Source organism: Pinus tabuliformis, chromosome J (assembly GCF_031772625.1).
Source record: "Pinus tabuliformis cultivar Carrire ecotype Pingquan chromosome J, CPIR1, whole genome shotgun sequence".
Lineage (NCBI taxonomy): Eukaryota > Viridiplantae > Streptophyta > Pinopsida > Pinales > Pinaceae > Pinus > Pinus tabuliformis.
This window is the reverse complement of record NC_142295.1, coordinates 3,599,808-3,888,165: the sequence shown is the minus strand read 5'-3', so window position 1 is coordinate 3,888,165 and position 288,358 is coordinate 3,599,808. Positions and strand designations below refer to the sequence as shown.

Here is a 288,358-nt window from a genome sequence, read left to right as displayed (position 1 = left end):
ATGAATTTCTTTTATGTTGTGTAGATTTAATTGTCAAAGAACTTCAGGAGCATCGCGAACAACAAACAAATGAAAGGAAGAAGTTGTACAAGCATCGAAAGAAGTGTTATGATAATCCAAATAAATATTTGGGTTTGATAATTGATGGTATGGACCAAAAGAAAACACTTTTACCACATTTTGTTTGCACACCCAAAAATCTACAAGAGGAAAATTTTATTCAGTTTCACTTGGTCGGTTGTATGGTCTTCAATGGGAAAATGTTGCCAAGGGTGTACTTCACAGCTCCAAATATTCATAATGATGCAAATCTGACCATAACCATAATTCATGATGTGATTTCTCATTGGTCTGGTAATCTTCCTGAAGTTTTGTATCTACAATTGGACAACACTTGCCGTGAAAACAAAAATCAGGTTGTTTTTGGGTATCTGAACATGCTTGTTGAATTGAGAATTTTTCAAAAGGTAAAGGTTGGTTTCCTTCTTGTTGGGCACACTCATGACCATATTGATCAGATGTTCAGCCGTTTTTCAGTCACATTGAGGAGGAAGGAAGTTGGGAGCTTGCCATCACTAATTGAATGTATTAAGAAATCATACATGCCAGAGCCTGCTTTTGAAGTGTTGGAAGAAACTGTTGACATGCGAAGGTTTATTCTAGGATCATATGGTGAGGGGAAATGCATTGAACAACTTAATCATATTAGCTTCCAACATCAATTTCGTATAAAAAAAATTGATGGGAAAACACTAATATGGGGCAAGAAGTTTTCAACTACTACAGAATGGGCACCGTCATCAGGTTTGCAACTTTTGAAGTTCATTCCAGATCGTCCAATATTTGCATCAAAAATATTGTTATTACAATCAGTTGGTGAAGTTTAGAATGCACGCAGACAGAATAGACATATAAATTATTCTGATTGCCTAGAAGAAATTAAAAAATGTATTAGATATACATATGAGTACTTTGACATTGTTGATTCAATTTGGTGGGAGTCATTTTTCAATAATCAAAGTGATATCATTTCAACAACAACCAATGAAGATATACCTTTGAAAAATCCATTTATTTGGCCACAAAATGTGTCGAATGAACAAGAGGAAGTAAACATTGTTGAACAGCAACAAACTCAAGGTATTATTAATTCTTCACAGGCAATGGAAAGAGAGATGTATATTGGTTCCAGAAGATCTCGTGCACAACGTGAAACCATGGAAGACCTTTATAGGGGTTTAGTACATGATATTAAGGAGGGTTGCATGATTGCAGTGCTAGCAGATGGAGATCCCAAAGGCTATCCATTTTGGGTTGCTAAAGTTATAAAGGTCTTTACAGAAAATGAGGATGTTACAAGTGTTGAAATACATTGGTATGCCACAAATACACACCCATTCAATGGTGTGTATAAGCCAGAGATGGTAGTTGACAAAAAAAATGGTGGAAAATGAAAAGAAAGGATACAAATATAAATCGCCGCCGCACAGACATATTACAATTGGAGATGTTGACATACTTGTTTATGACTTCAATTTAACAAAGAGAGGAACTCTTCGCTTCAAGGCGATAGAGATTCTGAAAAGGTTGTTACCAGAAGGAATAGTGTTGACATGGGAATCTGTTGAAACCAGTCGTAGATCTAGAAGACTTTTGAAACCTGGAATGTTGGGCATGCATGTGGAATCAGATGGGGCACTAGTTGATGAAAGAGAAGAATATGGAACATCTTCGTCAGCATCCAGTCACTCATCTGAAGATGTGAATTGTGATGGTGTGCAAGAAAATATGAGTGATTTTGAATAATTGTTTAAGACAGATTATATAACTGACGTATGCATCATATCTTCAAATAAAATTAATGTTTTCCATATGTTGTTAAATGATAAGTTATGAAGCATTTTTATGTTGTTGGATTGTGTCTTAAGTATGATAAATTTTATTGTTTAAATATCTACAATGCAATATCAAATTAGAGATATAATGTATGTTTTATTCAGTATACAAATAAAGACTTTTGATTTCATTCAGTGATATAATTTGTTCATAATGTCATGGTTTTTTAATTTTATAGTTGAAAATTTTTCAATTTCTTTTGTATCTAGCATGGTGTGGTTGAAAACATGTTAAATTTATACTTAGGAAAGAAAAATGATATTCTACCAGAAACATTAATGTGTTTTTTCCTTAAAAATTAACTTTGTTTGAGACATAAAAAATTGGTTTTATTAGCATTTTTTAAAAAGTTTGAAAATTGAACCTAAAAAAAAAACGTTATTCCAGTAGCATCACTTTCATTTTGAAGCTATATTTTGCACGAAAATTTCATAGTAAATTTCGTAGTCACCGCCATTTTTAAAACACGTTCAAAATTGACACCTCAAAAAAAAACATCGTTCCAGTATACACACTTTTCGTTTTTAGCACTGTTTTTTATGTTTTTTGGGGTTTTTTGGCCAGAGTTCCCGTTTTGAGTTTATAGTTCCCGTTTCAAAGTTTACATTGTTATTTCTTGAAAGTATCAAATACATCAAATTTATTTTGAATACAATAAATCTAGGATTTCGTAGTTGCATCATCAGTAAAGGTAACATAATAGAGAGAACCACTAAGAGATGATACCTAAGCAGGTCCATATACATTTGTATGCACAAGCTCTAATTTTTTGCTCTTCTTTTCCTTCCCAGCGCTGATAAATCTGACTCTCTTATGTTTTCCATAAACACAATTTTCACAGAAATCCAAATCAACATTCTTCAAACCTAGCAACAAATTTCTTGAGTGAAGAATCTGTATCCGCTTCTCACTCATGTATCCAAGCCTATGATGCTAGAGTGTCGTATTTTCTCCTATGGATTTTACATCATCAACATAATTAAAAATAACATTGCATAAATACAATGTACCAACATTTTCTTCTTTTGCTATTACCGGAGCCCCTTTAGTGACCTTCTAGGTTTTTTTCTATAAAAGTAGTTACACTTCCTTCACCTCTAAACTGCCCTATTGAAATTAGATTTTTCTTCAAATCTGGATCACACCTTACCTCCTTCAACAGTAATTTGTTTCTATTATGTTTCTTTATAAAAACCTTACCCATTCCAATGATTTTACAAGGTTTATCATCACCCAGACGAACCTGTCCAAAATCTCCTTGAACATAGTCATGAAAATGTTTCCTATCAGGTGTGGCGTGGAGTGAGGCCCCTGAATCTACCACCCAAGCATCAATAATATTCTCTAATGAAATAATTAAAGCATATTGCAACACACCACCTATCACATTCGCTTCATGATTGTTCTCTTGTTTTCCATCTCCTTCTTTTCCCTTCCAAGATTTATAGTCTTTATTTAGGTGTCCTTTCTTCCCACTTTTCCAACACACTATCCCTAATCTAGATTTGGATATGCCTTTTCTTAACTCACTGTGATTTCCTGGTCTCCTTCGTCTTTCCATTTTTCTTCCCCTAGTCTCTACAGTGAAAGCATTACCTAATGTCTCACCAGAGCTTTTATGTCGCATTTCCTCACTAAGGATAGAACCAAAAACATCATCAAACTTTAAAGTAATAGATCCAAAGAAAGAGTTACCGATAGCCATGATGAAACCATTCCAATTTTCTGGCAATGAGTACATAAATAACTGATCCCTAACTTCATCATCAAAATTTACCCCTACAGAACTTAATTCACTGGTAACCATGTTAAATTCATTTAAATCATCAGCAACAGATCCACCTTCCGACATCTTCATATTAAATAGACGCTTCATAAGAAATAACTTATTTGAGGCCGAGGGTTTTTCATATAGTTTGGCTAATGTTGTCGTTAAACCTTATGTTATCATTTCCTTTGAAATGTTGAATGCCACAAATGCTTCCAGACACAACCGTATTGTTCCTAGTGCCTTTCTGTCGAGAATCTCCCATTCTGCTCCGTCATACTCATCGGCATCTTTCATTTTCCACTCAAAGGTAGGTATATATATTTCTGATACAGATAATCCTCCATCTGCATCTTCAACGGTTGGTATTTTTGGTTGTTAAATTTCTCGGCCCTGAACCTACCATATTCCGCCATTTCTCCCACTCGAACCAGAAACCCTTCTTTCCTGTGCGTTTATCAACCAAATAGACCTTCAGCTCTTATACCAATTGTTAGAAATTAATTAATGAAGCAATGAAATACATAAAATATTGTAGAAACACAAATACATAAACACATAAAATAAGAGAGACAGAGATATACATGGTCCACCCAATTTGGGCTATGTCCACAAAGAACAATCAGTCCTTCCTTTTATATTATCTAGCAAAATGAAGAGATATAACCTACAACAGATCTGTTGTAATTTTATAATCACTCTAACACAACCTCCTCTCTCTCTCTCTCTCTCTCTCTCTCTCTCTCTCTCTCACTTAGAATAATAATCCATAGTCGCAATACAATTCCCTCATATAAACTGAGGGTTTCCTTCTAGGGAAAAAAACCTTAAACTAACATAATTTCTACCGTCATATCATTCACCTAATGAATGGCATAGATTAACTACTAAATTACAAGGCAAGGCTTATGGACCCCATTGATGACAATTAAACGAGTGATGTTTCCGCCCCATTAGGAAAAAGGATCCAATGCGACTGGAAAACAAAACAAAACAAAAAAAAAACTTTGAACAATAGGGAAGATAATCAGCCTCCACACCCAACATGATGCGCTAATTCGGCCCTTATTTAATTCTTTTTTCTAGTAGGTCTGATATCTCTTAAAATCATCTAGTTACTGATCAAAATCACTTGGAGTTCTTTGTTATTGGATGTAATTTATTAAATTTTATTCAGTAGCAATAGGTCCCAATCTATCCCTGAGGCCCATCTTCATTGGTCTCTGTCTTTCTCCAGAGGAAGTTTTCAATCACCCTAAGGCTTGTGTGAAGGTATGAGGAAATCTAAGTCCTCGAACTAGCCCGAGCTTCTAAGGAAAATCATAGGCTTGTTTTGAGGCAGATCATTTTTTTGTGGAAAATTTTCTAAGACAGAGTAAATATATTTGTGGATCTTATTTTGAGGCCTATCCACGAGGCAGATCCATCTAAGAGAGAATTTCAATTCTGGGGTAGTCCAAATCTGAGTCTAAGAGATATCCAAATCAAAGGCTTTTTAATAATTCAAAGTTTTCTTTGAAATTGATCTGAGGTTCTCATTAAAGGAAATCTGAGGCACTTTCATGACCCGACCAAAGGAATTGTTAAAGGCTCATTTGAGATGGGATTGGAGGTTTTTATGCACTAGCTCTGAGGCCATGTCAAAGGGGTTATTTAAGGTTTGATTGAAGAGACGTTTGTCTTGTAAAATAGCCATATATGAAGGTGTTGATAGTGTTGGACCCTTCAACATGTCAAGGGGATCTTCCCAGTAAGAAGTCCCAATTAGACCTCAGACCGTTTGGTGTAGGAGTCCCAGCAATGGGTCGTAAGGTAATGCCTTGACCGCGATGTCACACAGAGGCAAGTAAGATAACTCTATCAGTAGAAAGGGTGTGACTAATGCAATGAGTCAAGGAATGAGTATGAGAGGTTCCAACACTTCAAAGGGAGAGGAAGGTGATTCAAAAACATATTTCATTAAAATTGGAAAAATACTTGTACAAGAACATCACTAGAATTAAGTTTTTTGGTTATTTGGAAATTCTAGATTCACTATTTAATTCCAAATTTAATGAAATATGTGTTTGAAGGTGAGTTCTAGGTTGAAAGGGATCAGTCCCAACTCGACTAGGAACACACAACACAAAGAACATGCATAGCTTCCGGTAGAGCAATCGAACCGGATGTGGCAGTCACAACATACAAGGTAAGATAACACGAATAGCACTCACGGACCAGTCTAAGACGAGTGTGACAGTTGATATAACAAGTTTCAGAGAAAGTTTTGTCTGATGTCCGATAGAGCAGTCGACACAGACGGTGACAGCATTAACAACATATGCAACACATTAACAACAAGATTCATATAATTTCATACAAATTAGTTCATATACAAGTACGTAAGTTAAACAACATATATCATTAAGGCAACTGGAGTAGTCCAACTAAAATAACAACATACAAATGAAAATGTGTTGGCTTTTATTATATAAAGAAGTGTAAGTCACAATCATACAATACACCATGTAAACCTACTAGCCCCATCAGTGGAACGTTACAGCCACATATGCCTGCTCTTCCAAAGAGATATACTAGCTCCGTGCAGTGGAGAAGCCAAGGCACATTGCAATATTGTCCAAGCCTTCTTCAAGATAGTCTTAGTAGAATCTTGGCTAACCAAAAGCCTATACAATGAGTTATGAGGGACTATTTATAGCAAAGGGTGGGGTGACCCTTGACATTCCCCTTTGTGACCGTTCAACTACCCTCATGACTCTTCACCTACTCTATGACTGTTACATTCACTCTTGAGACTTGACTTACACTTGACATGACTCAACATTACAATGCACATGTACCCATGTGAACAATGGCTTGAACAAGCCAAACTAGACACCACTCTGACTTAGACAACTATAGAAGTCCAACTGCTTGACATCCTCATGCTAATCAACAGTAACATATTGGTGCCAAGATTGGTAGTCTTTGCTAGTGTCTGTGTGTTCCACTGTGACATCCATCTAGAACCTGAACCTTGCCTCCATGGTATGCAAGTACACTGTTTGGGCTCCTTTGTCCAACTCATCTGAAAGCATGTGCATCATTGTCCTCAATGTGGTCAGACTAGCAACATACTTGCACATAATGTCTGCACTAATAGTCAAGTCTGGACTGGTGGCAACGCACATCAACTCATCGAAGTACGATTCAAGCTCCTATTGGACCTGCTTCTTGGTCTTCGCCCTGGTGAGAGTCCCAAGTGATGGAATCACATATGCGTGCACAACCACCTCCATGCTCTTGAATACTCGTGCATGGGAAGCCTGTATGCCAGTGATGAGTTGTGGTAGGTCCCCATAGTTCCAGCTCTAACTACAGATACATGCTTGCAACTCGGCCACATTGGCCTTCATCTTCTTTTGGCAAATGAATCAGGGCACCTTTATACTTCATCATCCATGTTTGCATGCCATCAACGGCAGCATGTATGTTGTCCAATATGCGAGCTCTTCTCACACATGAATGTTGCCATCCATGAAGATGAACGACTGCTTGATGCATGGTACAGAACTTGGAGTACAATGCTCACATAACCATGTCCAAGGACAACACTTCCTTCAATATTGCCTTCTTCAGTTTAGCTCAGCAAACATTGTCACCAAGTCTCCTCCCTGCTTGGCCACCTGTAGTTCCTTCACCATTCACTCATTCTCAGCTATGAGGAAGTGAACACTAGAGCTAGTGGCTTCGACATACACTCTAGTTGCATTGGAAAAAGCAGTTGGGTCCTTGTGCACATCGGTCATGATCACTTGTTCTTCAACTTGTGCAGGGGATGTTCAGTCCTCTGAAGTTGGTACTCTGTCAAGGTTCACAACTCTATATTGAGATTCATCAAAGGAGTTATCGTGCATCTCTTCTTCTGTCTAACCACCAAGGATCTCAGTGCATCCTTGGTCATTTGAGACTTTCTCATCATCTAGATGCATGGAAGCGGGCGAGCCAACCTCTCTATGGTGAGGCATGAGGTTGGTATCCTATTCCAACACCTGTTGCTCCATTTCTGCATCCAACTGTTCAAAATCTTGTTCTATCTCATGAGAAAATTCTTGCCCCTGTGAGGGTTTGCCCTGTTTGCTTGATGCCAGCTATTCAGAAGAATCAACCACTTGTATGGGTGTTGCTTCATATGTCTGCATGTGATGCCCCCCCTGCTGAATTTGTTGTTTCTACACTTCCTTCTCATGTTAGCGCATCTCTTGTTCTTTCTAGACTTTCTCCCTTGGCTCATGCAACTCCTTCTTTATTTATTCCATTCTCTTCTGATCCCTCTTCCTTTGCACTATTCGCTTGTTGCGATGTTGCCTCTTCTATTGAATAGCCATAGCTACTTGTTCTACAAGTGGATCTGCTCGAAACTTGCAGCTTTGTTCCTCCTCCATGCGATTGATAATCTTTCTCTTCCCTTTGTCGCACCCAAGTATGCTTGGCTCTGCTACCTCTGTTTTTGCTACTACTTCTCCTACTACTGGTATTCTCCATGGTGCTGCTTCATGTTGTCGTGCTAACCATTCTACGATGAAACCAACATGTCCATTGGGTCTGGAATGATGGTATAAATATGTCCATGAGTCTTCCTCGGCCCAATGAAATGCCCCATGGATCCAATTTAACTAAACTCTCATGCAGTGATCCTTCACAATGCAATGTGGGTCATACAGGTTGAAGCTTCAGAGGTCGAATAGGTACTTCCTCATTTTTTCAGCTTTGACATCCACTTGCTTGATGCTCTAGATCTCGTACAACCCAATCCGCAATGGAAGAGTGGACTAAGGTGCCTTCTTCTTCCATTGTAGCCTAGTTGTTAATCCTATTGAGATATGATACGCTACTTCTTGCATAACAAGCATGTCCAAAGCCAACTTTGGCAGAACATGCGGAGACTTCTCCGCACTAAACACTCAGATGAACATGCCATCCGTGAGGCATACCAATCTGCAATGCCTTCATCACTTCTTCTGACATGCAGGGTGGATCCTGTTCGAATATCAACCTGTACATTGGGGCGACAAGATGGTCGAACAGTTGTTTGATCACTCCTCTAAAGATGCACTCAAAGAATAGCTTGAAATATGTGCTCACAACAGTCTCCGCCAGTGACCATGCCCACTCTAAGCCCGAGAACTCATGTAGGGCACAGACTACATCTAGAATGAAGGAGGACATATAAATCTCTACATGCATGCCTTCAAGCCACTGTCGAGCCTTCATGACTTGCTCCTTCAGATGATGAACCACTATGCTGGACTAGTTGCACGGTCTTCCTTCTCTAGCCAATTGGTTCAGCGCGACCACCCAACTCTGAGGGAAGGTCTCAGTGCTTGCTTGGACACTCAGTCGACATGCGAATATTACCAAGTATTAGTATTCCTTCCTCAAAATCTTTGTCTTATAGATCTGGTTAGGGGTCATCTTGAAACGAGCTAGATCCTTTACCCAATCCTTCAAAATATCTCTAGAGTAGCCTTGTTGTTGGGCAAGCTGAACAGAGCGGTCATGACAGTCATGGGCTCATCCATCTGATACATCTCATCATAATCTCATGCCCAGAAGGTTGCAAGCTTCGCCCCACTGACACTGCTCAATGTCATCATCTCGAGGTCAGTGTGAGAGACGATCTAGTGAACCATATCCGCACATGGGAATGTGGGGTACCTGCATGCAATCTAGTATAGGCCAGACTTATGAATGTTCATGTACACCTGACGGTCTTCAAGGTCTTCCCCAAAAGTACCTAAAAATGTTTCATTCACCTCTTTCCACTTCAGTTTGATGTCCTTGTCTAGATACAGCTTCATATCTTCGTAAATCGGCATGCTAGAAGACGCATGTTCAACTATTGTTCCAACTGCAACACCATCAGTGTCCTGGGATCCTGCTCTATTGGAAGCCATCGAGACAGATGAACACCTAAAAGATATGGAAACAAGCAGCATGCACGGCAAGAAATATGTCAGAGAAAACAAAGAAAATCTGGGGAAGGTCACGGCACATACCTAGGGAACTGATGAGAAAGATTGCGCAAATATCTCTGGGAGGCTGAGTGACTGGCTGCCAGAACTGTGCATAAGGTAGTCTGGGCTTACTAGGAAGCTGGACTGGTTGTTGGATCTACAAAATGCGCAATCTAGTTGGGCAGTTGGTTGTTTGGATTGCACAATGCATGATTCCAGGTGGGAAAGACTGTTGGCCCAAGGGCAGATTTATGGAATGTTTTGGGCCAAGTAGTCACTGACCTCTAGAAATGCCACAATTCAATCCAGGAGGTCATTTTTGGGTTAGAATGCACAAATCTAGAGAGGAAGGTGAGCTTTCCTTCTCCGGATTACGCAATGCAGCCTTGGTGAAGGCAGAGACTGGGCCAAGGTTGGCCCGACTCGCCTACGGGCAACTAAAAGCAAGTAAGTCGATGAAATGCATGGCGATACTAAGTGATAGGAGAAGTGATAAACAGTGCATGCAAAACATGAATGGATGATTGTTATGAAACCAGCTCAAGTAAAGATAGAAAATATAGATCAACGCCTTAGAATTCAGCCTCTTCGAGGGGGCAACCTCCTTTACATTACATAAATGAACAATTATTGGATGATTCAAATGACAAAACCTCCTTTCTATATATAGGAGTATAAGGAGTCACAATATAATCCAGCCGACCTAACAATAATAATATAAAGCCACAAAAATAACAATAGAGGGATTCTATGGGGCACAGAAATAACAATATGGGGGTAATAGGGGCACAACAATATAAATAAGGGGTATAACTACAATAGTAATGGGGTAATCACTAGTATTATAGGGACCCAACATGCCCCTCTCCTTCAAAAAAGTGTTTTCCTCAACACTTGAGTAGTTCTGGATACTTCTGCATAAAATTCTCATCCTCCCATGTGGAATCTTCAGCGGATAAGTTCTTCAACTTGATAAGATACTCTGAAATTGATCGATTTCGTAGCTGTCAAGTTCTTGTTTCTATGACTGCTTCCGGTTCCAACATAATTTTTCCTTCCTCGTCAATTTCTGGAAATATTGTTTGAATTGGGAGCTTGTCGCCTATAACCTTCTTTAAACATGAAACATGGAAAACTAGGTGCAATCGAGAAGCTGCAGGAAGCTCCAATTTGTATGCCATAGTACCAATCTTTTGCAACACCTTGTACGGACCATAATACTTTGGTGATAATTTATTATCCTTCTTAGCTTGCTTTAGGGACATTTGCTTATATGGTTGTAGCCATAGGAATACCCAATCACCTACATCAAAACTTCTTTGACTGCGATGTTGATCTGCCTGTTGTTTCATTCTATTTTGTGCCAACACGAGGTTATCCTTTAAGAGTTGGAGGACTTGTTGTTGATGTTCCACTGCCTGAACCTTAGAATTTTCTCTTAAATATGATGTGATGGATGGTGGTTGATACCCATAAAGTGCCATAAATGGGGTCATTTTTGTTGTTGTATGGAAGGAAGTGTTATACCACCATTCAGCCAGAGGCAACCATTTGACCCATTGTGTCTGTTTATCATATACAAAGCAACGAAGATATCCTTCCAAACATTTGTTTACTATCTCAGTTTGCCCATCAGATTGAGGATGATAAGATGAGCTATGAGCTAACTGAGTACCAAGACAAGAAAATAATTTTGTCCAAAAATTTCCAGTGAAAATGGGATCTCTGTCACTTACAATAATCTTTGGGTTTCCATGTAGCTTTTGAATTGTTTCCATAAATGCAGTAGAAACTGTACTGGCTTTAAATGGATGTGATAATGCACAAAAGTGTGCATACTTGGTAAGTCTGTCAACTACCACCATGATGACACTCTTTCCCTCAGACTTGGGTAAACCTGTGATAAAATCCATTGAAACCTCCTCCCAACATTGGCTTGGAATGGATAAAGGTTGTAATAGACCCGGTGTCTTAATTTTTTCAACTTTATTTTGTTGGCAAACCAAACATTCCGCCACAAAATTTTGAATATCTGATTTAAGGCCATCCCAAAAAAATTCCTTCTTAACCCTGTGGTAAGTTTTTAAAAATCCTGAGTGCCCTCCTAAGGGAGAAGTGTGCAATTCCATAAGAATCTTTTGTTTTAGCTGGGAATTCTTACAGAGGTATAAGCGATCTTTGTACCATAACGAATCATTTTGCCAGCTAAATGTATTAGAAGTACTGGAATCTTGTTGTGGCTTTCGAATAAGTGCCCACACTTCTTCGTCATTCTTCCATTCCTCCCTTCATTCATTTATCCAATCTGGTTGGATAATAGAAATGGCACACAACAATGCTTCCACATCCTCATCCTTTCTTGAGAGTGCATCTGCCACCACATTTTGCTTCCCTTTTTTGTAGATGATTTCAAAGTCATAACCCAACATCTTTGTGACCCAATTTTGTTGCTCTTCAGAGGATAATCTTTGTTCTAAAAAGTATTTAAGGCTATCATGATCCGTTTTTACCTTGAAGTGTCTTCCCATTAGGTAGGGTCGCCATTTCTTAAGTGCATGGAGTATTGCCAACATTTCCTTCTCATAAATAGCTTTGCTTAAAAACTTTCCCTTGATTGGATGACTTTCAAAAGCAATGGGTCTTTCATCTTGCATTAGAAAAGCACCAATTCCATTTCCTGAAGCATCACATTCCACAATAAAGTTTTTTGTGAAGTCCGGTGTAGCTAAGACCGGTGCTTGGCACATTGCCTCTTAAAGATGTTCAAAGGCCTTTGTTGTTTCCGGAGTCCATGAAAATGAATCTTTCTTCAATAATGTTGTTAGAGGTGCTGCTATTCTCCCATAATTCTTAACAAACTTGCGATAATACCCTGTCAACCCAAGAAATCCTCGCAGATGCTTTATGGATGTGGGGATTTTCCATTCCTTAATGGCTTTAATTTTGCTAGGGTCTACCTTAACTCCTTCATGACATACAATATGACCCAAATATTCCACCTCCTGGACTCCAAAGAAACATTTGGATCTTTTTGCATATAATTGTTTCTCCTCCAATAGTTGTAGCACCCTGTCAACATGTTCAACATGATCCTTCCAAGACTTGTTGTAGATTAGTATATCATCAAAAAATACTAACACAAATTTTCTAAGGAATGGTTTGAAAATTGAATTCATCAAACCTTGAAATGTTGAAGGTGCATTGGTAAGGCCAAAAGGCATGACCAAAAATTCATAATGACCCTCATGAGTTCTAAATGCCGTTTTCGGAATGTCTTCAATCTTCATTCTGATTTGATGATATCCCGAACGAAGATCCAACTTGGTGAAGTAAATTGATCCATGCAATTCATCCAGTAATTCATCAATGACAGGAATGGGGAACTTATCTTTAATAGTGAGCTTGTTGAGCTCCCTATAATCCGGACACATGCGCCATGATCCATCCTTCTTGTGCACCAATACTACTGGAGCAGAGAAAGAACTTTGACTCGGTTGAATTATACCAGCCTCTAGCATTTCTGCAACCATACGTTCAATTTCACTTTTTTGAACATAGGGATATCTGTACAGCCTGATGTTTGGAGGAACACTTCCTAGAATCAGATGAATAGCATGATCATGATCACGCATAGGTGGGAGACATTTGGGAGTCTCAAATACCTTGGAATGATTGTCCAGGACTTTTTGGAGATCTGGAGAAATAGATGATTCCAATGTGGAAACATCTAGCGAACATAATTGTGCAATTACACTTCTTTGCTCCTTTTTTAGAAGATTTGTCATGCAATTAGAGTTGATTATATTTCCTGGTTTCCCTGCAATACCCCTTAATTCAACTTCCTTTCCTTCCGTAGAAAATTTGATGAAAAGTTCTTGAAAATTAAAAGCTATTGTACCCAAGGATTGTAGCCATTGGACTCCTGGTACAACATCAGCACCTCCCATTGGAATGGAAAGCATTGGGCTAGTCAATACATATTCTCCCATGGATAGCTTGATATTATGGCACTTTCCAGAGCAATTTATTGTTCCTCCATTTGCAATCATCACTTGACACTCTGGTGCTAGATATAGGAAACAATTCAATTCTTTTGGTACCCTACAATGAATAAAATTGTGGGTGCTTCCTGAATCAATCAACACTATTACCTTTTTCTTCTTGATTTGTCCTTCTATCTTGATGGTTTGAGGAGTGGTAATTCCCGCCAATGCTTTACAAGATATGGTCGGATTTATTTTTTCTTCATCTAGGCTTTGTTCCTGGAGTATATCCTCTTCTTTTGACCTTTCTTGCTCCTTTTCTTCTTCCTCTTCACAATCTATGTAGAATAATTTCTTCTCAGCACACTTATGACCTTTTGTGTATTTGCTATCACAACTGTAACAAATCCCTTTTGCTCTTTTTTCTTCCAATTTTTGTGGTTTCAACCTTGTAGGTTGTGGAAGACTAGGGGCAACAACACTTCCGTCTTTATAGTTGTGAGTGGTATGCTTCCTAGTTGCCAAAATTTTGCTTTCCATTTTTCTTGCTAACCTGAATGCCTTCTCTAATGAATCAGGTTCCCAAAGGCGAACATCATGTTGGATATTATCCTTTAAAAACCCTATGAACACATCAATCCTATGCTCCTCTGGAATATCTTTTACCCTTATATTCAATTTTTGGAACTCCTCAATGTGCTCCATTATTGAACCCTTTTGTTTGAGACTTATCAATTGGCTAAAAAAAGTGTTGTTTTTTGTATCCTCATAATGTGCTATCAATTCTTCCATAAAAATTGCCCAAGTGATAAATTGTTTACGAGAACAAAGCCATTGATACCATACAAACTGATTTGGTTCCAAATATACAGTTTCCATACATACCTTTTGTGCGTTTTGCACATTATTGAGATCGAAGAATTTCTCCATCTGTAATATCCATGTGGCGGGATCCTTGCCATCAAACTTCCTCATATCGATTTTTGGAATATAGTGATTCTTTGATCCAACATTAGCATCTATGGAATCATGATTAACATTTATTTTGTTCTCATCATGAGTTTCCTTTACTACCTTTTCACCATTAGTAAGTATTTCTTGTAGAAAATTTGTCAAATTTGTCTTCAAATATGCCATGCCTGTCTTCAAATTTGTGTTCAAATCTATCTTCAAATTATCCATCTTAGCTTCCATGCCATTCATCTTAGCTTCCACGCCATTTATCTTAGCTTCTGTTAACTTTTGTGAGCGTGACATTCGTTGCACTTGTTCTTGTAATTTTGATATATCATGTAGCATTTCTTCCTCTTCTTCATGAGTCATGCTAGATCTTTCAGGTTCCCTACTAGGTGTTTGAATTTTCTTTCCTCGGGGCATCAATTACTGATAATAATGCTCTACTATGCCCTTTGAATTCCTTGAAAATAAAATTTCAAACCAAACTTAAGCAAAAATTTAAAAAAATCTACACACCTTTTTTCACTTTGTAGGAGCTCGATATTGCCTCTGATGTATCTTTGTACTTTCCAATCATCTAGTTCTGAATTTGTGACCTGCAGTAGCTCTCTATGTCCTCTTTCCAATGCCACCAGTCTAATCCAAATTGGATTCTCCAAGAAAGAGTTATGCACAATCTCCCAAGATGACCTGATTATAGACCTTTCCAGAAGAGTGAACTTGTATGAAGTGCCACGTGTACAATTTTTGATCTTTGGTTCTTAAAAAGATATACAAGAAACTACAATCCGTCCTCTTCTTGTACCTTCTTACGAAATTTCAATCCGATTCCCAGAGAGAAATCTATGACGATTTTCCCCAGGTCACCTGTTTTGAATGTAATTCAGGAGTCTGCAAAAAGACCAACTTCCTCAAATCATATCTCCGCAAATATCGCACAAAAAGCTCTGAAATTCGGACCCAAGGTTCAGCACGATTTCTTCTCAAATGGGTGTTTTTTGCAACTTCTGAAACGTCACAGAAAAAAGTTATAGCGAAAATGCCACGATGACCTGTTTGGAGCAGCGAAACCCTAGAATCCAAAGCTCTGATACCAAATGTTATGAAACCAGCTCAAGAAAAGATAGATCAATGCCTTAGAATTCAGCCTCTTTGAGGGGGAAACCTCTTTTACATTACATAAATGAACAATTATTGGATGATTCAAATGACAAAACCTCATTTCTATATATAGGAGTCTAAGGAGTCACAATATAATCCAGCCGACCTAACAATAATAATATAAAGCCACAAAAATAACAATAGAGGGATTCTATGGGGCACAGAAATAAAAATATGGGGGTAATAGGGGCACAACAATATAAATAAGGGGTATAACTACAATAGTAATGGGGTAATCACTAGTATTATAGGGACCCAACAATGATTGAGCAAACAGATCAACATGCATGTGGGTGAGGTTGTTCGCCGGTTGGGCAAACGTCCATGCAAAACAGTTTCATGCATGTGACAGTAGTGAGATAGCAATGAAAATTGAAACAGAGCTAGGACAAGCTATAATATATTTAAACAACAACAACCGTTCAAAGAAATCAAGCAAACAACACTCACACAAACGAATACACAAAAAGCGATAGAAATGATAAAAAAGACAAGTTGAAGCCACTTACTCATGAATAGATGAGCCGGATGTGTCGAAGAGTCCTGGATGTGCTGTGGGATATTAGAGCTCCAATATCGATGTGAATGAATGAGCTCTGATGTGTTGAATAAATAAGTTTGGTCTCAAAATGCGCATGCCACAAATCTAGGAAAAAGCGATAGTTGGAGGGAAATTTCTAAAACAACTTTGCATGTAACCCCCGGCTTCTAAAAATAGCTCCCTGAAACATGGGATACCTTTTGCATGTTACCTCTTGCTATTTGTTGAGTCTTGAAAATGTCATTCATTTGCATTACACTTTCGCTATTATGTCCATTATATCACCTCCATTTCACCTCCATTTCACTACTATGTCACCACATTCATCCCACTTTCATTATCATTGGGCTACCTTTATGTTTTTCCAATATTTATTATTTCTAAGCCTTTTAAGTGAATTTGTGGTTAAACATTAGAAAATAATGTGCATATGCTTATACCTAACAAATGGGTTGAGTTTGTTGACATGTGTAGGTTGAAAGGAGGCTTCTAGAAGACCCTTATGTGGCACTCTAAGGCCAAATTCGAATTTGGTTGAAAAGAATCATGGGATCATGAGGATATGTGTCACATCTCCTAATTGTATTGTAACTCTAAAAGACATGTGTCTTATCAGTTCCTATTTTGATTAGGACTCTAGAGGTAGAGGGAGATATTCATGGATTATCATTAATGAGATGGCTCTCATCTTTTTGTATAAATAGGAGATCTCTCTCCTTCATTAGTTAGTCTCTTTTTAGTCTCTCTTTAGTCTTTCCTTTAGTCTTTTCTTAGTCCTTTTAGCTTGTTAGTCTCATGGCTTTTGAAAGCTTTTGTACTTTGCACTTTTGAAGAAATTGAATAAAGCTTTGATGTTCTCAACATGGAAGGAGATGTGAAGTAGATGTCATGGAGCATATTAGGATGTAAGTAGATTAGATTTCATTTTGTAAATATTGCTTTGTAGAATGTAAGGTAGATTAGATTTTCATTCATGCAATTTTAAGTTTGCTTTGATTTCATAGGTAGAAGGGGGCCCCTGCCTTGTACAGTTTGAATTATTGCATTTTATTTTCTCCCGGGATTGTGTGTGTTGTATTTGCTTTAATATCTAATGGTAGTTGCAGTTGTCTTATTCATAGTGCTGCCCTTTTTACTTTGTTTTTATAGCTGATTTTTAATCTTATTTCTCAAAGAGCTGCTAACACATGAATGATCTTCTATCATAAATTGCTATCTTTTAAGATCAGAATACCACTAACTTGCAGCTGGCTTTGAGTGCTTTTTAGACTATTCTTTCACTACTTTCTAATCATACTTTGCATAGTACATATGGCTGAAGTAGAGAGTTAGAAAGAGCAAAACGTTATCACTAGTCTTTAAAGTAGATTTTCTCATTTTTAATCACTTTTCTAATTCAACTTAAGCTACTTTCTTTCCGTGCTTTACACAGTACATGTGTTTGAAGTAGCGAGTTAGAGAGAGATAATCTTTATCTTTGGTTTTAAAAGTGATTTTCTTATTTTCTTTTATTTGTAGCAATATGAATAGAGACTAATGCCATTAGAATGTGGTCATTTACTTTCAAGTCATTTCAAGTTCTTTGCTTTCAGTTTCATTTCAAGTTATTTCTTTCAAGCTCTTTCTTTGCAAGTTTAAAGTTTGATTACTTTCTAGACTTATTTCTAACTACTTCCTAATCGTGCTTTACACAGCACATGTGTTTGAAGCAGAGTTTTAGGAAGAGTTGAACATTATAACTGGTCTTTAAAGTGGTTTTTCTTACTTGTAACCTTAGAGCTTGACTACTTTTTGGACTTATTTCTGACTACTTCTTAATCGTGCTTTACACAGCACATGTGTTTGAAGCAGAGTTTTAGGAAGAGTTGAACATAAACTATAAAACAACGAAGTAAGAGAAAGGTTAACTAAGCACATATAGTGCACCACACTTCATCAGTTTACGATACCCGGATTGATAATTTATGTAGAGCAATTTAAGACATTAAATTGACTAAACACTATTCTGGGAAGATCAAGTCATGCATGCATGCAAGTCAATTTTCCTTGGTCCCGGGTGGAACTGGTCAACCGAACTGTCCATGCATGCCAGTTCTCAACTGCTTAGGAAAAATGCACATCTCTAACTATAAGCTGGGATAACTTCCCAAGGGGATTGCGCAATTTCTGGGACCAGCATCTGACTGCTACCCAGATTTGCGCAAATCCTGGGTTGAACTACCTATTGAAGGGAAAAATTGTGCAATTCCTACTGGGAGGGTTGGCTGGCAGGATTGCGCAATCTAGGAGACCAGTAGGTTGTCAGAGAGGATTGCGCAATTCCTGGAGGGAAAGGCTGGTTGCCCTCCAGGAATGTGAAATTTTCATGGGTAAGATGCTCAGCCTGCAGCTGGACCAAGTCCGAGTAAGCAACCCGTGAGGGGAATGGATCAATTATGATCGACAAGCTGCCTTTGTGCAAGGAAAGCACTGAAGCTTGAGTACTTGATGAAGCAAGACAAAGTGTTGTGTAAGGTTGGTAGGGAGGCTCCAAAACTGGCTAAGGAAAAATTTTGGAGGGTGGTTGTAGCCGCTACAACACTTGGCGACACACTGGTAGAAATCCAGCTCTCTGCATAGACCTTGTTCGTGAAAAGCAAGTCTAACACCTACGGAAGTATTGTTTAGTTCTTAGCTCATCTTGGTTCACACTAACTTGATTGTAAGATGTATCATTTGCTAGACTCTTGGTTGATTGACACACATTCCAAGCCAAGGCAACACAATTGTTTCGATTGGGGTTGAGGGGTATATAGGTGCACAAGCATTATAGTCGTCAGAGTCTTAGTTTCATCTCTGGTGTTGCTCCATTGCCAGCAGGCCTGGACAGTACCCCAATGGAGTCACATAGGAACACAAGCATGGCTCCACTGCCAAAGAGCCTAGTCTATACCCCAGTGGAGTTACTTGCATCACCTCCCTACGCAAGAAACCTTTCTCTTCTTTTGCCTTATTCATTTTTCATTTTGAATTTTTGACTTTTCATTTTTTTCATTTTTCATTTTCATTGTGCATAGCACTTATTCATTTCAGAGGCGGAAGAGGGATCCTGACTTATTGAGAGCAGAGGAGGTTTTTCCAGTAGAGAATTAGTTTATTATATCTCTAACGTGCCTGTTAAGGTTTTCCCCCTCACCTTACTCTACTTGACTGAGTTGACAAGGGTTAACCAAAAAACAATCGACTAGAGAAGGTGACACTAGTTAGCGTGCAAGCATTATGTTTACACCAAGGTTCACTTCGAAGAGTACGTATTTTGATTTGACATATCATGGAATAAGTGTAACAAGTTCCTCATATAGAAGCAAGATGACAGATAACCAAGTAGTGATAGATGTACAAACCCTCTTGTACTTTACCCAACTCGTTTCATGAGTCACACATGGTTTCACGTGAACTAACCTATGAACAAACTAACAACAAAGCCAAACAAAAGCAAAAGAAAAAAAGAGATTAAAGCAAGCAAACAAAGCATGAAAGTAAACAAGCATGCAAGAAAAAAACTGAAAGCAAACTCTACTCCTACTCCTACACTAATGGTACATGGACCTGATCACATGAAGTGATACTTCCAATGCAGCCACCGTCGCATTTGTAAACCCGTGTGGGTGAAGCTTGGTCCGCAAGTAACCCAATTGTGTGAACCAGCATACAAGAAAGATATGACAATGAATACAGCCACATTTCATGTTTCAAAGTGCCCACGAGACATAAGTGAGTGCATGTACTGCATGGCGGACTTATCATGGTGCTATGTGACACTACGTGCAACTTTGAAGCAAAAGCACACTCTTGGCCGAGACATCCAAGCAAACGAAAGAAGCAAAGATAACTTGCATCGCGAACGAGTGCTTTCAATGTAAGACTCCTCCAATACATGAGGAATGGGATTGTGTAGTTTGAGTGGAGGAAGTGTGATATGTGTTTGATATGGATCTTCAATGCATACAGACGAGTGATGAGGAGCCTTGGGTGATTGAACAGTTTCATTATCAGAAGTGAGACTGACCCCAGGAGAGCAAGGGCCTGACATAACCATCAACTCAGGCTGAAGTGCCTTGACATTCTTGGGTGTCTCAACTTCATCATCAGGTATATAATCATAAACCAATGGCTTCGAAAGATCAACTACGATAGATTCATGATTGTGATAAAAAATGGAAGCAAATGAATCGCAACCGCCACGTTCAGAGAAATCAATGAATTCTTCGGCATCCTCATGATCAAATGAATCAAACAAAGGGGTAGATGAAAAGTGAATGAAATCATCCTCTGTGTTTCCAGAAAAGACAGATGAGGGATCAAGTGGATCTTCAATGAATAACTTATCCTCTTTGTTGTCGAATGATGGACTAGCATCTAGTGAGTCTTGTGAGTGATCAACAATGGGTGCATCCATAGATGAAGACACACATACAAAATCATGGATGGAAAGTTCACCAAAGAAGCTAGGAAGGAACGAAGGGGGCTCGGACGGAATGGAGTCATCCTTCGCCGAGTGTTGATGTTCAAGCTCCCACTCATACTTTTCATGAATGACAGCGCATGTTGGTTGTGCAAAACCAACTCCGTTAGTGGGTTATTCCTCGTTCACAACAAGTGAAGAATCCAAAATGGAAGAACACAAGACAACATCATCTGGAGGAACACCTGAGTGCGAAGACAAAATTTGAAGAAAAGAATGCATATGGGAACTCGAAGGACTCACAACCAACTCTCCATAAAAATTAATTAGAGTGATGTTGGGAGGGTCTGAAGAATGAACAGATGTGCGAACATGATCCTCAGCATCACTGGGCGATGGTGGAACTGTTGAATGAAAGGGAGGAAAAAATTCCGTTGAGACAGTGCCTACTCTCGAATGGGATTGCGCAGTTCCATCAACGAAGAAGGTTGAGCGAGGCTTGACATCAAGCTTTCTCTTGGGACAGGAAAATTTCTTAAGATAATACTCAAACCAATCCCAAAGATAAGTGAACTTCATCTGGCTCTTCGGAGCTTGAAACTGTAAGTCACAAAAGCACTTCCAAAAATCAATAACAGATTCATGCAAAGCCCTCCATTGCTGTAACAGTTTCTGGTCAAGATGGTCTGGATCAAAATGATGGAACATGTCTTCAATAAGATCACAGAAGTGCTCACATGAGTGCATAGTGTCAGCTGGTAGGCTGAGCACCCAACGAAATGGGGATTTGCAAAGTGTGAATGCAAGCAGCAAACCGACATGTTCATCAGTAAACTCATCTTCCTCATAAATCATGGAAAGGAAGTTATGTAAGTTCTCAGTCCAGGCCACTTCGCCTTCACCATCATACATGTGAGTGGAAAAGAGATTGAAAAGATTCCCCGAGATGGAGACATCTTCACGATTCGAAAAACACCTCGAGGGAAGAAGAATGCAAGATTCCGTGAAAGATATGAAAAGGTTCAAAACTGGATGAGAGGACACTGCTTATCATCAAGCCCTCCTTCTAGCGCCAGAAATGTTGACGGTGTTGGCCCCACCAACATGTCAAGGGGATATCCCCGGTAAGAAGTCCAAATTAGACCTCAGACTGTTTGGTATAGGAGTCCCAGCAGTGGATCGTAAGGTAATGCCTTGACTTCAATGTTACGCAGAGGCAAGTAAGATAACTCTGTCAGTAGAAATGGTGTGGCCGATGCAGTGAGTCAAGGAATGAGTATGAGAGGTTCCAACGCTTCAAAGGGAGAGGAAGGTGAAGGTGAGTTCTAAGTTGAAAGGGATCAGTCCCAACTCGGCTAAGAACACACAACACAAAGGACATGCACAGCTTCCAACAGAGCAGTTGACACAGATGCGATAGTCACAACATACAAGGTAAGATAACACGAACAACACTTACGGATCAATCCAGGACGAGTGTGACGGTTGATATAACAAGTTTTAGAGAAATATCTGTCTAATGTCTGGCATAGCAGTTGACATGGACGGTGACAACATTAACAACATATGCAACACATTAAGAACAAGATTCATATAATTGCATAAAAATCAGTTCATATACAAGTATGTAAGTTAAACAATATATATCATTAAGGCAACTGGAGCAGTCCAACTACAATAACAACATATGCATGAAAATGTGTTGGTTTTTATTATATAAAGAAGTGTAAGTCAAAATCATACAATACACCATGTAAACCTACTAGCCCCATTAGTGGAACATTACAACCACATCTGCCTACTCCTCCAAAGAGATATACTAGCTCCGTGCAGTGGAGAAGCCAAGGTGCATTACAATACTATCGAAGCCTTTTTCAAGATAGTCTTGGTAGAAGCGTGGCTGACCAAAATCCTATACAATGAGTTATGAGGGACTATTTATAGCAAAGGGTGGGGTGACCATTGACATTCCCCTTTGTGACTGTTCAACTGCCCTCATGACTCTATGACTGTTATATTCACTCTTGAGACTTGAATTACACTTGACATGACTCAACATTACAATGCACATGTACTCATGTAAACAATGGCTTGAACAAGCCAAACTAGACAACACTCTAACTTAGACAACTATAGAAGTCCAACTTCTCAACATCCTCATGCTGATCAACAGTAACATATTGGTGCCAAGATTGGTAGTCTCTGATAGTGTCCATGTGTTCCGTTGTGACATCCGTTTAGAACCTAAACCTTGCCTCCATGGCATCCGGGTACACTTCTTGGGCTCCTATGTCCAACCTATCTAAAAGCATGCGCATCATTGTCCTTAATGTGGTCAGACCAACAACATATTTGCGCATGATGTCTATAATGATAGGTGTTGGGTCGTTAATATGCCATTATTATTGTCACTTGTGAACGTTTATTCCACCCATTTCTACCATTCTTCATCATGTCATTTATTATAATTTATTATATAAATCCATTTTATGATGATTTATGCTCTTACATTATTTATTCTCCTTTATTTCTAATAAATTGATGATTATGCATTATTTTACCAATGATAGTTCTAATAAGTTGTTTATAACATTATTCACCATTTTTAGCCTCCAAGGTAACTTCCAGATTGAAGATTTGATTTTTAAATCTGCCAACTCAGAAATTCGCTGGTTTAAGGCATGACAGTTTTGCGGTTGAGATTCTGAGCAAATGAAGACGAATTTGAGAAATCCGGAACATGGGTTTTGTCCAGAACGGGCCCAATTAACTTTAAAAAAGAACGGTTTGCCCAAATTCGGCTTGTACAGGGAGAAACGCAGGGTTCTTTGAGCACGATTTTCTCAGATTTGCAGTTGCGGCCGTCCTCCAAATCTCAGCTGCCAACCCAAATTCGTCTTGCTTTTGTTGAAGAGATGAAGGGAAATATATTTTCTTGTTGATCATCTGGTTAGAATCAACCCAAATTTGTAAAAGAAATCATGTTGTAATTATCTATGCTCTGATCTTTCTCTATTTAATGAAACCAAAGATCAGAGGAGAGGGGATTGTTTTTGTAATTTTACAGTTTCAGAATAAACTTTGATCGTTGAGTCTCATTGAGACCTGATTTTGTTATACTTTTGTGGATGCGATTAATATAGAAGACTTGGTGTTCATTCCGTCGTTGCATCTGGAGTAACGTAAGGCAGTGTTCCATTGGCAGCTGTAGCCATTTCTAAAGAGTAGTGTGAATCTGATGAGTGCCTGCTAGGGAAGAGTTGGATCTTAAAAACGTAAGGTAAGAACCTGCGTACGGAGCATGTAAAAGCCCTGCTCCCCCATCCGCTTTCCCGCAGGACTGTTAAAGAACCTAGAGTAGAAATAGATGTTTGAATTTTTGTGTGAATAATTAGGAAAAAGATAGAAATTTTTAAAAAAATGAATTACATAATCTTACGCAAGTGGTGATGTAAGCACCACCCATTTCACTAACCGATTGACAGGAACATTTGAAGAAGGAGCCTTGAAGAAACACATGAAGAACATCCTATATTATGGTGGGAATTGCATCCAATCATGGGAGGACATGAAGAACATATTCTTGAAGAAGTACCAAGACTATTGCAAAGCCAATGAAGATATTTTCCATATGATACAAGGGGAAGATGAAAATTTGGAGGATTATGTAGATCGATTTCAATACAACCTTCAAAAATCAAAATATAAGCATTTGGAGAAAGAGACCTTAAAAACACTCCTTCTTAAAGGGATCAAAGATGAATTTTTAGAACTCTTAAATCTGATAGGAAAAGGTGATGTTTTTCAGTTGTCATATGATGACGTTTGTGAGTTGTGCATAAGGTATTCAAGAGGAATCTCCAAGGCTGGTAAGAATTCTAGAGATGTTTGTTCTTTCTTTTCCAAATCTGCTACAAGAATAGGAGACATAAGAGCTGAAATCAATGTGTTATTTGAAAATTTTAAAGTTGATTTTATTAGCTTTCTAAATCAAAAATTGGATGTTTTGCAGGTTCATAAAAATGAAGAATTTGATGAAGAGTTTTGTTCTCATGACCGAAAGGAGCATCTCATAGATACTCACTCTTCCTTATCTACGATGGAAGTAGCATATCAAAGAGATGGGAAAGCTGCAACAAGGCCTATGGGTATGGTTCAAAACACTTTTTCTCCATTGTCATACTTGCATAATCCATTATGGAATGTTAATGTGTTAGGGCAGCCATGTCAATTTCAATATAACCACCTATCTTGTTTACAAGTTGGGCATGGTTCATCTTATGATGGCATGACTACTCTCTCTCATCTTGTAGCACAAGCACATTCTCCATATTCTCCACCAGCTCTTTCACAACGCCTTGCTTGCCCATCATTCACACAACCCAATCAGCCACATCATCAAAATGCTCCATTCCATACACATTTTCCTGCTCAACTAATTCCACACCCTCACCATAATAAACCAATACAACATGCTTACAATGTTGAGCTGGCAAATTTACCCACCCTTCCCACCCATTCTATCTCACATGTGTTATTAGAGAAAACCTACAATGAGATTCAGAATGTTTCAAATGCAAAAATTGTAGAAGCTATGGAAGAAAATGAGGTTTCTTTTACTATGCATCAACAAGCTATTTTAAAAGCTCAAGAACTTCATGATATGATGGCTATGCGAAATCAAAAAAGTAAAGGATATATTGAAGATTGGTTTCACTCCATCATTTGTTTGCAACATCACTCCATGCTTCAACAATTTTTGATACCATTTTTTGAAGGGAAGTTGGCTTCTCATACCCTAATTTTTATCAGCATGCATTTTTCGAATTTGGGTATGTGCATACATGAGGCCTTATTTCTAACATGGTTCCACTGGAAATACTCTTATACATAAACATAATCAATTCTCAAAGAAGAGTAGGATAGTGGACAAAATAAAATAAATAAAGAAATAAAACAAACACATTTTTTTTATTTTTTGTAAAACTAGTTGTTTCTTTTGTTGCAACACGCTATCGAAATCAACATCGGTGATAAATATTTCAATCTATTTGTGTATGTAGATGAATCATAATAGAAATAATAAGTTCTACAAACACTCATTTTCATTTTTATCACCAATTTGAAAAAATGCTTGAATTTCATTTTTTTTGGCTTGCGGGCTTGATGAACTTTCTGGAAAAACAGTCGGGACAGTCACGTTTTGAGGGACCAAAAGTGAATATTTTTAAAACCTGTTTCTACCCTAAGTAGCCCTTGATGTCTACTTTCTAACCCAATTTGAATCACTCAATTTGGATTTGAAACGAAAAAGTTAGAGCCAAAACATTGACCGGATGTCTAGCGGGCAGCTCAGGAATGAATGAATTTTGTATAACCTATTTCTATGGTAGATTCCCCTATGAATCTAGTTTACAATGCAATTGGAATCACTCATTTTCGATATCATATGGGGAAGTTATGATCAAAATACTGACTGTCTATCGTAAATCAGCACCCTTAAAACTATGTTTTTCCGGTTGTTCCTTACAATATTTGACCTATCAATTCTTCTTGTCTTCAAAACCTGTTTCTATTGGAGATCAATAAATGAATCTATTTTCATTTCCAATTTGAATCATTCGAATCCGACATCAAACGAAAAAGTTATGCTTGAAATATCAACTGTTGGTCTAAGCCGGGTAATCGAAAATGACTCTATTATGCAGGTTGTTCTAAACAAATTTGACATATCATATCATTGAGTTTTTAAAACCTGTTTCTATTGGAGATACACCTTTGAATTAGCTCTCATTTGGCTTTGGAATCACTCAATTTGGACGAAAAACAAAGAAGTTGTGATTAAAACACTGCTGGTTAGTATGGTCGACCACTGCTCTCCCGCAGGTAACAAATAAACTTTACTTTGTTATTTTCTCCAATGATTTGTTCTACAGAGTAACTACTTGTTTATTTTTTACATAATTCTTGGATTAGGGGAGCCCGCGCACCTCTCTTTCTCCATGATTTAATGTTTTATTGCAGGTAGATACTCGTTTTTTGCAGGTCTTGGGAAAATAAGGAAGGTCAATTTATGGACGAGTGATTTTTCAAAGAAGTTTTTATAAAACAAAGGAATTTTATCCAAATCATTACCCAACGGATTCATAATAGAACAAATGAAGAATTGATTTCAATTTCAAGATTCATGTCTTGTTACTGCTGCCAAAACATTTTTCAAAAAGATCATTTTTTTTACATAATATCATAGCTGTTGTAACTTAATTTACATATTGTTTTTTAAATAAAATGTTGTTTCTTTTCTAATTTCTTTTATATTTTGTGTTTCAGGTGTTGCTTCATTCAAAAGCATCAATGCAGTGAACAGCTAATTCATTCTTTGCGTGTTTGCATTTTATGGTTGTGTATTTTGTTGTTCCTTTTCGAAATGGAACAGCTGCTGTTCCTTTTTGAAATGGAACAGCACTTTTGCACTTTCACGTTGGGTGTGTTTTTGCTGTTCCTTTTTCAAAAGGAACAGCATTTGGTGTGTTTTTGCTGTTCCTTTTTCAAAAGGAACAGCAATTTGAGTTTTTGTTGTTCCTTTTTTTTCAAAAGGAACAGCAGTGCGTGTTTTTGCTGTTCCTTTTTCAAAAGGAACAGCAGTTTGAGTTTTTGCTGTTCCTTTTTTTCAAAAGGAACAGCAGTGCGTGTTTTTGCTGTTCCTTTTTCAAAAGGAACAGCAGTTTGAGTTTTTGCTGTTCCTTTTTCAAAAGGAATAGCAGTTTGAGTTTTTGCTGTTCCTTTTTCAAAAGGAACAGCAGTTAGTGTTTTTGCTGTTCCTTTTTTAAAAGTAACAGCAGTTTGAGTTTTTGTTGTTCCTTTTTTCAAAAGGAACAGCAGTGCGTGTTTTTGCTGTTCCTTTTTCAAAAGGAACAGTAGTTTGAGTTTTTGCTGTTCCTTTTTCAAAAGGAACAGCAGTTCGTGTTTTTAAAGGAACAGCAGTTTGAGTTTTTGTTGTTCCTTTTTTCAAAAGGAACAGCAGTGCGTGTTTTCGCTGTTCCTTTTTCAAAAGGAACAGCAGTTTGAGTTTTTGCTGTTCCTTTTTCAAAAGGAACAGCAGTTCGTGTTTTTGTTGTTCCTTTTTCAAAAGGAACAGCAGTTTGATTTTTTGCTGTTCCTTTTTTCAAAAGGAACAGCAGTGCGTGTTTTTGCTGTTCCTTTTTCAAAAGGAACAGCAGTTTGAGTTTTTGTTGTTCCTTTTTTTCAAAAGGAACAGCAGTGCGTGTTTTGTTGTTCCTTTTTCAAAAGGAACAGCAGTTTGAGTTTTTGCTGTTCCTTTTTCAAAAGGAACAGCAGTTCGTGTTTTTGCTGTTCCTTTTAAAAAAGGAACAGCAGTTTGAGTTTTTGCTGTTCCTTTTTTTCAAAAGGAACAGCAATGCGTGTTTTTGCTGTTCCTTTTTCAAAAGGAACAGCAGTTTGAGTTTTTGCTGTTCCTTTTTTTCAAAAGGAACAGCAGTGCGTGCTTTTGCTGTTCCTTTTTTTTCAAAAGGAACAGCAGTGCGTGTTTTTGCTGTTCCTTTTTCAAAAAGGAACAGCAGTTTCGCGTTTTTGTGTGTATTTTTGTTTTTTTTGCTATGCATTTTCTTTGTTGTTCCCTACACAGAACACCACTTTCTTTTTGAGTGTTTTTGTTGTTCCTTCAAAACCAAGCAACACTTTGAGAGTATTTTTGAGAGCAACCCTTCCTTTCTCTTGTGGAATTATTCATAGTTCATCTCAACAACATTTTCCTGATTCTCTTTCATGGCATGAAGTACACTACTTTTATGAGGACAAGAATTATGGATTCTATTGAAGCAAGTTAATATCATTCACGTTATGATCTTTAACAGGACAGCTCCTTGATGATAGATTCTTTTCAGAAGGGACACAATTATTTATATACTACTTTACTGCACTGTTTTCTGTTGAACATGATATTGATTGATCATCTTAATACCATGCTGGTTCTATCATCCCTGGTTATAATCTTCTCTGTCTGTAATAAATGAGATTATGGGTATATTTTTTCTATTAACATCTTCAACTTCTTCCGCCATCCCTGCTCTTAAGGAGTACTGAGCCTCCCTCTTTTTATCATAAAAATGTGTAATAATAACAAAATTTTGTTCACAGATTGAGGATAGGGGGTCTCATTACGAGCCAGCCTACCATGTTCATAAGGCTGTAACAAAGTGACATTCCCATTATGGCCACCACACCAGGGTTATGATCCATTGGATAGCCAAATTATCCTTGGAACAGGAGGTCTCATCACGAGCCGGCCTGATCACTCTTGCTACATCCTAGTGAATGGCAGTGTGGTTATCTGGTTACCATGCTAGCACATTGATCTCTTCTGTAGAACAACACTGAAACTCTCTAGTTATAAATTGAGGATTCTGGCTCATATGGGTTAAAAAGCAACCCTGCCGGGGCTATGAACGCCTGCCGGCAGCAGCGGCTATGCTTATGGTATTGAAGTTATATCTTATCGTCAATTATTATTATAATACCCTTTTCTTATTTTTCTTTTTATCAGAGAAGTTATTTCCTTAACTTTTTCCCTGTTTGAACCTTTATGCATGAGAAATTGTTTTATGATCAATCACATCATTTTCAGCTAGAATACCGTCAGCAAAGCATCTTTTTATCATATTGTTGTCCTTTTTCGTTTTGCATAAACTATCATCACTCTAAAGCGTCCTATCTCTTATTCATAACTATCTTTACACACTTTTCTCTCAATATAACCATAATTTTCACCGTCCTATCATTGATAAGTGTACTCTGCTTCATTTACTATTGTATTGTTCACTCCTTTGCCTTGCCATCAACACCACCCCTTTCATATGCTTTATGGTTATGGAACCCATTTTCCAATTGGAGGGGGGGAATGTATGCATTATGGAATTGCATGCGATATGATTACTACACTTTGCCATACCTTGTTGATTTGACAACATATTAGTATTGCATGTATACATAAGTTTTTCTAATTGCAATTTTGCATGCATCTTATCTGTTGCTATTCAAAGCTAACACTATGGCTTCAAGAACATTGTATGCACAAGTATGCTTTGTTTACAGGAGAACAACAAGTATGGGCAGAATTCTATTCGCAGCATGACCACACTATTGCACTTCACAGTAGAGGCTCGCGAACGTGAACAATTCTTCAGACATGATGTGCTTCTCTGGATTCTACCTTTTTGCATCGCTTTCAGCACCAACTTTGCCTACATCGGCTTCAACAACTGTCAGTCCATATATGTCATTTTTGGAGGTAAAACTTGAGGTAAAATTGCATAGTTTTCTAATTTATTATAAATTTAGGAGAATCTAATGAAAATCCATTCTGAGCATTATTTGTCATCCTTCATTCCACATCTTTACCACTTCCCCTTTTTCAGTAGCATGTCATTTTCGAGTGTGGGGGAGTGTTCCTTTCATTCATTTCTTTCTTATACCCACGTCATTCATATTCTTTATCATCCATTGCTATTCTTATTCACTCTCAACACCTCCCTTATTTCATGTTGTTTTACACCAAGCATAGAATTCAACAGCTGGTAGCAACCACCTCTCTTTGTTTTCTAGCATCGCATGAGGACATGCTAATTTTTCAGAGAGGGGGAGGAATTGCTATGCATGATGGATGTTTTCTACTTTCTTCCTTATTTAAGGCATACAATTTCATTTTTACACAGTGCAGAAATTGATTTCCCATATTTTTAAAACTATGAACTCAATTCTTGTAATTTTTGGAAAACACATTAATACAAAACCACACAATTTCAAGAAATATTGGTTCATAAAATTTCGGAAATCATGCACTCTCACCTACAGCCATTTTGTTTATATCTCATGATCCGTGCATCAAAACAATCTGATTTTTGGATCATAGAAGGCATTCATATATTCTAAATTTACTTGCCAAATTTCGACAAAAGCTGGTTTGTAGTTTTTGGGGAAAATGGTTAATGAAGTTTGTTGCTATCTATGTCATATTTTGCTGCAACTTCATACATATAGTTGAATGTCAATGTAAAAATTGTTATGCCTTCATCGAGATTGCTAAAATTGAATATTTATTAATTAAGGAAGCATTCAGTTATTCTCAAATTTTTATTGCTTGGTTAACACATGGCTTTTGTCTTTGGGTTGCATGAGGACATGCAATATATTCAGTTTTCGTTGCATGAGGACATGAAACATATTGAGTGTGGGGGTGTGTTGGGTCGTTAATATGCCATTATTATTGTCACTTGTGAATGTTTATTCCACCCATTTCTACCATTCTTCATCATGTCATTTATTATAATTTATTATATAAATCCATTTTATGATGATTTATGCTCTTACATTATTTATTCTCCTTTATTTCTAATAAATTGATGATTATGCATTATTTTACCAATGATAGTTCTAATAAGTTGGTTGTAACATTATTCACCATTTTTAGCCTCCAAGGTAACTTCCAGATTGAAGATTTGATTTTTAAATCTGCCAACTCAGAAATTCGCTGGTTTAAGGAGTGACAGTTTTACGGTTGAGATTCTGAGCAAATGAAGACGAATTTGGAAAATCCGGAACATGGGTTTTGTCCAGAACGGGCCCAATTAACTTTAGTGAAGAACGGTTTGCCCAAATTCGGCTTGTACAGGGAGAAACGCAGGGTTCTTTGAGCACGATTTTCTCAGATTTGCAGTTGCGGCCGTCCTCCAAATCTCAGCTGCAAACCCAAATTCGTCTTGCTTTTGTTGAAGAGATGAAGGGAAATATATTTTCTTGTTGATCATCTAGTTAGAATCAACCCAAATTTGTAAAAGAAATCATGTTGTAATTATCTATGCTCTGATCTTTCTCTATTTAATGAAACCAAAGATCAGAGGAGAGAGGATGGTTTTTGTAATTTCACAGTTTCAGAATAAACTTTGATCATTGAGTCTCATTGAGACCTGATTTTGTTATACTTTTGTGGATGCGATTAATATAGAAGACTTGGTGTTCATTCTGTCTCTGCGTCTAGAGTAATCTAAGGCGGTGTGCCATCGACAGCCAAGGGCCCGGCTCCGAAGGACACTTGCCTTTGTATCATTATACGGTGATCTGCGTGTGAATTGTTTATCTTTATTACGTAGTAATCTGATACATCTTTTATGTGATATGCTATGCTTCGTTATAACTGATATCTGAATGAGTTCTTTATCTCATGTCTCTGCATTTATTCGAATTGCATCTTTCAGCTATTTCTGTAGCGGAATGTTGGTATGAATGTTATTGTTATCAGATCCATGTGAAATAGTATTTGTAAGACTTGAAAGCAATATTACTTCGTTCAGAAACATAGTCATATCATCCATTACTCTAAGATTGTTGTAGTAGTAGAGAACGTGTACATACGCTTGAGGATTGCTGTTCCATTAGTGTGTTGAATGTATATATGATTGACGTTCCTGTTTTATAATGAACTGTTGTTCCATAATTCATTTGTAAATATCTTCTTGTAAAGTAAAGATCATTGGAATTGCTTTTGCCGATTGTTATTTGATTGCGGAATGAGAGTTCAGTTATAACGCGCGAGATTTAGTTATTTTAATTGTTGTTTCATTTACTGTTGTCCATTTCGTTTCATGCTGCTTTTTGCCATTCCTTTTACTTGCATTTATTGCTTTGGTGTGAGAGAAGGTCCAAGGCTGTCGTGAGCCTCAGCAAATGCTACCACGCTCCCTGATCCATGGTCCATGCTCTAATTCCTTTTGCATCAATTTCTAGAGGACTGAGTTATTGCTACCATATCCTCGATTGATGGTTGTTTGAATGAATGATTTAGTTTCTTGCTGTTCCAATTAGATTTTGTTTCAAGCATTCATTTACTTGTGGGTTTTAAGCACTATACTGCAAAACATTACTCTTAAGTAAATAGCCGCCTCAGACAGAGTACACTCTTGAAATAAAAAGTCGTCCCTGGGTTGATAATTAATGTGAGGTAATTAGGAGTTCACAAGACACCTTTTTATCGCTCCACAATAGGAAAGTCTAGATTGGTGGCGACACGCATCAACTCCTCGAAGTATGAGTCAAGCTCTTTTTGAACCTGCTTCTTGGTCTTCGCTTGGGTGAGAGTACCAAGTGATGGAATCACATATGTGTGCACAACAACCTCCATTCTCTTGAATACCCAAGCATGGGAAGCCTGTATGCCAGTGATGAGTTGCGGTAGGTCCTCAGAGTTCTGGATCTGACTCCGGATACGTGCTTGAAACTCGACCACATTGACCTTCATCATCTTTGGCAAATGAAGCAGGGCTTCTTTATACTTCATCGTCCATGCTCACATGCTATCAATGGCAGCATGTATGTTCTTCAAGATGCAAGCTCTTCTCACACATGGATGCTACCATCCGTGAAGATGAACGACTACCTGATGCACAGTACCAAACTTGGAGTACAATTCTTGCATAATCATGTCCAAGGACAACACTTCTCCAGTATTTCCTTCTTTAGTTCAGCTCAGGAGGACATTGTCACCAAGTCTCCTCCCTGCTTGGCAACCTATAGTTCCTTCACCATTCGCTCATTCTCATCTATGAGGAAGCAAACATTGGAGCTAGTGGCTTCGGCATACACTCTAGTTGCATCGGAAAAAGAAGTTGGGTCCTTGTGCACATCGGTCACGATCACTTGTACTTCAATTTGCGTAGGGGATGTTCGGTCCTCCGGAGTTAGTACTCTGTTAGGTTGCACAACTCTATGTTGAGATTCATCAAAGGAGTTGTTGGGCATCTCTGCTTCTGGCTTACCACCAAGGATCTCAATGCATCCTTGGTCATTTGAGACTTGCTCATCATCTGGATGCATGGAAGTGGACGAGTTGACCTCTCTGTGGTGAGGCATGAAGTCGATATCCTGTTCCAACTCCTGCTGCTCCATGTCTGCATCCAACTGTTCAAAAGCATGTTCTGTCTCATTATCAAAGTATTACCCCTACGAGGGTTCACCCTGTTCACTTGATGCCAATTGTCCAGAAGAATCAACTACTTGAATGGGCATCGCTTTGTATGTCTACACGTGATGCGCCCCCTACTGAATATGTTGTTTCTATGCTTCCTTCTCATGTTTCCACAGCTCTTGTTATTTTTGGAGTTGCTCCGTCATCTCATGCAACTCCTTATCTGTTTCTTCAATTCTCTTATGATCCCTTGGCCTTCACGTGATTCGCTTGTCGCGGTGCTACCTCTTCTATTGAATATCCATAGCTGCTTGTTCTACAAGTGGATCTACTTGAAACTTGTAGCTTTGTTCCTCCTCCATGCAGTCGACAATCTTTCTCTTCCCTTTGTCGCGCGCAAGTATGTTTGGCTCTACTACCTCTGTTGTTGCTGCTACTACTACTACTATTGGTGTTCTCCGTGGTGCTACTTCATGCTGACTTGCTAACCACTCTACAGCAAAACCAAACTATTCATTGGGTTTGGAATGATGGTAACAATACCTCCAAGAGTCTTCCTCGACCCAGTGAAATGCCCCATGAATCCAATTGAACTGAACTCTCATGCAATGATCCTTCACAATGCATTGTGGGTCATACGGGTTGAAGCTTCAGAGGTCGAATGGGTACTTCCTCATTTGTTCAGCTTTGACATCCACTTTCTTGACGCTCTCGATCTCGTACAACCCAATCCGCAATGGAAGAGTGGGACAAGATTCCTTCTTCTTCTGCTATAGCCTAGTTGTTAATCATGCTGATATATGGTACACTACTTCCTGCATGACAAGCACATCCAAAGAAAACTTTGGCAGAACATGTGGAGGCTTCTCCGCACTGAACACTCAAATGAATGTGTTGTCTGGTGAGGCATACCAATCTACAAATGCCTAACAATGCCTTCATCACTTCTTCTAACATGCAAGGTGGATCATGTTTGAATATCAGCCTTTACATTGGGGCGACAAGATGGTCAGACAAACATTTACTCACTCCTCTGAAGCTGCACTCAGAGAATAGCTTGAAATATGTGCTCACAACAATCTCCGTCGGTGACCATGCCCACTCTAAGCCCGAGAACTCATGTTGGGAACAGATTACATCTAGAATGAAGGCAGACATATAAATATTTTCATGCATGCCTTCAGGCCATTGTCGAGCCTTTGTGACTTGCTCCTTCAGCTGATGAGCCAGTATGTCAAACCAGTTGCACGATCTTCCTTCTCTAGTCAGTTGGTCCAGCGCGACCACCCAACTCTGAGGGAAGGTCTCAATGCTCGCTTGGCCACTCAGTCGACATGATAATATGTCCAAGTATTGGTATGCCTTCCTCAATATCTTCGTCGTATAGATCAGGTTAGTGATCATCTTGAAATGAGTTGGCTCCTTTACCCAATCCTTCATAATATCTCTGGAGTGGCCTCTGTTGTTGGGCAAGCTGAATGGAGAGGTCATGACAGTCATAAGCTCATCCATCTGATACATCTCATTGTAATCTCATGCCTAGAAGGTTGTAAGCTTCATCCCACTGGAACTTCTCAAGGTCAATGTCTCGGGGTTAGTATGAGAGACGATCCAGTGAACCATATCCACACATGGGAACGCGGGGTATCTGCATGCAATCCAGTACAGGACGAACTTATGAATGTTCACGTACACCTAACAGTCTTCAAGGCATTCCAAAAAAGTACCTGTGAATGTTTCATTCACCTCTTGCCACTTCATTTTGATGTCCTTGTCTAGATACAGCTTTGTATCTTCATAGATCGGCATGCTAGAGGACACATGTTCAACTACTGTTCCAACTACAACACCATCAGTGTCCTGGGATCTTGTTCTCTTGGAAGCCATTAAGACATATGAACACCTGAAAGATCTGGAAACAAGCAGCATGCATGGCAAGAAATATGCCAGAGAAAATAAAGCAAATTTGGGGAAGGTCACAGCACATACCTGGGGAACTGATGAGCACAATTGCGCAAATTTCATGGGGAGGTTGAGTGACTGGCTGCCAGAACTGTGCAAAAGGCAGTCTAGGCTAACTGGAAGGTTGGACTAACTACTGGATCTACAAAATGCACAATCCAGTTGGGAAATTGTTGTTTGGATTGAGCAATGCGTGATTCCAGCTAGGAAGCACTACTCGCCCAGGGGCAGATTTGCGCAGATTTTTGGGCCAAGCAGCCACTGACCTCTAGAAATGCACAATTCAATCTAGGAGGTTAGTGTTGGGCCAGAATGCACAAATCTAGAGAGGAAGGTGACCCTTCCTTCTCCGGATTACACAATGCAGCGTTGGTGAAGGCAAAGACTGGGCCAAGGTTGGCCTGACTCGCCGACGGGCAACTGAAAGCAAGTAAGTCGATGAAATGCATGGAAACATTAAGTGATAGCAGAAGTGATAAACAGTGCATTCAAAACATGAATGTAAGATTGAGCAAACAGATCAACATGCATGTGGGTGAAGTTGTTCGCTAGTTGGGTGAACGTTCGTGAAAAACAGTTTCATGCATGCGAAAGCAGTGAGATAGCAATGAAAATTGAAACAGAGCTAGGACAAGCTAGAATATATATAAACTACCTTAGGCATTCAAAGAAATCAAGCAAACATCACTCACACAAGCGAATACACAAAAAGTGAAACAAATGTTGAAAAAGACAAGTTGAGGCCACTTACCCATGAATAGCTGAGCCAGATGTGTCGAAGAGTCCTAGATGTGATGTGGGATGTTAGAGCTCCAAGATTGATGTGAACAAATGAGCTTTGATGCATCAAATAAATAAGTTTTGTCTCAAGACACGCATGCCATAAATATAGGAAAAGGCGACACTTGGAGAGAAACTTCTAAAACAACTTTGCATGTAACCCCCGGCTATTAAAAATAGCTCCCTGAAACATGGGATACCTTTTGCATGTTACCTCTTGCTATTCTGGGAATATCAAGTCATGCATGCATGCAAGTCAAGTTTCCTCGGTCCCTGGTGGAACTAGTCAACCGACTATCCGTGCATGCCAGTGCTCAACTGCTTGGGAAAAATGAGCATTCTTGACTGTAAGCTGGGCTGACTTCCCAAGGGGATTGCGCAATTTCTGCACCCAGCAGCTAACTGCTGCCCAGATTTGCGCAAATCATGGGTTGAACTGCTTGTTGATGGGAAAAATTGTGCAATTCTTACCGAGAGGGTTGGCTAGCAGGATTGCGCAATCCAGGAGACCAGCAGGTTGTTAGAGAGGATTGTGCAATTCTTGGAGGGAAGGCTGGTTGCCCTCTAGGAATGCACAATTTTCAAGGGGGAGTTGCTCAACCTGCAGTTCGACCAAGTCTGGGTAAGCAGCCTGTGAGGGGAATGGATCAACTGTGATCAACAGGCTACCTTTGTGCGAGGAAAGCATTGAAGCTTGAGTACTTGACGAATCAAGACAAAGTGTTGTGTAAGGTTGGTAGGGAGGCTCCAAAACAAGCTAAGGAAAAATTTTGGATGGTGTTTGTAGCCACTACAATAGAAGGTATGAATTTCTTTGATACATTTCAGTACTAGAATTGTTGAGCAGTATTTAATAAAGTACTCTTGAAGAATGATCTTTGCAGTCACGATAAGACAATGATATATGAGCAAAGTTTTGTTGAGCATATATTGACATAAGTTGAAAATATTTATATTGTTGTTTTTGGACCATTGTCCTTGGTACAGGAACCCAAGAGTTTTTTTTATCTTTTACTATTAATGGTCATATGGTGGTGGTAAGTAATTACGTTATAGCTTACTTCAGGAGGTTGTTGCATCTTTCTAGTGGATGCTAGTAAACCAGGGGTTGTAGCTCCTTCTAGTAGTAACTTGGGGTTGTATCCCTTCTAATTATAGATGGTAACCCGAAATTTCTAGCTTCCATTGTAATATAAATAAATTGTTCATATAATTCTTGTGTATTCCTTGATGTGATGTTATTACGTAATGCTCTGTAATCTTTAATTGTTGAAATTTATGAAATATTGATTCACCACCCTCTGAGTATTTCCAATAATTGGTATCAAAGAGGGTTCCTTCATCATATTTTAACAGTTGGAAGGAAGATCCCAGGAACAATATGGAAAAGTCCAAAAGGCTAGCCTCCAAATGCTCCAAGGAAAAAGAAAAGGAAGTCTCCTCTATTTTTATTATTCTAGAACATTCTAAAGACACTAAAGATGAAGTTGTTCAGGTTGGCATGGTCTCCTTATCTCATAGAGATCTCTTGTTTAACGGAAGTTCATCAAGTATGATAGATCCATACGAAGAATCCTATGAAGGGGAATCCATATTATATTTAAAGGGAGAGATCATATCTTCTCTAGAATAAATTGAGCACTTACAAACCAACATAGAAGAAGAAAAGTATAATATATCTAACCTGCAATTATAATAAAAGTGCAAAATATACCAGGGAAATAACGCCAAATATAGAGAAATAATGTCGTAAAATGATTCTTTATTGATAAAACCCTTGAGTTAGGGCAACACCATGCAATCACTCCTTAAGGAAGGAGAACACTCCACAATTTAATTCATGTCAATACAAAACCAATACTTGACATATCTCAATGGAGAATCTCTAGCCTCTATATAGGCTTCATACATACAATACCATGGGCAATTACCATGGGTCTCTCAATACCATACATCTAATACAATGGGCTTATCAAAATATTCCCTAACTACTTGTGGTCCCTTGCATAATGTGGGTTACCCACTTAATTTATTAACTATGGCCCATTTATTTATCATCCTTACATTATCAGATTATTTTGTTGGGTACTTCCCTTTGTACCACATATTATCCCCCCTAGGTATACTACATTCCACTCCCCTTAAGCATGTTTCTTCTTTGAAACATTATAAGAACAAAAATAATAAGATCTACTCAAAATAGTAGTCCATTGGTACCATGCACATGCATCTAGTCATCCAAGAGAAAGGTGAAAACTCAATATAGCCAGTGCCTTGCTTGCTTGAGATGAAAGCCGGTTCTTGTAGTTCCTTTGAGTTGATGTGTTGTGGGTGGATCGTCTCACCTCTCTATGTGTCTTCCAGGGGTTGTCCTCCTTGTTGCGAATCTTATGTCACCTTGCCAGTTGTTGTCTTGTTGGGTGGTGCAGGGGGTGATATGCTGAAGTTTTAACTAATGATGTATCTTTCTTCAATCCCCCACCCGATGGAGCCTTAGTGGTATCGGGTTCCTTTTTTGGTACTCTAGTTTTTTGCTTGTCTTCCACTATTACTTCCACCACTAACTCCTCATCTGATGTGTTAGTACCTATAGATTGTTCTACTTAAGCCTCCTCGGAGTCTACTTGTTTACTGATGGAAATATCCTGCAATATAAACTTCTTCTTTTTATTCCATAGCTTCAAGAATTTCTTTTATACATTAATATTGATAGTACCAATGGATTCCATTCAAGGGTATCCTAAAACAACATCAACATCATCCATATTTGAAGCATAAAACTCAGAATGCAACACATACTTATCCATAGAAATCTTCAAATCTTTATAAATTTGAACATCCCCATTATCAACCTGTGTGTTTTCAATATGTTTTGGACTTGTAATTTTTTATCCAATTTTACATTGATAAAATTATGTTGGCAACTATGATTGATAGATAAAATTATGTTCTTTTTCTGAATACATTCTTGAACCTGTAAAATAGAAATATTGGTAGAAAATAAGCCTTTATGGCTCTTAGTTTCCTTCTTTCTAGGATGAGACCACTTGTCCAAGAGGACTTTATCGAAGACTTCAATAGAAAGAACCACCATCTGCTAAGAGTTAAGTGAGTTCCACCGTGCTAGAGCCTCATTTGTGAATTTAAGGTATGTTCCCAATATCCACACACTTGGGCAATATGAATTCACCCATTTTAGGAATTCTTCGAATCCTTATTATAACCTCTTTTCGGAAATGGAATGACCATTCTGCATCTTCCCTTATAACTGAAATCACAAGATGGACACTCTATGAACTCATATCAATATCATCATCCGGATTCTGATTCGACCGATTTTGTTTTTGAAATTGGGTGATTTTTCAAAAAGAACTCAGATCTACAATTAGTTTCTTAAAATTCTACACAAAAATCTGCAAAAATTGACTAAAGAGTCGATGTCCACAAATATCCATAAGAAAAATTTCTGCAAAATAGTTGATTTTAAATCAGCGATATCTCCTCCGTTTGGGCTCTGATTCAAACAATATTTTTTTGAAATAGGGTATTTTTTCGCAAGGAATTCAATCTAAAATTTGTTTTTTGAAAATTTTGTACCAAAATTTTTAGATATGATCTGCAAACTCTTCTCCCACTACTTGTCAGAAATGGAATGACCATTCTGCATCTTCCCTTGTGACTGGAATCATGAGATGGGCACTTTGTGAGCCCAAATGTGCGCTGCAACTATCTGGTTGTCACAAAAATTTCTAAAAAAAAATAAATCAGCAATATATCCCTTATCCAAACTCTGGTTCGACCGATTTTTTTTTCAAATTGGGTGATTTTTCAAGAAGAGATCAGATATTCAATTAGCTACTTGAAATTATGCATGAAAACTACAAAAAATGACTAGAGATATGTCTTCCATGATTTTCCGTCAAGAAAAATTCTGTAAAACAATTAATTTAAATCAATGATATCTCCCTCATCCGTACTCCAATTCAAACAATTTTTTTTTTGAATTGGGGTATCTTTTCGCAAGGAATTTAGATCGGTAATTTGTTTCTGAAAATAGATATGACTTGAAATTATAATAAACTTTAGAATATGCTAGAAGAATAACACAATAGATGATAAAAGCTTCATATCTTTATTAATATCAAAACCCTTGAGGTAGGGTAATACCATACCATTACTCCTTAAGTAAGTAGATCACTCCACAAGCCATCACTTGTCAATACAAAACAAATACTTGAAATCTCTTAATGGAGAGTCTCTAGCCTCTATATAGGCTTCATACATACAATATTATGGGTCTTTACCATGGGTCTCTCAATACCATACATCTAATACAACGGGATTATCACATTATTCCCAACTACTTATGGTCCTTTGCATAATGTGTGTTGACCACTTTATTTATTAACTATGGCCCATTTATTTGTCATAAATGTGTACCTCCCTCTGTACCCCATGTTATCCCCCCTAGGTATACTACACAAATAAAAGAGAATATTTTGACAAGATGTCCTAAAGAAAAATCCATTGACTTGAACAAGCTACAAGTAGAATTTAACCAACAAGAAATAATACTTAAAGAATAAATTATCAACTTCAAGATCCAACTTGAAGAAGCAAGAATAATTGAATAAGTGACCAAATGTCAGCTAAATAAGAAGGAAGAATATTGTGAGAAGCATGAAGAAGTTGTATTTTTAAGTGTCGAAGTCAACAAACTTAATAAAAAATTGAAAATCTTGCAAGGGATAGATAACATTTTTAGTTGCAAGAAATCAAGTCCAAGTGAACCTTCATGTAAAGAAGACACAAGCACCAAGTCCCCAAAAGGAAATTTTGAAGAAAAACTTGAAAGTATAATATTTTTCCTCAAAATGCCAAGTAAAAACCAAAATAAGTGTGAAGTTTCCAATCCAAGAAGATATGCTAATTTTCTCATGAGTACACCTTACCAGGAAGAGCAGTAGAAGACTAGACCTCCTCCAAGGAAGAACAATTTCAGAAGACCATCATGGGAAGCCAACTCATGTACAATTTTTTCGCATACGGCTAGGGAATGTAAAGCTCATAGCAAGGTTAACCACAAAGGATATCATCAAAACCCTAGAATCATGTTTAGAAGAAAATAATTTAATAGATTCTCTAGCAAAAGGTACATAAATTTTCTCCATCATTTAGGTACAATACAAACTTATTTAAATTCCATAACTTTGGACATATTGCACAAGAATACAAATATGACATGAATTGGACTCCTAAGAAGATTAGGAAAGAAAGAAAACCCACTAAGGTTTGGAGAATAAAACATGTCGAAGAAGAAATATCGTCATGGGGAGCAACCCCACTAAATAAAGACACCCTTTGCAATTTATGCCAAAGGGGGAGAGAGAGAGAAAAGGAAGTGCAACATGGAGACAAAGGAAGTGAAGCATGGAGATAGGGGGAACATGAGTTTTGAAATCAATGAAAAATGGGGAGATTGTTGGAAGAAATTATCATTGATGTCAAAGGGTGAATGGGCCAACATTTTTTTTGGGATTTGCGTGCACAAATGAGTGAATTTAGAGGCAAGGACCCTACATATTGGTAGTCCTTGTCATGCCATTTAGTTTGATAGGTGGCATGTCTTGGTTGGAGATATATATATATATATATATATATATATATATATATATATATATATATATATATATATATGAATTTTGATGTCCCAAGGATAGGTTTAGCACCAACACCATTGCCCCAAAATTTTATCACCTTAACACTTCATTGATAAGGTCTAGAATTGTACATTAAATTAGCCTAAAACTATTGTCAGTGTCATCCTTGAATCATGCATTTTGAAAGACACAAATTAATTTCTAAAAGGCTAAAAGTCTCCTCTTCAAGGTCAGCCTAATAGAAATTTTCTCAAGTTGGCTCTAGCAAAAGGTTGTGTATTTTCAGGTCGTCCCTAATATTACCTCACACCAAATGCATATAAATAACCTCAAGTCATGGGAATTGTGGAGCATTAATTTAGAACATCTGTGAATGGACATCTAAGAAACATTGCAGTCTGTGGAGCTGATTGAATATATAAAGATGGTTAAAAATCAAAGTGTTGCGAATCATTCTTTTGTGGTGAAATTTTTGATGCCACAAGACTAAATCTAAGGCAAGGAAATAGGAATTCATCTAAGGAAAATGAGGAAATTAAAGGTTATTTAAATTGAAGTTCTAAGGCAAGAGATCCAAAATTTTGAGGCCCTAATTCGTCTCTTGTTTAAGGTGTTTTTCTAGCAGGTCGTAGATCTCTTAAAATCATCTAAGCTTATCAAAATAATTTTGAATTCTTTGTTGCTGGATGGAATTTATTAAAGTATTTTCTGGAGAAGTAGGTCGTGGTTTATCCCTAAGGCCCATCTTCATTGGTATATAGATTTCTCCTGAGGAATTTTTCGATCAACCTGAGGCTTGTCTAAAGGTATAAGGCAGTCTAAGTCCCTGAACCAACCCAAGCTTCTAAGGAAAATGGTAGGCCTATTTTGAGGAAGATCAAAGAAGTTTTGTGGACCCTTTTCAAAGATAGAATAAATTTGTTTTTGGCTCCTCTTCTGAGGCCTATCAATTAATTTTTAGGGCTAGATTGTTCTATGTTGTATATAATTGCACTTTTAAACTTTTTCAACATTTTTACATTACATTCACACCATATCATCATATAATCATTAGCAATTATGTAGAGAGAACAATAAACATCAATAATGTAGTGGAACAATAAGGAACAACAGAAGAAAAGAATATACAATAGAGACACTAGGATTTAGCTAGAGATCGGGGAAAATCCCCACAAGGGGAAAGCCCCAACTAGATTCTTCTTCAATTAGATATTCATCAAAATGTTCAATTGAGATACGAAGTACAATATTATGAGACTTAAGTCTTTCATCATCAATCACACTAGGTCAACTAGGGCCAATACAACAACAGACAAGAATATTAGAGAGGCATGGGTAGACCTCCATATCACATTGTCACAAGAGAACAATATACATCACTACCACTATCATACTTCATTGTCATTGTCATAGGGGTTCTGCCATCATTTTCACATTTGTTTTAAATTCATTGTTACACATCATTATCATAGAGATATTGTCACAACTATCACATCACTATCGTAAGGCATGGTCACATGGCACTGTTACAAATGTCATAAGTCACTGTCATAACATAGTTGTTAGAGAAAATATTGTTTCCACTATCATCAAGAGCATCGTAGACATATTGTTATCACTTTCATCTATATTATTGTTTTCATTGTCATACCAAGGTCATTGTTATGTCAAGGTCATTTCCATTTCAAATATCACTGCATATAAGGTCACTCACATATCATTCATCAAGGTCACTGCTATGCAACAAACTACCATTTTAATACATCAAAATCACTGATATGCAACAAGATCATTGTCATAGTCATACATCAAGGTCACTGTCAACAATAGTATCTTATCATTGTCCTAAAGAGTGTGTTATTATTGTCATAAAATTGGCAAACAACATAACAATACGAACAAGAGGGAAGATGTTACTGACATAAATCAATATCCATATATCATAGAGATACATATGATAGTGATTCATAGGAATAGTTGTGATTTTGAGCACCAACATAAAATTATGTGAGCCACAAGAATAAGGAGTGAGCCACCAAGAATTGTGATATATAGGAATAAAGTCTAAGCAATAAAAATGAGTCAAAGATAAATAATGCATGCCACAGAAGATAGATATGAGCCACATATGATAATTGTAAGGCTCAATTGATTATGTGAGCCTCAGGCCGAAACACATAAATATATTGTGAGTTTCATAGGTAAATGTTAGTTTTTGTGCATAGATGTGAGCCGTTGTGTATGCTATATGAACCAAAGAGAAATGTGAGATATTTTTTGTAGAATAAGAACCACAAAGAAATGATACATGCCATAGTGATATTATTTCGAGCCACAAAGAATATAATCGAGCCGCAAAGAATAAGTGAGAGCCATATAAATATAAATTCGAGCCATATTGAATTTGTATGAGCCATAGCGAGCCACAGATATAATGTGTGCCGAAGAAAATGGAATTTGAAGCATAGATATAAGGAATCAGCCACAAAAATTCATATGAAATCCACTATGATAGAACATATGTGAAACATTGATGCCATAAAAATATAGTGAGCCATCACAGAAGAATACAAGCCACAAAATATATGCAAGCCCCAAAGAGCACCAAATCATTGCAGAGAATGTTGGAGGATAGGTGTGTGTTTATAGTTGTTCCTCTGAGTGAAAAGACACAACCATTGGGGCAGGCTGACATGATGAGGCCAACTATTAATTTGTAGGGAAATATTTAAACTCAAATTTTCTCATAACAATATTAAACATATTTTCCACAAGCCTTAATAATTTATTTCCCATGATGATTTGTGTCATATTAATATTAATTAAATTTTCCTTTGGTACAAGATGGGATTCATTTGGAGTTACTGGGATTTTCCTTAGGGTACACGAAATTCGTCCCATAGTTGCCCCGATTTTCAACACTCCCCCTCATCATAAGTCTCATTTCGGATGTCTCATCATCATTGCATCATGTCTCATATCATTTCATCTCATTTCCTTTTATAGAAGAAGAATAATCTACCAATGGTCGGGGAGATCGATTTACCAAAAGATCCTCCAAAACCTACAAGTCTGCAAGTCAAGCTCCGTCACCTTCATCTCATTTGAGCAATGATGTCTCGATTTAAAGAAGAATAATCATAGGGGAGATAAATATGTCACCCTATATCCAATGACAATAGGTAAGATACCACTCACCATGAGAGGTAAGGATCGCACACATCATATTCTTTATTGATCTTCCCACCTTGATTCTTAAGAATCAAGTGGTAGAACACCTACATCCTCTCACTTGGTGGAGATACCACTTACCATGAATGGTAAGGATCACACACACACCCAAGTCTCCTCACCCATTGGCCAGATGGGTGGAAATCCCTAAAATCTCATCTTGCAGGTAGGATGCATACTAGGGTATACTCTGTCAAGTCCCAAACTTGATAGTAGGTGGAGATACCCAACTTTACATAAGTGACAAGGATCACACCCACCCTATAGTGACAATAGGAGAGATAAAAACTTACTACAAGTGGTAAGGATCACACACACCTATTGTCCAGAGTTACCTCAACCCTAGGAGCTCTAAGCCACCATTCCCCCTTGGGAGCTCAAAAAAGGGGGAAGAGCATAGCTCAGTGTTATAAATCAGTCATGACCACTTCTCGAAAAGGCCACATTTTTCAGTCCAAGCTGCTCTCTAAATACCAAGAACTTCCCTTCTGACAAAGTCTTGGTGAGAATGTCAACAACTTGATCATCTGTTGAAGCCTCACTTCTTCAATTCCACAACAAATCATTATCATAGCCTTGTTACTCCCTATGCACCATCTCTCGGCTATAGTGATATCTAATCTCAATGTGCTTTGACCTATAATGGGACATGAGATTCTCTAAAAATCACAGTCGTGTCCAGTACATGCTCAAACAACTCTCCAAAGAGGTTTCTCAACCATACTGCCTCGAAGCTAACTATACTTGCAACAATTTAATCTGGCTTTGTTATACTCAAAACAACATACTTATGTTTCTAGCTCATCCAGGAAATCATGGAAGACCCCAAGCTAAAGCACTACCCAATTGTTCTTTTCATGTCAACAACATTTCCAACCCAATTAACAATATACCCATCAAGTCTCCAATGGTGTATCTCAATCTTTGAATGACTGCATGATCTAGGTATATAAATACATATGTGGGCTCTATTTGGGTTAGATTATATGATGAAAAGAAAGTATCCATATGGTTGTCAGCTCATCATAGTATCCATAAAATCTGAATCTGAAGAAGAGTGTCTCCCAATTGCTTCAGTGTAATCCATCATGCCAAGTCTCTGACAACATACTTCCCTTAACAAGGAAGTCCTCATCACCAGTCTCAAGATGTAGATCATCTAGGCTCAAAGGTTAGTTCACTTTGGCATTGAATACTAAGATGATCTGATCCTGACAGGGATAAATTGTTAGCATGTCAAATCAAATATCAAAGACACACCTTCAACCCCAAAGAGAGGTTGGAATCCGCATCAGATGATCATTAATCCAAAAATGCCTAGCCCTAGGGGACTTGCTTGAGTCCATATGGGACTTTATTCAACATGTAATCATAAGTATCATCTTATGTGCCTCAAATTCTTGAGGTAGCTCTAAGTACACGTCTTCCTTAAGTACATCATGAAGGAATCCAACTTCACATACATTTGTTAATAGTGCATTTGGTAATGGGAGCTACAATCCTCTCCCTTTGAGAGAATATTCCTTATTACTAATGAATTTAGCATCATGGAGGGATAGATTGTTCTATGTTGTAGATAAATTACACTTTTAAACTTTTTCAACATTTTCACATTACATTCACCCCATAACATTATATCATCATTAGCAATTATGTACAGAGAACAATAAACATCAACAATGCAGTGGAACAATAAAGAATAAAAGAATACACAATAAAGACACCAAGATTTAGGTCAGAGACTAGGGAACCCCACAAGGGGGAAAACCCAACCAGATTCTTCTTCTATTAGATATTCATCAAAATGTTTAGCTGAGATACAAAAGTAAAATATTATGAGACTTAAGTATTTCATTATCAATCACGCTAGGCCACCTAGGGCCAATCCAACAATAGACAAGAATATTATAGAGGCATGCACAGGCCTCCATATTACATTGTCACAAGAGCGTAGTATACATCATTGTCACTATCATACTTCATTGTCATTGTCCTAGGGGTTTTTCCATGATTGTCACATTTGTCTTAGAGGCATTGTTACACATCATTGTTATAGAGACATTGTCACATCATTGTCATAAGGCATTGTCACAAGGAATTGATACAATTATCATAGGACACTGTCATAACTTAGTTATTAGAGCAATTATTGTTACCATTGTCATCAAGAGTACTATAGACATATTTTTATCATTTTCATATAAATTATTGTTGTTACTTTTATACCAAGGTCATTGTTATGTCAAGGAAATAGAAGAAATTTCAACCTAAAAGTGGCCTCCTAAGGAAAAATAATAAAATAAGAGCTATAAATTTTGAAGGGAAAAAAAAAAAAATAATAATAATAATAAATACCTTTTTCTAAATGTAATTATTCACAACAATCTCCCTTAGATGGGATTGACATATTTTTGTGGCAGAAAAGCACAGATAGTGGCTTAGACCACTAATACATCTTATGGTATTGGCATCTCTAACATGTAAATTTCTAACTTAATGAAAATTATGATTTTTCCATGGGAAAAAAAGATATTTGAAATTGTAGTCACATTAGAGGATACTTTAGCCTAAAAGTTCTCATGAAATTTTAATGTCATAATATGTAAGCCAATCAAAATCCTTTAAATTTAAAAAGAGGTACATGTAAATATTTTGGAGGGAAAAGAAGAAAAACTACTTTTATTTATTTATTGTATTTTTGGCTTATCTCCTTACAGGTTTACTCAAATTTCAAGTGTAGACATTTGTTGGATGCAGAATTAAATTCTACATCCAATGAATATCCATTATGCATACTTTTGAAAAGACCCACATTGACAAAAAAAAAATGATGATACACTAAAAAAATGTGTTGAACACGTTTTTTAAATGTATTTTCATTTTTTTTATCAATGTGGGTCTTTTCAAAAGTATGCATAATGGGTACTCATTGGATGTGGAATTTAATTTTGCATCCAAAAAATGTCTACACTTGAAATTTGAGTAAACCTGTAAGGAGATAAGCCAAAAATACAATAAATAAATAAAAATAGTTTTGCTTCTTTTCCTTCCAAAATATTTACATGTATCTCTTTTTAAATTTAAAGGATTTTGATTGGCTTACATATTATGACATGGAAATCACATGAAAATTTCATGAGAACTTTTAGGCTGAAGTATCCTCTAATGTGACTACAATTTCAAATATTTTTTTTCCCATGGAAAAATCATAATTTTCATTAAGTTAGAAAATTACATGTTGGAGATGCCAATAGCATATGATGTATTAGTGGTCTAAGCCACTATCTGTACTTTTTTGCCTCAAAATATGTCAATCCCATCTAAGGGAGATTGTTGTGAATAAGTACATATGAAAATTTTAGTAATATATCGACATAATATATGTTATAATTCAAATAATTACTTCAAAATTGTGCCAAAAATACTTAGAAATCAGGGCCCAATGCCCTGTCAATATAGCTCATCCATGAATGGTCTGTGGTAGTAACTGTAAGTGTCCAGATCCCACTGTTCTCTGATCAACCAGACCCCCCTTGGCTGGTGCGAGGGTTTTTTGGATAGCAAATCGGAAACATTGTTGCGCTCCCTGTATAAGTGATGACAAGAAATAATGTCAAAGTGTGATCACAATCTCAGTGCATCATCCAATATATGACAGAGTGTGTGTGTGTGTGACAGATAGATTTTTGATTAAACCATTTAATAATGATCTGTGAGTCACCAAATATATGCAATCGACTACATCCTTTAACAAGAGCAAAGTATAATAAATGACGAAGGGAAATAAGTTCTGCAAAGTTATTCGTCCCTCCCCCCAAACCCATCTGAATCTTGAAGAAATGGGAGTGTGATATATGGAGGAGTATGCCTCCTCCACAACCATGTTGTTGTGCCAAGCCATCAAAATAATCCCATGGGGTATCATAGTCTATGATTTCAGTAGAGATGTTGTGTGTAGGTGGTTCACGGGCATATCATTCATCAAGGTCATTGTTATGCAACAAATTCTTTGCCACTGTCATACATCAAAGTCATTGAGATGCAACAAGATCACTACCATAGTCATAAGTCAAGGTCATTTTCAACAATAACAGGTTATGATTTTCCTCAAGATTTTTTTATTATTTTCATCAAAGTTATAAACACCATAGCCATACTCACAATAGCGTGGATTTTACTGCCATAAGTCGTTGTTTATATATCACAAAGATACATATGCTAGTGATCCGTAGGAATAGTTGTGAGCAAAGAGAATAATGTGAGCCACAACTAAAAGTTATGTGAGCCACAAGAATAAGGAGTAGGCCTCCAAGAAATGTGATGTACAAGAATAAAGTTTGAGCAATAGAAATGAGTCAAAGATAGATAATCTGTGCCACAGAGAAAGATAAGATCCACAAATGATAATTGTGAGCCTTGGATGATTATGCGAGCCTCAGAACGAACCACGGAAATATATTACAAGTCTCACAGAGAAATGACAGTTGTTGTGCATAAATGTGAGCCACTATGTATGCAATATGAACCAATGTTGGGTCCCTATAATACTAGTGATTACCCCATTACTATTGTAGTTATACCCCTTATTTATATTGTTGTGCCCCCATTGCCCCCATATTGTTATTAATGTGCCCATAGAATCCCTCTATTGTTATTTTTGTGGCTTTATATTATTATTGTTAGGTCGGCTGGATTATATTGTGACTCCTTAGACTCCTATATATAGAAAGGAGGTTTTGTCATTTGAATCATCGAAGAATTGTTCATTTATTTAATGTAAAGGAGGTTGCCCCCTATAAGAGGCTGAATTCTAAAGCGTTGATCTATCTTTTCTATCTTTTCTTGAGCAGGTTTCATAACATTTGGTATCAGAGCTTTGGATTCTAGGGTTTCGCTGCTCCAAACAGGTCATCGTGGCATTTTCGCTATAACTTTTTTTCTGTGACGTTTCAGAAGTTGCAAAAAAAACCCATTTGAGAAGAAATCACGCTGAACCTTGGGTCCAAATTTCAGAGCTTTTCGCGTGATATGTTCGGAGATATGATCTGAGGAATTTGGTCTTTTTGCAGACTCCTGAATTACACTCAAAACAGGTGACCTGGGGAAAATCGTCATAACTTTCCTTCTAAGCATCGGATTGAAATTTCGTAAGAAGGTACAGAAAAAGAACGAACTATAATTTTCTTTTATATATTTTTCAGAGTCAAAGGTTGAAACAGTGACACGTGGCACTTCATACAAGTTCGCTCTACTGAACTAGTCTATAATCAGGTCACTGCGGGAGATTGTGCATAACTCTTTCTTGGAGAATTCAATTTGGATCAGACTAGTGGCATTGGAAAGAGGGCATAGAAGGCTACTATAGATCACAATTTCAGAACTGGATGATTCGAAATTACAGAGATACATCAGATTCAATATCAGGCTTCTACAAAGTAAAAAAAGGTGTGTAGTTTTTTTTTAATTTTTGCATAAGCTTGGTTTGAAGGAATTCACAAGGCATAGTAAAGCATTATTATCGGTAACTGATGCCCCGAGGAAAAAAAATGCAAACACCTAGTAAGGAACCTGAAAGCTGTAGCATGACTCATGAAGAAGAGGAAGAAATGCTACATGACATATCAAAATTACAAGAACAAGTGCAACAAATGTCACGCTCACAAAAGCTAACAGATGCTAATATAAATGGCATGGAATCTAAGATAAAGGGCATGGAAGCTAAGATGGATGATCTGAAGGCAGATTTGAGGACAGATTTGAAGACAGACATGGCAGATTTGAAGGCAGATTTGACAAATTTTCTACAAGAAATGCTTACTAATGGTGAAAAGGTTGTAAAGGAAACTCATGATGTGAACAAAAGAAATGTTAATCATGATTCCATAGACTCTAATGTTGGATCGAAGACCCACCATATTCCAAAAATCGATATGAGGAAGTTTGATGGCAAGGATCCCGCCACATGGATATTACAGATGGAGCAGTTCTTCGATCTCAATAATGTGCAAAACACACAAAAGGTATGTATGGCAACTTTATACTTGGAACCAAATCAGTTTGTATGGTATCAATGGCTTTGCTCTCGTAAACAATTTATCACTTGGGCAATTTTTACGGAAGAATTGATAGCACATTATGAGGATACAAAAAGCAACACTTTTTTTAGCCAATTAATAAGTCTCAAACAAAAGGGTTCAATAATGGAGCACATTGAGGAGTTCCAAAAATTGAACATAAGGGTAAAAGATATTCCAGAGGAGCATAGGGTTGATGTGTTCATAGGTTCTTTAAAGGATAATATCCAACATGATGTTCGACTTTGGGAACCTGATTCATTAGAGAAGGCATTCAGGTTAGCAAGAAAAATGGAAAGCAAAATTATGGCAACCAGGAAGCATACCACTCACAACTATAAAGACGGAAGTGCAGTTGCCCCTAGTCTTCCACAACCTATAAGGTTGACACCACAACAATTGGAAGAAAAAAGAGCAAAAGGGCTTTTTTATAGTTGTGATAGCAAATACACTAAAGGTCATAAGTGTGCTGAGAAGAAATTATTTTACATAGATTGTGAAGAGGAAGAAGAAAACGAGCAAGAAAGGTCAAAAGAACATGATATGCTCCAGGAACAAAGCCTAGATGAAGAACAAATAAATCCGACCATATCTTGTAATGCATTGGCGGGAATTACCACTCCTCAAACCATCAAGATAGAAGGACAAATCAAGAAGAAAAAGGTAACAGTGTTGATTGATTCAGGAAGCACCCACAATTTTATTCATTGTAGGGTAGCAAAAGAATTGAATTGCTTCCTATATCTAGCACCAGAGTATCAAGTGATGATTGCAAATGGAGGAACAATAAATTGCTCTGGCAAGTGCCATAATATCAAGCTATCCATGGGAGAATATGTATTGACTAGCCCAATGCTTTCCATTCCAATGGGAGGTGCTGATGTTGTACTAGGAGTCCAATGGCTACAATCCTTGGGTACAATAGCTTTTAATTTTCAAGAACTTTTAAAGGCATAGGTCAATTAAATGGTCTTACTATCGCACTCGGAGTTATGGATTTTCAGTTCATGGGAGGTAGTATGGGCTCTGTAGTAGGTGAGAAAATAACCCGTCTGATCAAGCGTGCTACCGCGGAATCTCTTCCATTAATTATGGTGTGTGCTTCCGGAGGAGCACGTATGCAAGAAGGAAGTTTTAGTTTAATGCAAATGGCTAAAATAGCTTCTGCATTATATATTCATCAGAAGGAGAAAAAGTTGTTATATATATATCGATTCTGACGTCACCGACAACTGGTGGAGTGACTGCTAGTTTTGGCATGTTGGGAGATATTATTATTGCCCCTGGAGTGGCTGGACGGGATGGCTGTGATGAATAGGGTATGGTTGGTCTTGCTTGCTGGCTGGGAGAGGAACCGAGAGCTGGTCAAGAGAAAGAAACCAAGGATGATAAGTCAATTGAAATGCATAATGACATATATAATGAATGCTTGGAATCTCCCTCATTCATCCAGCGGTCATGACATATATCATTCATTTCTGACCAAGCCAAGAAGTAAGAGGCTGCTAGTCGAGATATATTATATATGTAATTACGCTTTCTTCCTTGCCCTCAGAAGCGCAAGCCCCTCCGGGACCTTTTAGTTAGAGGAAGTGATCAGCATCCCTTTTCATCAAATTTTCTACGGAAGGAAAGGAAGTTGAATTAAGGGGTATTGCAGGGAAACCAGGAAAGATAATTAGCTCTAACGATATGACAAAGCTTCTAAAAAAGGAGCAAAGGGGTGTAATTTCACAATTATGTTCGCTAGATGTTTCCACATTAGAATCATCTATTTCTCCAGATCTCCAAAAAGTCCTGGACAATCATTCCAAGGTATTTGAGACTCCCAAAGGTCTCCCACCTATGCGTGATCATGATCATGCTATTCATCTGATTCCAGGAAGTGTTCCTCCAAACATCAGGCCGTACAGATATCCCTATGTCCAAAAAAGTGAAATTGAATGTATGGTTACAGAAATGCTAGAGGCTGGTATAATTCAACCGAGTCAAAGTTCTTTCTCTGCTCCAGTAGTATTGGTGCACAAGAAGGATGGATCATGGCGCATGTGTCAGGATTATAGGGAGCTCAACAAGCTCACTATTAAAGATAAGTTCCCCATTCCTGTCATTGATGAATTACTGGATGAATTGCATGGATCAATTTACTTCACCAAGTTGGATCTTCGTTCAGGATATCATCAAATCAGAATGAAGATTGAAGACATTCCGAAAACGGCATTTAGAACTCATGAGGGTCATTATGAATTTTTGGTCATGCCTTTTGGCCTTACCAATGCACCTTCAACATTTCAAGGTTTGATGAATTCAATTTTCAAACCATTCCTTAGAAAATTTGTGTTAGTATTTTTTGATGATATACTTATCTACAGCAAGTCTTGGAAGGATCATGTTGAACATGTTGACAGGGTGCTACAACTATTGGAGGAGAAACAATTATATGCCAAAAGATCCAAATGTTTTTTTGGAGTCCAGGAGGTGGAATATTTGGGTCATATTGTATCTCATGAAGGAGTTAAGGTAGACCCTAGCAAAATTAAAGCCATTAAGGAATGGAAAATCCCACATCCATAAAGCATTTGCGTGGATTTCTTGGGTTGACAGGGTATTATCGCAAGTTTGTTAAGAATTATGGGAGAATAGCAGCACCTCTAACGACATTATTGAAGAAAGATGCATTTTCATGGACTCCGAAAGCAACAAAGGCCTTTGAACATCTTAAAGAGGCAATGTGCCAAGCACCGGTCTTAGCTACACTGGACTTCACAAAAACCTTTATTGTGAATGTGATGCTTCAGGAAATGGAATTGGTGCTGTTCTAATGCAAGATGAAAGACCCATTGCTTTTGAAAGTCGTCCAATCAAGGGAAAGTTTCTAAGAAAAGCTATTTATGAGAAGGAAATGTTGGCAATACTCCATGCACTTAAGAAATGGCGACCCTACCTAATGGGAAGACACTTCAAGGTAAAAACGGATCATGATAGCCTTAAATACTTTTTAGAACAAAGATTATCCTCTGAAGAGCAACAAAAGTGGGTCACAAAGATGTTGGGTTATGACTTTGAAATCATCTACAAAAAAGGGAAGCAAAATGTGGTGGCAAATGCACTCTCAAGAAAGGATGAGGATGTGGAAGCATTGTTGTGTGCTATTTCTATCATCCAACCAGATTGGATAAATGAAGCAAGGGAGGAATGGAAGAATGATGAAGAAGTGTGGGCACTTATTCGAAAGCTACAACAAGATTCCAGTACGTCTGATACATTTAGCTGGAAAAATGATTCGTTATGGTACAAAGATCGCTTATACCTCTGTAAGAATTCCCAGCTAAAACAAAATATTATTATGGAATTGCACACTTCTCCCTTAGGAGGGCACTCAGGATTTTTAAAAACTTACCACAGGGTTAAGAAGGAATTTTTTTGGGATGGCCTTAAATCAGATATTCAAAAGTTTGTGGCAGAATGTTTGGTTTGCCAACAAAATAAAGTTGAAACAATTAAGACACCAGGTCTATTACAACCTTTATCCATTCCAAGCCAACGTTGGGAGGAGGTATCAATGGATTTTATCACAGGTTTACACAAGTCTGAGGGAAAGAGTGTCATCATGGTGGTAGTTGATAGACTTACCAAGTATGCACACTTTTGTGCATTATCACATCCATTTAGAGCCAGTACAGTTTCTACTGCATTTATGGAAACAATTCAAAAGCTACATGGAAACCCAAAGATTATTGTAAGTGACAGAGATCCCATTTTCACTGGAAATTTTTGGACAGAATTATTTTCTCGTCTTGGTACTCAGTTAGCTCATAGCTCATATTATCATCCTCAAACTGATGGGCAAACTGAGATAGTAAACAAATGTTTGGAAGGATATCTTCGTTGCTTTGTATCTGATAAACAGACACAATGGGTCAAATGGTTGCCTCTGGCTGAATGGTGGTATAACACTTCCTTTCATACAACAACAAAAATGACCCCATTTATGGCACTTTATGGGTATCAACCACCATCCATCACATCATATTTAAGAGAAAATTCTAAGGTTCAGGCAGTGGAACATCACATCGAACATCAACAACAAGTCTTCCAACTCTTAAAGGATAACCTCATGTTGGCACAGAATAGAATGAAACAACAGGCAAATCAACATCGCAGTGAAAGAAGTTTTGATGTAGGTGATTGGGTATTCCTACGGCTACAACCATATAAGCAAATGTCCCTCAAGCAAGCTAAGAAGGATAATAAATTATCACCAAATTATTATGATCCGTACAAGGTGTTGCAAAAGATTGGTACTATGGCATACAAATTGGAGCTTCCTGCAGCTTCTCGATTGCACCCAGTTTTCCATGTTTCATGCTTAAAAAAGGTTATAGGCGACAAGCTCCCAGTTCAAACAATATTTCCAGAACTTGACGAGGAAGGAAAAATTATATTGGAACCGGAAGCAGTTATAGAAACAAGAACTCGACAGCTACGAAATCGATCAATTTCAGAGTACCTTATCAAGTGGAAGAACTTATCTGCTAAAGATTCCACATGGGAGGATGAGAATTTTATGCAGAAATATCCAGAACTACTCAAGCGTTGAGGACAACACTTTTTTGAAGTAGAGGGGCATCTTGGGTCCCTATAATACTAGTGATTACCCCATTACTATTGTAGTTATACCCCTTATTTATATTGTTGTGCCCCCATTGCCCCCATATTGTTATTAATGTGCCCATAGAATCCCTCTATTGTTATTTTTGTGGCTTTATATTATTATTGTTAGGTCGGCTGGATTATATTGTGACTCCTTAGACTCCTATATATAGAAAGGAGGTTTTGTCATTTGAATCATCGAAGAATTGTTCATTTATGTAATGTAAATGAGGTTGCCCCCTCGAAGAGGCTGAATTCTAAAGAATTGATCTATCTTTTCTATCTTTTCTTGAGCTGGTTTCATAACAACCAAAGAGAAATGTGAGCTATTGTGTATAGAATACGAACCACAGAGAACCGATAGATGCCACAATTATGTGATTGTAAGCCACAAAGGATATAATCAAGCCACAAAGAATAAGTGAGAGCCACAAATATAAATTCGAGCCATGGAGAATTAAAATGAGCCATAACAATTGGCATTTTGGCACAGGTATGGCGCTACGGTACAGGTGTTGTCCTTGATGGCAACTCTCTTTGATGACAGATCTCAGTCCAGACTACAAGAATGAAGAGAAATTTCATATACGCAGGTTCATTAAGCCCAAGATGCGTATACACGCTGGTACGCTATATACTATGTCGCGGATACGCAGGCTTGCTATATACGAAGTCGCGTATACACGCAGTTTCATGAACAGAAAAGAGCGTACATGTCGAGAAGCTTCCCTTTGGTCCGTGGTAGTTAGTCCTCGGTACTTGAGCCTATGTTTTTGGACCAAGGTATCTCGACAGTCGTGTTGATCCCGAGTTTTGAAGTTGATGGTATTGTATTACTATGGTTTTGGCCCGTGGTATTGAGGAGGGCCTAATGCTATATAAGGAGAAGAAGATCATTAGGCTAGTGTATCGAAAAGTCTTGAATATCTAATGAAGAAAGAGATCTAGTATGCAGGTTCTGGGTTGATGATACATTTCTTGATCTGAGCTAAGGAGAGATCACATCGGTTGATGGAAGGATAGATCGGGATCAAATTGTTTGAAATGAACTATCGGTATATGGTTGACTACGCATATTTTTAGATCTGCATACTGACGCAATGTTATGTTCTGAGTATGACTGATGACTGGTACAGCTGCAAGTTATGAGAAATTATTTTTAGATCTGTACGCAGGTTGGCTTCGGTAAAAGCGTGTGTATACGCGGGTTTATTTCATTGAAGTAGTGTATATCTTTTGAAGCTTAATTCTTGGGTTGCAGTTGGGTCTGTCTGTTATTGCAGGGTTCTGTAGTCTGCTCTGTGTTCTGGTGACTGGGTGTTGACAGGGTTTCAGTGGTTCAGTGATTCAAAGCTTGATGATGCTAGTATTGGTTGTTTTGTGCTTCTATGATTTGCTATGAAAAGTGAATGAATCGTGGTCTTCAGATTGAAATGTTGTGCTTCAGGAGTATCCAGTCTGAAAATTGATGAAAAGTGGTACCTGAAGGAAAGAAGATTGTAGGCCAGCACCTACGTACTAGTATCTTAGCTAGTACAAGAGCAAAGGGGGTTGGAGCTCCCTTCCAAGAGAGTTTGGAAAACGAGAGAAGGTTGTAGCCTTCTGCAGGTTGTAGCCTGCGTACTGGTATAAGGCTGCACCAGTACAAAAGATTGTAAACTGAAGTTTCTTATTAAAGAAACATAGAGGCGACTTGCAGCAGGTGGTTTTCACCCACATTGGGTTTCCACCTTATATCATGGTGTTCATGTGTGTGGCTTTTGTGTGATGATCTGTTCTGCACCTGTTTACTTTTAATATGGTTAATAATGTCATGATGCATTTACTGAAGATAAACTAACTGAATCATAAGATTTATGGTTATACGCTGGTTGCTTTAGACACAGTAGCGTGTACACGCTGGTTCACTTAACTGAAGTAGCGTATATGTTTCTGAGTATTGAAAAAGTTTTATTGATCTGATAATATTGATTCACCCCCCCTCTTAGTATTATTTCCAACAATTGGTATCAGAGCAGGTCCTTCAGAGAAGCTTGATCGCTTGAAGGTAGATCGTTCATCATGAGCAACTACGAGAGAGAAGCATCAATCAGGCCACCGGTTTTTGATGGGACAAACTTCAATTATTGGAAGGTAAGAGTTACTGCCTATCTTCAATCTCTTGGTACAGAAGTTTGGGACATCGTAGAGACAGGCTATGCTTTTCCTTCAGCTACTCCTACAGATGCAGCCGAGAAAAAGAAGTATGAAACAAATGCGAAAGCAGTCAGTACCCTATTAGGATGTATATCCCAATCGGAATTCATGAAGGTAATGCACTATAAATCCGCAAAAGCAATATGGGACAAAATTGTCACAAGCTATGAAGGAGACGAACAGGTAAAGCGTGCTAAACTTCAAACTCTCAGGATTAAGTATGAGACTCTCAGAATGTATAATGATGAAAGTGTGGCTAACTATTTCCTTAGGGTAGATGAGATTGTTAATTGCATGAAAAACTTGGGTGAAGAAATAAAAGAGGCTATTGTGGTTGAAAAGGTTCTAAGATCACTGTCCCCCAAATTTGAATCTAAAGTGTCTGCAATAGAAGAAAAAGAAAATCTACGAATTCTTACTATGTCTCAGCTTCACGGAATTCTAACTGCTTATGAAATGAGAAAAGGAGGTCCATCAGACAGAAGAGAAGCTGCTTTCAAGGCTTCGGGCAAAGAAGATTATTATGAAGCAAGTCACGTACCAAAAGATGACGAAGAAGAATCAAATTTTGTCAGAAATCTTCAAAGGGGTTCTGGAAGGTTCAGAGGTAAGTTACCTTTTAAATGCTTTGCTTGTGGAAGAGTAGGTCATTATACTGCCAAATGTCCTCACAAAGATAAGAATGACAAGGGAAAGGAACCTGTTAAATGGAACAAGAAACAGAATGAAAAGAAGAAAAGCTATTACACTCATGAAGATAGTGATGGTCTTTCAAATAGTGATGAAGATGAACAGGGTTATAGATATAAACTTTTAATGGCTTTTGAAGATGATGACTACATGGATGCTATAGATGTAGAAGGCTTTTATGAAGAAATGAATAATCTCAAAGTTTGCTTAGAAGAGAAAAGTGCTATTATTGATTCTCTACAATGTCAACTGGCAGAAAAGGAAAAACATCTTGAAAAATTGGAATGTGAGATTGTTTGTCTTAGAAAGGAGATTGAGAAAACAAAAGCAATTAATCTTAAATTTGTTAAAGGATCTGAAACATTGGATGAGATTATCAATGTGCAGCGTTCTCCTCTTATCAAGACAGGTCTGGGATATAATGGAGAAACATCTCAAGCTTCTACCTCTAAAAGTTATCTTGATGCAGCAAGGAGGAGCGAACAAAGACCAAATAAAAGTCATCAGGTGAATCAGGGACAGTTTACCTCAAGAACAAATAAAGACTATCAAGAAGTTCGGGGACAAGCGGCCTTAAGGACAAACAGAAGCTACAATCAGCCACAGGTAAAATCTTCCCAATTTGCCCCAAGAATGGATGTCAATAGAAGCTACAAACGGTTGGATGATAGATCTGATTATCGGAGAAAATTCTTTAATGGCCAATGCTTTTCTTGCCATAACTTCGGTCATAAAGCAGCTCAATGTGTTGCCTACAAGACAATCATGACTAGAGAAGCTCAAAAGCAAAGAAGTATGACTGGAACCATGAAAAGAACTTATAACAACTTTTCGGTTCTTGAAAATGAAGTTGAATGCTCTATTTGTAATAACTTTGGTCATGAAGACTCTGAATGCAGGAGCAGGTTCTGGAAGACAACTCAGAAGGAACAAACCTCAAATGTCAGAACATGGAGAATAAAGGAACCGCAACCAGAAAGATGTGGGATAGCCTTTTATGCAGAAGGTCAAGAAAGTCTATGGTACATTGACAGCGGATGTTCGAAGCATATGACAGGGGACAAAGAAAAACTTGAATCATATACCGCATTAGAAAAGGGAAAGAAAGTTTCTTTTGGAAACGATATCTCTGCAGCCATAAAAGGAAAAGGCGTTGCTCCGTTGAAAGAGAAGGTCAAAGCTGGAAATGTTCTGTATGTTGATGGATTGAAGCATAATCTTCTGAGTGTCAGTCAGATGTGCGATCAAGGAACAGAGGTAATATTTAGATCAAATGGATGTTGTGTTCGTGATCTTGATACAGGTGAAACAGTGATCAAAGGAAGAAGGACTCCAAATAATCTATACATATTTGAAGAAAGACAACAACAATGTTATTTGAGCAAGAATGATGAACACTGGCTATGGCATCGGAGGTTGGGGCATCTAAGCTTTCCACAAATAAGGAAAGCATGCAAATATCAGGCAGTTCGTGATCTTCCAGATATCAAAATTCCAGACAACACCATATGCAAATCATGTCAGTTTGGAAAGCAAACCAGAACTAATTTTCCTGAGAAGGAAGGATCAGCTAGCATGCCTCTTGAGCTAGTACATACAGATACATGTGGTCCTTTCAGAAAAAGAACACCTCGAGGAGAAGAATATTTGATATTATTCATTGACGATTTCTCCAGGTTTGTCTGGTTAGGACTTATGAAACACAAAGATGAAGCATTCGAAAAATTCAAATCCTTCAAAGCCTTGGTTGAAAATGAATCAGGACACAAGATTAAGTGCCTCAGATCTGACAGAGGTGGGGAGTTTACCTCAAATGAATTTTTTGATTTCTGTGAAGAACATGGGATAAGAAGAGAATTCTCTACAGCTAGAACTCCTCAGCAAAATGGAGTTGTGGAAAGAATGAACAGAACAATCCAACAAATGGCTCGTGCTATGCTTGATGAATCAGGTACTCCCGCAACTTTCTGGGGTGAAGCTGCACATGCTGCGGTTATTATTCTCAACAAAACAAATGTCCGAGTAAACAGCACTCAAACTCCTCATGAGCTCTGGTGTGGTAAGACTCCTTCGGTGAAGCACTTCAAAATCTTTGGAAGCAAATGTTATATTAAGAATACTGATGAGCAACTTGGCAAACTTGAACCAAGAGCAGACGAAGGCATTCTTCTTGGTTATTCTCCACATAGCAAAGCATACAAGTGCTACAATAAAAGACTTGGCAGAATTGTTGACAGCATTGATGTTGTGGTTGATGAGAAGGGATACATTCCTAGGCAAGTTCATCATGAAGACATCGAAGAAGATGAAGGCTACCCTCAAAGACAGAATGATGAAGAAGAACCTCAAGAAGAAGAAGAACCTCAAGAAGAACCAGAGGAACAGACAAGAATAGAAGAGAAGACTCCATCCAGATATGTCCAGAAGAATCATCCAGAATCTCAGATTGTGGGACAGAAAGAAGCAGGAGTACAAACAAGAAGAACAATTGCAGAAGCTTCAAGCTATTTGGCATTACTCTCTTCCACTGAACCACAAAATGTGAAAGAGGCATGCAAAGATGAATGTTGGGTCAAAGCAATGGATGAAGAACTTGAGCAGATCGAAAAGAACAACACTTGGGAATTGGTTCCTAGACCAAAAGATAAGAATGTCATAGGGACAAAATGGGTCTTCAAAAATAAATTGAATGAAAATGGAGAAGTAATTAGAAACAAGGCCAGACTTGTTTGTAAAGGGTATGCACAGCAAGAAGGAATAGATTTTGAAGAGACCTTTGCTCCTGTTGCAAGACTTGAGGCCATCCGAATGTTCCTTGCTCTCTCAAGTTTTCAAAACTTCAAGGTATTTCAAATGGACGTGAAATCAGCCTTTCTGAATGGAGACTTAGAAGAAGAAGTATACATTGAGCAGCCAGATGGTTTCATTCTTGGGAATGATCCAAACCTTGTATGCAGATTGAAAAAGGCTCTCTATGGTCTCAAACAAGCTCCAAGGGCTTGGTACTATCGGTTGGACAAATATCTTCACCAACAAGGCTTTTCAAAAGGATCAGCAGATAGCAATCTCTATATGAAAGTTGAAAATAACAAATTGCTAATACTTGTTGTGTATGTAGATGATATTATCTTTGGCAGCAATGAAGAGGCTATGAGTCAAAACTTTGCCTTGGTTATGCAGAAAGAATTTGAAATGTCATTACTTGGAGAATTGACATACTTTCTTGGATTGCAAATCCAACAAAATGAAGGAGGTATTTTCTTGTCTCAAACCAAGTATCTCAAGTAGATCTTGAAGAAGTATGGCATGGAAGATTCAAAGCCAGTATGTACTCCCATGGTTACAGGATGCAGCCTCAGTACAAATGATGAATCAGCAGCAGTTCATCAACCAACGTATAGATCCATGATTGGGAGTTTGCTTTATTTGACAGGTACCCGACCAGACATTATGCATGCAGTAGGAATTGTTGGAAGATTTCAAGCCAACCCAAAGGAAACTCATCTTCAGGCAGTCAAAAGAATCTTCAAGTATCTTCAAGGGACTCAAAACTATGGCCTATGGTATCCTAGAGATACAGATCTCACTCTTCATGCTTACACAGATGCAGATTGGGCCGGAAGTGTGGATGACAGGAAAAGCACAAGTGGTGGTGCATTCTTCATGGGTTCCAGATTAGTATCTTGGTTCAGCAAGAAACAGAGTTCGATTGATTTATCTACAGCTGAAGCAGAATATGTGGCTGCGGCATCTTGTTGCACACAACTTCTTTGGATGATGCAGACCTTGCAGGATTTTCAAATCACTTTCACTCCACCTGTCTCTATCTTATGTGATAATACAAGTGCAATCAGCATTTCAAAGAATCCAGTCATGCATTCAAAGACCAAGCACATACCAATCAAGTATCACTTCCTCCGGGAACAAGTGCTTGAACAAAAGGTCAAGTTGGAGTATGTTCCTTCTAAAGAACAAGTTGCTGATATTCTCACAAAACCACTGCCCAGGGAGACTTTTGAATATCTCAGACAGAAGCTGGGAGTAGTTGATGCTTCATCCTGCTGTTGAAGCTTGTCTGTTCTAAAGAAAAGTTGGTATACGCGTGTTGTATAAGGGATATCCGCGTACATACGCTGATTTATGCAGGTGAAGTCGCGTATATGGAGTTCTGAACAGCAAGGGCAGATTCTGATTGGAGAAGGTCTGAGATGGGTATGACAGAGTCCTTCAGGCACAGTTTCAGGGGGAGCAGCAGGCACAGTTTCAGGGGGAGCAGCTTAAAGTCTAATAAAGCATTGTTGGCATTTAGATGCTTTTGGTCCTAGTTCACAACTATTGTTGAAGAAGGAGCACAGAAGGAAATCTTGGTTGCTGATCTAAAAAGATGATTATCAGATGCTGCTGGTGACTTTCATAAGTCTTGGTCTAGTTCTTTCGTCTCTATGTCATGTATCTTTTTTTTGTGATATCTCTTCTATGGTGTCAAGGTCATGTAACGGCCTATGTTGATTTCCCCACTATGCCTGGGATGAATGATGTAATGTAATTGGTTGTTATATGTAAATTTCTGATGTATCCCCTCTTGGTTGGGAGTATGGATGTATGTATTGAGTCTTTTGGTGATAGGAAGGTCCTTTATGATGTATAAGGCTTGGTTCTTTTTGAAGAACATCTTTTGCAGATCTTGCCTACAGTCAGGGGGAGCATGTTCAGCACAGCAGAGCAGAGATATCAGCACATTCACAGGGGGAGCACAGCCCTTTGCCCTTGATGACAAAGGGGGAGAATGATTCTAAGGATCTTGGGGTTGCCATCAAGTCCAAAGGGGGAGATTGTTGGCATTTTGGCACAGGTGTGGCGCTACGGTACAGGTGTTGTCCTTGATGGCAACTCTCTTTGATGACAGATCTCAGTCCAGACTACAAGAATGAAGAGAAATTTCATATACGCAGGTTCATTAAGCCCAAGATGCGTATACACGCTGGTACGCTATATACTAAGTCGCGGATACGCAGTCTTGCTATATACGAAGTCGCGTATACACACAGTTTCATGAACAGAAAAGAGCGTACATGTCGAGAAGCTTCCCTTTGGTCGTGGTAGTTAGTCCTCGATACTAGAGCCTATGTTTTTGGACCAAGGTATCTCGACAGTCGTGTTGATCCCGAGTTTTGAGGTTGATGGTATTGTATTACTATGGTTTTGGCCCGTGGTATTGAGGAGGGCCTAATGCTATATAAGGAGAAGAAGATCATTAGGCTAGTGTATCGAAAAGTCTTGAATATCTAATGAAGAAAGAGATCTAGTATGCAGGTTCTGGGTTGATGATACATTGCTTGATCTGAGCTAAGGAGAGATCACATCGGTTGATGGAAGGATAGATCGGGATCAAATTGTTTGAAATGAACTATCGGTATATGGTTGACTACGCATATTTTTAGATCTGCATACTGACGCAATGTTATGTTCTGAGTATGACTGATGACTGGTACAGCTGCAAGTTATGAGAAATTATTTTTAGATCTGTACGCAGGTTGGCTTCGGTAAAAGCGTGTGTATACGCGGGTTTATTTCATTGAAGTAGCGTATATCTTTTGAAGCTTAATTCTTTGCTTGCAGTTGGGTCTGTCTGTTATTGCAGGGTTCTGTAGTCTGCTCTGTGTTCTGGTGACTGGGTGTTGACAGGGTTTCAGTGGTTCAGTGATTCAAAGCTTTATGATGCTAGTATTGGTTGTTTTGTGCTTCTATGATTTGCTATGAAAAGTGAATGAATCGTGGTCTTCAGATTGAAATGTTGTGCTTCAGGAGTATCCAGTCTGAAAATTGATGAAAAGTGGTACCTGAAGGAAAGAAGATTGTAGGCCAGCACCTACGTACTAGTATCTTAGCTAGTACAAGAGCAAAGGGGGTTGGAGATCCCTTCCAAGAGAGTTTGGAAAACGAGAGAAGGTTGTAGCCTTCTGCAGGTTGTAGCCTGCGTATTGGTATAAGGCTGCACCAGTACAAAAGATTGTAAACTGAAGTTTCTTATTAAAGAAAGATAGAGACGACTTGCAGCAGGTGGTTTTCACCCACATTGGGTTTCCACCTTATATCATGGTGTTCATGTGTGTGGCTTTTGTGTGATGATCTGTTCTGCACCTGTTTACTTTTAATATGGTTAATAATGTCATGATGCATTTACTGAAGATAAACTAACTGAATCATAAGATTTCTGGTTATACGCTGGTTGCTTTAGACACAGTAGCGTGTACACGCTGGTTCACTTAAATGAAGTAGCGTATATGTTTCTGAGTATTGAAAAAGTTTTATTGATCTGATAACACTTATTCACCCCCCCTCTCAGTATTATTTCCAACACATAACAACCAAAGAGAAATGTGAGCTATTGTGTATAGAATACGAACCACAGAGAACCGATACATGCCACAATTATGTGATTGTAAGCCACAAAGGATATAATCAAGCCACAAAGAATAAGTGAGAGCCACAAATATAAATTCGATCCATGGAGAATTAAAATGAGCCATAACAAGCCACAGATATAATGTGTGCTACAGAAAATGGAATGTGAGGCATAGATATAAGGAACGAGCTACAGAAATTCATATGCAAGCCACTAATATAGAACACATGTGAACCATTGATGCCTTAGAAAGATAGTGAGCCATCACAGAAGAATACGATCCAGAGAAGATTCGAAATTCTCAGAGAGCACTGAATTGTTGTCAGGAATGTTGGAGGATAGGTGAATATTTATAGTTGTTCCTCTAAATGAAATGACACGACCATTGGGGCAGGCTAACATGATGAGGCCAAATTTTAATTTGGAGGGAAATATTTAAATTCAAAATTTCTCATAGCAATATTAAACATATTTTCCACAAGCCTAATAATTCCTTGCTCATGATAATTTGTGTCATATTATGAATAATTGAATTTTCCTTTGGTGCAGGATGGGCTTCATTTGGGGTTATTGGGATTTTCCTTGGGGTAGGGGAAATTCGTCCCATAGCTGGCCCATTTTTTAACACTATCTATGAGGCAGTTCCATCTGAGTCAAAATTTCAATTCTGAGGCATTCCAAATATGAGCTTAAGGGAGATCCAAATCATAGGCTTGTTGATGAATTCAAAGTTTTCTCATAAACTAATCTGAGATTCTCATTAAAGGCAATTTGAGGCACTTTCATGACCCAACCAGAGGCATTGTTGAAGGCTCATTTGAGACAATATTGAATTTTTGTACTCACTGTCTTTGAGGGCATGTCAAAGGGGTTATTTAATGTTTGATTGAAAAGAATTTTGTCTTGTACGATAGCCATATATGAAGGTATGAATTTCTTTGACACATTTCAGTACTAGAATTGTTGAGCAGTATTTAAGAAAGTACTCTTGAAGAATGATATTTGCAATGAGAAGACAATGATAAATGGGCAAATTTCTAATGAGCATATATTGACAGAAGTTGGCAATATTGATATCATTGTACTTGGGTCATTGTCCCTGGTATTGGAGCCCAAGAGTTTTGTTTTAGATTTTATTGTTAAGCGTTCGAGGGTGGTGCTAGGGAAGGAAGTTGTAGCTTTTCCTTCAACAGGTTATTGCCTCCTTCCAGTGGATGTTGGTAAACCAGGGGTTGTAGCTCCTTCCAGTAGTGGCTGGTAAATAACTTGGGGTTGTAGCCCTTCCATTTGTAGCAGGTAAAATGGAAGTTGTAGCTTCCCTTGTAATATAAATAAATTGTTCATATAATTATTGTGTATTCATTGATGTGATGTTATCGATTAATGCTCTGTAATCTTTAATTGTTGAAATTACTGAAATATTGATTCACCTTCCCCCCCCTCCCCCGCCCCTCTCATTATTTCCAACATGGTAATAGGCACCTTTACCAATTTACATTCTTGCAAATTAAGCCTCTGCAATACTGTCTCAACATACTTCTTCTGAATTAACTATACTTTTATGTTTTCCCTATCTCTTCTAATATTTATGCCCAAGATGAAATTTTCAGCACTAAGATCCTTCATATCAAATTTAGAGGACAATTGAGTTTTCACTTCTTTGGTGATTTTCTTGTCATTTATAATCGACAACACATCATCCACATACAATACCAAATAAATAACATGATCACCAAGTAATTTGAAATAGATGTATTGATTTTCTTTGCTCCTTTTGAAGTCATGTCCTGGTATATAAGTATCAATTTTTTGATACCACATCCTTAGTGATTGCCTTAACCCATACAGGGAATTTTTTTAGCCTACATACCAACCTTTTCTTTCCTGTCACAGCAAATCCCTCTCACAGTTTCATGTAGATTTTTTTTCCAAATCCCCATGTAAGAATGATGTCTTCACATCCATCTATTCCACTTCAAAATTAAAAGCAACAACAATACAGAAAATAAATTTAATATAGGTTAACATGGAAACAAGAGAAAACATATCACCAAAGTCAATTCCCTCTACCAGGGAATAACCCTTTGCTACTAATCAAGCTTTGTATTTATCCACTATGCCTTTTACACTCAACTTCATTTTAAGCATTGATTTGCTACCAAAGGGCTTTCTTCTAACCTGAAACTCCACTAGACCCCAAGCCTCATTATTATCTAAGGCTTCCATTTCTTCAACCATGGCCTTTTTCCAGGGTTTTCCATCCTCTAAATCCACTTTTTCCTTAATATTTCTAGGATCATCATCGGTAATAAACAAAGAAAAAATTGAGTAGAAACTAGGTGAAGTATACCTTTTCGTTGTCTTCTTTCCCAAACCGTTTTCCTCAATATCAGAGTATTTGGTTCTTCTTCTTATTATTATTTTTCTTTTATAAAGTTTGATTCATCATCCTTCATTCCAAACCCTATATTTCTATGGTTCTTTCTCCCTTGATAAGACTTCATGTTTGACCACATCTTTGACTTCTCTAAATATTAGATCTCAACTATGAACAACCTTCTTATTTATAGGTTCCAAAACCTATAACTTTTCAAACCATCATTATATCCAATAAGATACACTTTTCAACTTTCTTATATAACTTACTCCTATTCTCCTTTGGAACATATACATAAACAACACATATAGATACCCTAAGATGTTTAAGAAAATGTCTCTTACCAATCCATACCTCATGTAGAGTCTTGTCTTCTAACACTGATGAGGGTGGTTTATTTACCAAAAAGCATCCATTTTCCACTACCTCTACCCATAATTATTTTCCTAACTCAACATGAATAAACATGCTCCTTGATTTCTCCATCAATGTCAAATTCATCCTTTATGCAACTCCCATCTACTATGGCTTGTACAGAGTAGTCTTCTACCTTTCTATACCACACTTCTTTCAAAATTCTTCAAATTCATTCCCATATAATTATCCACCATTATATGTCATCGTCATCTTAATTTTCTTCTCTATCTAATTTCCCATAAGATCCTTAAACTATTTGAACTAGTCAAAGACTTCCTGAGAAAATATATCCATGTATTCCTCGGGAATTCATATATATATATATATATATATATATATATATATATATATATATATATAAGACATAGTACACAAATTTACCTAGTGATGGAATTCACACAGGTCCAAACACATCATTGTGCACCAATTGTAATATTCTCTCTGACCTTGTAGAACCCGAGGAGAATCTTACCTAATTCTACTTCTCAAATAAACAATGTTCACAAAAATAAAAATCCAGAGACAAATTAGACATAACTCCTCCCATACCATTACTTTGTAGTACTCGAAGGTCTTTCTCTCTAATATGTCCCAGTATTTGATACCATAGCATAGTCTTTTCTCCAAAAGTTGCAGGAGTGTTTCCTTCTTCTACTCCACTCTCAGGAACAACATAACTATTGCACTCATCACTAATGATGCTTCCCAAAAATTTATACAAAGTTCTAATCATAACTCCCCTTAGCAGTATCATTGCTCCTTGAACCATCTCGTAGGTACCCTTTTAAAATAGTTGCAGCGCTCATCTTGCTTACAAAAATCAGATTTCTGGCTAACCATGGGATTTGTGGAACACCAGAGAGGGTTTTAATCCTTCCACCCATGAGCTTCAACTTGATTTTCCTCATCCTATGATTCTAGTTGTTAAATCATCTCTTAAGAAAACATCACTACCATCAAATCTTTCACTCACAAAAGCACTCCATGTGAAAAGTCATATGAAAGGATGTGCCTAAGTGGATTAACCATGTCTCATGATGTATGTGTGTATTTGAACAAGCCAAGTACATATTCCCTTCATTTAAGGAGGTTTTTGCCTCTACAGAAGGAGCATCTTCAGATCCCTTCCCTTTCTCAAAAATTTTGGATCTGAAAAGCTTTCCTATAATGCCATTTTTCTCCACATCTCCAACATACTTTTACAAACTTTCTTGGAGATTTAGATCTTCCTCTAGATTTAGATCTTCCCCTTGAGGACTTATTTTTATTTCTATTATGGGAGAGTCCTCTTATAGACAAGGCATCATTGTTATGGATTTCTATGTTTTTCTGTCTCATCTCCTTCGATCTTTGAAGCAATTGCATTACTACCTATGGTAACAACCACACTATCCCACAAGTCTTTTAGATAACATAACAAACTAATGCACTTATCTTCATTTGAAATCTTAATATCAACAAATAATAGTTGACTTACCATAGTATTAAAGATATTCAAATGCCCTGTCACTGAGTCTCCATCCTTCATCCTCAGGTTATAAACTTCTTTGGCATGAACAATTTATTAACCAAGGACTAAGACTAATATAAATCCCCTAACTTGCCCTACAAATTTATTGTAGTTTCACATAAAACATTCAATAATATTGAATTTGTGAGACACAATCATATTTCTCTTTTTACCTTTCAATCGAATGTGGTCCAATATTCTGCTAACATACCCATTAGTGTAGTACTTGGATCCACAACGATCTATTAATCTATGTCCACCAATAGATCTTCCATTTTGAGATTTCATTGCTCAAAACTTTGCCCATTGAATTTCTTAATCTCTATAGTTAAATTGCTCGCCATTTCCTTTCACCACAAGAATATATTCCACAAATCTCTCACCCACCAAAAGCCCTAGCCAAACCCTTTAGCCACAAAGGCATACCCTTTAATCCAAAACAACTCTAATACCAAGTGTAGCAATATGTTAGCTCTTGTGAGTTTCTCCTCTCAGTGCCTTGTGTGTGCATTGGCTCATAACTTTCATTTTATGACCATATGGTATGACATAGAGTAGGGCTTCACGACACAATAATTTTATTAAAAAAACCCTCTTTGTATAGGAACCCGAGAAAACAATATGGCTTATGAAAACTCATTTATGAGCCCAAATTCAAAAATTTACTCCTTTTGAAGGAAAAGAAACTGTCAGGTACCCTAATTAACCAGTGATGCTCCAAATGCCCCAAAATATTCAATAGTAAAAATCTCAACAATTTTTTTTAGGAGATTTTGGATGCAAAATCTTTAATACCTTCACTTGTACTCAATTAAGCTACAACATCTTCAATGACTTTTTATTAGCCCGGTGACAATTCCACTTTAATTTCCAATAGCAATCACATAAACCATTGATTCACATTGATGGTAATTGTAGATAGAACATAAACAATAACCGCAAAAGACAAGTCAAAACAAGAGAACACCAATATTTGGCTAAAGTTGGGGAATAACCCCAAGATGGGGAAAACCCTTAATCAATCCTTCTTATTATCAAATATCAAATGTTCAGCACAGAGAGAATGTCCAATAGAGTACAATGATGAGAGTCAAAGTCAATTTGACTTGACATTTGCAAATTACCCAAACCAATATAAATCTTATCTTTTTGCAAATGCAAATTCCCGTAACCACACGTGAATACAACGAATTCCTGTAATAGCGAAATCCTGCAATCATATGCGAATTCTTGTAATCACATGCAAATTCTTGTAACCATACGTGAATTCCTGTAACAGCAAATGAATTCATGTAATCATGAATTTATGTAACCATACACAAATTCCTGTAATAGTGAATTCTTGTAATCATGAATTCCTATAACAATATGTGAATTCTTGTAACCATAGCTGAATTCTTGTAACAACATGCAAATTCTTGCAATTTGTATGAACCAATGAAGAGAAGATGTATGTGATGAGTGTGTTCAAATGAGGTTGATGCATCATGTATTTATAGGCATTTGAGGAGGGCTAATTAGCCTCTTAGGCCGACCTTAACAATTTGTGTACCTATGGGATTGAATTCAAAAATACACTTTTCCTTATCCAAATTCAGTGCTTCCGGGGAAAATTTTGGTTCTCTAGAAAAGAGGAATTTTGTCCAAACATCATCTTAGGTCAATGATCTTCCCAAAGTGGAATTTGGCCTTAGTTGCACATTTTAACACTCCCTCTCAACTAGGGAGAATTCCATCTGCCAATATCCATCCATCGTCATGCCATCTTGATCGCCATGTTACTATCTTTGCATCTCATCTCCTCTCTACTAAAGATTGATATAGAGAATAAGAAGTATCGATCAAGAGTGAGTCACAAGGCATTACCACTCTCCATTGACGAAAGTCAGTCCACATAACTAGGGGTAGAACGCCAATTGGACTTGATCCTGAGCGATCAAGTTGTTATACATCATGCATCCTATACATAGGGAGTATGATAGTACACGATGCATCGATTTGTAGTGTTATGGTACCTAACCACTTTTCCCAACTCATTGGCCAAATGAGAGATATTTCCCAAGAGTTCCAGACTGCAAGGGTAGGATGAATGTTGGGGCATCCGCAAGAGAAGGTGAACCACTCATCCTACTCATATGCCATAGGATAAGTTGAACCACTCATCCTATGCATATGTCATCAACTCTAGGGGAAGGTGAACCACTCACCCTATGCTCAAATAGTGTCCTCCACAGGGCAAGGTGAACAACTTACCTTGTTCTCAATCATGCTGGGGTATATACTCCACAAGGGAAGATCAACCACTCACCCTATGCTCATATAGCTCCAAGAAGTACCTCAAACCCCCAGGGGCTCCCATAGCTCAATGGTCAGTTCAAGCGGGACCCTCATGGGAGAGCCTTTCCATGGCTCCAAGTCTCTCTCTAAAGGCTAAGAACTTTGCCTTCCCTAATGGAAACATGTTCATCAGTCCTTATGTGTTAGAGCCTTGTTGCACCTCGTTGTACCATATCCTGAATAAAGTGGTACTTGATATCAATATGCTTGGAGTGTTCCTAGAACACTGGATTATCTAAAAGGAGAATCCCACTTTGGTTATCACATTAAATGATAGTGGTATCCAGCAAATGCTCAAATAGCTCACTAAAGAGGTTCCTCAACCAAATAGCTTCACAACAGGCCATAATAGCTACAATATATTAGGCCTCGGTGGTGCTTAGAGCAACTAATTTTTGCTTCCTGCTCATCCAAGAAATTGAAGTAGATCCCCAAGAGAAGCAACATCTTGGCATGCTCTTTCCACCACACTGCTAGCCTAGTCAGCATCAAAATATCCATGTAGCCTCAAATTCGTGGCAATGTACCTCAAACCATAGTTGATAGTGCCATGAAGATATCTTAAGAGATTCTTTGCAACGACCCAATGTACGTGATGAGGCTCAACCATAAATTGACTTAAAGTATTTATAGCACATCATATGTTTGGTCAAGAGCTTACCAAAAACACGCCCCCCCCCATAATTTATGCATATTTAGAATGATTCGCCAATTTGCGACCATCAGTGCTTTCGCATAGCTTATTGAAATTTAGTTCCATCAGAGTAGACACAAACTTGCATTCCACCATCCCACATATTTGTAGCAGCTTCACAATGTATTTTCCTTGAGAAAAGAAAATCCCGCCTGAATTTTTCTAGACCTCCAAGACTAGGAAGTAATGCATCAGCCTTAGGTCCTTCATCTCGAATTCAAAAGTCAACTCCCTCTTGCATTGATAAATGATAGGATTTGCACCAACCAGAAATAGATCATCGACATATAAGAACAAAATAAATGGCATATCTTTTTCAACCTTGAAGTATAGGTTTGGATCAACATATCTCCTTGTAAATCCCAGCTTCATATGATAGCTATCAATCCTCTAATACTAAGCCATAGGGGCTTGCTTCAATCTGCATACATGTGTCCTTCAATCTTGTACTTCAAACCCCTCAGGTTGTTCCAAGTAGACTTCCTCCTTAAGTGAGTCATGCAAGAAAGAAGTCTTGATGTCCATTTTATGTAGGCTCCACCCTTGATTGGTAGCAAGAGAAATTATGGATCGAATAGTGGTGTATCGAGCAAAAGGTGCAAATATTTCATCATAGTCAACTCCTTCCTTTCAAGAGAAACCATGAGTCACGAACCTTGTCTTATATTTTTCAGCACTTCCATCAGCTCCATGTTTAATTTTGTAGATCCATTTTGAAGTGACCACGAACTTGTCCTTGGGTCTAGGCACCACTTTCCAGACATCATTCTTCATGATTGACTCATACTCCTCAGCCATCGCATCTTTCCATACCTGGTGCTTTACAACTTCTTTGAAAGTGCAAGGTTCAGTTTGAATGATAGTACTCATGGTAGCCAAGTATCCTTGATATTTATTAGGCTTCTTACTTTCTTGAAATGTTCCTCTAGGGGCAGAATGTTTTTCTACATCTTGAAGTGTATCTCGAGCAATAGTGGTCTTTTCTTTGAGGTAGAGGGTTCACAAGGAGGTGGATCAAGAGGATCCATCGGCCGATCAACATCGGACATAGGTTCATTCATCGGAGGTTCTTCTTGTTTTTCAACAGTATCATCACTCTTCTTTGAGATGGGGAGATCTTTGGCTTTCCCGAGGGCAGTGTCTTCATCGAACGTAACATCTCTACTTACTTCTACATTTCTTTGCCCAGGTACATAAATTCTATATGCCTTTGAATTTTCATTGTATCAAATGAATACACCTTTCTTCCCAAAAGCTTCCAACTCATTCCTTTTCTCTTTAGGTAAATGAAAATACACAAGACAACCAAAGATTCTAAAATGAGACACATCAGGCTTCTTATCAATGAAAATTTCTTCAAGCGTCTTGAAATCCAAAGCTTGATTATGGCTTCTATTTTGAACATATACAATAGTGTTAGAAGCTTCTCCCAACAACAATTTTGATAGACTTTGATCATAGATCATGGCATGGGTGGCTTCCATAATAGTTCAATTCTTTATTTCAAAAACACCATTTTTCTCTAGAGCATATGGAACAATTGACTCCCTCTTAATTCCTTCCTCTCTACAAAAGTCATTGAGTTCATTAGATTCATATTCAGTTCCATTGTCAGTCGTCAATATCTTGATCTTCTTTCTGGTTTAATTCTCCACCAGTGCTTTGAAAGAACGAAACCACTTGAACACTTCATCCTTCCTTTTCAAGAAATAAATCCATATTTTGCGTAATAGGTCATCCACAAAAATTGCATAGTATGTGTACCCTCCTAATGAAGTTACAAGCAAGGCACCAGAGAGGTCAGAATGGATCAATTGAAGAATATCAATTGTCTTGCTTTCACTAGAAGGGAATGGTCTCGTTGTATGTTTTTCAGTTGCACGACCTTGACAGACTCCTTCATGGTTCATATGAAACTCGGACATCCCTGTGACCATCTTCCTTACCCCAAGGAAGGCTTTGTAATGTAGGTGGGAAAATCTATGATGTCAAAGCTCGCATTGAATAAAGTATCACTTTCCAATGCTCCCAAAGGGATTCCACCAACTTGATAAATACCATCAACCCTAAATCCAAGAGTAAAATCATCTTTGAAGTTTCTATTCCATCGATAAAAGCTACCTTGAAGCCTTTGTCCTCCATTGCATAAAGATACACCAAATTCTTCTTCAAATCAGGGACATACAAGACTTCCTGAAGATGTATGGTTTGACCATAGTTCAAGTGAAGAGTGACAAACCCTATCCCTTTTACAGGGTAGGTGGCATTATCTCCCAGAATGATGTTTAGATTAGTTTTTCTCTCAACTAAATTTGAAAGGGCCTCCTTATATCGAACGAAATGCCTTGAGGCTCCATAATCAATTAACCAATGATCCAAGGTAGAGGCAGTAGATAAAGCAGAAATAAGATAAAAATCATCTTGTTTTTCTACAACATTATTTTCATCATACCCTAGCATTTTTTGACTTTTTGAGAGGTCGATTATTTCCTTCTCGAGTAACGGGATATTCCTTTTTTCTTTATTGGTGTACCTGTTGTTTCTTTGATTGTTGTTGCTTTTGTAATTGTTGTTGTTGTTGTTTTCATCCCTTGGAGGATTTTTCTTGTGAAGACACTCTCTAGCATAGTGGTTGAACTTGTTGCAATTGTAGCATATTCCTTTGCTCCTTTCTTTGAATCCCTTCATATATCCTTGACATTGTCTCCTTGAATCATTCCTCCTTTTAGCATGTGCAGACAAAGCAGTAGATTCATTCCCATTGGAGGACTTATCTCTCTCCATCATTGTTATGAAACCAGCTCACAAAAAGATAGAAAAGAGAGATCATGTTAAACACACATGGGCAGGAAGAGAAAATATGAAAGATAAAACATGCAGCACAATTTTTATTAACAACTGATATACATTTATAGTACATTGTTGTGACCGTTGGGTTTCACATCCCAAGGTCTCTTGGACTACTTAGTCTATTCAGCTTCCACACTAACCCATTTAGGATTAGGTGTCCAACATTCCCCCCCTTAATCCGAAGGGTTATGTATGAGTCCAAGAAGAGAGTTGTGATACAAAATGTGCAAAAAATGCATCGCAGCACTAGGCTGAATGTGCTCTATGAAATGTTGGTATAAAGGGCAGTGGTTTAAGGATGACCACCAACACTGGAATGCTTAGTGCAGTTCCCGGAACTCTTCCAAAACTGGCAAGAAGCTGGAGTCTTCTGCTAGAGGAAGTGATCCTATTGTTTTAAAGAGGAAAACCTTCAACCATGAAAGGGAGGTCTCACCCCGCATAAAAGGGAGAACTTCAACCTAAAAAGGGAAGTCTCAACCTGTGATGGTTTAAGGATGACCAACAACTCTGGAATGCTTAATGCAATTCCTAGAACTCTTCCAAAACTGGCAAGAAGCTGGAGTCTTTTGCTAGAGGAAGTGTTCTCAATTTTGTTCCTAGAATTCTTCCAAAACTGGCAAGAAGCTGAAGTCTTCTGCTAGATGAAGTGTCCCAGATTGCCAACTTAAGGCATGTTCACGGGCATCTTTGTCTCTGGCTACAACTCTGACACTGGTGTGGCAGGTTGTGGCTCAGGTTCACTTGATGTGACTTTGAAGCTTGTAGATGACCATCATTTCCCCCCCTGTCAGATACAAGGTGAGATGATGGAGAAAACTCAACTGCAAGATTGTTCAATACTCTGGAACAAGTTCTGACATGTGTTTGGAATATCTTCTTGGTTGTTGATGCCCATTGCCAAGAAGCGATCCATCCAAGATGAATCTTTGTTCTTGCAGGACGTTTGTTTCTGAAGCATCTGTTTGAAGAATGACTGGTTTTATGACAGTGCTTACATGGATGAAGATCAAAACAGTGATCTTTCAAATGGCCAACTCGGTCACAGTGTTGGCATTTTACAATCTGTTGTTGTTGTTGTTGTTGTTGTTGTTGCTGTGGAAGAGGGGCAGAGTCTGGAACAGCTGAAGCTGAACTATCATGAGGAGCAGGTGAACTGTCATGAATGAATCCAGCACTCTAAAACTGAATGGGCTTTGAGTAGTCTGGAATATGAAAGGACAAGCCCTTGTCATATCCAAGACCAGTTATGTGCTTGTTGTGGACAAGCTGTTTCCAAGGTCTGATGATGGGCTTGGGAAGTGCAGACTGAGTTTTTGCATCTGCATTTACAACTGTTGTTTTATGGGGTACTAAATCTGAACCAACTGTAACATCATTAACTTGCTTCTGATGGGTTGCAATCTCAACGTTCTGAACATAAACATGTTCAGAATGACTGCTCTGTTTTAGTTCTTCTTGTTGTAGCTGAGTTTCAAGCTGCAAAAAATCAATATTCTCTTGTGCATTTTGTAGACATATTTTAATATTGAATAGAGAGGTTTTGTTGATCTTAACCATCTCATCAACAGTGGAATGTATCAGAGTATTTAACAACTCTAATGCATTATCAAGTCTGGTCATTTTCTTCATTATCTTATACGTTAAAGAAACTGATCACAACTATCAACCAGTGAAGAAGAAGCAACAATCACTCACAATTCAATGTCACTACAATATCCTTTATAAATGTCAGCAAATGAGCAGCGTGCAACATAAAAGATTACAATCAGCCCACCAAACTCTTTATGCAGCAGTGGAATCACGGAATCAATGCACTATAATGAGTTTTAAATACAATGCTATACTGGAGCAGCGGCAACTGCAAACTTGCTTGGATCCTTCAAATACTCATTCACTCTCTCGGCCAGTGGAAAAGAATAGTCAAGTTCAATAGCGACTGTAACCATTCATGATAACATGTGGAATAGCTACAATTGTGGGATTACAGATTCCCAGAGAAAGAATTGTACATAATCTCATAATCTTATGTGGAACAATGCAGATATATAAACCAAGTCAACATTGCAATTTCAAGGGTTTCATAGTATAAATTCACCACCTGCTGATATAACTACCGACTAAAGACACTTGACTCACTGCTCAACGCACATACTAGAAAACAAACCCGTCTTGTGGTAATGATATTAAAATCTCTTGGTCGCTTTGCCTTCAGTATAAGATGAGAAATGCTACCAAAAATCATTAAAAAGACTTTGATATCCAATGTACCACATAAAAATTCAATGCGCCATGGCAGATTCAAACTTCATTGTGGACTCTGCAAGTTGTTACTTCTCTCCCCTTATAAACAACAAATATTTTCAGCGGGCAGCGATGAGTCGCTGTAGAAAATACAAAGTTGGCCTATGCAGGTCACAAACCAACTCTAGAAAGATTGCTTCAGGCCTGGAACCAACTGTCTTCTCAAATTAAAGCCACAGGACTGAAACGAAGTTTCTGAAAATAAACATGCAAGAACTCCTCAACTTCAATCACCAAAATCATTTAACCAATTCAACTTGGCATCTCTAAAAGAGTCTGCTACAACAAAGATAATATGGACTTGTGGAAAATACAACTCATTGTTTGATGCATTCGACCTTCCAACAGTAATTTATCAACCACCAAAGTATGCACTCGGCCTTTATTGATGGAACCCTAAACCTGTGATTTGTCTTAAGATGGATTTTGTTCTCAAGCACACACCACGAATCTCCAACTTCGGCCTCTCTGATGCGTATTTCTCCTTGGATGGATTCTGGAAAATACGTGGAGCAGAGACACTGGAACCCACGTTATTGGAAGAGAAGTGCGACTTCTTATTTTAGTGATCGATCTCTGTAATAGAAATGATCCGGTCTCCTTTGGGCACTATAATTCGACAGGGAATGTAATGTATCTGTTACTACAGCCTCCACAGTGTGCAATCTAATCGGCATATGGCTACCAGGCTATCAGGCTACCAGCTATCCGACGATCCAAACCTTTGAGGCAATGTAACAATTGTCCAGAACCACATGCAAAGGATGAAATGTAACGGTTGACCAACCTTCAAAGCGTTTAAATTTGTGGGTAGACTCCATGCATTTCCGGGAAGAATGCAACACGAACTCTAACATGGAGTAACATTTCTCGGTTACCAATCACGAAGAGCAAGTCGTTTGTTCTGCATTAAAACGCGTCTTATGTTGTATTCTTTGGTCTTTCAACAAACGTTTTCTTTAGTTATACGTTACATAACCATTACATTGATCATTAAAACCTCATTCATTGATGATTAGCAGATATTGGAACGAAACGGGCATCGGGCTCGAACCAAGAAATTCCGGCATTAAAGATCTCAACTCTACAGGGTTGGGATTTCGGGCACTCAGAATGCATCGATATAATGTCTCTTCGGGTCAGAGAGACTAAAATATACCCTTGATGTCGTTTGACAGTTAAATAAGTGAGCTGAGATAACTTTAACAAATATATTTGATACTTATAGAATGTCATGCACTGATGAAACAGACGTTTTAGAGAATTTCAAAGATGAAAACGGGCAATTCTTCTGAGAATCGATTGGCAATTGCATCAGAAAACTAATATGCACCATACACAATAAATTAAGAAGTGGGAACAGCTTCTGGAGTATCGACCTCTTTATTTATCAGCGTTTTGCGCTGGAATAAAATAATTAAACAACAGAAATCTGACCTTTGAGTGGAGGTTGTCTTTGACTTTGCCTCTGCTACCATTAGCATTCAACATATACCGATGGGACAGCATTAACGGGCAGCGTAACGTACCATTATGGGCGTTCATCAAAAGGGTGTTCATCAAAAGGGCGTTCATCAAACGGCTCTGCTACCATTCTGGGCAGCGTAACGCACCATTCCATTCAAACGCACAGGCATATGGAATGAACGCATATACAGATTTGGAATGAACTTCTTTGAATGCTTATGGTTCGAAGTTGGTTTCAACGCATATACCATTCAGCGTTAATATGATTCAATAACGCATACCAGGAGCTGGACCTTCATCGATGGTGGCATATCTCTGCAGTGGCACCGTCAGGCCTCAGCGCTAAAACAGGAAATGACAGTATGGACAGATGTGCAGTGCTGGCAGAGGTAGGTTATTTCAGGTCTGAGGGGAATAAGGCAGAGTCAGAGGTCAGGTAACGTAGAACTGACATATATATAGAGACCACAAAACAAGTGGCTCAAATTGGAGCAGGACCAGTAATCGCCCGCTCTGATACCATGTTAAACACACATGGGCAGCAAGAGAAAATATGAAAGATAAAACATGCAGTACAATTTTTATTAACAACTTATATACATTTATAGTACATTGTTGTGACCGTTGGGTTTCACATCTCAAGGTCTCTTGGACTACTTACTCTATTTAGCTTCCACACTAACACATTTAGGATTAGGTGTCTAACAGATCCATGCCTTAGAATTCAGCCTCTTCGAGGGGGCAACCTCCTTTACATTACATAAGTAAGCAATTATTGGATGATACAAATGAAAAGACCTCATTTCTATATATAGGAGTCCAAGGGGTCATAAAATAATTAGAGCCGACATAACAATAATAATGTAAGGGCACAATAATAACAATAGTGGGCTTCTATGAGGCACAATAGTAACAATATGGGCACTACATGGGTACATCAATATAATAAGTGGGTTGTACTAATAACAATAAGGGGTTACACTAGTAGTATAGGGTCTAACATGCCCCTCTCCTTCAAAAAGCGTTGTCCTCAACGCTTGAGTAGTTCTTGATGCTTCTGTATAAAATTCTTGTCCTCCCATGTGGAATCTTCAGCGGGTAAGTTCTTCCACTTGATGAGATACTCTGAAATTGATTGATTTCGTAGCTGTCGGGTTCTTGTTTCTGTGACTGCTCCAGGTTCCAATATGATTTTTCCTTCGTCTTCAATTTCTGGCAATATTGTTTGAATAGGGATCTTTTGCAATTTCTGGCAATATTGTTGGCCATACTTCTTCGTCCTTCTTCCATTCATCCCTTGCTTCGTTTATCCAATCTGGTTGGATAATAGAAATAGCACAAAACAATGCTTCCACATCTTCATCCTTGAAGAGTCTTCCCATTCGGTAAGGTCGCCATTTTTTAAGTGCATGTAGTATTGCCAACATTTCCTTCTCATAAATAGCTTGCTTCAGATGTAGCAATAAAAATACCCAATCACCCACATCAAAACATTTTTCACTACGATGTTGATCTACCTGTTGTTTCGTTTGATTTTGCACCGAAGTGGCGTTATCCTTTAAAATTTGGAGAACTTGTTGTTGATGCTCAATGTGATCTTTCACTTCTAGAACATTTTTCTTCTTGATATGTCCTTCTATCTTGATAGTTTGAAGAGTGGTAATTTCGACCAATGAATTACAAGATATGGTTGGATTCATTTCTTCTTTCTCGATGTGATCTTTCACTTCTTTCACCTTTTTCTTCTTGATATGTCCTTCTATCTTGAGAGTTTGAGGAGTGGTAATTCTTGCCAATGCTTTACAAGATATGGTCTGATTCATTTCTTCTTTCTCTGGGGTGGGGTCCTGGCGTATATCTTCTTCTTTTGATGTTTCTTGATCATTTTCTTCCTCCTCTTCATATTCTATATAAAATAATTTCTTCTCAGCACACTTATGACCTTTAGTGCATTTGCTATCACAATTGTAACAAAGCCCATTTTCTCTTTTTTCTTCCAATTGTTGTGGTGTAACCCTTGTAGGTTGTGGAAAGCTAGGAGAAACAACACTTCCATCTTTATAGTTGTGAGGGGTATGCTTTCTGGTTTCCATAATTTTTCTTTCCAATATGTCACAAATCCCTTTTACTCTTTCCAATATGTCACAAATCCCTTTCTCTTTCCAATTGTTGTGGAGTTGCTCTAAAGAAGGTGTTGCTCTTTGTATCCTCATAATGTGCTATCATTTCCTCCGTGAAAATTGACCACGTAACAAGTTTTTTACGAGAACAAAGCCCTTCATACCATAAAAATTGATCTGGTTCTAAATATGAAGATGCAATACATACCTTTTGTAACAGTGGTACACCATGTAGATCAAAATATTGCTCCATCTGAAGTATCCAATTTACCGGATCCTTGCCATCAAACTTCCTCATCTTGTTTTTTCTTGATTTTAGGAGCTCGATCTTGAAGCGATTGTAACTCTGTACTTTCGGATCTTTAAGTTCTGAAATTGTGACCTGTGGTAGCCCTTTGTTCTCTTTCCAATGCCACCAGTCTGATCCAATTTGGATTCTCCAAGAAAGATTTATGCACAATCTCCCACAGTGACCTAATTATAGACTAGTTCAGTAGAGAGAAATTGTACGACGTGCCACGAGTCACTGTTTCGACCTTTAGCTCTGAAAAATATATAGAAGAAACTACAGTCCGTCCTCTTTCTGCACCTTGTTACGAAATTTCAATCCAATGCTCAGAGAAAAAGTTATGACAATTTTCCCCAGGTCACCTATTTGGAATGTAATTCAGGAGTCTGCAAAAATACCAATTTCCTCAGATCATATCTCCGCAAATATAGCGCGAAATGCTCTAAAATTCGGACCCGAGGTTCAGCGTGATTTCTTCTCAAATGGGTTTTTTTTGCAACTTCTGAAACGTCGCAGAAAAAAATTTATAGCGAAAATTCCACGATGACCTGTTTGGAGCAGCGAAACCCCAGAGTCCAAAGCTCTGATACCAAATGTTATGAAACCAGCGCACAAAAAGATAGAAAAGAGAGATCCACACCTTAGAATTCAGCCTCTTCGAGGGGGCAACCTCCTTTACATTACATAAATGAACAATTCTTGGATGATACAAATGAAAAGACCTCCTTTCTATATATAGGAGTCCAAGGGGTCATAACATAATCAGAGTCGACATAACAATAATGTAAGGGCACAATAATAACAATAGTGGGCTTTTATGGGGCACAATAGTAACAATATGAGCACTACATGGGTACATCAATATAATAAGTGGGTTGTACTAATAACAATAAGGGGTTACACTAGTAGTATAGGGACCTAACAATCATTCTTGTTTCCTCTTGAGCGCATCTAGCTAATAGCTCATCAAAACCAGGTATCATGTCATTATTGAGAGTCACAGTGACAAATGTATCCCATGATCTTGAAAGACCTCCAAGAGCAATGAGAGTGAGCTTCATGTCAACGGTGACTTCTATAATATATAGGTGGTCATTCTTGACTTGACTTATTCTTATGAAATAAAGATTGGATATACTCTACTTTGTCCATCTTGATATCCTTTAGCTTGTTCTTGAGAAAGAGGATTTGATTTGCATCGTTGACTTTGAGCATCCCAACCAACCTATCATGAATTTCCTTAGAAGTTCCCAAACTCAGAAATATAGGCAACCAAATTCTTTTGAATGGAGTCAATCAAAATTTTCTTAGCTTTGACCTCACCCTTTCCATACTTGGTTCTAGCAACAACAAATGCATTTGAAGGAGGTTCCACAACTTTCCCTTGCACATAATCCAATACTCCATGCTCCTCCAAGGTCAGGTCTAAAGTCATCTTCCATGCATGATAGTTAGACTTGTCATTGAGCTTATCCTCAGTCTTGAAATATGTAGTAGCCATGGAGACTAGTCCTTGTCAACCTCTTGGTGATCATTTGATCTCTTGCTTGGGCTTGTCCTTAACTTGGCTCTAATACCATGTTAATTTTAGATAACAGCGATATGTTTTATCCTTGCACCAATTATTTCAATGACTTTGTATTAGCCCAATGACAATTCCACTTTAATTTCCAATAGCAATCACATACACCATCAATTCACATTGACAGTAACTGTAGATAGAACATAAACAATAAATGCAAAAGACAAGTCAAGACAAGAGAACACCAATATTTGGCTAAATCCAGGAAGAACCCCAAGATAGGGAAAACCCTTAATCAATCCTTCTTATTATCAAATATCAAATGTTCAACAGAGAGAGAATGTCCAATAGACTACAATTATGAGAGTCAAAATCAATGTGACTTGACTTTTGCAAATTACCTAAACCAATATAAATATGATCTTTCTGCAAATGTGAATTCCTATAACAACAGGTGAATACAACAAATTCTTGTAATAGCAAATTCCTGCAATCATACGTGAATTATTGTAACACACGAACTCTAGTAATCGTAAATTCCTGTAACCATACGCGAATTCCTATAATAGTGAATTCTTGTAATCGCGAATTCTTGTAATAGCAAATTCCTATAACAACATGTGAATTCCTGCAATTTGTACAAACCAATGAAGAGATGTATGTGATGAGTGTGTTCAAAAGAGGATGATGCATCATGTATTTATAAGCATTGAAGGAGGGCTAATTAGCCTCTTAGGTTGACCTTAACAATTTGTGTACCTGTGGTATTGACTTCAAAAATACATTTTTCCTTATCCAAATTCAGTGCTTCCAAGGTCAATTTTGGTTCTTTCAAAAGGAGGAATTTTGTCCAAAACGTCATCTTAGGTCAATGAGCTGCCCAAGGTGGAATTTGGCCTTAGTTGCACATTTTAACAATATTGCAAAAGTGGAGGAAAGGGAATGCAAAGGAAAATTGGGTGGTTATATCATTCAAAGATTAGAGGTTTTTCTTGGAAGGCCTATGAATAGGTAATACATAATCCATTCAATAGGTTCCATGTGTTTCTTTATCTTTCATATATAGAAAATAATGATGTGTTTGGTGTTAATTAAAAAGTGCTTCCAACAATATACATGTCAATGAATGTTTGTTGCACGAGCAAGATGTACAAGACCCTTAAATATCCCCTCATAGTCAAATCAAATATAGAGTATTTGAATAGGAGGAAATCAAGGGTCATCATTACATTTGAGACATTTTCATTGGTTACCAATACAACTCAATGAGAGGTCAAAACCATTGAGTTGGATGAGATCTTCATAATACACGAGGGGATAATCACATCAACAATTTCTCAACATGTATTATCAACATGCATTGCTACGAAGTAGTTGCATTCTACGGCATGCATGTACATAGACTACAATCTATTGCCCTACAAGTAATGTGAAAGTTGCACCTCCATCCCAATGCACACGCAAACTCTTTCTTTGGAAAAACCAAAATTTTACTCTAATTTGCATATAGATCAATAAGGAATTTTGTTAAACATATGTTGGAGGAAATTTTGAAATTTTTTCCCCTTTTCCATGGTCTTTTTATACTACATTCTCCTCTCGTTCATGCCTTCCACAAAGGTTGTAGATTGTCAAATTCAAAGGTTTAGACAAACAATTGATAGATATTTAATCTTGAAGTCATGTTACATGATAATTTTAATTAAAATGGTATGTAATGTAGCTTTGCATTGCAATGCAGGTTGACTCAATGATTATAAAAAAAGAAAGATTTAATCAAATGAATCTATGCTTTTTATTTTATCTCTTGTTACCAAAATGAGAAGAGCCCATACTTTCACATGTTAATGGTTTTTTTGATACATTTTCATTGGTATTAATTTCTACCAAAAGCTTGTTAAAACTTAATTTCCACTAACAAAGAATGCAAAAGTAGCCCAACATGGATTACTCCAAATTCTTAATAAGATCCAAGGGCATAAATGACACAACATTTGAGCAGTGAGATTCAAATGCCATTCTTTTATTTTTTTTAACACTTCAATTTTATTTGTTTGTAGCATTTAACATTCAATCAGGCCTTTATTTCAATAGTCCTAAAATGCAGCCCTACATAAGCCTCATTCTAATGAATATCTATAAGCCTTCTAAAATGCAGCCCTACATAAGCCTCATTCTAATGAATATCTATAGAATGTGCACTAAAATAGAGAGAAAAAATGCTAGATCAAAATCTCTACATTTATAACAACAAAAGTATTTCTTTTTGAATATTTTTGTGGATTTTAAATTCAACTTTTAAAGTTATATTCAAATTTCTAATTACAAATTCAAGTTCACCCATAATCCGTAGTTATTTTTGTGGATTTTAAATTCAACTTTTAATGTTTATTCAAATTTCTAATTACAAGTTCACTCCTTAATCCATAGTTTATTCGTTGTTTTAAGATAGCCATTACAATATTATTCATAAGAGAAAAGGACAAGATTCTCGATTGATTTTTTTTAATCTTAACTCTTATGTTTGTCTACTCCAAGTTTTATTATATCTATTTGTTTATAAGAAAATATTACGCTATGGGCTTGTGGGGATGAGAGAAATTATTCTTAGTCACAAGGGACAACTAGAAATGACATATGCTTGTGGTTTATAAGAAAATATTACGCTATGGGGTTGTGGGCATGAGAGAAATTATTCTTAGTCGCAAGGGACAACTAGAAATGACAACTAGAGAATTTTGTAAAGCATGTGCCCTTTTCTACAGTCTTCTCTCAATAAATATAGATAGAGAAAAGGCATTGATCACCATCAACTATTCAAATATAATTATCAACTTGCTAATCTCAAAGAGTATCTCTTTTCAACAGCAATCTAGTGTCCCTAATAATGCAGATCCAAAAGGAGATTCCCAGATGTCAAAAGGTTACCTCCTAGATTTTATAAGAATACAACCCGCAAGCCAACATTCTAATTAATGAAGCAACCAAGCTCAACATAGGATTTTTTCAGAAAAATAAGGGCATGCTTTCTCAATCCATCCTTTGATCCTTTATGTTGTAAGTCATGGATTGAGAACATATAGATATGTAGTAAAGAATATGAAAATTATATTTAGAAAAATTAAATTAAATTTTACATTAAAAAATAACACTAAGATCTAAACAATAAAACCAAACTCTACCATTACTACAGAGAATCATGACTGATACTTTGGGTCATTAATGGAGGAAAAGAATCTGCAGGCATCAACATGGTCAAGCTTGATCACTGTAACAAACAATGCTATGAGTTTTCCCGAGTCTATTAATATTTTTAATATTTTTTTTTTAAGTTACAAATCTCAGGGAAAACCCCGAGGTGCTTTCCCTCATTTCAAGGATGGACCATTAATACAAACAACCATGACTAAGACCATGAGTCATTTGCTTTCCCTCATTTCAAGGATGGACCATTAATACAAACAACCATGACTAAGACCATGAGTCATTTAACGGAGACAAAGAAATTGAAGATATAAATATGGGCAAGCTTGATAATTGTAGCAGAACTTAAGTGACAGTTTTTGCATTCGACAATTGCCAGACTATAAAAATAAATTATCTCCAACACGTCAACTTTTTTTTAAGGTTACAAATCTCAGGGAAAACCCCGGGTTGCTTTCCCTCATTTCAAGGATGGACCTTTAATACAAACAACCATGACTAAGACCATGAGTCATTTAACGGAGACAAAGAAATTGAAGATATAAATATGGGCAAGCTTGATCATTGTAGCAAAGTTTTCCCAAGTGTATTGATACTTGAATTAACCTCAATATGTCCAAACTCAAGTGTAATAGTTCTTGCATTGGATAATTATTGGACTATATAAATGAAGTATTCTCAACATGTCCAAATCTATTTTTTCCACATGACAGGGTAGGGAAACACTTAGGTAGTTCCCTTTACTTTAAGGGGATGGAATCCAAAGTAAACCTTAGATTCTTCAAGGCACAAGGTCAGTGAACAACAAAGCTCGAGGCCATTACAACAATACACTTATTATGAACTCAACATGTCGCTTGTGGGAATTGAACCTAGGTGAGAAGGATAAAAATCATACCTCCCAACCACTCAAGATAAACCCAATTGACAACATGTACAAACTCAAAATAAGGGGTTAAATCTTTTAACCATATAAAACATTGTAACGGAACAAACATGGCCTTGATGCAAGGTTGAAAGTATATCTTTGACATGGATGGGTGGTCTATGGTTTGTTGAATGTGCATCAACCCTTGCACTTCCTATCATCAAAAGTTTGGGATAACTTAAGAGAACATTTTCCTAAAACGTTGTCTTTTTATCATCAATTAATAAAGTGAAAATATTCAAACTGTCTATCAATCTTTTACCAAACCATATAACACACAAAAATGGTATTGTGGTGTATCTAGATAGATCATAGAGATCTCCACAATTACATATACTTGGCCGAATGAGCTGGTCAAATAGCATGGAGACTAGAGCAGGCAGATACCCTTCCCAGCAGAAAACATTCCTCTGAAATTATGGCATGGATTCAAAATTAGTAGGGTACGCCATCTCTTACAATAAGCATGGGCAATATGATCGTTATGGTGTCCCTTACAATAAACATGGGCAATATGATCGTTATGGTATCTCTTACAATAAACATGGGCAATATGATCGTTATGTTAATGCCAGAAACAATTTGTATGCACACAAAATGTTCACTTTTTAATACATGTGGACCAAGTCCAACCGTGTCTTGCATCTACAAAATAGATATTAAAAAAAAATGACACTGTACAGTTTATTTGTTTACAACTTAACCAAGTTTAGAAACAAGGGGCTCCGAAAGGTCAGCTTCTAAAGGGGACAACAGATCCAAAATCAAATTGTACACGGAGGACTGTCATTTACTTTATGACACCATCTCCACTCAATGAAAACCCCATGCTCAACAGATGATCCTTGCTGATTAACCAAAATGCAAGAAATTTGTCATCCATTTAGTAACTTGGCTATGGCTTAACCTATAGAGAATTATTATTTGAAATTAAGTAAAGAATAATCAGTAAAGTAGCATCTTAGCTTTCTAGCTATGAGGCACAATAAACAAATTTTAATCTGGATAGAAAACTATGACGATGGCATAAGCAGATATTGGATACCCTGCCTGAGAAACAACTTGCTGCAATAAACATCCCCTTAAACTGGGCTGCTTTCAGAATTGCAAACTGAAACTGGCTGGAATGTAGATTTGGCACTATGACACATCCAATTTCACAATTTTTAGTCATTACTATTTGACCTATTGGGTGAATTGTTCCCATAAGAAAACTGCTTCTTGCCTGCAACATATCCTAGCCATACTACAGTATTGTTGCTTTGAACTCTAGGAATCCGTGTTCTGCTGTGAAGAGTTTTTCTTTTCTGCATCAGGTTTATCAACACTTGATACAAGTACAATACTACCATTCGAATTATTTTCCTGTGACACCTCATCCGGTTTTTTGGCATTGAGAAACCGACCTCCACATCCCCTCGCTCGCTTTAGTGCATGTAAATGTCGAGATTCATGAAGATAAGGCTGTACCACAAATCAACTTAGACGGGTGAATGTTGGTATTTGAATAATCTAAAAATAAATGGCAACTATCTATATGTTTCAGAATAAAAAGCGCTCATAGGAAAGCAAACATGTTTAGTTAGTATATTGACAAGGGCAGTTAAATCAGTAAAAAAAAATGCATATTTATATAGTAAGTGGGGGACCAGTGACACTGAGCAGCGGTGGAAAAAGAGATGCTAGACTCTCTTTAAGGAACGCAGTTCTTTTAAATACCAAGTTTTGGGCTGGTTGTTGCTCCATCAGGGACTGGCAGTTAAAGCAGGATATCTCTGCCCCGTTCTGTATTTGATGGCAGAAAGAAGAAACAGTAGGGTATGTTTTTGGTAGTGTCCAATTGCCAGAACCTTCTGGGGATAGTTTCAAGCAGAATACAGAACTTTTTCACAACGACCTAGCTTGGAGACGACCCCTTCTAAGCAACACTTGGATGACCCAGGATTTTTGCAAAGAGCTCCAACAAATGATGTGAGTGTCTGCTAGTGCTTTCTTTTGGAAGAGGCAATTACATAATAACTCTTCAAAGAAACAAGTCCCGCCTACAATTGTGGGATTTCAGAGCATTTTAAAATGAAATGGCACTCCATGTCAATGCAAAAATTGATGTGTTTCAAAGGAAGTATATTCCTTGCCCCTTGGGGCACAGAGTTCTTCATGTAATTCTAATGTCTCTCCATTGTAACTCTAATGTCTCTGGTGTAATTCTGGTGTCATTTTGAGTAATATAAGGTGCATTTTCAAAATAATAGAAAAGGATGTTTGATATTAAAAATAGATATATTGACATCTTACAACTGATAAAAAAAAGATGACTCTTACCATGGCTTACAACCAAAAGCCATTAATGCAATATGTCAGCCCATATCCATTTATGGTTTCTGAAGATGATAGACCTTGTTGGCACTGGCAACATTTAAAAGATGACATATTTGCAACTTCTCTAATTGATCATTCAACACTTGTAACTATCATAGTAAAATAGATCAGCAGGAGGGTCATACCATAAGTTCTAATTTCAAACCAAAATGTTAAATCATGAAAAACACTGGACTTTTATATTTTGAGATGGTGAAATTCAAGGTGCACATCCATGCATATTATGGTCCAACATTCTAACAATTAGGTGCCCACGATGTAGTGTGGAACAACCAAGGCTTTTAGGCTAATAGAAACAAAGTTCCAAACCCATCATAAACAATTTTGATTTCAGAATAGAAATTAATGCCGCCCTGGGAAAAATAAAGATATTTTGTCTAACCATACCAAACAATCTGGCTACAAGTATATAAATGCCACAATCACTATTGTCAGATAAACGCATCTTGTAATGGGTTACAATTATGACAAGGTGATTCTCGTTTCAAGCATGATTGTAAAACTTAAGGGAGAGGAGTATTTTCATTTTTCAGAAAAAACAAGTCAGTAAAGACTCCACATTCTGCATCCCTTTTACTATGTGGATGCAGAGGCAGTTGCTAATAACCCTCACCACCCCACCTTCTATCTCCATATGCCTCCCATGCAAATATTTCAAATACAAATGGTTGTGCTTTACAATGACGGGTGATTTTCATTAAATATTCTACGATGGCAGCTAAACAAAAACAGGATATTTAAGGCAAATGTCAGCACATAACATGAAATCTAATAGTGCAAGTGTTTTTCATGATCCTTTGAAAATTGTAATGAATTTATCTAGGTACTTGAGATATGCATTTAGAAGTAGAAATTGGAAAAAGTACTAGGCACCTCCAAAAGAATAGGGGAACCCTTTTGTGGAGATACTATCAACTCATTGGCTTAGGGTAGTAAGGATTTTCACTGGACTACTGCTTATAAAGGATACTGAAAATTTCAGGAGGAACATGGAAAGGAAAACAAAGATTGGACTTTCAGGATTGGCAAAGGCTAGGTGAATGGCAAAAGTCTCTGATTTTTGAGAGTTAGATAATTTGAGTGCCAAACATTTTGATGCTAAATACATGCTGGTAAGGTTAAAAGGGGAAGGGAAGACACATGTGCCTCGGATACCCTTAACATTCACAAGAATGTTGTGCCTCCTGGAGCCAACAAAACTCCTCAATATGTCTAAGGCCAAAGCTTTCTTGGATGAACAAGGTGGTGGCTCCAGTATCTTAAACAAGTGGCTTTCACAACCCAAACAAAAGATTGCTAAGGTATACCAAGTTGAAGTTAGTGAACTGGCAGAATCCTATCAAGAAATGGCTTCGCTCTTTGCTAAATTAATTAGAGTAAGTACTCAGGTATGCTTTGTATGTCATCTAAAGACTAATATAGCTTGCATAAGTATTAAGAAGACAGTACTAATTCAAATGAAATTGCTCACCAATTGGAAAATTTCAAAAATACTTAAAGTGATTTTTATTGCTCCCAACCTTCACTTTGCTTTGGTTTTCTGTAGTGCCTTTGGAAGGTCAGTACAATTCCAGTATCCAGCTCTTTGGAGACATAAAGCTCCATTTACTTTTTACAGAACCCAAGATTCTTTTGTAGGAAGGTTTAGAGGTATGTTGATTGAGAAGAAACCTGTGCATTTGATAATGGAAGCCCATAAGTTTCTTACAAGAAAGAGTGAGTATTTTCTGATGAATCTACACCTATATCAAGTTGTATGGTTTTGAGAGAAACCCATACCTCCCTTCTAAATTTGTGTCTAATCATTTCTTTTTGATAGGTTTGTAGGCAATATGCAAAATGGTGCATCTTCTTTGAGCAAAAGAGTACAGGTAGAGGGCACTGTAGATAACAAAAATGTCAGTGTTGAAGACAAATGAACCAATAAAATGATCACTACCAATCCTAGCCCTACAGTTAAGTCAAAGAATTCTGCCCTCCCAGGTGATGTCCACACCTTGGTTAGCTCCAATACACAAGCAAAGAAGAAGATTCTCAAGGAGAAAGAGAAGCATAAAGCCATTTTGGAGCCATACCCTAAAGGAAAACAGAGAGAGAAATCTAGAGCCAATGAGAGTGGAGGATCTCTTTAACATTCTGATAGGAATGCCTTGGGTTCAACCTTAGAAAAAGTACTTTTGCTTCCTGTGGAGGTGGAGGCAAGAAGAAGATGAATGAAGATGGTGATGAGGGTGAGGATGATGGTGGCAATGACCCCAATCAGTATAAGAAGAAAATAGAGCATGCCATTCCCACAACCCCTAAGACAAAGAGGTCTTCAAATGATGACAAAGGGAAGCAATCTGAAGAACGTGTTTTGAGAGAGTATATATGAAAACTTCTTCAACAAACCGGATTCACTACATAGAATGCTTTTGCCCTCCATTTTTCCCTCCAAATTTTGTCAGTAAGAGCTATCCAAATTTCTTTTTCCCCCAATTTTCTTCTGGTTGTGTCCTATGCCATTAAACTTTTGTTTGTCCTACAAATGTGAAGGCCTGGTACTAACTAACCCTCCTCTTTTTCTGCATCCAAGCTTTCCTATTATTCCAAGTCCACTGGAGCCCCTACCCAGCTCACCTAGTGAATTTTTTCACTTTCCATGTAGTATTATCAGATGGATTTTGTAGAGACCTATAGGCCCTACCATTCCTAATATCTTGAACTAGTCATATTTCAGATCTATTTGTGAAAAGCTCCATAGAGAATTATTTTGGGACTACCATTATTTTTTATGGCCTTATTCAAACCTATTTTAATTGATAACCTAAGTCACATGACACGAGGACACGTAAATACGAGTATTCGACACGAGACACAATGACCCCGAAAATGGACACGAGGGACACGATATATATATATATATATATATATATATATATATATATATATATATAGTGCATGATCCATATCTTTTAGCAATTAGAACATCTACGGATATGAATCATGATGATATCTATTTAGTATTTATTATGAAGATGTTGGGCACGGCATCCCCCAAGGGCAGTTTTGGGGCTCAAATCTCAGTTTTTGGTTAAAAGTTGTAAATCCGATGTAAAGACTCTGCATTTTGTGGACGTGGACCGCGAAGTTGTAAATGAGTCATAGAGTTGTCCGCCCTCAATTTTGTAATGTAATGTTGGCTTTAGAAATCTACTCATGGTCCGCGGACCATGGGATTGTATAAATAGAGCGAGGCACTAAGTAGTTGGGAGAGAATAGAAAAATGAAGGAATGATGAAGAATTGACTCTTGTCTGAAGTGTAAAGTCGAGTCTTTGAGTCGTAGAGTAGGAGAAGGCTCTGCAGCTGAGTGCACAGAGGCCTAGTAGTCCGCAGCTGAGTGCACGGACCCCTGCAACTGAGTGCGCAGGGAGAGTCGAGTCTGTCACTGTTGAAGCATTAATAAAGAGAAGTTTTACCAAAATTTTGTGTATTTATTTTCTGTCTTCTGTATCGAATATATTGGATATAAATTGCATTTCTGTTGTCTATATGGTGCACGAAAATATCTGATTGTGTTGATTAAGTAAATGTGAGATGAGGTATCTGTTTACGCGAAGTTAACTAACAATTGTAAGAAGTAAGATACACAGTGTAACTTGTGGAAATAGTGCAGATCGTTGCCCTAGCAGCGCAAAAGCATCTCAACCCTTGGTTAGGGTTGTGCGAAAGGCGATCCTAACAGATTGCAAAGGTCTCGTAGGTCAAGACAGTGCGTGAAGTAACCTGCGCGAAGGTAGGCACAATTGGACTAAATCGATCCCTCAGACATCTCCAAGGTGCGGAAACTTGGTTCCAGCATCCCCCCATACTGCTTCGGGTGAGACTTCAGTCTGCCCACCACGGGCTAATGCCGAAAGGGCCAGTAGTGTAAGGATTTGTTTGGCTAATTAACTCTAAACCTGGGTCAGGCCCCCTCAAGTCAACAGATCACGAAGGTCTCATAGGACAGGACAGTGCGCAAAGTAACCTGCACGAAGGTAGGCACAGTTGGACTAAATCGACCCCTCAGACATCTCCAGGGTGCAGAAACTTGGTTCCAGCATCCCCCCGTACTGCTTTGGGTGAGACTTCAGTCCATGCACTGCAGGCTGATGCTGAAAAGGCTAGTAGTGTTAGAATTTATTTGGCTAATTAACTCTGAACCTGGGTCAGGCCCCCTCAAGCCAACAGAAGACATGCATTCATCTAGAAGAAAACATATATTCTGGTTGACAAGCTCTAACAATTAGTAGCTTATTCTTCCCATAGACAACTATCAATAATCTACTCTCTTGAACTTCTTGCCTTATGGTGACATCTTGTTGGTTGAGATTATTTTCCATTGTTCTTTTCATATATCATTTTGCTTGTTTTTGTTGACAACAATAATAATAGGACACTAAACAGTGTTGCCAATTTTACAAGTAGCAAAAGCTAGAAAAATACCAGCATCTCTATATTTCAAGTAAGAGAGTGAAAACAATTTCATGAAAAAAAGCTAAGTCATAGGACACATCCCTCAAGGTCTCGTGTCCTGTATTTCACGTGTCGGACACCAAACGTGCCCTAAAACGTATCGAAAACGTTTTTTTCTGCATCCTCCAAACGAGACACATGTTTTGGACGTGGCGAAAACGTGCCCTAATGTTTTTGGCTCTTAGGACATGTGTCCCATGAAAAGTGACATTTAAAACCACGACCTGGTTTATTTTTGGGTTTCTTTTGTCATTGTTTGCCGCCGAAATCGAATTTGTTGTGTAGTGTGAGGAATTCCGCCGGATGACTAATGAGATCGACCATGTCTTGGACAACTTCTTGATGTTATATCTTGGATCATTATTTTGTAATAGAATTTGATATGATTTTGTATTTACTTTCTTATTTTTTAAAAGTTATTTTAATATAAAGGTTCAATGAACATGATTTTGTCGATGTCACAATTTATCTTTGTTTTACTAATATTGTATCATACATATAGATTTTGCGTTCATATCTGAATACATATGCATAAGCACATGTCTAAATGTGTATCTACAAATGTGTTTGTAGATGTAATGCACTCCTGAGTTTTTCATAAATTAAAAAGTGGGATAAATCAGTGGTTTTTCCATAGTGACTCTATGGAAGATCCATCTAGACTCTACAAGAGTGATAATTGTTTAGAATATTGCCTGTCTGTGAATTGTATATCCTCATGAAAATTGCATCTCTAATTTCAAATCGCTGCATTAGAAGAAACCCATGGAATAGCAAGAGATCAATTTCAAAAATATCACCATAAATCATGTGATGAATCTACTTGTATCTAACAAATTCGCCATTCTACGATTTATCCATTATGCCATTTAGTATTGGTGTACTTCTATCTACTCATTTTCTAAGTCACATGACACAAGGACACTAGACACGATATATATATATATATATATATATATATATATATATATATATATATATATAATGTTTTTTAAAACCAGCCGGTCAGCAAGGCCACCAGTTGGAACCGACTGAAAATCCCGGTCAGGAAGGTGCTTTGGCCGATTTTTGGCCCTAACTAGCCGGTTTAGGACGAAACCGGGCGGTTCCATCCTAAATCAGCCGATTAGTATATAATGTTTATGTGAATGATCTAGGTTGGTTCAACTAACATCAAACTTTCAAGATGTGCAGATCGTAGAGTTTGTGACTCAAATGAAACAAGCTTGAGTTGGAATCAGCATCCATTGCCACTTAAAGTCCACCTACATGTTGAAACAACTACATTTTACCTACAAGCTCCTTGTTTCACATTAGATCTTTAGCTTGTGTTGTTTAAAGCCTTTTTGGCATTGAGCTTATGACTTGTGAAATTTGTGGAGTGTTGCTAAGCCTTAATTTTCCATCTACTAGTCCCTCTTTTATCTTCACCTCAAGTCTTTTGTTGAAGTTTCCAAGCTTTGACACACCTCCTCGAAAGTTACTCTCATTTTGACACTTTTCATGTCACTTAAACTTAGGACTTTCTAGTCCCAGCAACATTCACTAATTTTTGGAAACCTTCCATCTTTGTAATATGGCATGCATCATCGAAGCTTTTAACTTTTTAATACTTATGACAAGGTGAAAATCTCCTAGACTTTGAACCTTTTAAGCCTATGTCATTTGATCAACTGCCTCTATCTTTTGATTTTTTGTATCAACCTATGGCACAAAGTTTGCAAGTTTTGAAGTTCAAAGTTACCACAACACGTTGCACAATGATGTACCTTTGGGTATCAATAAAGGTGCAATAAGACCATACGAGCCACAAAGCAAAAGAAACAAGTTTGGAACTTTCAATAATGTGCATCAGATCACATGTAAATGAAAGATTGAAAACTCCAATCCTTATGATAGGGAGCAAAAGGAAAAGAATTTGCAAATGTTGCATTTTGCAAGCTACTTAAACTTTCAAAAAATCTCAACCTCACAAGAAAGTAAAACTTCAATATCAAGTAAATTGCAACAAGGAAAAGGGCTTATCATGATAAGTTGTAAATGAAAGTGACATGTCGCAAACATCATAACGACTAAAAGATTAAACTCACGCAACAAGACACATAAGAACGACTGAAAGATTCAACTCACACAACAACACACATAAGACGGATCAATAGCGATGCGCCACATCACAAGTTGCAGATCAGGCTGAGGCATCCTCAGACTCTGAACCAGATGATGTCTATGTAGCTCCTGATGATGATCCTGTGTCCACTGTCTAGTGTCTAGTAGTGGTGATGAACTTGATGATTGATCATGTGTACACTATAGACTTGTAGTAGGCCAATGGCCTCATAGCTTGCACCATTGTTATTGGACTTTACAGGCCATTTAGAGCCTCATTGCTTATGTATTTTACTATTTTGTCGACAATATGTATTGCTTTTGAATTAATAACCGGAGAACCCACAGTATGAGTATTTTTATGCCAACGTTTCAAATCCCAACTGGGATCCATCATCAGGACTTTAAGAATATGTATTGCACTCGGTGCCATTTTGATATATTCACCTTTACATGGTATATAAATGAGCAAACTTTGCATATTTTGTCTCTATTGGCTTGGAATCATGGTTTTAAATCTTAAAAATAGTTTTGTTTCATTAAAAATTAATTATTTAATGTATTTTTATAAAACCGGTTCGTTTAGACCTAACAAGTCCCAGTTCGACCGGTTTTGGTCGATAAACTGGTTCATTAGGTGGACTTGTCCGGTCATTGGTTCTGGTTTTAAAAACATTGATATATATATATATATATATATATATATAAATAATATACTGAAATATAGTGCCTGATCCATATTTTTTAGAAATTAGAACATCTACAGATATGAATCATGATGATATCTATTTAGTATTTAGTCTGGAAAACCTCAGTCTCCCTCTGCAAGTGATCTCGAATTCTCTGAGAATTTTCAGCTCTCCTAGAAAACAATACGGCCTACTCGTGTGGCATTTGGCTAGCAAATTGGCCTCTCCAAAAAGACTCTACCTCAACACTCCACTTGGGGCTAGATCTGGGCAACACAACCCTATAGAAATCTCACTGCCTCACTGAAAATCTCAAGCTCTCTTACAGAAAATAACACTGGTAAAATTCCTCGAAGTAAATCTAGATCAAATTGAAGAAATCAATATGGGTATTAAACCCTTGGCTTTCCTCTTCCAAACCCCTACGTTGATCTACTCCGATAAATCTCAACGTTTCAGATATGCTCTGATACCATGTGAAAAATCGATAAAAATATTGTTTATTATCCAATGTATTTAATTCTAAGAAAAATTATTTTAGATCAAATATTGAATAAAAACATAATTTCAATATTCACCAAAATAAACTGTGGAAACTCTGATAGAAAACCAACTATAAAATGGACAATGTTTTTGGAAAAAACGTCCTTGGAAAAACTGAAAAGGGAAAACCAATTCTTCAGATCTAAGGGTTTTATTATTATCTTTAGCGATTTCTGCAACTGATAAATATTAAACTCTGTTTTCCAAACCTCGGGAAAGCTCCGTCAAAATATTTCTTCACCTCCACAAGTCGATCTAACCCATAGAAGGCTCACGATCTCCCTCTACAACCTGACACAACCTCACACTAGCAAACGCGGTCTATACGACCCCATACCTACGGCTCCTATACCCTCTAATGCTCATAGCCTTAGACAGAATTAACCTCGAAGGCTCTCAGCTCTTCTGGCAACTCATACGGCCCTCCTAGCAATCTCATATCCTCCTAGCAAATACAACCTCCACAAGGAATCTCGGCCTCTCTCAGAGAGAACACGACCCTCATGGAACCCTCGCAACCTCAATAACTCGACCTTCCTGTCTACAAAAGAACTTTGGGAGAATTCCTCCTCCGGTTCTTGAAAACTGGAAGAATATCCATGAAAGAAAACACCGAAAAATATTCATTGCTTTGTTGTTGAAGCCCTCACTAGTGTCAAACTCAATAACCATGATCATGATCTCCAAGGCTGCCCATCCATTTCCTTTATAATCTCTTGTTGAGAGATCAATGACCAAGATTTAGATTTGAAATTATCTAATCGATGGCTAAGATTGCTTAGAAGCTTTTATAGAAGTCTCTAGAGGAAAATCAATCATGTCTCAATTATTACTAATTAATTAATCTATTGCCCTAAGTTAAAACTTAGGAAATAATTAAAGATTGATTAATTAATTTAATTAAATCATTTCCATTCAAAAGAATAACTTGGATTGGAGATATTTTCTTCTATTGTGTTCTTAGCCTCACTGACACCATCTAAGTATAGAACACCTGTCCAAGCTATATCAACCAGCAAGTCTTAATCTTTCAAATTTGTCTTTGCAATAATCAATCTCCCTCTAGCTTTGTTGGTCGAAGTAGTAACTTAGGGACCCTCTTCCCCCTAAGTCTCTTATTCTGAGATCAGGGCTCCAACGAGGATAAGGCTCAGGGAAAGGGTTCAATTGAAACTTGTTCATCTTGCAACTAACTGATTGGCAAACAAGCTTAATTTAAAATAAACCAAGATTACATTCCAATACAATTCATCTTGCAGCATTGGTACTTGGAGTTTCATCTCATTTGCTTTTAGCTTGTCTATCTTTTTTGAAGCAATTTTCAATTTCTTCAAGTATATACATTTTGTTTAACAAAAAAAATTGCTCCAAGCATTTAATTTGAGCATCATTTATTGAGTATTTACTTCCAACCATTACTTTCAAGCCATCTTCACTTGGAATATTTAATTTTGGCAAGTACTTAATATTTGGCACTGGTCTACCTTGATCCATCTTGCCTAATATTGCAATATCCACTTGTCGATGATTGTTGTTATTATGATGCTTTGAATACATTTGCTAGAAATTATATATTAATTTAATTTGGATGTATCATTGATCATTTAATTTTAACTCCTACAATTTGCCTTATTTAGCATTAGATTAGTTGAGCCTTAATTATTTTCGTATGGTCCACCCCCCTTGGCTTCGCTAGGAGTTAGCCTAGATTGAGGAGTTGAAATTTGAGTGACAACAACTCAACTCAAAACTTATCCCCAAGGCCACACTAAGTGGAGTTAAAGATTTTCTCCACGATCCTAGATATGGATTCAAGCAGCAACATCTTTTGGTGTTTTTGTTGGGGATAAAACTTTTTAAACCAGGAATACAGCTTATTGTTTCTTAATTTAATTTTGGCTTTTTTTATGCATGTTTGGTTTTTAGAGATTGGTTCATATTCAAGTGGCAACCCCACTAAATCAAAAAATTGCAAGATATTCTACTAGGAGAAACCCAATCTTTTTGGTTGACCCCATTCTTGAGCCTGAAAGGATTTGTAGAAAGAGGTTAAACAAACTTTCTTCTAGTAGACTTCTTGCTAATCTTGGAGAGGAAGCAATTTTTGATCTCCATTTTCTTTTTGAAGTTAATAATAATCAAGAAGTTCAAGATATGGATGATTTGTATAAACCTATCAATTTTGCTAACATTCAGGGATATCCTCATGCATTGCCTAAAAAGGCCATAGAAAAGTTGCCTTCCTTCTAGGGTAACAATGCAATAAGTGTGAAGACACACATCAAGAATTTCAACCTCTGTGTAAGCAAATGGTGCACCAACCACCATGAAGACGTGAGAATCAAGTTGTTTGTTTTGTCGTTGGAAGAAGACACCTTGGATTGGTTCTTGGAGAAGAATTATAATAGTTTCACAGATTATAGTTGCTTTCAACACTAAGTGAGTGGATAAGAAAGAAGATGGCCACCTTTTGGCTGCCTTGAATGGGATCAAGAAGAATGAAAAAGAAACCATGGAAGAACTCAACAAATGATTCAATGACTTTGTGAAGTGTTTACCTCGAGACATCAAACCCCAGAAAAGTTAATTCTCATTTCTTACATTGATGAATTTAATGTTGATACCTCATATGGGTTAAGGGGAAAAGGGCCTACAAATTTAAGGGAACTTCAAGGTATTGCTGAAAAGATAGAAAAATATAGACAAGCCTCAAGAAAATCAGACATTTCGAGCTTCACAAGAGGAAAGTATCAAGAGTCAAAAGGCAAGGCAAAAGCTAAGGTGGTAGCAAGTGACCTGATCAGTGTTGCGGGGGAGTGCCCCCACCCCCTCGATCCCACTCCCAATCCGCGCTCCAGGCAGGAGCGACTCGGGAGAGGGTCGGGAGCGCGCTCACAAAAAGGGAGCGATTTCGAGAGCGCACTCCCTAAAAAAATTTACACGCCCTTCCTTTTTTCGAATTAACTTAGGGAGCGTCACTCCAGGAGTGATTTTACAACTCAAGAGCATTCGGGGAGCGATCGCTTCCGACCGCTCTCGAGTTATAAAAATCGCTCCCGGCGGCAGTGAGCGATGCCTGAACAAACAAAAACAAAATAAAGAAAAAAAAATCGCGTGGAAAAAAAAATACGCCGGATAAACAAACAAATAAAAAGTAAAAACCAAAAAAAAAAAAAAAAAACGACGGGTAGGAAAATAAAGGGATGGAAGGGAGGGAGGAAGGGAGAGAGGGAATATAAATAAACCCTCCCTCATATTCATTTCATTATTTGAGAGAGTGAGAGTGAGAGCAAGAGAGCAAGGAGCAAGGAGAGAGCAAGAGAGAGCAAGGAGCAAGGAGAGAGCAAGAGAGAGCAAGGAGCAAGAGACCATGAGAAAGCAAGGAGCAAGGGGAGATTGAAGAGCTTGCAAGGGGAGATTGGAAGCCAAAGAGGTAGGCTCTACACTCTATTATAGCAATTTATTTTTCATATTCATTCCTGAATAAATAAATAATTTTTTTTCTTTATTTCCCATTCCCATTCCATTTTTTTGCAGATTCAAAACTTCAAATTTCAAACATCAGGGTTATATTTCTTGGCATTTTCTTCTTCTTGGTTATTACGGTGTTGGAGAATAAAAAAAGGAGGGTTGAAAATGAAGAAGGGGATGAAGAAGTGGGTCATAGTGGATTTGATGAAAACCCTGGAAAGGAGTACCTTGGTGAAGAGGAGTTGGAGAAGAGTGAACATGAGTCAGCTCAAAAAACTAAACAAGACCAAACCCCATTATGGAAATATGTTAATAGGCCTGAAGCAGGGAAAGGGAGTCGAACCACTAAATTTCATTGCCCCATTGCAACAATAATTACACAGGTTCATACACCCATGCCAGAAAGCACCTCTGCAGGAAAAGGCCATGGTATGGAGATAAACAAATAGGAATCAAAACTTGTACAGGGGTGTCAACAACAGATAGAGCCAAATACATAAGGGAAGAGGAGGAAGCCCAATACAAATCTAAAAAATCAAAGGGTTTTTTTGAACCAAGCTCACAATCACATGCACAAAGAACTCCTTCAGCGTCCTCCCATGGCAGTGGATATGGAGGCACAGGGTCACCAAGTTTAAGATGTAGAAGTATATCATATTTCCTTGATGAAGGGTGTAGCAATGATGTGGATTCAAAAGTTTACAGGTTTCCCTATGCATGTGGGATACCATTCAACGTTCTTCGCTCACCTTATTGGCATGAAATGGTTTCTGCCATAAAATGATGCCCCTAAAAGATACAAGAGCCCTGGGTATGACAAGGCTAGAACCGTTGGACTTAATCATGAAAAAGCAAAAATATCACATTCTTTAAGTAGAATGACAAGTTCTTGGACTGACCATGGGGTGTCCATTGTATCTGATGGATGGACAAATGTAAAAGGCAAGCCACCGATAAGTGTTCTTGTTGTGTTTGTTAGTGGTGCCATCTTTCTTTCAGCATATGATTACTCAGAGAAGTTTAAGACCAGCATCAACATTGCAGAACCATTACTTGAAACAATTGACCATATTGGGCCATACAATGTCATCCAAGTCATCACTAATAATGCTCCTAATTGTAAGGCAGCAGGAGCAATTATTGAGGATAAATACACCAACATATTTTGGTCTGGGTGTTTGGTTCACACAATGAACCTTTTGATGCATGATATTGTTTAGAACAAAAACCAACAATACAAATGGATTGGTGATTTGTACAAGAGAGGCAAAGAAATTATAAAAATTTATTACAAATCATAGCAATACTCATGGCCTTTTCCACAATCACTCAAGATTGGAGTTGTTGAAGATTGTGAGGACTAGATTTGGTAGCTATTACCTCACCTTCAGGCGCCTTTCGAAGATAAGAGTCATTGGCTAGCGTGGTATCAAGTCCACACTAGCAAGTATTAAAGGAAAGGGCTACAAATGCAACTGACAGGCAAGGTTTTAAACAGGTGGAGGAGACCGCTCTTGATGGTATGTTTTGTGCACGTGTGAGGCAAGTACTGGATTTCACCAAGCCCATTTATCACATGATTTGGTTTGCAGATACAGATAAACCAGTGATTGGGGAGGTGTATGAGCAGATGGATACCATGTTGGGGCAAATAAAAGATATTGTTCATAAAAATGATCCCAACTTGTATACACTGATTCACAATTGTGTGTGTACACGGTGGGATAAACTTAATGTTCCACTACATGCCTTGGTGTATATCCTTACGCCAAAATACTACTCTGCATCTTGGTTGGGCCAACCTGCACCACGGGGTGGGGTTAGGGTCAAACCCCATATAGATGAAGAGGTATCTATAGGATATTTGCAAGCATTAGACAAGTTGATACCTAACAGGGAGGAATGTGCTAGTCTGCGTCTTGAATTAGGCAAATACTTCAGTTGCACTGGTTTGTTTGGTACCTTCCATGCAATGGAAGATAGAGACAGATTTGATGCTCTCACATGGTGGGAAGCATATGGCGGCCAGGGACTTTTGCCAAAAGTGGCAAAAAAAAATTCTCTCACAGGTTGTAAATACTTCTTTTGCAGAGAGGTGTTGGAACACCTACAGCTTCATACATAATGTGAAAAGAAACAGAGTCAATGAAAAACGGGCAAAAAGCTTGGTTTATGTGCACTATAACTTGAGGTTGTTGAGTCATTACTGTGATCGGGCTTATGAGGATCCAACATATAAAATTTGGGACAACCACCCAGAGGATTATAATTTGGAGAATGGCACCATACATCTTGAAGAACTGGAAGCAGAACTTATGAGAGAGGAGGATGAAGCAACAACCATGCCACCTCCACCATCAAGTGGCAGTGCTCGAGTTCTGAGTCTTGTTCCTTTGTTGTCGTCGCCTCCATCTACACCCTCACGTGGAGGGCATGTGCCTTCTGGTTCTGGTCATCAATCTGTGCAGGAGGAGACTCCTAGAAGACCACCACGACCTGCTCATACATCAGAGATTTCTCGTGGCAAGGGCCACATGAAGTAGTAGATAATAGATTTACTTGTCTTTTCTAGTTTCTAGTAGTTTTCATAACTGTTGACAGTTGACTCTTTCATATTTATTATGATATTTTTTGTAAACAATATATGACAATTTAAGTTTGAAGTTTGAAGTTGGCAATTATAACTCATTGGTAATGAATTATGAATATGATGCTTCGTGAAAGTTGTTTCATTTCATTTCATTTTATAACATTTCATTTCATGTTAGATATTATTTGTTGTAATGGTTAAACTTAGCTTACAAGTACAACTTTGGTGATCAATGATGATAAATGTTATATATTGAAATTTTCAATTTTCAATTTTGAAAGCTTGAAGTTGAAACTTTAAGATTGATGAATCATGATTCATGAGACTCAATATGTTGTATGTTACTAACTTGTGGACGTGGTTGATGAAGATTATAACTTCTAGATGATTGTTGTTATATGGTTCAATGATCAATCTATGTTTTTTTATGTTTTTTATATCTAATTCATCATTCTACATGTTTTTGTTGACATATATGTATCAAAATATAAAAAATATATAAAATATATGTATTATATAAAAAACACTCCGGGATTCGCTCCAAAACCGGGAGCTTTTGAAAATGTTGCTCTGCCACCCGCTTCCGCTTCCACTCCCAAGTAACACTGGACCTGATTAAAGAGCTAACTCAATTAATCAAGAGTATGGAAATAATCCATGCCAACCAGATGAATGCCTTACAAAACAGATTAGCGGCTATGGAGAGGCCACAAGCACGGAAATTTACTCCTAGGCCCAATGATAGGTGGCAAAAGAAGGGTCTTCCACAAGACCATAAGCCCCCTAATCCATTGGAATCTACTAACTTTGTGAGTCATGCTTCTCCCTACTGTAGACCTTGTGATGATTTCCACGAGGAATCCACTTGCCCAAATTTTGTCGAATAGTTGGAGGGGAATATGCAAGAACTAGTGTACACATCAACATGTTTACTCTCTCCATAGAAAATTGGATGGAAACCATTGAAAGGAGCCAAAAGGTTGATGATTTGTCTAAAAAATTTGAAAGTATTGATAACAAGATGTGTGCTAATGGTAATGTCACAAAAATTTATGATGAAAAGCCTACGCAAGAAAAAGTCCTTCCAATAGCCAAGCAAAAGGGAGTGACATATCAAAGGAAAGAATATAAAGATTAAAGTAAGCTTTAGGGTTTCACTTCCCCCATTTCAGATATTAATTTTGATCTAAGAGATTGGATCAACATTGCAAAGTTGTTGGTTCCAGTATTGGGACTCTTGAGGATACCATCTGAGAGGTCAAAGTTGTTAAAAGCTAATGAAGTATCTCAAGGAGGGAGTAGTGAGAGGATGTCGAGGGATGTACTAGCAGATGCACCAATAATGTTACAGAATGTGGATAGCTGAATGCTCCAATAATCTTATAGAATATGATAGGTAGATGAGTAACGAACAACATCAAACATTTTTCATAACTTTGTTCATAAATGATCTTCTCTTACATAATTGCACGTTGGATTTTGGTGCTTCATCTAATGTCATGACCAAAAAGGTGATGGAGCAACTGAATTTGAGAATTTCTACGCTTTATCACAACATTTGTGCCATGGACTCTAAAAAGATTGAAGTGTGTGGTTTGACTAAGGATCTTCAAGTTCATTTAGCAGCTTACCCAGATATCGTGATCACCATGGACGTTGTTGTGATAGATGTGCTAGCTGCATGAGGCATATGTTCCTATCAAGGAAGAGTGCAGTATATTTGGGTGGTAGCCTAAAAATGGACTTGTCATACGCCACTATCCCAAACACTGATGGCACCTTGGCCAAGCTTGACAGGGAGTTGGAAAGAAGATATCATGTTGAGAACCTTGGGGAACCAAATAATGAGATCATTTGTGGGTCATATAAGCATGGGAGTTATGTAATCTTGACAAATATTGTATATCAGAAAAGAATTGATGAAGTTGGGAATTTCAGTGATTACTTTGATGTGTCAGATTTGATGATAATATCTAAGCAATCAGACAGAAAGGCAGATGGATTAGCAATGGTTGCATCATCACATCAGCTCACACAAAAAAAAACAAAAAAGCAAAAAATAAAAAAGAAAGTCAGTGTTAGACCGCCAGTATTGAATAGTGCATATCATCAGCAGGTTGGCACCCATAAAAGAAAAGAAAAAAAGGCAAAATAAATTTGACGGCCACAAACAAGTCAACGTTGGGGCAGGCACATAAGAGAAAGAACCTATGGATCTACAAGTGAGCAGGCAGGTTCTCAAGATGGACTTCACTGAAAACATTTGATGCCCAAGGGGCATTTTTGTAATGTATTTCTATCCCCTCTTTTCCTTTGCACCTTTACTTTCAACATTTCATCTTGATATTTCCATTTCAACGTCTTTGTTTTATTGTTGCTGATAAAATAATAATGAATCTATATGGTGCATGTACTTTAAATTTTTTTGTGGCAAGATGTTTATGTATTACAAATTCTGGATTCTCGCATGCTCTCCTGAAGATCAAGCACACATCCCATGTGGAGCTAAATGTTACCTACTCATATGCAGTTAGCAGGGAATGAAGACCCCATTACCGAATGGACGAGGCACCTGGAAAATTTTCAAATGATCAGAATCCCAACAGGGCATTTTTGGCCCTTCTTCTCTCTCCTCTTCTACTTTCTTCTCTCAAATTCCATACCACTACGGGGGAAATCTAATAAATGAATGCTAGCCTGATGAACTTATCTAACAGACTTCGGCAATTTGGGACTCGGTTACTAAGTGAGTCCATTCTAGAGTGGTTTTTTCACTTGACTAATTATTTTCTCTCTTTAAGCAACAAATAACTAGTCATTCACTCATATACCTCCAAAGCTGGAGTGTGGTTTAATAATTGGGCCTTGAGTGTGTCCTAATGACTAAGGTCAATGTATATTACCATGCTAGGTCATATCCAAAGTCTTACAGAATTTAACAAAGTCTTTCTAGGAATTTTAAATTATTAAACATTCCCACAAAACAGGACATTTAACTAATTTTCTATGTAATGATTTAAATGAGTGGCCTTAGGAAATGTTGGTGCCATGTGAGACCTCAAAATTTATGCTCAGAATGCCAACATTATCCTAAGACCCACTTTGGGTGTCAAAAGATAATTATTCCCCCATGAAAACCCACTTTTTCCTAAGGTGAGCATAAAAAGGGAAGAAAATTGCAAAGAATTAATAAGTGGGGACATGGTAAAAGTCATATTTCCAATTCAAAGAGTCAAAGGATGACTTGGCCATGCAAAGTGGAGATCAAAAGCTGATTTGGAGGCCAACTAGGCCCACGAACTTGGGAGAATATTGATTGCCACATAGAAGGGAAGATTTGCCCCTTTCACAGCTAAAGAGAGGGACCAAATCCCACATTTTGAGGGCCCCCTAAAGCAAATAAAGAGGGCCAAGTTAGCAGCTGTCATGCCCACAAATTTAGGAACAGACACAGCCATATGCACAGAACAAAAGAGGCCGTCGCGGACTTAATTAATGCTATCATAACAACAGTACATAGGCCAGACTTAAGGGGCAGTATGCAGGCCTAATCAGAGGGTTGTACCCAGTAATTAAGGGGTTGTTAACTCAGCCAGATTTAGGGGATACACTCAGCCTGATTGAGGGCATTCGTTGGGCCTCTTGGGCTTCTCCCTTTCTCTATAAATTAAACCCATTTGCTCTCATTTTCACATGAAGGAACCCTGAGAGCCTGGGTGCATGTTGTTGTAATATTTTCTCATTTGCTAATAGAACAAGACTTTGGAGGTCCATGATCTAGCATCTTGTGTGGTTTGCTTGGCATCTATTGAATTTGAGATAACTTTTTGTGCTTTTCAAATTTAATTGTTCAAGATTTGTATTTTAGGCTTTGATAGGGGCATTGTTGCCCAAAGGAGAAGATAGTAATTGTTTGCTTTCTTCTTGTTATCTTGCATTCTAGGATCTAATATTGCATGTATTTTTCATTTGAATAGCATGATTACTTTGTTCATTGTGCAAATTACAGCTATTTTACTAATTATTTGAGCAAGCTCTCAAGTGTGATACAGGTTCCTCAAGCTTGGAGCTGGGGAAGTCCTTGGTTGGACCAGCCACCTCAAAGCATCTTTTTCGAGCATTATTCCCACCTAGATCAAAGACTTTCAAAAGATTCCAAATGGCTTCAAGGAACTCTAGTATCTCACTTCTTTCTCAAAATTTCTATCATCACTATTCCATTCTCAAGTGCTATATTGTCAAATTTAGCAATCTAAAGGCTTGAATTGTTGCATGTCCTAACAGTCACAAATCAGCCAAAAAGAGCTGATTAAACTCAACTCTTCTTGGCTATTTTAGAGTAGGAGTTTCATCCATTTAAACTTAGAATTTGTTTGAGAATTTTTCAGTGTTCCACAGAGATGTGTCCCCTAGGGTCGGGTGTGTGCACCCCTCGCACCCCACGCACCTGGGACGGGGGGACGTCTGGGGAAACGTTTCCCACGTCCCCCTTTTGGGGAGACGCGGGGAGACGCAGCCGAAGAAGTTTCCCCTGTGTGGGGGACGCAACTCCCCAAAAGGGGGGACGCCCGTTTCCCCTGTGTAGGGGACGCAACTCCCAAAAAGGGGGGACGCCTGTTTCCCCTGTGTGGGGGACGCGACTCCCCAAAAGGGGGACACCCAGGCGTCCCCCCTCAAAATGGGCTATGTGTCCCCCCTTAAATTTGCTTGTAAACAATGATTTATGACAGGGAAAACCTAGTATTTGACCATATTTCCCTACTAATGCTATGCAATTCATGGTAATGTTAAATTCTTAAAGTAAAAGTGACATTCTCCTTTATCTTTCATTTTCATCATTTTACTTAAATTTTTAACATTACCATGAAATGACTCAAGATGTTTGAGAGTGGTTCTGACCTCATTGGATTTCATATGGAGAAAGTAGAATTTTAGATCTCACTCAAAATCTAGCAGACTTAATAGTTTTTCAGGAATTCAGGATTCGATGGATTGTAATGTTTCCATTGCATTTTGTCATGTACAAGGGTATGGAATTAGTATTTAATCAAGAGCACCAAGCCCTCTGTGTATTTTAGAGTGACTTTTAGACTCATCACTCCACTATTTTTGAGTTATAGCTATATCAATTTACTATCCTAGACTTTAGATTTCAATATCTATTATAGTCTATTTTTCTTAGTACTAATTAGATTCTAGAATGATGAACGATGAATTTAAATTTTAAATCAATTTATAATCTAGAATGATGAATTTAATTTTTAAATCAATGTAGATTCTAGAATGGTGAATAATGAATAATGAATATTGATTAGAGTATTTTCATTATTGAATCTCGTGGTCTATGGATGAAGCATGTATGTATTAGTAAGGATGATGAGTATGGATCAATATATTTCATTATTTAATTCAAATATGTATGTATTATTGTATTTATTCTTTCATTATAGAATATGAATTTGATATATATATATATTAAAAAGGAAAAAAATTATATACCCCAATGTCCCCCTGTCCCCCCTAAATTTCCCTAAAATTTGAGGTTACTTCCACATGTCCCCTTTGTGTGTCTCCCCGCACCTGCATCTCCCCATCCCGGAGTCTTGGTGGAACATTGGATTTTTTATTCAGGTTTTGCACTCATATTGCGGATGTCCAAGGAATAGCCTTGGCATCTTTCAACTTGCAACATTGCTGATCTGTTTTGCAGGCCCATAAAGTGCAAGGAGGAATGTTGGTGGATTGTGCCAAACCTTTGAAAACTAGAGCCACCAAGGCTCACTTTTATTCACTTCACTTACAACTCCAAACTGTTTCACATTCCCTTTTGTTCTTCATTGGAAATTAAGACATTTAGAACTTTATTTGGATTGTTGTCCTAACAACAATCTATTTTGCTAAGAAAGAACAATTTCACTTGGTCATTTCTTATCAAAATAGCATAGATGTCTACCCATTTAAACTTGGAAATTTTTTGCTTTTATTATGATAATGATCCTGAGTAGTGGTGATCATTTTTTGAGCATTTTCTGAACTAACTTTCTTGCTGATCTCTTGTAGACTTATGACAGTCCAAGAGGAAAAGTGTTGGTGAATTGTGCCAAACTTTGGAAGAATGGAGCACCAAAAAGACCACCATTGAAATATCTAATCTTTTAAAATCATAATTTTTACCTTGAAAACCCCTTTAAAGGGCTTTATTCACCCAATGATCCTCCAAGGAAAGCATTGTAATTTTGTAAAAAGAGTTTCTCTTTTGGTTTTACCCAAAGATCCATTGTAACAAATCAGATTTTCTCATAACTTACAACTTCTTGGAGAAGAGTATTGGATCCCTTTGAGGGAATCTTGTTGTAAACTCTTTCTCCAAATCATTTCTTCAAGTCCCTTTTCCAAAAGGGACCTATTGTAAACTATCTCACTCCTCATCCGTCATTCTATAAGACGGATCTAATATTTTTTCTTGGGAGTTGGAGATTTTTCCCCTAAGCATCCCCCCCCCCCATTTGGGGAAGCCTCTCTTGTGGTGCTTGAATGATTTTCATTTTTCGCTGAACTAAGTAGTGTAGCATAATCATCATTAGAGTAGTTGGGCTAATTGCACTTCATACAATCTACTCTAACTTGTAATTCACTTGTTTCTTCAAATTTTATCTTTTATTCATTTTTTGCTTCGTTTAGTCACTTTACATTTCAAGCATTTCTCTAGCTTAGTCTTAATCTTTCAAATTTCTCCTTGCAATAATCAATCTACCTCCAACTTTGTTGGTTGAAGTAGTAACTTAGGGACCCTCTTCCCCCTAATTCTTCTTATTCTGAGATCGGGGCCCTGACAAGGATAAGGCCTACGAAAAGAGTTCAACTGAAACTTGTTCATCTTGCAATTAATTGAATGGTACACTAACTTAATTTAAAATAAACCAAGATTACATTCCAATACAATTTATCTTGCGGCATCGGTAATTGGAGTTTCATCTCATTTGCTTTCTAAGTTTATAAATCTTGTCTATATTTTTTGAAGCAATTGTCAATTTCTTGAAGTTCATACATATTGTTTAACAAAACATCTTGTGCCAAGAATTTACTTTGAGCATCACTTATTGAGTATTTACCTTCAATCCATTTTCTTCACTTGGAATATTTACTTTTGGCAAGCATTTAATATTTGGCACTGGTCTACCTTGATCCACCTTCTCTATTATTGCAATATCTCCTTGTGGATAGTTGTTGTTATTATGATGTTTTGAATTCATTTGCTGCAAATTATATATATTAATTTAATTTGGATGTATCTTTGATCGTTTAATTTTAACTCCTAGAACTTGACTTATCTAGCATTAGATTAGTTGAGCCTTAGTTATTTCCATAGGGTCCACCTTGCTTGGCTTCACTAGTAGTTAGCCTAGATGGAGGAGTTGAGATTTGAGTGACAGCAACTCAACTTGAAACTTTCCCCAAGGCCACACCAAGTGGAGTTAAAATATTTCTCCACAATAATCCCAGGTGTGGATTCAGGGGGCAACAAGTCTTAAGATCAAGGATGTCGCAAATTGTAGCATAGAGAAGTACGAGGTGAGGTTTGTGTCCAGAGGGTTCTCCTATAAATAGGGAGTGGCCTACACGGGGATTTGTGCTCCAGTCGCCAGATGCACTTACATTATAGCTATCTAATCTAGTGCTTCAGTCATGAGGTGGAGGATACATCAGATGGATGTCAACATAGTCATCTTCAACAGGGTGATTTAGGAGGTGTATATAGAGCATCCTTAGAGATTTGAGGTACATGGGAGGGATTCACATGTGTGTACATTCAAGAAGGCCCTACACGGACTCAAGAAAGCACCCAATCCGTAGTATTCGAAGATTCATGAGTATTTATCGAGCATGGGCTTCTCCAAGAGTGAGGTGTATCCCAACTTGAACTTTATACTTGTTTGAGATGATCCACTCATCCTAGCATTGTATGTGGATGATTTATTTCTCACAAGTGCATAGAGGATCATCGCAAGGTGCAAGACACTTGGCTACAATGTTTGAGATAAAGGGCATTAGGTTGATGCATTATTTCTTAGGTTAAAGGTATAGCAAAGATCAAGTTAGATCATCCTTAGTCAAGGGAAGTATGTAGCGTACTTCAAATTTAGAGTTGGTGGATTCCACATTGTACAAACATTCGATAGGGTCTTTAATGTATTCAAATTTCAATCAACATCAAGCTAGATATTTGTTTTGTAGTGAACACCATGCGCCAGTTCATGTTGAAGTCAAGGCAAGTGCATTAGGTAGCAACAAAGCATGTGTTGAGGTACTTGAGAGGTACAATGTAGTATGATATAAGGTATCTTGGTGGTGATAGAGTGAGGTTGCAGGGATATATAAACTTAGATTGGACAAGGACTGTAGAAGATAGGAAGAGCACCTCCAGGTGCTACTTCAATGTTGGATCAAAATGATTTTTGGTTCAGCAAGAAGCAGACTTCCATGGAACTCAGTTCAAATGAGGCAAAGTGTATGGCAGTAAGTATGGCGAGTTGTGAGGCCATTTGGCTTCGCAATTTGATCATAGGATTACTTGGTTAGGAATTGGAGCCTATAGTGATACACTCTGATAATCATAGTTGTATCAAAACACTCTTAGAATCCAGTGTGCCATGATAGGTCCAAACATATTAAGATCAGACATCACTTCATCAAATACAAGATCCAGAAAGGGGTAGTGAGGCTTTAGTATATCTCTACTGATGAGCAAATTGCAAACATTCTCATCAAACCCTAGGTGAAAGGAAAGTTTGCGTTCTATAGGGACAAGCTAGGAGTGGTGCAAAATACCTCCCTCAGTAAGATGGAGTGTTCATGTTTGTAACTCTAGTGGGTACTTATACATAGGATTAAGTGTCAAGCCATGTGAAATTTTCCCAATTGAATCTTAACCTTAGCAATTTATTTATTAACGTAATTTCTTTTAATGAGAAAAGTGAGTTAATTTAATGAAATGCAAAAGTTGTTTGCATTAGTGAGTTAGATAAATCATAATTGTTGATCTCAAGTGAAGTTGAGATTTAATCAAATTGGGCAAGGATTGTAGAAAATAGGAAGAGCACCTCAGGGTGCTACTTCAATGTTGGATCAACAATGATTTCTAGTTCAACAAGAAGCAAACTTCCATGGAACTCAGTTCAAATGAGGCAGAGTGTATGGCAGTTAGTATGGCAAGTTGTGAGGTCATTTGGCTTCGCAATTTGATCATAGGATTATTTGGTTAGGAGTTGGAGCCTATAGTGATACACTCTAATAATCATAGTTGTATCAAAACACTCTCAGAATCCAATGTGCCATGATAGGTCCAAACATATTAAGATCAGAAATCACTTCATCAAATACAAGATCCAGAAAGGGGTAGTGAAGCTTCAGTATATCTCCACTAATGAGAAAATTTCAAACATTCTCATCAAACCCTAGGTGAAAGTAAAGTTTGTGTTTTATAGGGACAAGCTAGGAGTGGTGCAAAACACCTTCCTCACTAAGATAGAGTATTCATGTTTGTAGCTTGAGTCGGTACTTCTAAGTTCTACATAGGCTTAAGTGTCAAGGTGTGTGAAATTTTCCCAATTGACTCTTAAAACATAGCATTTATTTATTAATGCAATTTCTTTTTATGAGAAAAGTGAGTTAATTTAATGAAATTCAAAAGTTGTTTCCATTAGTGAATTAGGTAAATCACAATTGTTGATCTCAAGTGAAGTTGAGATTTAATCTTAGTCGTCAGTCACTTTGGAGATTAGGGTTGTTGATTTAGTCATGAATCAAACTTATAAAAAAAATGTTAGGCTAAGAGAGAAGACACATTGTGAGAGAAGGAAATCGTAGTGATTGAGTGAAGGAGGAATTTCATCCAAGTGACAAAGAAAACAATAAGAGAAATTTTTGCAAAAAGAGATCATTCCCAGTTGATAGCAACAAGAGATCATTCCCAGTCGATAGCAACAATAGATCCATACAACAGATTTGCAGAGTCTAAGCCACATGTGCGATTTCAGGAGGGCACAAGACAGTGGCATGACCTCACACGTGCCAGAAATCACATGTGTGGGTTGCACGTGGGAGAGCAAGCCAAAGAAAAGCCACATGTTCATCGCATGTGCGAGTCACACAGACACGTGCGCAATCATACAAGGGCAACAACAAATTTACAAAATAGGGGGTCGATCCAAAAAACTTTAGAGAGTCGTACAACCCATACAAGTGCCCAGAATTTCTTCAAAAAAAATTGAATATTGTTGTAGCTTCTATTTTCTCAATAGACAGATCTTCCCAAGTTGGGATTTCCTTGTAAGTTTGGAATTTATTTGAAAGAAAAGTTGAATTTTGAAGGGAAAAAAAATTATTTGTACTTGTGCAATGAGATTGGATGTTTATTTTGCTTTTGCTGAAAATTTAAATTTTCAAGTTAAAATCCCGGTAGTACATTTTGTTCATCAAGATAAAAAATTAAATTAAATTAAAATTCAACAAGAAAATTTGCTAAGAAATAATGTCATTTACTAAGGTTAGAAAATTAACATGTATAAGTGGTAAACTTATCATTTTCATCACAAGACAAAGATTTCCAAGGCAACATGTTGGGAAACTGCTAGACCTATACTTTCTATTTTTGCTTGGAGAGAGTGCATTTTTGGTTGGACAGGTTGATGATCATGGATTTTCTTACATCATTGTGGTGTTGCATGGGATATTACGCAATGGTTTTTTTCCTTATGTGATGCATCATCTTGGTACTTATTTCTCTCTTGATGGTTTCACTTGATGCTCATATTGATAGTGGTAACATTCTATTTGGTGCTATGATATTAGAAGATGGCCCATCTATTAGTATTTTTCATATTACTTGCCTTTTCTTGATGGATCAACTTATTTGATGATGATCGCAACTTGCCTCACAAGTTATCTTGGCATAACGGTACTTACACATTTGTACAGAGACCTAGTCATTGCATTTGATATGGTATGATGAGATACGATTATTGCGGAGAAGCGTCGTGGAACATGAGGTGTCTATCATGCTCATATGGTGATTCTTGATGAAATAGACAAACTTTAATAGAGTGTCCACCCTCTTGCCACATAGATTGCATGTATGCTACTTAATGTTTGTGATGGAGCGACCGAGGCTTTTGAATTTGAGGTTTAATTGGCATAATTTTATGCATTTGATCATAACCATTTGGGAGCGCTCCATCCTCCCATTACATTGCAGATTCTATGGAGTTAATCACTAGGGCATTGTTAACATTGCCTTCAACATTGCATAGAACACTGTGTCTGTGCATTGTGTGTTATATCCATGTCATGGGCATTGTGACACTTGCACTGGGAGTTGTGACTTGCCTTGGGCATTGTGAGAGGTAGCTCCCATGGGGCTTTGTTGCATCTACATGTGCCAATGGAGGATTTTGTCATACATTTTTTCATTGTTCATGCCATATGTGCCACTACTTGGTCCACACGTGCCATTGTTCATTGGATCTTGCACGCATTTTGTAATGGAGGAGTTAAGGGTGCAATTAGCATACTCTATGGCTTCTCCCACATGTATTACTTTAGAGAGGACATCTATTTGAAAATGTCACTTTGCACGCATTGCCATGCTATGTTGATAAAGATGTACAAGACTCAATGGATCTTCCACCTTGCTAATGTCGACACATGCTACATGCGGTCTTATTTAAATACTCTTCATTTCATTTCATGGGACGACCTTGCCTAAGAGGTCACATGTGTGGCTTAAGTTGGTTACATGGAACACATCGCAAGGAACTAGCTTGTGGATCATTTTGAGGAGGCTTGTGGATCATTTTGAGGAGACTTGGGAGATCATTTGAACTAACACTTAGTCAAACCCTCATCTAAAGGAGGTGTCCCACTCCCAAGCTTTATTCTTCGATACAGTTGCAACTAACTCCATTATTTTACTATCATTTGAATTGTCTATTCGAGTTAGTACTTGAGAGCTCTATTGCATTGTTTTCCGTGGATATTTTATTGCAACCTCTTGGAGAAATCATGGATCTCTACAACTCATTACTACTTTTAGCAAGAAAGTTGTTGAGAGGGTTAATTTATGTTATAAAACTAATGGATCTAGGAAAACAAATACTTATTTATTGTAAAAGAGAGAATTGAAACCTGTAAAAGGGTTTACTCTCCATTTTAAGGTGTGAGTGAAAGGCTCCAAAGCTTTGGAATAAAATTGCTTCTATCATTCTCTAAGCTTTGTGGAAAAGGGAATGCGTCATTGTTAAATGTGACGCAAAATGTTCTTGGTATATATTGGTGATTTTATTGCAAGTTTTGAATTATCAAAGGAAACTCAAGGGTCATAAAGGAGCAAGATTGCTACAATGGAACATGTTATTTTTGATAGACCCTATTCCTTAACCTTTTTGTTTTGTTTGTTTTAAAGAAGAAAACGTTATCATTTGACATAACTAGATTCATTGCATTTGTTAAGACTCTTTAGGTCCTTTGTGTTGTCTTGGATGTGGACCTCACTATAGAGTCCCTTCCCTTGCTCTGATTTGTGATGATTACCTACCAAATTAGGGTTGTTGTTGTTACATGTCCTTGGCTATCAATGACGCTTGATCTTTCTTATGGACAACCATGTGAAGTTGCATCCTTGACCCCATAGCGCAAACAAGATAAGGCACTAGTCTTCCCTTTCATCCACCACCAAAACACATAAAAATCTCCAAAAAAAACTATTTTTGTTTTCTAAGCTCTGTAGCTCCCACTTCATCTACAACCTCTTGAACTTAGTTAACGATATGGATTCCCCCTGCATTGGAATTTATTTATTCTAAACAAAGAAAGGTAATTTTATTGAGGTAAGATTCACTAGCTTTCCTAAGTTTCACTTGGGATAGTTGGAATTACTGAGAGGGGGGGTGAATCAGTGTTTCAACAATATACACTCATTGTTATCTCTACCTAAACATATTCAAATTCAAACCTGCTCCAATAAGTATGCTATTGTAACTCTGACCCCCAATGCAACAAAATAGATTCTAATTCATACCTTCAATCAGTTGATTTAGATATGCCTTATAACAAACCTCAGATTGTGCTTTTAGTAGCTCAACTCTCCCTTAGAAACTCTGCGTCAGAAAAGACTATTGATCTGCCTCAAAAGGTAACTTGACTCTGCTTCAAGAATTTTACAAGGATGACAATAAGATCTACTCCAAACTTCTACAAGAATAACTTCAAGATCTACTCCAAACTTCTACAAGAATAACTTCAAGATCTGCTCCAAGCTTCTACAAGAATGATTCCAAAAATAACTTCAAAAACCATGCCAAAATCCTTTAAGAATGTGCCAAAATTCCTTCCATACGTAGCCTCCCCAATCTGCCTCTCCTCACTTCCAGTTCATCAGTTATGAACCCCTGGAAACACTTCTTTTCTTCGCTTGTTTCAACAGATCCAAATTTTCCTTGAGCAAATTCCTAAAATGCCTCCTCCTCGTGCTTATATATAATGCATTTGGGGTCTAGACTAGGCCAACTTGTCCCCTGGCTAGACTGGCTTGTGCAACTGGCAAAATGTATAGTGAATATTCAAAAGATCATTTCTCCTCAATCGTGGGAAGTTAGAGGGATTTCCATATACCACTAGAAAGGTCTCGGAATAAGCTTTCCAACCATGTATATTATACTTCCATTTGAGTTGTAGGTAAATGGAGTAAAAATTCATTCAAAGATAGGGTATTCAAATGGAGCATCAAAAGTCCAAAAATCATTTCTCTTCAACTATGAGGAGTTAGAGGGAGTGCCATATAGCATTGGAAAGGCCTTGATGAGGGCTACGTGATGCTATTGTCCTTCCTTAAATTTGTTATGGCTTTGACCACTTTTTCCTTGATTTTATTTTGACTGTCAATTTTTCATTTGAGGGCTTGAACCCTTTTGGCTCTTACTAATTTTTCTTAGGGTTTCATTGTTCTTCGAATTGATAATTGCATCATTTACATATTGAATTCACCCCACAACATTATAACAATATTTCATCATTGCAATTATGTATAAAGAACAATAAATGCAGCAGAACATAAAGAAACAACAGAAGAAAAGAATGCATAAATAGAGACACCAAGATTGGTTAGAGACCAAAGGCAAAACCCCACTATGGGGGAAAACCCGGAATTCAATTCTTCTTCTTCTATTAGATTTCCTCGATAGTTAGGTTGAGATACAAAATACATCCATAGAGAGATACATCATTACATTAGGCCTCTTAGGGCAAATGCAAGTCAGTTCACAATTTCGTTTGTGAATTGAGTTGATGCCATATCACCACAAGAGGCAATATCCATGACATAGAGATAAGTGTCATCATCATCACCACCATAGAAATAAGATCTTTGTTCATAGTGACTGTTATCAGATATCATAAATCATAGAAGTCCTCTATCGCATATACTGTAGAAGGAAACTGATAAATGAATCATAGGAGATCAGAGTCATAGAAGATCATTGTCATGCTACCATCACTTTCTTATTGGAGGGATTGACACATACATGACATTGTACATCTCAAATACATTACCATAAAGCGCAAAGGCTTTACATCAGCCTAATATCTGATACAACATTGCCATGAATTATTTTAACTTCACATGGTAAGGTTATTGTTACGCATCCAAACATATACTTGTTGCATAGATAATAGTCACATCGTATCAACAGTCTTTTATTACGAACCAAGGTATGACGATCACTATCTAGACATATGATGTGAGTAGAAACCATGTCGTTGTGCATTATATTGAGAAAATACACATATATATGATAACTTCAACCATAATGTGATACCAAAGCGAGACCATACTTACTATGTCTGGAGATACGATGCCCATACCAATGTCATAATCTTATAGACCATCTAATGCCATCGAAATTATTATGCGAGCTACAGAACAAGACATTTGAGCTATCCTTACGCATGCTCTATTTGATAAGTCATGGTTCCAATTTATAATCGATTTGGGACGAGGCTTATCTTAACAATGGAGACGAGACGGTATGCAATGCCAAGTAGAGTAAATGCAATGTCAGGTCAATAATATATGTGATACCTGGATTCTCATATAGATACGATGACAGGAATTGAAGATATATGTGATGCCAGGACTGTTATATATATCTGATGATTGTATATATGATGTGCCAAGATTATTTGCGATGTACCGAGACTGTATGCGATGTCTGGACCATACCACCAAGTGGTGCCCAAACCATACCCTCATGTGTTGCTATCAGATGTATCACTGAAACACAAAGATAGGGTTATTCCGCTGATGAACAGAGCATGTAAAATGATCCATAGTAAATGTATCACAAAATAGTGATAACCACTGTCATAGTGTATCCATGGTAATGCGGCAAGAAATGTGACCCTTCCAGAGTTATGTGAACCATACTGTAGAGCAAGCTAAGGCATACAAACCATGTCCATGTGTGTTAAATGATGGATATCTCCTTTATATAGATCTGATGAGACCGAAGCGTTATAACTAATATTAGAGCCGACTTGAAAATATTTGGAGGGAGAACTTCAAATTTAAATTTTCCTCTTAATATATTTATTTATTTATTTTCTTTTGACCTTATTAATGTAATTCCTTTGATTAATAGAATTCTTGATTGGGGCAACTGGGCTTCCTTTCAGAATTTCTCCCTAGCTGCCAATTTCAACAACTCTTTAGGGTTTCTTGAACTATTATTGCATGCTTTGATCATCCCAAAGCTACAACATCATCCCTAGGATTAGATCTTTGACATTAATGACAACATTACTCAACAATGACCCATTCACCCTTTGACATCAATGACAACTTTCATCCAACAATCTCCCTTTTTTCAATGATGTCAATAATCATGTTCCCCCTATCTCCATGCTTCATTTCCTTCATCTCCATGTTCCACTTCCTTTTCTCTCCCCCTTTAACATCAATGGCAAAGGGTGCCTTATGTCTTTTGGGCTACTCCCATTGAATATGTGGCACTCAACACTACTTTTGCCTTCTTATCCTTCCCTTCTTTGTTGTTCTTTTCGCTCCTTTTCTTGGCTGCAATTTGCTTTCACTCTGCTTGGTCTAGAACGTATATGCTATTTGGTCTTGTTGTGGTTGTTGCAACCAATCTTCATGAGTCTTCTTCTTTGATTTCGCACTTTTGGGAGGAGATTGTGCTTCACACATCTTGCCAACACTGAGAAGGTTGTGCTTCAAATCCTTAACTAGAAAAACATTTTGTGATTTCATATGTTTGCTTCCAAGACTTGCTACACCTTTTCCAAGTATCTCGACAAAAGAGTTATATCCAAACGCAGCACTATCTTTTTTTTCTTTTAGGCTGACAAATTTGTTTTGATCTCCAGTCAAATGTGTTGAGCATCCACTGTATATGTACCATTCACCTTCTTTATCCTCAACAATCAATGCTAGATTGCAATTTTCCTTCTCTCTTCTCCCATGTCATAGTTGGCTTCTTTGTTTACATAATTGGAGCATTCTCTTCACAAGCATGTAATCTTATGCATTGTGACCAAGATTATTGCACTTGTAGCACACAATGTTTTGATTCATTAGTGGTTCAAATGGATTGTAGTTTTTGTTGGTAGATCCATGGACATTTCTAGATCTAAATCCATAATCATTCTTGCTCCTGGCATAATTATATCTTGTATTGATTTTACAACGAATTGTTTTATGCCCAAACTTTCCGCAAGAGTAACAATGAACAAGAAAGATATGTTCATACCTAGGAGACTAGGATGATCTTTTGAAGTTGTTTTTCCTTGGAGGAGGTTTAATCCATTGTTGATGCTTGTGATGGGTGCTCTTGGAATCATCAACATGACTTCTTTCCATGGAGAATTTTTCCTCATTGCTTGAAGATGCACCTGTATAGCCAAGATCTGTTTTATTGTTTGGTGATCTTTGACAATTGAGAATATTATTCAATACTATCAAATTGTTTAGGTTCCTCTTGAGTTTATCAACTTCAGTCCTCAATGTCACAATTTCCTCTTCCAGCTTCTTACAATCTTCTTCTTTCTTCATCATTTGAGTCTTCATTACTTCCTCAACTCTATTTGCTTGTTCAAGATGGACCTTTAAGGATAGAATTTCTTCATCACGTTTTTCAAGCAGACTTTTTAATTCTCTATTTTGTTTCTGAGCTTGCTATTTTCCTTTTCATTATTCTTCAATTTTTCTTGAAGATCTTCATCTTCTTATTCGGTCTCTGAATCCTTTTATGAGTTCCTAGAAAAAAAAGTATTCTCATATTTGGTCCTTCATCATCTAAATCATTGACCTCTTCATAATCATGATCATTATCTTGATTTTCTTGGGTTATGAAGAGAACTTCTCTTACATCTGGTTCTTATGTATCACTTTCATCTAAAGGGCTATTGTCTTCTTTAAAATAAAGATTTGTTGATTTTCTAGGTGATGAGCCCCAAAAATGGACAATTATTTGGGCTCATTCAACCTCCTAAGTTGACTTAATCCACCATTCTCATTGGTTTATTGCATGTTTTTGATTATTTTTATGTTAATAGAGTGAATTTGGTTAGTCATTATGCCAACAAGTCTAATGGGTGCTTTGTGTAGCCTTTTTGGTCCACTTGGAGACAAAATTGAAGGTCTTAATGAGCACTTGGCAGCCAAGTTCGTGAGAGAACAAGCTAGAGGATTTGTAGGAAGGTGTCCCCCTCATTTATGGGTCCTTACCTCGAATTCTCCACCATCAGCTCGGAGTTCAAAGGCCACCAAATCAATGAGCACAAGGGCAGCCAAGCAAGTCAAGTAGGACTGTTGTTAACTACAAGTCTTGGGCAGCCAAGTCCCTAAATTTTAGGAGGACTGTTGGGTCCTCAAATTGTATAAATAAGAAGGCTTAGGGCCTCATTTTGGTTAGCCAGTTAGCCAGTTAGTCATTTTGTTAGCCAGTGGATGTTAGCTAGTTAGCCAGTAGATAGTAGCTAGTAGTTAGTCATTTCATAGCCTTGTTGTAGTCATTTTGTAATTCGATTTGTAGGCCATGGATTAGCTTTGCTTTCAGCTCATTCTCAAGCTCTCCTTGTGGACAGTTTTGATGTAACTCTTCATTCTTGATTAATAAAGATGAATCCAGCTTTGCACCAGCTCTAAATCTCTCTTGGGAGGCTGTAGCTCTTGGGGTTGGGCCCATCTCAAGCGCCCAGTACCTCCCTTGTTTATCTTTATGTGTGTTTGCTGCGTTCTTAAAATAAAATCTGCTCTTCAGATCTTGCTTTGTTATTTTGGTTGTTTTTGTTGGTTAAAGTAGCTTTTTATGTTTGGGAATCGATTGGTAGGAGTTTGTCATGCATTTAGATCTTTCGGAATGTTCTTGCTCACGTGATGTACATGGTTCTCTTTCCAAACGAGGCTGTTGTTTATTCATTTCATTGACAGTTAGATTAAGTTAGCTAGGACTTAGTTTATTTGCAAGAATTCATTGATTCGGTTGAATGTGCATTGTGCAGGGCATCTCTATCACTCACTCACATGGTCAAGCTTCATCAGAGCCATCTGATTCATCCCATATCTAGGATTCACGCTTCACACCCATCCTCTTGCCCACGTAACCCTACCTTCTTCTCCATTGTTGTCTCAATTACCTTAAAGCCAAATCAGCCTTCCAAATATCATCTCACCACTCCATCCATCAGTTCCTGGGTCACTTCAGACCCCCATCCTACCTCCATAACCATCCATGCATCTTCCATCAATCACCCATGCTCAAAAATCCCATTTCGAAACATCCTGTAGAAGAACTTCAGAACTTCCTGTAGAAACCCCTGCAGACTTCCTGTAGAAGTTCATGAACACGGTTGCATGGCATCCAGACTTTGTGAAACTCTCTGAAAGGATGATAGGGATCCCTTAGACCCTCTCCGAGTCTTCCCAACCTTTTCCAAGCATTTTTCCTCCTTGATCCACCCCTGCACAGTGAAAAGCCAGTTAAAAGCACATGCATGATAATTCTCATAACTAAATCAAAAATACAAAAAGATGTTTTCTTCAGATAATGATAACTTAGACACATGCATTTTACCTTCCTAGAAGTAATGGCATCTCTTTCAGTAGTTTGCATGCTCTCCTTTGCATCAGTAGGACTAGCTGGTAGAATTAGGGTTTGCTAGGGTTTGCGTTTGTTTTTGGCTTTCAATTTCTTTTTGCAATTAGGTTAGCTTCCTTCGAGTTAGCTTTCATCCATCAATTAAAAAGCTTCTTCTAAGAGCTCATAGAAGTTGGCTTAAGCTCCTAGTGGACTTGTGCCAGCTGACCAAGTGACAGCTGCGGCAAGAGCTAGTACTTGTGCATACAGCACCGTCGCTTCCAAGTTTGTTACGAACTACCGGGTTGATAAAATTAAAGAAGGGAGTTCCAGGAGTTGTAGCATTATTGCTACAATACTGGAGCCCACCACTAGGTACAAAGACTAGAAGCATTTTCTTCAACATATTACTTTATATGATTGATTAGCATTAACTACATGCACATTATCCAAAATCATTAAGCAGTTATACAGAAGAAAATTCAACCATAATGACATGAGAAGAGCAATAAAGATAATAGTGCAACAATGAGCCAAGAGACACAAGAATTAGGCCTGAGGCCAGGGCAAAACCCCGCAAGGGAGAAAACCCAGAAATCTTTCCTTATGCAAGAGAGAGAGAGAGAGAGAGTCCATAGTTCATCAATACATTAGAAGCAACGTCAAGAAAATAGCCAAACCAATACCCAAGAACAAGAAGAAATCCCAAACCCTCCTCCTGAAATTTTGGCCCTCCTTTCTCCTTCTGAAATTTGTTGGATCATAGGGAGAGAAGACAATTGTGTGAGTGTCAAATCGTGGAGGAGGTCTCTCCTTTATATCTAGGGGGGGCGAATGGGTGCCTCTTTGGGGCCCAGCCGACCTAAACATAATGAGGCCAACTTCAAAAAAAATTGGAGGCAAATATATAAAATTTAAATTTTCCAATTTCTTCCTTTTATTTTCATTGATGAAAATATGAAGCATGGCTACAATTTTCAACACTCCCTCTTGGCCAAGGAGGTATTTTCATTCTCTCTCATATGTCTCATCATAACGAAAGTAGACAACATCACAATCCAATTTCAACACTCCCTCTCAGCCAAGGAGGCATACTTTCAACTGCACCATAGATCTCATCTCGATTGAACAATGATGTCTCGATCCACCACCGATGACAGGAGAGATCAATTTACCACAACCAGTCCATGGAAGTCACGTTTGACCTTGTTAAAGATCACACACACCCTACTGGTCTCCAAGTCAAGCTCCATGACCTAACGGAGTATATCGTAGATCTCATCTCAGTGTATATGTCTCATTATAAGGAAAGTTGATAGTTACATATCATCTCATCTCAGATGTATATGTCTCATCATAAGGAAAGTTGATAGTTACATCATCACCTCATCTCAAGAATGATCCACAATCGATGATATGGGAGATCAAATTACCACAACCAAGTCCATGGCAATCATATATGACCTTGTTAAAGATCACACGCCCTATGTCCACAGACTGATTCTCACCCAACTTGATCCTCAGCAATCAAGTGAGAGAACACCCTCATCCAACACTTGGGGAAGATCAATTTACCACAACCAAGTCCATGGCGGTCGTGTCCGACCTTGGTAAAGATCACACACACCTAAGTCTCCTCACCCATTGGCCATATGGGTGGCAATCCCGACAAGCTTAACCATTTTAATATGGCCCTTGGTCAATAATGACTCGAAGGTGACTTGCAGGAAGGGTGCATACTGGGGCATGTACTCAACGCAGTCCATGGCTCCAAGGAGTACCCTCACACCCAGGAGCCTCGCAGCTCATCCCCCCCCAACCAAGTCAATGGCTAGTCGAAAGACAAGGGGAAGAGCATATGCTCAGTGTCCTTAATCAACAATGTTCCCTCTCAAGTAGGAATACAATCCCCTGCACTGCAAGCTAGTCTCTAAAGAACAAGAACTTCATTTTGGGCAATGGCTTACAGAGAATGTTTGCACCCTGCTCATCTATCAAGATGTGTTGGAGCCTCATCGCTCCTCTCTTTGTACCATATCTCTAATGTAGTGGTACCTTATCTCGATGTGCTTCGACCTGTCATGGAACACTGGATTCTTTGAAAGTTTGATCCCGCTTTGATTGTCACAGTATATCATGGTTGTACCTGGGGTATGATCAAACAACTCTATAGGGAGCTTACGCAACCACACTGCCTTACAAGTTACAACTAGCCATACTAGTTGCAATATACTCTACCTCGATTGACTGAGAGACACAGATTTTTGCTTCCTTCTTATCCAGGAAATCATTCCAGATCCCAAACTAAAGCAACATCTTGATGTGTTCTTCCTGTCGGTAACAACCAATTTGTATTTGTATACCTACGAAGTTTCATATCATCACCAGAGACATACCTTAGTCCATGATGGATTCCAATGCCAAATCACACAAGCCAGCAAACAGCGTCAACTGCTTCACAAATCAATAGAAATATTGATGTCATCCAAGCTACCATAGCACTCAAAAGTGTTCTTCCATCTTTAGAGCCAACAATTCCAGCGTCAGGAGGTTAAATGAGTCAATCAAGGGGATTCATTAAATCAACAGTAGAGTCTCATAGCTTCTTCAACAATAGAGTCTCATAGCTTCTTCAAATTATTCATCAGGGGGATGTCCATGAACTCGCAGTATATTGCAACAAAGGAAGCAACTCCCTCTTATATTGGACAAAGAGGACTCAGTCCTTGTCAGAAGCATATCATTAACACATAGCAAAAGAGTTTACAGGCTCATCTTCAGCAGATTTGGATCAGCATCATCTTTCAAGACTATCAGCCATCTTCATATTTCGAAGTCACAACTGACTTCTCTTCATTATGGATCAAAAACATGTTTCAATCAAGCTGATCTTGTCTGGTCCCTCTAGGTCTAGAGCTCATGAGTCCCTTTGTCATTGCATTCTTCCATCCATTTTCAATGATTTGCCACACCTTGGTAATCTTTATTAAGTACCTACAATCCTCACGAGGAGGTCCTGGAAGAACAAATACAACCAAGCAAAATATACCTAGGCAAGAGACTCATAATGAAGCAACAATAAAAACAAATAAGAAAGTACTTATCCTTGAGAGTATGTCAGCGTCCTCTTGATCTTAGCCTTCTTGTATCCAATCAACTGTGTCCAAATCAACAAGGAGTAAACCTTGTTCACATCATGATCATTAAGGAGTCCAAATCATCAACATCAGAGAGTCCATATCATGGAGGAGTCATACGTCATCAAGGAGTCCACATTATCATTATCATCAAGGATTCCAAATCATCAAGAAGTCCACATCATCATTATCATCAAGGATTCCACATCATCAAGAATATTATCAAGAAGAAAACCACAACATCAAGAAGTTGCTTGTCCACATCATCAACAAGGAGTTAGGGTTTCTTCTTTCAAACAAATATAATAAGTTATAGGATTGGGTCCATACACCTTAAATCTTCTCCCAAACCTTACCTAGGGTTTGCAAATCATAAACAATCCAGTGTCTGTAATAATTAAAACAATAAAAGAAACACAAGATGTCTTTCGAGACCATGACAGCTCCCTCTCAATCTTTTAACCTTCGTGCATCCAACCTACAAATCAACCTCATCACCACGATGTAAAATCCTTTAGAAGCTAGAATTTCTTCTTTCAAGTGGAAGAAATCAATTTATAAGCCAAAGGTTTTCATTTCCAATCTTTTGAAACGGTTAACATTTGTTTGGCAAGGGTTTCAACTTCAAACGCTAATAGCCCTTCAAATTTAGTCCCTAACATTCATTAGCATCCTTCGTCATTATCAGCGATCTCACACAAAGGTGGAAATTCCTAAGGTGAGTTTCAGTACAAATGGCATTGTCACTTAGAAAACTAGGCAACTCTTCAATAGCCTCAATGGCTTCATCCGGAATGAAATTCAGATAGCCTAAAATGTTAGTAAAGTCACAAGATGCGAACAAATCATTCATGATGTCATGCTCACTTGACCCTAAAAAGAGCAAATGGATACCAGAGAGAGGCTCCTATCCAAGATTAGCAAGAAATCTACAAGAAACAAGCTTCAAGTAGAAATCCTTGCAGAAAATGAAATAAGTGGAGTCGCCACTTGAACAAGAATCTAACTCTAAAATCCAACATGCAAACACCAAAAGTTAGTCGTATTTCCCAGGTACAAGAAACCTTGTCCCCAGCAACGGCACCAAAGATGTTAACCCTGTCGCCTACACCTACCTACAAGTCAGTGAGAAAAGCTTTCAACCCCACAAGGTGTGGTTGGTGGCAGGGAACTCAGAGAAGGCGTTGTCACACTAATCCCGACTCTCTCCGTTTGAGCTATCTCTTAGGTTAGCTAAGGGGGTGGTCCCTAATGAAAAGTTAAGTCAAAAGATGTGAGTTTCTAGGAGAGTGTTATAGTGAAAATGGATTACTTTTAAACATTTATGAGCAAATATGAAGTGAGCAACTTGAAATAACCATGCCAATCATTAATATAATTAAAAAAACCATAAAATTAGTGCTTTATAAGGAATTTGCTCAACAATTTAAAGATATATTTGCTCAAAGTAAAATGCAATGCTCTCAAAAGAGAAAACAAAGTCACCCTGAAATGTAAATAAGAATTGTTAGCACAAGATATGTAAGATACAAAATGCTTTTGAGATAATCAACTTTATAAATCAAAACATGTGAAACATATCTTGCCAAAACACAAAAAATAGTAATTAACTTGGAAATGTAAAAGAAAGGAAGTGCTAAACCAACACATCAATATGCAATTAGACTCGAAACATGAAAAGAAAACACTTGTTTGAAATGATTATAATACTTGCTTTTGGAATAGACTTTGCATATGAAAACTCAAACCATCAAGAAACAAGTAAAGTAAATGTAATGGAAAGTGCTCTTGGTTAATTTTATTAATTGGCTTTACAACAAGATTACAATTTAACTCTTCAATCCTCAGACTTCACCCTCGCACAATGATATGGATCTCACAGTGAGGAGTCAATAGAGGAATAGAGGATCCCCAAGATGTCTATTTCAACCAACTTATGTTGGAGATAAAATTTTAATGAGACTTGGGGCCTTCCTACACTAAAATGCCTAGATGAAATGCAAATTGTGTTAATTCCCCAAATTAAAATAATGATACATGCAAATGCTTCAAAGAGATTGATTTGCAATGCTTGAGAATGAAATAGTGTTCAGCATAAGTTGCAATTATAACTTCAACTGAAGGAATAAAATTAGCTTACAAGTGTTGCATGTGTTTCATCAATGACTTAAAATGATACAAGTAATTTGCTTGAAAGTAAAATTTGTTTCAAATAGACAATGACAATAAATTGTTCCAATATTCAAGATAACAATGTAGCATAAAATTGAAGCATGTATTCAATTGCTCATGAAACAATTTACGAAGGTAAATGGAAATGAATCAAAGTTTGTTAAGAATATAAAATGCTTGCATGTAAAGAATGAATTGCCCAAAGTAAAGTGTAAGCTTGTAGCTTCAAGCAACAATGAGATAGATAATGCAAAGCTCAAATGAAATTGTAACAAACTTTAACTTAATGAATTGTGATAGCGAGGTTGTGTTAATTCCCAATTAAAGCATGCATGTAAGTGAATGACGTATGAAAGCTTAAACCATGCAAATGTCAATCCACCCAAGAGAAGCCTCCCTCTAAATGGGGAGATAAGATACCATGGGAGAAATCCCAAGCTCCCACGAGCAAGTTAGAACTTTTATTAATATTACAATGAGAAAAGGGCCCTTCAAAATTCTCAACTATACTTCAAGGAGAGTCCTCACAATAATTGCTTGAAACTTGGACACTAGACCTCCTTTCTTGAGAAAGTAGTGACAAGATCTCACAAAACTTATGCGAGGGAATCAAGGTGTGAGTTTCCTCCAAATGCCCACGACTTAAAGAGGAAAATGGGCAACCCTCTAGTTAACTCGACTTGGCCAAAATAAGCCTCAAAAGGGCTCACGACATCCTTGGAAATCGAACCCCCAACACTTGTCAAAGGTCTTGCAAACACTTGTTAGATGTTGCGGGAAGTTGCTCTTCAAAATCTACCACACAAGAGTTAGCAAACAATTCAAACAATGGCTGCAAAATAAGTTAAGTATTAATGGAAAAATCAGCAAGATAAAATGTATATGTACAATTATAATTTACAAAACACTAAGCTAAAGAGAGAGTAAACTCTCAACTTTGCTTAGCCATCTTCAAGCTTTTAGATAGCAAATGAAAGAAATGAAGTACAATGTTTTTTAAAAGAGATCTAAATTTAGAAGTTCTCGGCTTGTGTACAAGCTATGTGCCGAAATCTCTGCAAAACCACTTTGTAAGATAAGAATATGAAGGTTCAAAGAACAAATGAGAGCTCTTTTAAGAATGTATCAACAGTGGGTTGGTCTCTCCAAAGACTTCCCCTCATGCTTGATTCTATAATCCCAACAAGATGTTCCCTCTACAAAACTTCAATCAAGAGTAGTTACATATAGATTTAGCAATAAACAATGATAAGAAACTCTATAGATTTATTTAAAACCAATTAGAGCATTCTATACCTAGAGCATACTTCTAAATCAAATGTCAATGCAAGATAGCTCTACATTAACAAATCTACAAGAGCATATGGAAGCAAATTAGATCAAAGCATGAGTAAAAGGAATTATACCAATGCTCAACAATTCATCACACTCGAAAAGGAGGAACACCTCATGAATGAAACCCCAAAGTCTTTATTGATATTTCTGAAAGCGTACAAGGCAGCAACGCTTCCGCAAACACAATAGCTAGTAACAATCTTATTACAATGTGAGAGCCCATGGCTCTATTATATAGAGAGTTGGGAGCAAATTCCAATGAAGAATAACAATGACAAATGGCATTGGAGCCAATCCCAATGTAGAAGTGACTAAACAAGTGGCATGAGGTGACAATCCCAAAGAGAAATTCGAATTTGTTGAATGGAGCTCCAATGCCAAGTGTAAAAACCGAATTCTGGCAAGTGGACATCATTTTCTTCTTCCCTTATGTGCCAAATTCAAATTTTATGATGGAATGGCAAGTGTATATGGGTGGTAACCCATGTAGGGACAATTTCCCACAGAAAAACCACACAAATATTCTCCCAAATCCTCCCAAATGTGCATTAACTTCACAAATTCGAATTTCCAAGCAGCTTTTTTATTTAATGCCAGAAATTCGATTTTATTTGAACACATGTTATTTCCTTGATTTTAGGAGTCCACATCACCTTGGGACTTCAATTTAACTCCCCCATAATTTTCCATTTCATTTCCACAACATTTGGCATGTATGGATATTTATTTTTTTCCATTTATTTAATTTTTGGCTTAATTAATTGCCAGATTTCCCACTAAACTTAGGAAAAATGGGGTTTGAGGGTCCAAAACACATAATTAACCCCTCAAAGTGTGTCATAGTAGAAAGTTGAGGGTGATAGGTGTAAATTTGATTACTCGTACGCCATACAACTTCTCTATATTACACTTATTACAATTTAAATACAATTTTATTTGCAATTTTTGTCCTGCAGGAAATCTAAAAATTTTAAAAATGACTACCTAGACCTAACCAAATTCCACGAAATTTTTTGTGTGATCTAGTATGGTAATATACATCGATTCTAGACACTAAGATGTGTCAAGGGTTCAACCTTCAAACCATCACCCCGACTTTGGGGTAAAATCATAGTTTTAAAAACCGTTTTGAAAAACCGGTAACCGGTCAAACCGGCCGGTTAGCTAGCTGGCCGGTCGGAACCGGCCTAAAAACCCGGTTTAACCCATCACTTGCCCGATTTTTTGACCTAACCGGTAAAAACCGGCCAGTTTAGGACAAAACCGGCCGGTTTTGTCCTAAACCGACCGGTTTTAGGCACAGACTCTGTGACTCTTCATGTTGCTCTTCTAAAGCCGGAGACAAGTTTGATTGTTGCTCAGCACTTGTGCTTTGTGTCCTTTCTGCATTTTCCCCATTATTCCTTCCATGTTCTGAGCCTTTAGTCTCTCTTGCTATATTAATGAGTAAAGGATCTTCCTCTGTTTCCACATTCGCATCTGGAGAACTACTGGATTCTTTGTTCTTTTCATCTGTTGTTATTGTCAGCTCTGTTGTCTGCATGCTAACTGTTGGAAGCATCCCATCAATGCTTCTGCTCTCTGGCTCTTTTAGCTCTTGAACACCACTGCTTTCAAGTTCAACAACTTTTGCATCCCCTCTTTCTTCATTAGTAGCCTCCGATGTTGCATCAATGACAGAAGTCCTATTGAATTCTTTATGAAGTTCTTCCTGTAGTCTTATTTGTTTTAATTCCACTGTATCATCATTTGCATTAAAAGTCTTAATGACTGCTAGTGCTAAAATAGTAGGTTGAGCTATGTCGGATTCCTCATATTTCTCTTTCAATGATGGAGATGACACATTTAGTTGCTCATCAACATCTATATTTTTATTATTCTGGTCAACTTTAATATCCTTGCATTCAATTTCCACATCTAGTACAGCCTCTGCTGCAACATTGTCAGCCTGAATGTCTTTTTTTATTGTTGTAGTTGTACATGATAGTTTGTGATGTTCTCCTGTTTGGAGTGTGGCATTTGTTCTATTCATCATTGGAATATTAGCGTTTGATGTTACTGCACTGGCAGGTGGTGCTGGATATGGGTCTTTACCCTTGTCTTCTAGAGGGTCCTGCTTTTTTTCATCATATATACTTGCTGTCTCTTCTGCTTTCCTGATCTTAATACTTTGAATATCCATGCATTGCCCCTGTGCTGCTGTATTTAATGCTGTAACATCTACCTCTTTTGTTGCATCAGTTGCTATTGGATCCAGGACTTTGTGCAGTTCACCTGAAGTAATTGTTGGGTCTGCTTCCCAGGCATTGTTCCTTGTATGAAGCATCTCTCCATCTTTTACTTCATTGATAAATGGAGCTGATTGCATTTTTTTATGTTGCTCTTCCAAAGCAGGAGACAAGGTCAACTGTTGCTTATCATCAACTGTGCTTTCTGTTTTTTCCACATTTCTCTTGTTACTGTTTTCATATCCCATACCTTTATCCTCTGTTGCTGCATCAATTTGTAGAACAGTTCCCTCTGTAGTCACATCACTAGCTAGAGCTCTACTGGTTTCTTTTTGCTGTTTATTTATTTGTTCTGCCAGGTATGCTATCTGTTCATTTTCTTTGGTCGAAGTATCCCAACAACTTTTGTTGTTGTAATATTTGCTGGATTACTTTGTGATTTTGTCTGTTGATCTTCCATAGCTGGAGACAGAACTGTTTCTTGTTGGTGATGGACTTGTCGATGATATGTATTGCACTCGGTGCCATTTTGATATAATCACCTTTGCATGGTATATAAATGAGCAAACTTTGCATATTTTGTCTCTATTGGCTTGGAATCATGGTTTTACATCTTAAAAATAGTTTTGTTTCATTAAAAATTAATTATTTAATGTATTTTTTTAAAACCGGTTCGTTTAGACCAAACCAGTCCCGGTTAGACCGGTTCCGGTCGGTAAACCGGTTCATTAGGTGGACCGGTCCGGTCACCGGTTCCAGTTTTAAAAACACTGGGTAAAATGTGAGTGAAAAACTTAGAAAATTATCCACCTCTGAAAAAAGAGATAATTAACCAGATAAAAAAAACACTCCAAGGTGTACTCATTTGCTGATCGAATCCCAACATCCTAGGCCTGTTACAGACACAAAACTCATCATTACTAGTATCACTTATTACAATTCCCCGTAGGGTGTGGAATCTGGGTACAAGAAAGATGATGAGAAGATAGAAGTAGAGTTAAAAAACTCCGTTGTTGATGGTATTTTATGGTACAAGTGTCCTTTGGATCATCCTTGGGCATGGAGTCTTCATCAGGTGCCACTCCAGTGGTCAACATGCCCCTCAGCTGCTCTCCCGATCACTAATTCTATCTCTCTTAGCAAACCCCGCTCTAGAGAATAGAATGATTGATCACTCTGGTGTGTTCTCCAAGTGACTCTCAAGCCTCCTCTTATACTTTCCCTGTTGACATCTCAACCGCCGAGATTAAGTCCCTTATCAACGACTAAGATTAGATCTGGCTTGATCCATGTCTTTTGGACCACTCTAACACAAGTTCATATTAATACACATTAATATTTTATTTTCCCTAAGTTTAGACTTAGGGACTCTATTAAAAATATTAATTATTTTAATATCTCCTGATCTATTTAGAATCTGCCAAACCCTTTCTGGGTATTGGAGATCTCATGTGCCCCAACCTCTCCACCAAAATTCATGGCTAGAGCACATCCGATGCTACCCCAAATCAACAGCCGAGAGACTACACATCCTCGTCTCCCCCTCCCCCCAATCCGTTATTCCAAATAGTCGACCTAAGGAGTGTCATTCTTTTTTATATCCTCTCGTCATTAATATTCCCTTGACTCCATTGCTCTTGAATATTGGAATTGATCTTCTCATCCTTCCATCACCAATATTTCATTTTTCCTCTTAAACCAAACTTGATCACTAGGGTTTATTGTGATATCACATTGCTCCTTGTTGCTTATTGTGATATCACATTGCTCCTTATTGCTTAAGAATTTGATATTACATAGTGTGAGTGAAATGGAGGTGGTATGGTCTCTTTAAATAGCATTAGTAGGGCCCTAGGATTAAATATTATACTTGCAATTAACCTTTTCTTTTTAAATAGGTTTTGGTGTCCCTAGCCACACCATATGGCATTGCACAAGCACAATTGGATTGGTACAAAACAAGCCAATTTGGTGAAAAAGAGGCTAGTTTAGTAATGAACTAGCTAAAATGGTCCAAAGCATAGATTCAAAACAATTTTGCCTCCAAATTAATCAAACTGGCCAATTCCAATGGTTCCAATAACACTGCTAATCCCAATATCGAAGCTTCGAATCTCCATAAGGCAGTTTCCAAAGCTTGAGAATGGCTACTACAATGCCCTACAGACCCAATTATGAGTGCATATCTCGTGTTTGTCTGATTCAAGTATTCTAGTATTGGGCTAAAGGAAACCCAATTGAGGAATCTTCTATAGTGGGCCTTTGACTTTGCAATTTACCAGTGTTCCACGGAGACTCGCCCCCCCCCCTCCCGCTAGGGGTCTAGTTTCTTGCTCCCCCGCGCTCCGGGGACTTGGGGACATTTCCCCATGCTCCCAAAATGGAGGAAAGTCAGGGGGACGTGCCAGGGAAACGTTTCCCTTCCCTGAGGGGGCGTTTCCAAAAAGGGGGACGTGGGGGGGCATGGGGGAACGAGAAGGGACGTGGGGGGGGCGAGAGGGGATGTGGGGGGATGAGGGGGGACATGGCACACCTTTAATGCATTAAAAACCATTTTAATTAACTAAACGTTGAACGCAATCTTTAATTAAGAGTTAATTAACGTTTAGGGTTTTGGAAAATCGTTGTTTCATGTTATAAAAACGGCACCCTGAACCATGAACAACACACTCACAGCCTTTGCAAGTTCACTGAGCGCTCCACTCACAGTGTTGGATTTCACTGTTCGGATTTTAATAAACAGTGCCTATATCATTATTGATTGTATTAGGAATACAAAAGGTAAATTACCTAAAAAAAAAGTCAGTGAATTAATACAATTTGTTGAAAGTGCACGCTAGGAAAACCAAGACCTTGAATCGGTTCAATATGGGCTCTCCCCGTTCATGGTGATAGTAGGTTTAGGAAAAGAGCCTACTGTCACATGTTTTGAAAAGTGGATCTGACTATTTTGTTTCCAGGAACCAATTAACCACAAGTATGGGTGAAAATCCGACTTGTAAAAACTTAAAAAACTGCCTCCTTGACTACCATGCGTTGTGTTGATGAGACCTGACTGAAATATAATATTGTTGATATAATAAGACCTGATTAAAATACAGATAGTTAATATTCCACCAGCCACCCAACTACTTTCCTATATGATTTCTCAAAATTTTGCCCTGACATCTAATTTTGATCCCATGAGAACTTAAAGGGTTCAAAATATACATTCGCTCAAAGAAAGAAACCAGCAGGATCTGTAAAATGGAAACTAACTAAGCAGTCTAACAACATGAAAAGAAGAAAGTAACTTCCACTTACGTGTCTATCATTTTTTGCATGAGATTGCCGATGGAAAAATCTATGGCACAAGGTTATGGTTGTCGCAATGGTTACCTGGGAACTGAATAAACAATAGACAGTCAGCCTATTACTATATTAGGCCTATGGTCTTTACCTGTGGAAAAAGCATCCAGGTTCCGTTTAGTCCAAGTTCCAAAAATGATTTCTTTTAGACTTTTTCTCTAGGTTAGCAGTATCTAAAACAGAATTGTGAAGGTATATCAGACCTATGGGCTAGTCCTATGGAAGCATTGCCAAATAGGCTAGTCATATATTAATATTATCAGTTGAAAATCTACGGCCTGCCTAACTAATATGTCAAGAACTTAGAAGTCCAGTTTCTCAAAATCATTATACATAATCCACTATAGTTCTGAGTTCTCTCTATGTTTAAGTTTTCTTCTAAGAAGGACAGTTCTCTCTTTGTTTAAGTTTTCTTCTAAGAAGGATTGTGTAAATTTTCAAATTCATTGCTTTCTTGTTCCAGGAATTCATATCAATGATCATGCTTTGCAGCTTTTCAATTCAAACCAAATTGTCATAGTGGACTCAATTAATAAATTATATTTTATATTTATAAATTTTTAAGACCCTGATGCTCCCCCACGTTTCCTAAAAAATGGTAGGGAGCTTTTGCATAGGCCGCTCCCGCACCCCCTCGCTCCCTCGCCCCCTCGTCCCGGAACCTTGGTGGAACATTGCAATTTACCTTGCTTGGCCGAGACACTACACATGCTCGTCTCTTCCCCCATCCCCCCCCCCCCCCCAATCCATTATTCCAGATAACCGACCTAAGGAGGATCATTCTTCTTGATATCCTCTCGTCATTAATATTCCCTTGACTCCATTGCTCTTGAATATTGGCATTGATCTTTTCATACTTCCATAACCAATATTTCCTTTTTCCTCTTAAACCAAACTTGATCGCTAGGGTTTATTGTGATATCACATTGCTCCTTATTTCTTATGCCCTTGTCATTTTTTTGCGAGCCCACCTCAAAGTCGAAGGAGAGCCTGCCTAAAGTGACAAAGGTAGGTCACTAAGGTGACAATGGGCAACCTATTGAGGTTCCACTTGGACTATATAGTGTGAGTTGGAGCTTTCACCATTCTAACGTACAATCTAAGTGGTAACAGGATGAAAATAAAAGGTAAAGGAGAATGTCACTTTTACTTTAAGAATTTAATATTACAATTAATTACTAGAGTGAGTGAAATGGAGGCAGTGCGGTCTCTTTAAATAGCATTAGTAGGACCCTAGGATTAGATATTATACTTGCAATTAACCTTTTCTTTTTAAATAGGTTTTGGTTGTCCCTAGCCGCACCATATAGCATTGAACAGACACAATTGGATTAGTACAAAACCAGCCAATTTGGTGAAAAAAAGGCTAGTTTAGTAACGAACTAGCTAAAATGGTCCAGAGCATAGATTCGGACCAATTTCGCCTCCAAATTAATCAAACTGGCCAATTCCAACGGTTCCAATCTGGTTCCAATAACACTGTTAATCACAATATTGAACCTTTGAATCTCCATAAGGCAGTTTCCAAAGCTTGAGAATGGCTACTACAATGCCCTAAAGACCCAATTATGAGTGCATATCTCTTGTTTGTCTGATTCTAGTATTCTATACTAAGCAGACCAACTACAACCCTCTTCCTGCCCCCAAAGCATGACAAATGATTAAAAATATGGTGTCCTATGCATTAGCACAGACCTCCTAGTTATGAGGACAGGTTCCTGTATGCAGAGAAGATTGATTATGTTCTTGCGTATTCGTAAAAAAAAATCAATGGCATCTTTTCGCAACCTAGATAAATAGAATTTCAATCCCTTGAGCATGGCAATAAGCACTTTCGTGCCAAGTAATTTGTCTAGAAACCCTTCCTGATATCGTGCTAAAATAATGATTTAATATAACTGAAAACAAAAACTCTAGCTCTTCCCCTATAACAAGACATCGTGATGAAACAATTTTTCACTTTTACATGATAAATAGTCACAGTCGCAACCTACGAAGCCAGAACATTTAATTACTAGCACAAAACAAGCACATGATCACACTGCACTGACATCCCATTTGAGAGTAGCCTGACAGAAAGATAATCATATGAACGTGAAAAGTCCATAACTGTTATAGTAAGAGTTCACAATGTGACTAAATTCTATTTAATATGAAACCAAACAAGACCATACCAAAGCATCTCAACCATCAATAAATCCAAAATCTCTCTGCAAAATTTCTATGAAATAAAAATATCAAGATATAATTTCACAGAGCTGTTTTAATGTTGCAGGGAGGAAAGGTAATCATTAGTAAGAATAGCCATAAGTGTTTACCTTTCTGTTCTTTATCAGTTTGTTCTCGGACTCTGCCTTTGCTCGAGATTGTCGACGTCGCAAAATTCCATTATATTGCTTTGCATTGACATATACAGGCTCCTCAATTGCATCTGATGGCAATGGAACACCAGCATGGGGAACCCCTAACATATGGGGATGAATCTGCAAAATGTCTACTATTCATGTTGTCACCAAAAAAATTAGATTATAAATAGCTACTCAATTACTCCATACATACGTTGAAGCGGCACTGGCACAAGGATAAAACCACTTCCATATTATAGTCAAATACTACATTTTTCTTGCACAGAAATTCAATTAAAAGCAGCAAGAAAAAATTCAATCCAAAGCCTCACTTTTTTCACTCCCTACCATCACAAAACAAATTAGGCATATAAAGATTACCACAGCTTGTGGACCATATGCTGCAACAATGCCTCCAAAGTAGGGATCTGGATAAGGATATGCAGCTCTCACCTGGCACAAAACATAACCACCATTCAAAGAAATTTACTCTCCTCGGGACTCAAAAACTAAATAACTGGATGACAGAATAATCAATTTCGTTCCAGTTTGCATCTATCCTCATATCTAAAAAGGGAAAGGAAATAAAACCTCACCTACAGCAGTCTCCATATTCTCCTATTCTAAGTATATACAGTTTTCTTTTGGCAATAGATATTTCAAAGTGGTTATTTGACATACTAGTAACAGGTTACTTCATCTGAACTTAGCAATATGGCATTAAATATATATTTCCCATGATGAGAAGTAAGTTGGAACCACACCATTGTTTGTCCTAGTTCCAGTTGAGTGTGTGGCATCACAAATTCAGGAGGTAGCAAAGTCATGGCAGGTGGCGGTATCATGCCAGGTGGTGGAGCCTCCTGTTGCACAGGATCAGCCTGAGGTTGCTGCTCGTCTGGAGCACTTCCATCAATGCCTGAAACTAAAGAAATCCAATTTTCAAAGAGAAGACTTATAAATGGAACTTTTTTTATATTAAACAGTATCAGGCTATCAGCTATGAAGAATAACCTAAACAAAGACAACAGGAATTCAGATACTCAGAATAGCAGTGATCTCAATTACAAGGATTATCAAGAACATTGAGACCAAAAGCAAACAAGCATAGATGAGTAGAAAGGCAGACTCAAACAGATTATTAATTTATTTTGTTTCGAACAAAATATTGAGTCATTATTGTTGTTTGAGTGTTGTCAATCTTATCTTCTACCCATTGAGATTTTCTCTTGTCAAATTGCAATGCCAAGCAGTAGTAGAAGGATGGAAAAGAAAAAGCATTTGTCAGATATACTTGTTTGAGAGATCAACTAATCTTCCATCCTAAAGTCAAGGTTAAGAATACCACAACATTTTCATGGTAAAGGTCTACTGGGCTCGTGGAATAGCTGAAATTTGAAATGCTGTGCTTATAGGAAGGATGGCCTTGAAACACTGAATCAGGGAACTCATTTTATATTATACATGTGTTAACCTGCTGAATTACCTTCAGCGGCATCGATATAGTGATCAAAATGTTTCAGTAAATTTTCCCATGAAAACAAAAGTCTGAAATCATCAAAATATTGAAACTTAAAACTGAAAGGGTAGAAATTTGGAATACATGCAATATATCAAATTTAATGAAGTTGAAAAACACCTTTTCCCCCTTGTCCAACAAACAAGGACAAAATCCAACACCAAATCCTTTCAGCAGCACCCCAATTATACTTTGTTCAAACTGAGTTACTAATAACCAATGCCATATCATAACACAGGGTTAGAAATACACTAAAAGCATGACAGGCAGAAATCTGCTTAGTGTGAAAATCTGGTGACCCAAATCCCCACTGCAGCAATCTGATGTTATTTCTCCTACTTGCTAATTCTCTTACAAGTTATTTACAGTATTACACAATAAACATCGAAATAAATACAACTGCAGCCTTCACAACATAAATAATATGCGGAAACAAGAACTGAGCAAGAAGAAATAACACACACACAAGTGACACCATTGTTTTTGGACAAATGTCCCCAAAAAAACCCAATGCAGGAAAACCGGTGCAGCAGCTGAGGGTTTGTATTATTATGCAGTTGTTTCTAAATACAATCTTTGGATGTCTTACTGGCTATCCAATATAGAGAATATGACTGGGAGAGAATTAGTGAGAAATACCTCACACTATCACTGGAAATTCGACACTGATTCAGGCTCTAAATGGCAAGCCCCACACTGCCTCTACATTGCCTTTGCGTTAGCCTACGCAGTCCAGTGTCACAGCTACTAGGCTCTATGTCACCCTTCTTGCTGGTCGATTTGGCTATAGAACTCGACTCTCTAGCAAATTTCGAATCCCCTCTCAAGCTTTGCACTGCCTCAGTGTGGCTCTACGTTGCCCAACGTGGCTCTGCGTTGCCTCTTCTGGATCTCTCTCTGCCTCCTCTGCAATGTATCCCTGGATCAAGAAACTTTCCAACTGGAAAACTATCTCTGCCCCTCACTACAAGAAACCTTCTCGATGACCTCTCCAGCAACCACTGCACTGCTCTCTTGAGAAAATCGATCTTTGATCTCTCACTCGATGTGTCTTCCAAATGCCCATCAAGCCTCTTTTTAAAATCCTCTCGTTGATCAATCAACAACCAGAATTAGATTCTAATCAATGGCTCAGATCATTTTGACTTGATCCTCGTCTTCTTCTAGAAGTTTCACCCCCAGTTTAATTAATACCCTTTAATTATTTTAATTTCCTAAGTTTAGACTTAGGCATCCATTAAAAATAATTAAGTATTTTAATAAATCTGTCTCCGGGTGGAATTTCCCAAAATGGTTTCTGGGTATTCTGGAATAAATGTGTCCTAGCCTCCCTACAAATTTTTTAGGCTTAGAGCACATTCGATGCTACCAAAAATCAACACTCCCTCTTAGCGAGGAATGTGTTCTAGTAATGCAACCACATGAAGCATCACCCTAACTTTGTAATATCTCCCTCTACGTTGTTGATGTCTAACGTCACTGTCCACCAACTATTGTGCAAATGTTGCATCCATTCTGCTATTGACTCTGCATGCTGCTGCCAACTGCAACTCTACTCCAACTGTTGTTGCTACCTTTTGTAACAACTGCAACGGAAAAACATCCAAAATACTGAACCAACTGTGTTCAGTATGATGCATCCGTCGTCCGAGTTATGACTGTTGCTAGCCTTTGCGCTGTCACTGAAGTCTCTACATTGTTGTTGCCTCTACTCTATGCCAACTGCACTGCTGCCAACACTAGCTCTATGTTGCTCAGTATCTAACTGCTACTAGCCACTACATCTATCACTCTGGCACCTGACTGCACCACCTGACACTAGTACATCCTGCTACAATTGACTATGGGCTCCCGTAGCAAGGTCTTGATCCAAGAGGTGGACTCCTCAAGGATCCTGCCCATCTATAGTTCTTTCGAACTATAGTACTAGATCACCCCACCTCTCCCCTGGAGGTATCTAGGCAATCATGGCAAACTCCTCCTCCTCGATCTTTGCGGTTGTAGCCTGCGGATCATGTTTCTCGTCCTTGTCCTTCTTCTTGAGAGGACACTATGTAGCGTAGTGACCAAATTCACCACACCGAAAACATTTGATCTTCGAGACGTCCTTCTTCTTCCTCTGTTGCTCCTGCTGCCCCTTTGATGCAAGGGTTGAATTCTCCTGCTCCTTGGCCTTTGTCCCATTGCTGCTGTTGCCATCAAATTTGCACTTGACTAAGTCTCGCCTCATCTCTTCCTATTGAAGAGCAGCCCACATCCCTTCCCAATTCGGCAAATTCTCTCTGCCCAGGATACTCTAGACAAATACTTGCCATTCTTCTGAGACTGAATTTAGGGCCAACCTCATCATCTTTGTAGGTTGAGAAGATGATCCTATAGTTTCCAACTTATCTCGGACTTCCTGAAGCTTCGATAGGAACGGATCAATGTGTTCCCCCTTTTGCATCCTCGCAGATCTCATTTTCTCCTCCGTTGCTCGAAAGATCCTTGATACAACGTAGCCAAGGCATCCCACATCTCTTTGGCCGTCCCTTTGCCAACAATTTGACATACAACGTGATCCCTCACTCCGTCGAGGATTAACTGCTTGGCCTTCGCCATCTCAACCTTGTACATCTTGAGCGGATCTGCATCGGCAAGTTCAGCTACCACACTATTGACATAATCTTTAAGATCATGCTCATCTAAAAGGTAGTAGATCCTAGCCTTCCAGATCACATAGTTCGATGCTCCATCCAACCGATCTTGATCTCTCGGCCCATTAGCTGCCATCTCTGCCAACAAAAAGTTGAACTACTCCCTCTCTCCTCTGCGCAGCTGCTAGGCTAGCCTACGCACTCCCTGCTGGAGTTAGTAGATCTGCTCCTCGCTACTGCTGCTCAGCAACTGAGAAATAGAATTCCTTGGCTCAGAATTCACTGAGGAAGAAATTCCCTCAAAAAGTGTCTTCTTCCTTCTTCTAACGTTTTTTTACCCCAGCAACTACTATAGAAACTGCGTCCCACCTAAAAACTGCTCAGAGTTGAATCTGTTGTTGCACTGCTCCCTCTACCACTGACAAATCACGAACTGGAAATCTTACCTCTCTGTCAACTCACTCAGAGAGAGATTTTCCTCGAGAATCTTGCCCTCCTGGCTTGGACTGCACAATCCCTCCAGGATTTGATCTGTTGCCTACACAGCACTTCGATCTCCCTCCTCTTCAACGTTGGGCTCTTTCGATCTGCTCTCTTGCTTCACCTGCGCTCTGATACCATGTGAAAATCTGGTGACCCAAATCCCTACTACAGCAATCTAATGTTATTTCTCCTACTTGCTAATTCTCTTACAAGTTATTTACAGTATTACACAGTAAACATCGAAATAAATACAACTGCAGCCTTCACAACATAAATAATATGTGGAAACAAGAACTGAGCAAGAAGAAATAACACACACACACACACAAGTGACACCGTTGTTTTTGGACAAATGTCCCCGGAAAAAACCCAATGCGGAAAAACTAGTGCAGCAACTGAGGGTTTGTATTATTATGTAGTATTTTCTGAATACAATCTTTGGATGCCTTACTGGCTATCCGATACAGAGAATCTGAATGGCAGAGAATTAGTGAGAAATACCTCGCACTTTCACTGGAAATTAGATATTGATTCAGGCTCTGGATGGCAAGCCCCACACTGCCTTTGCATCAACCTATGCAATCCAGCATCACAACTACTAGGCTCTGCGTCGCCCTTTTTGCTAGTTGATTTGCCTTTGGAACTTTGATTCTCTGCCCTTCTAGTCTCACACCCCGGCTTATGGCTCTAGAACTCAACTCTCCAACCAATTTCGAATCTCCTCTCAGGCTCTGCATTGTCTCAGCATGGATCTACGCTACCGCTTCTAGATCTCTCTCTGCTCCTCTGCAATGTATCCCCAGATCATGAAACTTTCCAACTAGAAAACTATCTCTGCCCCTCACTGTAAGAAATTTCCTCAATGACCTTTCCGGCAACTACTGCGCTGCTCTCTTGAGAAAATCGATCTCTGGTCTCTCACTCGATGTGTCTTCCAAATGCCCATCAAGCTTTTTTTTAGAATCCTCTCATTGATCAATCAACAGCCCAGATTAGATTCTAATCAATGGCTCATATCATTTTGACTTGATCCTCGTCTTCTTCTAGAAGTTTCACCACCAATTTAATTAATACCCTTTAATTATTTTAATTTCCTAAGTTTAGACTTAGGCATCCATTAAAAATAATTAATTATTTTAATAAAACTATCCAGGTGGAATTTCCCAAAATGATTTCTAAGTATCCTGGAGTACATGTGTCCTAGCCTCCCTACAAATTTTGAGGCTTAGAGAACATTCGATGCTACCAGAAATCAACACTTAGGACTGTCCTTAGAAGTCAAATTTGTCAGACTAGAGCTCAAAATAGCTACTTAAGTCCTCATAGTCATCCTGCACTAAAAAATATATGATAGACTAAAGTTTTCACAGGAGGTTTTAAAAATAGTTCCTTTGCATCAACCAAGAGTTTTATGGAGAGACCAAAACAGATATCATCAGATTTGTATAAGTGGAAACCACATTCAAATGTTCAATAAAAATTATTCCAGGTAGAGAACCTTAAAAGCATTATCATCATGTACTAATATTATAACATATAAAGAAAGCAGTTGTTATTCAATTTCTGACTTCCTTCAAGATAATAAAATAGACCTTTCCCATTAATTAATTGCAACAATAACGTCTCAATCTTCCCACAAACACAAATCTGATGCTAGAGTAACCACTTGGAGTTTCATCAGTTTAGCATGGAAACAATTCAAACCATAAACTTTTCTTTCATGATGAAGATTGTCTTTAGCCTGGATGACTTATACAGAAGGAATCACTGGCCAGAGTGTACAGACAAGCTGCTAGGTAGGGAATCCATGCCACACCATCAGCCAGCGATAGCCATTGGTAAATCAAAATAAATTCAACTCCATAAACTCTAATAAAGTTTATACTCACTACCAGCAATCTCACTACAATGACCAGAATGTTTGTTTCATTTATTGTATTATCTTTCAACTAAGGTGGTACTTTTCACAGTGCCATTCTGCAAATCAATCTTTTACAGCCTCTTACAGCTTGCTCTTCCAGCCAAATTGCACTCGAACATATTGCTCAAAAAAAATTCTCAAGATCTTAGGAATTCTGACCATTCCCACCTGAAAATTATTTCAACCTTTTGTTGAATTTTCTGACCAAGTTGGTCTCAAAAGTATCACTTAGTTTGGCTCTGGTGCAGATCTATCTGATCATGTGTTGCCAATAATTTTGGAATCAACCTAAAGGCATAATATTGACATCTCTACAAGAATTGTTAACTTCCAGCCTGATACAACCGAGGCAATTTCAAGGATCATATCTTTTATGAATCCATTCACTAACTTTTAGCCTATCAAGTACACCATTTTGCATCATCCACTGTTTTGTATTAGGCTATTAGCCAATAAGAAAAGGAGTTGTGGTCCTTTGACGATGTATTACAGGCCTACTAAAGCAACATCTGATACATGTAATAATTGAAGCCCGAAGTGGCCCACCTACTATGAGATGTATGAATAAATAGTCACTTATGCTGCAAGAGCTGCAGATAGGGGTCTGAATAATGTAAGCATTAAGAAGGGGATGAAAAGCTAGAATTTGTTATCCAGTCCTTTAAAAGAAACGCCATTGGCAAGAGCACTGCAAGCATTTGTACCCACTCTTAAATATCTTTTATTTCTTCACGCTTCATTTTGTGTAGTTTGGTGTCCAGTACTAATAAATACTAGTTAGAACTTATATTATTTTAATAGAATATACATATTATGGGATCCATCCATCCCTCCCCTAAGTATCACCTCGATCCATCTTATTAGCTCCATTACAGATCCATAACTCAAACGTATATGTATTATAATTTATGACCCATTTGGGATAACATCCCATGATATATCTGGGAAAAACATATGTCAAAAGGGAAAAAATAAAGAATGACAAGTAACAAAAAAGTGACTACTTACTAAAAGCCACTTGTACAGCACCATTCAAAAACCCTCTTGTAAACAAGGGAATAAAACTGTGTCACCTTTTCCATGGTAAATCCTTCCTAGTAGATTATAAATACTGGAGTGCCTTATCACATCCATGCTGTTTAAGAATCTCCAATTCCTAAAGTTACTCATAAAATTCACCATATATTTCATATTTCAAAAGCCATTTAAAAAATCAAAAAACATTTTCTTTAAAATATTATCTTTATATATCTTTCAATTTAATTATATTAAAATTTTATAATATATGTGCAATTTTATATAGCTTGATTTTTTATGTATTTTTATATATTCTCTATCTCTAAATGATAGGTTGATGTCCTAAATTTTCAACAATATTGACCCACCCCTAGTTAGAAATCGACTGAGTTGGGTGCCTCCTAGGAATTTTCAGCACTTTTGGCAACTCAAATTTCAATGTTACTTTGGATTTCTTAGATCCTTTTCCCAACGAACTTTCAACCTTAGGGCTTAATCTGATTTATTAAGTACAACAACTAGGCAGCTCAAGGAAACAAACACCAAATCATATATAACTTGGTGGATGATCCATAGCCCTTACGGGCACATCCCCAAGTACAAACCAGATCTAATTTTAATCTTATTACAGCAGATTTGTAACAGCTACAAATCTGCCCTGTTAGCTTTTCTTTAATCATCAATTCACCCAAGTCAATCTGCCCACAGTTATATCAGATCATCACGATAAACCAGCAATATTAACTATGCAAAAAATCATCATCAGAAATAAGCTGTAAATCAAATTGCAAGTACAGAAGTTTTGGACATCAATGTACATTAACATAAGAATGAAGTACACATACATACCAACAGCTTGTGATAAGCTGTTACGTACAGTCCACGAGCTTATAGCAAGCTAGGACTATTCCACAATGCTCTTCAATCCTAACTAGGGTAACCACAACAAGCTAACATCACACCAAATGTCAAACCTTGACTTCCAATTCCTCCAGAGTCCAAACTAGAAATCCATGCTAACCAAAGCTGGTCACTCCATCATGTGCATAACATCAGTGTACCTCCAAGTACCTCATCATGTCACATGACCACTACATGCCCAAGCAAGGCATCTCACCAAGTTCCATCAACAATGACAGCGCATCAAGCTCCAAGTTGTCCATGCAAAGCATCTCACCATGGTCTAGGTCTTCACATTAGCAGCCTTCCTCCCTCAACACAACCCTCCTAAACCTTAACACTTCCATACCTCTGCCTCATGCTAGCCTCTTCAAGCATCTTAGCTGCTGCTCCCTTATCCCTGTCAGCCCTTCAGTGCCTCTTGAAGCCACAGCGCAAACTCTTTAGACTTATTTCAGCTCCCTTGAGGCTTAAACCAAGTGGGCAGTACCCACATTAGAAATAAGGAGATTCTTTGAAAGGGGTTTAACAGTCAAATCTGAACAGAGTAAGAAACACTTTCCGAGCGGACATATCAGCAAGTTTACAGTGGGATTGCCCATGACTGGAAGAATTGGGTAAATCACTTCAAGGCCCAGGGCCTTCAGGTTCTTCTTCCTAAACCTTGCTTCCTATTCATTAAGCAAAGGCATAATCTAACACAGTCAATACAACTTAAATTCACTCTCTAAAGTCTGATCATTAACACTGAATCATATAGTACAGTTCAGATTTCATATTTTTGCATCATTGGTTCAGGCATTAACTTGGCATGTTAAACTCTTTGCTGTCCTAAATACATTTTCTGAAGTAAAAGCGCTAAAAGTGAATTGAATCTACTGCTGTTCCATTTGTCTTCTCACTGTTTTCATCATTAAAACTGAAAGCAACTTTGGGACTAAGTGCTTGCTGTCTCTCATAATCTGAATTTGCATTTAAGGTAAGTTTCTAAAGTCTAAACATTGCTTGGCATCTTCATTTTGACATCTCTGAGAAGATAGTTAACTCAGAAATTCTTTTAAAGTATTTCTCATTAATTTGGCATTCAAAGCTTACTGCTGTTATAAAACATAACTGTTGTCCACTTATCTCTGAAATTCAAGTACTGTTAGCTCATTTTGAAAAGACTGTTTGCACTATTTACTTCAGCAAGTTCTAATAGTCATTAGCATTAAGATTTTCTGAGTTTTGAAATTGGATTACATTCACATATGCTAACCTGCCTAAAGGAACATTATTGCACCATTTCATAAGTAAATTAATTGTTGATATTTAATGTTCTGAAGCAGTATTGTTCCTTGGTTTATGTGTTGAAGTCTAGTTGCATTTTGATCTAGATCTAATTGAATATTTGGGCTATCTAAACATCTCTTGTGTAATTAGTTTTCCTGAACTTCAAGTATTTATCATCAGCATGTTACATTAAGATTCCTGTTGTGGATCAGAGATAAATTGTACATTTTTGGAAGATTTCATATGTCATCTTGTTAAAGTGAGCATTTATCTTTGTGATTTTCTGAGTCTTGGCTTAAGTACTTAATGATATAACTCAGAATAAATCACAAATCTAAGTACTCTAAAGTGTTAACCTCTCATTCATCAAGCAGCATTAGTTATCTTGTAACTTGATAAACCTTTCATCCTGCAAGTTCATTCCTCTGGGCATTGTGATTAAAGGCACTGGTCTCACAACTTTAATCCAAATTGTCTAATCTAATTGAATATCCTAAAATCATTGCTCAATCAACCTCGCTTGCATCTAATTTAAGTCAAGTTAATAAGATAATTCTCAGTGCATCTCCTAGAACTTGTTGGCTCCCAACAAGTTTTCCTTCATCATCCATCTTTCACCCCCTAGGGACTACCCCCCTTAGCTTGCCTAGGAGATAGCTAGAACGGAGTGGGCAAAGATTAGAGTGACAACCCTTGCCCTGAGCGTTGTGGCCCTTGGTGTACACTTTGGGCAACAACAGACCCAACAACCCTCCTCCAAGATGTTGCACTATCCAACAAGTTGTTAGCCAAATCCTCCCTTTACATGGTGGTTCATTCATGTTAAGACAAAAATTCATTCAAGTCACCCAAATTGATACTACACTTCACTATGCCTGCCTGATCAAGAAATTTCGGGCTCCCAGCAATTGTCCAGTAGCCCAAAATTTCAGCCTGATGAAGCTGCCTAGTAACCTAGAAAATTTCGGCCCTCCTGAATCTGTTGCCCCAAAGAGATGTGAATCACAGAGAGAGACTTCTATCCACATGTGCAAGTTGATGAGAGAGGAGAGAGAGAAACTCAGACTTCTTTCGTCGTCCTTCTCCGCCCTTCTTGACCTCCTTCGCTTGCCCAGAAATTGTCTTGAGAGAAGAATGTGAATCTGCCAAATGAGGAGCTCGAGCTGACTTTATATATTAATCTGTCTAGGGTAAATAGACATGTCTCTTGCCCAGGATTTACTTGACTTGGAGGGAAGCCGGCTTGTCAGATTTTGGAGCCAAAAATTACATTTCAAAAATTCAAATTTACATCTTTTAAAAGCCACATTGGAACTTTGACTGAAGATAATTTTTTCTTTGAATCAAGCATTTATAAATATGCTTTACAATGATAAATACAATTACATAAAGTAACCAAAAGTACATTATGAAGACCGACCATAGTTACAAATTCAACACTTCCTCTTAACTAGGGAGGTATTCATAATTACCGTCATAGATGTTCTCAAATTGAACAAATTTCTCTAATGAAAAAAAGGTTATCCATTATTACCATCATCATCATTTATTATCAGCATCCGCTAGTGGCCAAACCAATGGCAATGTCATCAGCGTATCAAAATTCACTCCTCTAGAGTGATCAGTCCTCGAATCCCATGGCCACCAACTAGACCAAACTGTTGAGACCCTCAACTAGCAAGCACTCACTTGTTAGTTTTAGTAGCATCAGATGTGTTCTACCACGAAATTTTGTGGAGAGGCTAAAATACAAGAGATCTCCAAAACCCAAAAATCATTTCTGGAAATTCCACCTAAGACAACTTAATTAGATTATTAGTCGTTTTTTAAATATTTCCTAAGTCTAAACTTAGGGAATATGACTAATTAATCATAATTAATTAAGTCATGGTGAGAATGTTCTAGAAACGTACATGGATCGATTTCTAGTTAATCCTAGCCATCGATTAAGATTTAATCGTGGTCACTGAAAAAGGTCGAAGGGGCTTGGAGAATACACTTGCAGAGCTCGATTTTGCTGAGAAATTGATTTCCAGCGTAGCAGTTGTGTGTTGTTGTAAGTGATTCAGCAAGGTCGAAGCAGTGAGAGAGGGACAAAGATAGGGAGGTCGGAGGAAGTTTTCCCAGTTCCGGTGAGTACATTGCAGAGAGGCAGTGATTGCCACAGAGACGCGATGCAAAGCCCTCTTGGGGAGATTTTCGTTTTGTTGGGGAGAAGTCGAGATTCCAAGCCAAAAGCTGGGTAGAGGGTCTGGAGGCAAAGAGTATCAATTTCCCAGACAATAGCTAACAAGACAGTGAGAGGAGACGCAGTTTCAAGCTTGTGGGATGCAGCAACTACGTAGTGTGATGCAGTGACTATGTAGAGGGAGAAAGGAGCAACTCAATTCGAGTTGAGGTCAGTGTGGGATTGCCAGTGGAGTGAGAAATTTTTCTCACTAGTTATTATTGCCAGTTATTTCTCTGTTTGGATTGATAGTTTAAGCATCCACAGTTTGTACTCAGATTTTCACTACTGCATAATGTAAAAACCCTCAGTTGTTGCACCGGTTTTCCGAGATGAGTTTTTCCAGGGACTTGGTCAAAAAATAACGGTGTCATATTGTGTGTGTGCATATATTTCTTCCAAAGTTTTTCTTTCTTCCGCAGTATTTGTTTTATGAAGGCTGCAGTGTATTTGTTTCGATATTTGTCGTAGCACACAGCAAATAATTTATTTAATTAATTTAACAAATAGAAGAAATAATATCATTGGTTGCAATAGGATTCGGGGTTAGCCGAATTTTCACATGGTATCAGAGCGCAAATTGTAAGCCGAAGAGCTTAGTAGCATAAGGGAGGAGAAATTTCGTAGCTCTACGTAAGAAGCAGTTCGAAACCCTCAGAGGCAACGCAATTTCTTGGCCAGGAGGGTCAATTTCTTAAGGAAAAATCAATTTCTCTGATAGAGCGACAGAGAAATCGGATTTCTCTAGTTCGAGGATTACCAGAGGCAGAGGGAGCAACTAATATTTTCCTTGTAGAGCAGATCTCTAGCTGGACGTAGTAGTTTGCGGCAGTTGCTAGTGCAAAATAGCGTTTGGAGGAACAAAGAGCACACACTAAGGGAAATCCTCAGGAGACTTCTAGCTTCAAAAGTTCATTTTTCTCTTGCAAATCAACAGTCGTTGCGAGTAGATTTACTCACCCCAACAGGGAGTGCATAGAGCCTAGCAGCAACTGAGCAGAAGAGAAGAGGAGGATTTTGACTTATTTTGTTGAGATGGCCACTATTGGGCTACGAGATCAGGATAGGTTGGACGGTGCTTCCAACTATGTCATTTGGAAAGCAAGGATGTCCTTCTTTCTAGATGAATATGTATTATGGCCTGAAGCCATTCATCGATGCAGTGGCAGCTATCCCCACAGATGTAGATCAGTTGAAGGAATGTCGAAAGGAGTTGGCAACGGCAAGGGGGTTGATTCTTGACGGTGTTGGAGATCACATTGTATCACACATAGCGAGTCAAGAAATGGCCAAGGAGATGTGGGATACACTTTCCACGCTATACCAGGGCACTTCCGAGCAGCACGAAGATGTACTTGGAGGATAAGCTTTGATGCACCAGGATGCAAAAGGGGGAACACATAGACCCCTACCTCACCAGGATCCAGGAGATCCGGGATCAGTTGTACTTGTTAGTTGTTGGAGCAGCACCTCAAACCTCATAACTAGTATGATTTGCACTCAACAGTGTCTCCGAGGAGTGGCAGGGATTCGTCCAAAGCATTTTGGGCAGAGAAACCTTGCCAAGGTGGGACAGGATGTGGCCCAATTTGCAGCAGGAGGAGTTGAGGCGAGACTTAGTGAAGAGCTCCATCAATGGCAGCAGTAGTGGATCAACGCAGGTGAAGGAGGAGAATGTGATCCTCACATCAAAGGGTCCCAATCAGGAACAGGTGGAGTAGAGGAGAAAGAAGGAGGGCCTATCGAAGGTCAAGTGTTTCAGATGTGGTGAGCTTGGCCACTATAGCGCCCAATGTCCTCTCAGAAAGAAGGACAAGGAGGAGAAGCAAGACCAATAGGAAGCATCAACAGAGATCGATAGGCTTTCCTCCAGGCTGGAGGAAGACTTTGCCATGTTTGCTTACATACCCCCAAGTGTCAAATGTGGTGATCTGGTTTTGTAGCCCCAGAGTACTATAGATGGGCAGGATGGACCAATGCCAGTAGATGCAGTCAAATGCCAGAGTGATAGATGCATAGTCTAGTTGCATGTCAAATGCTGGGGAGCGCAGTGCAGAGTTGGCAACAGTGCAGTTGGCACAATGCAGAGTCAATAGCAACGGAGATGCCTCAGTGATAGTGCAGATACTAGCAGCAGTCAAAGACTCGGGTGACAGATGTATCATGTTGATCATAGTTGATTCAGTATTTTGGATGTTTTTTAGTTATAGATGTTGCAGTTGTAGCAACAGCAAATGGAGAGGGAATTGCAGTGCAGATGCAGTGTTGGCAGCAGTTTAGTCAGCAACAGCACATCTGCAGAACATATCAGAGTTCCGCAGTGGTTGGTGGGCAACAGCAGTGTGACAGGAGATGATGCAGAGACAGGGTGTTGTTTCAGTGGGTTGCAACACTAGAACACATTCCTCGCTAAGAGAGAGTGTTAGTTTTTGTAGCATCGGATGTGTTCTAGCCACAAAATTTTGTTGAGAGGCTAGAATACATGAGATCTTCAAAACCTAGAAATCGTTTCTAGAAATTCCACCTAGAGACGACTTAATTAGATTATTAGTCGGTTTTTAAATATTTCCTAAGTTTAAACTTAGGGAATATGACTATTTAATCAGAATTAATTAAGTCATGGTCAGAATGTTCTAGAAAAGTACATGGATCGATTTCTATTTGGTCATAGCCATCGATTAAGATTTAATCGTGGTCGTTGAAGTCTCAGCAGAGGGTTATAAGAAGAAAGTCAATGGGGCTTGGAGAATACACTTGCAGAGTTCGATTTTGCTGAGAAATCGATTTCTAGAGTAGCAGTTGTGTGTTGCCGGAAGTGATTCAGTGAGGTCGAAGCAGTGAGAGAGGGGCAGAGATAGTGAGGTCGGAGGAAGCTTTTCCAGTTCCGGTGAGTACATTGCAGAGAGGCAGTGATTGCCATAGAGAGGCAACGCAGAGCCCTCTTGGGGAGAAGTCGAGATTCTGAGCTAGAAGTTGGGCAAAGGGTCTGGAGACAAAGAGTATCAGTTTCCCAGACAATCGTTGATGAGACAATGAGAGGAGAAGCAGTTTCGATCTTGTGGGATGCAGCAACTACGTAGGCTAATGCAATGACTGCACAAAGAGAGCAAGGAGGAGCTCAATTCGAGCTGAGGTCAGTGTGGGATCTCCTGTGGAGTGAGAAATTTTTCTCACTAGTTATTATTGCCAGTTATTTCTCTATTTGTATTGCTGGTTTAAGCGTCCATAGTTTGTACTCATATTTTCACTACTTCATAATATCAAAACCCTCAACTGCTGCACAGGATTTCCCGAGTTGCACCAGTTTCCCTGAGTTGGGTTTTTCCGAGGACTTAGTCCAAAAATAACGGTGTCATATTGTGTGTGTGCATCTATTTCTTCCAGCGTTTTTATTTCTTCCACAATATTTGTTTTGTGAAGGTTGTAGTGTATTTGTTTCGATATTTGCCGTAGAACACAGCAAATAATTTGTTTATTAATTTAAAAAATAGAAGAAATAACATCAGTTGCTACAATAGGATTCGAGGTTAGCCAAATTTTCACATGGTATCAGAGCGCAGATTGTAAGTCAGAGAGCTCAGTAGGAGAAGGGAGGAGGAATTTCGTAGCTCTACATAAGCAGAAATTTGAAACCCTCAGAGGCAACGCAATTTCTTGGCCAGGAGGCTCAATTTTTTGAGGAAAAATTGATTTCTCTGATAAAGCGATAAAGAAATTGGACTTCTCCAGTTCGATGATAACCAAAGGCAGAGGGCACAGCTAATATTTTCCCTGCAGATCAAATCTCTAGCTAGACGCAGTATTTTGCAGCAGTTCCTAGTGCAAAATAACGTTTGGAGGAACAAAGACCACAAACTGAGTGAAATTTTCCTCAGGGGAATTCTAGCTTCAGAAGTTCATTATTCTCTTGCAGATCAGCAGTCGTTGTGAGCATAATTACTCACTCCAGCAGCGCGTGCCACTGTTGGGCTACGAGATCAGGACAGTTTGGACGGTGCTTCGAACTATGTCATTTGGAAGGCAAGGATGTCCTTCCTTCTGGATGAATATGACCTGAAGCCATTCATAGATGCAGTGGTGGCTATCCCCACAGATGCAAACCAGTTGAAGGAATACCGAAAGGAGATGGCAAGGGCAAAGAGGTTGATTCTTGACAGTGTTCGAGATCACATTCTATCACACATAGCGAGCCAGGGAGTGGCCAAGGAGATGTGGGATACACTTTCTATGCTATACCAAGGCACTTCTGAGCAGCGGAAGATGTTCTTGGAGGAGAAGCTGAGATGCACCAGGATGCAGAAGGGGGAACGCATAGACCCCTACCTCACCAGGATCTAGGAGATCCGGCATCAATTGTCAGTTGTTGCAACAGCACCTCAAACCTCAAAACTAGTACGATTGGCACTCAACAGTGTCTCCGAGCAGTGGCAGGTATTCATCCAAAGCATTTTGGGCAAAGAAACCTTTCCAAGGTGGGACAGGATGTGGGTCGATTTGCAGCAGGAGGAGTTGAGGCAAGACTTAGTGAAGAGCTCCATCAGTGGCAGCAGTAGTGGATCAACGTCGCTGAAGGAGGAGGAGAATGTGACCAATGTTGTGAAAAGCCCGAGCGAGATTAAATCGGCGTGGGGAACGAATCGGAAAAAATCGGAAAAATCGGGAAAAAAACAGAAAAAAGCGGGAAAAAAACTTTTGGTACAAAAATATTCTTTTTTTTTCAATTTTTTTAATATCTAAACCATCTACAACATAAAATAAATACATTGACACATAAATATGATAAAAAAACTAATATATAAGATGTTTAATATCATTTCTAGCGCTAAAATCACACATAACATTGAATCATGTCCTGAATAATAAGTCCCGACTCCTGAGTCCCAACTCAACCTCAAAATATCAACAAAAAATATGATAATGTATCTCATCATGTCATAATGTCATATACAATAAAATGAAAGTCTAATCCTATTGATTTCCTCTGCCCCTCTTGCGAGAAAATGTCACAACTTTCCCTTTCCCTCTAGATGTAGATGCTGGTGCATGTGCTGGTGGAAATGGAAGTGGAGTCTGATGTGCTCTAGAAGCTGAAGAACTAGAAGTAGGAGCTATAGGAGGTAGACGGAGACCACGTCCTCTACTGGTGGCAATGGTAGCCCAGGTAGGCGGTGTCACCTCCTCCTCCTCCTCCTCCTCCTCCTCCTCCCCCTCCACTACATCCTGCACTAACCAATCATCAGTAGAATCCATGAGAGGCCTCTCGGCCTCAACCCTCCATGCAGCAGTGGTGTCAATCCCATCCAATGAGATGGCATCCACATCAGGTGTCCTCTCAAGTTGCCCCACCCACAATCGAAGATTGTAGTAGACGTAGACCATGTCATTAAGTCACTGGGACTCCAACCTGTACAAAGATCATGAAATAATAATTAATAATTAATATTATAAAAAAAATATTGTTTAATGAATTCAAAAATTTATTTGGAAATTTGCAATATTTTAAATTTTTAAGTGTTAACCTGTTGCGCTTCTTGTTGTGTATTTTTTCAAATACACTCCAGTTGCGCTCACATCCTGAGGAGCTGCATGTTTGGCTGAGGATGCGTACGGCAAGCTTTTGCAAAAGGGGTACTCTGCCACCATACATTTTCCACCATGCATCTACAACAAAATTACAAATAAAATTTTAAATAAACATAAGAAAAAAAAGGAATTTGAGGAGACAATGAAATTTGAAACAAAGTTACAAACTAAAAAATACCTGGCATTTTAATCGTCCTATCAGTGATAGCCATCTCAAAGCCAAATGTGCCACCTGCCATCTTATATGTCTCAATTTGTTTAGAGATCTCTATACGTTGTTCTGGAGATCGCACCATCTTCTGGACACAGGATAAGAATCCATCCATGATCTCAGCATCAAAATCAAACCCACATGCATAAGAAAATGCAGGGTTCAGGAAAAGCCTAGCAGCATGAATGGGATGATGAAGTGTGTTGTTCCATCGCTCATCAATCACTCCCCATAGAAGGAGTTGTTTCTAAAACCCATCATCTCCCTTATCATCATAGTAGGCCCGAATGGCTTCTTTGGCCCTGTCCATGGCTTCATACAAATAGCCCATTGCGGGCTTCTCACCATCAACCAACCGAAGAACCTTTACCAAAGGTTCAGTAACGGCGCACACCTCCTGCACTCCGGCCCAGATGTCTTCCTGGTATGAAATTAGTCTGCATACGGCCTCTCCTTCCGGTTTGCGGCTCATTGACAAAGCACGCCACTCCTCTGAAAGAAACGTTCTCTTCACATCCCACATAGAATTCAAGAGGGATTGAAGAGATATGAAACTCGTGGCAAACCTTGTAATGGCGGGGCGCACCAACTCTTTGTTGTTGGTGAATCTTCTCATCAAGCTAAGCACAGATGTATGATTATATATAAATTTTGTGATGCTTTTTTATGAGTCAACAATATCTTTGACAAGGGGAATTTTCCCTATGTCCTCTAACATCAAATCAATACAATGGGCAGCACAAGGTGTCCAAAATAAAGTAGGATGCCTGTCCATAAGCATTCTACCAACAGCAACATAATTTGCAGCATTGTCCGTTATGACTTGGACAACATGTTGTTCACCCACCTCCAAAATAAACACATCCAGCAAATCACATAAAGTTCTTGCATCTTTGATTTGATGAGATGCATCAACAGATTTGATAAACATAGTCCCCTTGGGACAACTAACCAAGAAGTTTATAAGCGTTCTCCCCTTTTGGTCAGTCCAACCATCTGACATAACAGTGCATCCTGTTTGTGCCCATGATGCCCTAAAATCCTCCAATCTTTGGGTGCAGTCCCGCTTTTCATCTTGAAGAATCCAGCCTCTGAAATCATGATAAGAAGGGATTTTGTACCCCGAGCCAACACTGGCAATAGCATCAACAGTAGGTTGGAAAAATGGATTATTCCTTACAATGCTGAAAGGAATATCACTCCAGAGGAGAAATTTTACCATCAACCTGTCAGCTTGTTCTTTTTCAGTTCTTTTTAGCATTGAACGATAGATGGTTGTGAACCAGGTGTGGTTCGAGGAACAAAAAATGATGATGCAGTTATCGGATTGACTGATACTGCAGTAGAACCAGTGCCACTTGGCCCACTTCCTTCAGCTGACCTTTTTTAGTTGCCTTTTGAGTTCTTCTTTGACCTCTCTAGTGTGCTCTAATTCTCCCAATGCTCTCATGGCTCTTTGGATAAGTTCATGATTTGTATTTATACAGGGCCCCACATCATGTCCAGAGATTTGTGCAAGGTGAAACTTCAACCTGTACACCCCCCCGAGTATCTCCTTTCCACACAACTTGCAATTCAAGTTTTGTCTATCATTCGGAGCTTTAGGTTCACCATATTCCCAGAAAGGATCCAATTTCCTTGGCATGTTTGTTTTTGAATTTTGAATTTGCAAACCTATGGGAAAATAAGGATTAGGAAATAGGAATTTAGGATTACAATTTAGCATTTAAAAAATACAAGTTACAAATTTCCAGAATCCAAAGTTCCAAACCCAAGTTACCCAACCAAATGGCAAATGCCAAAAACAATGAAAAAACATAAACAATGTTTAAAAAAAATGAAAAAATAAAATAAAATTGGTTCCCATAGTCATACCAAGTTACCCATCCCAAACTAATGAAAAAATACAAAAAATTATTTAAAAACAATGAAAACAAAAGGAAAATGGTGCCCATATGAAGTTTCCCAACCAAAAACAATGAAAAACAATGTTTTTAAACAAGGAAAACAAAAAAAAATTAATCCACATACCGTTTCTAAGGAGAAATTGGTGGTCTCCTCTTGAATTTGTCCTATAAGCACTTAGATTTGGTCACAAACCCTCCAGCTGCTCTCTCCAAGACTTCCTCTTCCTTCTGCGCGCGCCCACTGTCCAAATGACCAAAAAAAAATCCAAAATCGCATTATAAAACCCGTTGCCCCGACACCCAGAGCTTTTTTCCGAAAAAAGCGCGATTTTTCAGAAAAAAAAAAAACGCGTTTTTTCGGAAAAAATCGGCAAAAAAAATATAGCCGCTTTTTTGGTATAAAATGCGCGATTAAATCGTCATTAGGAAAAAGGCGGGATCTTTTGAAAAAAGCGCAATTTAATTGCGCTTTTCACAACACTGAATGTGACCCTCACATCGAAGGGTCCTAGTCAAGAACAGGGGGAGCAGAGGAGAAAGAAGAAGGACCTATCAAAGGTCAAGTGCTTCAGATGTGGTGAGCTTGGCCACTACAGCACCTGGTGTCGTCTTAGAAAAAAGGACAAGGAGGAGAAGCAGGACCAGCAGACAGCATCAACAGAGACCAATAGGCTTTCCTCTAGGCTAGAGGAAGACTTCGCCATGTTTGCTTACATACCACTAGGAGTCAAATGGGGTGATTTGGTTTTGTAGCCCTAGAGTACTACAGATGGGCGGGATTCTTAAGGAGGTTCACCTCTTGAATCAGAACCTTGCTATGAGAGCCCATAGTATTTCAGTGGCAGGATGGCAGGATGGATCAGTGGCAATAGATGCAGTCAAATGCCAGAGTGATAGATGCATAGTCTAGCTGCATGTTAGACGTTGGGGAGCACAGTGCAGAGTTGGCAGCAGTGCAGTTGGCACAGTGCAAAGTCAGTAGCAGCGCAGATGCCTTAGTGACAGCACAGATTTTAGCAGCAGTGAGAGACTCGGGTGACAGATGTATCATACTAATCACAGTTGATTCAGTATTTTGGATATTTTTCAGTTGCAGATGTTGCAGTTGCAGCAGCAACAAATGGAGAGGGAGTTGCAGTGCAGATGCAGTGTTGGCAGCAGTTCAGTCAGAAGCAGCACAGATGCAGCACATATCAGAGTTGCTCATTGGTTGGTGGGCAGCAGCAACCAGACATCGACAGCATGACAGGAGATGATGCAGAGACAGGGTGTTGTTTCAATGGGTTGCAACACTAGAACGCATTCCTCACTAAGAGACAGTGTTAGTTTTCGTAGCGTCGAATGTGTTCTAGCCACATAATTTTGTGGAGAGGCTAGAATACATGAGATCTTCAAAACCGAGAAATCGTTTTTGGAAATTCCACCAAGAGACGACTTAATTAGATTATTGGTCGTTTTTTAAATATTGCCTAAGTCTAAACTTCGGGAATATGACTAATTAATCAAAATTAGTTAAGTACTGGTGAGAATGTTCTATAAAAGTGCATGGATGGATTTCTAGTTAATCTTAGCCATCGATTAAGATTTAATCGTGGTCGTTGAAGTCTCAACAGAGGGTTATAAGAATAAATTCGATGGGGCTTGGAGAATACACTTGCAGAGTTCGATTTTGCTGAGAAATCGATTTCCAGAGTAGTAGTTGTGTGTTGTCGTAAGTGAGGTCGAAACAATGAGAGAGGTGCAGAGATAGTGAAGTAAGAGGAAGCTTTTCCAGTTCCGGTGAGTATATTGCAGAGAGGCAGTGATTGCCACAAAGAGGCAATGCAAAGCCCTCTTGGGGAGATTTTTGTTTTGCTGGGGAGAAGTCGAGATTCTGAGCCAAAAGTTGAGCAAAGGGTCTGGAGGAAAAGAGTATCAGTTTCCCAGCTAGGAGCTGATGAGACAGTGAGAGGAGACAGTTTCGAGCTTGTGGAACGCAGCAACTGCATAGACTGACGCAGTGACTATGCAGAGGGAGCAAGGAGCAGCTCAATTCGAGCATATGTCAGCGTGGGATCAACTGTGGAGTGAGAAAATTTTCTCACTAGTTATTATTGCCAATTATTTCTCTGTTTGGATTGCTAGTTTAAGCATCCATAGCTTGTACTCAAATTTTCAATACGGCATAATATTAAAACCCTAAGTTGTTGCATGGGTTTTCCTGAGTTGGGTTTTTCCGGGGACTTTAGTCCAAAAATAATGGTGTCACATTATGTGTGTGCATCTATTTCTTTCAGCGTTTTTATTTCTTCCGCAGTATTTGTTTTGTGAAGGTTGTAGTGTATTTGTTTCAATATTTTCCATAGCACACAGCAAATAATTTTTTTAATTAATTTAACAAATAGAAGTAATAACATCAGTCGCTGCAATAGGATTTTAGGTTAGCCGAATTTTCACATCACTCACCCTTCCTGGTGAGCACTCTGGACCAAGACCTACTTGCTCCCTTCCTGGTTGGTGATCCGGTCTAGATGTTGAACCGGAGCTCACTCCACCCTACCTAGTGTGGGATCAGGGTCCAAGACCTCACTCCACCCTTTTGGTATGTGATCAAGGTCCCATACCTCACTCCACCCTTTTGGTATGTGATCAAGGTCCCATACCTCACTCCACCCTTTCAGTGTGTGATCAGGATCTAGATGTTGTAGGACCTCAATCCACCATGCATGGTGTGTGATCAGGATCTAGGACAAGACTCCACCATCTCTAGTATGTGGATCAATGTCCTCCTCCAAGAGACACTCACTCAACACTACATGTTGACACCTTTGGGTTTCTTAGACCCATTCGAAGAATGTCCATCCATGTTGCAGACAAATCAGCACTCCCTCTCAACGAGAGGGGTGATCTCCATGAGCCCCAACTTGTCTATGAAGTACATGAACTTGTCCTTAAGTAACGGCTTCATCAAAATATTTGTTGTCTACTCATTGGTGGAGATTTACTCAATCCTTATTGCTCTTCTCTGCACCATGTCACGAATGTAGTGGTACTTGATCTCAACATGCTTCGACCTGTCATGGAACACGAGATTCTCTGAAAGTTTCACACAACTTTGATTATTGCAGTGCATCACTGTTGGTTCCAACTCTTGGTTGAATAGTCCTGCAAACAATTTTTGGAGCCATACTGCTTTGGTACAAGTCTCATTGATTGCGATGTACTTTGCCGCAGTAGCGCTGAGTGCAATTGACTTCTACTTCCTGTTCATCCACGATATCATAGCAGATCCTAAACTGAAGCATACTCCTGACGTACTCTTCCTGTTTTCAACACTTCTACCCAATCTGCATCTAAAAATCCTTGAAGTTGTACATCCCTGTTTACAACATACTTCAAGCCATAATTCATTGTACCATGCAATTATCTCAATATGTCCTTTGCTGCAATTCAATGCCCATGTCTTGGTTTTATTTGGAACTAGCTCAAAGTGTTCACAACAAAGCAAATGTTCAGCCTGGTGTTAACCAAATACATCAACATACCAATCAGTTGCCTATAGATAGAGGGGTATACCAAACTTGGAGTCGAAGCCTATTAACTTCTTCAGGTTAGTCACCATGAGGGTCGCTATGGATTTGCAATCCATCATTCCAAAACCCTGAAAGATCTTTATCACATACTTCCCTTGACCGAGGAGGACTTCACCAAGTTTTTGCCATACTTTTAATCCCAAGTAATAGTGCATCAACCCAAGATCCTTCATATCAAACTCGAAAGCCAACTGCTTCTTGCACTAAATGATAAGAGGCTTGGCACCTGTCAAAAACAAGTCATCAACATATAATAATAGGATCATAAGTGCATTCTTCACAACCTTAAAGTAAAGGTTTGGATCTACTTCACTTTTGGTAAATCCCAGTCTTGTCAGATAACTGTCGATACGAGCATACCAAGCTCTCGAAGCTTGTTTGAGTCCATACAAGGCCTTTTTCAACCTACAAACATGAGACTCCTTTCCATATACCTCAAATCCTTGAGGTTGCTCTATGTACACCTCTTCCTCAATTACTCCATTGAGGAAAGCAGTCTTTACATCCATCTAGTGTAGTTCCCATCCCATAGAAGCAACAAGTGAAATGATGGATCTAATGGAGGTGTACCTGGGAATTGGAGCAAGAGTCTCATCATAGTCTTCTCCTTTTTCCTGGGAAAACACTCTAGCCACGAATTGTGCCTTGTATTTGTCAATGCTCCCATTTGCAGCATGCTTAATCTTATATATCCAATTGGAAGTCACTACTGACTTCCCTTCAAGCCTTGGCACAATATCCCAAACATCAATCTTCAGGATTGATTGGCACTCCTCATTCATTGCTTCCTTCCATACCTGTTGATTGATTGCTTCTTCATAAATGGAAGGCTCTTCATCAATGAGTTTTGTCATAAGAGTTGCATAGTTGGAGAACCTTATAGGTTTCTTCACTTCTCTAGATGTGCCATCAGAGTTGCATGTCCTTTTGCCTCTTCCAAAGTGGATCTAAGGCATGCTGGTCTCTTTTTGATCTCAAGAACTATAACTGGTTCTGCTAGATCTTGAAGCCCTTTTGGCCTTCTAGTACATTCTGTAGAACTCAATTGTTGCTCCCATGAGGCCACCTACTTTACTTCATCCAAGGAATCTATGGAGACTTCCTTAGACCTCCAATATGCCACTTTCTCATCGAAAGTGACATCTCAGCTGACCTCAATTCGTCGTTGCTCTAGAATGTAAACTCTATAGGCTTTTGAAGATTTACTGTATCCAACAAATATTCCTTTCTTTCCTGAAGGTTCCAACTTCTTGTGAAAATGTTATATATTGCAGCTACTAGAGATTATTCTTCTAACTAGAAATTAATTCTGCAGTTTATTTACTACGACAAATAACGAATAAAACCACATTTGCAAATTGCACCATACAAATACTGCGGAAAATAAAATATTGGAAACTGAGAAATTCTAGCGCACACAACAAAATTCACAGTTATTTTTAGACGATTGTCTTCAGAAAAACCCAACTAAAGAAAACTAGTGCAGCAAATGAGGGTTTTATTATTAATGTTCAACAACAAATTTGAGTACAATAATTTAGATGCCCAGCTAGCAATCTAATATGAAGAAAACACTAGCAAAAATATTGTGAGAATTTTTCTCCCACCCCACAACTATTTTCTGCCTCCAAAATAGCTTCTCCAACCTCTGCATCAAAGGCCTACGCCAGCCTCTGTGCAGTCCCTACGTTGGCCCTTTGAAGATTTTGGCCTTCCTTCCTTCGACTCTTTCGGGAACTAAAAACTTTCTCTCGGAATGTTATTGCTCTCCTGCTCCACCTGCTACTCACCCTCTGGCTCCATCTTCTCCGCTGAGTTGCTACTACTGAGAAAATTGAAATGCCTGGGCAACTGAGTATCTGCACTGGATGATCTCCATCACAACATTGACTTTCTTTTATAATCCCATGTTAGAGCACCAACAGCCAAGATTAAAACTTAATCAATGACTAGGATCATTTCTGGGTCGATCCGTGTGAGTTTCTAGATTATTCACGCCTTATCTCAATTAATATTGATTAATTAACAATATTCCCTATATTTAGACTTAGGAAATATTTAAAAATTGGTTGGTAATCTAATTAAGACACTTCTAGGCAGAATTTCCATAAACGATTTTTGTGTTTTGGAGATCTTATGTATTCTAACCTCTCCACAAAATTTTGTGGCTAGAACACATCCGATGCTACAAAAACTAACACTCCCTCTTACCGAGAAATGTATTCTAGCGTTGTTGCCCCCTATACCAACACCCCGTCTGTGCTGCTGCCCACCAACCACTGTGCAACTCTAATATACGTTGCATCTGTTCTAATGTTCACTCTGCAAAACAACTGCCAACACTGCATCAGCACTGTAACTCCCTCTTCATCTATTGTTGCTACAACTGCAACATCTGCAACATCCAAAGTAGCCTGTCCCTACTACTGAAACAGGTTCTCCACCATACCCATATGTTCTCTAAAATAGGCGAACTTAGCTCTCCCTAGAGCATTCGTGAGTATATCTGCAACCTGCTCTTTTGTGGGAATATATTGTAGTTGGATTGCTCCGCGTTGTACACAATCTCTGATGAAATGCCACTGAATATCGATGTGCTTCGACCTGTCATGAAACTCTGGATTCCTAGAGAGCTTTATGCAACTCTGATTATCACAATAGACATCGGTCACCTCCATCCTCTACCTAAACAAGCTTATTAGCAACTTCCAAAGCCATATAGCTTCGCACGTAGTTGTGCTAGATGTCATATACTCTGCTTCTGCAAATCTCAGTGCTACTAACTTTTGCTTCTTGCTCCACCAAGAAACCATCCCTGATCCAACACTGAAGCAGTACCCGAAGGTACTTTTCTTGTCCACTAAACTGCCTGCCCAATCTGAATTTGTGTACCCACAAATTCTGACGTCGTCCTCTTGAGCATATTTCAACCCATACTCGACTGTGCCTCGAATGTATATCAGAATATGCCTTGTTGCCCATTGTACCCTTTTCAGTTTCACCATGAACTAACTAACGGTATTGATTGTGAAGCAAATGTCTAGCCTAATGTTGACCAAATACATGAAAGACCCAATAAGTTGTCTATACAAGGTGGGGTCGACATCCTTGTCATCTGATGCATCTGTCTTCTTCCAATTGGTAATCATGGGTGTAGACATGGGTCTGCAATCCTGCATGATGAACCTCTTCAGAATATCTATAGTGTATCTTCCTTGCCCAAGGAAGATCTCCCCATCCTTTTGCCACACCTCCAATCCTAGGAAATAGTGCATCAACCCTAAATTCTTCATGTCAAATTATGTTGCTAAGTTCCTCTTACAATCCTCTATGAGCCCTAATGATCCTGTCAAGAATAGATCATCCCCATACAAAACTAGAATGAGGGGCTCATCCTCTACCATCAAATAGTAAAGGTTGGGATCTGTGTCACTCTTGAGTCTTGACGAACCCCATATGTTGCAAGTAGGTGTCAATTCTACCATAACATGCCTTGGAAGCCTGCTTGAGCCCATATAGAACCTTCTTTAATTTGCACACGTGTGTGCGCCTCTCCTGAGTCTCAAAGCCCTCTGGTTGTTCTATGTACACTTCCTCCTCTATCACTCCATTCAAGAAGGTTGTCTTGATGTCTATCTAGTGAATTTGCCATCCCATCTGAGCTGCTAGAGATATAACTGATTGGATGGAAGTGTATCTGGCAACTGGGGCGAAGGTTTCCTCATAATCTATCCCTTCCTTTTGTGCATACCCCTTTGCCACGAACCTAGCCTTGTACTTTTCCACACTGTCGTCTACCACATATTTGATCTTGTAGATCCATCTCGAACCTACAACTGATCTATCTTCTGGCCTGGGCACTACCTCCCAAACATCATTCGTCATGATAGAGCTATACTCTTCTACCATGGCATCTATCCACACCTAATGTTGTGTGGCCTCCTGAAAGCTGGAAAGTTCTATAACCTGAGCTAACAATGCTTGGTATCTGTCAGGTTGTCTATGTTGTCTCTTGCTCATCCTAGGAGTCCCAATAAACTCCTCTGCATCCCTTAATGTCTAACGAACCTCTCTACTCGCTTGACCACTAGCCGTGGGAGGTTATGCCAGCTCCTCCTCATCCTCTCTCTGCTGCTCCATCTGCTGAGAACTCCCCAGATTTCCTGCCCTTGAGGAAATATTGGTACTGGTCACAGTACATGACCTTGTCCTCCTGCTTGTCCCACTGGCTACTCCTGTGGTCTTCCCTGCTGCTGGACTAAAGGAGCCTTTGTTGACTGATCTTGATCACTAGCAGTTATCTCTCGAGACCTCCTGAAAGCTTGGTCCTCCATGAACTTCACGTCTCGTCTTACTACTATCTTCCTACTGCTAGGAATGTAGATTCGGAATGCCTTTGAGGTTTCGCTATACCCAACGAAAAACCCCTTCTTTGCAGTCTGATCCAGTTTGGTCCTTTTATCATCTAGCACGTGATTATAAGCAATGCTGCCAAAAATTCTGAGGTGACCAACTTTAGGCTTCTTCCTCGTGAAGACTCCTTCTCACATTTTCTTCCCCAATGCTCTATGAGGAGTCTTGTTCTGAATATACATTGTTGTGTTACATGCTTCTACCCACATAAATCTAGGTAGATCCTAGTCATATAACACAGCCTTTGCAGCGCCAACAATGGTTTTGTTTTTCCACTTCGCTACACCATTCTGCTGTGGATTATATGGAATTGTCCATTCTCTCTTGATGCCTTCGTTTGCACAAAAATCTAAGAAGTCTTTATCAATATATTGTCCACCATTATCTGAGCAAAGTACCTTGATCTTCTTCCCTGTCGCATTCTCCACGAAAGCTTTAAACTCTCTGAAATGATCGAAGACCTCATCCTTGGTCTTCAAGAAGTAGATCCAAGTTTTACTGGAACGATCATCAATAAAGGTGACGACATAGGACATCGGGCCACAAATATCTGAGTGTGTAAGTCCTAACATGTCATCCGCTCTACTGTCACTCCCTAGAAATGTCGCCTTAGCATACTTCCCAAGTACGCACCCTCTGCACACATCATTGTGTTCAGTCCCTAGTCCAGGAACCCCTATTACAGTTTTCTTGAGCATCTTGAGTGCTCCATGATGTAGATGTCCCATTCTTTTGTGCCATAATTCATTCAGCTCCTTCCCACTGCTACTATTGTTGCCTATCAGTGCCATTGGAGAATCAAGTTGTAATCAGTAAAACCTATTACTTCAAAATCCAATCTATCTCACTTTCTTCCAGCTCGGGTGCTTGAAATACACTTTCCTCCCTACAAAGTGAACATTGTACACTTTATCTTGTAACTCAGATACTGAAATCAGGTTCATACCCAATCCTGGCACATGCAATACATCTGAAGCACTAGTGCTTGCTCAAAAGAAGAACGTATCAATTCGGCTCCTACCTGAATTACTCGTAGCACATTCAAAAGAATTAGAGTGGGTTTTGCTTCAAAAGAATTAGAGTGGGTTTTGCTTCAAACACTTCTAGGCAACTACGAGACCAAGTTGAATGACTTTGTGCATTTTGACCACCATGAACCTGCAAACGACATAATCGAATGTGAGAAAAATGTGATTGCATCAACCCAGGTTAAAAGTAAAAGACTTGCCAAAATGATTTCCCTAGCCAAGAGAAACATACACAGGGATATATATTAATTTTTTTTTTATTATTATTGAATGGCCAAATGCTTGATAGCGAAATGGAGAAACTCCAAATTCTTGTAGCGAAATGTCGTTGATGAACTTGATGATCAAAGACCTGGATCGGAGAACATGGCTCTGTGCAGCGGTGGAGCGACCAGAGGATAGACTGCTCTGATACCAAATGAAGCGAACAAAGTTCCTTCTTCATATTAATTACTCCAAAAGACTTGGAATATAAAGATATCCATGAGGATACAAATATTATATATTAAATGTCTGAATAAGAATGATCATACAATGAGAGTGAGAGGCTTGCTTATATATCAAGCAGGTGTTTGTTCATGGAGAGTCATGTCCCATTTAGACATGACTCTTCAACCTAATTACTAATTAACTAATCTATTTATGATTATTATCATTTACATTATTTCCTATATATTTATTCATAACAATCTGAGACTTGCATGTCCACGATGTAAATCTAACCATCAATCTCAACATTGCTTACTTCTTGAGATGGTTCCCGCATTTCAAATGCTCCAGTTTTTGTCTATTTCCATCCCCACATCGTGTAAGAGATGAGTTGCTTATTAAGCTAACCTCCGTTGTTGTTTCACAGTGTGATGATTTGGTAGAACTGGAATGGATTTCAAACTTTGTGGAAGACTCCTCTGCCAGTAACGTACCTACAAAGATAATTCATCATGTTCTTGACTTTGGTAAAGGCTCATCTAGCTGTATTTTAGAAATATTGCACATGCCTAGCCGAGCTCGAAGAAAAAGGTCAAGGGCACCAATTTGTAATTGGGTTTCTCCCGTATTGAACTCTTCACATTCCTCTAAAAGCATAGTATATTAGAATGGTTCTACTTCTTCAGAATCATCTGAACAAGCCGATGGAGAAGAGTCTTTATCTACAAATAGAGATAAATTTTGCAGGACCAAGACGAGCCACATTACATCGAAGAAGAAAGGTGCATTGCAGGTGGATCAACATGGCATACAAGTCAGAAAATGCAGTCATTGTGCCACCCAAAAGACCCCACAGTGGAGGGCAAGTTCTGAAGGTCCAAAAACACTCTGCCACGCCTGCGGTGTGAGGTTCAAGTCTGATAAACTACTACCAGAGTATAGACCCACAGCAAGTCCTACCTTTGTAGGCACCCAATATTCAAACTCCCACAGGAAAGTCATTGAGATGAGGTGTCTGAAGTTGAATGAGATCAAGAAGAGAACACCTGAATAAAAGGTCGAGAAGAGAAAGAAGTTGGCAGATTTTTGAGCAAGTATGAAGTCAAAATTTTTGACTAGGTCATTTTGTGCTACAACAAGCTCTAGAGTCTACCATAAACTAACTAAGTGTATTCACTACAAAACAAATGCCTTGCCTAGTGTTGACCAGATGCATGAGAGAGCCAATCAACTCTATACAAGGTAGGGTCCACTCCCTCTGATCTGGAAGTATCGATCATCTTCCAATTGGTCACAACTTAGCATAGCCATGGGTCTGCAACCCTCCATCCTAGAATGCTTCAAGATCTCAACTGTGTATTTCCCTTGTCGAAGGAAAATCTCTCCCATTTTCTGCAACACCTAGTGCATCAATGCCAAATCCTTCATCTCATCGAAGTATTTTGCAAGATCCTTCTTGCAATGCGCTATGAGCTCCTCAAACCCTATGAGAAGAAGGTCATCAACATATAATAATAAAACCAATATGAGAGGCTCACCCTTCACCTCAATGTAGTACAAGTTCAGGTCTGCCTCAATCTTGGTGAAGCGCCCATGCTCTGCAAATGACTATCAACCAGCACATACCATGCCCTGGGAGCCTGCTTGAGCCCATACAATGCTCTCCTCAACTTGAACAAATTGGAATTCCTTCCATGCACCGCAAAAACCTTTGACTACTCTATGTAGATCTCTTCTTCAATGATACCATTGAGAAAAGTCGTCTTCACGTGAGTCTTCCCACCCATTTACGCTACTATAAAAATGATATCCCTAATGGATTAGTATCTAGTTACCAGAGCGAAGGTCTCGTCATAATTGATCCCTTCCTTTTGCGAAAATCCCTTAGCCACAAAACGAGCTTTGAACTTCTCCACGCTACCATCCACAGCATGCTTGATTTTGTACACCCATCTAGAGCCAAACACTGACTTACCCTCTAGCTGTGGTGCAACCTCCTAAACACTTTTCCATCATGGCATCCATCCACACCTAATGCTCGAACGCCTCCCGAGAGATTGTAGGTTCAACCTCAATCACTTCACTCATCAACGCCATATAACCGGAATAGCATTAAGGAGCCTTGCTCTGTCTGACTAAATATCTCAAAGTACCAACATACTCCTAGGCCTTTCTCAATGCCTACTCGTCCAACTTGGCCTTCTTCTTCCCTGTGCTTGGAGTTTGAGGCTAGGTGTGAGGAATCCCATGTTCCTCATCCTGATTTCTCTGCTCAACTTTCTCGCTCTACTCACCAACCTGCGTAATTGTAGTCTAAGGAATCTGCACTAACTCAACCTTTGGTGCATGCTCCTCCAGAACCTTAATTGTAGAACTCATTGTTGCTAGACCTACGAAGAGCCCTCTCTTTTTCAAACTTCACATCCCTACACACTATTGTCTTCCTAAGAGCAGGAGCATAGAGACAATAGGCTTTTGAAGTCTCATTGTACCCCTCAAGGATACCTTTCTCTATAAGAGGTTCCAACTTGGTCTTTTTCTCCTTAGGAACATAGCAATACACAAAGCACCCAAAGATGTGAATGTGCCCCAAATCTGGTTTCTTCCCTGTAAACACCTTCGCTGGTGTCAATCTACCCAACACTTTGTGTGGGCTTATGTTCCGCAGATACACAGCAATGTTGCAAGCCTCTGCCCATGAAAACCATGGCAGATCATAGTCATGGAACTTGACCTTGGCTGCTCCAATAATAACCCTATTCTTCCTCTCTACAAACTAATTCTGCTGAGGGTTGTATGGAACTGTCAATTCCTTCTTTATGCCTTCAAATGGACAAAAGTCATTGAAGGCATTAGATTTGTACTTGCCTCCATTGTCTAACCTCAACGTCTTGATCTCTCTCCCTGTTTGATTCTCCACTAGAGCCTTGAACTCCTTCAATCTATTAAATACTTTGTCCTTAGATCTAGGTCTTCCTGGAGAAGTAGTCAATGAAGGTCATGTTACCCACCAAAATGGGTAACCCCATAGCAAAACAAAAAATTCTCCTACATTTGACATCGAATTAGTCAACTAGATAGCTAGCAGCCCTAACAGCCACCATTCGTTGATGATATGCCATATTATCTCTGCCACTTGCATCAAACATTTGCTTCTCACCCATCCAACAAGAGCAATTGGACGAAGGTGGGCGTCTAATCAAAAATTACTCTGATCATTTTGTAGTCAAGTGCTTATACTTTTTTTTTGGGGCATTTGGTATGGCTTATGGGGTGATCTAGAAGACTGACAAACTCTGGTCGCGATCTTGTTCTCTCACCTTACTTGGGGAGTTAATCTTTAATCCTAGTCTAATGGGACCTCCCTTAAGGCCCTTTGGGTATAGGAGGGGCACTACTTGGGAAACCTTGATTAATATAGCATAGTTCCATCTTCCCATACATCATACTTAACATATTCCATTTTACATTACAAGCCCATATCTCACCTCCATTCTTCAGGTTCAACTTGTCATTGGTTTTTTGGGATTTCACACTCATACGTCCACATAACTGGATAGGGACTAGAAGCTTTGCCCTGGCAAGTTGATGCAACTAAAAGAAACAAAAGAGCATATCATAGCCACAGCAAAATAAAGAAAGAGAAAATCAATGCAAAAGATGCCCAAGGACATAAAAATATTAGCACGTGGGCAAAAGCATAGCATCAATGCTACCTCACTCGCTGAGCACTTCTTGCTCCACTACATCAAAGAAAGGAGCCCTAGATCATTTGTGCCATAAATAGGCCTTATTAGAGGATGTGAGTTGCCCTAGCCCCTTCCTAGCTTATCGAGCCTTGTCCTTAACAACAGTTGTCCTCTAAAAGCCTCTCTTGTCACCTTGATCCTCAAATTTGATATATCCTTAGGTGACCTATTTAAAGGGAGACCTCCCAGTGGTGAAAGTCCAAAAAGAGGAGGCAGGGGTTGTGGTGATAATGGGACACGCCTCATTGTTGCCCTTAGTCTAATTTTTTCCTTGTAGTTTACCCCCTTACAAGCCCTGCTAGATTTTGAGGCAACATATTTTGCATCGTCGTCGGGGAGAAATTGAGTCAAACCTCCTTGTAATCTGAAGATTTAGCTTCACCCTTTGAAAGGAATATCTCCAACGACAAGGTAGATCCTCTTCTCGTGACTCCTTAAACCAATCCTCTCTAGTCCTTTGGTAGTTCTTTCGATGATAACATAGCTCTAAGAAAGAGGACTACCAAGAAGATAGTTGAAGCTTCTACTTCTCCCATTAACCCACATAGTTCGATGGTTAGGAAACTCATTGCTAAAAATACCACCACCAGCACTATGGATAGGCCATGGCTTATAGCTACATTCAAGCCATTGGATTTGAGCAATCTCCCTGATGCCCCCCCTCCTTTGCCTGAGAAATATCACGAATGGATTCCCAAATTCAATGGCACTAATGCCACCACTGCAAAGCAACATATCGATGATTTTTATTCGGCAGTGAGTTCAAAGCTAATAATGGAAGTAGAGATAGTCATGATGTTGTTGGGCTTTAGCTTTGGATGGAGGTATCCTCCTCGACAAATTTCGTCAAGCTACTAAGACTAAGAAAGAAACAGTGAAGGAATACACTCAAAGGTTTGACAACCTCCTTAGTGAGATCCTTGATAGGTTTAGACCTCCTTATGATGGTATTCTTGATACATATATTAGATCTCTCCATGGACATTTGACATATGCCTTAGAGACAAAGGCCCTAAAGACCTAACAGAGGCCAAGCTCATGGTTGTTGAAGTAGAGAAAAATATAAATGTTGCTAGGATTGATTTATTCAGTGATGTGTCTCTTCGCCTTACTGGCCGACCTGAGCAAACTTGACACCATAAGCCGAATTATCATTAAATTAAAATATTTCTTGTGTCTTTTAATTATTCTCACGCACTCGACACAAAAGCCATGTGAGAATTACCTCCCAATGCTAGCAAATTTTAATAATAATTCAAATATGGATCGATAAGTTGAGTTACTTTTCTTGGCTTGAATTATGCTATGATGTGATCTCTTATCATGGACTTTTATGTTGGGTCTTGAATGATGCACAGTAAAGAAACTAAAATTATTTACTTTATCTTGGTATTATGTTCCATGCGATGAATGTTCATGTGCTAAGTTTATTTGGTATTTGCTTCATTGTCCTTGTTGAACTAAACCCATTTTCCAACTATTTGAGGAACACAAATAGCTATTTCTCTCTTAATCATCCGGAAAATTTGAGACTCTGGACCTCAAACACTACGGTAAATTAGATTATTTTCCCTAGTTTGGATTTAGTTATCACTCCAAGGAAACCCTAGAATTGTTTGATTCATTGACTCCATATGCCCAAAAAAAATGTATATAAATTGACAAACTTGTTGGAAATACTGAGAGGGGGGGTGAATCAGTGTTTCTTATGATTTTTAATGGTTCTAGTGATTGCCAAAAGCATGTATGGATATGTATATGTATACACTGAACACAGAAATCAACAGCTGGAATTAATGCTTTTATTAATACTCAAGACAGTGCAATGAAATAAATACAATATAAGTATAAATCTGATTGTGAATAGTTTCCAAGCTCCAACTTGGACTTCAGTGAGGCTCCAACCTCCAGAGCACCAACTCTGTTTTGCAGTGGTTCTGCACTTAGGAGCACCTACCCCCAATGACATCAGTCCTGTTCAGTTCTGAGGGCTCCAACCCAACCTTGGTATGAACTGTTCTACTGTTGTTCTCTACTCACAAGCTTGTTGAGCTTCTACTATTCTCCTGTTCTCTTGCTTCTCTGGCCTCTCCTTCCTCTTACATGTTCTTCGGCTTCCTCTCTTACTGATTATACATCCATTAATCACCATCTCACTTTGTTTTTATATATTTCAGATGCCTCTGACTCTTCGTTTCTGCTTTCCACCGCCTCTTTGGTTTCCTCCTCGGTCGTTGTCATTTCCTCTAACTCGCTTGATCTTTCAGCTTCCCTCCTTGGTTGTTGTGGCTTCCTCTGTGCTGGCTTTCCATTCAACTTCTTGGCTTTACGGTCACTATACAGGCCCTTTTTTTTCAATGATAACAGGCATCCACCGAGACTGTTTCGTTTAACGAACATGTTATGCTCCAATCGTAATCTCAATCGCCCTGATACACCCCATGTAACTGACGCTCAACCTTCTAATTCATCAGAACAATTATCATAGGCCTTTCGGCCCAAAAACCCCGTGCAACCCAAAAAACTTGATTACACAGGAAATATGTGCGAAACAGTCGAAAAGACTGAAGGGGCGGACTTCAGGAAATATTACACCCGCATTTAAATGACATCAGGTCCGCTCCTCCACAACATTATCGTAATCGGCAATCGCGACTTCCCGGAGTTCTTTATATAGTGACCTCATGACATCGCCGATGGGTCGATCCTCCTGCGAATGCAATATGGCATTAAACAGCAGTTGATATTCTCGTCGGGTCCGCAACCGTTCATCGCAATCGGGGTTTGCCCTTGGCGGAGCTCCGATGCGATATCGCTATCGGCGATCGCAAGTCGCACAGGGTCAGGTCCGATGCGATATCGCTATCGACGATCGCAAGTCGCATATGGTCAGGGCCTTACACTGTATTACCTCCGCTCTGATTTCCTGATGCGATAATCGCTATCGGCGATCGCAAAGGGGCCGCTTGACACACTGTAACGCCCACTTCCGAAGTGCCGATGCGATGTGCCGGACCCGATAGGATCCCAAATCTCCCGTGCATATATTTTCAAGTCCAGTCTCCGCCTGCGATAGTGTAACGGCATATATACGTGAGTTTTGGCCTCCGATAGTGTATTGTCGGGGATGCATAGCTTGCCCGCCAATAGTGTTAAGGCCGCTCCCAATAGTGTTTAAATGCATGCATATATATATATGAGTTTTGTCTCCGATAGCTCCTCTTCTTTGGCATATATATATATATATATATATATATATATATGGCTCCTCCGTTTGCTCCTCTTGCTTGGCCTGCTCCTCTTGGCTCCGTTTGCTCCTCTAATATTGCCATATTGACATCAATGACAATCTGTGTCCAACAATCTCCCCCTGTTATTGATGGCAATATTCTTCTGCTCTCCCCCTTTTACATCAATGGCAAAGGAATGCATACGGACTCCCCCTGTCCCGCTGCATCTTTATGAATGAACTTGAGTGATGATAAAGAAATAACCCCCATCTTTTGACGCAGATGTTCGAATGCTTCTCGAGGAAGAGGTTTTATGAAAATATCAGCTATCTGCTCCTTAGTACTAATATATTCCAGGACGATGTTTTGTTCAGCTACTTGCTCACGGAGGAAATGATACTTGATCGGTATGTGTTTGGTTCTTGAGTGCATCACTGGATTTTTGCTGAGACTGATAGCACTTGTGTTGTCACAATAAACAGTAATTGGTTGATCTGTACATATGTCGAGATCTTTTAAAGCTTCCTTCATCCATAGTATCTGAGAACAACAGTTGGCTGCAGCAATATACTCGGCTTCGGCTGTGGATAATGATATGGATGACTGTTTTTTGCTGAGCCGGGCTACCAAACAATCTCCTAGGAAGAATGCATTTCCACTAGTACTTTTCCGATCATCTATACTTCCAGCCCAATTAGCATCGGTGTATGCAGTTACAGTGATTGTTGAGTTCTTTGGGTACCAAAGACCGAAATCAGAAGTTCCCTTCAGATATCTGAGAATTCTTTTTACAGCTAATAAATGGGATTGTTTGGGAGCAGATTGAAATCTTCCCACCATTCCTACTGCTTGCATTATGTCTGGTCGTGTAGCTGTTAAGTATAGAAGGGCTCCAATCATTGACCTGTAATGAGTTGCATCTACTAGAGGGGAGTCATCATCTTTGCTCAGTTTGCAATTTGTGGTCATAGGTGTGCTCATGGGTGCACAGTCCTCCATTCCATATTTTTTGAGCATGTCTTTTAGATATTTGGATTTAGATATACACAATCTTGCTCTGGTTTGAGATATTTGAAGTCCAAGGAAGTGGAACAGCTCTCCTATCATTGACATCTCAAACTCTTTTGACATGCTTTGAGAAAATTCATGGCTCATTTCATCATTATTACTAGCAAAAATCTGATCATCGACATAAACAAGAGCAACTAGAAACTTACCTTCATCTATCTTTATGTATAGATTACTTCCAGCCACTCCCTTTTTGAAGCCTTGTTGTTGTAAATAGTGATCCAGTCTTGCATACCAAGCTCTAGAAGCTTGTTTCAACCCATATAAAGCCTTTTTCAACTTACAAACTAAGTCCTTTCCTGTTGTTAGATCAAAACCTTCTGGCTACTCCATGTAGACTTCCTCCTTGAGTTCCCCATTTAGAAATGTCGATTTCACGTCCATTTGATAAATTTTGAATCCTCTTGAGCAAGCAAATGCCAAGAACATCCTAATAGCTTCCATACGGGCCACTAGTGCAAATGTCTCTTCAAAGTCAACTCCTTTGATTTGTGAATAGCCTTTGTAGACAAGTCTTGCCTTGTTTCTGATAACCTGTCCTTCCTCATTTATTTTATTTTTGAACACCCATTTGGTTCCTATTATGTTTTTGTCCTTTGGACGAGGTACCAACTCCCATGTCTTGTTCTTCTCAATTTGGGACATTTCTTCTTCCATGGCTTTTACTCAATGAGGATCGTTGCTTCTGCAAATGTTTCTGGTTCTATCATAGATAGGAGGGCAATGACTTTTCTCTTGGGTGTGATTGTTATCCTTCTTCGGGTCTGCACACCTTCATCTCTATCGCCAATGATCTGCTCTTCTGGATGATGTCTTTGGACATACTTCATCTTTGAAGGGGTATTAGGTGGTTCTCTTTCCTCTTCTTCTTCTTCTTCTTCCTCTTCTATTTCTTCCTCTTTAGGTTCTTCTTCTTCAATGAGAGAGTCATCTTCATGTTCTTCAATTTCCCTTTCTGGAAGATCTTCATCAACCTTTACATCAATGCTTTCCACTATTTTCTTCAGTCGATAATTGTAGCACTTGTAAGCCTTGCTCCGTGTAGAGTATCCAAGAAATATCCCTTCATCAACCCGAGAATCAAACTTTCCGGGTGAGCCATCATTTATTTTTATGAAGCACTTGCTTCCAAAGATCTTGAAGTACTTCACCGAAGCAGGTCTTCCTTTCCATAGCTCATAAGGAGTTTTTTCACAATTTGGTCTTAATTGAGTTCGATTCAGTGTATAAACAGTTGTTCCTACTGCTTCTCTCCAGAATTTAGGTTGTAAGTCTGCTGCTAATAGCATAGTTCTTGCCATTTCTTGGACTGTTCAGTTTCTTCTTTCAACTACCCCATTTTGCTGAGGTGTTCTAGCAGTCGAGAATTCCCTTTTAATTCCATGAATATTTCAGAACTCACTAAACTCGTTTGATGTGAATTCTCCTCCTCTGTCTGTTCTGAGGCACTTAATTTTTGAATCTTTTTCATTTTCTACAAGGGCTTTTAGATTCTTAATACACTCAAAAGTTTCAAATTTATACTTTATGAAATAGATCCACATCATTCTAGTATAATCATCAACAAATAACACAAAGTACCTTTCTCCTTGGAGTGCCTGATTTCTAGTTGGCCCACACACATCAGCATGGATGATCTCTATGGGCTTCGATGTACAGTGTTCCTTTGTCTTGTGGCTGGTTTTGGTCTACTTTCCATGTTGACATGGCCCACACACTGCTTGATTTGGTTTGAACAACCTTCGGATGTCTCGTACAGCTTTGATCTTGCTGATATTGATCAGATTTTCGAAGCTTGTATGTCCAAGTCGCTTGTGCCACAGCCAACTCTCATCTATCTAACTTAAGTAGCATTTATTTTCTTGAATCTTGTTCAGAATGTAAATGTTGTCTGGTGTTCTCACCTCTTTTGCCACAAGTTTCCCTGAGGCAGAGTTCCTTATTTCACAGTCTTTGGTGCTGAAGACAACCTTATGTCCTTGATCACAGATTTGGCTGACACTCAGGAGGTTGTGTTTGAGTCCGTCAACCAGCAGAGCATCTTGAGCTTTTCCTTTTCCATTGATCAGAGTAATTGTTCCTTTTCCTGCAATTCTTCCTGATCCGCTTCCAAAGGACACATTCCCTTCCTTTTTACTCAGTGAGACAAACTTCCTTTTGTCTCCTGTCATGTGTCTGGAGCACCCACTATCTACAAACCACTGGTTTTCATTATTTTGAGCATATAGAGCCAGGCTGCATTTGTCCATTCTGGAGTTCTTGCTACTCGTCTTTCTTCCTTTGAGTGGGCAGTCTTGTTCATAGTGTCCATTATTGTAGCAAACAGAGCAAATCAGATCAAATTTGGTCAAGGGATCAAATGAATTGAAGGTTTTGATTTGTCCCTGCGTTTTGGGGGCATATGAGTTGATTATTTGGTCCTTTAGCTTTGTCTTTTCACTTCTGCGAACCATACAATGTCTGGCTTGATGACCGAAGTTTTTTCAGTGAAAGCAGTGTCCAAGAAAGATGGTTTTGTACTTGTCGAAGCAACCACGGTTTGAGTCGATTTCCTTCCTGGGACTTACTCCTCCCTCGTTCTTTGGATTTCCGACGAGCCCTTGGTGGAGTACAGGTTTGTATTTGCTGTAGTGTCCATGATTCGATTCAACATTCTTCTTTGGAGTAATTCTCTCTTCATTCTTGAGATCTAGGATGCACTTTTGATAACATACTTTTTCATCTTTTGGATTGCAGGAAAGTGCATCGGCATAGCTTTTCGCACTATTCTTAGTGCTTGAGGATTCTCCTTTGAAACCTATTCCAGACTTGTCATGTTGAGGATTTTGATTTTTCAAAATAGTCTCAAGTATTTGCGAGCTTTTATAGCCCTTTTTAATTTGCTCCAACTCCTTTCTCAGAGACACTATTTCAGCCTCGCGTTCTTCAAAAGTCTCTTCCTTTTCTTTAAGCTTTACTTCCAAGAGATCTTCTCTCCTTCTTATTTCCTCGTTTTCCACTTTGAGAGAAATAAATTTGTTCCGTAGTTTCTCATTTTCTTCAATGGCACTTATTAACAGTTCATCTACATTTCCCTCCAGCCCTGAGTCATCATCATTTGCGAGTGCCATGAATAATGCTTCTTGGCTTTCATCATGATCACTTTCCTCATCTGATTTCTTTTTGATGACCATAAATTCATCCTCATCAGACTCATCTTGCTTGGAGAAGAAGTTTTTCTTATTGAACCCTTTCTTTTTATGTGCCATTCTTTTAGAATTTCCTTCATCATCACTGTCATGTTTATGAGGACATTTTGCTACATAATGACCTATTTTACCACATTTAAAATAGATAAGAGGATACTTGCCTTTAAGCTTAGATCCTCTCTTCAGCTTTCGTACAAATTGAGCCAATTCGGATTCCACATCTGACTCATCACTACAGTCATTCCTTTCTTTCCCCTTCTTTGACTTTGAGGCCTTGAATGCTGCATCTTTGGAGCTTGGGCCACCTTTCCTCATTTCATAGGCAGTGAGAATTCCATGGAGTTCATCCATTTTGAGGGTATCTAGATCCTTTGCTTCTTCTATAGCGCTTATTTTGGAGTCAAATCTGTCTAGAAGAGACCTTAATACCTTTTGAACAATGGTACTTTCTTCCACTTTTTCGTCCAATCCTTTCAGGGAATTTACCACTTCAGCTACTCGGAGGAGGTATGCTGCAATATCTTCTTCATCTTCCATCCTCAAACTTTCAAATTGTCTTCTGTGAGTTTGAAGTTTTGCCTTTTTGACTTTTGAGTCTCCATCGTACAAGCCAACTAGCTTCTCCCACATTTCTTTGGCAGAGGTACAGTGCATGATTTTTGTAAACTCGGAATCAGTGATTCCACTAGTGATGGAGTTCATGGCCTTTGCATTTGCGATGTAGGCTTTCCTCTCGTCTTGGTCTGTTGGAAGAGTGGAAGTAGTTTTGTATTCATTTTGAACAAAATGCCAGACTTCAGGTCCAAGGGACATTAAGTAGTAGGTCATTCTTTTCTTCCAAAAACCAAAGTTAGTGCCATCGAACAAAGGAGGTCTTCCTAATGCTTCGTGATTTCTCATCATGGCTGCGGATCCTTCTTCAAGCTGTTAGGCTAGTATGAAGAAGCCTACTCTGATACCAATTGTTGGAAATACTGAGGGGGGGGGGGGTGAATCAGTATTTCTTATGATTTTTAATTGTTCTAGTGATTGCCAAAAGCATGTATGGATATGTATATGTATAAACTGAACACAGAAATCAACAACTGGAATTAATGCTTTGATTAAAACTCAAGACAGTGCAATGAAATAAATACAATATAAGTATAAATCTGATTGTGAATAGTTGCCAAGCTCCAACTTGGACTTCAGTGAGGCTCCAACCTCCAGAGCACCAACTCTGTTTTGCAGTGGTTCTGCACTTAGGAGCACCTACCCCCAATGACTTCAGTCCTGTTCAGTTCTGAGGCTCCAACCCAACCTTGGTATGAACTGTTATGTTGCTGTTCTCTACTCACAAGCCTGTTGAGCTTCTGCTATTCTCCTGTTCTCTTGCTTCTCTGGCCTCTCCTTCCTCTTACCTGTTCTTCGGCTTCCTCTCTCACTGATTATACATCCATTAATCACCATCTCACTTTGTTTTTATGTTTTTATGTATTTCAGATGCCTCTGACTCTTCGTTTCCGCTTTCCACCGCCTCTTTGGCTTCCTCCTCGGTCGCTGTCGTTTCCTCTGACTCACTTGATCTTTCAACTTCCCTCCTTGGTCGTTGTGGCTTCCTCTGTGCTGGCTTTCCATTCAACTTCTTGGCTTTACGGTCACTATGTGTTAAAACTGTAACATAGGCCCCTTTTTTTCAATGATAACAGGCATCCACCGAGACTGTTTCGTTTAACGGACATGTTATGCTCCAATCGTAATCTCCATCGCCCTGATACACCCCATGTAACTGACGCTCAACCTTCTAATTCATCAGAACAGTTATCATAGGCCTTTCGGCCCAAAAACCCCGCGCAACCCAAAAAACTTGATTACACAGGAAATATGTGCGAAACAGTCGAAAAGATTGAAGGGGCAGACTTCAAGAAATATTACACCCGCATTTAAACGACATCAAGTCCGCTCCTCCACAACATTATCGCAATTGGCAATCGCAGCTTCCCGGAGTTCTTTATATAGTGACCTCATGACATCGCCGATGGCCGATGGGTCGATCCTCCTGCGGACGCGATATGGCATTAAACAGCAGTTGATATTCTCGTCGGGTCTGCAACCGTTCATCGCAATCGGGGTTTGCCCTTGGCAGAGCTCCAATGCGATATCGCTATCGGCGATCGCAAGTCGCACAAGGTCAGGTCCGATGCGATATCGCTATCGGCGATCGCAAGTCGCATATGGTCAGGGCCTTACACTGTATTACCTCCGCTCCGATTTCCCGATGCGATAATCGCTATCGGCGATCGCAAAGGGGCCGCTTGACACACTGTAACACCCGCTTCCGAAGTGCCGATGCAATGTGCCGAACCCGATAGGATCCCAAATCTCCCATGCATATATTTTCAAGTCCGGTCTCCGCCTGCGATAGTGTAACGGCATATATACGTGAGTTTTGGCCTCCGATAGTGTATTGTCGGGGATGCATAGCTTGCCCGCCGATAGTGTTAAGGCCGCTCCCAATAGTGTTTAAATGCATGCATATATATATATATATATTTTGCCTCCGATAGCTCCTCTTCTTTGGCATATATATATATATATATATATATATATATATATATATATATATATATATATATATATATATGGCTCCTCTGTTTGCTCCTCTTGCTTGGTCTGCTCCTCTTGGCTCCATTTGCTCCTCTAATATTGCCATATTGACATCAATGACAATCTGTGTCCAACAAAACTAAGGCACTAATCCTCTATACTCCATCACTCATTTTTTTTTTAATCCTTAAAATTGTTTTGCTAAGGTTTCCTCTCAAAGACCATCCAATGATCACTTGATTGTGTGTTTGGGAACCTACTTGAGACTTTTTTGGTTGACCTAAATCTACAGATTGAGCCATAGGGACCTTTGAACTCAAATCTTGAAATTACCAAGCCCTAGCAACCCTATTCCAGGTAGAACCCCCCTCGAGCTAGAGGAAAGCTAGCCATAAGCCAAAAGAGGGTTGGTGAGGTGACAGTGCCCCCCCCCCGAGGTGTAGTGTGTTTCGCACTTGAGCTTTTGAACTTTATCTCAAGAAGTGCGAGATGTTGCTATAATAGTCCCCATGTGCATGAATTCAGATACAATAACTTCATCTTCAATTTTGCTTCCATCTACTTCACTAACACCACATGGATGCCCATGCAACAGTCATAATAGTTTAAGGAGGAAAGAATAGCAGATAGAATAATAAATATTGGGAAAAAATCTCACTTTTCAGTACTTTGTATGTCACAGATTATAGACTAATGTTTTGGGCCTTTTGGTTTTCATACTTTAGTGTGTAGATAGCCTATTATGTAAATATTAATATTTTTATCATGTTGGCAGTTGTTGCAATTTACTAGAATATAGACGATTGATGCTTAAATGATTAATTGCTAATGAACTATGGATGTCATTTCTATCTTCATTGATGTGTAAATATGCATGTTTTCATATATTTTGTAACTAATTTGGCATTCCGCATGTTTTCTTTGAACATAAATATGCATGTTTTCATACTCTGCATGGTTTTCTTGAAGCTTGCAAACAAGCCAACATTGCACCAACTATCAAACCTACAAACTACAATCCTCAACACTTGAATCTCACAATCCAAGGAACCCTAGTGCTGGCATCCCACAAACATTAACCCTTGTTACGAGAGTAATACATGATCTTCTACAATTATTCAAATGGATAGCATCACACCAACTATCAAACACTAAGATAAAAACCAATTTATTACAAAGACACCAACCTCCCTTCATATAGACTAAGGTGAGGGAAGCCAACAATAAAACATGGACTAACTCCACAAGCAACTTAAGCTATGCCAACAAACAAAGCCCCAAATGGAGTGCTCCTCAAAGCAAGGTGTCCACATGTCACACCAAAGTTTGCCAAGCTCCAAAGATAGTGTACCCTCCAAGTTGTGTGTTTGCATATCAAGTGCTCCTCCATGATGGTGTGCCCTCCAAGCTATGAATCCACATACTATGTGTGCCTCCTCCAAGTTGGTGCACCCTCTAATTAGTAGCTCCTCAATGCAAGCGTTCCTCCTCAAACTGTGTAAGGTGGTTCTATACTCCTAGGGCGAAGCTCCCAACCTCCAAGTGCCTAACACCCTCCTCCAAAGTGGTTAATCCACACCAACCAAGGGCTCATCCACCTTAAACAGGTGAACCCTTATAGAAGATTTCAAATACACAACATGTGCCAACTACCAAATCTAGAAGTGTGCTTCCATAGTACTAAACCCAAGGCAAGCACGCACAATCTAACCTCTCCACACGTAAGACAAAAAGTAAACTAGGAGACTAAGAGGCCACAAGTCATTCACATCCCATGAAGCACTCTCCTAGCTAGCTGAAAACACTTTCAAAGAAACCAAAAGCTAACAAGAATGTGGAGGATGAATAAAGACTCCATGGTAATAAATAGGATCACAATCAAATACAAGTTCCTAATACCAAGAATGCATTATTTGACGGACAATTTGAGTGGTGCCAATTGTTTTCCAAGGCTAACCTAAAGAGTAGCTATCTCCACATTTGGATCAGAGAAGGGGACAAATGGAACACTGCATTCAAGACCAAGGATGGATTGTATGAGTGGTTGGTCATGCCATTTCGATTGACCTATGCATCTTGTAACTCTTTGATATTAATGATAGATTTTGAGTCCCTACATTAGCAATTTTGTGGTGGTCTTCTATATGATATTTGATCTTCTATAAGCCCATGGAATTTCATGATGAATTTCAGCAATGTATGGACACCAGCCATAAATATGTATGAAACTCTCCACACTCCAATGGATTAGAGCAATGCAATGAAGTTATGAAGAGTTTAAGAAAAGAACAAAGGCCCTCATTGTTGGAGTTGTCACATTTCAACAAATAGTTTCCATTGGATTGTGATGCAAAGCGGTAGCTTTTGGCACAATTTTAAGTCAAGAGAACAAGTTGATAGCATGCTTTTACAAGAAGCTGAATGAGGCAATGAGCAAGTCTTTGGATATGATTTCAAGATCTATCTACCACTTCAATCATTGAAACATCAAAGGCACAATTTGTTACCAAAGGAGGTTGGTGTTGTATATGGATCATCTAGTGTTGATGTCTATTAGTGTATAGGCGAAGTTAAACCAACAACATATCAAGTAGGTAGAATTTATGTTGAGTTATAGCTTCATGGTCCAGCATAAAGCGACATTAGAGAACAAAGTGGGAGACATGTTCAATAGGAAAGCACTAATGTTTGCAACCATGAAGAATGAGATAGTGAGATTTGAATAGATCAAGGAGTGAATGATGGTGACAAAGATATTGTGCAGAGTGCATAAATGTGTAAAAGATTAAGACTTAGTATTGCATGATAGAGCAATGAAAGTGAATTACTTTGAGCAAGATAGATATTTATTTAAGGGCAAACACTTAAGTATTCTTAAAGATTTGATGATGGATAATTAAATCACATAACAACGGATTAGGAAAAAGTTAGAAACCTTATAAGTGATGGCATTCCTTCTGCAAATTCGGTTTTCGTCTGCAAGTAGCTATGAGATCTCACATATCAGGGATTTGGGTATTGCTTTCGTAGCCAAGGGAAGATCCGTACTACAGTTTAAAGATAATGGGTATGGATTTGCCCAAGAAATGTCTAGATGGCAGATCGTGGAGCTTTGGGGAGTTGTTTGGTCGCTGAACTCCCCATGCCTCTATATCTCTGCTACAACCCTAGTCGGTGAGGTGACAAGTTTAGTGAAAATGTTCATACACATTTTGCTTGAACTTATTTTCATTCTATCAGGGGCTAATGTGGCAGGTGTCCTTTTCCATGGATGGGGATTGCTCTTTGTCGAACTGGGCTAGCTAGACATTCCTCATGATTCGGAAGCCATAATCACTTAGTAACTTTGTTCTACGAAAGCAGAGTAGGCTGCAACTATCTTATCCTTTAGGCCCTTTTAGGATGCATTCACAAATCTCTACACTTACAATCTCAATAGTCTCCCGAATGGTGCAAATTTAACAGAAAAGCCTCATTGTGCTCATTGTCATTAGATAGATGGACGAAGGGGCAAGGCCTTAAATGGGAGTTCTTCTCTTTTTTGGATCAGGGATTTAAATTCAATGGCAAATCTGAAGCAAGAAATTGAGAACTGCATGGGTTATCCTGCAATTATACAACGCCTGTTCTTCAAAGTCAAGCAGCTCCAAGACCCATTTCAACTACAAAACTAATGTATTTGAAGAAAATCCACTATAATTCTAAATCTAAGGTTGTGTAGGCGTGCCCAGGGAACCAAAAACCTAGGTGGATCTTGTTAGGAAATCGAAAAGGCGGAAAGATTTTCTCTTGTTGATAATTACTTGTGATTTCCTTATGTTCTTATTATTTTTCTTATGTTTTTTTTTATCTTAGTTCATAAAGCAATTACCAAACCAAAACATGAAGAATTTCGGCCCCCAGCAGCAATCCAAAGCTTTGCACGCGTGAGATAAGAGAGAGAACTATCGGCTTCTTGATCAAGATAATGACCTCCTCCTTTGCTAGATTCTTCCTTCTTGTCCCTTGAATTTCGCTCCTTTTTCTGGCCCAGAAGTTGTAGTACGAACTTGATGAGTGAGAGTGACAAATAAGGTCAAGTTGTTGTCTTTACATAGTGATTTTGCCCCTCAGTTTAGTCTGACTTGTCCAGTTTGAGGCCAACTTGTTGGACGAGGCCTATTTCACCTATTTTACAATAAAATAATTTTCTTTCTTGACAAATAAATCCTAAGAAGGGTTCTTTACATTATGACATGGACAACGACCCTAGAAGTCTTCAATGAAGACTTGGACCTAAAAACAATTGACCCAAGCATGAAACCCATGCTTTAATTAGTCAATTTATTTAATAATAAAATTTATTTTTCTTTCTTTCAATAAATATAGTCAAATACAATTATGAAGACCGACTCTAGTTACATTCTTCAACAGATCTATCTCCTAGAAGGATTTGGTGCAAGGGAAGGGCTCAAATCCTCTAGATCCACCACGATACAACCCAGGTCCTTACATTGTAGAACAAATGAAACAAGTCCCTGCCATGAAGGTTGATCTTCCGGAGGTAAACCATATTTTTTCTACACTCCAATCTAGGGTTGTGATTTGAAAATTCAACAGCTTCTGGCCTAAATCTGATGCATTACATCAATGGGTATTCTCAACCTAGACCCCAAACTGTGATATTTACTTATGCTCCAAAGGTTTTTTTATTGTTCAATTTGATACTCAGGAAGAATAGGAGAAAGTTTTGAATGATGGGCCATGGTTTTGGGGAAGAGTTAGGCTCTTAATTGCCCCTTGATTCCCTGATTTTGATGCCACGACAATGGCGGTATCAACTATGTCAGTACGGGTGAGATTACGAAACCTCCCTCTTCCTTTCTGGCACCTCAAGGTTCTAAAGGAAATTGGGAATACTTTGGGATCTTTCAAAAAGGTGGACCTCGAAAAAACAGAGAAGGGCTTATTCACCTTCACCAGAATGTGTAGAAATAGACCTCAGTATAGGTCTTCTAGATTGCATTCAGCTGAAACATAAAAATGTTTAGTGGACCCAAGTGTTGGACTATGAAAATATGGCATTTAGATATTGAATTTGCTACCAAACAGGACACTTGCAAAACACATGTCCACAAGCAAAAAAACTAACTAAAAGGAAAAAGGAGTAGGTCCGCAAAGCAAAAGGATGGCAGCCTTTTGATCCCTACCTCTCAAAGGAGGAAGAAGAGGAAGCCACAGAAAATCCTACAAACCAAGCAAAAGGAGGTGCATTAGATCAGAATGGCAAAGCAACCCATATGCAGAAGGGCACCAAATCATAAGAACTCCAAGCATCAAAACAAAAAAAAGAGGAGGCACACAATGAAAATGGGACAGGGGGTATAAAGAGAGCACATGTTTTTGAGAGCTCTAACTCAAACAAAGAAAACCCACCGCAGACATTAGGAAAGGAATTGGCAATGGTTCCAGTAGATCCCAACCCAGGGGGTTGGCAAAAGGTCGGAAAAAGAAAGGAAAAATGGAGAAGTTAAGCGATTATTATCACACTTAACTTCGGCATTTATTATGTATTTTTTGTGTTTTCCCTTCTCATTGCTCTAAAGCCAAGAGGCTTTTCTTACCGAATGCTTTCAGCACATACAAAATGTAATTTTGTTCCTCATCTCAAGTTGAATAAAATTACGGTCTTTTTCATTGGAAATTATTAAAAAAAAACAGATTAAGAAAAAGTTTTGGGTGTTAAGATAGGTGTGGTTGAAGGAGAAATAACAATGTTGAGATTAACAAAAGTTGGGGAGAGAATCAAAAGAAATCAACATAAATCCTAATTTTGCAATAAAAAAACAACAAACCAGCACTAGGTCAACACAATACTTGAGAGAGAGAACCCAAGAAACAATGCACTAAAGAGAGAAAGAAACCCAAGCACAAAAGAGAGTACAACATTTGACGATGCCGTTAACCAAATCACTTTAATTACAATGAAAATGAATCAATAATAATGATAAATAGAAATGTGAGTGGGTATATAAATACCCAACTGAAAGGGAGGGTGCTTCCCCAATAGTGGTTTTGTGGCCCACATGTATACTAAAAATACAAGGTTGGGCATGGGAAAAAGTGAATATTACATTATTTCAACAAATCCTAGCAAAGTATGAGGAAGAAAGGGAGCAAATTTTTGAAGAGATGTAAGACATATAAGATCAACAAGGTATGAATATGGGATTGTATACATTGTTGTCAATGTCAAAGTTACATTGGAAGGATATTTGGATGCTGGCTTTAGTACTTGGATGCCTGGGACGTAGTGTGGATTTGATGCAATGTTTGTTGTCATTATAATTTTGAAGATGGCAAACTTCTTACCTTGCAAGAGGACAAGTAATGCAAGTTACTATGTAGAATTATTCTTGGTGCAAAGCCAGTCAATTTTGAAGATGGCAAACTTCCTACCTTGCAAGAGGACAAGTGATGCAAGTTACTACGTTGAATTATTCTTGGTGACGATGTGTGAATCCATGGATTTCCAAAGACAGTCACCTCAGAAAAGTACACATTCTTGGGTCTTTTCTGGCAAACATTGTGTCAAATAAATGAGAACAAAACTGCAGTTTAGTTCAACATATATCATCCTCGAACAAATGGAAAAATGAGGTTGTTGGACCTAAAGTCAAGAAAATATGCTCAGAATGTTTAGTTGGAGATAAAACAAAGAAATGGGATACAATATGCATAGGCAAAGTTCTTATATTACAATTCATTGAATAAATACACTGGATTTACTCCAATCAAGATAGTGTATGTGTGGAATCCTAGAGGTGTGATGAACATAGTAGATCTTTGAATAGAGATGAGGAAAAGCAATGATACAAGGGAATTAGCAAAGTAGATGGAGCAAATATATGTGTAGATCTAAGAAAAATAGGAAAATAACATGGAGAGCTCAGATGAACAACAACAATTCAAGTGATTTGAAGTTAAATAGCAAATAATATTGCAGTTGAGGAAGGAGAACTAGCCCAAAGGCACATACAATAAGGTAAACCTAGTGAAGATAGGGCCATGCAAAATTTGTGGGTAACTTCAAAGACAATGTTGTTCAAATTTGATGACTAAAAAAAGATTCCAACATTCCCAACCCGGTATTAATTTCACCTTATCACTCCCATTCAGTTAAATTCCCTTTCTCATAAACATAAATTCAACATATAGAATTCTAGAAATGAAATTTTCAGATTAAAACACATGGGACTGTTAACACATGCTGAAAATAAATATGGACATAACCAGACCAGCAACACACATAAAAATAGACACAAATTTTTGGTCAACTTAGACCCAGGCAAAACACCTTCAATCTTCTCTAGGAAAACCTGTTAGAGAGCTCTTCAAAATTATTTATCTTTCAAGTTCACGAAAAACACATTTGCAGACAAAACAAAACAACAAAATACAACTTATCTCTTCAGCCCAAAACTCTTTGAAAACTATGCCCACTTTGCCTCGATTTTTGTGCCCACTTGAAGTTGAAAATATGTACTGTACGGATACGACTGTACGAACTATATCATACGGACTATATGGATTCCTGTACCGTTGTACTGACAGTACAAATTTTTTTCAAAAAAAAAGTCAAAAACTTCTCTCGAACAACGTGCAACTTACAGCATTCAATGTTGTTCGTACTGTACCATCTGTTGTCTTCTAAACCTTGATTTCCATGCCCCAACTTTGCCCAGAAATCACTCCTTCAGCTTGCTGCAACAAATTTCTCCTTCAGAACTTTTCTCTAGCTCTCAGCCTCCTTTATCCAATTTGCTCATGAAGAATGAATGCAATGTCTCTTTTCTTTTCCCCCTTTTGTTTCCCTAAATGACTTTTGGGCAACCCTAAGATCTAATGGCTCAAATTCATTTAGATCAAGGGATGAGAATAAATGAGCATTTAATTCTCACTTTCTGTTTTTTAACTCACCCATTAAATAAAGTACCCACACTGTACTTTATGTCTAAAGTCACTTTTCACTTTATAATTTAACATTGGATTTTCCTCTTATAAAGTCACTTTCACTTTATAAAGTCACACTTAGGAAAATAATTATTTTGGACACTTTTCCCTAGGTAGAGACTAACCCATGGGAAACCACTTGTCCAAGGTACATTAAAACTCAACAAATGCATACAACATACCAAAGAAGTTTGACATTATGACAGTGCGTCAATTTCCAATGCGACAAACTTGTATTATTCATACAAGGAAGGAAACTATCACAAAGGAAGTAAAATAGAGTGTTCCAACGGATTGGATGAAATAGATGTCAAGAAAGACATCAAAAGTGATAGAGAGAAAATTATAAGAGAACGCAATTCAAACTTCAAAGTAGAAATGCAAAATGGTACTTGGTTAAGTAGAAGCATACATCATATGAGGGTAGCAGGTGGATTTTAGAGATGGAGTATCAAAAATTGAGCAAGGATGAAGTTTTTTCTTAAAATGGGGAGTTGATGCAAAAGCATCCAGACTCTAGAGAGATATTAAGTCAAAGCATGAAAAGCAAACACCAAGAAGGAAAAAGACGAAGGCACAAAGAAAACACAAAGCTAATTCAAGAAGAGATAGTGTGGCCATGTCAAGAGGAGCCATGCACAATTTGAAGAGTGCAAAGTTTTTGCACAATTTATGGAAGAAAGCATACAAGAAGGACAATGTGCAATTTGAGAGCATAGACTTAGTGAAAATTTTCAACCCAAAGGAGAAAAATGCACTAAAGATTTGGACCAAACAAAATCAAAGGACAAGTGAACAAGAAGTAAGCACACTTAGATATAAGTCAAATAGATCAAGTACAAAAGAAATCAAATAGAATGAACTGGGGATGAAAACAAAATTGAAGGGAATGGCACAAGAGAAAACAATGCAAAAGAAAGAAGAATTGACACACACAAAAGGAAATAGTGTGGAAGGAAGATGAATCTACATGAATATATGTTGATGATACTGACAAGCAATTAGTATGTTGGGAGATGATAGGTTATAAAAATTAATAGTTGAGTAGGCATATAGAAGAGAAGTAACAAAGTAAGCATAAATGCGAGAGACAAAGGGAGAGAGAGAGAGGGATTGTAAATTGCAATTTCTGCTTTATTGTGCCATATTAATTAAAATCATATTTTTCCCTTGAGATTATGTGCTAGTCATGCATGCAATTATGTTCAGCTTGTTGTAAAAATGGATAGTGACAATTATTACTCTTATTTTCCTCAAACCTTGATATTTGCTTGTGAATCTTATTTATCTTCTTTATGTTCTTTATATTTTTTCATCAAACAATATCAAGAACAGTAATAGCAACAATAGAGGAAACCTATATTAGGCTCTTAGCCAAGGAAAAACCCCTCCAAGGGGAAAACCGGGAAAATCTTCTCTTCTTAGAATCTGCTTCAAATGAGATACAAAGATACAAACCTTAGACTAAGTCCTTCTCCTAGTACCAAGTCAACCCTTCTTCAAGTCCTTCCTCGATTTTGCATCAACCAGCTTCAATACTGCAACTTCGACCTACCAGCTTCAGTACTGCAACTCGTCCTACAACTTCAACCTTGCAATTTCGGCCTTGCAGCTTTTCTAGAAACCCTAATCCAGCCTCCTCCTAAGACCTTCCTAGAGCAAGACAGCTCTCCCAAGGTCAATGAGGTCAATATAGGGTTTTCTCCCTTCGAGCTATAAGATTCTCTACTTCGTCCTATGTAACTCAAACTTGAAATTTCGGCCTCCTTCTGCAGCACTAGAAACCCTATCTTTGCACATGTGAGAGAGATAGAGCCCAGGAACAAGAAATTTCGTCCTTCTTCCTTCTCCTAGATCTTCACTCTCCTTCTTCCTGCTTCCTAGCCTCAAATCGAACTCTTTCTTGATAGATCAAACTTGTGAAGTGACTATATATCAAATGAGGTTGAACTACTCCTCTATATAGCCTTCTCAAGCGGTCGAATTCCCTCCTTTTGGCCAACTTGATGCTGCCAAAGCCAACTTGTACTTTTGGAGTTTCCGAGCCTTTCTAGACTCGAAAATAATTCTTTTTACAATTACATTTTGCTCGGAAGGATCTTATAAACATGATGTTGACTCCTTTGACTCATGACAATAAATCCTAAGACCTAACAAACCCCAGAACCAGGAAGAACGTGCTTTTACCTAGAAGACTGTCAATAATGAGCATGAAACCCATGCTTTAATAATAATAACTTTTTCTTTTTTTTTGTTATTTTTTACATAGGATACATATTGAAATGAGTACAACAACAATTATGAAGATTGAAACTAGCTACATCTCAACACAACTAGCATCATATGTGTGACCATCTAATTTAAGTTTGGTGTGTAGATAAGTTGGTGAGATTGGTAACATTATGCCAAGCCTACTTCAACTTTTGTTTCTATGAAACGTAACTTGCATCCCATGTGAAATGTAACTTCCATACCATGTGGATCAGTAACTCTCATTGTGTTTTTCCCTCAAAAGATTCATAACTCCAAAGTATAAATGAGATATGCATCATGAACATCATCTTTGTGAAGGCCTACCCATCCTATTAGTGTTTGCAACCTTCCAATCCCAACTATTCCCTTCCTTTGCATTCTCATCCAAGCCCGAGTTAACAAAATACATAGTGTTTATTGAGCAAGTTATGGTCTCTCTGGGTTGAAACCTAGGATTTTTGTTAGTTATCCTCACCTTGCTCTCTCTCTTGTCAATGTCATATTTACCTTTTTGTGGTCATAGCAATGCCTCAATATGTAATTGGATAAATACCTTGCAAACCGTTTACCTAAATTAGAATTATACCTATCGGTGAGTCACAAGTGAGAAATAAGATTACTATTTCAAGAGATGACAAATTTAAATTAACTGTACTAGTGCTCTATCTTTCAATATTGATCCTTGGCTAAGTTGTCAATGTGGATATTTCTTATTCATCTAGAGAATTTCCAAAGGAAATGTCAAACCATAACAAAACATGAAAAAGCCGTAACCTCCACATCCAATATCCATTTGGAAGCCACAACTACTCAAAGATATGCCATAAATAATATCTAACAATTTACGTTTCTAAATATGCCCATGCAGTTCAAGAGTTACATAAATACACCAACTTATAAACCCTTAATTACTTGGGAAAATCTTTCATCGATTACCTGAAAAAATACACTTAAGACTTCCACAAAAGCATTCCTGGAAGTATTGAACAAAATGCAAAATGTTAAAAACTATCACAAAAGACCCCTAAAAATCTACCTAGTCTTTTGTTGATAAAAACATGCAATTCTATCCAAAACTTTAACAGGAAAGACCCCAAAAATATGCCAAGAAGAATGTTAAATTTTGCCAACAATACTGCTAGAAATTTATTTCTGTTTCAATGCTGCCAAAGTTGTGTGTTAAAATTAGAACTGCCAAACCCCTAAGTGATTCAAAGGTACAACTTAAAAAACAAATTCATGAGACTAGCGTTCATATCGACGGTATAAATAATCTCTATACACTTGTATTCCTATTTCAAATTTGTTTCCATGAATTCAATCAGTGCCTTAAATAACCCAGCTTATAAATCCTATATTCCTTGGGAAAATCCTCTTTGGCACTGATAAAATACACTTGAGAACTCAAGAAAAGTATTCTTTAAGTATCAAAAATAATGCAAAAAACTGTAACAAAAGACCCCTAAAAATCTACCCTTCTTATCGATAAAAAGCTGGAATTCAATCCAATTCTTTAATGGGAAAGACCACAAAAATATTCCAAGACAAACATTAAAATTTGCCAATAAAACAACTAGAAATTTGTTTTGTTTAAAATCATCCAGAAATATTGGAGAATTGTCAAAACCCTTGGTCACTCAACAATACAGCTTGTCAAAAAATTCATGAGACAAGCTCCAACTTCAAACATATGTTATCGATTTGAAAGCTCTGCCTACTCAAATCGATGATATAAAAAATCTCTTCATATCTTGCATTCCTAATTGGGTCCATGCAATTCAATACTTGAATAAATAAACCAACTTATAAACCCTAAATTGCTTACGAAGAATCTTCCTTTGATTACCTTGGAAAAAATATGTTCAAAAAACAAGGAATATCCACATTGTTAGAACACCTTTATACAAACACTCTGACTTCTTCCAAAATAGCCTTCTTAGAACCATTGGAAACAGTACCAAAAAACTATCACACAAGAACCTTAAAAATCCACCCAATCCTTCGGTTGAATAAAAGATACAATTCCACCCAGAGATTTAATGGGAAAGGTCCCAAAAAAATGGCAAGAAGAATGTTAAAATTTGCCCAAAAAAAATTAGAAAGATGTTTTTGTTTCAATGCTCCGATGGGTAAAAATTAAAGTTGTTCAAACCCCTCATCCATTCAATTAGACATCGTACAACTTAATCAATGAATTCACGAGACAAGCATTCAACATGAAAAAGTTGTAACTTCCACATATGGTTATCATTTGGAATCTAAACCTACTCAAATTGATGGTATAAATAGTCTCTACACAATTTGTATTCCTAATTGTGTCCATGCCAATAGTTACATCAATAAGCAATTTATAAACCCTGAATTGATTAAGAAAATATTTCTTTGATTACTTGAAAAATCACACTTTCAAAAAAGCATTCTTGAAGCAATTGTAAACAATATAAATATGTATAATTCTACCCAGTTTTCAATGTAAAAAACACAATTCTATCTAATAGTTTACTTGGAAAGACCCAAAAACATAGCAAGAAGATGTTGAAATTTGCCAACAAAAACAACAAAATTTGCTTCCATTTCAATACTCCAAACCTTTTGGGTGAAAATTGGAACCATCAAACCTCTCAATCATTCAATGATATAACTTGTTCAACAAAGTCATCAGACTACCATAAAAATCTTTAACACTATGGTCTAGAATTTCTCCCCAAGTATAAAAAGTGAATTACAACCAAATCATAAAGCATATAACGATAGACAGTGAGAACCATGCCCAAGGGATTAGCTCAATCTATTGTCACAAGGGCCCAATTTGAATACCCCTGGGTGAGGCACAATAGCCTACACCGATGGATTTACTAGGGATGTCATCCACAAATGTGGGGAGCATCCCTTGGGCTTCCCCACCAGGTTTTCCTTTGGGAAAAATAAAATAAAAATAGATAGCGAGAACCAAATAATTATAGTGAAAATAATCAAAACCACTAAAAATACACCCAACTCTTGATTCCACATACCAATCTAGAAATATCACTTCTAAGCATTAAGGCATAGATGTCAAAAAATATTAATTCCCTAATGGTATAAAATCCCATGGAAAAATTAAGTGGAAGAGAATTGCTCCATAAAAGAATTTCATTATTTACAGACTCATGGAGACACACCTTGAAAACATAATCCCAAAGCTCATAGAACTGTGACATGAAGAAGGATTTGAATTCACATCAAGCATGGTACTCTCAACATAATTTTTATTGTAGTCAATATTCCAGCATATGGAGTCATACTATAGCAACACTTAAAGCTCTAGATGAGCATTCCGCACAAATTTCTATCCTACAAATCCCAAATAATCTATTAAGAGGAGAAGGGAGCCTAAAATAAGGAGAAAAACTCCTCATCTCTTCCCTAGGCCTATAAGAAAATTTATATGCATTTCACTAGAATAACAACAAATTAGCATAAAATTTCAAGCTCGTCAATTAAGAATAATGGAGAGCTCAGAAGAGTGAGAACGAGGAAGAAGACTTCTAGACTGAGCATGGAAAATTATCAATGGTGGTAGGCTGATAAAAGTTGGAAGTATATAGAGACTTATTCTCTCATCAATCAAGATGGGATGGTCACAGTCCCATAAAGCGGAATGCATGGCATTATCACACCTTACTTTGTCATTAAAATGGTTCAGAACAGACTCTTGTTCTCGAATCATGAAGTTAGCATCCACATGCCCAACTTGGGTTTCCTAAAATGCAGGCTTCAAATTTGCATCAAAAACCTTTTTCTAGCTGCCACCTTTATGTCTTAAGCTCTCTAAATCTTGAATAATTACAGTGACTCATCTTCAATTTAGTGGATGATGAATTTAAGCTTTATATGTACAAGACTCTATACTATAGGGAAAAAAAGCTAAACAATATAAGCTATTTACACAAGACATGAGTGCATTTCATAATTGATGAGACATTCCAATTGGCATAGAATTGACATGGTTCTCATGAAATTTTCTTCAACTATAATATGTGCTACAAGCTTGTCCATAATATGTACAATATAGAGGCATCATAATGAAGGGAGAAGCTATTATGGGGACCCTAAGGCTTTAGAAGGCCTTCTGGTCGTATGGATACCATTGTAGGCTTTGGCAAGAAATAGGTAAGTCTTTGTCTTGCCTATGAGTATCTGCTCATGAGATCTGACACCTAGTGCTTTTGAGGTCTGTTTAAGACATCCTACAATTTCTTCTCCTATTTTAAATCATGTTAGCAATTGGATCTTACGGTTTCATCAAGCAACCTTGCTGCAATACATATAGCAAGTGATCATATCCACCTTTTGCCAGTAGGTTTTGTAGCAAGCTTTCACTATTTGACAAGAGCAACGAATTTGTTAACATTTGGCTCAATCTAGGGGTCAAAAACTTTGGCTTATAATTCATAATTGTATATGTAATGTTTGCATAGAAAAGGGTGATTTAGTTCACCAATCTATAGTTTTTATCAGCATAGGTTTATCCTTGCAATGTATAAGCTTGAAGAGCCCTATCTATATAACCATGCTAGCTATCCCACTTAAAATTAGTTTGTCCTTGTTATAAGGTTCAACAGGTTGGTTAGGCAAAACTTGGAAGATTTTGGCTAAAATTCTGTTTGCCATGACCATGCCTACAGATTTAGTTAAATTCAAACTTTTCTTGCCCTCCATGACCTGTAGAGAGGCTAGGGTTTATACATTGGCACTGCTAACATGGTGTTGTGCAAACTGGACAGATACAGACACAGACAGCCACTTTTTTACAATTCTTCCAAGATACATTTAAGACCAACCAAAAAGAGTCCTTTCCTGCATGCCTCTTCTTAAAGAATGCTTCAAAGTCCCAAACTAAGATGATTACATATAAATTTTGTTATTATATCCTCGTAAACCCTTCAATACCAGTAAAACATAAACCCTTAGACAATAACCAAGTTCACCTACAGGCGATATGACAAGTCACAAATAACCATGCCCACTAATATATTAGAAATTTGAGCACAAGACCTTTTTACTACACCAAATCCCAAGATATCCAGTGTGAAATGCCTTGTCGACTGTTGGCCATCCAATCTAATCTACATGGATGATTGGTTATGAATGAGAAATAAGTTTGGAAGTTTATACTAGTATTAAAAAAATGCATTGTTTTCCCCAATTAATTTGAAAAATTAGTATTTTTTAACCAACCATCTTGTTTTAACAAACACGCCAAAAGAAAGTCTTTAAACACATTTTTTTCCACTAATCTTTACCTACATAGAATCAGCCTCCTTAATGGTTCCAACTTTACAGGCAGAGACCTATGAGTTTCCACCTCTGGAGGATCTGACTCCTGCCATTGGTCGTTTACCACAATTTAGGCCACAGTCCATTTTGACTGGTATGGGCCTATTTATTCATACACATGGGTTGCACATCTGCATTTAGGTTTAAAGTTAAAACAGTTCTTTTAATGCTTGCCAATGTGCTAAGCTGAAGACAGTTGTACTCTGATGTCAGAAACAAGCCATACAAGAAATGTCCATGTGATAGTTTGACATGGAGATGAACTCTGAAAAAAGCAATGCATTTGCAGGTCATCCAAAATAACAGATCAGTAAACCCTGAAGCCCATTTAATCCATTAGGTTATGCAATACATTTGCAGATCATCCAAAATAACAGATCAGTAAACCCTGAAGCCCATTTAATCCATTAGGTTATCTCATCTGGTGTATGGCTTATGCATGTAAAGAAACTCTGTTAAAACATGGCCACAAGGAAAAAGCATGCATAAATCAGCACAGGTCAGCAGTTTTCACAGGGGAGGAAGTCCATTCTAGTTTTGTTACTATTGTATAGGAATACAAGAAGGAGATGTAATTGTTTTGTCCCATAGACCAATTAGCCTCAGACGATTAACAAATTTATATTCTATTCCAGCCAAACAGGAAAATTCTACTGACTTCTTTGTGGCAAGTTGCATTATCTCTCCATTAGGACTAAATAGCCTCTATCATCCATGAAGAAGAATTCCACAAAGGTCATTTACATTAAAAGATAAATCAATGTCAAACTTGTCAATTGGGTTTATCTTGGGTGGTTGGGAGGAATGATAGGGATCATCACCACCCAGGTTCAATTCCTTCAAGTGACATGATGAGCTTTGATGTAATGGCTTTGATCCTTGTTGTTGAGAATGAATAGTTCCTTGAGAACGAGAAAATGTATGTTTCTCATATGGAATATAAAGGTATTTTCCATGTGAAAAATAAATAAATCAATGTAAAACTTCTATTCTTGTTGCATCTAAAGTATTATGTTCCACTTCACTAATTATAAGTGAAGTTCACAATAATATGCACAAATGCATAGAACAACCATTTTATAGAACTAACACTATAAAACAAGATAAAGCTTAAAAAATAAGAAATCCGGAATAGTTCCAACATACCAGTATGTGTAGGCGTGTTCTCCATTGTTTTAAAAACTTGTTTGTACACGCCTTTTTCTTCAGAGAATATAAAGTTGATTACTCAGATTTTAAAAGCACTGGAAAGTCACCAAATGTTCTCCAGCTTTCAGGAGAGCGAACCCAAAAGAACTCAGACTATTTCCTCTCATCCATGCTCCACTATACACATGTGACAGTCACTGCCAACAGCTATGAAGCTACAAAATCATGATCAGAAAGCTGTGTCTCAAGTAGTGACCTCAAAAAACTTTCCTGCAGTGTTATTCAAATTTAGACACTACTGATCAAATGTGCCAGGCCCACAAAATCTTCATCAGCAAAGAAAAACTCCAAATGAATAAAATGTGCGACTTCGTTCTCTTTTATCATTGTCGAATCTTTCATGTTCCATAAGTTACTTCTATTCCTCAATCCTTGATGTTTCCCATAGTTATTTTTGTTTCATAATTTTAGAATCCTTGATGTTTTGGCACTATTCTTCAAATGGAAAACAAAGCATCTAAAATCAAAGAGCTAAAAATAACCCTATTTTCTCCATGCACAAGCAGATCAAGATGCACAGCAAATCTAACAGCCCAAAAATTTTCAAAAGGAAAAATGTCCTTAACATAAGCCTTGCACATTAATTTGCAAGATTGCTTTGACTAGTAAATGTTCACATAGACATACATGTCATCTAATAGACACTGGAACACAAGAAATAAATAAATGCTACTTTGCAAATTTTAAGACTTGATTGAAGAGTACCACCTCCTTGTGGATCAAAGGTAGTACAAATAATACCCTCCTATTTTCCTTTTCTTAGTAATGACATGCAACAAACAAAACTTATGTGTCTCCCTGGAAGTAAATACTAAAGCCACTGCAATTCACTCCACATCGACAATTGAAAAAGTAAACTTGAGACATTTGAAGTAAAACAGGTATAGTTCACAGTTTTGTTCATTTCAATTGAAAAATGTTAGCTCTCATTTTTGCAGCATTACCCTTAATAATGATCACTGAAACTTCTCAACTGGACTGCACTATAGGAACCCCATTCCCTCCATTAACTGATCCATACTTATTAATAATTTAGAGAGAAATCCCATTGTGGAAATTAAACAATAATTTACAGAGAAATCCCACTGTGGAAATTAACAAAATTCTAGTATTGACTGTTACCCCTCATGTTAGCAGGGGTACATATATTTTTTTCAGTACATTTCACATCATTGTAAGGCCAAGGTCACAATTTAAAGCCTTGCAACACCCATGTGAAGTCCTGTATTAGCTGTCCTAGACCTTATATTTGGTGGAACCATTGCCAGTCCCTTTGGGTTCATCTGTAGCTCCTCTCTTCCTGGATAGGATTGGAGGGCCTTGGATGGGTTTCCTTGAGGACTCATGGTTTTAGAGGAGCTTGCTTTTGTAGGGCTGATCACTAGTGTAGGGGCCAGTCCAGCCCATGCCAGGAGCACCTATGACTTATCACATGGTTATGAATGTATTGAATCTGTATGTGGTTTTGACCTTGGTGCAATAACCCTCAGATGATTCTCAACATGGAAGTCTCAAAGTAATCAACTTTTCATGCTTCCCAAGGTAGCTTGCAATTCCTGATGCAAGTAGTCCCAGAAGTCAAAAAACCAACTTGGTCCTACTTTGTTCAGTTTGATGAGAGAATGGCATCCCAAGTGGAATTTTTCCAATCAATGGCCAAGTTATGGCTGGTCAACGTTGGTCAACATGTACTATAGGTCAAATGTATGGCCGGCTTTCCTTCATTTGTATTTGTTGGCTGTTGGAGAAGTAAGGAAGAGGGCATGTGGTAACCACATTAGTGATTGTCGAGATAGCTAAACAACCATCATCATCACCATCAAGGATCTTTTGGCAGAACAAAGGTTCAATTTCATTTGCCAACTGGTGTTGAATCTTCCATTCACTGGTATGTATTTAAATCCCACCATGTTGATGTATTTTTCATAGATTCATGCATGTTTGCTTGCCTCTTTGTTTGACTACATTTTGCTTCTGTTCCTTGTCATTTTGCCATTAGTTTCATGCCTATAAAACAATGTAAGGGTTTTTTATAATGGGACAGCAAGCTTGATTTTAGTTTTTTATACACCCTCTTATTGTCATTTTTCATTGCTAATAATCTAATCTAACTTTCCTGAGGTTTGATTTTTAAATGAATAGGTTGTTATGCTTTTCTAGTGGGAGTTTAATGCCAATTTCTTGTGTTTTGGTGCCTTAGGTCTGAATCATGAAGCTGTCCATTTCCATTTCCATTTCCATTATTGTTATTGGCCTGTCCATTTCCATTGAAATATGCCAAAAGTGTTGGGCCCATTTTGGCAGTATTAGGAACTTGAAGATGGGACATACCAGTAACAATTGAGCTGCAAATTTTGCGGGCAACATATGACAGGAGGGATTAGCAGGTTGAAATACCATTTGGCTAAACTCCCGAGGCATGATGTTGCGATTTGTCTTGCATCTAACCCGGAGGTTATGAGAGTTGTGCATGATTCAATTCATGCAAAGGATAGAAAGAAAGAGGAGGCAGTTGCAAACAAGACCAAATGTGTAGCTAGATCTTCAAAGCTATGTACCATTGAGAATAGTGGGAGGGAATCCATGGCTTCACCTACAGAGAGGTCCCCATTTTTTTTGTTCCACAAATAGGATTTGGAACACAAACTTCCATCAAGTCAGTGTTAAGAAAAAAAAATACATGGAAGAAGCAAACAGGGTTGTGGGGAGGTGTCTTTTCTAGAGTGACTTACCTCTCAGCATTACCAAAACAATCCATCTTGGCAGTCGATGTGTCATGCCATTATTGTTATTGGCCTAGGGTATAAAAGCACTACATAAGAGAAGTTGTGGGGGGCAATCCTTCAAGCAGAAAAGAAGGACATCAACTCTACATTGGCGGAGTTGAAGCAGTCATGGGAGGTCTATGGATGCACAGTGATGTCTAATGGCTGGACAGATAGGAAGGGCAGGACCTTTCTAAATTTATTGGTACATTGTCATAGAGGTACCAGTGACCATGTTTATAAGATCATTGGATGCAACAACAGATGTACAAGATGCGGCATTGTTATGTGAGTTGATGGATGGCTTCCTCCAAAAGATTGGTTTGCATAAAGTGGTGCAAATCATAATGAATAATGCAGTTAATTATGTGGCTACTAGTGGGATGCTTATGGGGAGACACCGGTCATTGCTCTAGACTCCATGCATTACACATTGTATTCATTTGATGCTTGAGGATATGGGGAAACTTTCCTTCATCAAGGAGGTGATTGAGCATCCCCAAGTTCATATATAACCATGCTTTCATTCTCAACCTCATAGGGAGATGCACCAAAAACAGGGAGTTGTGGCATCCTACAATCACACATTTTGCAACCAACTTCATTACTCTTCAATCTTTGATTCAATGTCAGTTTGAGTTGAAGCAAATGTTTGTTTATGATGAGTGGCATGATTGTACAACAAAGAGGATGGAAGAGCCATTGCTAGATTTGTGTATATTGACTCCTTCCGAGAAGGAGTGGAAGAAGTGTGCTTTATTAGTGAACCTTTAGTAAGGGTTCTGAGATTGGTTGATAGTGATAAGCCTGCAATGATTTATCTGTATGACCTTTTGGGAAAGAGTGGAAGAAGTGTGCTTTGTTACTGAACTCTTAGTAAAGGTTTTGAGATTGGTTGATAGTGATAAGCCCACAATGGCTTATCTGTATGAGGCCATGGATAGGGCCAAAGAAACTATCTGAGCTTATTATGTTGGTAAGGGTACCCCAAGGTGTAATGGACAAATGATGATATGGGATTTGATTGATAGTCCATGGATGGATAGTTTATGATGAGTGGCATGATTGTACAACAAAGAGGATGGAAGAGCCATTGCTAGATTTGTGTATATTGACTCCATCTGTATGAGGCCATGGATAGGGCCAAAGAAACTATCTGAGCTTATTATGTTGGTAAGGGTACCCCAAGGTGTAATGGACAAATGATGATATGGGATTTGATTGATAGTCCATGGATGGATAGTTTATGATGAGTGGCATGATTGTACAACAAAGAGGATGGAAGAGCCATTGCTAGATTTGTGTATATTGACTCCTTCCGAGAAGGAGTGGAAGAAGTGTGCTTTATTAGTGAACCTTTAGTAAGGGTTCTGAGATTGGTTGATAGTGATAAGCCTGCAATGGTTTATCTGTATGACCTTTTGGGAAAGAGTGGAAGAAGTGTGCTTTGTTACTGAACTCTTAGTAAAGGTTTTGAGATTGATTGATAGTGATAAGCCCACAATGGCTTATCTGTATGAGGCCATGGATAGGGCCAAAGAAACTATCTGAGCTTATTATGTTGGTAAGGGTACCCCAAGGTGTAATGGACAAATGATGATATGGGATTTGATTGATAGTCCATGGATGGAGATGCTCCATCGACCCATTCATCCAATAGCACTTTTCCTCAACCCCGCATTTTCCTACAAATGCAACTTTGATGGCAAGATGATCTAAGAGCTCCATAATTGTCTTCATAGTGTTGAATTTTGTAGCTATGGTCATTCATAATTAATATTTTAATTATTGACATATTTGAAACAATAAGTAAGGCATGTTCTTCGTGACCTTGTCAAAAGAGAAAATAGATGACATGTTCTTCATGTCGGTTCTTAAAAAGAGAAAATCTGAATTTTTAATATTTGAATTTTTGGCTCCAAGAAGCCAAGATGGCCCTCCTCCTGGTCAAACCAACTCCAACAAAAGAGGAACACCTTCGGCAAGGAAGAAGACTATATAAAGGCACTCGTTCTCCATCATTTGACACATTTCAAATCTCTTCTATTCAACTAAGCTCAGACCCTTCTGAGGCAGATAACAAGACAAATTAGAAGCAGAATATAGGAAGAGTCTGAGGAAGAATATTGGACAAATCTGACACACATTTCTGTTGAAGAAGGGCAATTTTTGAGGTCTATTCTAATAAAGAAAAGTGGCACATCTATGATGAAGAAGGACGAATTCCTGAGGCAAAAAAGGACAAAATTTTGAGACACTATAAGGCCGCATTTCTGAAGTAAACCAAGGTTGCAGGACCGAGTTTATTGCATGCAGGAGCACGTTGAAATTCGGCCCTAACAGACCTAACCAGGTCGAAGTTCTTGGGTAGTATCTGACTTAACTAGGAGGCAGTTGGACCGGGTTTGACCAAGTGTACTTAGCTGGTCAGTTTGACCTTGTTGTTGACTATGATCTGGGTGTGTCTCTTGTTGAAATGAAGAATTTCTCTAAGGAAAAGGTTGTTGGGTTTTTCCCCCATGTGGGTTTTTCCAGCGAGAATGTAATATTCCTAATTAGCCATGGCTAATTGGAATATTCGATTTTGCTCAATTTTGCCTTCTATAGTTATTTAATAGATAAAAAGGTGAGGAAAGGGGGACATAACTCACTTTTTGAATAAAGCCACTCCTTAATAGCACAACATTGTAACTTAAAAGGGGAGCCAAGGGGGGCCAAAGGACCACGTAGAGAAGGGGGCCCTCGTAGACACTTGGAGGGACTGCGCAGATAGAGAAGGAGCACGTGGCAAGAGAGAGGCTACGTTGGACGAGGTGGGCCTTAGGGTTTTGAGAGAGGCCAATGCTATAAAGGAGAGAGGAGCCTCCTCATTTGGTCATTCGATTATGTTGCATTTGAGCTAGTCATTTCGACTTAGAACACGCTGGTTGTTTAGCCTGTCTGCAGCACTGTTTAGTGCATCGAGTGTCTCCGTTCAGAGATCTCACCCTTAGCCCCGAGGGACTTCGAGTGCCTGCTTGGGCAAGGTAGTTTCATCAGTATTTTGCAGGAGGAGCGATCTCTGGAGTTGAGGAGGAACTGAGCATTTTGATGACTGCGCAGTCTTGAGAGGGGAGGATGTAGTCTCTTTTGGTAGGAGCTCCGAATTGGGTTTATGTGGAGGATTTGAGTTTGGTGATTGAGCAAGGGATCAGCGCTTGCTTATTGGAGGATTTTTGCAGAGTCTCAGGTAGAGTTTTGGAGGATTCTCTTTAGGGGCAGCGCAGAGCCTTGAGGGATAGCGTAGATCCTCAAGGGGGTGATTTTCGGGGGTCAGTTGTTTTAGAAAATCTTTCTGGGCTTTTCTGAGTTTATTGAGCAGAGGTTGATTCTAGAGTTTCAGCGTTTTCTGAGGAGGGGACCAGCCCCAAATCCTCACTTGATTCCAGCAGTAGCAGCAGCACAGCAGTTCTCCGGCACCTTGGATGCAGTTCAGAGAGAGGCCATTTCCTTGCCATTCTAAGTGTATTCCTTCACTTGCCTTGTGCAAGTCGAGGTGCTATCTTTCTAATCACCTCTTGTACTCTTTCCATTACTCAGTATAAAAAAATGGCTTAGCATTTCTCTCTGCATTTCTCGAGTATCTGCTTATATTCCATGTATACATTATTGTATGTTGCACTACTGTTATTTTTGTCTCTTTGAGCTTCCCAACTACCATATGTTATATACCTAGGGGGGATAATATGGGGTACCAAGGGAGGTACCCAAGGTAATAATATAATAATGGGATGGGCCATAGTAATAAATAAGGTGGTTAACCCATATCATGTAAGGGACCACAAGTAGTTAATAATAATATAATGGGCCCATGGTATTAGTTGATGGTATGAGGGAACCATGGTAATGACCCATGGTATTGTATGTATGAGGCCTATATAGAGGCTAGAGACTCCATGTCAAGCAAGATAGTCAAGGATTATTGTATGAACAGGCATATGGCTTGTGGAGTGTTCTCTTTCCTTAAGGAGTGAATGTATGGTCTCGCCCTACCTTAAGGGTTTTGATATCAATAAAGAAGCATTTCTATCTATTTCTATCTTGTTATTCTTGGGTTATTTCTATTATCATAATATCTTTGGGTTAGATCTATAACAAGTGGTATCAGAGCTATAACAAGACAGTGGTATCAGAGCTATAACAAGTGTCTTGTTATAGCTCTGATACCACTTGTTATAGATCGGACCCAGAAATAATATAGATCTGATAAGAAAATATAAGATAATGCAAATAAACCCAGAAATAATATGAAATGATTCTTTATTGATCAAACCCTTAAGGTAGGGCAACACCATACATTCACTCCTTAAGGAAGGAGAACACTCCACAAACCATATGCCTGTACATAAAATAATCCTTGACTCTCCTTGATATGGAGTCTCTAGCCTCTATATAGGCCTCATACATACAATACCATGGGTCATTACCATGGTTCCCCCATACCATCAACTAATACCATGGGCCCATTACATTATTATTAACTACTTGTGGTCCCTTACATGATATGGGTTAACCACCTTATTTATTACTATGGCCCATCCCAATATTACATTATTACCTTGGGTACCTCCCTTGGTACCCCATATTATCCCCCCCTAAGTATATAACACCATACCACTTGTGTGTTTTTCTCCTATACTCTTAGACAGAGTCTGGAAAGGGCCAGGTAGCCTCCAGATCTCGTCTTCTTTTCAGAGGCGACATATCTGGTAAACGCCCTTCCAGTCCATCTCTGGTTGGAGTTTGCTTGTGTTTGAGGGATACCCCTGATAAGGGATATTACAGTTGTATCAGAGCATAGATCTGGCTCAGCCTGTGGAGCTAGCAGCCTATGACACCGAGGGAGAAGCCCTACCTCTGTTACAGAGGTAGGAAATACAAAGATATTGAGCGTCGTTTGGAGAACACCTACGGAGAGGGAGACTGTGTTCGGGTGGTGGACACAAAACGGGAGGAGCCTGTGGTGAACACAAAACAGGAGGAGCCTATGGCAGATGCAGAACAGGAGGATCCGATGGCAGATGAGTATGGGAAGAGATTTGCAGACATGCTCCTCAAATCAGTGCAAGATTTGTCGAGACAGATCGAGGTGATGGGGCAGAGATTCACGGCGATGGAGGCTAGACAGCGTGAGAACCCACGCGTTTTCCAGGTTGGTGAGGGATCGGGTACATCCCACCATTTTCCAGAGCAAGGTGCCACTCGGCGTGATACTACTCAATAGATGGCCTCACATGCCCCTACACGCTCTACCATGCCCACTTTCCTAGGAGCAGACACGGGGGCCGGAGCCCAGCAGGAGGCAAAGCCCGGTCATATGGGCGATTATTTTGCAGAGTACCAGGCCTATGGGCAGGGTTTCAGGGATGCTCTCTCATTCAGAGACTTTGTTTAGCTCCAGCAGGATAGTAGACCCCGCGACCATCACAGAGGATACCAGCATTATCATGATGGAGACACCAACCGCACAGCTAGTAGATTCCACTTGCCTACGTTTGATGGCTCATCAAATAATTCGACAAAGTCTTGGGTGGAGAAGCTAGACATCTATTTCCAGCTTAACCAGATGTCGGAGACAGAGGCCATCAAGGTGGCGACATTACATTTGGATGGTGAGGCCCAGGACTGGTGGTTCCATGGGATGGTTACACTCGGACACTCCACAGTGACGACCTATGTCGAATTCACTAGCATATTGATAGAGAGGTTTGACCGGGGGGACCCGAAACAGCACTTTGTTGAGTTGACGAGGTTCAAACAAACCGGGAACCCAGAGACCTACATTGCAGACTTCTTGAGGGTTTCAGTGATGGTGCCAGATCTATCCGCGACACGGAGGATCTACATGTTTGTTGAGGGGATAGCAGAGCCACTTCAGAGTCTAGTCAGATCCACTAGACCAGCCACACTCCAGGATGCTATTAGCAGGACCCGGGACTTACAGGATGCCTTACCCAAGACCCGGACACCTCACCCCCAGAGACAGGCTTTCCAGCCTAAGGGGAAGGATGTGAGGATTTCGCCTCCAAAGGGGAATCTCGGCCGAGCACAGATTGATGATGATGCCAGGAGGGAGCTGAAGAAGAAGCAGTTGTGCTTTACCTGTCAGGAGCTGTGGGCACCAGGACATAGATGTGTTGCTGGCAAAGCACATTTTATTGAGGTCTTCTCCGAGAGTAGCTGGGAAGAGGATGAGGAGGATGATGTGGAGGCAAGAGATAGTCATGCCGCACGGGATCCTTTGCAACCTCCACCACCAATAGCAGGTGGTGCAACTTTTGCACCTACCAGAGGGGCCCTTGCAGCATTACGAGGAGTTCCCAAGTATTTGACGCTGCGAGTACGGGGGGACAGTACGTGGCCAGCGAGTATCAGTTTTGGTTGACAGTGGGGCAACCCACAACTTCATCGATGCAGAGATGGTTGAGCGGAGAGGTATACAGACAGAGAGCTTCGATGGTTTCTTAGTTTTGGTCCTAGGAGATCAGACCATGGTGTGTGCTCGTTATGTCCCAAAGTTATCAGTGACGATGGGCACCTACACACTGACTGACCACTTTTTCATGGTCAATATTCCAGACACCAACATGATACTAGGTGTTCAGTGGCTTATCACTCTGGGGAAGGTCACGATAGATTGGAAGGCCCTAGAGATGGAGTGGGATGATGAGAAGACAGGGAGGCATGAGAAGATACGGGGACAGCACACATATCCGCCTCAGACTGTTTCGACTCATCAGATGGAGGCAGTCTTCGGAAAGGGAGACGTAGAGTGGGCAGTGGAGTTGCGTGCATCAGAGGCAGGGACTACAAGGCAGACGGTGCATGCAGAGATACAGTCCATCCTTGACGAGTTTGCCACAGTGTTTGGGGAGATTCTGCCGGGACAGCCACCGGAATGGGGGTTTGAGCACACCATTGAGCTTGAGCAGGGCATACAGGCAGTGATTACTACCCCCTATAGGCATCCCAAGGCCTATCGGGATAAGATTGAGTGGGCCATTCAGGAGTTGCTGGCTCTTGGGCACATTCGGCCGAGCACGAGTCCTTTTGCTTCTTCCGTGGTGTTGGTGAGGAAGAAGGACGGCACATTGAAGATGTGCATTGACTACAGGGCCCTGAACAAGAAGACCCTAAAGAACAGGTACACCATACCCAGGATGGATGAGTTGAGAGGAGCACGGTTCTTCTCAAAGATTGATTTGAGATCTGGGTACCATCAAATTCGCGTGAGGGAGCAGGACATTCCCAAGACCGCCTTCAGGTGTCACTATGGGCACTTTGAGTTTTTGGTGATGCCCTTCGGGCTAACCAACACCCCAGCTACATTCCAGTCCTGCATGAATCACATCTTCCGCAGTGACTTAAGGAAGTTTGTGTTGGTGTTATTTGATGATATTCTCATTTACAGCAGGACTTGGGAGGAGCATCTCCAGAGACAGTGTTGCGCATCTTGGAGGAGTAGCAGTTCTATGCCAGCTCTCCAAGTGTGAGTTTGGGTTGACAAAGATGTTGTACTTGGGACACATCATAGGGGTGGACATTGTGAGAGTCCACAAGGAGAAGATCAGGGCCATCAGAGATTGGCCGGAGTCGAGGAACGTGACAGAACTTCGGGGATTCATTGGCATTTGTACTTACTACCGGAAGTTCGTCAAGAGTTTCTCACAACTTGTTGCACCCCTGATAGATCTGACGAGGAAGGGGGCATTCAGTTGGTCAGATATAGCACAGCGAGCCTTTGACAGGATCAAGGAGGTTATGAGCAGCTGCCCAGTGCTTGAATGTCAAAAAATCTAATTTCTTATGCTCCTATTATAATGACATGTTTGACTTCATTCTCTTGTACATATATATTTGTGTTTGGTTGTACTTGTTGTTGAAAGTTTACAAGTACATAGTCTTCAAGATGATGAAAATGCTTACCTCATATTTGATAATAATTTGATGATGACGATGGAGCATGATGGAAAAATGGATTTGTTAAAAACTCAATGACATTAAACTTCATTAGATAATCGTGTTGTCATGATGAAGTTTTGGAAGGACTAAATTCTTCGATGAATTGTTGATGGAAAAAGGAAGAGCTTGTGTAAATAGATGGATAAGATATGTTGATGGACTTGTCCCCTATTTACTTGGATAAAGGAAAGGGTATATCTCCCTAGTTGAGAGGGAGCTTGAAGAGAAGTGAACGACTCGATGAAAAGGCCATGAGGATGTTTGAAATTGGAGAATAGTTGAAGCAACACTATACGTGATTGATAAAGTTGTGAACAAGACTTGGATATTTTGGAACAAGTGGAGGTTGAGTTTGGCGCTGCTGAAAAATTGAAGTAATGCTTCTGACTAGATGTGTTTGATATGATGATGATCTAAGCAGCATCAGAATGATTAAGGACCCTAAAGGTTTGTGTTAAATATGTATAGTGAAAGTTTATTACTAATTGGGGTTGTGTTTGTGCAAATCTCTCCATAAGAATATTGAATGTTGAAGCATACTTAGATTGTTGGATATATTTGGTTTAGTTGATAAGGAGAGATGAAGCATCTTGGGGCGACAAGATGCTTGGGAGGACATTTGGTCGGCTTGTGATGATGTCTAGATCCCAAAGTAGGGAGGGTGGCGTTGGTCTTGGAGCTCTGACCTTGGATATGCACCTAGATCCTTGGGTTGGTGTTAGAGCTAAACTCTGATGGTACCTAGAGTGGCTAAAGCTTGGAACACACCTTAGTCCCACTCGGTTAGATACCTTGGTCAAATATCTAATTTGTAGCACTGCGTGTGCTATCTCTTCATAGAGCATATTATTTTGAGATCTTCCATGTACCTCTGTATATATGTAAGTATGAATACCTCCCTAGCTAAGGAGGAGTGTTGAAGAATGTAACTAGTGTTGATCTTCATAATGATATTTCAGCCATAATGTAATGTATTTGTCAAAAGAAAGAAAAAAGAATTTTATTGTAAAAGAAATTGACTTATTAAAGCATGGGTTTCATGCTTGGGTCAATGATTAATAGGTCAAAGCCTCCATTGTAGGCTTCTAGGGTTTATGTCAAGAGTCCTTGTCCATGTCATCATGTAGTAGACCCTTCTTGGGCTTTATTTATTAAGAAAGAAAATTATTTTGATGTATATTAAGTCAATTAGGCCTCCTCCACCAAGTCGGCCTCAAAGAAGACAAGTCAATCTCATTAGGGGAATTCGACCACCCAAAAGGACTATATATTGGCATCTACTCGACCTTATTTAGACACACATTCAAGCAAGTTCGATTTGCAGTTGCAAGAAGACAAAAAGGAGAGCGAAATGCAAAAAAAGAGAAAAATCCAACAAAGAAGAAGGAGACCTTTGTCAAGCAAATAGGAAGCTGAAATTCTCTCTCTACTGCCACACGTGCAAAAGCATATGGGTTGCAGGAAGGCCTAAAATTTCATAATTGTACGAGGGCAAGAAGTTGGGTTGAAGTTGTTTGACTTGAAGAAGACTATTAAAGTTTGATAATTATCCTGGAACGCTGACTTGGTGGAGTGAGGAAGGTCTATTGGTCTAGTCTAAGGTCTTGGTTTGTCTCAATTTGATTTGAATCTACTAGTGTAAGAGTTTGAATGGGTTTTCCCCTTCTTAGGGGTTTTAGCCCTGGCTGAGTGCCTACTTATGGTGTCATTGATCTTCATGCTTTTGATTTGATGATTGCTTGATGAGAAGTGTGAAAATTTCTAAATAGAAATCCAACTGCAGTCACTGATATTATTTCTTCTACTTATTATTTCTTATTCACAGTGTTTCTACAGCAAATATCGAAATAAATTCTACTACAACTTTCACATTTAAAATATTGTGGAAAGTAAATGCAAGAAAAAATACTAGCACAAATATAATCACAATGACAATTATTTTTGAACAATTGTCCCTGGAAAAACCCAATGTGAGAAAATCGGTGCAGCAGATGAAGGTTTCTTTATTGATCTTGAAATTTCACCTCAGGCTGAGAAAGGTAAACCTCAAGGCTACATCAAACCATTTAGCCTCGTAGCTAGCCCTACGGGGCAGGAGAAGGCTCTCTCCGGTCAATCTTGGCAGATCTTCAATGGGATGAGATGACCAACAAGGTAACACTGATATTAGGCTAGTAAACTGATTAAAAAGGTTGATTTGGGGTTTTTTGGGTTTTTGGTGGCAAATTGAAGAATTGCAATTTTGGGTGCGGGGATTTGACACAGTTTCTGCAGGGGGTTCTTTGGGGCGAGGTAGGAGACCGTATTGATGCCTTTGATTGAGGTGAGTGGATGAAAAAGACCGGTGAGGAGCTAAGGAGAGCAAATAATACTTTGAATTCTCCTTAAACAGTAGAAAACATAGAAATTAAACAAATTTAAAAGCAGAGCATGGCAAGCATGAATTCTTACTTTAACACTTCATTTGTTTAATATGCAGAAGGAAAGAAAGGAGATGAATCACATAACACACTTACAGGTACATTAAGAAGCACTCCATCAATACATGAAACCACAAGAATCCCAAAAAGGACTGCAAAACCCTGGTCTTCCTTAGCCAAAAATTGCAGAGATACAAGTGAAATAATACAATGATAGCTTCTCCGTCAAGAGTCCAACCATGAAAATGAGCAAGAAAATACATAATATAGATGATCTAACCTCTTTCCCTGCCTCCATGGGTCGAGCTCACTATCCTAGGAGCTGTTTCAACTACTTCTAAATTAAGCACTACAAACTAGGCAGTCAAAACAACTTGCCTCTATAAGCTAGGAAACCAATTCATTCATTTAATATTTACCCTTTTCATGAATGAATCTTCTAGAAGTGTTACATAAGAGTAAAAGTGTCTTAAAAGTACAATAATTACATCAAAGAGAATCATAATTCACCCCAAAAAGTCAAACTGAGTCAAACTGCGTTTTTCTGAGCTGTACAGTGCATTTTGGAAAAATCTGCCTGGCGGGTCGCGCCCCCCTGCCTGACGGGTCGCGCGCCTTTGGAGCCATCTTTGGGGCACTTCCAGGTGTCCAAATTGAGCAAGCGTAGGCTTGTTGGAAAGGTCTGTGAGTCTACTTTCCAACCCAACTGGAATTTTTGAATTTGGAGTTCATTTGCCCTGTCAAAAATCAAATCTCCCAAGACTGTTTTCTGCAATTCAAAAAAGTGGCAGAAAGTCATTTTTTGCTAGTTTTTTGACTTTCTGGAGGCCCAAAACTTCATAAAATCTCAAGTCCATCCATGGGCATATGTAACTTTGCATGAAAAATCTAGAAATGCTGAGTATTTGCCAAATGGAGTTGCCATGATGAAGGGTCGCGCGGGGGGTGAGACCCGTTAATGGGAAAAACCTGCAAATTGCACAAAAAATTCACATTTGACAAAATTTTCTCCAAATTTCTTGAAATTTGGGCTGGGAGTCCCCAATAAGGTACCATGCTCAGTCAAAGAGGCTTTGGCCAAAATTTGGAGTGGATCGGGCGTTTTCCTTCGTTTTTGTGCTTTGGCCAACCGTCCTTGGAGCACCTTCGTTCTCGCCGGTATTTTTGACATTTCTTTAAAACCATGACACCTGTGCAAAAAGTGAAGGAGGTTTTTCTTCCTTGGCATGTTGTGGACAAAAACCTCTCTCAGTTTTCCAAAATTCATCTTTTATTGCTCTGGAACATCATTTGAGTGCGACTTGTCCCAATGTGTGAAACAAGGAATTTTGTCGAAATGGAGCGAAATGAAGGGAATAGGGGGCTTCTAAATTCTTGGGGAAATTTTTGGAAGTGGGGAGGGATGTTAGGAAGCAGGGGAAAGTGGAATCCCAGAGATTGAGTGAGGGGAAGGGGTCCAAAAGGGAAAAACACAGGCCCAACCTAGAAAATTGCCAAGTTGTAGCTAGAAACTAGGGTTTGAGCGAAAATGAGGAATTTGGGGAATCTCGGTGATGGGAAGCATTTAATAAGGTACTTTAAGGATAGGGGAAGGTGTATGAACATCAGGATACAAGTTTTGCCGTTGATTTGACCATCCAGGAGAAATTGCCTTCAAAACCCTAGGAGAGGGAAAAGACCTTGCCTAGGCGCAACTGAAGCATGAATAAGGTGTAACATGACCCAATGGAACTTGACATGATGATGACAACCCTCTGAATGATGATAGACTCAGCTAAATGGTGACATGAATTGGCATTTTGACAACTTTAAGCCCAAAAGCACAATGGAGACTTTTACTTGCAAATGAAGACCTTTAAAAATACAATCATGATCTTCTTGAACTGTAGCAAGCAATAATTTTTCATGATGGAGGGCCTACCTTGCAAAATTTGGCAATTTGTGGCTCCTTGGTGAATTTTCAGGCGGTTTTACAAAGAGGGCGCTGACGGGTCGCGCGCCTCACCCAACGGGTCGCGCGCCTCTGACGGGTCGCGCCCGTTATAATTTTGCACTAGCGGAGGGTGCCTGACGGGTCGCGCCCCTGTCAAGCTCACAAATTTCACTCAAACTGTCTTGCAATCAGTTGCTCTATCACTTTGGATGCATAATGAGGCTTGATAGAGGGAGATTGGGGCTTTTATAACCTTATTTGAATTAATTTCATGCCCAAACCCACTTTATAATGTTTTTCCTTGACACTTTATAAACTTAACTTTTTCTTGGTTTCCTTTGTCCTGAAATTGACTGATTTGATGCTTTTCTTTGATAATTTTTGTAGGGACAGCATCTGAGGGATCTTGACAAGGGAGCCAGGGTTATATGTTGTCCTTTGAATCATTTTGAATTTTTTACAATCATCTGCACAAGATAGAATCTTTCGAAGAAACACTTTGAAAATCATCCCTCTGGCTTGCTGGGCACTTATTGACCTTCAGAGACATGACCTTGAAAACAAATTTGACCAAAAACCCTAGACCTAAAAATTTGATCTCAAGACAATAGACAAATAACCATGACAAAGTTTAATGACTGAAACAAGCTAATCCAGCAGTGCCAAGAGGGGGACAAAGACTCCAGCTCCTCCATCAGGGTTATGGCATGCCTAATGGAATGCAAGACACTGATGAGACACCTACTTATGCAAATGCAAAGAGCTTTGATCGCTGATGGAGGGCTCAAGACCGACTCTAACACCACGCACATATCTAAGAATGTGCCTAACCACTGCCCAATGCACCCTTTTCGGTTCCACCATGAACTGACTAAGGGTGTTGACAGCGAACCAAATGTTTGGCCTAGTGTTGACCAGATACATAAGCGACCCAATGCGCTGTGTGTACAAGGTGGGGTCCACCTCCTTGTCTCCTGATGCATCTATTTTCTACTAGTTGGCGGTCATGGGCGTAGCCATGGGTCGGCAATCCTGCATTTTGAATCTCTTCAGAATCTCTGTAGCATATCTTCCTTGCCCAAGGAAGATCTCCCCATTCTTCTGCCAAACATCCAACCCTAGAAAATAATGCATTAACCCCATATCCTTCATGTCGAATTTTGCTTCAAGATTCTTCTTGCAGTCCTTTATGAGCCTAGATGACCTTATTAGAAACAAGTCATCCACATATAATACCAGAATAAGTGGCTCATTCTCCACCATTAGATAGTAGAGATTGGGATCAACATCACTCTTGATGAATCCCAACTGCTGCAAGTAACTATCAATCCGACCATACCATGCTCTAGGTGCCTGCTTGAGCCCATACAGGGTTTTCTTTAACCTGCATACATGAGTTCTCTTTTCATGAGTTTCGAAGCCTTCGGGTTGTTCTATATACACCTCTTCTTCTATCACCCCATTCAAGAATGTTGTCTTGACATCCATCTGGTGAATCTCCCATCCCATTTGAGCTACTAGGGATATAACGAATCTGATAGAGGTATATCTGGCTACTGGGGCGAAGGTCTCCTCATAGTCTATTCCTTCCTTTTGTGTGTAACCCTTAGCCACGAACCTAACCTTGTAGTGCTCTATGCTACCATCTACAACATACTTGATCTTGTAGATCCACCTTGATCCCACAACTGATTTATCCTCTAGTCTAGGTACCACTTCCCAGACATCATTCGTCATGATAGAACTATACTTTTCTACCATGGCATCCACCCAAACTTGGTGTTGTACGGCTTCCTGAAAGCTGGAGGGTTCTTCAACTTGTGCTACCAAGGCTTGGTACCTACCAGGTTGTCTACGCTACCTCTTCTCGGTTCTAGAAGCTCCGACAAACTCCTCTGCATCCCTCAGTGTCTGACGTATTTCCCTGTTGGTTCTACCACTAGTGGTGGGAGGCTCAATCAAATCCCCCTCATGTTCTTGTTGTTCCATTTGCTGAGAACTGCCTGGATTTCCTACTTCTGAGGAAACATTGGCTTTGGTCATGTTGACCACTGGAGTGGCACCTAATGATTATATGAAAACTCCATGCCCAAGGATGATCCGAAGGACACTTGTACCATCAAATATCGTCAGTCAACAAAGTTTTTTAACTCTACTTCTATCTTCTCATCGTCTTTCTTGTACCCAGATTCCACACCCTACGGAGAATTGTAATCACTGATACTAGTAATGATGAGTTTTGAGTTTATAACAAGCCTAGGATGTTGGGACTCGATCAGCAAACGAGTACACCTTGGAGTGTTTTTTTATCTGGTTAATTATCCCTTCGTTTTCAAAGGCGGATAATTTTTTAGGTTTTTTCACTCACTTTTTACCCCAAAGCCGGGGTGATGGTTTGAAGATTGAACTCTTGACACATTTTAGTCTCTAGAGTCGATGTATATTACCATACTAGATCACACAAAAAAATTTGTGGAATTTGGTTAGGTCTAAGTAGTCATTTTTTAAATTTTTAGATTTCCCACAGGTCAAAAATTGCAAATAAAATTGTATTTAAATTGTAATAAGTGTAGTCTAGAGAAGTTGTATGGGGTATGAGTAATCAAAATTACACCTCTCACCCTCAACTTTCTACTATAACACGCTTTGAGGGGTTAATATTGTGTTTTGGACCCTCAAAACCCACTTTTCTTAAGTTTAGTGGGAAATCTGGCAATTAATTAAGCCAGAAATTAAATAAATAGAGAAAAATAAATATCCACACATGCTAAATGTTGTGGAAATGGTGGAAAATTATGGAGGAGTTAAAGTGAAGTCCCAAGGTGATGTGAACTCCGAAAATCAAGGAAAGGACATGTTCTCAAATAAAATCAAATTTCTAACATTAAATGAAAAAGCTGCTCGGAAATTCGAATTTGTGAAGTTAATGCACATTTAAGAGGATTTGGGAGAATATTTGATGGAGATTTTTGTGGGAAATTGTCCCCACATGGGTTACTACCAATGTTGTTAAAAGCGTGATCGGGATTTAATCGGCGCCGGGAAAAAAGTGGAAAAAATCGTTAAAATCGGGAAAAAATCGGAAAAAAGCGGGAAAAAATCGTTTGGCACAAAAATATTCATTTTTTTTCATTTTTTTTCAATTTTTTTAATATCTAAACCATCTACAACATAAAATAAATACATTGACACATAAATATGATAAAAAAACTAATATATAAGATGTTTAATATCATTTCTAGCGCTAAAATCACACATAACATTGAATCATGTCCTGAATAGTAAGTCCTGAGTCCCAAGTCCAACTCAGCCTCAAAATATCAACAAAAAATATGATAATGTATCTCATCATGTCATAATGTCATATACAATAAAATGAAAGTCTAATCCTATTGATTTCCTCTGCCCCTCTTGCGAGAATATGGCACAGCTTTCTCTTTCCCTCTAGATGTAGAAGCTGGTGCCTGTGCTGGTGGAAATGGCAGTGGAGTCTGACGTGCTCTAGAAGCTGAAGAACTAGTAGTCGCAGCTACAGGAGGCTGAGGTGGACGGAGACCACGTCCTCTACTGGTGGTAGTGGTAGCCCGGGTAGCCCGGGTAGGCGGTGTCACCTCCTCCTCCTGCTCCTGCTCCTGCTCCTCCTCCTCCTCCTCCTCCCCCTCATCCTGCACTAACCAATCCTCAGTGGGATCCATGAGAGGCCTCTCGGTCTCAACCCTCCATTCAGCAGTGGTGTCAATCCCATCCAATGAGATGGCTTCCGTATCAGGTGTCTTCTCTAGTTGTTTCACCCACAATCGAAGATTGTAGTAGACATAGACCATGTCATTAAGTCTATGGGACTCCAACCTGTACAAAGTTCATGAAATAATAAATTAATAATTAATAATTAATATTATAAAAAAAATATTGTTTAAAACTTTAATGAATTCAAAAATTTATTTGGAAATTTGCAATATTTTAAATGTTTAAGTGTTAACCTATTGCGCTTCTTGTTGTGTATTTTTTCAAATACACTCCAATTGCGCTCACATCCCGAGGAGCTGCATGTTTGGCTGAGGATGCGTATGGCAAGATTTTGCAAAAGGGGTACTCTGCCACCATACATCTTCCACCATGCGTCTACAACAAAATTACAAATAAAATTTTAAATAAACATAAGAAAAAAATGGAATTTGAAGAAACAATGAAATTTGAAACAAAGTTACAAAGTACATACTACAAACTAAAAAATACCTGGCATTTTAACCGTCCTATCAATGACAGCCATCTCAAAGCCAAATAAGCTACCTGACAACTTATATTGCTCAATTTGTCTAGAGATCTCCATACGTTCTTCTGAAGATCTCACCATCTTCTGGACACAGGTTAATAATCCTTCCACGACCTCAACATCAAAATTAAACCCACATGCATAAGAAAATGCAGGGTTCAGGAAAAGCCCAGCAGCATGAATGGGACGATGGAGTGTGTTGTTCCATCGCTCATCAATGACGTTCCATAGAAGGAGTTGTCTCTGGAACCCATCATCTCCCTTGTCATCATAGTAGGACCGAATGGCTTCTTTGGCCCTATCCATGGCTTCATACAAATAGCCCATTGCGGGCTTCTCACCATCAACCAACCGAAGAACCTTTACCAAAGGTTCTGTAACAGCGCACACCTCCTGCACTCCCGCCCAGAAGTCCTCCTGGTATGAAACTACTCTGCAGACGGCCTCTCCTTCTGGTTTGCGGCTCATTGACGAAGCACGCCACTCCTCTGAAAGAAACATTCTCTTCAAATCCCACATAGAATTCAAGAGGGATTGAAGAGATATGAAACTCGTCGCAAACCGTGTAATGGCGGGGCGCACCAACTCTTTGTTGTTGGTGCATTTTCTCATCAAGCTAAGCACAGATGTGTGGTTGTAAATAAATTTTGTGATGCTTTTTGATGAGTCAACAACCTCTTTGACAAAGGGAATTTTCCCTATGTCCTCTAACATCAAATCAATACAATGGGCAGCACAAGGTGTCCAAAATAAAGCAGGATGCCTGTCCATAAGCATTCTACCAGCAGCAACATAATTTGCAGCATTGTCCGTTATGACTTGGACAACATTTTCTACACCCACCTCCAAAATAAACACATCCAGCAAATCACATAAAGTTTTTGCATCTTTGATTTGATCAGTTGCATCAACAGATTTGATAAACATAGTCCCCTTGGGACAACTAACCAAGAAGTTTATAAGGGTTCTCCCCTTTTAGTCAGTCCAACCATCTGACATAACAGTGCATCCTGTTTGTGCCCATGATGCCCTAAAATCCTCCAATCTTTGGGTGCAGTCACGCTTTTCATCTTGAAGAAGCCGGCCTCTGAAATCATAAAGAGAAGGGATTTTGTACCCCGGGCCAACACTGGCAATAGCATCAACAGTAGGTTGGAAAAATGGATTATTCCTTACAATGCTGAAAGGAATATCACTCCAGAGGAGAAATTTTGTCATCAACTTGTCAGCTTGTTCTTTTTCAGTTCTTTTTAGCATTGAACCAATAGTTGGTTGTGAACCAGGTGTGGTTCGAGGAACAAAATATGATGATGCAGCTACCGGATTGACTGACGCTGCAGTAGAACCAGTGCCACTTGGCCCACTTCCTTCAGCTGACCTTTTTAGTTGCCTTTTGAGTTCTTCTTTGGCCTCTCTAGTGTGCTCTAATTCTCCCAATGCTCTCATGGCTTTTTGGATAATTTCAGCATTTGTATTTAGACAGGGCCCCACATCATGTCCAGGGATTTGTGCAAGGTGGAACTTCAACCTGTACACCCCCCCGAATATTTCCTTTCCACACAACTTGCAATACAAGTTTTGTCTATCATTCGGAGTTTTAGGGTCACCATATTCCCAGAAAGGATCCAATTTCCTTGGCATGTTTGTTTTTGAATTTGCAAACCTATGGAAAAATAAGGATTAGGAAATAGGAATTTAGGATTACAAAATACAAATTACAATTTAGCATTTACAAAATTACAAGTTAATTATTTCCAAAATCCCAATTTCTAAACCCAAGTTACCCAACCAAATGCCAAAAAACAATGAAAATTCAAAAAAAATAAACAATGTTTAAAAAAAATGAGAAAATAAAAATAAAAAATTGGTTCTCATAGTCATAACAAATAACCCATCCCAAATCAATGAAAAATTTCAAAAAATTCTTTAAAAACAATGAAAAACAAAGTTTTTATAGAAGCAAAACAAAAAAAAATTAATCTACATACCTTTTTTACGGACAAATTGGTGATCTTGGCTTGGATTCCTCCTAAAAACGCTTGGATTCGCTCCCAAATCCGCCGGAAACCCTTCAGCTCCTCTCCCTCACCTCTTCTCCTCCTCCTCCGCGCGCAGACAGCAAAATGACATAAAAAAAATCGTGTTTTGCCTATTAAAAGCCCGCTGCCCGCGCCCTCTGCGATTTTTTCGCTAAAAATAGCGATTTTTTCGAAAAAATTGCCGATTTTTTGGTGTAAAAATCGCGATAAAATCGGCTGGGCGAAAAAATCGCGATTTTCCGATAAAATCGCGATTTTAACAACACTGGTTACTACCCATATACACTTGTCATTCCACCAAAAAATTCGAATTTGGCACATAACGGAAGAAGAAAATGATGTCCACTTGTCAGAATTCGATTTTTACACTTGGCATTGGAGCTCCATTCAACAAATTCGAATTTCTCTTTGGGATTGTCACCTCATGTCACTTGTTTAATCACTTCTACATTGGGATTGGCTCCAACGCCATTTGTCATTGTCATTCTTCATTGGGATTTGCTCCCAACTCTTTATATAATAGAGCCATGGGCTCTCACATTGTATAAGATTGTTACTAGCTATTGTGCTTGCGGAAGCGCTGCTGCTTTGTACACTTTCAGAAATATCAATAAAGACTTTAGGGTTTCATTCATGAAGTGTTCCTCCTTTTCGAGTGTGATGAATTTTTGAGCATTGGTATAATTCCTTTTACTCATGCTTCAATTTAATTTGCTTCCATATGCTCTTGTAGATTTGTTAATGTAGAGCTATCATGCATTGACATCTGATTTAGAAGTATGCTCTAGGTATAAAATGCTCTAGTTGGTTTTAAATAAATCTCTAGAGTTTCTTATCATTGTTTATTGCTAAATCTATATGGAACTAATTATTGATTGAAGTTTTGTAGAGGGAACATCTTGTTGGGATTACAAAATCAAGCGTGAGGGTAAGTCTTTGGAGAGACCAACCCACTCTTGATGCATTCTTAAAAGAGCTCTCATTTGTTCTTTGAACCTTCATAGTCTTATCTTACAAAGTGGTTTTGCAGGGATTCCAGCACATAGCTTGTACACAAGCCGAGAACTTCTAAATTTAAATCTCTTTTAAAAAACATTGTACTTCAATTCTTTCATTTGCTATCTAAGAGCTTGAAGATGGCTAAGCAAAGACGAGAGTTTACTCTCACTCTTTAGCTTAGCCTTTTGTAAGTGATAATTGTACATATACATTTTATCTTGCTAATTTTTCCATTAATACCTAACTTATTTTGCGGCCATTGTTTGGATTGTTTGCTAACCCTTGTGTGGCAGATTTTGACGAGCAACTTCCCGCAACATCTAACAAGTGTTTGCAGGAGCTTTGGCAAGTGTTGGGGGTTCGATTTCCAAGGATGTCGTGAGCCCTTTTGAGGCTTATTTTGGCCAAGTCGAGTTCACTAGAGGGCTGCCCATTTTACTCTCTAAGTCGTGGGCATTTGGAGGAAACTCACACCTTGTTTCCCTTGCATATGTTTTGTGAGATCTTGTCACTACTTTCTCAAGAAAAGAGATCTAGTGTCCAAGTTTCAAGCAATTATTGTGATGACTCTCCTTGAAGTATAGTTGAGAACTTTGAAGAGCCCTCTTCTCATTGTAATATTAATAAAAAATCTAACTTGCTTGTGGGAGCTTGGGATATCTCCCATGGCATCCTATCTCCCCATTTAGAGAAAGGCTTCTCTTGGGTGGATTGACATTTGCATGGTTTAAGCTTTCATACTTCATTCATTTACATGCATAATTTAATTGGGAATTAACACAACCTCACTATCACATTTCATTCAGTTAAAGTTTGTTACAATTTCATTTGAGTTTTGCATTTTCTTTCTCATTGTTGCTTGGCACTACAAGCTTACACTTTACTTTGGGCAATTCATCATTTACATGCAAGCATTTTATATTCTTAACAAACTTTGATTTGTTTCCATTTACCTTGGTAAATTGTTTTATGAGCACTGGAATACATGCTTCAATTGTATGCTACATTGTTATCTTGAATATTGGAGCAATTTATTGTCATTGTTTATTTGAAACAAATTTTACTTTCAAGCAAATTACTTGTATTATTTTAATTCATTGATGAAACACATGCAACACTTGTAAGCTAATTTTATTCCTCCAATTGAAGTTATAATTGCAACTTATGTTGAACACTATTTCATTTTCAAGCATTGCAAATCAATCTCTTTGAATCATTTGCATGTATTATTATTTTAATTTAGGGAATTAACACAATTTGCATTTCATCTAGGCATTTTAGTGTAGAAAGGCCCCAAGTCTCATTAAAATTTTACCTCCAACATAAGTTGATTGAAGTAGACATCTTAGGGATCCTCTACTCCTCACTATGAGATCCATATCACTGGGCGAGGGTAAAGTCTGAAGATTAAAGAATTAAATTGTAATCTTGTTGTAGAGCTAATTAATAAATTAACCAAGAGCACTTTCCATTACATTTACATTACTTGTCTCTTGATGGTTTGAGTTTTCATATGCAAAGTCTATTCCAAAAGCAAGTATTGTAATCATTTCAAACAAGTGTTTTCTTTTCATGTTTCAAGTCTAATTGCATATTCATGTTTTGGTTTAGCACTTCCTTTCTTTTACATTTCCAAGTTAATTAATAATTTTTGGGTTTTGGCAAAATATGTTTCACATGTTTTAATTTATAAAGTTGATTATCTCAAAAGCATTTTGTATCTTACATATCTTGTGCTAACAATTCTTATTTACATTTCAGGGTTACTTTGTTTTCTCTTTTGAGAGCATTGGATTTTACTTTGAGCAAATATGTCTTTAAATTGTTGAGCAAATTGCTTATAAGGCACTAGTTTTATGGTTTTTAATCATATTAATGATTGGCATTGTTATTTCAAGTTGCTCACTTCGTATTTGCCCATAAATCTTTAAAAGTAATACATTTTTACTATAACACTCTCCTAGAAACTCACATCTTTTAACTTAACTTTTCATTAGGGACCACCCCCCTTAGCTAACCTAAGAGATAGCTCAAACGGAGAGAGTTGGGAATAGTGTGACAGCCCCTTCTCTGAGTTCCCTGCCACCAACCACACCTTGTGGGGTTGAAGGCTTTTTCTCATTGACTTGTAGGTAGGTGTAGGCGGCAGGGTCAACAGGTCACTGTGCTCGATCCAAGTGTCTGTCCTCTTGCTTGTCCTCCTTAATGCCCCTGTTGTTGTTGGACTAATGGAACATCTATTGATTGATCTTTTGTTGGCATCTCTCAAGATTTCTTGAAAGTTCTATCCTCCATGAACTTTGCATCTTGTCTTACTACAATCTTCTTATTGTTAAAAATGTAGATTCTATATGCCTTTGAAGTCTCGTTATATCCTACGAGGTACCCCTTTTCTGCAGTTTGATCCAATTTATTACACTTCTCGTCTGGAACGTGACAATATGCCACACTGCCGAATATCCTCAGATGACTCACCTCCAGCTTCTTCCTTGTGAAGACACCTTCACATGTTTTCTTCCCCAATGCTTTGTGAGGAATTCTATTCTAGATATACACCGTTGTGCTGCATGCCTCTACCCATAAGAATCTAGGCAAGTCTTGGTCATACAACATAGCCTTTATCACCCCAACAATAGTTCTATTCTCTCACTCTGCTACTCCATTCTGCTCTAGATTATATGGAGCTATCCATTCTCTTTTGATGCCCCTTTGCACAGAAATCTGTGAAGTCTTTGTATGTATACTCTCCACCATTATCTGAACACAATACCTTTATCTTTTTCCCTGTCATGTTCTCTACGAGAGCCTTAAACTCTTTGAACCGATCAAAGACCTCATCCTTGGTCTTTAAGAAATAGATCCAAGTTTTTCTAGAGTGATCATCAATAAAGGTGACGAAGTATTCGCCGCCACTAAGAGCTCTTCGCCGTCACTAAGATCTCTTGTGCACATTGGGCCACAAATATCTGAGTGTATCGATCCCAAAACGCCTTCCGCTCTGTTGTTACTTTTGAAAAAAGATGCTTTAGCGTACTTCCCTAGTATGCATCCTCTGCATACATCATCATGCTCAGTACTAAGGACTGGAACTCCTGTAATAGTCTCTTTGAGCATCCTCAGTGCTCCATGGTGTAAGTGTCCCATTCGCCTGTGCCACAATTCATTCAGTTCTTTTTCACCATTATGATTGCTGCCTGTCAGTGCCATTGGAGACTCGAGCTGCAATCTATACAGTTTGTTGCTTCAGGCTCTAATTTATCTCTTCTTCTTCCAGCTTGGATGTTTGACGTATACTTTCCTTCCAATGAAGTATACATCGTATCCCTTGTCCTATAACTGGGACACTGAAATCAAATTCATTCCTAACCCGAGCACATGCAGAACATTAGTGGCTCGGATGTTGGTTCCTGCTTTCGTTTTAAATGCTATGGAGCCTCTCCCTACTAGAGTACACTTCGCTTTGTTTCCCATAGTAATCTGGAATTCCATTTACTCTTCTTGATAGCTCGATAAATATTCTCGTACTCCAGACATATGGGTTGAAGCCCCGATACCAAACCTCTGTTGACGTTGAACTTGAGAAGCATGTGAATTCTTCTTCCAATCTAGAAGATAATTCAGAGACATATTGATTTTCCATCCTTCTTTGTGCTAACCTTCAATGGTTGAGATCTAACCATGAGATCAATGGCTCTCTTTTAATTAAATTATTAAGTGACCCACTTTAGTCATTTTATTAATTAAAAATCACTTTAATAAAAGAATGTTGGCTTTATTAATTAATTAAATAAGTGAACTTCTAAAAAGGCATAGGATACATTTAAAGATGATTTCCATAAGTCGACACCTCATGTAAATACTTGTTTGAGCTACAAACACTACCACTCCCTCGTAACGAGGAAGGTATTCTCCACCACTCCAAGTTTGTCCCGAAACCAAACGAACTTGCCCTTCACCAAGAACTTGGTGAAAATGTCAGCCAACTGCTCCTCTGTAGAAATATATTGGAACTTAACTGCTCCCCTCAGCACCATGTCTAGAATGAAGTGGTATTTGATCTCAATGTGCTTTATCTTGTCATAGAACACTGAATTCTCGGAGAGTTTGATACAACTTTGGTTATCGCAGTGGATCACTCTCGGCTCAAGCTTCTAACCAAACAATCATGTGAGTAGCTTGTGAACCCAAATGGCTTCACAACTAGCTAGACTAGTCACCATGTACTCTGCCTCAGCTGAACTCAATGTTATTGAGGTTTGCTTCCTACTAAACAAGGAAATGATTGTTGACCACAAACTAAAGTAGCACCCAAAGGTGCTCTTCTGATCTGTATCACTCCTTGCTTAGACTAGTCGCCATGTACTCTGCCTCAGCTGAACTCAATGTTATTGAGGTTTGCTTCCTACTAAACAAGGAAATGATTGTTGACCACAAACTAAAGTAGCACCCTAAGGTGCTCTTTTGATCTGTATCACTCCCTGCCCAGTGTAAATCTAAGTCATGTAACAGCCCAAAATAAACATGTAATTTAATCAGCTAATTAACATCAAGTTCAAACTATGAGTAGTACTTACATGTGGTTGAAGTCTGCTTACTGCAACAAGGTTTTGGGGACGACTCGCCACCCAACCGTAGGCTCAATTATGCAAGGACTGAAATTTGTTGAACCATTTAAACATTTGCCTTGATCGGAGAAGTGATGCAATTATTAAACTGTATTATCATCATACAAATGTCATCAGGAATTGATTTAAATTTACATACCCTTCCCAAAAGAATTAGCGTCAACAAATTAATTACCACTGTTTATATCCATTTGCATCATAAAAAAGAATTTAGGAATTGAGACCCTAAAATTCGCAGGCATATAAAAACGAAAGATCTTGACAAGAAAATGCAACAATTGGTTTAAAACGGAGATCGTTCCAGATTTATAAATGTTAATTGATTTGAAGTATCATCAGGAAGAATGTATTAGCCTTGACGTTAGCAAAAATTAATGGCTTATCAGAGTTATCATGTGATCTAAAAATGAAAAAGAGGTTAATGTGTGACAAAAAATATCAGATTCCTAGCTTGCAGCATCATCCGCTATTGCCCTAGATTATGTGTGATTTGAGTCAAAGTTGAAAATCCATCGAAATTCGCTTAACAGGTTGACACTAGGTATTACTTGCACAATGTGGGGAAGTGTCCAGGTTTACCCATGAGGTTTTATTTTGGGAAAAAAAAGTGAGTCAAACTATGGCTACTCTCCATCCACCCAATTGTTTGTAATCATGAGTGTAGATCACTTATCTTGAATCAGCAATTGACTGTTGCATTTAGATATTAACAGTTGATAAACAGCTTAAATCAATAAAATGTTGTTTCGCTTTATATGTTATAGCTTCTAATTGATTTGCTTATTATAGTGTTCTTTATCTCCTAGATCTTGGCATCTAAATAGTTAAAACTTGAATACAAACTTTTTATCATCATTGTTATAATGACACGTCTGGAAAAGGTTTTCAAAGCTAGATTAGGGTTGAACACATGACAACCAGCAATTGCTAGAATGTAATGACAAACGAATAATGCCATCACAGAATTATGCCAAGTCCAAATTTTCCATAGAACTCGTCATTTTTAATCTTCGTTGCCATGAGAAGTGATATAAAACCAGTTGTGTCAAGAGAATTCTCAAAAAAGAATCAAATGTTTAACATAAATTGAAATTCTATGCTGTAGAGTGCAATATTTTGAGTATCTGTTTAAGCAATCATAACTTATGTTAGAAGAAAAAATTAAATGGACTGCCTTTAACAAAATAAATTGTTAAACAAATTTCTTAAATGTATCTTGGGATTCTTATGACCATTAAATGATTACTCTAAGGGCTTTAAGAAATCAAACAACCAAAGAGGTATTCTAACAGAAACACACCATAAAACAAGAAGAGACACCGCCACCTGACCCAAAACCGGATCGGATGACTGGGAAGGTTATCCCTCCCCAAAACACAAAATAAAATCATTTTATTAATAAGATGGCCTGCCTGCAAGCGCACCCATGAAGGCAACACCATATCAACCCTTAACAAAGCTTTAATAGCTACCGGGTTTTACATTCATTAATTACAACATAAAAATCGAAACAATACCAGGAAACTCGGAACAAACCTATTGTCTACAATACATTTTAGCTATAATGATTTTAGCACTGTGAATTCTTGACGAGAGAAGGAGCTTCTTTTGGTGCTTGGACTTTGAACAAATATGCACTTCATTTGAGGTAACCTTGAGGTACCCTGGATGTTACACAAAGAGATTACACAAACCTAAATTCCAAAGCTTTTTCCACCAAAGAGTCGTACTGACTTCTTGTTAATTTGGAATTTATTAGTAATATAAGCAATGAAAGAGTGTGATCTGCAGAAGCTAACGAACTGACAGCGGATCATTTACCATTAAGCCGTTAAAAGAGTGTGATCTGCAATAAAACAATCATAATGACGGAGTAAAGAGATCAACCTGCATTTATATTCTAGATTTCCTATAAAAGGTGGAAAAAATTTAGCACATGCAAATAAGTCCCTGGATCAAATCCGGTGAACAACTTTTGAAGAATTTTTTTTTTTTGTTAGAAGGAAAATCGACAGAAGGGTAGAGATGATCATTAATTGGGAAAAGAGATTCATACAGCCCTAAAATTCATTGACTTGTTCTTGTACAAGTCAATTTTCCGCGACAATCTCTCAAATTGGGATTTTCAAAACATATCGCAATAGATGAAAGGCAACGGCTCAGATTCTTTGAATTTAAAAGGAATTAGAAGCGATGATCCCATACTTTTCGACTGCAAGAAATAATCCATCCATATCACATCCAACAAACCCTAAATGAATCCAAGCAGAACCTAGTTCCACACCTACCGAATGAATGTTACATCTTTCTATCGAAGTCAATCTATAGGCCTCTATTAACGAAGATCTCTCTGTCTTTGCTTCAATGAAGGTATCTATCTTTATGTGATAAAAGTGGTGATTTCCATGCGAGTAATTACCATGCCTTTCTATAAGAATAATTACCAAAGATAATGAAGTTCCAATCAATAGAGCCATGAGCATATATTCAGTTCCGCCCCAGCAACACCATCTTCGTTGTTTCCTTGATCCATTAAATTAATATTTACTATATCATAAGTCAATCATTTCCCTCAAGATTTTAAAACAGCGCACATTGTCCCCTTAGTAAATCATGTTGATCGAATCAGTCCCTAACCAAAAACGTTCAAGAAATTCTATCATATGAGGTTCTCAAAGGTAGAAAAGCTTCTAAATTCACTGAAAGCATACAAACTAGAATTAATAAAAATACACTCCCGACTCTCTTTTCGCTTAACTGTAAATCCAGTTATTTAATCACCGTACCTATCATTAACCATTCAAGTCACCATAATTACCCAATACCCTATACATCCATAAAAATACCATAAAAGTAAAGGATAAGCATTCAATATCAACCCGTCTGCAACAGATTAAGATAATATACATGATAGTCTAACATTGCACAGAGACGCAGAAAAACATAACAATAATGTATAAAGCTTATGTAAATTAAACAAAAACAGCTAGAAGGAGCCCGGATATGAAAAGGCTGGAGCCGAGACCAGCTCCTAGAACTCCAGACTTACGTGGAATAAATCACAAATTAGCAGAGTTGAACCGCTTAGATCAGCAGATCAAGGATTTTGAGGAGGAATTGAAGAAGTTGGATAGCACAGACAGAGCGTCGACAGTTTGCAAAGAGGTATTAGCTCTTGGCCTGACATTTGTATGGAGCAAATTGTACTTCAAACTCCACAACGCATAGTGCTTCAAGGAACAGATTCATAATTTTATTTAAACATGTCAATCATATTTGTCTCATAATGATTCAAGGAACAGATTCATAATTTTATTTGAACCTAGCAATCATATTTGCATTTTCAAGGAAAAAAATAAACAGTGAGTTGGTAAATCTGCATATTTAGAACACGGAACTTGAAAAACTGTGAGGGATTCTCATTGTCATCATTAATCCATGCGCAAATTTAGCAGTCTGTGAGACGCAATAAATAAAAACCAGAAAGAAAGTCCAAAACAAAAACTTATGAAAGTGCCTTGCCAATAAAACCCTTGTCTTTTTGCAATAAGTCTGCAAGTTTCTACCAGCGAGAGCCTTACCAACAAGAAAGGCAAACCAAAATAGAATTCCAATATTCATGCCAAAAAAAATAAACTCATATTGGTTGGGAATTCCTTCAAAACAGTAAATTAAACCAGAAGCACTTCGTTACTAAATATGTACATGATAAGATTTGCTAAAAAAGACATGCGGCCTCCCGGAAGTAACGATCCTGTAACTTTCAAAACAAGTCGAGTTAAAAATCCCAACAAACTACCTGGGAAGATGTAGATGTTATTTTTAAATACTTTCCTTATTTACTTGATTAAAATGTGTGCTAGTGCTTACTTAGCTAAGGCAGATACTTTTATCCAACAACTAAATCAAGATATTTCAGTTTGTGATGCACATGTGGTTCTTATAGAGATGATGTATCATTATGATAGTAGTGATATGCATAGGTATTATGATGTTATGTCAAGGTATATTGACATATTCATTTACTATGTGATGATAGGTATTAATGTTGAATACTCATGATGGATATGATATGCATAACGTGGCATAGGAATTATGATGCTATAATATGAGGTTATTGACATGTGGTTCATTTAGTAATTGAGCCTACGGTTGAGTGTAGAGTCGTTCCCAAGACTTTGTTGCAGTTAGCAGAAGAATTCAACTAGCGTTCAACTAGCATTCCCCAGGTAAGTTGTCTCAACTCGTACCTTTTTAAATTTAATGTTAATTAGTTGATAAATTACGTGTTGATTATAAATCGTATGATTAATCTAATTAATTACATGTTTTTGCTTTGGGGCTGTTACAAGTCACTGCAACCTTGCACCATCTCGACCAAGGTATTGCAATCCATGTCCTATTGTGCCCTGCAAATATTTGAGCACGTGCTTTGGTACAACCCAGTGAATCTCCCTCAGTTCCACCATGAATTGGCTTAGGGTATTAACACCAAAGTTGATGTCTGGTCGAGTGTTGACCACATACATCAACGGGTTAATCGACCGCTTGTACTATCTGGAGTCTGCCAACTCTATAACTAAAGAATGAATTTTCTTCAGGTTCATCACCATCAGAGTGACCATTGGTCTGGTATCCCCCATCCCAAATCTCTTCAAGATCTCTAGAGTGTACTTCCCCTGTCCGAGGAAGATCTAGTCTGGTTGTTGCCAACCTCACGTCCAAGAAAGTAATGCATCAATCCGATATCCTTCATCTCAAATTTTGACCCTAGATCTTACTTGCAACATGCAATCAGTCTCTCTACACCTATCAGAATCACATCGTCCACATAAAACAACAAATTGAGGGGCTCAGGTCCAACCAATAAGAAGTATACATTGGGGTCTGCCTCACTCTTGGTTAAACCTATGCCATGCAGATAGCTATCAATCCTTGCATCCCAGGCCCTGGGTGCCTATTTGAGTCCATACAAGGCATACATGTGTGTCTCTGTCATGGACCTCAAACCCCTGTGGCTGCTCGATGTAGACTTCTTCCTCAATGATGTCATTGAGGAAGGTGGTTTTCACATCCATCTGATGGATGCTCCATCCCATCTCAGAAGCTATCGAAAGAACTGCTTGAATAGAGGAGTATCTAGCTACAGGACCTACTCCCTCTTTCTGAGAGAACTCGCAAGCCACAAATATGGCCTTGTATTTCTCCACACTACCATCTGTTACATGCTTTACCTTGTAAAGCCACTTGGAAGTCACAACTGACTTCCCCTTTGGTCTTGGCACAATCTCCCAGACATCATTCTTCATGATGGAGTTGTGCTCCTCCACCATGGCATCTCTCCACACTTGCTGGTTGGTTGCTTCCTCAAAGTTGGAAGGCTCTAAGTCTATGATGTTGGTCATCAAATCCATGTACATCGAAAACTTTTGTAGAGGTCTACTCTCCCTAAAAGTGGTCTTGGGAGGCTCAACATGCTCCTAAGCATCCCACAATGTCCGCTCCGCCCACCTAGGCCTCCTAATTGATGTCGAAGGAGCTGATTTTTCCTTTTGAATTGAAGGTTGGCTATCTCTGCTACTGGAAGTCTCTGCTCTTGGCTCCTCCTTTGGTTCCTCCTCTTGAGGCCCCTCTACAATTGTTGGTAGGTCCTAAGATTTCCTAGATGCCAAGTTCTCCTCGAACTTGACATCTTGGCTCAACATTATCTTCCATTGATCTGTCAGGAAGACTCTATAAGCCTTTGAATCCTTGTTGTATCCCACCAAGATGCCCCTCTCACCTGAGGATTGCAACTTTGTCCTCTTTTCCACAGGTATGTGGATGTAGACTAGACAACCAAATATCCTGAGATGTCCTATCTTAGGCTTCTTGCTTGTGAATGCTTCATTTGGTGTCTTATCCTCTAGAATCCAATGTGGGCTCCTGTTTTGCAAATACATAGTTGTGTTGCATGCCTCAGCGCACAAAAACATCAGCAAACTCTGATCATGGCCTTCACCACGATGATGAATAGATCGGTTCTTCCTCTCTACAACCCCATTCTATTGTGGGTCGTAGGCCACACTATCCTCTCCCTCTTGATACCTGCCTCCTTGCAGAAAACTGTGAACTCATTAGAGGTGTATTCACCCCCGTTGTCTGTCCTCAACACCTTGATCTTCCTTCCTGTCATGTTCTCCACCTGAGCTTTGAAAGCTCTGAAATGACTAAAGACCTCACCCTTGGTCTTCATGAAGTAGATCCAGGTCTTCCTGGAGAAGTCATCAATGAAGGTCACATAGTAAGATGCGCCCTTTACTGAAGATATTGACATAGGCCCTACTAAATCAGAATGGATCAAATCCAAAATGCCTTTGGATCGAGTCTCGCTGCTAGGGAAAGATGCCTTAACATTCTTGCCAAGTGCATACCCTTTGCAGACCCCCTGCTGGCCCAAACTGGAGTCTGGACGCCCAGTGACCATTCGTCTCAGTAATGGTAGAGCTCTACAATGGAGATGTCCCATCCTCTTGTGCCAAAACTCACAAATGCTCTCACTAGTGTGCACTAGTGCCTAAGCAGGCTGACCCTGAAGTCTATACAAGTTCCCCTCCCGAACTCCAATCCTCACTACAATCTTTGGACTAGCTCCCTCTAGGCAAATGAACACTTGCCCCCTCTGGAAGTTAACCTCATAACCTTTGTCCTCCATGACTAAGATGGAAAAAAGGTTCTTCTTTAGGCCAAGTACATAAAGTACCTCTTACACATCAAAGGACCCTCCTGACTCAAGTTGGAACTGAATTGTCCCTTGTCCCTTCACTGCATACTTGGCATCATCGCCAAGCTCAATATGGATCCCTGAGTCGTCCTCTGCAAAACTACTGAATAGCTCTCTAGCCTTTGTCATGTGGCAAGAGGCGCCATTGTCCAAGTACCAAGCACTTCTAGCAATGGTGTTGGTAGAAAGGCAAGACACGAGTGAAAAGTCACTCTCGAACTTGGAAGCAAGCTCGCTCAATTGTGTCTCTGTTGTCGTTGCAACTATTTGTGACTTCCCCTTGCCCTTCTTCCTCTGTGGACACTGAGAAGTAAAGTGGCCATTCTTATGGCAGATATAGCATTTGATCTTTGCTCATATCTCTCTTTTGCCCAGACTGTTGTCCCTCTCCCTGACTATCACCCTTCTTGATGGAAACTTTCCCTTTGGTCTTCTTCGTCTTATTGACCAAGGCCAAGTTTTCATTTGTTGCTCCTCCTCCCTACTTGTTGGTCCTGGACTCTTTACAAGTCTCCTCTTGGATGCAGTCATCCCAAAGTCTCTCCCAATTGGGAAGATGTTCCGAGCACAGATGCCCATGATGAATGGTTCCCAAGCCTTGGTGAACCCATTCAAAGCAACATTCACTAGCTTTACATCCAATATAGCTTCTCCAATAGCTACAAGTTGGTCACGGATCTGTGTGATCCTCATAAGATAGTTGGTTACATTGTCAAAGGGGTTCCTCATGCACTCTCTAAGCTAAGTTTTTAGAATCGTTTTACGATTCACGTTATCACTTTGAAAAAGTGATACTAAGGCATCAAACATCTCCTTAGATCTGGTATTTTTTGCAACATGCAGAATCAAATGATCCTTAATAGCTTCAAGGATCACCCTTTGTGCCTTTATGTCCTTATCCCATGTTGCCTACACTGCAAGGTCTACTATTGCTAGTGTCTGCATGCTCTCTAAGGTCTGCATTGGAGCTAGAGGAGGGTCGGACACGACTTCCCACAAGTCTTGCTCCTTCAAGATCACTAAGATTCTTGCCTTCCATGGCAAGAAATTTGAAACCCCATCAAGTCAATCCTCAACTTTCACATTGGTTATTATTACCCACCATTTTGTGGGTAATATCCCTAGGAGAATTTTTTTCTCCAAGATGGTCCTCAGCCAACAGTGCCTTGCAGCCACCAGCTAGCTCGTTGTACCACCCTCTCCGCCACCTGAGCCAGCCATGTGGTCCCTCACCCATGTGCCATGATCGTATGTTTGAAGGTGGGCCTCCCGAATCTAAAGGTATGCCTTGTCATTTGGGAATTGAGTATTGTAATTTGCTTATCACGGACACTTTTGGGCATGGATTAATGGGGAGATTCAGCGGAAAGAATGGGCTAGGTCTGTGCTTTTGTCCTCCAGACCCCTTTTAGGAATTGCCCTTGGATTCTAGTCCCGTGGGATCTCTTTTACTGACCATTTGGTTCCAGGGATGGTATTTCACGGGAAACCCTGATTTTGGTTGCATGGTTCCACTCCCTAATCCGCTTATATTACCCTCTTTCCATTCATTACTACCCCATCCATCATTTTTCTCAACTGGGTCCACATTCCTCCATTGGGTCCACATAGGGTTAGCTTGCCCCTTCCCCTTGCCACACCTTGGGTCATGGCCTGGAATGAAGCCCAGAGGTTAATGCAGCTGAAAAGAAAGTTAAAAGAATATATGACCACATTCAACAGGAAAGTGTACCACAAAATGCAAAAGATGGTCAGGACAAAAAGAAGCAACCACTTTGCTTCCCACTCTACCCCTGTGGATCCACAAGTTCACCCAAGAAGAAGCAACCAAACACCAAAACCTCAAACTTTCCTAATTGTCATAAGAAGGAACAAAAAATTGTTTCAAAATGATGTGTCCCCAAACTACCCTAAGGACACTTTCAACAAAGCCCCTCCCAAGCAAAAACCCACACCACCTCCTCCAAATGAACCCACCTTGAAGCCTCCACAAGAGGAACTCCAATATTCTCTCAATGTCTTATTAGGGCTTTCAAATCCTCAAACCTTAAAGTTGAATGGCTACATCAAGCACTGAGAGGTGATTGTCTTAATTGATAATGACAACACCCACAATTTTATTCATTAAAAAGTGGCCAAAGAAACCCATTGTTATGTCCATGCAATGAACAATTTTCAAGTTATGATAGCCAATGCCAATATGATGAAACCTGGGGGCATCTGTGAGAACGTGAGACTTCAAAGGACAAGTATCAACTCAAAGTCCACATATTCATTATTCAAATGGGCAACTACGATGTAGAACTTGGAGAAAAATGGCTAAGAATAATGGGTCCAACTTACCATGGATTTAAAACTTCAAAGAGTTAAACATGAGCTTCACCAAGGAGGGCCATAAACATACCCTCAAAGGGCTCCATTCCAATGCCCCTGAAATTGTGAGTACTAAGTTGCTAACCACGTGGAAAAGATCTTTAAGAAAGGGCACTCATTTCCTAATTTAATGCCATCCAATTCCTGGATAGCCCCCCACAAGAAATTCACCCTGATTTGCAGTTAGTCCTAACTTAGCATCAATGGATATTTGAAGCTCCCTATGGCTTACCCCCTTGCCATGGTGAGCATGATCATGGCCTTTCACTAATTTGGTATAGACAACAACCCAATGTGTATCCTTATCGATGCCCTTTTTCCCAAAAGAATGAAATTAAAATTAAAAAAACAACAAAAAAGAAAAAAAACATTCAAGAACTAGTAGAGACCAACTTCATATGTCCCAATGCTAGCCCTTACTCATCCCCATTAGTCATGGTCTTAAAGAAAGAAGGAAATTGGCAATTGTGCCATGATTTTCATGCTCTAATAAGTTGACCATCAAAGACAAATTTCCCATCATAGTTATTAATGATATTTCGATGAACTTCAAGGTGCTAAGTTCTTCACTACATTGGACCTCCATTCCAAGTACCACCAAATCAAGATGAAGGTGGACATTTCTAAAATAGCTTTCCGCACACATGAAGGACAAAATGAACTTTTGACGATGTCTTTTAATCTTTGCAATGTTCCATCCACCTTCTGAAAGCCTTATGAACAAGCTCTTTTGACCCTTCCTATGCAATTTTCTACATGTATCTTCAATGATAGCCTAATTATAGCAAAACCTAGGAAGCACATGTGGAGCACATTGATAAAGCCCTCCAACTCCTCAAGGATAACTAGTTGTTTTTGAAACATTCCAGATATGGTTTTGGTACTTATAAAGTGGAATACTTGGACCACATAATTAATCAAAATGGGGTGCATGTGGATCCCAAGAAAATTAATGTTGTGCAATATTGGCTACACCTCAATACTTTGAAGAGCTTACAGGGTTTCTTATATCTTGCATGTTACTATAGCAAGTTTGAGAGGAATTAAGTAAGAACCATCACTTCATTAACCACCTTGAGCAAAAAGAATGCCTTTGTATGGAACAATGTCCTAGTGTAGGCCTTTTCAACATTAAAAAAGCCATATGTACTACACCCAACTTAACAATGCCCAATTTCACTAAAAGACATTTGTTTTAGATTGTGCGGCAACGAGAAATTGTATTGGAATTGTACTAACGCAAGAGGGGTATCCATTGGCATTCACCAATAAACAATTATTTGACAAAAAATTGGGAAAATCCACCTATGAGAAAGAAATGATGACCATCCTTTATGCAATGGCTAGTTGGTCCATATTTCATTGGGAAGCACGTCAAGATCAAGATGAACCTTTCTAATTTGAGGTTTTTTTTGGAACAAGGTTTTCATCCCCAAAATAGCACAAGTGGGCCACTAAGATGGCAGGGTATGATTATGAGATCACATACAAGAAAAGCAAAGAGAATGTGTTGGATAATGCTTTGCCTTGAAAATATGAGGAAGGATCTCTCTTTGCTTTATCCTTACCAACACCAAATTAGCTTGCCTAAGTTATCGGAAACGTCTCAAGAAATTGCCTGAAACATCATTCTCCATTTCCAAAACAAAAATGGGTACGGTCTGTGTACGAAACGTCGTAAAAACATATTTGAACCATGGTTAAGAGGGAGCGGCCCCCCCTGTCAAATCCGCTCCCGGAGGGCGCTCCGAGTAGGAGCGCATCGAGAGCGCACTCCCTAAAAAAGAAAATCACTCCCTGTCTTTTAAGGAGTGATAGAGGGAGCCATTACAAATTTTTTTTGAGTGTGGCAACCTAATGTTCAATCCAATGGCCCTAATGTTGATATGCAGTTCATCGTAATGTTAAATTCTTAAGGTAAAAGGATGAAAATAAAAGATAAAGGAGAATGTCACTTTTACTTGAATATTTGACATTACCATGAAATGCTTCAAGATGTTTGAGAGTGGTTTCGACCTCATTGGATTTCATATGGAGAAAGTAGAATTTTAGATCTCACTCAAAATCCAGCAGACTTGTCATTTTTTCAGGATTTCAGGATTGTAGGGGATTGCAATGTTTCCATTGGATTTTATCATGTACTACGGTATGGAACTTGTATTTAATCAAGAGCACCAAGCCCTCTTTGCGGGGGAGACTCCCAATGCTCAAGAGTAACAAGGTCGTTCGACTATGCAAAAGGAGACTCCAAATAAAGCACAAGACAAGAAATTAGAAATTTCTCATGGCAAGAGGGTCAAGTAGTAAATAATAGATTTACTTGTCTTTTCTAGTTTCTAGTACTTTTTATAACTATTGACTCATTCATATTTATTATGGTATTTTTAATAAACAATGTATTTCCTTCCTCTTCTAGTAATAGGGTTGTCAATCTCTCTAACTTTTCTTTTGATCCCCCTGTCTTTAGTCTTTTGGAGAAAAGTTTAAATTTTGCTCTTGCTCCTAAAAAGATCTCCGTCGACGATATCATCTATGACATTGAATATGGTATTAGAGACTTACCGGATGTCACTAAAGATATCATTAGTCAAGACTGTGCAGTTGTCCTTAGAAAGGCAAAGCCCCCCAAGAACAACATCAGCAAACCTGAGTTTGATGATCTCAAATCGTTAAGCAATAATAAGAATATTGTTGTTCTCAAAGCCGACAAAGGTGGTCTTGTGGTTATTCTTGATAAAGTTGATTATCATCAGAAGATGTTGGACCACCTCCATAATAGCGGGATATACCATAGATAACTCAATACAGATCCCCAGAAGAAGATTTCCAAAAGTGTGGCTCTTGCTATAAAGGCTAGTAGCTTGGTCAGCTCGTTCAGTCATAAGCTTATAGAAAGTTGTCCTCTTACCCCCAGAATCTATGGCCTACCAAATATTCATAAGAAGGGGCTCCTCTGAGACCCATTGTCAAAACGATAAGAGGGCCAACTTATCTTCTTGCTAAGTATTTAGCCCAAAAGCTTAAGCCCGTTGTTGGCCATACAGAATCCTTCATCAAGGACTCTACATCGTTTGTCAATGAGTTAAAGAGTTTCAAGCTTAATCTGGATGACAAGCTTGTGAGCTTTGATGTGGTCTCCCTCTACACTAATATCCCTATCAATGGGGCCATCGAAGTCATCAAGCGCATTACGGATCCTGATACGACTAATTTAGTTGGCATTTGTCTTACTTCTACTTTCTTTTCATTCGATGGGGAATTCTATGAGCAACCTTGCAGTGTCGCCATGGGTTCCCCACTCTCCCCTACGGTAGCTAATCTATTCATGGAGGATTTTGAACCAAAGGCCTTAGCTTCTTCTTGTCTTCTGCCTAAGATGTGGAAGAGGTTGTAGATGACACTTGTGTCATCTGGTCCCATGGTAAGGAAGAGTTGGAATTGTTTTTCCTCCATCTTAACAATCAATCTAGTTCCATAAAGTTCACCATGGAATTTGAAAGTAATGGTAGTCTACCCTTCCTTGACGTCCTCCTCTCAAGGAATGATGATGGCTCTTTTTCTCATCAAGTATTTCGTAAGAAAACTCATACGGAACAATATCTTCATGCTAATTCTCATCATTTCCCAGCTCAAAAACTTGGTGTTCTCAACACCTTAGCGACTAGAGCTTTAAGAGTTTCTGATGACAACCATCTCAATGAAGAGAAAGCACATCTCCTAAGTGTTTTCTTTAATAATGGGTATAGTAGACACCAATGTACTAAGGCTTTCCTCAGAGCTGAAAAAGGTCCTAGTGCTAAGAAATATACCAAGGATCGATTTTCTGGTGTTCATCTTCCTTTTATCCAAGGGACCACTAACAAGATTGCGAGGATCCTAAGGAAGCATAAGGTGGCTTCAACCTTTAGGCCTTTAAATACCATCCAGAGCTCCCTTAGATCTGTAAAAGACCCAGTGGACCCCAAGAATATGAAGGGTGTTTACGTTATCCCATGCTCTTGTGGGACAGCGTACATTGGTGAGACTAGTCGCTCGATTAATCGAAGGATTCGTGAGCATGTTGCTGACATCAAGCACAGGAGGACCCGCTCCTCTACTTTGGTAGAGCATGCAAATAAATCTAAGCATCACATCTACAACAAGAAGGCCCAAGTCGTTGCTAGGGTTAGTCATTTCCATCATCGTATATTGAGGTAGGCCCTAGAAATTGAAAAAAGACCCAATAATTTTTAAGTTTTTTAAGTTTCTTTTTGGGATTTATTTTGTTTGTTTGTTTATCTATATAGCTATTGGTGTCCTTTTTATAGTATTTGTTGTTGAATTATTCTTCATTAAAGTTTATTTTCTTGATCCTTCGTGTTTTCTTAAGTATTTCATTATCTTTTTAGCATTTTTGTTATTTTTTTAATGGGCATTGTCCCATATTTTATTGTTGACCCAGCTTTATTTATTGATTACTTTTCTTTGAATATATATATATATATATTGTTTTTTTTATTTCTTTATATATATATTTCTTTTGACTTGTGTATATTTTTTGTTTTATATGATTTATTTTCCATTAATTATTTTTAATTTAGTTTATTTTATTTCCATTAATTATTTTTATTTATTAAATGATCTTGTCTCGATTAGGGTCTTGGCTCCTTTTTAATATTTTTGACTTCCCTCTTGTTTGGAGTTTGACTTTGATTTTTTAATTCTTGTTAGTTTTTTTTTTTAATAAATTAATTTAAATATTATTTTTCAAAAACTAGCAGTTTAATATAGCCGTTTCTTTTCAAGGGGAGTAAATAAGGCGGAGGCTGGCAAGGGGATGGCATTAATGCCAGTCCTCTCGGCTCGAGGGAAGCAGGTAAGCATGCGAGGGAGGAAGGAGGTTAAGTGGAAGAGTATGGCGGGTTTGCAGGTTACAAGCGCGTCTGGTTCTGTGACCCTCCTCTGTGCTCGCCGCAAGGTGAAAGCAGAGCCGAGGTGGGAACCTGGCAAAGGTGAGACGGCGGAGAGCACAGGGAAAACGACGGTGAGTCCTCTGTTGAACGTTTGGTTGACATTCCTTGCTGTTAGCGAGGTGAATTTGCAGGGTCATTGGGTACGCCAGATGCATTTGCTTTGTCACTGGGTTGGTAAGGTCTGTGAGGAAGATTTAGGAATTAGGAGTGCGTTCTGGCAAGGGGCACTGGTCGCCCGCTCGTGGAACGAGCCCTCAGGACTGGTTCTGGTTCCTGAGCGAGATTGGAGGCCGCATTCGGACCTGCCACTGGGAGCAGCGTTGATTTGGGCGACTATCCAGAGCATTGACGGTGACAGCATGCCGCGAGACAGGCTGCGAATGGGTAGCAGGAGAGGAGGAATTCAGGGACGCGCTCCGCCGAGAGATGACCATCACTCCCCCTCTTCCTCAATTGAGGTCACCTCCCATCCTCGTTGGTTTCAGGACAGCAACGACGAAGTGGGAGGGCAGAGGGAGAGTAGCCCAGCTGAGGGAGACAGTCGCAGGGAGCTTCCAATTCTCAGGTATCGCCTCCCCTGTCCGCATGTTAATTCCTCTCTGATTGTGACAATTGAAGTTGAACATGATTTGGAGCCTCAGCAACAAAAGCAGCACAACAGCAGGGATGAATCCCCTATTGCCTGCCTGCCCATGGGTGGAGAGAGCGGAGGAGTTCAGCCTGTGCTTGTACCGGGGATGGGATGGTCTGTTCCGTATACTGAAGGAGAGAGGAAACTGGAAAGACCAGGCCTCCATATGAATCCAGACGCAGGCCCCTCGATTCCCGTAAACCTTCATCCGCCGGATTTGAGCAAAGGAAAACAGAAAATGGAGGACTTAGATTTCAATTTGGATTATGTTGCTGATTCCCTGGTGCATGCGGCTCCCTGGCCAGGTCCAAGGGAACTTGCCAGAAATGACAGTCCTCACAAAATCATCCAGCTCTCGGATTCTGAGAACACGCTTCACTTTGGATGCCGAATTAAAGAGCAGCTCCAGTCTACGAATGAAGAATGATGTTGCTATGGTATTTTTGGATTTTTGTCTCAATTTCCATATGTCGGCCTTCCTGTCCAAGTGTCCAATGTATGTGTTCAGTGTTATATGTCTGTGTCCAAGTGTCAATATGTTTATGTGTTTCTTCTGTTCAGTCCCGCCATGGACAGTTTATCAGTGTCATGTAATAGAGCTCGCGGGTGCTGCAATGTGGGCAAGGCCAAAGAGACTGAGAAATCTTAAACCTTGCCCTATGTAATCTTTTTGTATATATGTTTTACACAGTTAATAGAAGTAGTCATATTCAGAAAAAAAAAAAAAATATAGCCGTTTCTTATTAATATTTGTTTTTAATAAATTAATACACTAATATCATAATTTAAATATTATTTTTCAAACACTAGTCATTTAATATAGTCGTTACTTAATAATATTTGTTTTTAATATATTAATAAATTAATACCATAATTTAAATATTATTGTTCAAATATAGTCGTTATTTGAAATTTTGGTCTCTGCATTGCTCTCCATTTAAGCCTTTGCCATGGTCTGCCTTTTCATCTAGTCCTGATGATGAACCACACTAGTTGGTTCGAAACACGTTGGCCAAAAATTTCTCTTATGTGATTTCTACCGAAAGACCTTGCTTAATGTATGACAATTTATGTTTGAAGTTTGAAGTTGGCATTTATAACTCCTTGGTAACGAATTATGAATATGATGCTTCTTGAAAGTTGAAAGTTGAAACATTTTATTTCATATTAGGTATTCTTTGTAATAGTTTGGTTATTTCATAATGGTAATGGTTACAAGTACAACTTTAGTGATAAATGATAACAAATGTGATATATTGAATTTTGAAAGCTTGAAACTTTAAGATTCATGAATCATGAGACTCAATATGTTGTATGTTACTAACTTGTGGACGTGGTTGATGAAGATTATAACTTCTAGATGATTGATGTTATATGGTTCGATCCATGCTTTTATGTTTTTTATATCTAGTTCATCATTCTAGATGCTTTTGTTGACATATATGCATCAAAATATATATTATATAAAAATTCGCTCTCGAATTGAGAGCTTTTGAAAATGTCGCTCCGCACTCCCGCTTTCTTTCCCACTCCCAAGTAACCTTGATTTGAACTGTATTAGAATTTTGGAAATTCCTAATCCGGTTTTGGAAACATTTCTATCGGTTTTAAAGTTTTTTGATCCATTTCCATATTTCTGGAAACGGATCCACCCATAAAAGGTAAATATCGAGAATGGAGTTGCGCTTTTTTCACCAGGAGAAGTAGGGAAAGGTCAACATTGAGGGCCTGACCCCTTCTTAACCTATGTAACCTTATTTCCATTCTATTCATGCCTTTTTTGTGGAGACCATGAGCACAACCCATCACTAGCAACTGCGTGGAGACTTGGAGTTGGAGGAGGCCCAGGCATTATAGTTCCCTCATATGTCCAACTTGGAGTTGGACTCATTCTCGCCAGTCATTACTTGGAGATTGGAGTAACGAGTTGGAGGGTAGATACGCATAGCGAGCCAACTGCCAGCGGCATAGGTAAGTTAAACTTAAAACTTAACAATAACCACATATTACATATGCAGCATACTATGATACTTGCATTCGAGATTTTTGGAAATATCGAAAAATGAAAAATGGTTTAGGTTTAGGTCTGTTCATATTTCGTTTTCGTGTGATGTTGAGGAAGGAGAAATGAAATTCAATAAGCATTTACTAGTAAATGTGATTTCAACAGCGTTCTCAAGCGTTTAGTCCAAATTTATATGGGGGTTAGGCATGAGGAAAGGCCTTATTAAGCTTGGCTTCCAAGTTCCTACATGATATACTTATATATAAATGATTCAAGTTTATCTATAATTCTCTTCTTGTTGGATGGATAACTCTAATAAAGTGTTCTTTTGTTGGATGTAATATATGCATAAAGAACTGGGCCAATTTGACTTTGTAGGGTTGTTCAATGGTTTAGGACATATATTACAATTGGAAAAACCATAATCTGTCAATTTTAATGTTTAGAGAAAAATAATGAAGCACAATCAACATTTCCAATAAGATGTTTGCCTAAAGTACTTGTATTTATCTGTAATGTTAGCATCCTATTTCTGACAAATTTGACAATGTGGCATTTGATGGAAGATTTATTAGTTTTTACCTAAACAATTGCTCTTCTAATTTCAAAAATTTATTTTGTTTTATTTTGTAGTTTCCATTTACATCATCATCATGGCAACTTCTTGTTCATCCATTCGTAATGAAGTCGAAATTGAATCTGCCACTAAAGTTGATCCAAAGTCACCACTTTGAAATATGTAACTGTTGTAGGGAAGATCCAAGGAGGTGGGTCACTGGCATGGGTTTGCAGTGAGTGTCAAAAGGAGTTTAAGGGATCATACACCCGAGTTAAAGCACATTTACTTGGGTTAAGAGGCAATGGGATTCGAATATGCATTGGCCCAACTAAAGATAATGGGACAGAGAAAAAGGTTTAAGCAAGGAAAACTTGCAAAATATTAGAAAGAACAAGACAAAGCGAATGCTAAAGCAAATGAAACAAATCCTGCTTCTCAATTCAAACAACCAACAAAGTTGGGAGCATCTTCATCAAAGCCTCCACTTCCCTCTTATGTAATTTGCAACCCTGGTTCAAAGCGGTCTAATTTGGGACCGTTTGAAAAGAGTTTTAAATTTTAATAATGGTGCTCGAGAAAAGGCAGATGCAACTATAGGTCAATGCATTTATGCAAATGACCTTCCTTTTAACCTTGTTCGATGATCAATCTCCTTACTGGGCAAAGATGATCAAAGCAGTGAATGAAGCCCTAAAAGGGTACAAGAGCCCTAGATATTAGAAGGTCCACACTACATTATTGAGTGTTGAGAAGTTAGATTTGAAGGCTAAATTAAGCCCCATTCATAATTCATGGCGCATTTTAGGGGTGTCCATCATTTCTGATGGATGGAGATATCAAAAGAATAGGCCTTTGATCAATGTGATTGCTCAAAGCCCAAAGAGGGCATTTTTTTTAAGGCAGTGGATTGTGAGGGGTAGCTAAAATATTCTCAATTCATTGTTGACATCTTGATTGAAGCAATTGAATTGGTAGGGCCAGAAAATGTTGCCTAGGTAATAACTAAAAATGCAACGGTGTGTAGAGCAGTGGGCCTAATTATTAAAGGCAAATATTAGCACATCTTTTGGACCCCTTGTGTTGCACATTCATTGAACCTCATGTTAAGCAAGATGGGGAAGCAAATTGAGTGGATTCAAGTTAATTTGAAGAGGCAAAAGAAATTCAAGCCTTCATCACAAACCACCACATGTCCCAAGGCATATATAGGGAATTTGCAAAGTTGGAGCTCCTTAAAGTACCTAAACTTTAAAGTTTATTTCATAAATTATAATTTTTCTTACTCTAAATTAAAATATGTAAATTGGATTCTCAAATGTCATGATTCGTGAATCATAATAAGTATTCAATAAATTATGATTTTTCATTATTGAAACATTGGAACTTGCAGGTTGTCGAAACTCATTTTGCTTATCACATCATATAGTCTTAACAAAGCTTATGCAAATGAAAGAAGCATTACAAACAATGGTATGTAGTTCTCTTTGGAATCAATGGAGGCAATCCCAATCTGAAAGAGCACAAGCAATGAAAATGTTGGTTGTTGATGATGAATGGTGGGATAAGGTGGAGTACCTCTTGGCATTTACTAAGCCAATTGTGAGTTTGATACGCATGTTTGACACAGATATGCCTAATTTGGGAGAGGTGTACGAGAGCATTGACTCCATGATAATGAAGATAAAGGTGGTTATAAATGCCAACGAGAAGGACCTAGATGAAGTTTTTTACAAAGAAGTAAAAAATATATTGACCAAAAGGTGGAACAAGATGACCACCCCATTGCACCTTTTGGCCTATGCAGTGAATCCAAAATATTATTCTGCAGAGTTGCTAAGTGATCCAAAAAGAACTGCACCAAACAAAGACCCAAAAGTCTCACAAGGATTTAAGAAAGCCTTTAGAAAGTTATTTGTAGATCCTGATATTTAGATTTGGATTCATTCATAATTTGCTCATTTTGTAGGATCAGAGGGTTTGGGTGCAAATCTTGATTCCATGAGAACAAGACCAGATTAAGTCCAATTGATTGGTGGAACTACTATGGTGGAGAACTTTTGCATATCCAAAAATTGGCCATCAGGATCGTGTCACGGGTTGCTAGTTCCTCTTCAGCAAAAAGGAACTACAGTACATATGGCTTCATCTATTCGGTGAAGTGAAACAGATTGGGCTCCAAGAAGGTTGAGGAACTAGCATATGTTCATTCGAACCTTCACCTTCTGTCACACAAGAGTGACGAATACAAATTTCGGCCCACCAAACTATGGGATGTGGAACTAGAGTTACCTGACTTGGATATGATCATATGACTTTGAATGACATGTTTCATATGACTTTGTTTGATGAAGAGGCACCAATAGTTGAAGCTTCAAGTGGACATGGCAGCAATGCTCCCACTCCTGGAGAAAATGTGGATCTTAATTACATAGATCAAGACATATTTGATGATATGTAAATGTAATTTATGATGATGTTTTAAACTTTTGAACAATGAACATTGAATACCATAATATGTCATATGATAGTAGACTGTCAATCATAATTCATTTTGTGCTTTGTACTATGTAATGTGCATTATTGATTTTGGTAATGATGTTGATGATTGAAATTTGAAATAGCAACTTAATGATATGTTGAATGTTATAATAATCATTGATGATGATGGCAATGTTTATGCTAGATTGATGATGATGATTATGTATTTTTAAATATAGAATCTAGATTCTAAAGACTAAAAGATGAATGGTAACATATCCGTATTTTTTGAAAATTTGTCATATTCGTTTCAAACCCCGTATCCATTTCAGTGCAACTTAGTAGCTTGCAGAGACTTCACATGAATTGTTGAGTAATGGCACAATGGTTCAAATCATCCAAAGACTTCAGGAGGACCCCAACCCCCCTGCAAGTTATACCTAGTAGCAGGATACCTTGAAATATAATGGGCACATATTTATGATGCAAGTCATTGTGGCATTTTCGCTATAACTTTCATTCTGCGACGTTTCAGAAGCGAAAAAAAAACCCCATTTGAGACGAAATGGCACTGAACCTCGGGTCCAAATTTCAGAGCTTTTCGTGCTATATTTGCGGAGATATGATCTGAGGAAGTTGGTCTTTTTGCAGACTCCTGAATTACATTCCAAATAGGTGACCTAGGGAAAATCGTCATAACATTCTCTCTGAGCATCGGATTGAAATTTCGTAAGAAGGTACAGAAAGAGGACGGACTGTAGTTTCTTGTATAAATTTTTCAAAGCTAAAGGTCGAAACAGGGACACGTGGCATGTCGTACAAGTTCGCTCCACTGAACTAGTTTATAATCAGGTCACTGTGGGAGATTTGGTATAACTCTTCCTTGGAGAACCCAATTTGGATCAGACTGGTGGCATTGGAAAGAGGACACAGAAGGCTACTGCAGGTCACAATTTCAAAATTGGATGATCTGAAATTACAGAGATACAACAGATGCAATATCAAACTCCTACAAAGTGAAAAAATGTGTGTAGATTTTTTTAAATTTTTGCTTAAGCTTGGTTTGAAAAATTATTTTGAAGGAATTCAAAGGGCATAGTAGAGCATTATTATCGGTAACTGATGCCGCGAGGAAAGAAAATGCAAACACCTAGTAAGCAACCTAAAAGCTCTAGCATGACTCATGAAGAAAAGGAATAAATACTACATGATATATCAAAATTACAAGACCAAGTGCAACAAATGTCACTCTCACAAAAGCTAACAGAAGCTAAGATAAATGGCGTGGAATCTAAGATAAAGGGCATGGAAATTAAGATGAATGGCGTGAAAGCTAAGATGGACGATTTGAAGATAGATTTGAAGAAAGATTTGAAGACAGACATGGCAGATTTGAAGACAGAATTGACAATTTTTCTACAAGAAATACTTACTAATGGTGAAAGAGTAGTAAAAAAAACTCATGATGCGAACAAAAGAAATGTTAATCATGATTTCATAGACTCTAATGTTAGATCGAAGACCCACCATATTCCAAAAATCGATATGAGGAAGTTTGATGACAAGGATCCCGCAACATGGATATTACAGATGGAGCAATTTTTCGATCTCAATAATGTGCAAAACACACAAAAGGTACGCATTGCAACTTTATATTTGGAACCAAATTAGTTTGTATGGTATCAATGGCTTTGTTCTCGTAATTCTCGTAAACAAATTATCACTTCGGCAATTTTTACGGAAGAATTGACAGCACATTATGAGGATACAAAAAGCAACGCTTTTTTTAGCCAATTGATAAGTCTCAAACAAAAGGGTTCAATAATGGAGCACATTGAGGAGTTCCAAAAATTGAACATAAGGGTAAAAAATATTCCAGAGGAGCATAGGATTGATGTGTTCATAGGGACTTTAAAGGATAATATCCAACATGATGTTTGCCTTTCTGATTCATTAGAGAAGGCATTCAAGTTAGCAAGAAAAATGGAAAGCAAAATTATGGCAACCGGGAAGCATACCACTCACAATTATAAAAATGAAGTGTTGTTGCCCCTAATCTTCCACAACCTATAAGGTTAACACTACAAAAATTGGAAGAAAAAAGAGCAAAAGGGCTTTGTTACAGTTGTGATAGCAAATACACTAAAGGTCATAAGTGTGTTGAGAAGAAATTATTCTACATAGATTGTGAAGAGGAAGAAGAAAAGGAGCAAGAAAGGTCAAAATATGAGGATATACTCCAGGAACAAAACCTAGATAAAGAAGAAATGAATCCGACCATATCTTGTAATGCATTGGCGGGAATTACCGCTCCTCAAACCATCAAGATAGAAGGGCAAATCAAGAAAAAAAAGGTAATAGCGTTGATTGATTCAGGAAGTACCCACAATTTTATTCATCGTAAGGTAGCAAAAGAATTGAATTGCTTCCTATATCCAGCACCAAAGTGTCAAGTGATTGTTGCAAATGGAGAAACAATAAATTGCTCTGGAAAGTGCCATAATATCAAGCTATCCATGGGAGAATATGTATTGACTAGCCCAATGCTTTCCATTCCAATGGGAGGTGCTGATGTTGTACTAGGAGTCCAATGGCTACAATCTTTGGGTACAATAGCTTTTAATTTTCAAGAACTATTCATGAAATTTTCTGCGGAAGGAAAGGAAGTTGAATTAAGGGGTATTACAAGGAAACCGGGAAAGATAATCAGCTCTAATGGTATGACAAAGCTTCTAAAAAAAGAACAAAGAGGTGTAATTGCACAATTATGTTCACTAGATGTTTCCACATCGAAATCCTCTATTTCTCCAGATTTCCAAAAAGTCTTGGACAATCATTCCAAGGTATTTGAAACTCCCAAAGGTATCCCACCTATTCGTGATCATGATCATGCTATTCATCTGATTCCAGGAAGTGTTCCTCCAAACATCAGACCGTACAGATATCCCTATGCCCAAAAGAGTGAAATTGAACGTATGGTTGCAAAAATGCTAGATGCTGGTATAATTCAACCTAGTCAAAGTTCTTTCTCTGCTCCAGTAGTATTGGTGCACAAGAAGGATGGATCATGGCACATGTGTCCGGATTGTAGGGATCTCAACAAGCTCACTATTAAAGATAAGGAGGAGGAGGAGGACATTTCCTACAACATTGTTCTCACTCAAAGATCCATAAAGTCTTTCATGTGTCCAATTTGAAGAATGTAGTAGGGCCAAACTATGGAGTTTAGACTAGCCTTATACAACTTGATGAAGAAGGGTCCATTTGCATTTAAATGGAAGCAAGTATTGGCCATGAGAGAGTAACGTATTTCGATGCACTATTCGGGAATGCAACAATCCTTTTTTGAACCCCATCTTACAATATAATTATGTTAAGTGTTGTTGTGGGTTTCAGCAACAATACTTTATTAAACTTATGTGCTGCTATGTGTTTCAGCAGCGATGCTTTATTCAACTTATGTGCTGCTATCAGTTTCAGCAGCAATACCTTATTAAACTTTTAATGATGTAATTATGTTTTGATGTTAATAAAAGAAATCGTTAAACAATGGATTGAAGGGTTGGAGCACCCATACTCACCACAATGGCATGAGTGGTAATTGGAAATGTGGGAATTGGTTGCTTGCTGTAATAAGTTATAACCCTTGTCATAATTGTTGAGCTGAATCCGAAATCCATCCGTTTTTCAATTTCCAAGAAGACGGTTAATGAGGGGGTTGGTAGTTGACCAATCGACTTCCCATAATTATGAGGGGAAGTTGGAAATGGTACAAACTGTCAATGGGAAAACACCCATCTCGAAATTGCTACCTTAACCCATGAAATCCCATGTTGAGGGAAAAAAGCGCAATCAATTTGTGTGGCAACACAGAGGAAATTGCACAAATGGGTCTGGGGGTAAAATAAAGTGAAATTTTGTGCAAAACTCATTCTAGCAGGTTGCAAAAACAATTGGGGCCCATTGTACCTGTTTGTAGTCTCAGAAGTTGAGCATAGGTGTCCTTAAACTCCAGCTGGAAAAAAGAGCTTGTTTTTGGATGTTTGTCGTGCAAGCACGGAAGCATTGAGAGGGGAGGATCTTGAGGGATTGTTGGGGCAGTGAAGAGACTTCCTTTTGCTGTGCAAGCCAACTGAGGAGACACCTGTGACTTTGAGAAGGCTCTAGGCTCAGAGGGTTAAAGGAAAAATTCTGTTGATTCCTGGTTATAAAAGAGAGTGGCTTTCATTCTTCCATCCTCTGCTTTCTCAGAGAAAAATTTCTCCTGATGGCATCATGGTTTGGCCAGGGCCAGGGCAGCTACCAAAAATCTAATACACAGCACAGCATATGTTTGGGTGGCAAAAGGCTTACTCTTCATCAGTTGCAGCAATGCAGACAACATTCATCATAACTGGTAAGTGTTTCTGCATTTTTAAATCTGTAGTGTAGTATTTGATGCATGTCTTGAAAATGACATATATGATCATGCGAATTATTTATTGCCTGCTGAATTTGTAAAATGGAATGAGGTGTTGGATATATAAGTGGCTGTATGTGTAAAATTTGTGGTCAAATAGAGGCAGTGGACCCTTAAATGACATTTCCACTTAAATTCCCTTGGTGACAGGGCAGTAATAAGTCTTGTGGCAGAAATATATTGGCTGGAAACTAATATTTCTGCAAGAAATTCCTTGAGTGGCTTTGAAGGATGATTCAGCTGAAGTCTGTAAAAATACCAGTCATGCAGGGAAGTCTTTGACAAACTTGTTCAAGGAAAGGCTGCCATAAATGGATTACTGGGGCTTGACCTCAAAAATAAAACCTTTAAACTTAAGTGAAGAGTAAGTGAATAAAGTCTTCACAGAACATCTGAAATTAAATGTTAAAATGTTCACTAAATAACTCATGGACGTTCATAAATCTGCTTAGGGATTAAATTGGGCTTGTATGGAAATAAAAAATCTTGCAGAATTTTCGGCAGCACTGTAGTATTTCCTAGAACTATCTTATAGTGAACTGCTGAATGATGCCTTACATTTTACTCTAAATCTCTTTAAAAGGAAATGATTTCCTGTGGTAGGTTCTATGTGCAGCAAGGGGCAAATAAAAGTTACTTAGAAGATGTGAGCTTGCCTATGAATTTTGTTGTGAGGATTTATACTTTATATGAACCTAATGGAACAGTTCCCCATACATTGTAGTTGGTTATGTTCAGATTTGGATGACTGTTTCATATTAATGATAAATATTTATAAATTTCATTATGTTTATCAGACTTGTAGAAGTGCGGCAAAACTCAGCAGGTGTTGCTACAATAAAACACCTGTAGTGACTGAATTGCCTAAGTCAAATGCCGTAATGGTCAGTGTGATTTTTTGTGTACAGGCACCCTATGTTGAAAGGGATAAAGCCACCCAACATCTCAAATACCTAGATTGTACTTTGAGAGATATAGGATATTTATCAAACTTGTAGGTGTTGTTGCAGAAAATATCTGTAACTGCTTGTTTTTGTTATCGAAAATGTTTTTTGATGCCTGTTGTTGCAGAAATATCTGTAGCTGCTTCCTGTTGTTGTAGAAAATGTTTGTAGATGTTAGTTGATGCAGGAAAGATCTGTAGCTACTAAATTGTTAATAAGTCAAATATATGATGAAAATGTAGATCAGTAAGCTCTTCTCTTTGGTTGTTGATATGGAATTATATTATCAAGATTGATTGTGTATTGATGAAGAAGAAGAAAAAAACAATACCCCAATACAGTGGAGGATATACAACCCAAAGATGCCACCTGGGAACCAATCATAACTTTACAGCAATTTCTATACCTCCAGTCTTGAGGATAAGGTTGCTTTTGAGGGTGAGGAGAAGGGCATGTTAGTGTTCCCTGCACTAACCCGCCATACTTTGAGGTACTTAGTTGTGAGTTAATTAATATACAAGACCATCTTATTTGAATAATCCCATTAGATTGTTAGTGCATAGTTACTTAATGTAAGAGTCATTTGAACACATGTCATATTGGGGGAGATAACATCCCATTATGTAGATCGAACAAGGGTCAACTGGAGAGAGCGAAATGGCTTCTGCTACACCAGCGATTGCACTCCGCACCCCCTCTTTCTCCTCCTGCGGGAGTTCCTTCAATGGGACAGCTCTATCCGCTGCATACATCAAGTCTTCGTCCCTTACTCCTTCCAAGTATCCCATCTCTTGCCGTGTTCTCAAGCAGGCTGATGCAGAAATCATAACGACCCTCGCCGGCAAGGTCTCTCCCGCAGATACAGCCTACGGCAAAGCAATACTCAGATCTGACAAAGACTCCACGGTATCGACCTCACCGCAAGCAGATCTGCCCATATATAGGCTGGATCTAGAGTCATGCTTATCTTCTGGCTCATACTCTAGATCGGATCTCATTGTTTTAATGAATACGCCCTTACAACAAGTGGATCTGCTCCTGTATAGGCTGGATCTGGTGATTTGCATATATTCGGGCATCTACCCCAGAAGGGCTTTAGTTTTTGGCGATGAGGAAACCCCATTGCCATCCCTACAGGCTGAAGACAAGAAGGGGACAGGGCATCCACACAGATCTAAGAAGCATGGCTATGCTGACCCACCACGGCTGCTACAAGTAAAGGATTGTGATTCGAATCGCCCAGATCCAATAGATCCAGCAGCCCTTATAGCAGATCGACCCTTGTCAAGGATAGATCTACCCACCACAGATCCAGATCCGGATCTAATACAATTTTTTATCAAAACTTTGCCAAGAAGGACTATCTGCAAGCGAACCTGGAAGGGGAGGTTGATAAAAGAATTGAAGTATGAAATCCAAGTACATACAAGCATATCAGCAAGCATGCGAAGCTTGATATATGCAGGATCAATACACAGTACAGGATTATGGAATTGTCTCAGATTCAACCATCATCCTAAATTCGAAATTGAGAGGTGGATGTTCTAGATCTAGCTCAAAGGGCACAGATTCCTTCAAAGATGCGGTTAAAGGGAAGGGGGAAGCCAGCACCAAACTAGCGGTTAAAGGGAAGGGGGAAGCCAGCACCAAACTAGCACCGCCACCAAAACTACCTAGACCCTACATCGTGGAGCAAAAATCACAGATACCAGCCTTGGCAATCTCTCTACCTGAGGTAAATGAGCTTTACATGGATTTCTATACTAAGGTTGTCATATGCAGATTCAATGGTTTTTAGCCTAAATTAGATGCATTACATCAATGGATCTACTCCACATGGTCAACAAATTGTGATATCCATCTTCTAGGGGGTTTTTTTATTTCAAATTCGACAATCAAGGATAGGGGGAATATGCCCTCAACGAGGGACCATGGTTCTGGGGCAATGCAGGACTTTTCATGATTCCTTGGTTCTCAGGGTTTGATGCCACTACTATGGTGGTTTCTAAAATGCCTATTTGGGTCAGGATACACAACCTCCCACTACATTTCTGGCATCCCAAAGTATTAGAAGGAATGGGGAATTCGATAGGCAAATTTCTCAAAACAGATGTGGAAAGAGTCTCAAGAGGCATATTCACCTTCGCCAAAATATGTGTTGAGGTAGATCTTAGTCAAGGATTACCTGACAACATTATTCTGATCCATAATAATATACAGTGGACTCAACCACTAGATTATGAAAATATGTCACTCTGGTGTCGTGGCTGTCAACAAACAGATCACCTTCTCAGTACCTGCCCACAAGCTAGAAAAGACACCACAAGAAATAAGAAACAATCACAAAAACAAAGAGGTTGGCAACGCACAGAGCATCCAGATGAAACAGCAGAAAAAGAGGAGACAGCAAAGAACACTGCAGACAATATGGAGCAGACTATACAAATCAATCCATAGAAGGACAACACAGAGCACAACTCTGCATTAATACAGCGACCCAGCAGCACGAGCAGCACACAACAGGGAAAGAAACTAGTAGCAGTAAACGAATCCATGGATCAGAGAGATCGGATTTGGACAAAGCATATCTTACAAATACCAATGAGAATCAAATGTCTATTGTAACTTCCATGGACAAAGCATATCTTACAAATACCAATGAGAATCAAATGTCTATTGTAACTTCCATGGACAAAGCATATCTTACAAATACCAATGAGAATCAAATGTCTATTGTAACTTCCACTCCCAACATTGGTGGTTGGCAAAAGTGGAAAAAAAGAAAAGTAGGAAAGAATAGATTAGTCAAATCGGGACTTGCTATTACTGCATATGCTCATTAGCATCTACAACATGTAATTTTGCTCTTTTTGAATAAAATTACGATTTTTCCAGGGGAAAAAAATGTAAGAGTCATTTTTATTAAATAAAGCCCACGAGGTGGCTGGTACAAATTAATGGTGCGACCACAAGCAGTTAGGCTTTTGCTAGTAACTAACTATTTATAGAGCTAAAAGGATATTTAATGTTTGGTCAAGGATTGTTATCCTAGGAAAACTATTTATAGAGATAGAAGGCTATGTAATGTTTGATCAAAGAATGTTATTTTATTGAAGGATAAGTAATGTTTGGTCAAGGATTGTTATTCTAGAAAAACTATTTATAGAGATAGAAGGCTATGTAATGTTTGATCAAGGAATGTTATTATATTGAAGCTTTGATCATAGGAGATTATTCCCTCCAAGAGGCCTGTGAATATTGCTTCTCCGCACTTACAATTATCAGAATCTTGTTCGTGTTATGTTGTTTAGGATGGATTAGAAAGACAGTGTTGCATTTCATACATCTGAATTTTTCATTGACAAAGAGTAAAGTGAACTCACTGCAATTGCCACTGCCAGGCAACCTATCAAGTACCAAGCCGAGTACAGAATAGACTGTTATCAAGTACCCAATAGAATAAAGCACAATTCAGAAGCAGAGTTCCACATGTTGAAAATTTCTGAAATGGCGACTCAAGCACATAATAGAATAGAGTATGAACAGAATTTTCCAGGCTGGAAATTTTTTATATTCTAGCACACTGATGAAAGCATTGATCAGCATGCCTCTTTCCCCTCTAGCTCCTCCACTGACAAACAACGTCAGATTCTCTTCAGCTGATTAGACTAAACTAATAGTGTACAGTCTCGTGTGCATTTTTGGAGGGCCAACAAGGGCTTAAGGCAAGTGGCTTGCATATGGGCTGGATCATATGTGAAAATACTGCAAATGCTACCAGTTATACTTTAACACGAGTGGCTTATATTTTTAAGTAAGCAGCACTAACGAAATGCATCCGGGGGGGGGACAAACGCTCTGTTTAAACAAAGATGAATGTGTAAGTAGAAGACATCTATCAACCCAATCTTCTACACATTTTCTCGCAGTTGCAACTAAAAGAAGATAAAAACTTGCAGCAGATTTATGTAAATGACCAATACACATCGGAAAACCCCAGATTGCATATAAATTCCAGGCTAAAACCTCACATAAACAAAGTTTCTTCAAATTGGCGCTCAAAATTGCCAAGTCAACAACAGAAACCCTCCTATTGAAAATTGCAGATTGTGCAGTACTGTTGCTTATACTTTAGCATAAGCAGCTCTAAAAATGCCTCCCAAGGCACAAGCATCCTGTTTAACGAAAGATAGAGAAAGGATTGGCATTGTAGCCCGAAGCCCATAGATGCTCCCTTAAGACTTTAAGTTCTGATCATTAACTACCTTCAAGAGGGAAGTGATTTCATACACTTTATTGAAACATGTGACCAACCGGACTGACTTAATGGCCATGACCAGCCTAACTTATGTACCATGACACCCTCTGCTAAACAGCAGCTCCCTCTCGAGAAAACAACCACATGAAGTAACAAGAATCAATCCCTGGTGAGAACGTAGTAGAGCCCCACTTTCATTGACCCCGCTGACCTCTCATGGCTCAAAGATAAAGAGAGTAAGAAGTAGAAAGGTATCAATTTCATCTTTCTCCACAGTGTCTGACAGAGGCAGTGCAAAATCTCTATAGCAAATTTATGTGAATCACCTATATAATGACATAAACCCTCATTTATGTGAATCACCTATATAATGACATAAACCCTCAAATTGTCTCTCAATTGCGTCTAGCTCAAGTGACCATAGAATGGAGAGTGTTCCTCTCTACCCAAGTTCTATTTCCATATGTGACATATTGAGCTCTATTTCCATATGTCGCATGTTGAGCTCATAATGAGTATATTGCTGTAACATGTGCCTTAAAGAATTTAGGGTGTACCCTGGATACCATCCTCATAATGAGTATATTGTTGTAACAGCTTTGAGCCCTGTTGTTGATGTGGTCTTGTGCCCTGAAGAATTTAGAGTCTACCATGGATGCCATACTCAGAATGGGGAAGTGCCTAGGGGTTCCTGGAAAAGAAAGATTAAAAAAAAAACAAAAACTCTGGAATTGCATAAAATTTACGATTTAAAACTTCTCTCAAATAGCAATTCCTTAAATTTTCCCTCAAAATCACCCATACAACGACAGAAAGATAAACAGAGAAGTAGATATACATATCAAACTAATCTATTTACACTTCTCGCGGCTGTAGCTAAGATAAGCTAAATCTTTACAGCAAATTCATGTATATCACCATTACAATAACATAAACCCTCGGACTGCGTATAATATACAGGCTAATACCTCAAACAAAGAACATTCCGTCAAATTTACACTCATAATCACCAATTCAACGACATAAACCCTCAAATTACGAATAATTTACAGGCTAAAACCTCATATAAACAGTGTTTCCTCAAATTCGCAATTAGAATCGCCAACTCAATGACAGAAACCCTCTAACTGCATAAAATTTAGAGATTACGAACCCCAGAGAAGTCCATTTCCGTCAAATTTACACTCAAAATGGCAATCCGACGACAAAAAACTTGAAATTTAGCGACTACAAGCCACTAGACACTTAATTTCTGTCAAAATTAAACTCAAAACAGCAATCCGACAACAGAAACCCTCAAAGTCCATAAAATATTCAGATTACAACACCCTATGAAGTCAATTTCCGTCAAATTTAAACTTAAAATCGCCATTCGAACTCCATACGGAGCCCTTCCCTTCCAATTTACACAAAAATAACGAAAATTTCGCCTATCAAGTAACGGCCCGGTCAAACCGTCCAAAATCGGCGAAAATGATATTATCCACAGAAATAGCAAACGCAAAATAACGGAAAATACAACTTCTTTTCTTCCATGAAAAACAATCAAAGGACTGAGAACAATCTTCTGCCGTCCGCCGACATTAAGTTTCCACCAAATTACGCTCTAAATATTTCAATTTCCAGGCATTTGTGGCCAAGTTTAAGCACTCGGCGGTGGTAAAATAAAATCACAGAAGACGGGAAGCTCAGCTTACCTTTGACCGCCTCTGCTAGACTTTGCTGGTCCCTGGTAGCAAGATCACATCAGCCAATTAAGAGAAAGATTTCGCATACGGAAGAACCTCCAAGCTCCAATCAAAGCCTTTAAATTTGCTTAGCCTTTCCAGTTATCTACATACGTAACATACCGCGTCTTTTTTAATTAATCAAAAATCAGTGTCTTCATATTGTAATTAATATTTCAATGGGAAATAGCAAAGAAGCTCGTCATCGAAGTAGTCCATTTTTTTCTTTAACTTATCTGTAATCAAAATTTCCATTTCTATTTCCTTTCTACACCACCCTTGATACTCTTTGGGAAAATCTTGAAACCTGATACTCGTGACAAAATCTTCAAAATGTTTGACTTGCATGGCTTCTTGTCTCCTCGTATTCAAATATATAATAATTCTTTAAAAAATGCTCCATTCCTCAGGCATTGTTCACTCTATTTATAGGGTATGTAAAATTGTTTATTGGATTGTGGTGCACGGTAGGTAAAAGCGTGCGTTCTGATATACAAGTTTTCTCTCTTATAATATAATAAACATAAACATAATAGATTTTCTTTGTTCGGTCAAAGTAATTAAATCTATACATTTAGATATATTCAAAATAAAACAGAATATTAATTAAGGAAACGTTAATAATATTATACTATAATTTTAGGATATAAAATTTATTATTTTGTTTTATTTCAATAGTTCTAATAATATATTATTGAATTTTTAACATAATTACATCAAAATTTATTTGTCTACGCCTTGCGTTTAAAATCAACAAGTGTGATTCATCCACACTTGTCAAGTGTGATTCATCCACACTTGTTGGTTTGAAACGTGTGGACAAATGAATTTTGATGTGATTATGGTTCCAAACTGTCGACAAATAAATTTTGATGTGATTATCGCCCAAAATCTGTTTCAAAAATTGGATATGGATCACACAAGCCTCAAAGGGCCACTGCAACTAAGGTTCATCATTTTAATTACATCTTGTCGTAACGATGAACCACACTTGTTGGTTCTTGTTGGTTTGAAACGTCTCAATGTGATTATTGTCGAAAACCTGCCTCAAAAATTAGATATGGATAATTAGAAATTAGATAATTTTTATTAAAAAAAATAATGTATTGATGTGTATTTTTTTTATTAAATATAAGATAATATTATGAATATAAGGATAAAATTGTATCTCGATTAGATTTTCTGAATTTCGATTTTTATGATTAGATTTTTTGACTTTTATTTATTTTAATTGTCTTTTTTAATTTTGTTATTTATGTTTAAATCAAATAATTAAGAAGATTTAGATAAAACATTGTATATTCATTTATATCATTTTTTACTTTTATTTATTTTAATTGTTTTGTTTAATTTTGTTATTTATGTTAAATCAAATAATTAAGAAGATTTAGATAAAATAATATATATTTATTTTTATCTTAAGTATGCCTCAATTTGTTAGGATAGCTTGAACTTATTTCCAAAAAACAAAACATATATTGAAAACAAAATTCTTAACGTCTTTTTTTCTTTTTTCTTAAATAGTAATGTCCTCTTAACTCATCTTATTTTGCTCCATTTTTTTAGTCGTTGTTAACTCATCTTATTTGTTTGGAAACACCATATTCTTAAGAGGGTTTAGATAGTCTTGCTCGGCCATGGCTAGCCATATTAAGTTAGGTCTGATTCACTTTTAAAAAGTACATCCGTGAATAAAATCTTTAGTAATTGATCATATACTTGTCTATTTACCACACATTTTTGTGTTTAGTAATTTCCTTCTTTTATTATTCAAACCATTTTATTTAGTTCTATTAACATATAAATTTTATTAATAATAGCCTATATAAATATGTCTTTGTAAAGAAGATACATTTTTTTTTATAGACGGTGGTCAGGTGCTCTGTTAAGGTACTCCTTGATGTGAAGTTACTGGTTCAATTCCCCGCCCCTGACCGGGGTGATATATTGAACATGATGAAGGTGTAATCCCACCAAGCTTACAAAAAAAAAACTTTAACAAAATAAATATCTTTTAAATTTAAAAGTGTCCTTGAATCTATTGAGTGCATATCATTCTCTCACATTCATTGTGAGCTCAACCAAAAGGCAGATAGTTATATAAAAAAGCAATGACGTTGCAGCTTAGCTTCTTTAGCTTCTATGAATGTATGAATTGTCAAGAAATAGAAAGGACAAGGTTCCGTTTTTAAGGCTAAAGACCCCTTGCATCTGTTTCATCCATGTCTTTGTTTTCAATATTTAAATATAAAGTTATATATATGGATTTTTTTCTTGATATATTTGTAAAGCTTTTGTGAAATCAAAGGTTCTATTTTGATATGTAAAGAATGTTTAGGCACTAATAAAACAACATGAAATACCGAGACTAAGGTGGAAAAATCAAGATTAAGGTGGAAATTTTTTTATTGTTTTTTAATTATGATAATCAAATATTTGTTAAATCTTCTTTTTCATAATTGTCAAATACATTCCATTTTTAATCAAAAGGTTCCACATACACCTATATAACCAAAGTTGATATTATTTTTTCGATGAAGATGTTGAAAGAAGGTGGTGATGTTATTTTTTCGATGAAGATGTTGAAAGAAGTATTAAAAAAGGTTATATATATATATATATATGAAATTTGTTGTGAATTAAATAATGAATAAAAGTTAAAATGTAAAAATATATCTAATTTAATTATATGATTTTTTATCAATAAAAAGGAAATGTTAATTAGTTTGGCAAATTTGTAAAAGTTTAAATTTTTTAATTTGACTATTTTTATTTAATAATGTAATTATCTAAGATATCCTATTCCATAATTTTTTTCCTTTTTATAAAAAGCCATTTTTAAGAATGGTTAGTAGTTGATGGTCCATTACAAATTGTACAAAAAGGAATATGGAGGGGGAAATTCCCTTCCATTCATGTGGCCCCCATGTTGCATGGTATTCCCCTAACTTCAGGGGCATATGTGTATGGCAAGGCAAGTTATTATTTTAAGTGGCCTAAGTGGTTCCAACCAATGGAAATAAGTGGGCGTTCAGAATCTTCTTGTGCAAAATTAATCTAACACCCATATTCGTCCTTTGGCACAAGTTAAATTTGCCTTAGATGAGTGAATTCATGCTTCAACCCTCGGAGATGATGTCTATGGAATGGGATAGATGGTGGAAAAGGGATTTTTTTGCATTCCAAGGGAGCTCAATTTTACAAAGTCCCTCATGGGAATTTTCATATTAGCTAGTCACTAATCCGTCTCTCTCAGGTGTGATGATTTCCATTTATGGATTTCATATGACATTACTATCCTCGTGTTTTATGTTAAATTGTTGGTGATCTGAATGAGGTCAAATCCCCCTAATCAGTGGTAGTTTGTTGGGAATGTGGTGTATGCTTATCTCTAGTCTTTCGGGATGGATTTATCTTGGTATACTTGGGTCTCGACCTAGAGGGAGCAGGAATATTTTGAGTCTTTTGTGCCTGTAATTCCCTCTCTCTAGGTGGTCATTGGTGCTCCTATGCTTACCATGCCTTCCAGGGTTGACGTTTCAAATTTACTTCGGTTTATTATGGTTTTAGATTTGGTAATTGACTCTCATATTTGTGAGGCTGTGATTTTAGGAAATTGAGATGGTTTATGTTATTCTATGGCTTCCCCACTCTGGTTTCGTCTCCCCTTCCTTGATTTTAAGTGATGACAAGGATATTGTATTCATGTCTGGAAATTTAGTGGTTCTGGTGGTCTTTGTGTGGGGAACATGTTCTTTGGACAAGTATCAGACCACCACACCCCCTTTGTATGAGGTTTTGAGTTGTTTTTAATAAGAGGTGGCCCCCTCATCCTAGCTCATGTGTTGTGTTGTTTCTGCTTGTACATCGCTACCCATCTTGGAAGTGTGTCCTTCTTCTATTGGTTGTATGGCGATTACGGGCCTTCAAAAAATCCTTCCACTTGAGTGGGCAGAGGCTATAGAATAATCACAACAAGAACTGTTGCATCTCTATATCCATCATCAACAGAATATGTCGAACTTAAATGTAGCTATGGAATTATTAATGGAACTCATAGTTAAACTACAAGGTCTTGAGGATGAAACGACATCCCTTCACCAATAATTATGCAATCTTCAATTTTTTGTAAGCTAGACAAAACAAGAAATTCCCCCATGAATTCTTCATCTCAAGTCATGCAAATCCTATAATATCAAAATGCTCCTTCTCACGATGAGATTAACCAAGGCACTGATGCTTTCCCTCCTCCTTATCTTTAGTATATATGCAGTTTAAATGTATTAAAATTTTAGAGGTTTTTTGGAGGCTATATGATCATAGGCCAATTAGTTTTGCTTTAGATGTAGTTAGAGAATTTTGGATGTTCTCTTTGGACAAGCCTTTATCTATTAACACTCTCAATAGTGATAGACTCTATTTTTGTATCTTTTGATACAAGGCCATGTCACCAAACATGGATTTTTAATACAAATATTCACAGTTCCAATTTTAAAAAATGTAATTGTGTAAGACTAAGTTCTCTTAATAATTATATGGTATATTAAGTTTTGGAATATAATGTTATATATTAATTTGACGTTATTAATTTATTTTTTTGTTTTTTTAATAGTAACTAGTGAATTTTTACTAGTAAAATATGTGCTAAATGCACAATTGAGTTACATGCATAGCCCCAACGTTTATAATTTCTAGAATGACCTCAAAATGGACACTACACAGGCCATCTAGACTACTCTTGAACCAATTTACAAGAAAGCAGTAGATCATGTAAGTAAACACGCCATAAAATACCCCCAATATTAAACAATTTTTTGTAAGGATACAATAACTACACTACACGAGGATCTTGAAAATGAGTAAAAGAAACTATATCTAAAGGAGGAACAACTGGATTTAGGTATGAGAGGAGGGTGATGGATGGAAAGACTAAATTCGCCAAGGAGTAAAGAGACCAAGTATCCCTGGTAACATTTTTCTAAAGCACCTCCAGTTGTTGTCATAAGCTATCAATCTTGTCATCCATCATCAAAATCATATGTTTATGCTTGATCAAGATTTCCATGGTGGAGCTTATTATCCTATCATATGATCAAAGTTGATTTGGAGCACACTGATGCTTTCCTATTGTTTGGAAACTTCTCAAATGGAAGCCCGATATTCCTTCCACCTCATGACCTGTTTAGAAGCCATGGTTGCCATCTCTACGATGACAGGGCATCCCATCACCTTAGACACACCAACCCTTGCACCTTGAGGAATGATCCACAAACCATCAAATAGATCGCAAACCAAAATCCATATGCATGGAATTAGTCTTGCATGAGCCATTAATTTGGAAAGCCTCATGCAAAGAGGCTTTGAACACAAAGCCCATACCAATTCCCATGACAAACCATTAACGTCTGGGTGCCACCCCAACTCTTCTATACCAGTGAGACTAAACATCCCAAAACCTTACATGATGAACTTCTTAAATGATCTCATCATGCTTCATGTTGAATAGAAGTGTGAGGTGACCACCCAAGCACCCAAGTGATGATCGAGAATGCAACCAATTAACAAAATTAAATAAACTATAAAATAGGATGGAGCCGAGTAAATTGATTAACAATCTAATTTTTAAATGATTATAAAATAGTAATAATAATTCCATTTGATATATGGAGGCAGGAGCGAGAGGGGTTATCCTTCACCCCGATGGAGAAATTGAGAAAAAATTTGTATGGGGTTTGGGCATTGCCTCAAACAACCAGACTGAAGTATTAGGACTTTAGCAAGGGATGGAGATTGCAGTGGCTGAGGGAATCTGTCAGTTAAGTGTATTTGGATACTCTCTCATCACCATACAAAAATGCTACAAATTGAAGAATTGTAAGGAAAAATAATTGACGCCAATGTATCTAAGAATAAAACTCCTTATGGATAAATTTGAAGATCTTGACTTCTACCATATTAAATGAGAAAATAATCAATTGGGAGATAGCCAGGCTTATATAGGGGTCAAATTGGCTCAAGGAAATTTGATGGAGGGGCAAGGTAGATCATCAATATGCCATATCCCATGATTCCATATATCCTAAGGACTTCGATCTTCGTGAATGCCATTAAGGTGGAATATGTTTCTGACAAGAAACATAATTTTAGTAATAACTCCAAGGCACTAAGGAGCCTCAACAATCGTTCATGTAGATTGTTGGAACCCATTAATCGAGTTAACATTTGGGATAACACGAAGTGTCTAAATCGGTATACAGATAGTTGGAGTGGCCGCTCGTACCATCTTAGAGGAGGATCGGTCCCTCACATTCGTGTGTAATATCAAACCAACAAAAGTGGTAATGGAATTATAGTTATTCTTATAGCAGTGGAAGGAGGGTAGCATTAAATGTGAATGGACTCATCCTACTACAAATATGGAGCCAAATTTAGATATAGAGGGTTGGCTTAGGAAGTTACAAATGTAGTGGCTCTCCATTAGATTTCATCAAGTCGAAGGTATAGCCTCTGCTTCGTGGAATAACGTCAATAATCCTTCGAATGAGCAGCTGTATGCATTAAAAGAGGAATTTGAGGAGATAATTACCAGAATTGGGGAGCAAATTATCTCTAAAGCTCATTCCCACTTTGCATTGGTCACAAGCCAACTTGGAAGTTTAAAAAAGGATGTCAAAAATATTCAGGCAACAATTAATTTACCTGTGACTAAGCTAGAAAACCTGGACTTTAAAGTTGATAGCTCAGAAGTCAAGGTGGAGTCGGTTGTCATCAATGTCTTAAAGGAGGCATTTGATCTCAACGAGCATGTTGAGAAACAATTGGAGTCAGGCAAAGGTGACTGTGCACTGACTCCCTTGCTCGATGAACTACAGTGTCGTAACAGGAACAAGGACAGAACATGGCAGAAGTGTCACTCCAACAAGTAAAAGCAGACAATCTGGGTATGGAAGAATACAATTGGACTCATAAGGAAGACTATAGATAGTTTTCTTTCAATGCTTAAGTTTTATAATGCTATGTAGCTTTGTTAAGATTAATAAGATATTTTTTTTGAATAGTTATAAGAAAAATATTGTAATTAATATATAAAACATATCTCTAAATATCAAAAAACAATGATTAAAACAATTTTGAAACACTATTGAAAATTTGATATATTTTAATGTAATGACACTAGCCAATTTTCAATTTGATTAATAAAATATTAACTATTTCTTTAAAATAATAATAATAATAATAACATATTTTCAATTTGATTAATAAAATATTAACTATTTCTCTTAAAAAAACTTATTGCATTTTATAAATTACAAAAAAAAACTCAATCAATTAAAAATAACATATTTATGGTATACATTTGTGCTCTATCTCATTCAAATTTAACATTCTTAAAACGCACATAAAAACAAAAACAATAATGTTATATTAAAAACTTACACTTTAATATTCATGATATCATAACTCCATTTCATTAATTAAAAAACATATTTAATAATTAATTTAATAAAACCATATTTTTTTCCATGTTCTAACTATCTATAAAAGTATCAACATACATTTACTTAAAAGAAAACTTGAAATAATTTCTTAAAACATAGGTTGCCAAAAGTGAGCCTTATCCTACTTGTAACGTATGGACCTTTCGTCCACCTTTGTCACATTTGCCTTAATAGAATCTTCATTGTCAAAGAGTCTTGGAATATGCCAATAATATCCCTTTGAATTAATCTTATCTATTTCACGGCATGAAGCAACCCTCGTTGATAATGTTTCTTATTGCTTTTAAGCGCTTTTTTTTTTCCAATGTTATAGGATTTTTTTTTAATGTTATGAAAAATTGTTTGGGATGCTTTTTAAACACTACATATGTAAAGGTGTGATGAGCATTAAGTTAATAAAATAATTTTTGAAATATAAATGATAGTATAAAATAATTTTAATTATTGAAATTAAGTTTTTATAGGCCCAAAAAAAATGGTAAAAATTATATTATTGAAATTTTTTTGACGTGTTTTGAACCATTCAGTGTGATTTATTGTCAGAACAAAATTGTATTTTGACGATGAACCACACTAGATAGTTTAAAACGTGTCGACAAAGATTTAATGATATGATTTTTACCGAGAAAAAAATAAAATTATATATATATATATATATATATATATATATATATATATATATATATATATCTTACTTGTCATAATTTAAATTAATTAATTTATTATAATTTTTGGATAAGTATTAAGTTAATAAAATATTTTTTTAAATAAAATAATACTATAAAATAAACTGAATTAATTAAATTTTATAATGTAATTTTTTATTTTAAAATTATTATAAAAACCTTTATATATTGATTAAATACAAACGATATATTTTATATTTTAGTATTTATATGCATTTAACATAGGGTAATGTTTTTTTTCTCAGTAAATACTAATTCTATTAAAGGAGAGTAACAGTAAAATTACAAGGAGGATGAAGCCTCGAAAGAGAAGAGCTGCATGCTTTCAGCCTTACAGAACTGTCCCATGATTGGGAAGATTAGTTATGGAGTTCATAAAACCAGATATAGGAACATGAAGACTAAGAAAGGACCCAAAAAGAGAATCAATCCCAGTGAAGTTAACTTGACCAGCAACGAAGACTGGGGAGTCTGTCCAAAATAGCATAAGAACCTCAAACTACCAAACCGCATGGAACATAGACAAAACCAGAGAGACAAACCGCCTGTCCGCCTCAACAAAACCAGAGAATCAAGGAACTGGAGAATATGAGTCAAAAAGAAATCAGTGGAGATGTCCACGGGAGCCAGGTGTTGTCACATGACCACATCCTGGTCCAGTGGCTCCTCCACCACCGGACACTCGTTACCATACCAGAAGTCTTCGTCCTTAGCTGCATCACCATCCCCGCTACCACCTGGAGGAATCGAAGCCGGAAGAGTGCTGCCTGAGTTTTCTTCAACAGCTATCGATGCTGAAGCCCCGTGGGGGCTGTCACCTGGAGACAAAGCGACACCCTTAACCTTGTCTGTTGCCTGCAATTCACTCTGCAAATTGGCCTGACCATCCTCTTCCTATTGCCGCTCAATACCATGGCTGCCCGCTATTCTGAAGCCTCCCTGAGAAGATTCCGCCTCAGTGTGAGCTGAAGCAAGAGGCATAGACTCCTCCTCCGAGAAGATAATGGAAATATTTGCAGAGATGATAGGCTTGATTAAGCTGCTTTGGAACCTAAAATGATAATTCTGAAAGGCGTGATACGGATATGGTCTGTGGGAGGGGCTAGACGGAGGCGTCATTGCTTGAAAGGCAGGGGGATTTGACGTATTAGCAGCTTGAGCGGGTTGAGAACGGCTACGACCGCCACGACTCCCACCATTACGGCTCCTCATTCTATGCCTGACCATCACTCGATTGCAAGAGAAGAGGTTAGCTGACCGGATGGTAGTGTTGGGAGGATACAACCTGCAGGGGAGAAAGCAAACTATAATCCCATAACAGGGCAAACCAGGGGAGAAATAGCACTGGATTTCAATCGCCAGAACCAGAGAACAAAACGTAAGGAGAAAGGCTGAAGACTCCATAATTAATACCGCCTAAGCCTTGAATCTACCGAGGTGAGCCATTAATTCATCCTTCAAGCGGACTTGAGTTCGTGTAGGGTGAGCCTGCTTGTGCCTGACGCCCTCCTGGATATGGGCGCTCATCTTCATTTGACAGGACAAAACGCCAGCTTCCATTAATAATATCATTAATTTTGAATTGATTCACCTGCATCCGGGTAACATGGGGTAATGTTAATATGGAATGAATACATTAAATTAAAAATAATATTAATATTATTAAATATAAGTTTACTTTTTTAGTTTAATGAATTAATTTAATTGGTTGAGTGCTTTGAACTTTTTGTAAAAGGGATAAGTTCAATCTGTTTAATGAGTCACCTTTGTTGTGTACATATTATGGAGAAGGGTCTAAATATTTTGATGCGATGTTGTTGTTGTTGTTTTTTTTTTTTTTTCAAGGAGAAAAGCCTCCTCATCGGATGATTGAGTGGTTGACATAATGAGATGTTAGCCCTTCCAACTGACTTCAAATCTCATACGGGGGCATCTTTGACCCATTATGATAAAGCTCAAGGGTAGGCTCCCCCACCCTCGTTGAGTCTCGACTCTTGCTAAGTCATAAATTCCTGGCATATCTGGCATATGGGATGTTGGATATACTCTTGATTTTATAGTGATAGCCACTAGGTTTGGTATTGGGCCTCATCCAAATTACTCCAACGAGTTACTGACTCACCATTGTAAAAAAAAGTTATAAGGAGAAAAGTGATCATACTAGCATTATTGTGTCAGATCCCATCAGAACTTTGCAGTTAAGCGTGTTTGGGCTAGAGTAGTATTGAGATGGGTGACCTCCCCCGAAGTCCTAGTGCTGCACCCTCCCCCCCTTGTCTTCTCATGGGACGACCGAGTGCTTGGCACAAAGGGATGTTATCCCCTCCACTCATTTTCAAATCCCACAGGGAGTGCATCTTTGGCCTATTGTGATAAGGCTTGAGGAGTAGGCTCGCCCACCTTTGTGGAGTCTCAACTCTTCTTAAGTCATAAATTCTTGGTATAGTTGACTTATGGGTTGTTGGATATACTCTTGGCGTTATAGTGATAACCACTAGTTTTGACCTAGTGGTTACTCCAACGAATTACCGATTCACCATGATTTATTTTTTAACCTTGGCAGGACTACATGTTCATCATGTCCAATATATCACCGCAATCGAGGCAAGGAATTGAACATGTGACTTCACATGAAGGAGTGCCTTAACATAGCACACTATCACCATCTATCCAAGACCCCATGGACATTGATTCACGATGATTTAAAAAAACAAAAACAAAAAATAAAAATAAAAAAACACAGGGAACAACAAAATACCTCACGTAACCAATTATGAATGAGACTTGTATTTATGAGATGTTGACATGAGTAAACTAAAACAAAACTTAAGGAAAGGTTTGCACCTTAAAATATTTGATCCCGCTCAGCGCTTAATAGTTTCAGAGTTAAGATGGATCTAGGCTAATTTAAAATATCACACATATATATATATATATATATATATATATATATATATATATATATATATATATATATATATATATATTTTTTTTTTTTTCCAGCTGGTTCACGAACCCTGGTCAGTTGATCCGCTACTCCAGGTTCGATAAATCTGGGTGGACCCCACCCGAAGGGGGTCCACCCCTCGGTCACCACAGACCTAACCCCAAGAGCTTTCGGGTTTCGACCCTGTGACCTCCCATTGGCGAGGCCCCGACTTGACCGATTGAGCTAACCCTTGGGGCTTCTATATATATATATATATATATATATATTATGTAATTTAACCGAGTCAAAATGTTTTAAATAATAAGTATAATTATTAATTTTATTTTATTACTAATTTTTAATTTTAATTTTATGTAATTTGACCTAGTAAAAATGTTTTAATTGATAATTATAATTTATTTTATTTTTATGTAATTTCATCGAGTTAAAATGTTTACATAACATAACATAAAAAGGAAGAGCGAACTTGGAGACGATGGTGATCCTGTGCGGAGCTAGGGTTTCGAGCAATGTTGCTACAAGCTTGAACGTCGCCAACAAAGGGTTCCAGGGGCACTACAGTCGAAGTTGGTTTGGTATTCGAGATTCATCCCTCTGTGATTGCAAGAATGAGGGCTTAAGGCCTCACATTGTAATGGGATCTATTGAAAGAGATGTAAGTGAAGTCGTAGGTCAAGTGCATATACACTAGTGGACGCAGCGAATCAGCAGAACCGGAGAGACCAAGGCATTTCATGGTGATTGGATTGACATGGTAGATGTAGATCCACGGTTTTCTAACGATGGGTTTACTAAGCAGAAAGCCTATGTAAGGGACACTTGAGCCACAAAATCACAAGAAGTTACTATGCAGGCCCATGAATCTATTTTCTCCCACTGAGTGTGATTATGATCCAGATCTGGGATGGGAGGCACGAAGGTACCAAGTTTTAATCAAAACCCTTTATGGCTGTGAAGTTTCCCAACCGGATTCAGTAGTGGATTTTTGTATTCAAGTTTTTGCAAAAACCCTATATGGGAGATTGATCCTTACTGGGTGTTGGGCTACAAATTCAATGTTTTACTTGAAGCAAAAGATCTAAAAAAGTTGGGTATCCTGATGGAGTTTCATAACCTGATTTATGCAGGTAGATCTATGCAAGATGACCTTCTGCGGCAAGACTACAACATCGAATGAAATTCATCTATCATCATTAATATGCGGCTTAAGGGAGGCTTGCCTAGTCCCAATAACCCTAAGGGACTAACTTCGTTTAAGCATGCAGTGAAGAGAAAGGTTAAATCACAAAATAAATCTAATTAAAACATCAATATTAATGGATCTTACATCGTGGAGCAAATGGATCAGAACCTGGAAATGGCAGTAAAAAGTCCAAAAGTTACAAAATGGTTCTCCACTCTACAATCTCGTGCGATCATCTGCCAATTTAACGATTTTTGGCCCAAAAATTAGGATTTACATCATTGGGTCTGTACAAATTTGACCTCAACTTGTGAAATCTATTTATGTTCCAGGGGTTTCTTTGTTGTGCAACTTGATAGCTTGAAGGATGTGTTTTTCATCATAAATGAGGGTCCATGGTTTTGGGGTAGCGTGGACATTTTTACAACCCCATGGTTTCTAGGTTTTGATTCCAACAATATGGTGGTTTCCAAAATGTCAGTTTGGGTCAGATTACACAACCTTCCTCTTCTTTTCTAGCACCACCAAGTTGTAGAAGGAATTAGAAACACTTTGGGGAAGTATGTAAAGATGGATTTGGATAGAACCTCAAAGGGGGTCTTTACCTTTGCTAGGATCTGTGTAGAAGTAGACCTTCGTAAGGGTAACCTTTCCGTATTCACCTGAATCACAACAGTCTTCAGTGGATTCAACATTTAGACTTTGAAGATACGACATTCTGATGTCGTATCTGCCTTCAAATTGGACATCTCCAAAATAATTGTCCATGGGCAAAGAAAGATTCGAAACGAAAAAAGAAACAACCTCAAAAGCCAAAGGGTTGGCAGTTTCAGGGGCATATATCCTTGGATGAAGAGGATGACAGAATCCTATGGATGCTCAGAAAACACAAGAAACCCTTGAGGATGAAGGGATTGAGCAGAAAGGAACAATGATTCAAAGCATGCAAATGACGGAAGCAACAACCACCACAGTTCCAGTGCAACGGATCGAAGCGCCTCCCTTTGAAAAAGAGATGGAGGATATTAAAAGAACCCATGCATCTGAAAGTTCAGACTCAAACAAAGAAATCACTTCGAAGGTGTTAGAGAACCAAATGGAAATTCGGGAAGATAATCAACTAGTAATTGTAAATGCCACTCCCAATCAGGGAGTTTGGCAAAAAGTAGAGAAAAAGAAAGGCAAAAAAGGGTAGTTAAGTGTCTTACATTTAGCTCCAAAATGTAATTTCATAGTTGGTTCTTTTGTTTATACTTTTTATGTGCTCCTGTGTTTATTAGAGGAATGTTTTACTGGAGCTTAATGTTCGTTTTTTGTAAGCCTTGTGGCTGACATGTTTGAATGCTTTCGGGCATCTACAAAATATAATTTTGTCCCTAATCCTAGGTTGAATAAAATTACGAATTTTTCTTCGGAAAAAATAACATAAAAACACCTCTTCCATAATGGGATGGAGATCCCTCTCAACATAATAACCCAAAAAATAGAATCACTTAAAAATAAAATAATAAAATAACAATGTAAATCTATTTTAACTTTTAAATCATGAAAAAATTAATTTTAATTTCATATATATATATATATATATATATATTAAGTTAGGCACTTTGCATTATGTCAAATGAGGATTACATAGATTTTGCTACTAGTATGACTGAAGGGAAACCAAACTAATAACATAAGTTCATAGTCTTGAGGTTGCTAAGACCTCGTCTAACTAGAGTATAGTGCAAATAAAAACTTATAAAAACAGGTTGGTTGTGTCAAACCTTAATTGTTGGGCATTAGATAATCCAATGCTCCCCGTGTATTTCATGACATGTGCTTAAACGCCTCTCAAGGATCCATTACCTCTGGTGATGCATCTATTTACTAATACCTACAAGTTTTGGTGTAACAACAATCATGACTCAAACAAATGGTATTAGAGCCAAAGGTCTCGAGTTCATATCACACCCGACTCGCACAAGGGGGAGATTGTTGGGAATTCGATAATCCAACGCTCCCCGTGTGTTTCGTGACATGTGCTTAATCGCCTCTCCAGGATCCATTAACTTTGGCGATGCGTCTTTTAACTAATACCTGCAAGTTTGGTGTAACGACAATCAATGTAATACAATTATATACTTATTCTCTAATTATTTGTTAAATTTATTTGCTAATTCAATATTTATTATATTAGTTATTTAAAAAAAATCATGTGTTATAAATTTTCAACACTTTAAATACATTATTTAGATTTATTGTAATTTTATTTTAGTTTTGAATAATCTAAATATTAATTTTTCAAGAAGGGTGTCTAGGAGTAAGTGTTTCCCTGCCTTGATATCATGTTAGTTCACATGAAAGGGGGTTGTGGATTCCATTATACTTGGTGAATTGTATGCACTCTTGTCACTTCATTGATCATGACACGAAGTTGACATAAGCTTAAAAGTCATTTGAATATTGCAAGCAACATAGGGATGTACTACAAGACTCAACAAGATAATTCTATCACATTGGTAGAGTTGGAGGAAAATATTGACAATTTAGACCACAAGTTTACCATTCTAGATAGGAGAGTAGCCACCATCTCCTTCTTAGATTAGGATAGTGACCAATCAACGCTGATGCCTAGAGATTTTTCCCAATAGTTATTATGACTCACTAGTTTTTTGCTTGTAGCACTAGTAATCTTTTTTATCTTTTCATGTCGATGTATGTTAATGTTAGAGTCATGATTGTTGTTACACCAAAACCCACAGATATTAGTAAATAGATGCATCGCCAAAGTTAATGGATCCTAGAGAGGTGGTTAAGAACATGTCACGAAACACCCAAGGAGCATTGGATTATCCAATGCCCAACAATCTGCCTCCGTACGAACTGAGTGTGATTCGAACTTGATACCTTTGGCTCTGATACCACTTGTTGGAGTCATGATTATTGTTACACCAAAACCCGCAAATATTAGTAAACAAACACATCACCAAAATTAAAAAATCCTCAAAAAACGATTAAGCATATATCATTAAAAAAACACAAGAAACATTAAAATAATTAAAAAATAGATATATAATTTTATTACATTTAAACATGAATATATAAAAATTCTTTAACTTTTTACACATGAAGAAAAGAATGAAATATGAACCTTTTTAATTTGCTTAGAGCATTTCGTTGTTTAAATTATAAAATTTGTTTTTAAATAAATATTATATTATTATTATTTTAGCAATAAAAATTAAAAAATATTTAAATTAAAAATAGTTATATATAATTATTTATGAAATGATAATTAGTCATTAAATTATGATAATAATATAAAATAAGTTTAATTTTAATTTTTAAAAATTAGATTAATAATAAAAAACTAAATCAATAAAATTGTATATTTAATCTTTTTTTTTAATAAACAATTTAGGTACAAGCTTAATCACTTAAACTATTATATAAGGTAGATATGTCATATAATTAAATAAAGTCGGTTGGTTGATAAATATATGTTTACTCTTTGTTATTTGACGTGAACATGTTATTTATTAAAGATGAGGATAGTTGTAATTTTGGAAAATCGATAATTTTTAATTATTGCTATTTAATTAAATAAATACATTTTTACATGAGATACAGTTATTTTATTATAAAATTTTTTTGAAAAAAAATGTTATTTATTTTGTTGATTAAATTTATTTTAAAAATAAGTGAAATTCAAAAATTAGTGAAATTCAAAAATTAGTTTTGTTATTGTTTGTGATTGACCAAAGAAATCATTTTTAGTAATCTTAGGCTTTGTGGTCATGTGCCATGTGTTGGTCTTTGAAGCAATTCAACAGAGTGAAGTGGTCGTGAATGGGTTGGATCTAGATATGGATGGGTTGATTGCAGCATTTTTAGGCGTCATTGCCTCGGCTTGATTGCAGGATTTGTTGACCTGATTCTCATTGGTGGAGTATATTTCTTTGCGGAGATAAGCTCTTTTGGTTGTTAGGTTTTTTACTTTTTGGCCAGGTGGACCATCATGGCCGATCTAACCGAGCATTCTCAACTTTCTCAGGAGGTCACAACATTCAATAACCTAGTAGCAAATGACCCTAAGTTTCAAAAGGCACCTCCTTCAAAGTTTGTCGAGAAGCTTGATGATATCCCGAAAATGGTGATTTCAACACCGCAAGCTCGATTGAGGGCTCTTCAACAAGCAGATTGGGGTTTGGTAGAACAATTTATAGGCCTATGGCCTTTTCCCTGATCTATTAGATCATGGATTGAGACTAACTAGAAACCTAAAATGAAGGAGGAGGTGGTCTCTTCCTTTGTCGGGAAGTGTTTTATTTTGAACTTAAGAAGGATCATGATCTAATTTTCAGAAGTGGGCCATATTTCATGGGGCCACAAGGGCTTTATTTGAATCATCGGAACCCTAACTTTAACATGAACTGTGATATCCCCATAGTCATTCCAGTTTGGGTTAAGTTACCATACCTGCCCCTTCAATACTGGAACGATGCCACCTTTAGGCTCATCAACAACTCTCTAGGAAAATACATCGATTGTGTTAAGGCTCAGGAGGGTTTGTTTCCTTGTGCCAAAATTTGCGTTGAATCCAATCTAAAGAAGGACATTTCGATAACATTAAAGGTATGCATGGAGGATTAGACTCACATCTAGGAAGTTGACTATGACCAAACCCCTTCAAATATCAGATCTTCCATGAATGTGGACATTTCGCCAAAAACTGCATTAAATCACCAATCAATCAAGAGATTTAGGGAGATCAAGGGGATCAATGACAACAACCTAAAAGACAAAAGGGCCCCAACAGACATCACCCCCCTCAACAAGGGGAGTCTGCTTAGCATCCTAAAGCTACGACGAATACCAACAATACCAGTGCTAACAAAGAAGGTACTAGCCAATCTGGAAATCACAAAGGTGAAAACAAAAAGTTTGAAGAGTTGGAAAATCTCAACGAAGAAGAGGGAACCTCTCATAAATCTTCAGAGGCATACCATCAAAATCCACCCTCTCTTAGCCCTGAGAAAATTCTGGAGGAGGAAAATAAAACCCCCAAAAATTCCCAAAATATGTTAGCGGACTCAGAGGAAGAGGAAGTCACTTACCTCTCATCAAAGGAAGTTATAGGTCCTGCACTAATGGCTAGTTCAGTCGACGAGAAATCAGAGGCTGAAATGCTAGAGAAGTGGAAAGAAAAACTCGAAACATAGGAAGGAAAGCTAACAGGGAAATCCGCACAGAGAAAACATAAAAAAGATAAAGAGATGGGATACCAGAGTACCATTCCTTGCCAAGTAGTTGATCATGGTAGCAAATAAGGGAAAAAAGGTGTAAAAGCATGCCCCTTGAAATGGGAAACCCATTGTTAAAGTAAGTAATGAATATCATCTCCTAGAATTCCAGAGGCATCGGATCTAACAAAAGAATAGTAGAAGAAAAATCATTGATAATTAAATAAAATATATATGTATCCCTCCTCGAGGAGACTAAACTTGATGAGAATGATCTCTCATCTAAATAAAACAAGATACGGAATAGGGGCCACCTCCTTTCGGTCAGTGACCAGGGTGCACTGGGAGGTTTATGCACATTTTGGGACCCTGACCAACTAAAGTTATTGGACAACATAAAGACGCAACAATGGATTTCCATTTCTTTCAAAATATTAGCCCTGAATCAGGTAAGCACTGTGATTAATCTCTATATGCTTGTTAATTTTCGTGAAAAGCAAGAATGTTGGAAAACACTTATGGATCTAAAAGTTTCAAATTTTGGAACTAACTGCATCATTGGTGGATACTTTAATACGACCCTCCGTCAAAAGGAAAGGAGAGGGGGCATGATAGTTAGGGATCTTTTCAAAGAATCCATGGAGGATCTAATTAGCTCCCTTCATTTAATAAACATTAAACCTCCTAGATTGTGATTCACTTAGAACTACAAACAATCTGGGCGACGGCACATCGTTGCACGATTAGATATATTTTTGGCCTCTGACAAATTTCTTTCTCTGAATCTTAAGCTACAATCACTTATCCTTCCTTGTAATGGATCAGATCATTATCATATCATGTTGAAAATTAATACTCCCCATAATTTTGGTCCCATTCCCTTTAGATTTTCGGTGCTCTGGCTCCAATCTTTGGGCTTCTCATAAGTGGTTGTTACTTTTTGGGCTCAGTGGGTGGATGGCAGCCCAATTAATATTTTGGAAACCAAAATTAAGAGGCTCAAACAAGACATCAAATATTGTTTAAACAAAGTAAAATCAAACAATCAAATTTCCCTCCTAGCCTTGGAGAATTAAGTTGAACGCATTCAATCTTAGATAGAAGTAGATTATGTCTTCGAAGATCTCTTGCATCAAGAAGTAAAAGCCTTCCAGTCTTACCATGCGTCCTAAAACACGAAGAGGAGGATTGGAGGTTAAAGTAAAGGAGTGTATGGTTAAAATAATGGGATAGCAACACTAATCTTTTCCATAATCAAGCAAAAAATAGGGAGAGAAAAAAAAACATCTCAGAAATCCAAGTCTAGGGGAAAAAATTGACGATTTCCAATTAATTCAAGAGGTTCCCACTGCTCACTTCAATAATTACTATCGATCCTTTGATCAATTAAATGAGGAGGAGGATCTCTTAATCATGGAACATGTCCCTAGGTTAGTTGCGAAGGAGATGAATGATCTCATCATAGTTCTCCCCTCTGCAGAAGAAATTAATCAGGTTATTTTTTCCATCCACCCGGACAAAGCCCAAGGACTAGATGGCTTCCTTGCCCTTTTTTACCAACATTTATGGGATATAATTCACAGGGACTTGGCCAAAATGATAAGATATTCAATCAATCATCTCTATATGGTGTGGTGTGGGGGGGGGGGGGAGGGGGGGTGGGGATTAAATTCTTCCTTTTTAGCTCTCATCCCCAAAGAGAAAAATCCTTTTTCCTTCGCCAAGTTTCGACCGATCTTACTTTGTAATGTCTCTTACAAGATTATCTCTAAGCTATTGGAAATGCGACTCAAGAAAATTATTTCACTCATAATCTTTGAAAATCAAGGAGTTTTTGTCTCGGGGAGACAAATGTTTAACAATGTAATTGTGATCCAAGAAACAAATGATTCTAGTTGGCGGGGCTGGCTAGGGAATGGTTATAAAACTTGACATGGAAAATGCATTTGGTAAAGTCTGACACAGTTTTATTTTCAAAGTAATGAAAAAGATGGGCTTTCATGATCGATTTATTCAATGAGTGGCTCTGTAAATCAATTCTCCTTGGATCACTCACCTTATAAATGGTAGAGGAACTCATTATCTCAAGGCATCGAAGGGGCTAAGACAAGGTTTCCCCCTCTCACCATTATTGTATATTATAATGGTTGACTCTCTAAGTATGGGACTAGAGTATGAAATAAGCACATATCAGTTACCGGGGATTCGTTTCTTTGCTAGTAACAAAAGCATCAAGCATGGATAATTTGCAAATGACATGATTCTCCTTGGTGGATCTTTGGTTGTGATTGCTAAACGATACAAAAAGGTTCTAAATAAATTTCTTGCAACATCTGGAGGATTGTTAAATGAGGCTAAATCACAAATATACTCTTGGAACTCAACACAATTCAACAAAATAAAATTGTAGAGGAGCTTGGTTTCAAAGCAGTTGTAGATTAGACGAAGTTCAAATATTTGGGAATTTTGATATGCTTAAAGAATCCTTCCTCAATATCATGGCATAATATTAAAGACAATATCAAAAATAAAATTGAGAATTGGGGAGCTCACTGGCTTAATCTGGACGGAAGAATAGTTCTAACTAAAGCAATCTTATCAACTATTCCCTTGTTTCAATTTTCTTCTCTATTGACGCCCAAGTATATCTTGCACTGATTGGGGGTTTATTTGCAAAAATTTATACGGGAAGGGGGTAAGTCTTCCACCAAAAAGTTTCATCTTGTAAAATTGGCCACAACTCGAGCCTGAAAGCTTCATGGAGGCCTAGGTATCAGAGATCCTGCATTGATTAATATTGCACTTGGGGAGAGACTAGATTGGCAAATCAGGACTCAACCAAATTCTTGGTGGGTACAAATCCCGAGGCAAAATATAAACAATCCAGGCAATTCTCTCCTATCTAGAAGCTCCTCTCGTTCGCTTCCTTTTTTATCAACTCACATCTTAACTGGCTCTTTGGGAATGAAGAAACTATCAGACTATGGGAAGATTCTATTCTCCACTATATCCTACTGGAGAATGTGGAGGAATTAGGACCCCTAATGGTCCATCTATGTCTATGAGGGATAAATACTCCGACTCACATCTCTCAGTGGAATAATGAAGGTCTTTGGATGGATTGGAATTTGGGGGATCTCCCTGATCATATTATACCCCTCGGTGAAGACTTAAAAAGGAGGTTGGCTGAAAGTTCTCCCATTAGTCAACATATGCAGGACAAAATGGGCTGGAAAGCCTCATCCTATTCAATCAAGGAGGGATGCATGGACCTTCTCTTCCAATCTCAAATTCCTCCCTCCGGAGCAAAAAATGGACTCCAAATGCCCTTCCTAAAGTTAATATCTTCTGCTAGCTACTTCTCCACAATAATATTTTGACTTCGGAGAATCTTAAGAAGAAAGGTATCCAAGTCCCCTCGAGATTCACCCTATGTGAAAATCATGAGGAATATATCTCCCATCTCTTTCTGGATTACTCTTATGCTAAGACGATTTGGTCTATCGCCCTTAGTCCTTTATACCATCGAATGTGTTGGCCTTCTGGCCTCCAATATTTCTTTTCCTCCTAACATAGACACTATTTGGGCTCCCTTTAGACCAAATCTTCCTTTATATTTGTTTTTCTCACCCTCCCCAAATTAATTTGTTGGAAAATTTGGCTCTCTCGAAATTATATAATATTTAAATGTCCCTATTTGTCTGCCAAATCTATAGCTTGAAATGCCCTCTCCATTTGTCTTAAACTTAACCCTCTCCTTAGAGACTCCTCGATGATCTTGAAGATCAATGAGTAGGCTCCCTTTCTTCTCCACCTCCATCTATCTTGGTACCTTCTCCTAAATTGCACCCTCCTATCTAGAAGCTTCACTTATCTCCTGAAGAATTGGATGATGGGAAGAAACAACAGCAAAAAAGGGTTCTTCAATTTGATGAGGTCTCCAAGAAAACTCCAGGGGTGGCAAGAGGGAAGGATATTACTTAATCTTGACGGAATAATAAAGATTAAATTTGCATGGGGTCTCGAAAGGAAAACTAACAATCAAGCTGAAATATATGGTCTCCTACAAGGTTTATGCATTGATAAATACAAAGGCATCAACAATATTATTATTCTTGGAGACTCACTGCTTAGAACCCATTATCTCATTAAGGAGAGCAATTTGAAGGAAAAATCCATGGCCTTGGTGCTCCAAAGAATCAGAGGATTGGTTGATTTCTTTCATTCTAAAGAGTTCTACCATATTATCAAAATCAACAACATGGATGTGGATCTGTACGAAAATAAGGCCTGCTCTCTGGAAGAGACTAAGTTATAAATTAATGACTTCAGTAGTTTCTACCCAATTCCCTAAGAATATATGATCCTCAATATATGGCTTTCCCCTTGGCCACTCCCTTATTTGAATATTTTTCTTTTCAAATTTATCCTAGGTACCCCTCACCCTCCTTATTTCCTTCCCATTCCCCTTCCCCTTCTATGCGACATCCTTTATATTCTCCTCAGATACCTTGAAGGGTTAATGAATTGGTTACATGTTCGGAATTGGATCTCCCATGGCGTGGAATTACACGAGATTTGTCGCCATGCATATGTATTTCTTTTCATCTTACATGCTTACTATTACTTTATTCATCTGCCTCGTCCTTGGAATCACCTTCCACTCATAATCGTTATGGCTCTCTTCGAAAGTTGTACTGGAAATTTTAATGATCAACTGATGAGAATCATGTGGATGGATAGGGGAATTGGGGATAAATTCAACTTTCGCCTTTCTCAAGTTCCATTCATGACTAAGTTTATATCTCATATATGGTCCATCACCTTTTTGGCTCATTAATTTGGTAGCAGTTCTGTGTCTGAAATCCATTATGGAATCCAGGCATCTATCTTTTAAGAAACTTTGTGAAGAGCTCTGCTTATGGATTCAATTTCCCCTCCTATATGTGGCACAATTGTGGGTTCGACACTCCAATTCATGGGAATAACGGGGTTCTCTGATTCGGAAGCCACTCTGACAATGCTTGACCTCACTATCTCTATCGTCCTTAGGTAGACCCGAGCTCTACTGCATGATGTTAATCCTTGATTTCCAATTTCCAATTTGGTTTTCTACCACTGACAACGCCTAGATGGAAACTCCAGCGAAGTTGGATCCTTTCTTAGTGCTGTAGGTTCTAATTCATGTTTATCAAAGCGATTTGAGGCTCTGTCGGACATCGCTCCAACAATATTATGGTCTTCCTTCTCACAAGTTTTGTGGAAGTTTTTGGTTCAGTGGCAGTGTGATAATTCTCGATCTTTTGTCTATCAGCCAACCTTTGTCTCCTCTGATAGTTTGAAATAAATTTTATTTGGCTGGTGTTGTTCCATATATGCTTGGGGTAACATCAATTGGAGGCCCAATTTGTTTGAGTATGAATTCCCATATCCTCTATCAATTCGGGTTGATTATCTCTCACCTAAATTCACCTTGGGGAGGTATGGTTTGTATCCTTATGATATTTGTAGCTTTCGTAGACTCAATCCATGTGTCCTAAGGAATTCTAACTCTAATTCCGAGACCTCCTCTGTAGCAAGCCTTTTCTCACATTATTTATCTGCTCATGAATCCCTCCAGAGGGTTGATTACGACTTGCAAGTTAAATTTTGTCAACTGTATTACTCACATGTGGAACACACTAATAACATCATGGATCTCCAACATCATATCTCTCACCTGGTGGATGAAGTGGATGCGCTCCGGGGTATAACAATGGACCTCAAGCTCAACAGAGATACTTTTATAGGTCAAGAGTGGCTCCAGGAGGATCTAGACAAGCGGGACATTGATCTCAACAAGCCATCGATGAAAAATGACTAAATTCCATATAGAAGATTGAGCACTATATGTATCTTTTGCTCCTTTTGTTGTTTTATAAGTCTTTTGTATTTGGGTCTACAATTAAAGATTGTTGGTGTCTCTTCATGTAATGGGTTTATAGTCACTTTGATCCTGGGTCAATATTGAAAATTAACAATGTAATCCCCCACGTATTTGTTGCAATTAGGCACAGATTTAATACAAAGCTCCTAATTTTTGTTAAAAAAAAAGTAGTTGAAAAATAGTCTACGAGGCGTATAGTGAACTGTAACAAGGTGTTCGATTAAGGCACTTTGAGGTGTCAAAGGTCATCACTTCAAAATTCTATGCGCAAAAATCCAACCATGCTAAGTGTTGGTGTGGCCTAGGTCGAATGTGATCCTCAAGTGATTTTAATGGCTTAGATGCCCCTGGATTGTGGCTACTCAAACCACTATCAATCATCTCAAGGCTCATGTAACTTAGCAAAAAAATTAAGAAAAAAAAATGATTTAATATTTTTTAATAAATGATGTATTGATATTTTACTTTAGAAATTCTCAAAACACCATGTACTGAGAGTAGTAATGTTGTTAATTCTACCTCCGATCTTAATAAAGAAATATATCACTAATGAGATTAGAGATGAAATAAATTCTTAATTCTTAAATAAATAGATAAAATATTATTATAAATAAATAAATAAAATTTCATATCAATTGGGTTTAGGTTGGGTGCTTTGGTGGAAAATTGTTATCCTACCTACTGAGGTTTAAGTCTTGTAAGTTGGCATTCTGACGCTCTGGAATATAGTAGCTATGTTGCGCTCTTAAGTAAGTTTATATTGAAATCTAACCTAACCTAGTGCCAACATCCTCTCTCTTACTTTTGGACTAAAAAGAAAATTGACTTTCTACCACATAAAATACCCAATACCCAATTTTTTCCATATATTAAAAAATATCAATATTCATATATATTCTAATAAATATCTTATATATTCACATGATTACAAAAATACCCTATTCACATATGCCTACACATGAGAGATGCATTGTGTAAACCACACTTTTATTACATTCATAAGAGACTTGCCCCTTTTTTTTAATATTGAAGATATCTCTTTCAAGACTACATTGAAAACTTTGGAGGAAAAATGATTATGTCTAAGAATAAACAATATAATTATTTTATACTTTTAGATACTAAAATTAATATATACTATAATACAATATTGAAATTCATAACTAAAATTAATGAAAATTAAAAATTTAAGCATTTATATACATTAATTTTTAAATTTTAATTAAATTTATTTTTTTTAACTGAATTTAATTTTTTTTAAATTTTATCAACCATTTTTTAAAACTTGAATAATAATTAATATACATAATTTATTTTATAATATATTCATTAACATAAAACAATATCATAATAATAACCTAAATTTAAATTTTAATGATTATAAAACTTTAAAAATAAAGTTATTAATCAAATTTAACATCATTGACGTGACAACCTCTTGTTATTATGTTCTCATTATAAATAATTGTAATTATTTAAAAGATTGTGAAAAAGAGACATAGATTCCACTTGTTTAGGGGAGAGTACTTGAAGAAGGGGTGACTTTAAATGTATAAGCCATGAGTTGGTTGAGAAGTTAATAAGTTGATTGTGCAATAAATAAGAAAATGAAAGGTCCATTTGTTTCTTAGCTCTCACAACTAGCAACAAAAAGCAAAAATAAATAAAGAAGGAATGGGTTGCGTTGTTCAAGGTAGTTGACTTGTGTGGTGCCTTGAAAAAGACAGATGGTTAGTCTATTGAGGGGGCACGAAAACAAGTTGGGAGGCAAACAACTCATTCATGCATGCGTAGTCGAAAAATGGATAATGGTGAGCATTGGGAAAAATATTCCTCCGGGGGTTGGAGGTGTCATGGAGAGTAGCGATCAAAATCACAGTGATCGAGCTCTGGAAAAGGATGGACCAACGAAGGAAACCTTGAGAGGCTCACTGGGTGAAATATTATAGAGAGTAGTGGCTTGCCTAAACATGAAGAACCCATTGGAAGCTTGTCGATTAATGAACCTACTGGATTGGGAAGAGACACTTAGGTATTTGTGAGGGTTGATGAACCACGGGGAGTTGCCTTGTGGCTGAAACTATGGTGCTTGACTCGTTGATGAAGCACCTAGAGAGGTGATCTCTTACCCATCAATAGCTTATCCATCGATGAACGTTCCCTTAATGTCGACCCTCTTCTCTTGAAAGTGAGACGAGACTCTCTGTGCCGCAGTATCATGACATGGGTGTTAATCATGTTTGTAAAGTCTAGAAACACTGAGTGGAAACTTATGTAGCTTGTTGATGAAGTAAAGTGACCTTGTGACATCTTCTTTCACTTTGTCAATATTGATTATGTTTCCTCTCAAAAACACTCCACCTCAAACATGGGAATCTTGATAGAGAGTGAAATCTACAAGTAAAAATTGCTTTAATTTGTCAAAACTTAGGTGGAGAGTTGAAGTCCACTCTCAATCGACAAATCAAATCTCGTCGATTAAAGGTATTTCCAACCAACATATGGATGAAATCTCGTCGTTAAAGTTATTTCCGAGTTTACTCTGACATTGAAATTTAGCCTTAGTGTCTGATACAACATTGCTGCAAATGCCTTGCTGGTCTGTTTTTGTTATAATTTGCCTTCCACGCTATAAAATTTTCAGCACCAATTAGAGAACTGCGCGGTATACCTCGAGTCATTAAAATTTTCAGCACCAATCAGAGAACTGCGCGGTATACCTCGAGTCATTAAAATTTTCAGCACCAATCAGAGAACTGCGCGGTATGCCTCAATCCAAGTTTAAGCGCAATAGGATTTGACCATACATGTCATTCATTCTCCGATTCGGTGAGGTCAGTGCGAGGGGTTGATAATACTTGGTTATCACCATTGTGACGGCGTACTCCCGCGTGCGCACCGCCTTCTGCAAGGTGTCCCATCTCTGCTTGTTCTGGAGGCTCCAATCGGCCTGGCAACCATCAACATCTCCACGACTGTGCCATTCCCAAGCCGAACGACCACATGGATAGACGGCCAGATGGACAAACGAACACATGGAGAGTCGTATCCCGCTCCACGGTCAAAGTGCCACGTGGTAAAAAATAATTCGATGAAGGACGAGAAGGATCTTATTGGCTGGAATCTTCTCAACTTAACCTCACATAGAAACACTTTTGGTTTAATCATGGATGAGGATAAAATTTCTTTGCAGTGGTTTAATGAGGTGGAGGAGTTGGTCCGAAAGCTATGGAAATTCAAGTTATATTCCGGCAAGGATTTTTGTAAATTCAAGTTATAGTTGTTAAACTTCAAAATTTTAGTTGTGCTAGACGTTTTTGATGGTGCTAAATCCATTTCCATCATCAAAAACATGATTCAAACATTGCCTCTACAAGCTTTTTTGAAAATTTTTAACCCAAATTTCGGTCACTTTTAGCTGTCCAGGCAATTCCTTCGCCTCGGTAAACGACTGCAAGTTATTTTGGTAGAATGAATAATTTTAAATACAATATTTTTTTTCCAAAAGTTGTTGATGATTTTCTAGATTTGACTTGTGGCCTGAGGAGCAGCGATCGAGTCCGTCAAAGTTAACTGGGGATCGCATCCGGCTTGAGCCACACCAACCCTAAACTGACTAGATTTTTTAGCATGTCTCTTCCCCTAACACAGGACAAAACCACCATGTAAAACTTGATGCTAGGTCACCTTGTTAACAAGGCTAACAACGCTCATCCTCAACTGATTGTACTAATAGAACTTGACTTTAAATACAACATTTTAATTAAAAAAAATATTGTAAAAAAATGAAATATATTATTACTTCCTTATCATAAATTTTATATGGAGAAAAATGTTTCTTATTTATGTTAGGCGAAAATATTTATTAGTTTACATTATTAGTGAATCTTAAATATTGCGGGGATTTCAATAACATTGACCTATAGGGTTGAATTCCCATGGACATTTTAAGTGTAAACATATCCCTACCCTGTTCCATTACCCGGACAGGGACACCCTAAGACATTATTTAATCACAAAGAGGTTGACAAGAGGGAGAGAAAGAAATGTAAACCTAAAACCTAAAAACCCTAAAACCCTATTTATCAACACATTTCTCTCTCTCCTTTGTAAATCAAGTCCTGATGACGAGTCTTGGTCTAGACTCGAAACGTTGACAAAGAAAAATGAAAACTGTGGATTATCCGAGTTTAGATTCTAAAAAACCGAACCACAGAAATCTGCAATCAATTAAGAGGGAGAGAAGTTAGGGGATTCACTTTTGGTGTTGTAAACATTTGAGAAGGCAATGCTTCAAATTGTCTATGATTATTTGTGGATTTGCCTTCGATTAAGAGTTGTTATTCTGTAGACTGGTTGGGTTAGATTGAGATGAAACAGAATTTTACAATGGGCTCCGAGGCAATCTCAAGGTCGTTGTTATTGGTGTTGTGCCTGAGTTAAAAAAACATTGTATATTCATTTGTATCATTTTTTACTTTTATTTATTTTAATTGTTTTATTTAATTTTGTTATTTATGTTAAATCAAATAATTAAAAATATTTAGATAAAATAATGTATATTTATTTTTATCTTAAGTATGCCTCAATTTGTTATGATAGCTTGAACTTATTTCCAAAAAACAAAATATATATTGAAAACAAAATTCTTATTCATCTAGTCGTCTTTTGAACAAAAACCTCATTATTTATTATTGTCGTCTTTTTTTCTTGTCTTTTTTTCTTTTCTTTTTTTAAATAGTAATGTCCTCTTAACTCATCTTATTTTGCTCCATTTTTTTAGTCGTTGTTAACTCATCTTATTTGTTTGGAAACACCATATTCTTAAGAGGGTTTTGATAGTCTTGCTCGACCATGGCTAGCCATATTAAGTTAGGTTTGATTCACTTTTAAAAAGTACATCCATGAATAAAACCTTTAGTAATTGATCATATACTTGTTTATTTACCACACATTTTTGTGTTTAGTATTTTCCTTCTTTTATTATTCAAACCATTTTATTTAGTTCTATTACCATATAAATTTTATTAATAATAGCCTATATAAATATGTCTTTGTAAAGAAGATACATTTTTTTTTATAGACGATGGTTAGGTGCTCTGTTAAGGCACTCCTTGATGTGAAGTTACTAGTTCAATTCCCCGCCCCTGACCGGGGTGATATATTGAACATGATGAAGGTGTAATCCCACCAAGCTTACAAAAAAAAACTTTAACAAAATAAATATCTTTTAAATTTAAAAGTGTCCTTGAATCTATTCAGTGCATATCATTCTCTCACATTCATTGTGAGCTCAACCAAAAGGCAGATAGTTATATAAAAAAGCAATGACGTTGCAGCTTAGCTTCTTTAGCTTCTATGAATGTATGAATTATCAAGAAATAGAAAGGACAAGGTTCCGTTTTTAAGGCTAAAGACCTCTTGCATCTGTTTCATCCATGTTTTTGTTTTCAATATTTAAATATAAAGTTATATATATGGTTTTTTTTTTCTTGTAAAGCTTTTGTGAAATCAAAGGTTCTATTTTGATATGTAAAGAATGTTTAGGCACTAATAAAACAACATGAAATACCAAGACTAAGGTGGAAAAATCAAGATTAAGGTGGAAACTTTTTTATTGTTTTTTAATTATGATAATCAAATATTTGTTAAATCTTCTTTTTCATAACTGTAAAATACATTCCATTTTTAATCAAAAGGTTCCACATACACCTATATAACCAAAGTTGATATTATTTTTTCGATGAAGATGTTGAAAGAAGTATTAAGAAAGGTTACACACACATATATATATATATATATATATGAAACTTGTTGTGAATTAAATAATGAATAAAAGTTAAAATGTAAAAATCTATCTAATTTAATTATATGATTTTTTATCCATAAAAAGGAAATGTTAATTAGTTTTGGCAAATTTGTAAAAGTTTAAATTTTTTAATTTGACTATTTTTATTTAATAATGTAACTATCTAAGATATCCTATTCCATAATTTTTTTTCCTTTTTATAAAAAGCCATTTTTAAGAATGGTTAGTAGTTGATGGTCGATTACAAATTGTACAAAAAGGAATATGGAGGGGGCAAGTCCCTTCCATTCATGTGCCCCCCATGTTGCATGGTATTCCCCTAACTTCAAGGGCATATGTGTATGGCACGGCAAGTTATTATTTTAAGTGGCCTAAGTGGTTCCAACCAATGGAAATAAGTGGGCGTTCAGAATCTTCTTGTGCAAAATGAATCTAACACCCATATTCGTCCTTTGGCACAAGTTAAATTTGCCTCAGATGAGTGAATTCATGCTTCAACCCTCGGAGCTGATGTCTATGGATTGGGATAGATGGTGGAAGAGGGAGTTTTTGGCATTCCAAGGGAGCTCAATTTTACAAAGTCCCTCATGGGATTTTTCATATTAGCTAGTCACTAATCCGTCTCTCTCAGGTGTGATGATTTCCATTTATGGATTTCATATGACATTACCATCCTCGTGTTTTATGTTAAATTGTTGGTGATCTGAGATGAGGTCAAATCCCCCTAATCAGTGGTAGTTTGTTGGGAATGTGGTGTATGCTTATCTCTAGTCTTTCGGGATGGGTTTATCTTGGTATACTTGGGTCTCGACCTAGAGGGAGCAGGCATATTTTGAGTCTTTTGTGCCTGTAATTCCCTCTCTCTAGGTGGTCATTGGTGCTCCTATGCTTACCATGCCTTCCAGGGTTGATGTTTCAAATTTACTTCGGTTTATTATGGTTTTAGATTTGGTAATTAACTCTCATATTTGTGAGGCTGTGATTTTAGGAAATTGAGATGGTTTATGTTATTCTATGGCTTCCCCACTCTGGTTTCGTCTCCCCTTCCTTGATTTTGAGTGATGACAAGGATATTGTATTCATGTCTGGAAATTTAGTGGTTCTGGTGGTCTTTGTGTGGGGAACATGTTCTTTGGACAAGTATCAGACCACCACACCCCCTTTGTATGAGGTTTTGAGTTGTTTTTAATACGAGGTGGCCCCCTCATCCTGGTTCATGTGTTGTGTTGTTTCTGCCTGTACATCGCTACCCATCTTGGAAGTGTGTCCTTCTTCTATTGGTTGTATGGCGATTACGGGCCTTCAAAAAATCCTTCCACTTGAGTGGGCAGAGGCTATAGAATAATCACAACAAGAACTGTTGCATCTCTATATCCATCATCAACAGAATATGTCGAATTTAAATGTAGCTATGGATTATTAATGGAACTCAGAGTTAAACTACAAGGTCTTGAGGATGAAACGACATCCCTTCACCAATAATTATGCAATCTTCAATTTTTTGTAAGCTAGACAAAACAAGAAATTCCCCCATGAATTCTTCATCTCAAGTCATGCAAATCCTATAAGATCAAAATGCTCCTTCTCACGATGAGATTAACCAAGGCACTAATGCTTTCCCTTCTCCTTATCTTTAGTATATATGCAGTTTAAATGTATTAAAATTTTAGAGGTTTTTTGGAGGCTATATGATCATAGGCCAATTAGTTTTGCTTTAGATGTAGTTAGAGAATTTTGGATGTTCTCTTTGGACAAGCCTTTATCTATTAACACTCTCATTAGTGATAGACTCTATTTTTGTATCTTTTGATACAAGGCCATGTCACCAAACATGGATTTTTAATACAAATATTCACAGTTCCAATTAAAAAAAAATGTAATTGTGCAAGACTAAGTTCTCTTAATAATTATATGGTATATTAAGTTTTGGAATATAATGTTATATCTTAATTTGACGTTATTAATTTATTTTTTTGTTTTTTAAATAGTAACTAGTGAATTTTTACTAGTAAAATATGTGCTAAATGCACAATTGAGTTACATGCATAGCCCCAACGTTTATAATTTCTAGAATGGCCTCAAAATGGACACTACACAGGCCATCTAGACTACTCTTGAACCAATTTACAAGAAAGCAGGAGATCATGTAAGTAAACACGCCATAAAATACCCCCAATATTAAACAAATTTTTGTAAGGATACAATAACTACACTACACGAGGATCTTGAAAATGAGTAAAAGAAACTGTATCTAGAGGAGGAACAACTGGATTTAGGTATGAGAGGAGGGTGATGGATGGAAAGACTAAATTCGCCAAGGAGTAAAGAGACCAAGTATCCCTGGTAACATTTTTCTAAAGCACCTCCAGTTGTTGTTGTAAGCTATCAATCTTGTCATCCATCATCAAAATCAGATGTTTATGCTTGATCAAGATTTCCATGGTGGAGCTTATTATCCTATCATATGATCAAAGTTGATTTGGAGCACACTGATGCTTTCCTTTTGTTTGGAAACTTCTCGAATGAAAGCCCGATATTCCTTCCACCTCATGACCTGTTTAGAAGCCATGGTTACCATTTCTACGATGACAGGGAATCCCATCACCTTAGACACACCAACCCTTGCACCTAGAGGAATGATCCACAAACCATCAAATAGATCACAAACCAAAATCCATATGCATGGAATTAGGCTTGCATGAGCCATTAATTTGGAAAGCCTCATGCAAAGAGGCTTTGAACACAAAGCCCATACCAATTCCCATGACAAACCATTAACGCCTGGGTGCCACCCAAACTCTTCTATACCAGTGAGACTAAACATCCCAAAACCTTACATGATGAACTTCTTAAATGCTCTCATCATGCTTCAAGTTGAATAGAAATGTGAGGTGACCACCCAAGCACCCAACTGATGATCGAGAATGCAACCAATTAACAAAATTAAATAAATTATAAAATAGGATGGAGCCGAGTAAATTGATTAACAGTCTAATTTTTAAATGATTATAAAATAGTAATAATAATTCCATTTGATATATAGAGGCAGGAGCGAGAGGGGTTATCCTTCACCCCGATGGAGAAATTGAGAAAAAAATTGCATGGGGTTTGGGCATTGCCTCAAACAACGAGACTGAAGTATTAGGACTTTAGCAAGGGATGGAGATTACAGTGGCTGAGGGAATCTGTCAGTTAATTGTATTTGGATACTCTCTCATCACCATACAAAAATGCTACAAATTGAAGAATTGTAAGGAAAAATAATTGACACCAATGTATCTAAGAATAAAACTCCTTATGGATAAATTTGAAGATCTTGACTTCTACCATATTAAATGAGAAAATAATCAATTGGGAGATAACCAAGCTTATATAGGGGTCAAATTGGCTCAAGGAAATTTGATGGAGGGGCAAGGTAGATCATCAATATGCCATATCCCGTGATTCCATATATCCTAAGGACTTCGATTTTCATGAATGCCATTATGGTGGAATATGTTTCTGACAGGAAACATAATTTTAGAAATAATTCCAAGGCACTAAGGTGCCTCAACAATCGTTCATGTAGATTGTTGGAACCCATTAATCGAGTTAACATTTGGGATAACACGAAGTGTCTAAATCGGTATACAGATAGTTGGAGTGGCCGCTCGTACCATCTTAGAGGAGGATCGGTCCCTCACATTCGTGTGTAATATCAAACCAACAAAAGTGGTAATGGAATTATAGTTATTCTTATAGCAGTGGAAGGAGGGTAGCAATAAATGTGAATGGACTC

General features: G+C 38.1%; 1 protein-coding gene across 10 annotated transcripts; it reads right to left on the bottom strand.

Annotated features, from left to right (window-relative positions):
- Positions 1–88,037: 88,037 nt before the first annotated feature.
- Positions 88,038–255,743, bottom strand: LOC149225130 (nuclear transcription factor Y subunit A-7-like). Of its 10 annotated transcripts, none has more exons than XR_016247636.1 (7): positions 255,270–255,625; positions 197,033–197,305; positions 138,148–138,308; positions 137,765–137,836; positions 137,357–137,521; positions 88,444–88,857; positions 88,038–88,241 (listed from the first exon to the last, which is right to left on the bottom strand). XR_016247636.1 is itself a non-coding variant. In XM_089376936.1 (7 exons), exons 4-7 carry the CDS (start codon positions 138,226–138,228, stop codon positions 88,663–88,665), a joined length of 513 nt encoding a protein of 170 aa, XP_089233062.1. In that variant the 5' UTR covers positions 138,229–138,308; positions 191,504–191,540; positions 197,033–197,305; positions 255,270–255,627; the 3' UTR covers positions 88,038–88,662. The 10 variants fall into 10 exon arrangements, 9 of the variants coding, with proteins under 9 accessions (XP_089233062.1, XP_089233064.1, XP_089233059.1 ...); XM_089376936.1 differs by adding an exon at positions 191,504–191,540 and having other exon boundaries at positions 88,038–88,857; positions 255,270–255,627; XM_089376938.1 differs by adding an exon at positions 191,504–191,540 and having other exon boundaries at positions 88,038–88,857; positions 138,148–138,302; positions 255,270–255,627.
- Positions 255,744–288,358: the final 32,615 nt, after the last annotated feature.

What these genes read in the sequence shown, in the direction of transcription:
- LOC149225130 (XM_089376933.1), bottom strand. Translation starts at nt 197,057, where the DNA reads ATGGAGAACACGCCTACACATACTG. An exon ending in GAACACGCCTACACATACTG is followed by an intron (nt 138,309 to 197,032) that starts GTATGTTGGAAC and finishes GGATTTCTTTAG; the next exon opens with TTTCAGGCATTGATGGAAGT. An exon ending in CATATGGTCCACAAGCTGTG is followed by an intron (nt 137,522 to 137,764) that starts GTAATCTTTATA and finishes GACATTTTGCAG; the next exon opens with ATTCATCCCCATATGTTAGG.